Here is a 288,358-nt window from a genome sequence, read left to right as displayed (position 1 = left end):
CTTTGGCGATCATATCATGGAGGTGTGCAGCCAATGATATGATTTTTTGTTCTTTGATGCCTGATAACTGATCCCTTCGGGACCACGCGATCACACAGGTTGGTGTTTTCTTCCATGTGGGCTTTGTTGCTTCTGAGCTAGATGGCCACTTGTTTATCTTCAAGCCTTTAAGACCCCAGTCACTATCTCTTTTGATAGCCGGGCACCATCAGCTTTCTTCACCACATTTACTTATTCACCCTCTTTGGCTTCAGCAGTTGTGTCAGGAGAGTGAGCATCATAGAGTGCAAATTTAATAAAAGAAAGTATTCATGCATTGAGGGAGTGCTTGAGTAGAGGCCCAAGGTCCTTCAGCCACCTTAATACTAAACCTATAACGATAGACACATAGATATATTTCCCCATCCTCATATATATATTTGCATGTACATGTCTTTGTCTAGACCTCCATAAATGCCCCTTGACTCCTAACTCTTTCCTCCATCTCCCTTGACTTTCCTCCTGCCCTACTACCATGCTCCGTCCCCACCTGGGCTACAGCTATACCTCTTCTCTATGCAACCTTACCCTTGATCATTCCCACCAGGCCTGCCACTCCCCCCTCACTACCATTTTGGGTCCCATATTGTTCCCCTGTCCCTGTGTTTGTTAACACCACTTCCTTACCCCCCTATCTCCCCCACCCCAAGTTCCCCCGGAACTGTCGGTACCATTGTTTTTCCTCCAGATAGTTCATCCCGCCTGTCCTATTCAGACAGACCTGTGGAGACACTAACATGCATGAAAACAAGACAGAGGAAAACAAAGCAACAGTATACAACCAGACAACAAAACAACAAAAACAAACCACTGACAAAGAACAAAACAAAATACTTCACAAAAGAAAAGCTTGTAGTTCGTTCAAGGATCGTTTGTTGACCCTTAGGAGTGTTTTCCAGTCCAGTCTGTTGGGGTACCACGCCCTGGCCCCAAAGTTCACTTTCAGCATTCCCCGGGGACCTTGCCACTCCATTCCCTTGCTGTTCCGCTGCACTCCCCCAGTGCTTTGCCTTGGTGTGGTGGGATCAAGTCAGGTGCAATTCCCACACTGTGTCTCCGGTGCTGTCCCCTGTATCGCCCTTAGTCACCGAGGGGCATCATGTCTCATAGTGGGGCCAGCCATGTTGTTCTCTCTGTGGACTGGCTGCTCTAATCAGGAACATCATCCTCACAGCCTGGTGGGCCAGGCTGTGTTCCACTCTCTCCTCCTGCCCCTGTCCGTCAACTTCGTGAACAGCAAAAATGTCGACTCCTAGTGCATCTGGAGCTCGTTCTACCAGGTCACACTGTTAATCAAACTTTGTATTTGGAGGTTCTGAAAAGATTGGATAACAGTGTGGGACAAAAAAAGGCCTGATATGTGGACACAGGGGACTGGTTTTGCCACCATGACAATGTACCTGCTCACCCAGCCATCTCAGTATGTCAACTTTTGGCAAAAACCAGCATGCCTCTCTTGCCTCACTCCCCGGACTCACCTGACCGTGTTCCGGGTGACTTCTTTTTGCTTCTGTGAATGAAGAGGACATGCAAGGGCAGTGATTTGAGGATATAGAAGAGGTGAAGACCACAAAACGGGGAAGGTACTGTCAGCCATCCAAACAGATGAGTTTGAAAAATGTTTCCAAGGATGGAATCACAGATTTGACAAATGTTTTAAGTGTAATAGAGAGTACTTTGAAGGTGATAAAGTTGTTTTTAAGAAAATTTAAATACATAGGTTTTGGGGTGGAGGGAATCTGTTTTGTTTTTTAGGTACCCTCTGGCATGCAAGTAAAATCCTTGAGAATCAGAATTAGCGATTACAATGTTAATTCAATTATTAGAGTTCAAATCTTCAGGCCTCGCGTTTTGATTTTACCGAGAAATCTAGGGAGGAAGCTTAACCAGGGTTCGAGTTGGTTAAGATCCCTTTTTGGTAGGGTCTCGGATCTTCAGTGGGGGAATGCGTTGGAGCAGGCTCAATGTTGGCCTCTGTTTTCTCTCAGGGCAGTTTCTCTTAGAGCTCCACATGACAGGAATCAATGTGATGTCACAGATGAGTAGTCTGTGATGTCTTTCCTCTAGGACTAGAGATTAGCCAGCAAAGGGGATACTTAGGTCTCAAGCCTAACTGACAAAGATTCACGGTTATGTCCTTAATTACAACAGTTGTTTAAGTCAAAGTCAACTTCAAAGTTGTTTTACCACAACCTTCACATACTTCTACTTTTCTATGTTTAAATTCAGAAATTCTCTAAGTCACCTAATCTTTTTTAAAAAATGTTTTATTGTGAATTATGTGGTTTACTGAAGAAATCCATCTTCTATCCAAGAGTTTGTAGAATGACTTACAATTTTTAATGACATAGTTGATATAAGAGCCTCACTAAGGTAGACATAGTTCTGATTCTAAATTCATATTATGAGTACGCATACATGTGATAAGTAAAAAAAGTATTGCTACAAAAGTATTCATTATACAAAATAACTGAATGTGAAGCTACTGCTTCTATATTAACAGTTTTATATTGACATAAAATTCACATATTATACAATTCAATAGTCTCATCATATTAAAAAAGAGTTGTGCCGTCATCACCACACTCAATGTTAAAATGTTTTCTTCTCTTTTACTCATTGTGATTAGCTCCCCCTTTGCCACCCAACCTCCCCTACCACATCCCTAAGAAACTATGAATTCAGCTACTGTATTTATAGGATTATCTATCCTGAATTTCATATGCAGAAAAACATATAAAACAAAAAGAAAAACAAAAGCCCAGTAACTAACAAAATGAAGCAGAGAAAAATCTTTATAAAAAATAAAGCAGAAAATATTAAAAATTGGAACAAATAAAAAATGGGTAAGGTGAAATCAAATGATAAGGTATTCCATTTTTATCTGACTACATCTGCAACAATCCATTTTCCAGTGCACTCTGTCTGAGAGCGAGGCCACTCACACCGTCATCTGCGGCCAGAGGGGATTCGCCAGTGGTGTAATACGTCTGAGGACCCTGCAAACGGACTACGCACTCTCTCTATCATCCATAAATCAGGTGCTCAGAATTTAGGCTCTAATATCTTTCCTTGCTCTGGTCTTCAATTTTAGTATTCACAATCCTGGGATCACACAGGCTGGTGAAGCTATTGTTTTTGACACATCCTGTGCCTACATCTCTGTACTTCTGAGGGCAGTGGTTTTCTTCATCTTTCTGACCTTTCTCTGAAGAATTCTGCACACTTTGGTTTATACTTCATCAAAACAGCAGTGTTGGCGTCATTCAAGGACTCAGATTGTGTACCTAAATCCACATGGGTAAGATCAGAGTTTTAGGGGCCTGAGGTAAAGTTTCCGAAAGGAAAATCTCATGGGACAACTCTTGTTACCTTAAAAAAAAGGGCAGATGCTTTGTCCTGCTCAGTACAATTTTCATGACCCTTTTCTCACCAATGCAGTTTTCAATGATCAATAACGTTTTCCCTTTCAATAAATGGACAGAACCATCTACTGTTTTTTCCCAATAGTTTTATTGGCACATAATTTACGTACCATACTATTCAATAGTTCAATCATATCAAGAATTATTACCACATCAATTTTAGAACCCCTCCCACACCACGGTTAAATCCCCTTTAAAATTAGTTGTGCAATCAGAATCAGTTCTAGTGCTCCCTCCCCCTCCCACCTTCACTGTTTACTCCCCAATCCCCTTTTCTTCCTGTCACCCGCCCCCCACCCCTACATCCCCTGTAAACACTTGCATCAGTTCTTATCACTATGCCTTTATTTACCAACTGGGAAAACCATCAGACACAATACAAACAACATCGAAATAAGAAGTTAAGGGTAAAATGATGATAATATAAAGACAACAATTACAAATAATGAGTAAGAGAGAAAAGACCCCCCACTAACATTCAAAAAGCCAGGGAAGAAATTTCTGTCATGGAACAGGTAAGAGACACTTGTACCCAGAACAAATTCAGGTTGGGTCTATAGGGAGGTCAACTGGCCAAGTGTCGAGTTCAGTGCAGCAGCAGCAAGATTACAATGGTCTCTGCCTGACAGTAAGGCTGGTTGAGACGCTTGCCTATGGGTAGAAGGGATCGGCCAGCGGGCTAGGTCTGGCTAGATGCTCTGCAGATGGGTTTGGGGCTCCCACTGGCCTCCATTGCTTTCTATAAATGGAATGTTCTTAATTTTAGCTCTGATATGTTTCCCTTTGCCATATTGGAATTTTGTAATTGTCATCTTTGGAGCACACAGCTGGTGTGCTTCTTTCACGTGGACTGAGTTGACTCCTCGCTTGGATGGCTGCTTGTTTGAATACAGGCCTTTAAGACCCCAGACACTATTCTGATTGATAGTGGGGCACCACCTACTTTCTTCACCAACCTTTGCTGTAGCACCCTTATCTTCACTGATCATTTCATTAAGGTGAGTATGGAGCAGGGTCAGGTTTTCGGAACCAATTGTTCTTGAATTGGGGCTAGAGGTAAGTAGGATCCCAGACTCCATCTGTTTGTCCTTGGGGTTTGCATGTCCAGACTTCTGTTTGTTCATGGGGTTTACTTTGGCGGTCATAATGTGACAAAATCAAAACCCTGTAAGACCAACGCAACCAAACAAACAGAACACACACTCACACCCAAAGAAGTAAAGGGGGAAAACACCATTTTTTAAGCAAAAACCCATACAAAGAAGCGCAGCATTGTCGAGCCCCCTCCTGGGGTGTCAGTTGATTGCATTGTTACCATCAGCTTTCCCAAAGACTCAGAACTGCAGATACGCTGCCTGAGGAGGTTATGCGAACAGAGTGCCTGCTGGAGCGCAGCCAGGGGGCGTTGCCATACAATGCTCTTGGACTCTGTTGACCCTAACTATGGGGGTTGATGCCAGGGGCGCCCTTCCTGGATCATTTTCATAAAGAGTCTTCTGAATATAAGCTTCCGTGATTGTCCTATATCCTTTAAGAAATATTTATCAAGATTACCAATTTTGGATTAAAAAAATTGTCATCACCTTTTGAGCTGATTCCTCTGTCTTAAATTTAACTGACCCAGCAGATCCTCTTAGACTCAATTCTCAATCTGTGGGTCACGACCCCTTTGGGGGTCAAACAAGCCTTTCACAGGGGTCGCCCAATTCATAACAGGAGAAAAATGACAGTTATGAAGTAGCAACGAAAATAATTTTATGGTTGGGGGAAGGGGTGGTCACCACAGCATGAGGAGCTGTGGGAGAGGGTTGCGTCACTTGGAAGGTTGAGAACCACTGGCTTATAGACTACTGTTCCGACAAGACGTTTTTAAAGAGTCCCTGTAAGAAGACTAAGACAGATGGTTCCCGAGAGAACCACCGGCAGCTACTCCGTGATTGCGGGGGCACGTTTAAACATGTTCTCTTTGGGAGAGGCTCCTGCTTGTAAGAATGGGAACCCTAGTAGCCATTGTGTTTTACTTACTTTCCCAAGTATTTTTTTCTAATAGAGACCCTTTTATTAAGTCTTAAACAGGCTGAAGACAGGTATAATGAAAGGGTCTCATATTTACAGAGACAAAAACAAATCATGTGGGTGAGAGAGGCCATTAACATGAAGCCTTAATGATGTCCAAAGGGTTCACGGTCATGTTACTAATCCAAGAACATGGAAAACAAAGGAAATGTGTCACAATGTCGTGATCGACAGCTGATCAATTCATCACTGTTGTAGGTGAGACTGCAGACACAATGAAAGGGACCATGCATGAGGACACTTACACTGTTTCAGATTAGAGAGATTAGCAGGATTGGGTCGGGGGGGGGGGGCCCTTCCACCATGACCACCTTTGTCCTCGTGTGGATTTTGAAAGCATAATGACTTTAAAACCTTATGGGACCTGAGCTCCTTATAAAGACGCATAGAGAAACGTGCTGTATGCGTTAGGAGCGGGCTCTCTGGCAGCTAACAACACTGGTGTCAAATAATAGTAGGACTATCAGAACCTGTCTTAACTACACGACAAGTAGCTCAGCCCGAAGCTGAGTTCGCGATCAGACGTGCCTTCCTTCTCCAATCTGTTTACCGCCGAGACCCCTGCTGCCCTCCCACAGCACTCTGCTCCCTTTGGGTTTGATGACTGGCTGCAGTGGCCATCCAGAATTTACAGGCCATGCGTGTGGTTCAGGAAGGAAGGAACAAGGTATAACTCAGGATCAGGATCAGGAAGAACGTAGGCAGGTTCTGGAAGGCGCCTCTTTCTTGGGTACCGGGGAGCCCTCGGCTCCTCTTGGTTGTTCAGGCCACTTCTTGGTGCCCTGAGAACTGGCTCGTCTCTGCCTGTGGCCCCTCTGCTGTTAGATTCGCCACCGTTAGCAGACCCAGCCCAGAATCAGCATCGTAGTTTGGCTCAGTTCTCTGAGCTGCGTTCCCTGCATCACGCGTCTGACATACCACTCCTCTTCCGGGCCTGTCATCCACCACTGGCTCAGCACCTGGGCCCCTTCTGGGCCTCCCGCTGTCTTCAGCGTTACAACCTTTGACCTTGTGACAAGTTTGGTAGGAGGTTCTGTATCTTCTCTCTCTCCCTCCCTACCTCCTGCTCTCTCGCTCTCTGATTCTCATTCTTATTCTTCTGCTTCTATCTGCCAAGCTCTGTGGGAACAACTGCATCTGTAACCAAACACAATGTCAACTTCAAGGCCAGCCTCCCACCTTGGCCACCAACTTGACCACGTCCTCTGGTGAACCACGAGCAACTCAGTAGCATACCGATCCATTTCTGCAAGGTCCAGGCCCAGATGGGCAAACTGCAGGCCAGGGCCGGGCAAAAAGTATCAAATCATCAGTTGTGTACGGCTTGCTCAGGAAATCGTCAATCAAACTGGACAAAAGTAACCAACCCTCCAGGGCAGAACACTACTGCAAAGGTTTAAGGGAAACGTTTCTCAAGCCTCCCCCCCCCCCCCCAAGAACCAAGGCAAAGGGCTACGTGCTTAACGTGAGGCTGGAAATGTTCTGAAAATGAAACAATTGGCTCAAGTAACTAACTCCAGATGCCACTCTTAGGCCCCAGCTAGAGATAATGAGTAGGCGATCGGAGATAGGAGGCTGGAACTGGGGCACAGAGCTGGGTCAGCAATATTAATTTGGGAGTGGATGACACACAAAGAGTCTTTTTAGCTACATGATAATCGTCAGCAGGCGGGAGTGAGTGTAGACAGAACCAAGGACAGCCCGGGGGAGATCATCATTTGGGTGTCAGGAAGACGAGGACTTCGGGCAAATGAAGAATCAGGAATGGAGCCTGAAAAGGAGTCGCCAGAATAAGGACAAAAACTTAAAGAGTGTTGTGTCATGGAAGGAGCCCTGGTGGCATAGTGGGTACGTGTTGGGCCTCTGACCGCAAGGTCAGCCGTTCAAAACTAACAGCAGGTCCTTGCGAGAAAGACAGGGCTTTCTACTCCCATAAAGAGACTCTCAGAAACCCACGAGGAGGTTTTTGAGCCAGGGAAATAATTACTTCCCTCTGTCCCAACAATCACCTGCTAGGATATCCCATCGGCCTACGCCCCAGTGGGAGGAAAGGAGTCCACTGATATAAGGCATCCAGGTTCAATGTTCACTGTGCAGACAGTAGAGTGGATCTAGGGGACAGAGCAGAAAGGTATCTAGCCCACAATCCCAACTCAAAAATCACCTTCTGGCTGTGCTTTCTCAATTCCTTTAGATAGTTCGGTGCCCCCGGTCTATGCTTGCCCTAATAGAGTACTAACCATGCTTCATTGTAGTGATCTTCCATCCTGGCTGCCCATTGAGATCCCCTGGGAGTTTGAAAAAGGGCATGTCCAGCCCCCCAACCTAGATCAATGGAATGAAAAGTCTGGGTGTAGGCCTTGGCCATTAGTTGTTTCTAACAAGCCGTAGAGGACTCGAATATGCAATCACACCGAGAATGATTACCGTGCTGCCATGGTCTGCCTGCGTGCGTTTCCTGGAACAGGCTGTGAGCATGTTGAGAACAGACCATGTCTGATTCAAATGTGTGTCTCTAACAAGCTGCTCAGACCTGATTAACCCAAAACCAAACTCACTGCCGTCGAGTTGATTCTGACTCATAGGGACCCTGTAGGACGGGGTAGAACTGCCCCGTGGGTGTCTGAGACTGCAACTCTTTATGAGAACAGAAAGCCTCATCTTTGTTCCATGGAGTGGCTGGTGGTTTTGAACTGCTGATCCACTATCCCATGAGAGCTGCCGAATAGAAGACACATAAATGAGCGGTGAAGAGTGTGATTGTCTCAGATTTTGTATAATTGTTGTTCTGATCGTGGTACATGTGTCCTCTAAGGTAGTTTTCAAACGGTGAGATATAACTCATAATATGAAATCAATTTAGTGGTTTAGATGAACTTTTTTTTCTCCTCCCACCTCCCCACGTTTTTTTTTTACGAATTTAATTTTAAAAATCAAAAGTGTGTCCCGTACAGAGGACGAAATGCAGTCTTGTGAAATACTTGTGTATGGTCCAGGTTGCAGCATATTTTTTTACTGTGGGTCGCAGTAAAAGTGGTTGAAATCCACTGACGTTGGATTTATAAGGTAATTTCAGTACTCTGTTTCCTTGTCTTTAAAAGTGGGATGATATATTACCTTTCAGCCCTTTGACAAAGAACAAGCATAAAATTGGGATGACACTAGTACTTCCTACCTCATGGGATTAAAACTTATTCAGTGAGTGAACACATGCCACGTGCTTGGAGTTTAGCACCAGAGTAATACTCAGCTCACTCACTCTTACTATCATTGAGTTGATTCTGATTCACAGAGATCCTATAGGACAGGGTAACCTTGACAGGAGTAGGAAGCCCATCTTTCCCCGTGGATAGGCTGGTGGTTTTGAACTGGTGACCTTGTGGGTAGTAGCCCAAACATAGCCACTAGGGCTCCCTAATACTCAGCGGTATCCGTTAATACTGTGCAACAGCAAGAATGTTGTTATCAAAGCCGCATATAAAATTTTACTTGTGTTCAGGTTACTGCTGTATAATGCTATGCATACAGATAGATAAGGGCTATTTATCTTACGATATTAATTCAGTAGTTGCTATTGGTACCAACAGTGACAACGGATTTGATATAGTATGATAAATAGCCTTTATCTATGGCAATAAATAGAACAAACAGCTCTTTCCTGGAAGAAGTACAGCCAGAATGTTTCTCAGAAGTCAAGAAGTCAAGTCAACTTGGACATGTTACCAGGAGAGACCAGGCCCTGGAAAAAGACATTACGCTTGTTAAAGTGGGAGGTCAGTGACGAGAGAAGGACCCTTGGTGCGCTGTGTCGGTGGAGCGGCTGCCAGGAGGGGCTCACACAGAGCAACGGCTGCCAGGATGGCACGGGACCAGGCAGGGTTTCTATCTCTGGTACATAGGGTTGCCTAGAGTTGGAACCAACAGCACCGAACAGCAACATGGGAATAAATAATCTTTTGCAAATAGAAAGCAGCGTACCTCCTTCTTTCCTTTGCCCGAGGCCCGGAATGCTGTGGGGCCGGACTCGGGTGGTGGAGCGCCCGGCCTTGGATTCTAGCTGAGGCCCCATTCTATCAATAGCAGTGGGGCCTCTGACCGGGCCGCGCTATCGGTGCACCTGCTCTTTGAAAGTTAGCCCAGCTCTGCTTGGAGGGCTGCGCAGGGCTTCCTTATTTAAGTTTCCAAAGTGTTTAGCACCATCAGTGTCGGATTAGCTACTATGCAAGGTAAGTATGGGCTTACCTGTGCTTGCTTATTGAGTAATTTGTCTCTTATAGGCACGACTCTCAGGAACCAAAAAGCAAGCCCACTGTCGTAGAGCCAGTTTGTAACTCAGAGTGCCTCTACGGGACAGATTAGAACTGCTTCCTATGGTTTCCAAACGTATCCCCTTCATGGAAGCAGCCCGCCTCCGCTGCCTCCCTAGGAGCAGCTCGAGGCTTCCCAGGACTGACTTTGTGCCCAGCAGCTCAATGAGCTACCTGAGCGGCCACCAGGGCACGTGGGCTCTCAGGAAGGTGGGCTACATTGAATGGAACTGCTGATAGCTGTACGTGACCTTAACCAAGTCCCGTCGTCCACTCTCTGGACAGTTTCCTATGTGTAAAAGATGGGGCGCTTCCTGGAAGGTTAGTAGTGGGACACCACTGTTTTACAAGTGGATAAACCAAGTACCTAAGGCGTGACGGTCTCGCTCAAGTCACAGCACAGGCCAGTAGAGAGACAGAGAGAAGTCTTCTGATTCCAGGCTGGAGCAGAACAGGTTCTACGGCACTGTACTGCCAGTTCAGTCCTATACTCCTAGGAACCAGAAACAACAGACCAAAGATACACATTGCAACAGGGATAGGTAAGTCTAGGGTAGTGTGCAAAGTTAAGATACAGCATGAGATATCAAGTCAGGGCATTTGCATACGTGCAAAAGATGTGTATTCAAAAGTTGAAAGGTACCTTTTGCAAGATCAATACAGTTGCACAATCAATACACTGTGAAAAGCTCCCTATAGGGGTGGGGAGGGGAAAGGGAGGAAAAGGAATAAGTAAATAAAACAAGAGTGAGGCCAAAGATGACAGCATGCCAGGAATTGAAAAATGCGTTTCACTTGGCTCTCTGTACCTGAAGCTGAAAAATAAAATGCTACAATCTGTTGTGTTCCCCGGGCTGAATTTGATTCTAGCAGTGTATATAAAATGCAAAGCAGATGCCTTCTCTCACGAACTCCTGAAAATCCAGCCCCCCTCTCCTCTTCCTCCAACCTTGTTTTGGCTTTCTGCTTGGCTTCTTTACCTTCACTCTGTGTGTGTGATTGTGGAATAGACGCAACAAGAGAGATCCTCGTTCAACAATTTCTACGTGAACAGGGTTACCCACTCGCTCTCTCTGCCCCAATTGTTCCATCCACGTTACCTTGGACTCTCTCTCGAACCCTTTTAATGCTTGTCTGTGCTTAGACTTACTGTTGTCATTTTTATCTTATATCAAGAATTCTTTTAACAAGTGCAACGCTCAAGGCAAACATTCTTTCTTGGGCTCAATTATTGGTGAGTTTCCAGGTGACTTACTTCCTGGGGGCATTTTCTTTCTTTTTTTTTTTTTTTTAACAATTTATTGGGGCTCATACAATTCTTATCACAGTTCATACATATACATACATCAGTTGTATAAAGCACATCTGTACAGTCTTTGCCCTAATCATTTTTTTCTCCTCTTTTCTTTTTTTACATTTTATTAGGGACTCATACAACTCTTATCGCCATCCATACATATACATACATCAATTGTATAAAGCACATCCATACATTCCCTGCCCCAATCATTCTCAAGGCATTTGCTCTCCACTTAAGCCCCTTGCATCAGGTCCTCTTTTTTTTCCCCCTCCCTCCCCTTTCCCCCCTCCCTCATGTGCCCTTGGTAATTTATACATCGTTATTTTGTCATATCTTGCCCTATCCGGAGTCTCCCTTCCCCCCTTCTCTGCTGTCCCTCTCCCAGGGAAGAGGTCACATGTGGATCCTTGTAATCAGTTCCCCCTTTCCAACCCACTCACCCTCCACTCTCCCAGCATCGTCCCTCACACCCTTGGTCCTGAAGGTATCATCCACCCTGGATTCCCTGTACCTCCAGCCCTCATATGTACCAGTGTACAGCCTCTGTCCTATCCAGCCCTGCAAGGTAGAATTCGGATCATGGTAGTTGGGGGGAGGAAGCATCCAGGATCTGGGGGAAAGCTGTGTTCTTCATCGGTACTACCTCGCACCCTAATTAACCCATCTCCTCTCCTAAACCCCTCTATGAGGGGATCTCCATTGGCCGACACTTGGGCCTCGGGTCTCCACTCTGCACTTCCCCCTTCATTTAAAATGGTATATATATACATATATACATATACACACATATACACATACACACACTTATATCTTTTTTTTTTTTTTGCATGATGCCTTATACCTGGTCCCTTGGCACCTCGTGATCGCGCTGGCCGGTGTGCTTCTTCCATGTGGGCTTTTTTGCTTCTGAGCTAGATGGCCGCTTGTTCATCTTCAAGCCTTTAAGACCCCAGACACTATCGCTTTTGATAGCCGGCACCATCAGCTTTCTTCACCACATTTGCTTATGCACCCATTTGTCTTCAGCGATCCTATCATGGAGGTGTGCAGTCAATGATATGATTTTTTGTTCTTTGATGCCTGGTAACTGATCCCTTTGGGACCACTCGATCACACAGGCTGGTGTGTTCTTCCATGTGGACTTTGTTGCTTCTGAGCTAGATGGCCGCTTGTTTATCTTCAAGCCTTTAAGACCCTGGGGGCATTTTCAATGGCCTCCGTGGACTCCAGGAGACTAGAAGAAATGGGTGGTGCCTGGGTGCTTTACTGAACATTTTGGTCAGGGACTTAATAGGTGAGTTTTGATTCAACGGAGGAAAACTGAACTGGACCTTCAAATTCTTATTAGGAACCAGGTTCACTGGGGACGAGACTGCTTCCCTAATGCCTGGAAACAACTTGGAGACCTGCCTTCGCCATTGCCTTACCAATCCCTTGTCCACAGAGCTGCCAGAATAATCCGTGTTAAACAAGACATTTCATCATGTTTATCTTTTATTTCACTGCCCTCCCTGCCCCAGCTGTGTAGCACAGTAGTCAAGCACACCGCCGCTGAAGCTGTCTGCCCTGTACTGTGGCGTCTCAAGCAAGATAATGAGCCTTTTTGAGCTTCTAGTTCCTCATCTGTAGAATGGGAATGACAAGAGCACCTACTTCACTATGTGATTGGTAAATTAAATAAACGAAAACCTATGAAGTATTTCCAACATGGTCTGACACGGCCATTTCGTTATTACGTAAAGCACGAGTAGGTAGCAAACTGTGTATGGGGAAAACTAAGACGACCCACTAGCAGAGAATGATGGAACAGTGGTCCTGTCAAAGGAAGAACCCCCGTGAGAGTGGGCAGAACAGGCCTGTCCCCCACAGCTCCTGCTGTCACCTCCCTGGGGGATTGCTATCCCCGCCTGCATAATGTGGGTCCTATGTACCCCTCCAACCTTCCTGGCTCTGTTGCCTCCTCTCCTCTGCCTTGTAGATTCTGCCTGCATTCCGAATCCTCTTCTCTGGGGGATTCTAGCTTCATTCCCTTTGCCACAGGAGGGGTGCCATAGGTGGGGAAATCCTTTCCCTGTGCTCCCCAGATTTCGGTGCAGTCACCCTGTTATGTCATAAGTTTCGCAAGGGTCTGTTTGCATTGTACACCGTGCTTTGTACACAGGGTAGGTAGTCAAGAAATATTTCTTTTAATAAACGTTTTTATTGCTGCAATTTATGCACACAGTAAATCTATCATGAGCATGTATACTTGAAACATTTTTGCAAACTGAGCACAACCATCTAACCTGCCCTCAACCCATAAAAAGCATTGCCAAGTCTCAGAAGCCCTGTGCCTCTTTCTCGTAGTTTCTACCTCTCACACTCTCAGCCTGATGTCTGACAGCATTGATCAGTTTAGTCCATTATTGTAAACTTGTGAAGGAAAGGCACAGAATCCACTTCTTCCTGTTTGACTTGGTCCACTCATCATTTTTTGTTCATCAGTAGTCTGCATTTTGCGTGTACCCATTGATTTTTTTCATTCTCATGCTGCGTGTCTGTTATTAAATTGGGTGAGCATTCTACAACTTATTTGTCCAGTCTACTGTTGATGGGCGCTTAAGAACTTCACTCCTTGAAGGAGTGAAACCATCATCCACCCTCTTACCACAATAAAATAGGGAGAGAGAAAGGAAATCTGTCCAACCTACTACATTGTCAGGTTGTTTGTTTGTTTTTTTTTAAGAAAAGAAGCTGTGTTTGCTTCATCTCTGAGCAGCCCCACCCCCCACCCCCCAGTACTGAGCAGAGCCAGGGGCCTAGCCCTTGGTGGGAACCCATTGAGTGTTTGGGGAATGAACCGATACCGGATTCCCCTAGGACTTTGTGATTAAACTGGTCATTTCCCCATCCTCGGTGGGGCCCCAGCTTCAGATCCCCGGGTGATGCAGGTGAGTTGCTAGGCAACAGCATGAGGTTGGCTGAGGGGTCACGGTGGAGAGTGTGCTGCAGAGACTAGCCTGCCTGGTAATTGGAAACACTTCTATTCAGCAGCCTCTGAGCTGCCTCTGGTTTCTCCCCTCCAGCCCATCCCCCACACAGCTGCAGGAGACAGTTTGCTAAAATATGCACCAGATTGCTGCCCTCCCCTGCTGCAAAAACCTCAGGGGCTCTCCGTTGAAGGAACAGGTTTAGAGAAGGCAAATAACTTGCCCCACCTTCGTCCTGTAGCAACTGAAGTGCATGCGGAGCCGAATACAGGTTTGTCTGGTTCCAAAACCGCTTTCTAGTGTTTTGCTTCTGGTCCAGTTGAATCTGGCTTACTCATGGCCCATCCAGGTGTCGAAGTCTCAGCTGGATAGTACTTGATGTCACCATGCGTCCCATCAAAGCCTTCACGGAATTAGGTGCTCCAGCAACAACCTTGTGCCTGGATGTTGGGAGACTGGAGGACAGACCCACCTCCCTTGGAGGAAGCGGTGACCTTGAAGGTTCTCTCCAACGTGGTATCTGCTGTTCAGGATCTGGAGCTCCAATTGCTGGGCTCTGATACTGAGACAGCAATATCAGGACCTCCAGAGACTCTCTGGCTGACTCACTAACCACAGAAAGGCACAACGAAGCGGTGGTCATTTGACTCAGAGGCCAAGGGGAGATTTTGAGGAAAAGTCCAGTAGAGACAGAGGGACTGTGATAGAGCCTAGTTTTCTGGGTGAAATGACACTTCTTTCATTGCTTGTGAGCTGTGCACACGATGGTCCAACCCTCTGACCTTCTCCGTCAACCTCTGCACATGGACACATGTCGATGGGAAAACGTGATGGTGCCCAGACGTCCGAGGTCTGCCCAGGGGCTGCAGCAAGGACGTGCTCAGGGAGGCTTCCAGGACAAAGTGTCCACTTTCGGAAATTGGTAGCAGAAGGATCAGGGGTGTTCGCCAGGGCAGGGAGGGGGAAGAGGACCACGGATGCAGTTAGAGGAGCAGCACATGCAAAGAAGGCTCAGCCGGGAGCTGGATGCATCCGGCCAACTGGAAGCAGCTCGTCCACGTAAATTCCCACCTACTCAACTATTTAAGTCTCCGCTCAAAAATGGAGACCTCCCTTTCCTGTTTTTCTAAGACGCTTTATCGTATTATATTTTCATGTATCTGGATTGTAATATCCTGTGTACTTGTCTGCTCCCTAAAGGACCACAAAAGCAGAGAGCTATTCTGATTCCGCTTTGTGACAGCAGCTAGCACATAACAGGTGTACAATACATGTGGTTGAAGGACTAAATGAAGCAACTGCGGACATATCCTTCTCCCCCACTGAACGATGACTTGCGTAAGGAGAAGGATCCTATCGAATTCACCTAAGAAATATCACAGCTTTTAAGTACAGTAGCGAGTGCTCAGGCTTTCACAGACCGAAGGCGCATCTCAGTTGAACCACGCTATGCAACCTAGAGTAAATTACCAATCTCTTGCCTTCAGTCTCCACGTGGTCAAGTGGAACAGTAATCCCATCCCCAACAGGATCGCCTGGAGGGGTGCAATCAGTACACGTGCCTAGCACCCTACATGACACCTGGGAAATTTCAGTTGAGTGACAGTTGGGTGAGCAGTATGACCGCGGCTGAAGTGAAGACACAGGAGAGAAACGCTGGGGGAAATATGCTTGTCTTGGAAGCCTAGATGAAGGAGCACCCCCGCCCCTCCTCCCCCCACACAGACACCACACACAAAAAAGAGCTTCCCTCCCACCCAGGGGCCTCAAATTCCATTTTGGAACTCATCAGCCAAGTGGTCAATGCTCAGTCCCTCTCAGATCTTCCTCCTTTTGTACCATCTGTTTCTCTCCTCTGGGATACAAGGATCAGGATGGCCTCGTCCCCCGGCTCCTCCTAGTCACCAACACTGTACCTGGCACATGAGGAGTAGTTCACAGTAACGACGTGGGGAGTAGAACTGTAAGGAACAATGCGTCTGCATAATAACATTCAGGGTGATTACAGACTCTAATTCCACTCAGAGGGATCCCATTAATAAAAATCCTTCTTTCCTGGTAGCAATTTTCTTTTTGGGGCCGGTCCCTTCATTTACTGAGAAACCTTAAAGTACTGCTGATCTGAGGCAAGGAAGGCTCAGAAAACCTTCTCTTGGCAGGAGTTCAAGTTTTCTTTCTATTATGTCAGTTTCTTGAAACAAAGGGATTTAAAAAATACTCATTTTAAAAAATGGGTTATCTTATAAACACTCAAACAAAAGAATGCCCGTCCTGTGGTGAGACTGTGATCGACCCAAGAATCAAGCCTGGGTCTCTTGATGGTAAAAATATGCCTGAACCTGCTTGTCTACACTTTGTGGAACTGGCAACCCGCCCCCCCACCCCCACAGTCCCTGAGTGAGTGACAGCTCACTTCCTATTAGAAGAAAACCAGATCACGAACCTGGGAACCCGAGTCTTGGAAAGAGTTTATTTTGCCAGAGCCCGCTTCCAGAGGGAGCGGCAAGCAGGAAGCCTGGGTTTTCTCTGTTTCTGTCCACCTGGTACCTGGACTTACCACCCTGCTTGTGATTGGTCTCGCCGTTTCTCCCTCCCTCTTGGGACACTGCAGCCCTTGAAATCTTTGGGCAGCTGTTTCCTGTGGAAAAGACTCAACAGAGCTGCCCTCTCTTATATGGGTTCCTGGTAGAAGCATCACAGACTTGAACCGGGGCCCCATATTGAGGTGCTCGTAAAGGGGTCTGTTATAATATCAGAAGATTTCTTCTAAGCAATCTCTTGGCATTGTCAACAATTAAAACCCCTTCTTCGGCAGGCAAGCTTTGCACTTTGTCAAGCACCTAACCTTTCCTTTAATTAACTGTATAGTTTTGGACAAGTTACTTCACCTCTCTGGAACTCAAGTTTCTTTTTCTGTAAAAGATTTTTTTTGTTTTATTTATTTATTTATTTACATTTTATTAGGGGCTCATACAACTCTTACCACAATCCATAAATATACATACATCAATTGTATAAAGCACATCTGTACATTCTTTGCCCTCATCATTTTCAAAGCATTTGCTCTCCACTTAAGCCCTTTGCATCAGGTCCTCTGATTTTTTTTTTTAAGTAACAGTTCCCACCTTTAAGGGTTGCTGTCCTGACGCATAGTAATTACTCATAAATGGTAGCCTCTATTAGCGTTATACCCATGAACTAAATGCTTAGCTCCAAGCAGTTGCCGAACCCACCCCAGCTAACAGAGGGCAGGCTGCCTTACCATCTACCACGTGGGGCTGAGAAGGAGACTTGGTTTTCTATGCTCCAGGCACGAACCTTGGCTCTGTTCATATAGCTGGTCTTCAGCTGCAAGTCTCCTACCCAGTACACATGTCTTATGGTTGTCAATCTGCTTAAATCCTACGGATCCTAACCTGGGTAGAAGATCTTGCTCTTTATTTCAGTCACCGGCTCACATGCAGCTGTGATAGCCCAAACCACAAATGTTCTTCTTATCAGACTCTTATCAGATCACTTGCAACTGAACTCTGGCTGCCATGTCTGCTTGTTGAATCAGAGCTCCTTGCCACCCAAAACACAAGTCCAGAACATTGTGCATTGAACCAAGAAGTCAATCTTCATTCTTGCTGTTTGGTCTGCCTACATAAGACAGGCATGAGAAGCAAACCCAAGGAGAAAGCAACAGTTCCAGGGGGACTTGGAGGGAGGAGGAGGCAGGGGGAAGAGTGGTCAGCAAACAATGCCATGGACAAGGGAACAACTAGGGAATTAAAATCAACCGTGAGAGGGGGCGCACAGGGACCCTAATGGTGTTGGAGCAACAGCAATCTAGCCTAGAGTAATTTCGAAGAGGCAAATGAAGGGTGAGCATGATAGTGGGGCAGGAGGCAGGTAAAAGGAAACAGAGGAAGGCTCTAGGAAGCAAGACCACTGATAGAGGTAGAAACATAGTTGTGCACATATGTAAATATATTAATTAATAAAAATAGAGGTATTGGCCTGTGTACATATATTTATATGGCAATATATTGAGGAAGTGGATGGACTTTGGGCCTCTACTCAGCCTCCCCTCAACGCAAGAACACTTTGTTCTAACAACTTGGCATTCTGTGAAGCTCACCCTCCTGACACGATTGCTGAAGACAAAATGAGTGCATAAGCAAATGTGGTGAAGTAAGCTGATGGTGCCTGGCTATTAAAAAATATAGTGTTTTGGGGTCTTAAAGGCTTGAAGTTAAACAAGCAGACATCTAGCAGGTAAGCAACAAGGCCCACATGGAAGAAATATACCAGCCTGTGTGATCACGAGGTGTCAAAAGGTTCAGGTAAAAGGTATTAGAAGACCCAAAACAAATAATCGTATTGTTGAGAATGAGGGAGGTTGGAGTGGAGACCCAAAGCCCATCTGTAGACAATTAGACAGCCCCTCACAGAAGGGTCACAAGGAAGGGATGAGTCAGCCAGGGTGCAGTATAGTACCAAGACAACGCACAATATTCCTCTGCTTCCTTGAGGTTTGCTCAGCTCCCTCTATCATGACTGCAGTTCTACCTTATAAATCCAGCTAGACTGGAGCATGTATACAGGTACAGACAAGAGCTTGTGACACACAGAATGCAGGACAGATACACCCTTCAGGAACAGCAATGGGAGTAGTGATACCAAGAGGGTAGGGGAATGGTGGGGTGGAGAAGGGGAATCGCTCGCATTGATCGATGTACACCCCCCTCCCAAAGAGGAAGAACAACAGAAACGTGGGTGAAGAGAGACAGCAGTTGGTGTAAGATATGAAAATACTAATTTATAATTTATCAAGGATTCGCGAGGGGGGGAGGGAAACAGAAGCTAATACTAAGGGCTCACACAGAAATGGCAACATATGTACAAATGTGCTTGATACGATTGATATAGGGATTGTTATAAGAGCTGTAAGAGCCCCCAATAAAATAATTTTAAAAAGAAGCAGTTAATCCTCGCCAGTTCCCCACTATCTCTTCCTCTGTCCTAGAGGAGAAAGAGGAGCACCATTTTATGAGGTGCTTGATCTGTTAGGTGCCTTTGATCTGGTTCTGACTCAGAGTGAATCAGACCAACACACAGCCCAGTTGGAGCCCATTACTGTAGCCACTATCTCGATCCATCTCCTGGAAAAAGAGGGGTTTCCTTTTTTCCTCTGAACCCTGACTTTACCAAGCATGATACCCATTTCTGGGGACTAGTCCCTCCTGACAACATGTCCAAAATCCGTGAGATGAAGTCTTGCCAACCTCATTTCTGAGGAGCATGCTTCCTCCGAGGAAGATGTGCTGGTCCTTCTGGCCATCCTTGGGAGTGTCAATGTTCTTTGGGAGCACATAGTTCACTATCCCTTCTTCCACGGTCTTCCTTCTTCACGATCCAGCTTTCACATGCATATCAGGCTCACCTTTGTTCCTCACATTGACATATTTGTTCTTTGACTTTTTTTAAAATTTAAATAAATCACTTTATTGGAGGCTCTTACAGCTCTTATAACATTCTATACATCAATTGTATCAAGCACATTTATACATCTGCTGTCATCATCATTTCAAAAACAGTTTCTTTCTATTTGAGCCCTTGGTATCCGCTCCGATTTTTTCCCTCCCTCTCCCACCCTCCCATCCTCACAAATCCTTGATAATTAAAAAAATTATTATTTATTAAAAAATAATTTTATCGGGGGCTCTTACAGCTCTTATAAAAATCCATACATCAATTGTATCAAGAATATTTATACATATATTGTCATCATTTTCTTTTTTTAATAATTTCATTGGGGTCTCGTACAACTCTTACCACAATCCATACATCCATCCATTGTGTCAAGCACATCTGTACATTTGTTGCCATCATCATTCTCAAAACATTTTCTTTCCACTTGAGCCCCTCATATCAGCTTGTTATTTGACATTTTAAAGAGGTCTTTTGCAGCAGATAGGATACCTTACTTAATTGAAACCTAAAAAATTCATGAATATAATGTTTTCATCTTCATTTCATAGATGAGAAAACTGAAACTCAAACTTAAGTGATTTCCCCAGAGTCAGATATCAGGCTAGTGATGGGTTGAGATATTGAATCTAGATCTTTGCTGCCTAAATCCTGATCACTCCGTTATTGCTAATGCAAGCGTTGTAGCCTGCGCCTAGACCTTGACCTTCAGTTCTGAAGGCCACAGAAACGTTACACTGGGCTTAGGGAAGTCCTGCAGACTTCCCTTCCTGCCTTCCGCTGTGCAGCTCCAAGGCCATTCCTTCCTGAAGGTCGTGCTTGACTTCACATCTCTACGCTTCTTGTCTCGCTCAATATGCGTATAGTAGTCTTGCCTGTTTTGTGACCAAATAGGATTTAATTTATTCATCCATTGATTTAGTCACTGAATCCAGTCAGGGCTCTCAGTAGTAAGCAACAGAAACCAACCCTCGCTGGTTTCAACAGAAAAGGAATTCATTAAAAAGACACTGAGGTTTCCCCAGAATCACAAGGAAAGATTAGAAAGGAGGCAGACATGAGAGAGGCTACGCAGTGAGTAGCCAGCCTACAACCCAAATCACCACTAAACCCGTCTGAGAATGTTGTGGATACTACCGGCCAAGTAAGCCAGCCTACTGATTTATCTGACAAGGACTGGGCAAAAGTCCCTACAAGGCAGAAACATTACTGCCATATGAACTAAAGCATTCATTTCTGTATTTCTATTTCCAGTCACTTAGGAAGTTTCTAGAACGGCATTGCCTTGTGAGAGTCTAAGGGCAGGAGATTAAAAAAAGAGAAGCCGTAACTGTGCCCTAAGGAGTTTCCAACCTGACTGTGGGAGTTAAAGGCCTTAAGGAGGGCTCATGGCAAAGGTCCCCTGGCACTAGTACTATTGCCACAGGCTGGTGTTACGTGGTCACCTGATTTTTGTGGTATACACAAATAATGAATACATCTCTCAGATGAGACATATCTTCAGACTCACGTTTTAAAAGCTCCCTGCAACTGTTGCATAAGCCAGAAATCCATTTATTAATTTCCAAGAAGAAAGTATTATTTGCAAAGCTAATTTAATTTTCAAAGCAAACCAGAGCTCACAACAGAAGATTGGTGGATTTTCATTCTCTCTCTCTCTCTCTCTCTCTCTCTCTCTCTCTCTCTCAGTGAGCAAGTCACATGGGAAACCCACTAGCAGAAGGTGACCTGCTCCGTCAGTAACTCGTGAGTCAGTCTGAAAAGGAGCCTCTCTCTAGCAGTGATGTTAAGACCTCTGCTGACTGCAGCTGTATGCCTCAACCCTGGTTGTACGTTAGAATCCCCTAGGGAGATTGTCCTTATGCCTACGTCTCATTCCCTGGTATGGTAGTTATATAATTGTCAATTTAAGGAGTAAGTGTGGAGGGACAGAGTCTAGCCTGTCAATCAGATCATAGCCAATGAGGCCTCTGTGTGGGCATGGCCTTCTCTGGAGAATTCTGGGAAATCCGGTACTTCCTCCTTGGAGGTGGGAGACACCTCCATCTCTGCGATTCCCTGAGAGACATTGCAGCTGACAAGACGTATGGAACTACCCTAGTGCCCTGAGCTGGACAAGTCACATGGATGCAACCAGACCTAGGAAGCTGGAGAAGCCACAGAGAGACCCCTGCCAGCGCTGAGATGTTTACAACGCCACTGGATCCACAGACTTTCTACTCACTGGCTTGTGATCATCCTGCATTTGGCTTCATTGTATGTGTTTTGTGATTGGTATTGGACATATGGGCTAATATCAGACTTATGGCCATGGACTGGACTGAGTTGGGATGTTTTCTTAATGTACAATTGCTCTTGTATATAAGCCTCTTCCTCATATACATATGTGTGTCCATGGATTTGTTTCTCTAGTGTACCCAGACAAACACACTTGGGATTCTGATTCACTTGGAGAATGGTAGCAAGGTCTTGGTAGGAATATTCTTTCAAAAGCTGCTGAGAAATTATTCTAACATGTAACAAAGGGCAACGCTCTAGACCTAGCTAAGGAAATTGTGATATTTGCATTGTTTTGTTAAGATTTCTTGCCTGTGGACAGTGTATGGAAAGACGCCTTGGTGATAATTCCGACTTAAGTGCTCATGGTTGGTCAAGGTCCCGCCCCTTCTGTTCACACAGCTTTTTCCAGATCGGCGATATTACAATTATTGTAGAAGTCCCTGGGTGATATAAACCGGGACTCAAAAGGTTGGCTGCTAGAATCCACTCAGAGACTCCTTGGCTTGGATTCCGAAAAGTCACAACCTTGAAAACACCGTGGACCACACTTCCACTCCGCCTGCACCTCTGGTGTTGCCAAGAGTCACCGTCGACCCAATGGTAACTGCCAACAATGGATGCCATTTCTGTTGACTAAATTGCCTTCAGTTTCCAGATCGATGGCGTTGAGGCTACTCCCAGCTCATCTTAGCTGGAACTTTGAGTGTTCCTAAACTCCTTCGACATAATTTTACAGATGGGATTTTCATATTGTACAGATGGTTAATTTCATTTATGAAACAATGGATTTTCTTTTTTTAATTAATACATTTTTTATTGGGGCTCATACAACTCTTATCACACTCCATACATACATCAATTGAGCAAAGCACCCTTATACATTTGTTGCCCTCATCATTCTCAAAATTCGCCTTCCACTTGGGTTCCTGGAATCAGTTCGGTTTCCTTTTTTTTTCCCCGCCCCCTCCCTCCCCTCTTTTCCCTTCTCCCTGCACCCTTAATAGTTTATAAATAATTCTTTTATCTTATCTTACACTGCCTGGCGTCTCCCCTCACCCACCTTCCCATTGCCTATCTCCCAGAGAGGAGGTTACACATAGATCTCCAAGATTGGGTCTCCCTTTCTACACCCCCTTCCCTCCCAGTGTCACCACTCCCACCGCTGGTCCTGAGGGGTTCATCCGTCCTAGATTCCCTGTGTTTCCAGATCCCTACTGCACCGCTGTACATCCTCTGGTCTGACCAGGTCCGCAAGGTAGAATTGGGGTCATGATAATTGGGAGGGGAGGAAGTGTTCAAGAACTACAGGAAGGTTTTGAGTCTCATTGTTGCTGCACTGAACCCTGAGTGACTCATCTCCTCCCCACTGCCCCTCTGGAAGGGATGTCCAGCTGTCTACAGATGGGCATTGGGTCCCCATCACGCACTCCCCCTCATTCACGGTGATGTGATTCCCACCACCACCCCGCCTTTGTTGTTTGAGACCTGGTCTCCTCTGCCCTTCACAATCACACATGTTGGTGTGCTGCTTCCGTGTGGGCTTTGTTGCTTCTAAGCTAGATGGCCACTTGTTTACTTTCAAGCCTTTAAGTCCCCAGACACTATATCTCTCAGTAGCCGGGCACCATCAGCCTTCTTCACCACACTTGCTTATGCACACATTTGTCTTCAGCGTTTATGTGAGGAAGGTGATCACGCAATGATTGTTTTTGTTCCTTGATGTCTGCTACCTGGTCCATTCAACACCTTGTATTCGCTTAGGCCATGTGCTTCTTCTCTGTGGGCTTTGTTGCTTCTGAGCTAGATGACAATGGATTTTCTTTTAGGGCAACATTATTTCCAGGGTATGTCTCCCTGTGTGTCATCAAGTATCCAGAGACTAAGCCAAGATTACAGATTTCCAAAGTAGAAGTTTAATTATAATGACATTAATTGCCTTCTCTGACTATGTGGGTATACCAGTGGTTCAGTAGAAAGAATTCAGAAGTCTGAGTTGATTTCTTGTTTTGGACCCTTTTAGGATATGTGATTTTGAACAAAGAACACTGAGTCTCATCCTTAAATTGGGAATGACCATGCCTAGCTTTTAGAGTTGTGCTCAGTCTTAAAGTTACTGTATAGACAGTGCTTGGCCTGACTGAATGGAACATGATTGTTAATGAAGTCTGCCTCTCAAAAGTCAGGGAATATTTCCTCACAATAAAACTTCAATTCTCTCTCTTTAGAGTAATAACTTCATTGTGCTTTAAAAAATTGTATGTTCCCCAAAGGGGATGAATAACAGAAATGTGGGTCAAGGGAGACAATGAACAGTGTAAGATACAAAATAACAATAATATATAACTTATCAAGGATTCACGGGGGTATGAGAGGGGAGGAGGGAAGAGAAAAAATAGGAGCAGAAACCAAGGGCTTCAGTAGAAAGAAAATGTTTTGGAAATGTTGATGGCAACATATGTACAAGTGTCTTAATACAATTGAATGATGGATTGTTAATAAGATTTGTAAGAGCCCCCAATAAGCTGATAAATAAAAAAACTAAAAAATTATATGTTCATAAAAATTTCAAATTTTATAGAGAAAACACAAAGAAAAGTAAATGGATACCCCCTTAATTCAAACTTTGAAAAAAACATCTTTCACATATAGTGAATATCATTCTGGAAATCTCTATAAACATTTATACAGCATTATAGATATATAGAAATAATTTTAATAGAATCATGTCTTTTAAATTAAAATACTTAATGAAAATATTATTGAATTTTACAGAAATAAAAGTAACCAGAGATAGATGAATACTAGAGCTATAAGAGTATATGAAAATAATAAGGTAGAATCATTATTTTTAAAAGCTACACATTTTAGAAAACATTGGTGACTATTGCTTACCAAGGTGAAGAATCAGTATTTTTATTACTTCTACCGCCTCTTTCTTAATTACTAATTTTGGTTATTCATTATTTTTCATTCACCATGGTTCATAATGTTTACATTTATTTTTGCAACTATAATTCTGTCACTTGTTAAGGCTTAGCACTAGATTTAGACAAACTCAACGTTTACTACAAATCTTTTATAACAGCTGCTTTATTTAATTTCATGTCTTAATTAGCTGGGTTTCATTGTGGAGTAGGTTTTTTTTCCCCCAAGAAGAAAGATAGAGTCCTTGAAGTCTTTCGATTTTTATAATCTCTGCCTGTTGTATTTTTTCTAAATATAACATAGCTGGGTATGATAGGCATGAATTTACTTGCCTTTCAGATTCCGTAAACTTTATGAAAAATTCCGTCAATCTGATTTAGTTTTTCTTCTTATGAATAACTTGCTTTGTCTATTTGAAGAAAGAATTCTTTCTTCATCTCTGTTTCAGTAATTGAAGCAGGACGAACCTCTCTTGATAGCATTACAATAAAAACCTTATTGCCATCGAGTGGATTCCAGTTCAGAGTGGTCCCATGATACAAAGTGGAACCTGCCCCACTGGGTTTCTAAGGCTCTAAGTCTTCACAGGAGCAGACAGTTTGACCTTTGCCCCTGGGAGTAGCTGGTGGATCTGACCACCAACCTTAGAGTTAGCAGCCCAAATGCTTAACCCTCTGCATCACCAGGTGCTGTCGAATTTTTGATTTGCCTGTAATTTGTTGAGTGCCCTCAGGTAAGGCTCACCTGTTCACTGGGTTTCATTTTCTAGACTGTGCAATGAGATGACGATGAATCCTTTCTCCCCTGAGAAGCTCTGGTGGCGTATTGGCCTACATGTTGGGCTCTTAGCCACAAGGTCAGCCATTCGAATCCACCAGCAGCTCTGTAGGAGAAGCATTAGACTTTCTGTTACTGTAAAGATTTACAGCTTTGCAAACCCAAAGGGATAGTTCTACTCCACCTATAGGTTCACTCTGAGTCAGAATTGACTTGAAGGTAGTTAGTTTGTGTTTTTGGGGTTATGCTGCTCTGATTGGATTTATGAATGAGGAAGCAGGCAATTTTTACTTTCTATATATACACCAAGAAGATTTATATAAACCTCATCTGAACCCCTGTTGTGGGGTTGTAGCGGGACTTCAAGTTCTTGAGCAAGGTTGGGCTATGATGATGACCTTTCAGATCCTTTCCCAGGTTAGATCGGGAAAGTGGCTTGGTATGTTTCTGTGATGAGGTATCCAATGATTAGAATCTCCTGTTCCACGGTGGTTTAAAGTAGGAGTGTCCCTCTGAGCTCCTCGAATCCAGTGCTATCATGGTATACATTATCAGCTGCCTGTTAAGAGAGGAGATGTTACTTGCCCAAGGTTACAACTAATGGCACAACTAGGACTGGAATTCAGATTTCTTCATTTTCAATCCAGACTTTCTCCTCTGCAGTATAGTCTGATGCAACTAAAAACATAGATCTAGTCCCAGGATGAACTCATTAACTGGAAACTGCTTTGTCACTATAGACTAATGTCTATGGGGCCTCTGGGCACTTCAAATGATGGTGGGAGGAAGAAAATCAAATTGGCAAATGCCTTCCTATTTAATCCTTTCAAGTCTTAGCTATCTTTTAAATGACCTTCCAGATTTTATATCTTCTATGAAACCTTTCTGATTTGAGAGTGTGAGGAAATTTTGCCTTCTCCACCCATCCATCCATCCATCCACTCACCCATCCATCCATCCATCCATCCATCCATCCATCCATCCATCCACTCACCCATCCACCCATCCATCCATCCACTCACCCATCCACCCATCCATCCATCCACTCACCCATCCACCCATCCATCCATCCACTCACCTATCCACCCATCCACCCATCCATTCATCCACCCACTGATGCACTGTCCATTCATCCACCCACTGATGCACTGATCCACCCATCCATCCAATAACTACCCACTAAACATCTTTGTGTAAGACTTAGCTTGGAACTCAGAACCCAATCAGTCTTGTCTTCGCTCTCATGCCATTCCCACTGAGGAATGAAGATGATTAAAATGCAGTTGACAAGTGGACTCCCAAACCTGAAAAAAAGCCTGGTTGATTTTCCATTTAGAAATGTCTCTTATCTACACTCATCAGCTGTGGTGACTATGGATTTTACTTGGAATCAGGTGGTAAATTTTTAGATAAAGTGGTAAATTAAAATAAAACAAGCTGTTATATTATTGGTGTTTTGAAACATGAAGCTATAGCACTGTGTTAGTCCAGATTGACTAGAGAAACAAGTCTAGAGATACTCATATGTGTGTAAGAGACAGCTTTATATCAAAGAGCAATTGTATATTGAGAAAACATCCCAGCCCAGTCCATATCAAATCCATAAGTCTGATATTAACCCATATGCCAGGTACTAGTCCATAAATTCCTCTTCGGATTTACACAGCATATGTAATGATGCCTAATGCAGGAAGATCAGAAAATGGTGGGTGGAAAGTCTTGTGATCCAATGCTGGCAGGAGCATCTCAGTGCTGGCTCCACCAGCTCTCTGAGTGTGGTTCCTCAGCAAGAAAGTGAAGTAGAGAGCGTGATCCACCTCCGAGGAGAAAGAGAGGAAGTTTCCAGAATCCTCATGAGAAGGCTACGCCCACAAGAAGGCATCATCATCAGGCTGTGACCTGATTAACAGGCTAGACTCTACCCCTATGCTTATTTATCAAGTTGACATGAAATTATTTAACTACCACAACCACCTAATTTTCTAGTGTATACTAGATTTAGTGGTTTACTTAATTCATTTGTTAAACAAGGTCTAAATTTAGGTAATTCATAATTAATTTGAAAAAGAGCTGACTGTTTAAATGGAAAAATCATGGGCTATTACGGGATTATGAAGTGATCCCTAAAGTAGGTAACCACAAAGAACAACTATTGTCAAGCCAATTAGAAATGAAGTAATAAAAAAAGAAAAAAAACACTAGGACAAAAAAGAAACTAAAAGATGATTCACTAGCTTGATATGAATATCACTCACAAAGAACTGTGCACAGAGGAACAGAGTGGGATACAGACTTTCCTTCTCAAAAGAGAGTCACCACATGAGCTCAAACATTATAATGTCTTCAAGGTGTAGGATGGGCAGTGGACTTTCTTTCCTTTTTCTTTAGGAAACTGCCTACCTCTTATAAGCAATTAGCAATAGTCTTCACAGTTGGTACTTAGAAAAAGAAAAATGAGTCACACAAAAGACTACTCTTAATACATTAATTAAAATGAACAAGTAAGAACTACAGATATCAACATGTCTAAATGTCAAACAAAAAATAAAGTTGTTGAAAGATATGTATAACATGAAATCGTGTTAGAAAAGAAGGAAGGTATAAGTATGAATTCACGGCTTTAAATTTAGATGCACATATATATAGAAATACAATTTTATATGTATGAATAAGGTTGCTTCAAAAATTCATGGAATAATTCCATTGTCCTTCAATCGTACTTTCCATGAACTTTTTTGAAGCACCCTCATAGATGTAAGCTAATATACATACAAATGTTTCCTAGCTCTGTATGCAGTCTAGTATGTCCAGCTTATTTCTAAACATCATTCTCCAGAAAAAAGAACCACGGCTCTTTGGAGAAGGGATTGGTTCCAGGGATACGGACGGGAAAAGATAAGATTGAGCCTGGAACATTATATAGTGTCAAGGTGGGGACAAGCCCCCAAAATATAGCAGCCAATCCAACAGAGCTCCAGTGGTCAACAGGGGAGTAATTTGAGCAAAAAGTAATGACAATAATATTAGGTTACAATACAGAGGATGAAATAAACATCACTGAGTCCTTACTGATATAAATAAATGATTGAATAAATAATTTAGAAAGAAGGGACACATTTTGTAACTTTGCTACAAAAGAATTTCAAATGATATAGAAGGAACTAGAAATTTAGAAAATCATATGAGAATACCACAGTATAAATTGCAACGGGCAAGGCATACCAAAAAATCAGTAGATGAAAGTTTAAGGAGAAATAGAAGACTATAGTTGCAAAGTTTCCAATTTTATTCCCTCACAATATTATGCTTACAAAAAGAAAGAGAATAAATACACAGTGAGAAACCTGACAGTCATTACCTTAACTAAGTGATCAAAATTAATGTAACTAGCAATAAGTCATTCCGATATTATGCACCCCCTGATATGAGTCACTGACAAAGGCATAAAGCTTCTGTGGCATTTCCCCGCCAAACTCAAAACTGAACCATTAGAAAACACGAGCAAAACACAAACTGAGGAACATTCTACAACATACACAAGCAATTCTTATCTTCAAAAGTGTCTAGGGCATGAAGAAAGGAAAAACAGGATGGTCACAGATGGGAGGGGCTAAAGAGACACCACGACGAAGTGTAAAGCAGCATTCTGGATTCTAGCCTAGACTAGAGAAAGGACAGTAGTGGGTACAGTCTGTAGAGTAATTCATATTGTTCTATCAATGTGAATTTCCACCTATGATTGTACCATGATGGTGCAGGATGTTAGTATTAGGGGGAGTTGGGATAAGAGTGTATGCTAATTCTTTGTACTATTTTTGTAACACTTGTAAACATTTTAATGCTTCTTAAATAAAAAGTTCAATACTCCTTCGCAATACTACATATTATTTGGAGTGCATATATGCACATAAAATCCAGAGACGTACATGGGAATGAGGAGCACCAAATTTAAGCTACCTCTGGGTGCAGGGGGAGGACAAGAGAAGACAGCTTAGGGAGAAGGGGTGCATAGGGGTTTTGATTTTACTGATAATGTTTACTGGTGAGAACACAGTATTAATTATATAATTTCCATAATGTTTTTGTATAGCTGAAGTATTTCATTAAAATATGGAAATTGTGGCCATCTAACAACAAAACCCACACGTAAGAAGCACACCTTGAGTGGAGGCCCAATGTCCATCTGCTACCTTATTATTAAACCTATAAATATATACACATAAATCTATTTCCCCATCCTCATATATTTACATATGGACATGCCTTTATTTAGACCTCTATACATGCCCTTTGTCTCCTAGCTTTTTCCTCTATTTCCTTTTACTTTCCTCTTGTCCCGCTATCATGCTCAGCCTTCATTTGGGTTTCAGTAATTCCTCTTGGTTACATTACCCTTGATCACCCTCTTACACCATCCTCACCACCAATGTGTATCACTTGTTGTTTCCTTGTCCCTGGGTTTGTTAACACTACTTCCTTTCCCCCACCTCCCCCTCTCCCATGTGCACCCGGAACTGTTGGTCCCGTTGTTTTCTCTTCCAGATTGTTCATCCAGGCCATCTTATTTAGACAGTCCTGCAGAGATAACAACATGCACAAAAAGAAGACAGAGCAAAACCAAGCAACAAAAGAAAACAAAACAGCAACAGCAAAAAGCCAATGACAAAAACAACACAACAACAACAAGAAAGAAAAGCTTGTAGTTAGTTCAATGACTATTTGTTGGCCTTTAGGAGAGTTTTCCGGTTGTATCTGCTGGGGTGTGAGGCCCTGGCCAAAGTCTATTTATGGTATTCCCTGGGGACTTCGTTACTCTGTTCCCTTTACTGTTTTGTTGTGTGTCCTTGTGCTTTGCCTCGGTGTGGTGGGATCAGATCGGGCACAATTCCCACACTGTGTCTCCAGTGTTGTCCCCTGTAGGGCTATGGACACAAGACCTCTTTAAAGAGCAAAGATAACGCTTTGTGGGCTAAGGTGAACTTGACCCAATCGCTTCATATGAATGTGAAAGCTGACAATCAATAGCGAAGATCACAGGAGAGTTGATGCTTTTGAATGATGGCGTTGGTGAAGAATAGCGAGTGTGTCATGGGCTTCCAGAAGAAGAAAGCTCTGCCTTGGAACAAAGATAGCCAAATGCGCCTTATAAGTGATGATGATGATACCACTTTCCTCTAGCTCCTAAATGCTTCCTCCTCCCCACTATCATGATCCCAATTCTACCTTACAAATCCGGCTAGACCAGAGGATGTACACTGGTACAAACAGGAACTGGAAATGCAGGGAATCCAGGACAGATGATCCCTCAGGACAAGGGTTGTGAGGGGCGATACTGGGAGGGTAGAGGGAGGATGAGTTGGTAAGGGGGAATCGATTACAAGGATCTACATGTGACCTCCTGCCTGGGGGACGGACAACAGTAAAGTGGGTGAAGGTAGATGTCGGACAGGGCAAGATATGACAAAATAATAATTTATAAATTATCAAGGGTTCATGAGGGAGGGGGAAGTAGGGAGGGAAGGGGAAAATGAGGAGCTGATGCCAGGGGCTTAGGTGGAGAGCAGATATTTTGAGAATGATGAGGGCAATGAATGTACAAATGTGCTTTACACAATTGATGTAGGTATGGATTGTGATAAGAGTTGTATGAGCCCCTAATAAAATGATTTAAAAAAGAGAAATGATGATGATAAGACTTCTCACATACTTTGGACATGTTATCAGGAGAGACCATTCCTGCAAAAAGATATTTGTGCTTGGCAATGTAGAAGATCAACCAAAAAAAGGAGGACCCTCCAGAAAAGGGATTAATGAAGTGGCCGCAACAATAGGTGCAAACATATCAAAGTCTGAGGATGGCACAGGACTGAGCCATGTTTTGTTCTGTTGTACACAGGGTCACCTTCACTTGGAATTATGGTTATTTTGCTTGTCATGTTTATTCTTTGTCTCCTTAATAGGCTAGGGGTTCTTCAAAAGTAAATTGTCTCTTCTCTTGCTCCTACCCCTCACCCAGCCCCCGACTTATGCCAAAGCTTACTGCACAGGTGGCTAATAGGAGGGAAGCAGGTGCTAAGTAAGATGGTCAGGCGGCAAGAATCTTAGTAATCAAATGCTGTGACAAAGCTGTCCGGGAAAGCTGAATCTTGAGTTCGTCTGGGTGGGACAGACCTGTTGGAGAACAGGAAAGAGGATCTAGAGCAAGATATGAGTTGAAAGCCATTGAAAAGAAAGTAAACTTAGAGGCAGATTTTGATAGCAGGGATAAGATTACCAGAAATAGTTCAAGAGCAGAGGAGGAGGTGGTATGCACAGAGACCTAGTAACTTCCCTTGGATACAGCATCCTTGATTAAATTCTCTGCTCTGCACAGCAGCAAACTTGATTCTTAATGATGCATAGGCACTGTTTCTAATACTACATGGTGATTTGCTAGTTTGATTTAATTAGTTCCAGCTTATTTTAATACCAAACAGAGCCTCTTGAACACTCAATCAGTAACATCATGCTTTAAAACAAGCAATTGCACTTGATTCATTTAGTCCATAACTTCTTGAAAAATCATTTCTGCTCGGCACTCATTCTCTTACACGCTGTGTTCCGAATGTGGTCTGTACTGGCTTATGAAATTTGTGATCTAACGGAGAGAAAGTGATTTATGAACAATGGCACAAAAGAAAAATATAGGGTATTCCATTTGGGCCATATAATATACTAGGAAGGTCTAAACTTACCTTGGCAGTCAGGGAAGACTTCTTTCATAAGTAATTGTTTCCGTTAAAATCCCGAGTGAGGACTTAGATGAAGAGCTAGGAGGAAGCAGAGAGGCATTGTTACTGTGGAAAAACCCAGAAACTGCAGCAGCCAAATCTTAAACGTAGGTAGTCTCCGACTTACAACATATTTGGTTGAAACACATTGAGAATACATGGGATTGTGCTTTTATGACTGATCTCTTTGGTCTATTTTGGTTTCTACATCTTATCAGCAATGATATCTACTGCAGTCAATGTTGCACCGCCATTGGCTGTCAGTGTGTCGTACTGTGGGTGTTGCTGTGGTGCTGGAAGATATGTCACTGGTATTTCAAATGCCTGCAGGGTCAAAGAAAGTGAGCACATTTTCAGCGGAGCTTCCAGACTAAGAACAGACAACAAAGGTCTCAGTGGCTCCTCATTTAGAAGGAAAGAGACACTGAGAACCTTATGCATATCTTAGAGACATTGTCAGATACTGAAGGCCGAATGAATGGAGGCATTAATAGATTGCCGTAGATAGTGCCTGATGATGGAACCCTTTAGGTTAGAGGGCACTTGAAAAGTGACCAAGGAGGACCGGATTTCTTGGAGTGAAACCCACCATAGTGATGTGAGTTTGGTAAAGCGTCTGGGAGGAAAGCCTTCAGGATGCTCATTTGCTGATGGGACAGGAGGTAAGGAGAAACAGATGCAAAAATCTGCTAATGATCTTGGATGTGTGAAGGATGAATCTAGGAAAACTGGAAGCTGTCAAAAACGAAGTGGAACACATAAAGGCATTAGTGAGCTGAAATGGACTGGTATTGGCCATTCTGAATTGAAAGCCTCATGATTTACTATGCTTACACTAACACAATCAAGAGCAATGGGGTGGCATTCCTTGTCAGAAAGGACATTGCAAAATCCATCATGAAGTATAATACTGACTGGGATAGGATTATATCTATGCACTTTCAAGGAAATCTAATAAATGCAATTATTGTTCAGATTTACACACCAACCATAAAAGCTAGTGATGAAGAAATTAAAAGACTTTTACCAATGGCTTCAATCTGAAATTGATGAAATATGCAATCAAAATGCATTGATAATTATTGGTGATTGGAATGCCAAAGTTAGAAGAGGAGGGAACGGTAGTTGAAAAATATGGATTTGGGGATAGAAAGAAAGTTGCAGGATGCATGATAGAACTTTGCAAAACCAATACTTGTTCATAGCAAATACCTTTTTCAACAAGACAAAAGATGATTATAAACATGGACTACCCCAGATTGAACACACAAAAATAAAATAGACTACATATGTATCTATCAGCATTAGCGGCTAAAACCAGGCCAGGTGCTGTCTGTAGAACAGATCATCAACTTGCACAGGGATCTTGTACGTGGAAGAGGAGACAGCTGTGCTAAGGGAAGACTGCATGGTTTAAAATCAGGGAAGGTGTGCAACAGGGTGGTATCCTCTCCCCACACTTACTCACTCTCTATGTAGGGCAAATAAAAAAATCTGTACTATTGAAGAAGAGGGCGGCATCAGTATTAGAGGAAGCTGATTAATAACCTGCAGCATGCAGATGGCACAACCTCGCTCGTTGAAAGTGAAGAGTACCTGAAACACTTGAAGAAGATCAAGGATTGTAGCCGTCGGTATGGATCACAACTCATTGTAAAGAACACCAAAATCCTCACCACAGGCCCAATAGGTCACATCATGATAAACGGAGAAAAGGCTGAAGCTGTCAAGGATTGTATCTTGCTGGGATCCACAATCAGTGTTTATGAAAGCAGCAGGCATGCGATTAATTGACAGGTTGCATTAGGTAAACTTGAACAGACTTCTTTAAGAGTATTGAAGAGCAAGGATGTTACTTTGAGGTCTAAGATGCACCTGGCCCAAACCATGACATCTTCGATTGCCTCGGATTCATGTAATAGTTGGACATGGAATAAAGACCACTAACCAAAAAAAGATGCATTTGGATTGTGGGACTGCAGATGGATATTGAAAGTACCATGCACCGCTAAAAGGCCAAACTGATCTGTCTTCTGAGAAGTATGGCCAGAGTGCTCCTTAGCGGTAAGGATGGTGAGATTTCTTTTCGCATACTTTGGACATGTTGTCAGGAGGAAAAAGTCCCCAGAGGACATCATGTTTGTTAAGGGAGCGGGACAGGGAAGGAGAGGAAGGCCCTCAGTGAGATGGACTGACCCCGTGGCTGCAGCAATGGGCTCGAACATAGGACCAATTGTGAGGATGGTGTAGGACCAGGCAGCGTTTTGTTCTGTTATGCAGAAGGTTTCTATGGGTTGGAACTGACTTGATGACACTTAACAGCACCACAATTTCACAGCATATCATTTGCTGATGTTATCATTGTCATGCCAACTACCAAAGACAAAAAAAGATTAGATGTATAAAGACTCAGATAATAAGAAGCAATAATAATAAAAAGTAAGGCAGAAAATGAGTTCTCTGGCTTGCAACTAGGTCATCCAACGGGAACTCTTGCATAAGTTGGAAACTACTTGAATAGGCTGTGTGGGACAGGAGATAAAGCTGAGAACCCACAGGAGGTCAGCTCAGTCAGGAATTTGTGGTCATGTTGGAATATTCTCAGATACTTTCTCTGGGCTGGTTATGGTAAAAGATACATAGAATGGAGCCAGACCTTAAAGCTCCAGGCCTTAAGCAGCTCACAATCAAGTGGGATAAAGAAGCTTAGACAAGGGCAGTGCAGCACAATGAACATGATGATCGAGGTAAGAAGAGGTTTTCATGGGAATGCGCAGAAAGCCACTGAAAATTGTTTCATCACACTGTTTTTAAAGTTATTTCATGTTGCTTCCAAATTCCTATCGTAACACTCAATTGTAGGTCTAAGTTTAGATTAATTTTATTTTTGGACAGAAGAAGGATTTTTCCATTTAGATTACAGAATAATTTCTAGAATGTGCTTTTGAGCTCTATCTTCCTTTCTCTCTCATAACTTCCCATGGATGACTGTGATGAGCTGTCCCTCTTCTGCTAGAGGACTCTGGTATAATCTCCATTAAAGTTTTCCTCACATGGAGCATAACTGTTTATTTGTCTGTCCCCTCTGAGACTTCTTAAGCATAGAGAGTTTTCTTTATCAACCTTAAATCGGTATTCAAAATATATTTATTAAGCAACTATTACATGCCCCCCCACCCACCTTCCTGCCTTAAAAAAATTTTTTTTACATTATTTCAATTGGTATTCCATCTATTCTGGAGCCTTGTTTTTCTTTCATCTTTTTTTATATCATTTTATTGGGGACTTGTATAGCTCTAATCACAATCCAGGCATACATCCATTGTGTCAAGCATATTCGTACATATGTTGCCATCATCATTTTCAAATCATTTTCTTTCTACTTGAGCCCTTGGTATCAGCTCATTTTCATCCCTCTCCAAACCTCCCCCCTCAGGAACCCTTGATAATTAAAAAAATTTTTTTTCATGTCTTACACTGACTGCTGTCTCCCTTCACCCACTTTTCTGTTGTCCGTCCCCCTCGGAGGAGGTTATATGTAGATCCTGTGATCGAGTCTCCTTTTCCCCCCATCTTCCCCTCACCCCTCACTACTCTCATTATTGGTCCTGAGGAGTTTATCTGTGCTGGATTCCCTAGGCTGCGAGCCTTTATCTGTATCAATGTACGTAGTCTGGTCTAGCCAGATTTGTAAGATAGAATTAGGATCATGATAGTGGGGGGAAAGAAGCATTAAAGAACTAGAGTAAAGTTGTTATGTTTCACTGGTGCTACACTGTACCCTGACTGGCTCATCTCTTCTTTGAAACTCTTCTGTTAAGGGGATGTCCAATTGTCTACAGATGGGCTTTGAGTCTCTCCTCTGCACTCCCCCTCATTCACATTGATATGATTTTTTGTTCTGGGTCTTTGATGCCTGATACCTGATCCCAACGACACCTCATGATCACACATGTGGGCTTTGTTGCTTCTCCGTAGATGGCCACTTATTTATCTTCAAACCTTTAAGACCCCAGATGTTATATCTTTTGATAGTCCGACACTATCAGCTTTCTTCACCACATTTGCTTGTGCACCCATTTTGTCTTCAGTGATCTTGTTGGAAGGTGAGCATCATAGAATGCCAGGTTATTAGAACAAAGTGTTCTTGCATTGTGGGAGTACTTGAGTAGAGACCCAATGTGTCTGTCTGCTAATAAATATATGTACATAGATCTATTTCCCTATCGTTATATATAAATATATTTACATATATACATGCCTGTATTAGACCTCTATAAATGCCCTTTGCCTCCTAGTTCTTTCCTCTATTTCCTTTTACTTTCCTCTTGTCCCACTATCATGTTTGGTCTTCATTCGGGTTTTATAATTCCTCTTGGCTACACTGCCCTGGATCAAGCCTCACTAGGCATCCTATGCCCTCCTCATCATCGATTTTAAATCACTCATTGTTCCCTTTTCCCTGAATTTGTTAACACCCACTTCCTTTCTCCCGCCTCCTCCTCTCCTCCCTCCCTAACCCCACCCCCCCACCGGAACCATGGGTCCTCTTGTTTTCGCCTCCGGATTGTTTATCCTGCCTAGCTTATCTAGTCAGACATGCAGAGACAATAATAAGCCCCCAAACAAGACGGAGCAAAACAAAACAATAAAAGAAAAGAAAACAAAACAAAACAAAAAAAACCCCCTAAAACAACGACAAAAAAGAAAAACCTATAAATTATTTGTTGCCTTTTAAGAGTGTTTTCCAGTTGAGTCTGATGGGGTGTCACACCCTGGCCCCAAAGTCTATTTTTGGCATTCCCCAACGACTTCATTGCTTTGCTCCCCTTGCTGCTCTGTTGCACACCCTTAGTGCTTTGCCCAGGTGTGGTGAGGTCAGATCGGGTCAATTCCTGCACTGTGTCTACAGTGTTGTCCCCTGTAGCACTATGGGTCAGTGAGGGATGTCGTGTCTCGTGTTGGGGCCAGCCCTCTGGTCCTCTCTGTGCACTGGTTGCTCTGAGCAGGAATATCATCGTCAGGGCTTGGTGGGTCAGGATGTGCTCCACACTCTCTCCTTCCTTCTTCACTTTGCTCCTGTGTGCTCTAATTAGACGTGTTCCTCTCCCTGAGCTGTAGCTTCAGTGCCTTGTTTTTCATTAATCCCTTCAATGCAGCTTGGACTTCTTCCTTCAATACCACTGGTTCTTGATCGTAAGCAACCTTCTGAAATGGTTGAATGTCAACCGAGTTTTTCCCCAAATAATTTAATTAGGACATAACCCAGCATCATACCATTCAATAGTTCAGTTATGTCAAGTTGTACAGTAGCTACCACAATCAATGTTAACCAATTGTGGTTGGTACAGTGACTCTGTTTATTCCTCTCATCATCCTTTGATGCTTCCACCATCATGCAATGATTTGCCTATAGAATCCTTCAACATTGTAAATTGGGCTTTAACTCTTTCCTCAGTTCTTTCAGCTTGAGCTATGCTCAGCACGTTCTTCCTTTTTGGTTTAATAATGCCAGGTCTTTGTACACATTATTATAATAGTTTCTTTTGTCTTCTTGAGCTGCCTTTTGAAATTCTGTTCAGCTGCTTTATTTCTTCCACTTCTAATTTCAAGAGTCAGGTTCAGAATACCTATTGAACAGTTTTGAAAAAAACTGATGCAGCACTGGAATTTCTATCTAGTTTATGCCAAGAAATTTGGAAGATAACTAGCTACCTGGCCACCTGATGAGAAAAGATCTATATTTGTGCTCATTTCAAGGAAAGGTGGCCAGTTAGAATGTGGAAACTTTATCACACTATCACTAATATAACATACAAGTAAATTTTTGCTGAAGATCTTTAAAACCCACTGCAGCAGTACATTGTCAGGCCATTGTCAAAATCCGGGTCAGATTCCGTAGAGTTTATGACACTGAGGGATCTCATTGCGGACAGCAGAAGGATCTTGACTGAAAGCAGAGAATGACAGAGAGATGCTTATCTATGTTCTATTGATGATGTAAAGTCATTAACTGGTATGGACCATAACTAACTATGAATAACATTGTGAAGAATGAGAAATTCAGAATATATCATTGTGCTGGTGGTTTAGTGCTTATAAGTTGGGTTGTGATATGAATGGTCAGCAGTTCAAAACTTCTAGCATCTTGGCAGGAGAAAGATGGCTTTGTGCCCCTGTAAATGACTACAGTCTTAGAAACCCACCGGGGGTCGCTCCGAGTCAGCATTGACGCGATGGCAGTGAGTTTGAGCCAGTGGGAGAACCGGTACAGAACGAAAGACTATGTCCTGGTTTCAAATCAGGAAAGGTGAGTGTCAGGGTTGTAACCTTTCAGCACGCTCATTTACCCTGGGTGCTGACCAAATCATCCGAGACACTGGGCTCTTTGAAGAAGAGCATGGCCTCCCATTTGGAGGACGGCTCATGAACAACTTGCAATGAGCAAACAATACAACCTTGCTTACGAAAAGTGACGAGGATTCGAAATACTTAAGATTGTAGCCTTCTGTATTAATTTTAACTCAACATAAAGAAACCAAAAAAAATCTCAGAACTGGACTACAATGAACATTACTGTAAATGGAGACAAGATTGACTTTGTGAAGGGTCATATTTTACTTGGATCCACAGTCAATGCTCATGGAAGCAGCAGTCAAAAAAACCAAAGGGCATCTTGCATTGGGTAAATGTGCTACACAAGACCTTTTAAAGGGTTAAAAAGCAATGACATTACTTGAGGGCAGAGATATGCCTGACTCCAGACATGGTATTTGAAAAGACTTCACATGCATGTGAAGACTGTACAATGAATTTGGAAGTTCACAGAAGAATTGATGCATTTAATTATGATGCTGGCAAAGAATACTGAAGAGACCATGGGCTGCAAGAAGAACAAGCAAATGTGCCTTAGAGGAAGGACATCCAGAGCACGCCTTAGAACAGAAGATGGTGAGCCAGTCCCTGGAGAAGGACATCTTATTTGGTAAAGTAAAGGGTCAGTGAAAAAGAGGAAGGCCCTCAACACCGTGGATTCAGACAGTACTTTCAGCAATGGGCTTGAACACAACAATCGTGAGGATGGCCAGGATCAGGTACAGTTCTCTTCTGCTGAACAAGAGTTGCAGCAGTTTGATTACATTTCAGCAGCAACAATCTGTGCCCTGATGGTTGTTAAAACCCAGTTGCTATCCAAAAGGTCAGTGATTTGACCTCACCAGCTGCTCTGAACATGAATTACTGCAAAATTTTACAGCCTCGGAAATCCTATGGGGAAGATCTACTCCACCTTGTCGGGTCACTAAGAGTAGGATTTCCACTCAATGGTAATGGGCTTGGCTTTGGTTTATGTGTCAGACATCATGCTAAGCGCTGAGATTCTGTGATTATCTGGATCTTTCCATCCTTGCCCTGACAGAGCTTACAGCCTCATGTAGAAGGTAAGACAAGTAAATGGGTAAGAATAGTAAATATGACAAATGCTGTAATAAGAGAAATTCAAAGTGCCATGGAGAGTCCAGAGCAGGGACACCTGGGAGTTTAAAGAAAATACTTTAAAGTGAGCACATAGGCATAAACAGGAGTTAACCAGGCAACATGAGAGATTATGTGTCCAGAGCCGAGAGCCCAACATATTCAAGAGGTCTACTTTGGGGGAGTCTGGTTTTGGGTCAGGAGATTAGGATCAGGGAAGAAGCAGTTAGCTATTTAGCTAGCTAAATGTTTAGTCCAATAATGTGCGATTAGAAAGCACTATGTGAACCCTATGTGAGATTATATGAGCCCTTAGCCGCCCTTCAGACCTGGAACTCAACTGGCCCATGGCCCAAATTTCAGCCAAACAATACACAGGTCTACAATAACACTAGGGAGGCACACACTCTTTAGAAAGAGTATTTACTCAACGAAAAAATTCAGAAGAGTTAGCGAAGAAGAAGGAAACAGGAAATACAGGAAGGAAGTGAGGTTACATTTCGAGGATTACAATCAATGATTCAAAACAAAATGAGTATGAATTACTGAATGGAAAACTGACCTGCTCTGCAAACTTCCAGCAATTCACAATAAAAAGCAACAACAGCAACATATAAAACATTTAAAAATAAAAGAAATCACTATGCAGATGTTTATTGCCTGTATGAATGAACTATTCAAAAACCCGAGGAAGTGAGACCTTTGGGAAAGACAAGTGGACTTGTGGTTATGCCCTTGTTTACTGAAAACGTTGTTAGTGCATTGGTTAAAAGGCTGGACTCCGACACTAACTACTTAGATTGGAATTTTGGTTTTTACAACTAGCAGCTAAGTGGAAAATAATCTGTGCATCTTTTTTTCTCATTTGGAAAACAGAGACAATGATATGCTTCATAGTATTATCATGAAGATTCAGTGAATTAATACTACAGAGAAATCAAGCACTTAGATCAGTGCCTTGCAATTATCGTTCCTCTATTGATCACCAACATTTCTTGAGGGCCAGGCATTGTGTTAGATGCTGAGGAAATAAGATGTGGCTCCAGCCATGGAGGAAACTCATAAAATCTAGTGAGAGAGAAGATTCATAAATAAGTAATTACAACACCATGCCCTCAAGTGAGGTGATAGCAGTTACGGGGCGAAGAGTAGAAGGAGAGTGACTCATTGCTCAGAAGAAGCCAAGGGAGGCTTCAGAGGGAAGGATGCGTTGAAGTTAGGTGACATGGAAAGTAACCGAGTTTGCCAGCAGAGACAGGGAAGAAATGGTTCCTGGCCACAGATGCTACAGATTGCACGGGGTTACAGGGATGCCAGCCTAAGGCAGGTTTAGGAAATGGCAAGAGGCTCTTGAGTAAATTGTGTTCCAGGAGTTGAGCTCGGCATTTCCAGTGGCAGCACTAGAGGAGGACGGAGGATGCAGATTGATCAGGCAGCAATATTTGTGTGGGTGACACCAGGATGGCTGGCTATAACATTGTTGTGTAGTGTTTGCATAGAAATTGATTACTTTCAATAAAAATATCCCTGTAGTTATAACAACAAAACTGTTTTTGTTTCTAGATGCCTACGAGGCTAAATCTCTATTAATCTCAGAACCTGCTAATGCACTTTGGTACGAGCTGCCATTACTCAGTTGCAATGATGCTGTCCAGCCATGTGGTTTCCTCGGTACATGCTACCAGCACTGACTGTTGTTTTTGTTGCTGTCGATGTTTGTATAGTCACCGCTTTGGTCAAATTTTCAGTTGTTTTAGCTACAATATTATCGTCATTCGCATTTGAGAACCTATTTCAATAATGTATTGACAATGCAGTAGAAATTAAAGGAGAAGGGAGAAACGTTTTTAAGAGACCCGTGGTCCGTTGTTCATTAATAATGTAACTCAATGTAGAATTTACAAAACCATTTCTTAATAATCATCTAATCTAAGGGTCAGCAGGCATTGTGGGGGGTTGTTGGTTCAAGTCCAGAAAAGCTGAGGTCAATGAGCCAGATGTGGGAAACAACAAGAAACCAAAAAGCTTTGCACAGCATCTACTTGAATAGGAGTTAGACCTCATCTCCGAGGAAACTTCATCAGGGCTACGACCTGAGTAAGAGGGCTGGAACCCACTGGAATCCTCTGGAATCCTCCCCCAACTGCTTCACTGCTCATAGAAGAGCCTGTCATGGAGTTGATTACGTTGTTAGGTGATATATTCATCGTGGGGGAATACTGAGCCAAACCACGGAGAATTTTGGCCCGGCCAAGTTGATATAAAGCCTGACTACCACATATAGTATATCAATCTTTAGTATATCAATCTTAATGTATTCCATCTAATTTTTAAATGACTTCTAATTTTCCCAGATTCGTACATTCCAAGTTCCACTCATTAATAAATTAACATTGATTGATTGATTAATTATTAAGCTGGTTCTTCTCATTCTGAGTCATGTCCCACCAGCGAATGAAGGTTCCCAAAGCTTCACACTGTCCATGTCATCGTGAAGGAGTCGGCTTTGACCAGGCAACTCTGCCTCAGCCCTATGTTGAGCGCCTTCTGAGTTGAGGGACTTGCTTTCTGATACTCTCTCTGACAATGCACCTCTACTATCCGTAAGGCTTTCAGGGGCTAATCCCTCAGCAGAAGATAGGCTCGTTATTCTTAGTGACCTTGTTCTTTGTCTAGATACTCTGCTGACTCTTGTTCATCCTGGCTGACCCTGCTGGTACTTGAAGTACTTAGTAACTTCTAGTATCGCAGCAAGACCCCCCACCATGACAAATTTACAGACAAGTGGTGAACCTTCTCCGGCTTCCTAACTAGAATAAATGGACACTCAGTGAAACATTTTTTATATCCAGGCCATTATTTTATTATTCTATGCTCTTTGTTGTTAATATCCTGAAGGTTGGCTAGGGGGTTGCCCTTTTACAGCCGTGGCTTCAAAACTGGGCACTGAAGAAACCTGGGGACACTTCGGCTAACTCACTGGAACACTGCAGTATACTTTGAAAGTTTAACAGATTCGAGAGATACGATTAGCTCTCTGACGTCATATAGGCTTGGGGCCAAGGTTACAACTTTAGATCCTGTGACAAACTACTGCATGACGTATGCTGTAAAGTCTTCGTGAAGCTGGGTCTTTGGTGGTGCCTGCTGTGATTCAACGAGAATGAATGTGAAGCAAGAAGTGGGCGTGGCTGTGTATAATCAGATTCCAATTATGACAGATGAATTGCCTAACAGGCACACATAATGGCAATTAATTAAGAATAAAAGGTCATATATTATGACTATTAGGGCACATAGTATATGTTATTATTTCAAATAGACACTAACTTATTAAGATATCAATCCTGATTAAGTTGTTCGGATTTAATAAACAGAATTTTTAGGCTTAGGGGGTCCCCTGAAAAAATGACTGAGAAGCTAAGTGCACCTTGAGAAACTTTGGGACCCTCGCTCTGTTTTATCCACATGGAGCCCTTGCTCTCTTTTCATATATTTGTTTTGCTTTCTTCTTTTACATATTACCACTGCTGTTACCAATGTGGCCATGTCATCTAATTACAGCACGTACATAGTACTTCCGTTGCAGGTACTTTACATATTAAGAATGTAAAGTATATATGTCCCTTATAGTAGATATTCCTTATAAAAATTCTGTGAAATAGGAGCTATTAGTATTTCCATTTTACAGATTACATAACGGAGGCCCCCTCACAAGGTCATTCAGAATCATACAGTTAGGAAATGGCAGAGCCAAGATTCAAACTGGAGGTTTGATTCCATAATCCACTGTTTTATTCTGCCTGTTTCCTGTCCTCACACGCTTCTTGTTGTGTTTCATCTGCAATCGGTCGATATGAGTCAGAATCAACTTGGCAGCAGTGGGCAGTGAGTCTGTTTGTTTGTTTTTGGTTTCCAAACTTGTTGGAAGCTAAGTAAAAATCGAATGTCACTTCTGGGGGCAAAGTATACAACCTGTATAGCACAAGCAGTCTCTATAAAACTGAGCATAAAATGCTTCACCATCAAAATAATCTTGGTTCCCCTCATCTGCAGTGGTGAGCAAAATGGGGGTATTCATATCTGTTGGGTTCCCCAGTATGTTTCATGCACCCCATGCTTCTCTGAGGATCCATTTTACACTTGACTTATCCAATCAGCAGGTAGGTAGCTCTTCGCTGGAAACAAAAAGATGTAAAACACTTCCTTTGGCATAGGAGAGGCCAGACAACGCACGCCATAAAGAGTTGGATGATCCAGAACTGAATCGTGGGTTCGTGCAGCTTATCGAGAGGGATCTGTACTCTACATTCAATGCTGCACCACCAGTGTCTGTCTGTCTGTCATCGTGTCAGAGTGCGCTGGCTGTGCGGTGCTGTGGTGTTGTGGTGCTGAAAGCTCCGTCACTAGTATTTCAAACACTACGAGAACCACTGCAAGCGAACAGATTTCAGCAGAGCTTTCAGACCAAGAACAGACTTAAAAGAAGGGATAGGCTGTCAATTCAGAGGAAATAGTCACCGAAAACTCTATAAATAGCATCGAAACATTGTCAGTTACTGAAAACCTCATGAAAAGAAGCAGAGCCGCGTCAGAAAGTATCTCAGAAGATGAGTGTCTCAGGTCAGAAGGCCCTCAAAACAGGACTGAGGAAGCCCATCATGACTCAGACACAGCAGAGCCTTCGGGATTTACATTTGCTGAGGGGCACAGCTCAAAAGGAGATGCAGCAGCTGCCAGCATCAACTACAATCAGAGCCTGGAATGTATGAAGTACGGATCTGGGAAAATTGGAAGTCCTTAAAAATAAAATGGAATGCATAAAGAGCCTTATCCTAGCATTCATTAGCGAGCTGAAATGGACTGGCACTGGCCATTTGGAATCAGAAAAGCATGTTTGACTATGCCCAAAATGACATAATCAAGAGGAATGACATTGTATTCATCACCAAAAAGGACATTTTGAGATCTGTCTTGAAATACAATGTTGTCTGTGATAGAATAATGTCCATCTGAATACAAGGAAATCCAATTAGCACAATTACTACTCACATTTATGACCCACCACTAAAACTAATGACGAAGAAACTGAAGAATTCTACCAACATGTTCCGTTGGAAATTGCTCAAACATGCCATCAAGATGCATTGATAATTGCTGGTGATTGGAACGAAAAAGTTGGAAACAAAGAGGAAGGAACAGTAGTTGGAAAATAGAGTCTTGGTGACAGAAATTAAGCTGGAGGTCGCAGGACAGAATTTTGCAAGATCAATACCTTATTCATAGCAAATACCTTTTTTTCAACAACACAAAAGGCATTTATACACATGGACTTCTCCAGATGGGAACACGCAGAAATCCAATTAGCTATATCTGTACGAAGAGATGATGGGGAAGCTCCATTTCATCAGCTAAGAGCAGGCCGGGGGCTAACTTGGAATAGACTACTAATTGCTCATTGCAAGTTCATGTCTGAAGCTGAAGAACATTCAAATTAGTCCATGAGAACCAAAATATAACCTTGAGTCTATCTCAGTTGCATTTCAAAAACATCTCAAAAACAGACCTGATGCATTGAATATGAATGATAGAAAGACATGGACGAAGAAAGCAACGGTCTTTAAAAAGACAGACAGACAGAAAGAAAGATCAAAGCGGATGGTAGAAGAGACTCTGAAACTTAATCTGACAGTCTCAATCTCTAAAATTCACTGCCATTGATTTGATGGTGACTCACAGTGATCCTGAAGGAGATGGTAGAACTGCCCCTGTGGGAGTTTCTCAGACTGTAACTCTTGATGGGAGTAGAAAGCCTCATCTTGAGGAGCTGATGCCAGGGACTTAAGTGGAGAGCAAATGTTTTGAGAATAATGAGGGCAATGAATGTATGAATGTGCTTTACATAATTGATGTATGTATGGATTGTGATAAGAGTTGTATGTGCCCCTAATAAAATGATTTTTTTTAATGATTAAAAAAAAGAAAGCCTCATCTTTCTGCTGAGGAACAACTAGCGATTTCAAACTGCTGACCTGCAGTCAACAACCTGATGTATAACTACTGAGCCATGAGGGCTCCTTAATTGTAGGGTAGCTAAGGCAAATTGAGAAAAATGATGACTTCAAAGAGCTGAGCAGGACATCTCAAAGGCCAGCTCAAGAAAACAAAGTAAAATATTAGAATGAAACATGCAAAGACCTAGATTTAGAAAATCAAAATGGAAGAACATGTTCTGCATTATCTTCAACTGAAAGAACTCAAGAAAAAAAATTCAAGCCTCAACTTGCAATATTCTATGTGCACAATATTGAATGATGCAAGACTCATCAAAAGAAGAGGGAAGGCGTACACCGAATCACTGTACCAAAAAGAACAGTCAACATTCACCTTTTCAGGGGGTAGCATGTGAGCAAAGCCCAATGGTGCTGAAAGAAGTTCCCGCTGCACTGCAAGTCTTTGCCAAAAGCAAAGCTTCAAGGGCTGGTGATACACCGACTGAAATGTTTAAAGAAGCCGATGAAACACTTACTCACCTTATGCTAGGAAATTTGGAAGACAGCTACCTGGCCAACTGACTGGAAGAGATCACATTTGTAATCATTCCAAAGAAGAGTGACCCAGCAGAATGCTCAGATAGTGCAATATTGTCACTATATCACCTGCTTCAGATAATAAACCTGCCAGAGGTTCAGGCTGGATTCAGAAGAGGATGTGGAACTAAGGATATAATTGCTGGTGTCAGATGGATCTTGGCTCAAAGCAGAGAATGCCAGAAAGCTGTTCCCTTTTGTTTCATTGACTATGCAAAGATCTACAACTATGTGGACCACAGTAAACTGTGGATAGCCCTGATAAGAATGGACATTCCAGAATATTTCACGGTGCGCATGTGGAACCTACACATGCATCAAGAGGCCGTTGTAGGGACAGCACAACTGCACACTTTTTAATCAGGAAAACTGTGCTTAGGGTTATATTCTCTCACCAGATTTATTCAATCTATATGCTGAGCAAATCATCAGAGAATCTGGATTATAAAGAACTTGACATCAAAATTGGAGGAAGATTTATAAACAGCTTGGCATATGCAGACGACACCACCTTGCTTGCTGAACGTGAGGAGAACTTTAAGCATTTGCTGGTCAAGATCAAGGATTGAAGCCTGAGGTAGTTAGTTTATTATGCCAACCTGGCCAATAAACACAGTTGGGGTTAATTGAAGGGCGGAGGGATAAATTTCTCAGTGAGCCTCGCCTTTCTAGTTTCCAGGTCTCTTGCTTTGTGATGGTCGGACCAGGGTGCAGCTGCCTTAGCCAGTTCCCTGCTTTAGCAGGGAAGACTCACTTCCTGCAAGACTTCCCTGAGGAGAAGCCACATGGACCTACCCTGATGCACCCCTGGGCGCTGTAGCAGCATGTGGAGACCCCTGCCAGTGCTGAGATGGTTACCTGGTTTGGCTTTCCCCCTGCAGTTGGCATCATTGTGTGTGTTTTGTGAGATGGAGGAGGACTTTGTGGATTGGTGTTAGACATATGGGTTAATGTTGGACTTGTGTGCTTGGGCAGCACTGGGTTGGGATGTTTTTTGTTGCACACTTAACCTTTATATAAAACTCTCTCTTATACATGAGTTTCTGTGGACTTGTTTCTCTAAAGTACCCAGACTCACACAAAGCCTCCAGTGTAGATTACAACCCAATGTGAAGAAAACCAAAACCCTCACAACTAGAGCAATAGGTAGCATAATGATACATTATTGGCTGAAGTGGTCAAGGAATTTATCTTGTGTGGATGCACAATCAATGCTCATGGAAGCAGTAGTCAGGAGATAAAAGGATACTTTCCATTGGGTAAATCTGCTGCACAAGACCTCTTTAAAGTGTTGAAAAGCAAGGGTGTTACTTTGAGGACTCAGGTATGTCTGACCCAAGCCATGATATTTCAGTTGCCTCGTGTGCATGTGAGAGTTGGACATTAAATAAAGAATATCGAAGAAAACTCAATGCATTTGAACTGTGATGTTGGCAAAGAACATTGGAAGTACAACGGGACTGTCAAAAGAACAAACAGATGTGTCTTGGAAGAAGTACGATCGGAACATTCCTTCAAGGCAAGGATGGTCGAACTCTGTCTCACATGCTTTGGATATGTTATCCAGAAAGACCAGACTCTGTAGAAGGACATCATGCTGGGGAAAGTGGAGGAAGGTCCTGGAGGAGATGGATGGACGCAGTGGCTGCAACAATGGATTCAAACCTAACTTTGTTGTCCACAGGCTCGCTATGAGTCAGAAACAACTGCACCTTCATGGCAAGAACATGAACAACAACAAGTAGGATAATATTAATTCACAAAAGCAACCTCTTTAAAGGGCAATAAAGAAAGGGGAGTTTTTGCAAGCTTATTGGAGGAAACAAACATCGTAAGAAATTTGATTGGTTAAGATTATACTTAAAATGAACCTTGATGAAAGGTAATGGTGTGGAATTAGATTAAGGCCCCTGGAGGTAGCTCAGGATGCAGCCACAGAATAAAATCAGCAGATCCTGGATGGTGCAAGCAGGAAAACCCAGACTTGACAAGAGGAATTCACAGTGGTTAAGTGCTTGCCCTAGTATGAAAGAAAAAGTTAAACCATGACCTACTAAACAACCTTGGGGAATAATTATATAGATTTATACATATGGACATTCCAACTTTAGACCATGGGCCCAGACATTCTTTTATTTATTTATTTCAACCATTTTGTTGGGGTCTCGTACAACTCTGATCCCAATGCATACATCCATCCATGTGTCAAGCACATTTGTACATTTGTTGCCATCATCATTCTCAAAACATTTGCTTTCTACTTGAGCCCTTGGTATCACCTCCTCATTTTTTCTCCTCCCTCCCCACTCCCACCTCCCTAATGAACCCTTGATATTTTACAAATTATTATTATTTTGTCATACCTTACATTGTCAGCTGTCTCCCTTCACCCATTTTTCTGTTGTCCATCCCCGAGGGAGGGGGTTATATGAAAATCCTTATAATCGGTTCCCCCTTTCCACCTCACCTTCCCTCCATCCTCCTGGTATCACCACTCTCACCACTGGTCCTGAAGAGATCATCCGTCCTGGATTCCCTGTGTTTCCCGTTCCTATCTGTACCAGTGTACATCCTCTGGTTTAGCCAGATTTGTAAGGTAGAATTGGGATCATGATCGTGGCGGGGGGTGGGGGGAGGGAAGCATTTAGGAACTAGAGGACCGTTGCATGTTTCATCATTGCTACACTGCACTCTGACTGGCTCGTCTCCTCCCCCTAACCTTTCTGTAAGGGGATGTCCAGTTGCCTACCGATAGGTCTTAGGTCCCTACTTGGCACTCCCCCTAATTCACAATGATTTGAGTTTTTGTTTTTTGATGCCTGATACTTGATCCTTTTGAACCTCATGATCACACAGGCTGGTGTGCTTCTTCCATGGGCTTTGTTGCTTCTGAGCTAGATGGTTGCTTGTTTATTTTCAAGCCTTTAAGACCCCAGACACTATATCTTTTGATAGCCGGACACCATAAGCTTTCTTCACCACATTTGCTTATGCACCCATTTGTCTGTTATATAGAGTTGCTGAGTCATAATCTACTTGACTGCAGGTCTCTTGTTCTGTGATGATCATAAGGGTGCAGTTGCTCTAACCAGTTCCCTGCTTCAGCTGGCAAGGCTCAGTTCCTACAAGACATCCCCAAGGTGAAGCCACATGGACCTACCCCATGCAGGCCTGGGTGCTGAAGTAGCCATGTGGAGACCCCTGCCAGCGCTGAGATGCTTACACTTTCACTGATTTGACTTTTCTCCTGCAGTCAGTGTTGCAGTGGGTGTTTTGTGAGATGGAGGACTTTGTGAATTGGTGTTGGACATATGGGTTAATGTTGGACTTGTTGGTTTGGGCAGCACTAGGTTGGGATGTTTTCTTGATGTACACTTAACCTTTATATAAAACTCTCTCTTATTCATCAGTTTCTGTGGATTTGTTTCTCTAAAGTACCCAGATTAACACAACCTGAAAGGAAGTTTAAGAGACCTAGAAGGACAGAGGGGAGGGTAGGGTGTGAGGGAGGAGGAGAAAGGATGAAGTTATACAAAGATGGTGGGGTGGGGTGAAAGAGAGAGAGACATTTAGAGAGAAACTTAATAGACATCCAGGGAAGGGATACAGAGCAAAGAGACCGTTGGGGCAGAGAAGAAAAGAACAGCCAGTGAGAACATGGGAGCAGAATAGAGTGAGAATTCAGGGACGGGGGTTGTGGGGGGACACACTTAGATCATACACGCAAGGGAGACTGAGACATGGTGGGATGCTTGAAGCTTGAAGTTTCTCTTCAGGTGTGGAGGACTGGAATGCCCTAGGTGAAATTTAAGCATGGGGAAAGTATTCTAAAACGAGCCCAAGGGCTGTCCAAACAGGAAAAACCCTGTGCTGCATACAACACCCACTGGAATTGGTGACTCTGGGAAAGAGTGTGCTTCCCTCCAAAGCTACACCCTACCAAGGGAAGAAATGCGGTGACATTTCTTCACAAGGCTCTTCCAACCTGTGTCTGTGACTTCGATCCATGACTTGGTGATTGAGTGGAATTGGGAAAATAGGCCAGGTGTAACCTAAAAGAAGGAATTGGTCAGTTTTAGTTGTCACTCCACTGGTCATAAGGATGTGTCATCTCAGAAGTAAGACCAGAGAGAATTCCCAGGACCGTCAAGAAAGAAGGGTCGCCAGAGGAGCAGTTGGAGACCCCTGAAGAGACAGAGGCTGAGGCCAGAGGCCAAGGTAAGGAGACGAAGAGACAGACCAGAGGAGCAGCACCTTGACCCTGAGACTGTGAGACAGGGCTTCCTGGTCCCCAGAGGCAGAGGCCCAGGCACCTCGTGGTTGAGAGGCTGAGGGCTAGAGAAAGACTTGACTGCTGGCTGAGGAGAGAGAGATTGCTGTGGACAAAAGACTCTTTTCTTAATGTTTCTGATCCTGACTCGTGGTAACCTGTCGGTGAGTTCTGTGTAAAGAGCTTGTAAAGGCTTCTCAAACCCAGCAGAGACGTAGAGTATTTTGGGAGAAATTGTTGGTGTCAGAAGGATGGAGGATGGAGGCAACTCTGACTTCTGCCCCGAGGCTGTATGGTCTCGAGCATTGAGGAGTCAGACCCTCCTTCTTCCTTGCCGGGTCAGGAGGAGGGAGGTCAGATATGTCATCGGCACCTTTTACTCACTTATCTTGCATTGTTTTTTTCTGGGGCACTTTGGAGATCTAAGACAAAATGTTCTTGATGTTATTTAACCTTCAGGACATTTCTCTCAGAAACACAGTTGGCTTGATAGGTAGAGGTCCTGAGTTGTCTAAAGAAAGTTATTTCTGAGGTTTTGGGGGCACATCAAGGCAAGTTAAGCGTGACAAGACAAGACCCCCCCCCCCACTCTCTAGCTGGGACTCTTCTGCTACTAGCCAGTATTTACTTTTCAAAGGAAAATACATTTGTAGATAACCTTTGCCCAGGGACTCTGAGAAGCCTATCTACCTGCCCACCTCACCGCCCCACCCGCATCCCCACCTCCCGCCACTTCAGCAAGGGGCATAGTGTTCCTTCTTTTCAAAACATCTTTATTGAAGAATAATTCACATAAAGTATAACTCACCGCTTTATGTCGTTCTCCCTCTTTTATTCCCTGCTCCTGGACGAAGCGGATGGACACAGTGGCTGCAACCATGGGCTCAACATGAGAACACCGTGAGGCTGGCGCAGGACTGGGCGGTGCTCCATTCCGTTGTCCAGACGGTCGCTGTGAGTCTGAACAGGTTCTCTGGCGCCCAACAGTAACAACAAACTGGCCCTGGTGACCACCTGTCTGATTTTTGTCCTGATCAATTTATCTATCCCAGAAAGTGAGATCATGCATTTGTCTTTCTGGGTCTGGCTTATTTCACTTGGCATAGTCTTTTCAAGATTTATCAACGTGGTGGCATGTATCAGAATTTAATTTTTATTTATCACTGAATAATATTCCGTGACGTGTATACACCACAATTTGCTCATCCAGTCATTCGTTAATAGACACAGGCTCTTTCTTTGAAGCCTATCTTGTGTAAAGCACATGGTTAATTGGGTTTCTCACCCATATAATAGTGAAAGTGGAATTTAGTATAACCCTTTAAAAAAGCAATTTGATAGTAAGTATCAGGAGCCTTTAAAAATTTCAAACTATTTGATGTAGCAATCCTACCTCTGAGAATTTTATCTAAAGAGAACCTTTTAGTGCTCTGTGCTTTTTTGTTGATGCATATATACAAAAGCATTATTTTAATGGCAAACACTCAGAAGTAACTTAAATGCCTAACAAAAAGAGATGGTTAAGCAAACTCTAGCAAATTTCCTCAATATATTATTTTGCATAAGCTATATTTATATGGAATTTTAAAAGTTCCACACAGAAGCATACCAGCTAGTTTGATCCAAAGATGACAAGTACAAAATTAAAATATCTTGAAGAGAAAAATATCAAAGGTAAAATTACAAACACCCAATTTGTAGAAGGCTATGAAGAACAGTGGGAGCCCAAAACTTATTTGCAGAGTATCAAGTTAGACCCAGCTGCTGGCAGAACTGCTCTAGCCAAAGGCAAGAGTTCAGACAGCCCTAGCAGGCGGAACCCATTGTAACCTTGATTATGCAGGATAGAACTTGATACTGGCCAGTTGACCTCCCCATAGGCACGCCCTGAACTTGTTCTGGGCACGTAGCTCTGAGATGTTCCATGACAAAAACTGCTTCCCTGGCTTCTTGAATACTGATGGGGTCTTCGCCCTCCACATATTATTTATATTTTTGCCTTTTTACTAATGTGATCTTCTTATCCTTGCCACCTTAGTGTGATTTGTTTGTCAGGGTTTTCTGTGGGGTTTCCCAGCTGTGAAGCAGCAGGAGGAGTGGATGTCCAAGCGTAAAACTGATACAAGGTGTTACAGGGCATGTGGGAGGAGGTGAACTGGAGAGTAAATAATGAAGGTGGCCGGTGGGGGGCGCGCGGAGGGGAGGCAGCACTGGAGCTGATGGTGCCTGCAGAGCTCACTTTGGGGGTGAAAAACCATCGGGGGAAGGAACCAGAGGGGGAAGCATGTGGTGATAATTGGACAATTCCCCCTTGAAATGTTTGAATGATTGAACAATTCAATTCTACGATATGTAAATTATGTGCCAATAAAACTGTTGGAAAAAATTTCTAAATTGAATGACATCGAAATGTAACCCCTCATACTCTGATAAATGACAGTTTTTAAAAAATGAGAAAAATTTATGTGGAGAAATACAATAAAATAGTAAGAAATAATTTTTAAAAACTCAATTATGTAAAAATGTATGCCAAAAGGAAAGGCTGAAAGTGACCCCCCCAAAAATGACAAAAATAATTTAGATGATGTTAAGATGACAGATTCATAGGCTAATTGTTATTGTTTCTGTTTTATAATTTCTTTTAATAATGTAGTCATTTTATTGGGGGCTTATACAACTCATCACAATCCACACCTACATCCATTGTGTCAAGCACTTTTGTACATTTGTTTCCCTCATAATTCTCAAAACATTTGCTTTCTACTTGAGCCCTTGGTATCAGCTCCTCATTTTCCCCTCCCTCCCTGCTCCCCCCTCCCTCATGAACCCTTGATAATTTATAAATTATTATTTTTTTCATATCTTACACCATCTGACGTCTCCCTTCACTCACTTCTCTGCTGTCCGTCCCCCAGGGAAGAAGTTATATGTAGATCCTTGTAATCTGTTCCCTCTTTCCCCCTCACCTTCCCTCTACCCTCCAGGTATCGCCACTCTCACCACTGGTCCTGAAGGGATCATCTGTCCTGGATTCCCTGTGTTTCCAGTTCCTATCTGTACCAGTGTACATCCTCCGGTCTAGCTGGATTTGTAAGGTAGAATTGGGATCATGATTATGGGGGGGGGGAGGAAGCACTGAAGAACTACAATAAAATTATATGTTTCATCATTGCTACACTGCACCCTGACTGGCTCGTCTACTCCCCGCAGCCCTTCTGCAAGGTGATGTCCAATTGCCCACAGCTGGGCCCTGGGCCCCCACTCTGCACTCCCCCTCATTCACAATGCTATGATTTTTTTTTGGTCTTTGATCCCTGATCCCTTTGGCACCTCGTGATCTCACAGGCTGGTGTGCCTCGTCCTTGTGGGCTTTGTTGTTTCTCAGTTATTGGGTGCTTGTTTATCTTCAAGCCTATAGGACCCCAGACTCTATATATCTTTTGAAAGCTGGGCATCATCAGCTTTCTTCACCACATTTGCTTATGCACCCACTTTGTCTTCTGTGACCGTGTTGGGACAGGCTGGTGTTCTTCTTCCATGTGGGCTTTGTTGTTTCTCTGATGTTTTGTTTTCTTGATTTTCTGCAAAGGACACATAACACTTTGGGAATCAGAAAAAAAAAAAGGCTTTATTTTTTTTAGGTTTTAAAAACCAGGAAAACAATGTTTACAAACTTGAAAGTCATGTTAAAAATAAAATTTACAAAACGTTTAAAATTGTATAAAATTCTAAAAAATGCAGCAAAACAAAATTGTTTAAAAATTGTAATTCTGAAAGAAAGGTTGCTATGAAACTTCTGAGCAACATGGTAAATGTTTATGATTTAAGGTTAAATAAAAAAGGGTAATATAATTAAGTTCAGCTGTTTTAAGCCCTCACACTCACTCTCAAAACACATAGTAGGCACTGAAAGAAGCTTCCCTACTTCTACCCCACCCCATCCCCACATCATGGCTTACTCTAGAACCTCTGTCCCTTGATTTTCATTTAGATTCTGCCTTGCTCCTGCTAAAATATACTCAGAAACTGTTATTGGTTATTCTTCTCCAGATCAGACCTAACTTCTGGTGTTCTCCTTCAGAATTGAACAGATGCTTCAACTTCAAGGGTAATTAAAAAAAAAAAAAGACTGGCAGGAAATTCAGTATGCCAAAATCCTTATAGTTCTCTGGTAGGACTAAGGGTAGTTTAACTCAAACTTTACGAGGGGGTACCCCCCCCCAAATAAAAGCTGGAATTTCCCTGGGTGGAGCAACTGGGTAGTGCACCTAGTGGCATCACTTGGGAAAGTTTTCTTTGGACAGGGTGAATTTATTCATAAATGCAGTATTGCTTGAACCTTGTTTTTTGTGATGGCTGATTTAAGAGAACAGCATGTGGCTGTGAAATTTTGTTTCCTGCTGGGGTGGGGGGAAATGCGGCAGAAACTGTTGTGATGTTGAGCATCCAAAGAGATGAGTTTTAAAAATGTTTCCAAGAATGGAATTGCAGATTTGACAAATGGAGTAATGGAGAGTACTCTGAAGGTGGTACAGTTGTTTTGCAAAATTTTAAATACATAGTTTGAAAAAAAATTCTGGTTTTGTGGGGGGCCGGCCCCAATCCCAACTACTACGTGGACACCTCCCCCCAGAAGAATGTATTTCAAAGGACTGCATTGAACCTGCAGCTCCTGGATAGGGACATATCTGATTGGAGAACAAGGAGCAGATGAAGGGGGAGGAGGAGAGAGTGGAGCACATCTTGGCCCACCAGGCTGTGAGGATGATGTTCCCAATTAGAGCAGCCAGTCCACAGAGAGGACAACATGGACGGCCACACTATGAGACATGACGCCCCTCACTGACCCATAGCCTTACAGAAGACAACACCAGAGACACAGCTTGGGAATTGCACCCGATCTGATGCTGCCACACCGAGGCAAAACATTAAGGGGTACAACAGAGCAGCAAGGGAATGGAGTGGCAAGGTCCCCAGGGAATGCCAAAGGTGCACTTCGGGGCCAGGGCATGGTGCCCCAACAGACTGGACTGGAAAACACTCCTAAAGGTCAATAAATAATCCTTGAACCAACTACAAGCTTTTCTTTCTTGTTTTGTTATCATTGTTTTGTTGTTGTTGTTTTGTTGTATATTGTTGCTTGATTTTGCTCTGTCTTGTTTTTGTGCATGTTATTATCTCCACAGGTCTGTCTAAATAAGATAGTCTGGATGAACAATCTGGAGGAGAAAACAATGGGACCAACAGTTCTGGGGGGTCATGGGAGATGGGGAGGTGGGGGGAAAGGTAGTGTGGTGTTAACAAACCCAGGGACAAGGGAAAAACAAGCGATGCAAATTGGTGGTGAGGAGGGTGTGGGAGGCCTGGTAGGGCATGATCAAAGGTAATGTAATGAAGAGGAGTTGCTGAAACCCTGGTGAGGACTGAGCATGATAGTGGGACATGAGGAAAGTCAAGGGAAAGAGAGGAAAGAGCTGGGAGACAAAGGGCATTTATAGAGGTCTAGATAAAGACATGTACATATGCAAATATATTTATACATGAAGATGATGAAATAGATCTATGTGCATATATGTATAGATTTAGTAGTAAGGTAGCAGAAGGACATTGGGCCTCCTCTCAAGTACTCCTTCAATGCAAGAATGCTTTCTTCTATTAAATTTGTATTCTATGATGCTCACTTTAAGGACACAACCGCTGAAGACAAAGCAGGTGAACAACTAAATGTGGTGAAGAAAGCTGATGGTGCCCGGCTATCAAAAGATATAGCATCTGGGGTCTTAAAGACTTGAAGGTAAACAAGCAGCCATCTAGCTCAGAAACAACAAAGCCCACATGGAAGAAGCGCACCAGCCTGTGTGATCACGAGGTGCTGAAGGGACCAGTTATCAGGCATCAAAGAACAAAAATTCATATCATTGTGTGCTTACCTCCATGATATGATCACTGAAGACAAATGGATGCATAAGCAAATATGGTGAAGAAAGCTGATGGTGCCTGGCTATCAAAAGATATCGTGTCTGGGTCTTAAAGGCTTGAAGGTAAACAAGTGGCCATCTAGCTCAGAAGCAACAAAGCCCACGTGGAAGAAGCACACCAGCCTGTGTGATCACGAGGTGTTGAAGGGATCAGGTATAAGGCATCATCAGAACAACAAAAAAAAATCTTACCATAGTGAATAAGGGGGGGAGTGCGGAGTGGAGACCCAAAGCCCATGTGTAGGCCACTGGGTCTCGGGAAGGAGACGAGCCAGTCTGGGTGCGATGTAGAAACAATGAAACATACACCTTTCCTCTAGTTCCTAAATGCTTCCGCCCCACCCACTATCATGATCCCAATTCTATCTTGCAAGTCTGGCGAGACCAGGGGATGTACACTGGTACAGATAGGAACTGGAAACACAGGGAACCCAGGGCGGATGATCCCTTCAGGACCAGTGGTGTGAGTGGCGATACTGGGAGGGGAGAGGGTTAGGGTGAGTTGGAAAGGGGAAACCTATTACAAGGTTCTACATGTGACCTTCTCCCTGGGGGTGGACAACAGAAAAGTGGGTGAAGGGAGACGGACAGGTCAAGATATGACAAAATAATAATTTATAAATTACCAAGGGTTCATAAGGGAGGGGAAAAATGAGGAGCTGATGCTAGGGCCTTTGGTGGAGAGCAAATGTCTTGAAAATGATGAGGGCAATGAATGTACATGTGCTTTACACAATGGATGTATGTATTGATTGTGATGAGTTGTGTGAGCCCCTAATAAAATGATTTTAAAAATTCTGGTTTTGTGGGGAGTACCCCCTCATATATTTTAATAGGACCAAGGCAGAGTCTAAATGAAAATCTTTCATTACAATGTAATATGATCATATTTCACAATTTTGAGCAAATAGAAAAATTAATAAAGTCACCTATTCTCATTAATGGGCAACTATTGAATTATCTCCCCCTTTCATTATTTCCAAGGATGAACATAAAATTATTATCAATTTAGCTATGATGATATGGGTCTGTGATTTTATCTGGTATGGAGATCTTGTTTTCCATCATTCTCCTTCCAAAGCAACCTCTGTACTGCACTCAAGGTTCCCCAATGCCTACCGAATGACATCCAAACATGACTTCCAAAACCCTTGATAATATATTGCCATTCAACCTCTCAACGTCATCTTCTAGTAATCTGCTAATGTTTTTCTTTCTTTTTCATCCTATATTACCTCTGATTACTTGTCATTCTTTAAATGCATATTATATTTCCCCCTTTTCATTGATCTATAACATTCATGCAACCAGGAGCATAAATCTTAAGTATAGCTCAATGAATTTTTATATATGTGTATACATGTGTAATGACTATGCAAAACATAGAACTTTCTCACAATTCTGGCTTCTTCGTGCCCTTTCCCAGTTCATATCCACACCCACACCCAGAGATAACCACTATTCTGGCTTCTATCAACATATATGAGTTTTCCTGTTTTTGAATTTCTTATATGTAGTCTTTAAACACACAGTGCATCTTTATGTTTCCTCTGCTTGAGAAGAGGAATGGTAAATATCTGTCACATGCCGGTTCTCTCCAACTCTGTTTCCATGGAAGACAGACTAGTCCGTCATTCTTTCCTGGCGTTCCTAGTCTGAGCCTTAGGCTCTTTTCCTAACCTGCACATCAGCAGCAACTAGTTGTGCAGAGTTGTCACTAATGATACCACCCTGGATGAGAATGGCTGCTTTGACAGCGTCTTCATCTCTACCACCCACAACATATTTAGTAAAGAACTGAAGTCTTGCTGAATTTATCACTCTCCGTTCTTACAATTCCTGTTTATTTCAGCTTTCATAATCTCTCACCTGATTTCCTGTAGCAACCCCTTACTGTTTGGTCCCTTTATTCAGTTTCCACACACTAGTGATTACTCTTTTTAAATATCCACATTTGACGGCATCATTCTTTTGGGTAATGCCCGTCAAGGAACACTCTCCGGGTTCCTGAGCATGGCATCGCAAGTGACATAATCTACCTCTCTCCTTCTCACTGGTATCATTTTCTACATCCTGCCCTTTATTTAGTATGACAGCTACTTGCAAGTTCCTGAGACCTGGCCTGCCTCTTTTCTCTTCCGTAACTTGCATGTTCTTTCTCGGTTGTTCGTAGGTGTCGTGGAAATTTGTTCCTCTAGGCTTGATTAAGTCCCACTCACGTTTCAAGGTTCAAATGTTTCTTATTACTTAAACTTAGCCTGATCACTCATCCCTAAAAATTCTGCTATCCTGTCTCAGACAAGATGAATTGTGTCTGGTGTCCTCATGATACTTTTATTGCTGTGACTCTGCTCGAGAAGAGGAAAGGTGCCATTGAGTTGAATCTATCTCACAGTGACTGCTGTGTGACAGAGTAGAACTGCCCTGCAGGGTTTCCTAGGCTTTGTAACCTTTATGGGAGCAGATTTATGGGTCTTTCCTGCCTTGGAGCCGCTGGTGGGTTTAAACCACCGCCTATTGGTGAGCAGCCAAGGACTTAACCATTGTGTCACCAGGGCAGCTTGTAATATTTTATATCTATTTTTATTGCAGTAATTATTACATAATAATATTGGCATCTGCTTACATTTCTGAGAGTTCCTCACAGGAAGAGACTTTGTAGTTCCAGAACTCATGAAAGTGCATGCCATTTTATTGAACATAAAGATGATCCAGATTACAGTGTCCAACCTATTAGAACTTGTTGTACGGAGATTGTTAGAAAGGAGTTGGATCTCATTTTTGAGTAAAGAGGAAAGAGGGAGAGAACGTTTCCCTTAGAGGGAGATAAAATTGCTGACTTAAAGGAAGTTAATGTCAGAATCATAACTTTTAGACCCCTTTGCTGCCCTACTTCATCTAGTTCACACCCTAGTCTCTAGACTCTAGAGATGAAGCAAAAGCAGTTTGGTATTACTCCTGATTATTGCAGAAGGAAGGTTTTAGCTCAGTAAATGAAGAATTTCTAACAGAATGGGCAGAGTTGGAAGGAAACGAGCTCCCCCTCATTACAAATGCTCAAACAGAAGTTTGCTGTAGAAGGCAGTGCCAGCATCTCTCGCTCTTGCTTGCAATGCTCTGAGACTGCCCATGGACTTCAGGGTAAACCCCCAAACACTCACTGTCATCGAGTCAATTCGGACTCATAGCAACCTTGTAGGACAAGGGTAGAACTTCTAGTTTCCGAGACTGTAACTCATTATGGAGTAGAAAGTCCCATCTTTCTCTCGAGACTGCAGGAGAAAGACCTATTTCGAGTGACTTTTCAGGCCCTTAGGAGCCCTGGTTGATTAGACACTGGGCTGTTAACCTGAAGGATATCAGTTTGAAACCACTAGTGGCTCTGCAGGAGAAAGACGAGGCTTTCTACTCTTGTAAAGTTACAGTCGAGGAAACCCACAGGGGCCTTTCTACCTTGTCCTATTAGATTGCTCTAAGTCAGAATCCACTTGGTGGCAGTGCGTTTGGAGGGTTTTTGGATCTGGTCCCTATGATCTGTTCCTACGCTACCTTTTATAGCATCATGTCCTGCCAGATATCGATGCTTCTGATACGTCTTACAGTGTGAACTCTAATATATGTTCTAACTCTTGAACCTTCTTATTCACATTCGAAAATATGCTACCTTACAAACAACAAACAAACAAAACCCCGGACTATTTCTAACGCTTCAATGAAGTAAGCTAAAGGTGTGGCTGTAGTGTAAAATGCGACACGTAGAATCCTCGGAACAAATTAAATGGAATCAATGAGCGGCAAGTATATACATGTGCTAGTGTGAGTCTAACGGTGCCTACAATAATAAGAAACTAGATTTTAAAGAGATAAGTGATGACTGTTGGCTAAAAGCTGACGATATAAGAGGCATTTTCACTTATTTTACCTTATTTAATGCAAGGAATGCAAAAAAGACAAAAAGAAGCTGATCCTTTAAACTGTATTAAGGTGAACACACACAAGCTTTGGTATTGCCTTGCTCTTTGTAAGAATCACCCCAAAATTTAAACTTTGAACTTGGCTTCTGCTTCATAGACAACTCACTGTGTCAACAAGCAGTTTCTCTCTGCTGGGAATACAAAGGCAGCGATCTGGCTGGAAGCCCACCATGGGGTGACAGACTGTTTTCCACTGAAGAAAATCAGCAGCAAAAGTTGATAAAAGAGTAACAACCACTGAAGTCCCTCCTTGAAGGGATCATGAGTATGGGGCTCAGACAAACCATCTGGTCACATCTCTCCCTTCCTAATGAATATGTACCCAGTGATTCTCCATTAACAACCAACAAAGCCTACTGTTTTTAGAGTGGCATACAGGGTCCTTTATGACTTGCTCCCTTTACGTGCTTAAAAAAAATCATTTTATTGGGGGCTCGTACAATTCTTATCGCAATCCATACATACATCCATTGTGTCAAGAACATATGTACATTTGTTGCCATCATCATTCTCAAAACATTTGCCTTCTACTTGAGCCCTTAATATCTGCTGCTCATTTCCCCCTCCCTCCTCACTCCCTCCTACCTCATGAACCCTTCGTCATTCATAAATTATTATTATTTTGTCATATATTACACTGTCCAATGTCTCCCCCTGCCTTCTTCTCTGCTGTCCCTCCCCCAGGGAGGAGGCTATATATACGTAGATTCTTGTAATCAGTTCCCCCTTTCTAGCCCACATTCTCGCCACCCTCCGGTGGTGAGGGTGGCGATGCCTTTACGTGATCTTTTATGGTGTTTTCCTTTTCTGATTAGCAGCAGATCTACTGCTTGGTTTGAAAAGGCCTCTCTTAGGTTCCTTTCTTGTTCAGATTCAATATGTTCACCAAGTTGTCTTTTCATTCAGTTTTGTTATTATTTTATGAATGAGCTTTCCCATAACCTAGAAAGAGAACAGAATATGAATATTGATTCTCTAGGCAATTAGAGTTCTCATTATACATCATAAAATTGAGTTTTGCTACAAGTAATTTTCACCCGAGTTTGGATGAAACTGTTCTCACAGCGTCCTGACTTGGAGGCTAAATTTGGCTAAGATGGGCTTACCCATAACCGTGAGATCTTTCTTGCAAGTGTCAGATGTAAGTCCTCATTGCTATTTTTACAGAGCAGGCAGGACACTTACCATTTTACTCTTCAGTAAGCTGTTTGTAGTTTAATGCAAAGAACACCGGGCTGGTATTTTAGGGCTGCCCATGACTTACAATATGACACTAAGAACAAATAAACTTCTTTTGCCTTATGTTTCCTCATTTGTCATGTAGGAATAATATTTGCTCTATCTCTATCTGTACTTAGTTGTGATGATAAAATAAGATTATGGTTGTCAAATTTATCAATTCAACAAGTGTGTAGGTATCATAAGGAATACAAATACAAGTGCTTGGGGGGGCGGATGTTTAAAAGTAACACGTAGGGATCCAGAGACTGAAGGAATCACATTCAATGGAGGGGGCAGCGATAAGAAAGATTTAACCAAGGATTTAGGAGTTGAGCTGGGTCTAGAGGAACAGAAAAGGTAGCAGAGAGTTTTCTGGAAGGGATATGAACAAGGAAACACTGAATTTGTCAGTCTGGCCTCAGCTTTCTTTTTCAGACTTACTGTCTTCCATCTTCACGTATGTCTGGCACATAGCAGGCAAGCCTTCAAGGTGTAGACCCAATCTCGTACATTGAAGCCTCATCTAGGTGGAGCTAATTACTATTTATGGATCCTTGGTGGTAGGGTGGTTATGCGTTGGGCTGCTATGCCATCTGCATGATGGGCAGCTGTCCACCACCAGCAGCTCCTCGGGGCTTTCTACTCCCATAAACAGTTACACTGATTCATAAACCCACCATGAGTCAGCATTGACTGTTTTTTGGTTTGGTGGGGCAGTGGGTTATACATTGGGCTGCTAACCCTACAGACAGTAGTTAGAACTCACCAGCCACTTCAAAGGAGAAAGTTGAGGTTTTCTGCTCCTTTAAAGATTTATGGGCAGGGGGGCGGGGGAAAAAAAAAAGATTTATGGGCTTGGAGACCCGCCGGGCTGGTTCTACTGTGCCTTATGGGTTCACTATGACTCAGAATCAACTCCACGGCAGTGAGTTTTGGTTTGACTTGCCCCTGTATTTGTCTGGTCCTTGGTTTACGCAACAGTTATGCTTTTTAACACTCTATAGAGCCATGTGCAGCAGATTTACCCAGTACCCCTTCATTTCTTGACTGCCGCTTTTATGCATGTTGATTGTGGATCCAAGTGACGTGAAATCCTTGACAATTTCAATATTATCTCTGCTTATCACGATGTTGTCTTTTGTTCTGGTTGTTTTTGTTTTTTTTTCATTGAGTTGCAAGCCATACTGAAGACTGCAGTCTTTGATACTCATCAAGTTTTTCAAGCCCTCCTCACTTTCAGCAAGCAAGGTTATAATGTCTGCATATTGTAGGTTGTTAATCACTCTTCCTCCAGTCCTGATGCTGCATACTTCTTTACATAGTCTAGATTCTCGGGTTATTTGCTAAGTATGGTGAAAGGTATAACCCTCATGCACACCTTTTCTGATTTACACCATGCAATATGCCCTTGTTTTATTCAAGCTACTTCCTATTGGTCCATTCACACATTCATTGTACACATGAGCATAACGAAATGTTTTGGAGTTTCCATTAATCTGCAGTATTGTCCAAAGTTTATTATGATCCATAAGGTCACATGGGGCAAATCTGCTACACAAGACCTCGTTAAATTATTAAAAAAGCAATTGAAAAGGCACTATCTCCTAAGTACTTAAGTTTTAGCATCTTCTTGTCACTTCCACAGCTACCCTTATTCTATCTTTACACGTGTATTTAGAACGTGAGACTTGTAGTTGTGTGATTTGCCCAGCTTTCAGTTCAGAGGTTGAAAACTCTCTGAGGCAGGGATCTTAAACAGCTAAGGAAACTGTGCACTCTCTGATCTTGGTTTGAGTTATGAGGAAGCTAACAAGATAAAAGCGGGGTCTACGTGGGAAGCCTAGGGAGTGGGGGCAGCGTCCTTGGTTATTACTCCAAATCCTCCTGAAACTAAGGACATGGTTTCCAAAATCACTTGGGGTGGGAGGCGTTTGAGAGTTCTCTGTGTTCCTTAAGTTCTAAATCGGTTGCCCTTTAACAAGAAAAAGGATCCAGTTTGGGTGGGCTAGTGGCAAAGGTGACGAGGGGCGGGGGGCAGAGAGAGGGAACTTAAACCCTCCCGAGGTTTCCTCAGCCTAGTTTTGGAAAGCTGGGAAGCTGGCTAGAGTCACTTTGGTTCTGCGGAGGAGGCTAAGTTAGGGCCCCGCCAGAAGTTACATGTCCAAGGCCGGGCTCCCTCCCCCAGGGACAGCTTTGGGAGCTGGGTGTCCTCGAGGTGGCTTCGGGGCCTTTCTCACCTAGGGGCCCTGGAAAGGCAGTCGCAGCCCAGGGCTCTGACCTGAGCTTCAGGGGTCTGCCAGCAACCCAGGCCCCATCACACACACATTCTTGCACACACACAGCAGACACACACACACAGCAGACACACACACTTCTGCAACCACTCATTACACACACACCCCCCACACACACCCCAGAGTTCTGCAACCACTCACTAGCGGCGCCCCGGGGGGCGGCGGGGCCCCACGACCCTCCCCGGAGGCCCCGCCCCTCCCCTGGAGCCCCGGGGAGACTTCGCCCCTCCCTCCCCCGCAGGGCCCCGCCCCCTCCTCGCGGGCTAACGAGTGTCCTCGCGCGCGGGTTCCTTTGCTCAGCGGGAGAGTGTGAGTGTGCTACCCTTCCACCTCGGAACGCGCCCGCCCCTACCTCCTCTCGGTCCCCGAGGCCGCCGCCAGCCCGGGCGTGTAACCCTGCCCCCTCGGAGAGCTGTCCCCTCCCGCCCCCCGCGCCCGGCTCCTCGCTGCTCGGTGGCTCCCAGAACGAAGGAAGGGGGCCCTTCTGACCGCCCCCCCCGCGCCCCCCACCCCCGCGCGGCCTCCTTCGCGCCTGAGCCCTCGCCCTCCCAGGCCGGACCGCTTCCGGGGACCGGTCCCTTTCCCCGCAGCCCTTCTCCCCAGCTCCCACTCGCCCCGGCCCCCTCCCCTCAGCGGGTCCTCCTCTTTCTCTCGCTCGCCCTCCTCCCCTCCCCATCCCTTCCCCCCCACAATGCAGTTCGCGGCGCGGCGGACATGGCGGTGGAGTCCTGAGCTCTGCGTGTCCCGGCCTCCAGCGGCGGCGGCGGCGGCGGCGGCGGTAGCCGGAGGCGGAGGGGGCGCGGGAGCCATTGCGATGAGGAGGCGCCGCGCGCGTCTGTAGGTCGGCGGGCCTCGCAGGTACGGGGACGCCGGCGTGGCGCCCGCGGCGAGGGGGTGTGCTCGCCAAGGCCGGGCGCCCCCCGCTCCTTCTCAGGTGCCGAGCCTCGCAGGTGTCGGCGGCCCGGCCCGAGCGCGCCGGAGTCACCCCGCCGCGGCCTGGCGCGGGCCTCTTTGCTGGCAGGGGCTGCGGCGCCCCGCGGGAAGGCAGGGGTGAGGGCGGGCGGGACGGCGGCCTGGGCGGCCTGAAGAGGGAGGGCATCGGGCGCCTGAGGGCCGGGCGCTTCCGAAGCGGGCTTCCCGGCCCGCGGCTGACACCTTTAAACCTGTGGCTTTGGAGTCGACGCGCCTGGGTTCCGCGTCCCCTTGGGTCCAGTAGGATTTCCCCTCCGCGTGTGCCTTTTCTTTCGCCCGCTCCCATCCTGTGTGCGTCCGCACCCGAGAGGAACACGTCCATTTACAGGCGTGGATGATACGCGCTACCTGTTTTCTTTCTCTGCTCGCGCCCTTGGGGCATCTGCGCGTGGATTGCGGTTCTCGCTCGACCAGCCTTCCCTCTCCCCGCCGCCCCCCCTCGTGTGGTGGATTAAATGCGCGCTTCGGACGTGGGAAACCGAGATTCGTATTTGTAAACAGACGGCACACCCCGGGGGTGTTGCCCGCCACAGCGAGAGGTTTCTGATCCCTTTGGTATTCGGAGCGCAAAAGAATGCGTTCTTTTGGCCTGAAAGGAGCCCATCCGCGGGGCTTCCAGTCGTACCTGAGTGCAAAGAATTGCTATTTATTTTAAGCTTGATTAAGCACTGTCCCCCCCACCCCTCGCCCCCTCCAATTTCCTGAATTCCTAAATCTGAAATCAAATGCATTGTTTACCTTGAGCGAGATCTTAATTTCATCCTTTTGGTAAAAGTCATAACCAACACATTTGACTTTTTTTTTTCCTTTTGTGATCTTAGTGCCCAGAGTTGCAGTTCAATTTCTGTATGTTGGCATTTGTTTAATTATTAACTCCAGGGATCAGATTACCTGTTGTTTCTACAGATTTGTCGGCAAGTCTTGCGGTCTTCAAATATCTTAACACTTGGTGAAACCCAACATATTCTACTTCTGTTTTGAAAATGATGGGAACGCTTACCTAATAAATTGGACAATCCCAACCAGTTATTATTTTGAGAGAAATCCATACCAAAATGTCAACTGTAGAATGGTTTTAAAAATAAAATTTGCTTTTAAAAAATTGCCATTAGCATGTTCTTTGTATGAGTAAATTGAATGCCAGAATTTTCTATTCGTTTGGAACCCTTGCGTATCTCTTTCTCTGGAATTCTGTTTCCTAATTTGCACCCTAGTACGATTGATCACAATTTCTAAAATTGTGAGACACTGAGCTTAAGCTGTGCTTAAAATTAGTGAATGGGTTTTAGTATATTATAACTAAAAATATTTATGGTGTCTAGTATAAACAGAAAGTTGCTTTTTAAAATATGTCTTAGGTATATTTTTTTCTGCCACTGGGTGGGAGTGGACAATGCTTCCTTGAAATAATCTAGAAGCAGAAGTGAAAGCTCTTGACATAGTGTTTTAAGTCCAGCAAACATCTAAATACAAAAATGAAATTTAAAGCCCTTTTATTGTCCTATGCTAAAGTGCTAGCATTACAGTAATTCACGTAAATTAATGAGAACATGCACATAAGTTTAGTTAATTTTTTAATCATACATCACCCTTAGAATTACATTTATTTTTGGTCTAGCTAGCATAAGTAGGGTTAAATTTTAATTTCAGTTCTTGAAATAAAAATTTATAATTGTAATTATAAGTGAGGAAAAGCTGTTTACTTTTCAGATTAGACTCAGAGAAATTGAAGAACTTTTGTTGATCTCAAAGTAAACCTTGATATAATAATAAAACCAAAAAACCAAACTCACTGCCCTTGAGTCAATTCTGACTTGCCTGTAGAATAATAAAAAATCCTCAAATGCACGGCCAAGCTGATGTCGACTCAAAGTGACTATAGGACATGGTAGAGCTGCTCCTGTGAGTGTCTGAGACTGTAATTCTCTATGGGAGTAGAAAGTTGGTCTTTCTCCCATGGAGCGTGGTTTCAAAATGCTGACCTTTGCATAACCACGGTGCCACCAGGGTGCCATTAATTTACCATAGGGCGTGATAATCCTACTAGGTTATAACTTCAGGACTATGTGTAGAGAAAGACGCTTTGAATTTCTTCACTGCAGAATGCTTCTGCTTTCAAAGAATTAACATTTACCTAGAATTTTGGAGTTATTAATTTTGTCTGTCCTTAAAAAAAAAAGAGCCCTGTATTTGAAATCCAGGATAGATAAAATCTGTGGAGACAGTAATTGGATTAATAATTACCGAGGGGCATGACAGGGAAGGTTGGAGGGAAAAAGGAGAGCTAACAACAGTATTTGAAAGAAGAGGATGTTCTAAAATTGGTTGTGGAGATGATTGCACAGTTCTATTGAACATATATAGTTGAGTATAAGCTGAGTTTTTCAGCACATTTTTAATGCTGTTTTTATGGTAAAATGAGGTCCCTCAGATATTCAGGTTGACTTTTACTCGAGTACATACAGTAAATTGTGTGATTTGTGAATTACATGCCAATAAAATTATTAAATAAAGAATAAAAAGCTCTCAGGCATAGTGGGTTGTACAAGGTCAGTTGTTTGATTCCAGCAGCTCCTCTGGAGGAGAAAGATGAGGCTGTCTGCTCTCATAAAGATTTAAAAGTCTCAGAAACCCTAAGGGGTAATATACCTGCCTGTAGAGTCACTATGAGCTGGAATTGACTTGATGGCAGTGGACTTAGAGTCAGAATAGACTTGCTAGCAGTGGCTTTGATTTTTTTTTTGGGGGGGTCTCTGAAGAAAATAGTCAAACTACTTACATATAACACACCAGCGAGATGTGCTCCTTTTAAAAATAAATTGCTTGAATTCATAAAATGTTACAATATTCAGTTAAAGTCAGTACTGTCGATAGAAATATGTTCTAAAAAAGAATAGTTCTGAAAAGATCTGAAAGGCAAATCAAAAGGATCACAGTAGTTTAAGGCAGTACATTTGGATATTTTTCTTCCTAAAATGAGAATTGTTTACACTGAACTAAACTGTTTTAAATTCTAGGATTCTAAATAATTGGCTAATCCATTGAAGAAATATTTAAAACCAGAATAATGTTCCCAAGTGATCCATAAAAGTAAAAAAAAAAAAGGAATAATTTATGCAGGATGATGAACAGGTCAAAATTTTTTCAAGTGGGAAATTTAATTTGCGTGGTGTAGTTATATTTGAAGATTTTTTTTGCCTATCAAATTAACATTGGATACCCCAAATTAACCACTGAATTAAAGGAGATAAAGTGGGGGTTGGCATTTATTTGAGCATCTTTTTATTTCAGGCACTGTACTAGGCATGTTTTAAATTTAAGGTGTGTGTGTGTGTGTGTGTGTGTTCCCATTTGTTCCACTTGTTTATTGTAATTTACCTTATGAAATTTGTTTTATAGCTGAATCTGTGACTCACAGAAGTTGTGTAGTTTGCTAAAGATCATAGAGAGAATCAAAGCCAATCTACTTGGTTTCTCTACCTGGTCTACAAGGAAGCTTCAAAAAGTTTGTCAATAAAATAGAATTGAAAGATAATGTAATTTTTTTCGAAACCCCTATCATGTTGGTTCTTAAGTGTATAAATATCTTCCCGTGTCAATAGAAATAGTTTTAGAAGTAAAATGCTTTACTTAAACATTGCAATTTCCTCCTTCACTTAATCATTCATCAATTAATCAAACATTTGCATTTGTACTGTTTGCTGGACACAGCTGTGTTTTAGAGCAAAATATAGGAGAATCAATCTGTCTTCAAAGAAAATAGTCTACCTATTAAAAAGCAAACACCCCAAATCTGCTTCAAGCCAGTTGATTTTGACTTACAGGGATTCTATAAATGATTTTCAAGGCTGTAAATTCTTAGATGGGAGCAGCCAGCCTCATCTTTTCTCTCAAGGAGTAGCTGGTTGATTTGAACTGCTGAGCATTCTATTGCTTACCAGACAACTCCATGAGAGTTTCTCCATACCAAACCAAACCAAACCAAACCAAACCAAACCAAACCAAACCAAACCAAACTCACTGTCAGAGAGTCATTTTCAACTTGTATTGACCTTATAGGATGGGGTAGGACTGTTCCTTTGGGCTTCCCAGACTAACTCTTTAGGGGAGTAGAAAGCCTTGTCTTCCTGCCTCAGAGCGGCTGGTGGTTTCCCACTGCTGACATTGCAGTTTGCAGCCCAACAAGTAACCGCTGTATAGATAAATCACAACTGACGCGAGGTATCTCTTGATAAAGGTATCTCTTGAGGGATGAGTAGGCGTTTTAAGTAGAGAACTGGCTGAACTAGAGGACATTCCAGAGTTAGAGGACAACAAACAAATAATGCTAAATTGTGATGGAGGTTGGTGTTACCGGAGTGGGAGTGAGAAATTCAGTGTGACAGGAATTGAAGTGTTTTGTATCGAGTAGTCAGAGAATGGTCGGAAAATTGCAGGTAATGGCCATGTGTGTTAGATTAAGGCTTTCAGATTTTTAACATGTAAGTGAGGTCACCAAATGAGATAACGATTAAAGCTGTTTTCTGACCCCCTAGTATAGAATTTCTCTCTCGGCATCCTTATTGACCAATTTCTACACCTGTCTTCAGGAGCTAGGTAAGCCATCCTTTCCACACACTTCACTCTTCCAGCCCTGGTTGTGTTCCAAACGTAAAAAAATAAATTTATTTTTAGCATCTTGTCATCCAACTCTTACTGTCTATAAATTTTAATTTCCTAGAAGGTCCTTTGGAGACTCTACTTCTGGAAGAAATCATCTTGTGGTTACTCAGGAAGTTTTCCACTCCTTGACTTGGATTGATTAACTACTTTCTAGTTACGTTCTAGAAAGCAATAGGGTATGGCATTAGTAGTGTGGGCTGGAAAGTAGGAGAGGAATTCATTTGAACTCAGTGCTCATCAATAAAGATGAGCAAAGTCCTTAGACTTTGCTTTAGACAAAGCAGCCTGTACTTTCAAAAGGGAATAGGTTTGTTTGTAAATGACACAAGTCTGATGCTTTAAAATGGATTCTTGGTTTACAAAGATAGTAGATAGCTTATTGAATACATACTATGTGCTGCTGTCTTTCTAACGATCTTACAAGGATTACCTTAGCTCTTTTAACTTTTATTCTCATTTATAGTGAGGATAATTAGGTGCAGAAGATACAAATATCTTGGATAATATCTTACAGCTAGTAGTTACAGCACCAGTATGTGAACTCAAGAGTGTCCGAGTCTAGTGCCAGAGCTCTTAAAATTATATTATATTGTACCTCTGGCTTAGGGTATCATAATTTAGTATGCAGAGGGTATTGCAAGCAACATCGTCACTTAGGTTGGCAGGAAAAAATTTTAACTACATAAAGTGAATTATACAGAACAACTAGACTTTATTGCCTTTTTTTCCAGTGTCTTACCACTCTAGTTCTATTTTATTATCATTCAAATAGATCAGTCATTAAGAATTTATGAAGTTTTCATCATGGGTTAAGTATTAACTTAGGCTAGTTTAGGTATTCAAAATGTCTGGCATCTCTGGGGTCTCGAAGTTAAAACTATTACTGTAATAATAAGATGCTAGCCTTTTTCCTTTTCCCCTCTGATTTTGAGTGACATTTACCAATTATTACATGACATAGGAGATCATTATTCTTTTTTGATTGTTATTTTTCTTCGATTCAGATATAATTCACATGCTATCAATTTCACTATTTTAAAGTATATAATTCATTGGTTTTTAATATATTCATAAGATTATGTAACCCTCACTTCTAATTCCTGAATATTTTTATCTCAAAAAGAAACAGCCCATTTTCTTTTTTTTAAGTCTACTTGAATAATTTATTTTTTCATTACATTTGTTTATATATTTTTAATCATTTTATTAGGAGCTCATACAACTCATCACAATCCATACACACATCAATTGAGTAAAGCACATTTGTACACTCATTGCCCTCATCATTCTCAAACCATTGTTTTCCACCTAAAGCCCTGGCATCAGCTCCTCATTTTTCCCTTTCCTCATGAACCCTTGATAATTTATAAATTATTATTTTGTCATATCTTGCACTGTCCGACACCTCCCTTCACCCACTTTTCTGTTGTCCGTCCCACAGGGAAACATCAGCCTGTTAAAACGTCCCTGTTTGTTCCTCCTTCTAGTTTCTGGCAACCATTAAGCTACTTTCTGCCTATGTAGATTTTCCTCTTTTAGATATTTTATATAGATGGAACCATACAAGGACCTTTTGTGTCTGGCTTCTTTCATTTAGCATTGTGTTTTTAAGACACATGAGATTTCTGGAAGGTATCAATTTCTTCATTTTTGTGATTTTCTTTATTCAGTCCTGGATAATAATTGGTTGCTTCTGCTCTTTGGTTATTAATAATGATGCTGTGAACATTTGTGTTAAAGTTTTTCTGTAGATATGTTTTTATTTCTTTTTCTTTAAAAAAATCATTTTATTGGGGGTTCATACAACTCTTGTCACAATCCATACATCCATCTATTGTGTCAAGTGCATTTGTACATTTGTTGCCATCATCATTCTCAAAACATTTTCTACTTGAGCCCTTGGTATCAGTACCCCATTTTTTCCCCTCCCTCCATATGTTTTCATTTCTATTGGGTATATTACCTAGGAGTGGAGTTGTTGAGTCATTTGCTAACTTTTTGATGACCTGCCATACTGTTTTCAAAATGGCTACACCATTTTACACCCAATCTGAGAAAATAATCCAAGAAGCTGAACTAAGTGAGGAATGTTTTATCAAGGTTGGAGGAAGACTTAAACTTGAAGGTGAGTAAGATTTTAAGCACTTACTAATGAAGATTAAATATTACAGCCTATGGTATGGATTAGACTTCAACATAAATATCCTCACAAATAGACCAGTAAGCAACGATATGATGAACAAAAAAGACTGAATTCAGTCAATAATTTAATTTCTCTGAGATCTACAGTCAACACCCATGGAACCAACAGTGAGAAAATAAAATTCTATTTTATAATGGACAAATATGCAAAAGGCCTCCTCTTCTCAAAGTGTACATGTGTTTGATGCAATAATGTGTCTCATTGAGGTCTAAAATGGGCTTGACCCAAGCCAGGGTGTTTTCATTCACCTCATCTGCATGGCTACCACTTGTCAATTTGTTGTATTTTGGTGGCTTGTGTGTTGCTGTTATGCTGGAAGCTATGTCACCATATTTGAAATGCCAGCAGGGTCACCCAAAGTGAAGAGGTTTCAGCAGAGCTTTTATGAGTAGTCATCAATTTGATGACAGTATCTAGACTAAGAACAAATTCTGAAAAAGGAACAGACTATCTGCTTCTGAGAAATTAGTCATGGAAAACTTTATGGACAGAATCAAAACATTGTCAGATACTGAAAACCTCATGAAAAGAAACAGAACATTATCAAGAGATAGTACTAGAAGATGAACCCTCTGGTTGATCAAAAGGCACTCAATATGCAACTGAGGAAGACACAGTGTAGAAGCTCAATATCAGTAGCTAAAAGGAGACCAGGGCTGACTACGGAACAGACCACCAATTGCTCTTACTAATTCAGGTTGAAGGTGAAGAAAATTAAAAAAAGTCTAGGAAAACCAAAATATATACTTTGAGCCTATACCACCTGAATTTCCAGAACATCTTAACAGATTTGATGTATTGAACACAAATAACAGAAGACCTGAAGAGCTGTAGGAGATCAAGGACATTACACATGAAGAAAACAAAGGGTCAATAAAAAGACAAGAAAGAAAGAAAACATCAAAGTGAATGTCAGAAGAGACTGAAACATGCTCCTAATTGTAGAGTAGCTAAAGCAAATGAAAAATGAAGTGAAAGAGATGAACAGAAAATTTCAAGGGAAGCTCAAGAAGACAAAGTAAAATAATGAAATATCAGAGACCTAGAGTTTAGGAAACCACAATGGAAGAACATGCTCAGCATATCTTCAACTGAAAGAACTCAAGAAAAAAAATTATATCCTTTAAGTTGCAATATTGAAAAATCCAAGGGCAACATATTGAATGATGCAGGAAACATCAAAAGAAGATTGAATGAATACACAGACCCTGTACCAAAAAGAACTAGTCATTTAACTAGTTCATTTCATGAGGCAGCACATGAACAAGAACCAATTGTGCTGAAGAAATTTGAGTGGCACTGAAAGCATTAGCCAAAAACAAGGTTCCAGGAATTGGTGGAACACCAATGGAAATGTTTCAACAAGTGCTTGCTTGTCCATGCTAAGGAATCTGGAAGACTGTTACTCGGCCAACTGACTGGAAGGGATCCATATTTGCACCCATTCCAAAGAAAAGTGACCCAACAGAATGTTCAAATTATAGAACACTGTCATTAATATCACATGCAATAAAGTTTTGCTGAAGATCATCCAAAGCAACATGACAGCAGTATAGTGCCAGAGGTTCAGGCTGGATTCAGAGGAGGACATGGAACAAAGGATATCATTGCAGATGTCAGGTGCATCTTAGCTGAAAGCAGAGAATACAAGAAAGGTGTTTACTTCTGTTTTTTTGACTGTGTTAAGACATTTGATTGTGTGGACTATAAAAAAGCTATGGATATCATTGAGAAGAATGGGAATCCCAGAACACTACATTGTGCTCATGTGAAACCCGTACACGCATCAAGAGGAGTTGTGCAAACTGAACAAGGGCATATTGTTTGGTTTAAAATAAAAAAAGGTATGTGTGAGGGTTGTATCCTCTCACCATACTTATTCAATCCGTACGCTGAGCAAATAATCAGAGAAACTGGATCATATGCAGAAGAATGTGACATCAGGATTGGAGGAAGGTTTATATTAACAACCATGCTACGTAAAATTGAGGAGGACTTGTTGAAGTATTTGCTGATAAAGATAAAGGATTGAAATCTTCAGTAAGGATTACAACTCAATATAAAGAAAACTAACATCACAACTGGACCAATAGGTAACATCATGATCAATGGAAGAAAGGTTGAACTTGTTAGGATTTCTTCTTGCTTGGATCCACAGTCAGTGCTCATGGAAGCAGCAGGCAAAAGATCAAATGATGCATTGGATTGAGTAAATTTTTTGCACAAGACCTCTTTAGAGTGTTGTAGAGCAAGGATGTTATTTTGAGGACTACCTTGTGCCTGAATCAAGTATGCTATTTTTAATTGCCTCCTATGCATGTGAAAGTTGGACACTGAATAAGGAAGGCTGAAGAAGAATTGATGCATTTGAATTATGCTGTCAAAGAATATTGAAAGTACCATGGAGTGCCAAAAGAACAGAAAAACCTGTTTTGGAAGAAGCACGGCCATAATGCTTCTTAGAAGCCAGGATGGTGAAAATTATGTTTCCTATAATTTGGACACGTCAGGAGAGACCAGTTCCTGGAGAAGGACATCAGAGTTGGTAAAGTAGAGGGGCAGTGAACAAAAGACCTTTAACAAGATATATTAACACAGTGGCTGCATCTATGGGCCCCAAAATAAGAACAGTTGTGAAGATTGCTCAGGACTGAGCAGAACTTTGTTATGTTGTTCTTAGGGTTGCTATGAATTGGAATGGACTCAAGTATCTAACAACAAGCAACAACAACATGTGCATGGGAAAGCTGGTTAATGAATAAGGAAGACAAAAGAGGAATTGATGTCTTCGAATTATGATCCTGGTAAAGGATATTAAATACTCCATGGTCTTACATAATGGGTTCAGCATTGGGCTACTAACTGCAAGGTTAATTGTTCAAAACTACCATCGACTCCAAGGTAGAAAGGGGAAACCATCTGTTCCTGTAAAGATTTACAATCTTGGAAACCTTGTGGACCAGTTCTACTCTTTCCAAAAAGAGTAATTATGAGCCAGAATTGATTTGATGGCAGTGGGTTTGTTTTTTGAGTAATTATCTAGTGCTGCTATTACAGAAATGTCACCAGGGATGGCTTAAACAAACACATTTATACTCGTAGTTTAGGAGGCCAGAGATTTGAATTCAGGATACCAACTCTAGCAGAGGTAGTTTCACTCTCTTGTCTTTGGTGGAAGGCCCATATCACCAATGTCCTTTGGGTCTAGGATTTTCCAAGTGACAACCTCTAATCAAAGTTACTGTTATTATCTCTTGGGAGGTACAAGATATTGCAGACCACACTTGAGGGCAACTCACTTTAATTTGGGATTAGGCTGTGATTGTGACATGATTAGCGTCTTGTACATTGATTCAGGTCTGTGAGGATGTTGCTTCCCACCCTAATACTCATAACACTCGATGAGCTGATCACATCATGGGAGTTGATTACACAATTACAAAACTACCAAATTACGCCATTATATAAGTATCAATGAGAATCAAGGTCTGGCCAAACTTGGGGGGAACACAATTCAATCCAGGACAACCACAGTCTCCCAGAAGAAGGACAAATATGTCTTAGAAGAAGCACAGCAAGAATGCTCCTTAAAAGCAGAAGTTATGAAACTTTCTCCTCTCCCAGATTTATTTATTTATAATCATTTTATTGGGGGCTCATATCACTTATTACAATTCATATATACATCACTTGTGTAAAGCACATTTGTACATTCTTGCCCTCATTTTTCTCAAAACATTGGCTCTCTACTTAAGCCCCGGTTATGAGACTCTGTCATACACTTTGGACAGATTGTCAGAAGGGACCAATCCCTAAAGAAGGACATAATGCTTTGTGAAATAGAGGATCACTGAAAAAAGGGGAAGATACGTAAGAAGAAGGATTGACACTGACTGCAACGATGAATTCAAACAGCAACAATTTGAGGGTAGTACAGAAACGGCAGTGTTTAAACGACTGCGCCTGAAAAATCTTAATAGATTCTTACTATGTATGCAAGAATGTATTTTCCATTCTATAGGTTGTCTTTTCACTTCCTGGATAGGGCCTTTGACACATAGACATTTTAAATTTTGATGAAGTCAGTTTATCTGTTTTTCCCTTTGATTACTTGTTCATTAAGTATCATATTTAAGACATCGTTGTCTAGTCCAAGGTTATGAAGATTAGAAAATTTATTTGTATCGGTGGCATAGCGGATTAATGAGTTGGGCTGCTACCACAAAGTAAGCAGTTTGAACCTACCTCTTCAGGTGAAAGATGGAAGGTTTCTGCTTCTATAAAGTTTGACGACCTCAAAATCCCCAAAGAGCAGTTCTCTGTCTTATAGAGTCACTATGAGCCATAATTGACTCAACGATAGTTTTTGTTTTTTGGGTAAGAAATTTATAGTTTTAGGAGTCCATATTACTTTTTCTCCCCATGTGGCTGTCTAGTTGAGTTAGCACTATTTGTTGAGGAGGCTGTTTATTCCTATTGAGGGGACTTAGCATCCTTATTTTTTTAAAAAAAATCATAAATCTATGAATTCAGTTCCATTGGTCTATGCAGTGGGCCCTTCATATCCACAGGGCTGTCTATATCTATGGAATCTTTGAATTCTACCAACCAGTACACTAAAGGAGATAATGTAAGCTCTTTCATGGCTGGACTGAAGAAAATTGTGAAAAATGAAGTATTTACATTGAAGCAAGAGATGATGAATTTGAAAAGGATACCATGGATAATTGGGATTAGGGGGAAAAAACTAGAATAAGTAGTAAACAAGGAGCACAGTGAATCAGAAAAGAAAAAAACTCAATATACAAGCATTTCCTTGAAGCTGTTGAAAACAATTGTATGGCTGGTTTGGGGGTATGCCTTGGAGTGGATAATATGTGCATGTATTACCATGCACTTTCTCCTGGATTTATGTTGAAAAGATAAAATGAAGAGAAAAATGAAATTTTATTAGAAGATCTCATTGAAAAGAGAGTGTTCTGCCCTAGATCCAAATGTTACAGATTCGCTCTAGAATCTTTTCTTGCCTGGAGAAAAGGGAAAAGATATTATTGAGCAAGATACGGAAAAAAGAAAAGATTTCAAGGCAAAGAGATCACTGGTAAAAAAAAAAAAAGAAAGCACTGGTGATCAATGTTTGTGAGGTGTTTGAATTTCATTATGAACTCGGTTAAGGTTGCTGCTGCTGCTGCTGCTGCTGAAGAATCAGATATTTACACCCAGGGAACAAGTGGAGTGTGTGATGATTCTGTGAATGTAAACAGAATAGATTAAGCCTGTATATTTTAAGAGATGTAGCTGAGACAGGCCTTATGGTAGCCATTCTTGAAAGATGGAGCATTGTGTTTCAGAAAAAGATGAAAACAAATTACATGAAACTTTTGGAGGTACTGTAAAAAATAGGGAAAAAAGTGATTTGGAAAAGGATAATAAAGGGGAAAAAGTGATTTGGAAAAGGATAATAAAGGGGAAGAACAGGAAAATTAAGTCATTGATTCTGTTCCCTGTTGTTGAAGATTGTTTTACTGGGGAAGGTGAACTAGAAAAATTGAATACACTTGATTTAGAAATACGACACCAAACAAGTTATTGAATAAATGAAGTTAGCTCAGCAGGAGTTAGAATTGACTACAGTAATTTTTCTACCCAAAATTCTTCAAGATATGTTTACTTATCATGCCGATTGTGGAGGGCTAACTCTCCAAAAAAAAAAAAAAGAATGTTCTTTTTACATCTTTTTTTCCTGATTATATCTCATAATAAGTTTGGAGTAATTGATAATTTGAAATATAATGATCATTTCAGAAGACCATTGTTATAAATGCCCACTCAAGTAGGAAGTGTAACAGTTTTTGAGATTTTGATTTTCAGTGGGCATGTGTTATTAGAGGAACAAGATAAATCTAAATACATCTTTCATTTAATACTGTTGTTGAATGATTTTATTTGCTTTATTAAAAAAGACTTAAAAACAGCTGGTACTGAGGGCTTAATAGAAAGTAAATGTCTAGTAGAGAATGAGGGCAACATATGTACAAACCTGATTCACTTGATGTATGGATTGTGATGAGTTGTATGAGCCCCCAATACAATGATTTTAAGAAAAGACTGCCTAAAATATGAATACAGTACTTCATAAAGAGGGAATGTCATCTGCTAGGATCAGCTGTGATAACTTGTGTTAAACGATATTAAACTTATTTCTTTTTCTTTTTGCCAGTAAGTTGTAAATAAAGACTATCTTGTAAATACTGCCATATATTAAAATGCATATGGTATATTGAAGTAAAAAAGCTGAATAGAAGAATTCAAAAATAGCTTGAGAAGATAGAGGAAAATACTATAATGAAATATGCAAAGACCTAGAGTTACAAACCATTAGGAAAGAATTCACTCAGCATTGCTCAAGCTAAAGGAACTGAAGAAAAATTCAATCCTTGAGTTGAAGTATTGAGGTATTCTTTTTTTTTTTTTAAATAATTTTTTTATTTTAACAATAATATTGAGGTATTCTATGGGCAAAATAATGAATGATGCAGAAAGAATTAAAAGACAATGGAAGGAATCCAGAGTCACTGTACAAAAAAGAATTGCTAGCTTATAACTATGTCAGAAAGTAGCCTGTGATCAACATTTGATAGTATTGAAAGAAGTCCAAGCTGCATTGAAAGCTTTAGTGACAGGATGAACAATCTTGAGGAGAAAAGAATGGACCAAGGGTTCCTGGGAAACGAGGGGGAGGGGGGGAAAGGAAGTGTGTGTTAACAAACCCAGAGATAAGGGAACAACAAGTGATCCAAAATCGATGGTGAGGAGGGTATAGGAGGCCTGGTAGGGCTTGATCAAGGGCAATGTAACCCAGAGGAATTATTGAAACCCAAATGAAGCCTGAACATGATAGTGGGGCAGGAGGAAAGTAAAAGGAAATAGAGGAAAGAACTAGGAGGCAAAGGGCATTTATAGAGGTCTAAATACAGGCATGTTCGTATGTAAATATATATATAATGGGATATCTATGTACATATATTTATAGGGTTAGTATTAAGGTAAGCAGATGGACATTGGGCCTCCCCTCATGTACTCCCTCAATGCAAGAACACTTTGTTCTATTAAACTGCCATTCCATGATGCTCACCTTCCCCATATGATCACTGAAAACCAAGTGGGTGAATGAGCAAATGTGGTGAAGAAAGCTGATGATGTCCCACTATCAAAAGACATAGCTTCTGGGTATCTTAAAGGCTTGAAGGTAAACAAGTGGCCATCTAGCTCAGAAGCAACAAAGCCCACATGGAAGAAGCACACCAGCCTGTGAGATCACGAGGCATCAAAGAACAAAAAATCTTATCATTGTGAATGCGGGGGAGTGCAAAGCCCATCTGTAGGTAATTGGACATCTTATGGAAGGGTCAGGGTGAGGAGACGAGCCAGTCAGGGTGCAGTATAACACCAATGAAACACACAACTTTCCTCTAGTTCTTTAATGCTTCCCCTCCCTACACTGTCATGGCCTCACTTCTTCCTTACAAATTTGGCTAGACCCGAGCATGTACACTGGTAGAGATAGGATCTGTAAGCACAGGGAATGAGAGACAGATAACCCCCTCAGGACTAATAATGAGAGATGATAATTACATCATTTAAATGCTGCCCAGAATTGTAAAACAAAAGCAAAGCAAAACCAAACACAACTACCTGCCACCACCACCCCAACCCTCCATGGGCAGGCTCCAGAAGTTGACAGAATACGAATTGAGTTACTTCGACAAACAGATGTAATGCTGGAAGCATTCAGTTGTCCGTGCTAAAAAATTGGAAGACTTGGCCAACCAACTGGAAGAGGTCCATCTTTTTACCCGTTCTAAAAACAGTTGCTCCGACAGAATGTGGAAATTGTTGAACAATATACAAATATTACTACAAATCAAATCTTAAGTAAAAAATGATTGCAGCAGTATAGCAGCAGGGAACTGCCAGACATTCACGAAGAGTATGTTGAGTAAGGAAGATTACTGCGGAAGTCAGATAAATGTTCTGAAAACAGAGTACCAAAAAGATGCTTACCTGTGTGTTACTGACTGTGCAGTGACATTTGTGTATATTATAACATCACCAGCACCACTGGAGGAGTGCTGGTGGTACAGTGGTTAAGCATTAGACTGCTCATTGAAAAGTTAGCAGCTCAAACTAACCAGCCATTCCATGAGAGCAAGATGTAGCAGGTTGCTTCTGTACATATTACAACCTTGGAATCCTTATGTGGGGTAGTTTTGCTTTGCTTTATTAGGACATTGGAAATTGGAATAGATACCAAGGCCACTGGGTCTAGTCTTTTGGACCAGCACTACTACCATTATATTCACTTAACTATAACTTATTTTTCAAATTTTCAAGATGAATTTAGGTACTAGGAAGTTAGATATCCAAGTAGGTTGTTGTTTTATGTATCTAATGTCTAAGTTTTTAGGACTTTTATACAGTTTTGTAGTATTCTAGTCAGTTTCCTGCCCTGTTAAATTTTTTATTATTATTATCATTTACCCCAGTCTTAAGTCCGTCAGTGTCCTGTGCTTTTCTCAGTAGTGCTTGCCTCGTGTTTTATAGAATGGTGTTACAGACTTTGTGTTCTTCACGGGTTTTTTGAGATACTAATCTATTGTCTTAGATAAAGAGACTTTCTTGGTCAAATAAGTCTGGAAAATTCTGAAAATCATATCCCTATCTCAGGTAAATATTGTATACATTAGCATATTGAAGAATCTGAGAGACTCTTCAGAAATAAGTCCATTTAATGTTATTCAACTTACAAATTGTGATCAGATCATAATCTAATCTCATAATTATCACTACTCTTCATTTTTTTCTTTCTCTAAATGGAAATAGGTTAGGCAGATGGGAGAAATAATGATGTCAAAGGGCTGAACAAAACATTTCAAAGGACAGCTCAAGAAGAAAAAGTATTTTGTAACGAAATGTGCAATGACCTAGAGTAAGAAAACTTAAAAAGAACATGGACAGCATGTTTTAAACTTAAAGAACTGAAGAAATGAGTTACAACATTAAAACATTCTATGAGAAAAATATTGAAGTTAATCCAATAAGCATCGAAAGAAGATGGAAGGAACACACAGTAGCATGTGAGCAAGAACAATGGTGCTGAAGGAAGAAGTTCAAACTGCACTGAATACTTTCTAAAACAAGGCTTCGGGAATTGGTAGACTACTAATTGAGTTGTTTCAACAAGTTGATGAGACACTGGAAACACTTATGCCAGGAAACTTGGAAGAGAAGTACTAGCCAACTGACTGAGAGATTAATATTTGCATCCAATGCAAAGAAAGGTGACCTCCCAGAATTTGGAAATGATTGGACAATCATTACTATCACATGCAAGTAAAATTAGCTGAAGATCATTCAATAATGATTGTAGCAGTTAATTGACAGGATTTGGGCTGGATTCAGAAGAGGTTGTGGAACAAAGATATAATTGCTCATGCCAGTTGGATCATGGCTCAAAGCAGGGAATGCTAGAAAAAGGTTATCCTGTATTTTATTGATTATGTTGACTTTTTAAGTCAACTTGATGGTATCTATGTGGAGGTGTATGGATGGGTGGAGTTTACGTTACTAAGGTCATAGCCTGGTGATGGCTACTAGGAGGTGTGACTTTTTAAATAAGAAAGATAGGGAGAACTTCACTCCCTTTTGCTCTTTTTCACTTTCTTGTTTTCCTGGATTGTGTGCCTGGCTCTAGGGTCGGCAGCCATGTGGCCTCCTGCTTCATTCACCATGGTAGTTGCAGGAGTGAGAGTTTCTAGCTAGCATCTGACCCATGAACTTGAATTGGAATGCGCCGGGCTGCTGTTTTGATATAAAAATCTTTCTTGATAGAAAGTTCTTATATATATGTTAGGTTTCTGGTTTGGGTTACCTCGGTTCTTTGCTTCACGTCTCTGAAAGAGATCATGCAGCAGAAGCACTTTTGTAATCCAAGTGAGTTTTTATGAAGGAAAGGGCAAGTTTCAGGTATTACAGTCTTGAAAGATACACACTTTCTGGGAAGCATGCGAGGCTGCATAGAAGCTGTGTGAGGTTAGCAACTGGGCACGAAAAACCACATGGAAAGAACACTGGAGCAGGAGGGTGAAACCCACGTGTGAAAACCAGGTGCTCACATGCTGCACATGTGGGAAAGACTCCCACCTGCCACCTGCAGCATGCACCTGAGCAAAAGCAGAGTAAAGAGACTGGCATGCCTGTGACCTGTGTATTTAACCCCTTTGGCTAAGGAGGCGTTGAAGGTATTGGCTGATTTTATTCACTATGTTTAAGCATACCAGGGTGATGTCATGTGCTGGTACCTAAGGTGGGTGTACCCTGGTGAACCTCCCACCTGGGCCCAGGTGTCTTGTGTCTGGGCATGTTAATTTGGATATTTCCAATAGGTGTCTAATTAGTGTGCCTGATTTCTTTCCAACCCCTGTATTGTGTCATGGACAGCTTATTTTCATTTAGCACAGGTATTCGGGAAGAGAACCCCCTTTGTCCCTAATCTAGCAACCTGTCACATATATGAGTGCCACTGGTTTTGTTTCTCCAGAAAAAGTTAGCATAACAATTTGTTATTAGGAATGGGCTTCTGGAGAAATAATAACGATGGATAGTGGAGGCATGCCTGGCCTCTGTCTTTCGCAGTTAGATTTTCCTTCTCCTTTGGATAGCCACAAGAGGTCAGCTATGGCAATGCAGTTTACTCATTTGGTATCTGGACAGGGCATTTGATTCTTACAAATTTCCTTTGGTTATTCATACCTATATTGGCTGAAGGGAATGTAATGGATGTTAAATTGCAGCTCAGGGAAGAAAAGTGACTTTTGGACTTCCCAGGCAACAAGCAAGCATGCTTAGACAAAATGTCTAATAGCCAAAGCTGTTGGATAAACTGCCACAGGCCCAAGACCATATGCATGGGAATGTGGTAGTTTAAGAGAATTTTGAACTTGAGTATTTTAAAAAGAATTATGTTTAGGATTTGACTTACTAGGATTGTATTGATTTAGCTACTGTTATAGATATAATGTGTGATTAGAAATGAATATTGTAAGTTTTGATTAGAGTTTGTAACCTGCTGCCTTCAGCCTTTACTATTAGATTTGCTAAAAAAGGAGTTGGAAATTGCCTGAGGCTTAGCATTTCATCTAAGCTCCACCTAACCCTTGGAGCACGAGGACATTTGCATTTGAAAATACATGCCGCCTAGGAAGGCTTCCAGCAGTGGTTCTCCACCTTCCTAATGCCTCAACCCTTTAATACAGGTCCTCATTGTTGTGGTCACCTTCAACCATAACATTATTTTCATTGCTATTTCATCACTGTAATTTTGCTACTGTTACGATTTGTACTGTAAATGTCTGTAATGTCTTATACTGTACTCTGACTGGCTCGTCTCTTCCTTGTGACCCTTCTTTGGGGGGATGTCCAATGTCTACAGTCTCTTCTGAATCTGGTTCGAATTTTTGGTAGCTCTGTTTATGTACTGCTGCAGTTTCGGGGAATTATCTTTAGCAAAACCATACTCACATGTGTTATTAATAATATTGTGTGATAATTTCTGCATTCTGTTGGGCTACCTTTCTTTGAAATAGTTATAGATATGAATATCTCTCAATGAGTTTGCCAAGTGGCTGCCTCCCATGGCATAGGAGAGTGACTACTTTCAGTGCTTCCTTAGCTTTTTGAAGCGTTTCAGTTAGTTTACATCAATTCCTGGAACCTTGTTTTTTTCACTACTGCCTTCAGTGCAACTTGGACTTCTCCTTCAGTACCATTGATCCTTGATTATGTGCTACCTCTTGAATTGGTTGAATGTTGATTAATTCTTTAAAAAGACCATGTACAAAAATTAAAAATAACAAAACAAACCCCTCCCACCCAAAACACCACCGATAAACTTCAACGTAACAGAAAGCGGAAAATAATAAACATTAGAAACTTTAAACATTGGGTCAAAAGGAAAAAATAAATGGTAGAATGTTAAATTTTAAGCTAACTATATATGCAGTAATTCATTTTGTAGTACACCATGTCTGTGGACAAAATTATTCACCCATCTAGTTGATGGTCTGAGGGAGTTCACTGGAGATTCACTCCATGTGGAGATTCTGAAAATGAATTTTGGACCCTACTGTCTTCTGATGCTTTTTGAATCATTCACTATTTTACCCATAGAATCTTACAGCAGTGCATTGTGAGGCTTGAATATCTTCTTCAGTTCTTTCCACTTTCTGTACTATATGCTGAGTTTACCTTTTCATTTCTAACTCTCAAGCCTTTACCCATCTGAGTTGCTCTTTGAAAATTTCTTTTCAGTTCTTTTACTTCATTATTTTTTTCCATGCTTTAGCTACTCTGAGCGAGAGCAAATTTTAGAGTGTCTTTTGACATCCATTTTGATATTTTCTTTTTTTCCTCTTTTTTAAATGACTTTTTGCTTTCTTCATGTGTGATGTTCTTGATAGCATCCCACAACTTGTCAGGTTTTTTCAGTAGTGTTTAATGATTCGTGTATGTTCTTGAAATGTTTCCAAAATCCTGATGTGTGTACTCAAGGTAGTATTTTGGCTCTTGTGGACTTGTTTTAGTTTTTTGCAACTTCAACCTGAACTTGCATGTGAACAATTTGACGGTCTGTTCTACATTTGGCCCTGGCCTCATTTTTGCTGCTGTCAATGAGTGTCTTCTGTGTCTCTTTCCACTGATGGAGTTAGTATGATATCCCTGAATAGAGTATTTGAATGTACAGATTTGAAGATCCAACTGAATGTTCATCAAAATGAAAAATATCTATACCAAAACTCATCACTGGAATATTTCAGAACACTAAGCCAAGTAGAATATAGAGAACAAAACAGTTTAGTAAAACATACAAAATATGATAAGTGACATCCTTTTCTCTTCTTGAATTTTAAATGAGCTGGGTCAGAGGAATCATGTGTGGACCAGACATTACTTTTATTTTTGATGAAGCTCATCTGAGAGAAGAGGTGTGTATTTTCAAGTAGTTTGTGAATACTGAATGTCAGAATTAGATAGGCTTTCCCACTGAGGCACAGCAAACTGAACATCTCAAGTCTCCGTGTGTATGCTTGTACCTGTAATCTCTATTAGGTACAAAGGAGAACAGATGGGAAGTTGCCTCTGAGTGGGCAGCTCGATCCAAAGAGAAAGAAAGGACAGAGAGGAAAATGCAATGTGTGTGTATATGTTTGAATTAGTTGGTTTAATGTTTTTTTTTAAGTTGCACTGACATAACATACATACATATATGCATAAATTCACATATGACATATTTCAATAGTTCAGTCACATTAATTGTGTAACCATCACCCCAATCAATTTAAGGACATATTTTCTAACTTGTACTTGTTAGCTTCCCATTTCCCACCAGCCTTCCCTGCTATGTCCTTTTGAATTTCTTAATCCAGTTGTTGTCTCTGTAGGTTTACCCAGTCTGGGTTTCATATACAGAAAATCTAGACAAAATACAAACATAATCCAACAATAATGACAATGAAATGGACAAAAATTTCTATTGAAAACAAAGCAGAAAATACTAAAAACTAGAGTAGTTATATATTGGATCAAGAGCCTTGTTTTTCGATGGCAAGATAGCACATTTAAAAAAAATCATTTTAAGGGGCACATACAACACTTATCACAATCCATGTATACATCAGTTGTGTAAAGCATATTTATACATTCATTGCCCTCATCATTCTCAAAACATTTGCTCTCCACTTAAGCCCCTGGCATCAGCTCCTTATTTCCTCCCTCCCTCCTCGCTTCCCTCTCCCCCCTTTCTCATAAACCTTTGATAATTTATAAATTATTATTTTGTCATATCTTACACTGTCCGATGTCTCCCTTCACCCACTTTTCTCTTGTCCGTCCACCATGGAGGAGGTTATATGTACATCCTTGTAATCAGTTTCCCCTTTCCACCCCACCCTCCCTTCACCCTCTTGGTATTGCCACTCTCAACACTGGTCCTGAAGGGATCATCCACCCTGGATTCCCTGTATTTCCAGTTCCAATCTGTACCAGTATACATCCTCTGGCCTAGCCAGATTTGTAAGGTAGAATTGGAATCATGGTAGTAGGAGGGAGGAAGCATTACAGAACTAGAGGAAAGTTGTATGTTTCATCATTGCAACACTGCACCCTGACTGGCTCATCTCCTTCCTGTGACCCTTCTATAAGTGGATGTCCAGTTGCCTACAGATAAGCTTTGGGTCTCCACTCCGCACTCCCCCTCATTCACAAAGATAGGATTTTTTGTTCCGATGATGCCTGATACCTGATCCCTTCGACACCTCGTGATCACACAGGCTGGTGTACTTCTTCCATGTGGCCTTGTTGCTTCTGAGTTAGATGGCTGCTTGTTTACCTTCAAGACTGAGACCCCAGATGCTATACCTTTTGATAGCCGGGCACCATCAGCTTTCTTAACCACATTTGCTTAAGCATCTGCGTTGTCTTCTGCAATTGTGTTGGGAAGGTGAGCATCACAGAATGCCAGTTTAATAGAACAAAGTATTCTTGCATTGAGGAAGTACTTGATTGGAGGCCCAGTGTCCATCTGATTCCTTAATACTAAACCTATACATATATGCATATAGATCTATTTCCCCATCCTTATTTATAAATATATTTACATATGGACATGCCTTTATTTAGACCTCTTTAAACACCCTTTGCCTCCTAGCTCTTTCCTCTATTTCCTTTTCCTCTTGTCCTATCATGCTCAGCCTTCATTTGGGTTTCAGTAATTCTTCTTGTTTACATTACCCTTGGTCACGCCCTACCAGGCCTCCTATACTCTCCTCACCACCGATTTGGATCACTTGTTCCCTTGTCCCTGGGTTTGTTAACACCATTTCCGCTCTCACCCCTACTCTTCCATGTGCCCCCTGAACTGTCGGTCCATTGTTTTCTCTTCCAGATTGTTCATCTAGCCTATCTTATTTAGACAGACCTGAGGAGATAATAACATGCACAAAAACAAGATAGAGCAAAACCAAGCAACAAAAGAAAACAAAACAACAACAGCAAAAAGCCAATGACAAAAACAACACAACAACAATAAAAAAGAAAAGCTCGTAGTTAGTTCAAGGACTGTTTGTTGGCCTTTGGGAGTGTTTTCCGGTTGTATCCAATGGGACACCAAGCCCTGTCTCCGAAGTCTATTTTTAGTATTCCCTAGGGACTTCGTTGCTCTATTCCCCTTGCTGTTCTGTTGCACGCCCTTAGTGTTTTGCCTCCGTGTGGTAGGATCATCAGTTAAGGTGGAATTCCCACAATGTGTCTCCACTGTTGTCTCCTGTAGGGCTATAGGTCGGTGAGGGATATCTTGGCAATACGTCACATTTTGACCTAACTACAAGTAGGGGAATCCACCCTACAATGCACTCTTGGTTAACAAGGGCTTTCTCATCTCTGGTCCATAGTCAGAGGATTCATCATAGGCTTAATCTGCATGCTGGACACTACAAATGCTACAAATGGGATTTTGACTTTCATTGCCATCCACAGACTTGTTGAAACCAAGTGTTCAGAATATAAACTCTAATACTTTTCCCTCCTCTGGATTTTGATTTTATGTTTATCATTCTTGGATCACACAGCCTTGTGTGATTCTTCTATGTAGACTTAGTTGATTTCTAACTGAGATGGCTTCTTGTTTTAAGACAAATATTTAAGACCCCAGAAGCTATTCTTTCTGATAGGCACCATCTGCTTTCTTTACCACACTTTGCTGTAGCACCCACTTCTTTAGAGATCACTTCATAGGGGAAGGTATTGATGTGGGAGCTCAACATCCATGCATATATCTATGGTTTATATATCTTCATGGTTCACTTTATTTTTTAATAGTTTTACTGGACTATACTTCACATATCATTCCTTTCAATCAGTCTTATTATGATTTATGTACTCATCACCACAATAAATTTGAGAACATTTTCTTCTTTCTTGTACTCATTGTTGTTAGCTCCCCATTTCCCTCCATCCTCTCTTGCCATGTACCATTGCGATTAGCCAATCTAGTTGTTTCTATAGCTGTACAATCCCAAATTTCATGTACAGAAGATTGTATAAAATACAGATAGGAAGCAAGCAAGCAAACAAAAAAACCCCAACAATAGTGACTAGACAAAACATGGGAAAACCTCAATCAAAAAGAAACAAAAAAAATTAAAAGCTGACACAATTTTAGGATGGGTCAAGTCCCCACCCTCAGCCAGTCCTGGGGCTCTGGGACTTGGCTCAAGGGGAGTCTCTCTGGGACATGGAGGTACAGTGAATGGTATGACCCTTTGCTGGGCATGCGTACACAGTAGGGTATGCTGGGCCCCTCTAGGGTTTCCTGTATTGGCTCCAATAAATTTCTTTCCTTTTGCTTTAAAAAAAAAAGAATGGATCCAAAAGGAGCTCAAATGATAAAGTATTACATTTTAACCTAACTACAACTTTATAATACTCTGTTTGATAGCAAGGCTGTTCACATCCTTGAAATATGATCAGAGGGGATTAACCAGGGGCTTAATCGTTTTAGGGACCGTTTGGCTTCCATGTTATCCATAGCCTTCTGCAAACCAGCTGTTCACAATTTAAGCTCTTAGACCATCCCCTCTTTTGGATTTGGATTTTATTATTTACAATTCTTAGATCACACAAGCTGGTGTGCTTCTTCCATGTGGACTTAGTTGACACCTCACTTAGATGACTGCTCATTTTAAGGTGAGCCTTTAAGATCCCAGATGCTGTTTGAAAAGGCAGTGTTTTGTCAAAATAATTTTTCCAAACTCACTGACCAAATATGTCCTGATTGAAGGAAACAGTATATGTGAGACAAAATTGTTTTCTTTTCCGTAATCCTTCTTTAGAATTAACTTGTTAAACCAGTTGCTGTGAGGTAGATTCCATCTCATGACAACCCCATGTGTTACAGAATAGAACTGCTCTCTGTAGGGTTATCTTAATTTTAGCTTTTTGAAACAGGTTTCTTTCAGCTCAATGTAGTCTATAGATTTTCTGATTATTTGCTCAGCATACAGATTGAGTATGCATGGTGACAGAATATACACTAATGTTTACTTTTCTTTATTTTAATCTTCTTAGTCTTACCTTGTTATATTTAAGGGACTATCTCTTGGCCTATAGATTCGACATGAGCATTCTTTGTCATGTTATACAGATTAGTTATGATCTACATAGTCAGATGATTTTATATAGTCAAAGGTAGATAAAGGTAGATAGGGAAAATGAAAGACTAATTTATTCCAGTGGAAACAGAAAATCATACCAAAAACGTTTGATCATAATATGGGGGGGGGGTGGTCTTAAAAAAGTTTGTGGAGGGCAGAGAGAGAGAGAGAGACCGACCCCGACTTGCATCCTGACCCACCAAACATTGAGGCCCACCAAACACAGAGAGGCCATAGGGCTGGCCCCCCCATGAGAAATGACGTCCACTCACTCAGAGCGCTACAGGGGACAGCACTGGAGACAGACTGCGGGACACTGGGACGTTAGCACAAAGGGGAGCTCAACAGAGCAACAAGGGGAGCAAAGCAATGAAGTCTCTGAGGAACTGAAAATCGACTTTGGACTTGGAGGGTAGGGTGTGGCACCTCATCAGATCTGATGAGTTGGAAAATATTTATAGGGGTCAGCAGACAGACCTGGAACTATTTATAGGCTTTTTGTTTTGTATTTTCTTCTTTTTTAAAAAAATGTCTTATCTATGTAAGATAGGCAGGCTAAACAATCTTGAGAAGAAATCAATGGGACCTATGGTTCTAGGGGACATGAGCGAGGAGTTGGTGGAGGAAAGTGAGTGGGGAGCCAACAAACCCAGGGAGAAGGGAACAACAAGAGATCTAAGATTGATGGTGAGGAGGCTATAGAATGCCTGGTGGGGTTTGATCAATTGCAGTGTAGCCGAGAGGAATTAATGAGAGCCGAATGAAATTCAAATATGATAGTGGGACAGGAAGAAAATAAAAGGAAATAGAGGAAAGAACTAGGAGGCAAAGACATTTTAGAGGTATAAATATAGGCATGCGTGTATGTAAATATATTTATATATTACAATAGAGATATAGGTCTATGTACATGTATTTATATGTTAAGTATTAAGGTAGCAGATGGACATTGGACCTCTACTCAAGCCTTCCCTCAATGCAAGAACACTTTGTTTGAATAGCCTGGCATTCTGTGATACTTACCTTCCCGACATGATTGCTGAAGGAAAAATGGCTGCACAAGCAAATGTGGTGAAGAAAGCTGATGGTGCCTGGCTATTAGCAGATATAATGACTGGGGTCTTAAAGGCTTGAATTTTAACAAGCGGCCATCTAGCAGGAAAGCAACAAAGCCCACATAGAAGAAGCACGCCATCCTGTGTGATCACGAGGTATCAAAAGGATCGTGTCTCAGGCATCAGAAGACCCAAAAACCCCAACTATATCAATGCAAACCAGGGAGGGGTAGAGTGGACACCCAAAGCCCATTTATAGACAGACATCCCCTCACAGAAGGGTCACAAGGAAGGGACGAGTCAGAAGAGTGCAGTATAGCACTGATGAAACACACAACATTCCTCCAATTCTTTAATGCTCCCTCACCCCCAGCCCCCACTCCCACTATCATGACCCTAGTTATACTTTACAAATCCGACTAGACTGGAGCTTGGACACTGGTACAGATAAGAGCTTTAGACACACGGAGTCCAGGACAGATAAACCCCTCAGAAACAGTTATGGTAGTAGCAGTACCATGAGGGTAGGGGGATGGTGGAGTGAGAAGGGAGAACTGATCACAGTGGTTGATGGATGACCCCCCCTTACTCCCCCAGAGGGATGAGCAACAGAAACAGGTGAAGGGATACAGTGGGCGGTGTAAAATATGAAAATAATAATTTATCATTTATCAAGGATCTGGAAGGTGGGGGAGGGAGGGAAAAAGAGGAACTGATAACCAAGGGCTCAAGTAGTAAGAAAATGTTTTGAAAATGATGATGGCAGCATATGTACAAATGTGCTTGAATAATTAATGTATGGATTGTTATAAGAGCTGTAAGAGCCCCCAATAAAATGATTCATAAAACAACAGTTGAATTAACTAGTTAAAAAAAAAGTTGGTGAAAAATTTGAATTAGAAGATAATGGAATTTCTCAATGAACTGTTTGAAACCCTCACATAAGTATTCCTTACATTTAAAAAGGCAGGCAGCAATAACAAGTAGACACAGTAATAGAACATAACAAAGTTTAATTCTCATTAATTATTAATGGATATGTGTTCACTAGCGTACATAAATGTTATATTTCATATATAATCAGATGCCCAAGTTCCATGAATATGTTCAGATAAAAGTACAGGCAAGTATTGGAAACATGTTAATATTCTGGACCTAGTGAATGAGAATTTGCATTTTTATTAAATTTCTAGGTGATTCCTTTGCACAAAATTTGGGATTCACTGCTCTGGATTAGAACACAATTTTTTTTTTAATGATTGAAACTGGAATTTTTATTTTATCCAGTGAGAAGGGAAGAGCATGGAAGAGGCAAGAACTTGATCAGCCTAACTTCAGGGAAGGCTGGGAAATGTACTCTAGTCATGTGCCTCGGAAAAAGGAGAAAATTAATTTTGATGGAAAACTAGCAGTCTCTGCTGTGGCATTATATCTGGCTCAGCTGTGAGTAATATTTACATAATCATAATATGTAGAGTGTGGATTTAGTGGGGAAGTATGAATTCATATAATTCTGTCTCTATGAAGTATGATGGAAAGAGCCAAATCTGTATTTTCCAGAGTGCAAAATCTGTAAATATAAAGCAAAATATCTACTTAAACATAAACAGCTAAAGGGGTTTGAAATGTGTACTTGTGAGGGGTTAAATTTGGAGTGGACAGGAGACTAATACTGACTTGCACTGTAGTATTCCAGACTTTTTGAGCTGTATGGATGCATTTGATGAAAAGAAATTGAAAAAGAAAATTAACTTACATTCCAAATAAGAAGTAAGCATATAAAAATTCAAGTACTAAGTGATCAAAGTTAAGGCAAAAGGGCACACTTACATACCTCAGCCTAGTCTTGGTAGGAGGGTTAGGGTAGATTCAGGAAGACTTTCTGGAAGAAGTTCTTTCCAATCCTATTTTAGCAGCATAATACTCTGTAATTCAATATCTTTGAATTTCTTAAATTTGAACAATTAGACACTATTTAAGGTATTTTTTCATTTAATAAATTTTACTTTGTAGTGGACACTATGGTAGTCATTGAAGATACTACAATGGTAAGCAAAATCAGAAATTATTTCTTATCTCATAGAGTTTACAGTCTAGTTACTAGTGGGTAGGCTATAAAATTCTTCACTGATTGTAAGAGAATATTGTGTTATGCTGGGGTCTCTACAGAAGCAAAATCAGCGATGCTTATATGTCAGTATATATAGAAAGAGAAATCAAGAAATGACTCACAGTTGTTACCAATCCTGTTCTCCAGACCATGGGTCAGATAAAACCTGAAGGCATCTCTTGATTTGTGTATCTGCAGGGGCTGACAAAGAGGAAGCAGGAAGACCACAGTCTGGTCTTCCAGCTGATACTGAGCTGAATGAACCCAAGGTTTGTAACAGGAAGTAGACGACCAGATGCAGGATCTAAACCCAGCAATTGAAATCACTTAGTGTCTGTACACTGTCACTTTATTCAGAGAGTGGGCCATACCTTGAATGAAGCCTCCCTCAATGGTATCAAGGCTATTCTCCCTACAAAGAAACCCTTGTGGTGTGTAGCAGTTATGTGTTAGGCTGCAATCTGAAAGATTGGCAGTTTGAAACCACCAGTTGCTCCTTGGGAGAAAGATGGGACTTTCTACTCTTAGAATCATTTACAGTTTGAGGAAAAACACAGTGGCAGTTGTACCCTGTCATATCAGGTCACTATGAGTCAGTATTGATTGAATGGGAGTGAGTTAAAAAAATTTTTTTTCATTGTCCTCACAATTGCTTGGCTGCTCCATGGAAAATCCCATCATGGAATTAACATGGTATGTTAGATGGTAGCATGGGTGAAGCCTGGCCCACCCAAGTTGACATAAAACCTGACTACCACAAACATGATTTCCCTTTATCTCTACAACTAGGGTCACTCCCTAAAATAGTGATTGTTCAAATGTGATCCCCAAGATAGATGCATCAGTATTCCTCGGGACCTTGTTAGAAATGCAGGTTATCAGGCTCTGTTTCAGACCTTCAAAATCAGAATCTTGAGGAATGGAGCCCTTTAGGTGAGAGAGTGAACACTGAAACTTGGGAGCCTCTTCAGGAGTCCTTGGGTGGTGCAATGGCAAATGTGCTTACCTGATAACTGACAGATTGGCAATTTAAACCCAACCATGGGCTTCTTGGAAGAAAGGCATAATTATGATTTTGTTTTTACAGTTACATAAAATATTAACCTAATCAGGAATAATAAAAAATGTAATTAAAGCACATGGGTACGCGGTGAACAGTTAAAAAAACCCAAACCTCGATTTCCATGAAATTTAATATTAAAGGTACTTTTGATATAAGAATGTTGTGACAAAATATTTTTTACCCACAGTGATAGAGTCCAGTTTTAAAACAAAGCAAAACAGGAAAAAAATGCTGGAGAGGTTTTTGAGAGATTGGAACTCTTATACACTACTTGTGGGCTTGTAAACATATAGAGTCTTTGTGGAAAGTGATAGGGCAACTACCTAAAACAACTGGGAATAAAAATACCATATGGTCCTGCAATATCTCTGCTGGGTATATACCCCAAAGAGTAAAAGACACAACACAAACAGATGTGTGTTCTCTTATGCTCATTGCAGCACAGTTCACAATAGCAAGAAGCTGGAAACGGCCCAAATTCCAATATATATAACAATATAATTCAATATATACATAATATATATATAACAGAAACATACCTATATTAGGAAAATGAATAAATAAACTTTGGTACTTACACACAATGGAATACTATGTCCCCAGAAACTATTACGCTGAGCAAAGTTAATCATTAACAAAAGGACAAATGTTGTGTGAGACCCCACTACCATAAGGATAAGCACCAAGATGAAAGCAGGCATCTGTTCTCAAGCATGTAATCTTCCAATCTAGTCTCCTTAAATGAGGCAGTGTACCTGCTTAATGCTCGTCGTCCACGAATCACACCTTTATTTTAAAATATTAGTTACCCTTTTGATAGGAGGCATCACTTTAACTGGAATCGGTTTCTGATGTTAGGGGAGAGGGAGACGATTAAATCAGACCTGCCATATAACAGTGTTCTACGGTCAACCCAAATCCACAGAGATGCTCAGTGAACCATAATGGAAGTTCAAGTCCCAAGGTATGGAGGATGTGGGACAGACGTGTGTCTCAGAAAAGGTGGTTTCACTTCTGTTGGAGAGTATACCAGATGGGGCTACCTGCCATTGGGAAAATTGCGTACTTATACTTACGTTGACCTCTAGTGGGAGAATATGCCTCACATGATGTTCCTAATCAGTCACCTTTGACGTAGTTTCTATCCTGTCCTTGGTGACTGTAGCAGGCTATCTAGAGAAACAAAACCCAGTGACATGTATATATGTATAATAAAGAACTTTGTATCAAGAAGTAATTTTATATCAAAGATTCCCAACCCAGTCTAACTCAAGTCCAAGGTTCTGGTGTTACTTAGAGACCTCTTTAGACTCATAGCTGAAGGTCAATGACACAGAAAGGCGAAGGGCCAGAGGAAGAGAGGAAAGTTGCCAGTGTCTGTCTTTTAAAAAGGCCACATGTACAAGGAGGCATCACAGGCTGCCACTCGATTAACAGATTGGACTCCACTTCTACACTTTAACAAGTTCAAGTTGACATAACATCTAACTGCCACAGCGACCAAGGGCACATGCTATAGACAACCAGGCTGTTACACTTTGTCTTTTCGAGGTGCACAGCATCCATCATGGGCCACACCAGAAGGGTCTGATTTGGAAACCCCATTAAGCAAACTGGACCTTACCTTAAAACACACCTGTAGCAGATTAATGAAAAGGAAATACTCCCTTGGACTTATGGCTAAGACAACATAGTGTGAGAAGAAGCAGATGACTAATATCCCAAGGTTATGAATTTGGAAGTCATTAGGCTTGATTCAGATTTCTTACTTTCAGGGTACCCAGAAAGTGGTAACTAAAGACTACTATATATTTGTGACTTTATTACTTTCTCTGGTTTTTATGACGTGTTTTAGTCCAGTAGGCACAGTCTGCCTTTGTGAATGAGTCTTATTAAAAGTTTTGCACCATCTCCAACCCTCATTGTTTGTATAAAGTGTCCAGTCACTTAAGTTTTTAATTTGTTCAGGTCAACAATCCATATGTTTTAGTCCAAAAAGCTGTCTTATATATGTAAACTTTCCTTTTCTCAACAGTTTTTAAATTCTGTACCGTGAGCTAAATTAATGATCCTATCAATAGAATTAACATTTGCCCATGGCAATCATTTTTTATGTTTTCCAATAAAATGATAATGATGTTTTTAAAGTGGACCAGGGACATATATAGCAAATATATGAATTGATTTTGAGCTTGTCTCCTTAATCATAACCCCAATATAAAAACAATTTATTGTTATGTGGCCCTACTTGATACTTGCCTTCAAGACTTCACTGAAGATATGGATGCTATAATGGAAGGAATAGCATCTAAGGTTCCAAGGGCTGTAAATAATAAAATCCAAGGCCAGATGAGGGAATGGTATTAGAGCTTATATTTGAACACCTGGTCTGTTGAACACTGTTGATGGCAGTGAAAGCCCAAAATCCATTTTCAATTTGGGAATGGAAATATTTGGAAATAGGTAAACATTGATGGTTATACAACATTAAGCCCTCAATGAATCCTCTGTAACTGTTGATGGGATATGTGAATAGTTTTGCTCTCAGACAGAGTGCATTGGAAAGTGAACTAATGCAGATGTAGATAGGTCAAAATTTAATACTTTATCTTTTGTTTTCCCTTTTGACCCATTTTATTTTATTTTTTCTAATTCTGTTGCTTTCTGCTTCCTTTGATATTGAGGTTTTCTGTTTTATTTATTTTTTGTTGTTTGAAATCCAAGATAAGTAAATCTATAGAGATAGTAACTGGGTTAATAGTTCCTTAGGTTGTGGGAAATGGAGAACTAATAATAATGAGTATAAGAAAGAAGAAAATGTTCTAAAATATATTGTAATGGTTAATGCACAACTTTCACAATTATGTTTAAACAATTGAATTGAATATGTGAAATGTATACCAATAAACTCTTAAAATATATAATATTCCTTACTTTTGTAGCTTGTACTGATTGCAAATTTGCTTTTCCCCCTCTCAAATTAATTGTTATATTTTATAACAAAACAGATTTTGATCCTTTTTGAGGTTATCAAGTTTACAATTCAGTGCCATTAATTACATTCACAGTGTTGTGCAACCATAACCACTTACTTATTTTTACAACATTTTATCACCCATTTGAAACTCTATTCATTGAGCAAAAACTCCATTCTTCCCTTTCCTCCCCCTGGTAATCTATGACACACTTTTTGTGGATTTGCCTAATCTAGATATTTCATGTAAATGGAATCATAACATTTATTCTTTTGTTTCTGCCTTATTGGATTTAGCATAATGGTTTAGATTGATTTTTTTGTTCTTGTTTTTTAACTGGATTCTTTTTAGTTAAAAAAATTTACCTTCGGAAGAATTCACTTAAACTCATGATGAAATCTGTTAAGTGTTTTCCTGTGTTTAGCAACTAAAGTTTGAAGTAGGTTAGTAGTGGTTATAAATTGGTACCATTTAAAGAAAGTAATGTGGACAATAAAGGATTTAGGATTTTATAAATTGTGATTCCTTAGGGGCATATCAGGGGCCCACCAGGGGGCAGTGGACTAAGCACTGGGCTGCTAATTGCAAGGCTGGCAGTTCAGAGCTGTCAGCTGCAGGAGAAAGATGAGACTCTTCCATTGAAGATTTACAGTCTTGTAAATAGGGTCTTCTGTGAGCAGTAACTGACTTGATCCAGTGGCCTCGTAGGTCAGTCTGCTTCTGTAAAGATTTACCGTCTCAGAGGGGCTATGTACAGTTCTACTGGGTACTGTAGGGTCACCATGAGTTGGAATCGACTCGTTGACAATGGACTTGATTTTTATTTGTTTATGGAACATAGAGACCTAAATTTCTTTGTTCCATTTGTTTTTGTCTTGTGATGTATCATTACTTGTAAGTTTTACTTATCATTTAGTTGAAATTATTTTTCCCCTCAAACAGCTTTATTGGCATATAATTCATATATCATACACTTCAGTAGTTCAGTCACATCAAGAATTGTTGTATAATCATGATCACATCAGTTTTAGGACATTGTCTTCATCCTTGTGCTAGCTGAACTCTGAGTAATGTAGAGCAACTTTTTATTTCTCTCAAATTCTTCTTGCTGTTTCATATTTCCATAGTAATGCTAGCTCCCCACACATAAACATGGTGTTGTTATTTACTACTCAGAGTTTTCAACTTACCTTTTTTCCAGTTTTGTGAATAGATTTTTAAAATTAGTTTTTATGTGTTTTAGCATTTACTGTTGATGAGGTTTTTCGATTTAAATAATATATATTCTTTTTTTAACCTAACAGTTTGCTTGCCTGAACTGGATTGGAAACAATTCAGACTACTGGAGATCTGCCTTTTACAATTTCAAAATTGAAAGAAAGCAGGTTTTCAAATAATGGAGGAATCTAAGACTTCTAAAATTGAAAATCATGAACCAAAGAAGAATGCTTGGGCCATTAGTGAAGAAAGCAAAGGAGTAAAAGTTATAAGTAATCAAACTTTGAAAACAAGAAATGAAAAATCTTTCAAAGAAATTGGGACCAGCTCTCCAATTAGAAACAGTAGTAAAAAAAATAAGCAAAATGATATTTGTATAGAAAAAACAGAAGTTAAATCATGCAAGGTAAATGCTGTCAGTGTTCCAGGCTCTAAAGATTTGGGATTAGTTCTTCGAGATCAAAGTCATTGCAAAGCAAAAAAATCACCTAACTCACCAATGAAAGCTGAAAAGGCACTTCCTTCACAGACAAAAGTAGATAAGACACCCAGTTCACAGGCAAAAGCCGAAAAATCACCAAAGTCACCTAATTCACCAGTGATAGCAGAAAAGTCACGTGCTTCACAGACAGCAGCAGAAAAGGCACTTAATTCCCAGAGAAAAACAGAGAAAGTATCCAATTCTCAGAAGAAGTCAGAAAAGGTGTCCAGTGCCTCAGCAGAAAACGTGTCTACTTTAATTCTGAAAGAAAGCATGAGACAGAAGGAATTACAGCAGGTTGGGAAAAAAAGTCCGAGCTCCTTTCCTTCTGTGGACAAGGTGAATATTGAAGTTGTTCAAGGAGGGAAATCTGCTCTGGAAAACCCACTACCATCTCAAAAGCAACAAACATGCACAGATAATATTGGTGATTCTGATGACAGTGCTTCAGGAGTTGAAGATACATCTGATGATTTGAGTAAGTAGAATTTTCCTACAAGTTATATTTTGGGAGGGATTTTCCACTATTATTGTTCTCTAGTTACCTGTAGTTTATCTACTTTAATTTACAAAAAGGCCATTACTAAGCTGGCTCATAAAGCTGAAAAGAAAAAAGAAAGCCTTACATTTATTTTAGGCGTGTATGTACTTTAAAGTAAACCTAATTATACATTGCTCATTAATTTGTCAAACATATTGAGGGGGGACTTCAAAGAATTTATGGAAAAGTAGAATAAAATGATAATGAAAAATTTCCACAAACTTTTTGAAGCCCCTCTTAGGTATTGAGCTTCTTGCATGTGCCAAATGTATTTGTAGTGGAAAACAAAAACTAAAAATAAAAAAAACTCTTCACAACTCAGATCTCAAAGAATGTTCTAGGCTTGAATGGGGTTGAGTAAAGTGACAATTTAACTCAGACTGAGACTTGAAAAAGGAAGCATCTTGTTGTAGAATGTAGATTTAGAGTTCAGGAATGCATAATGTAAATGTGAGACTGGGTTTGATTAAGAATTTGACTAGAGAGGGAAGAGTGGTTAGAGATGAAACTGTAAAGGCACACAGGAATTGGAGAATGAAGGGCCCTGCAAACGTGATGCAAAATAAGAAAAATCCTTTTGACTGCAGCACAGCAAATTGTTTGACAAAGGATAAGCTTGGATGCAGACCTGGGCTAGACACCATCGAAACTACTTGAGAACTATTTTCATTCAGTTCATTTGGTTCTGGCTTCCTGACTTCAGTTTGAATTAGTTGTTTAAAAACATTGCCCATGTTTTGTATATTCTGATCTTTGCTTTGTTTGAATTAATTAATTTTATTAGTAATCTCCCGCTCCCCCTATATATGACTTGCTTGATGTAGGAATAAATAGAAGCTAATCCTGAGTATATACGTGTGCATGGGCTTAAACATGAGAACAATTGCAAGGATGGCGCAGGACTGCATGTGTGTCCTTCTGATATACTAAAGGGTTGTTGAGTCTAGTGGGAGCCAACTAGATGGCACCTCACTGTGTGTGTGTGTGTGTGTACCATTTGAAAATCCTGGTAAAGAGCTCAGAGATGGCTGCTTTTCATTTCTGGTGGTACACAGATAATGGCATACAGACAGACGTGTTTTTTTTAGTAGTGTGTGCTTATTTTGGGAGTCTCTGAGTGATGCACAAGGAACCCTGAGGAATGTAATGGTAAGTGTTGAGCTGTTTGGTAACTCTGAAGTTGGCAATTCAAATCCACAGTTGTTCAGAGAGAGAAAGATGAGGCTGTCTGCTCCTGTAAAGATTTATAGCCTTGGAAACTGTTGATAGTGTCAGTCTGATTTGGAATAGATTCTATACCAGTGGGTTTTGGGTGACACAAATAGTTAATGTGCTCAGCTGCAGCTGCTAACTGAAAGGTTGGAGGTTTGAGTCCATCCAGAGATAACTTGGCAAAAAGGCCTGTTTCTGTAAATTCATTATTGAAAGCCATATGGAGCATTTCTATTCTGACACACATGGATCATTATGAGTTAGAATCAAGTTTTCAGCAGTTCATTCACTGATCTACTTATTTGATGTGTATAAGAAAAAAAATACCAATCATGATTTTATAGCTAGGCGTTAAGATAGTATCATGTTTAGAAAGTCAGTTTAATGCCAGTTTCAAATAAATAATAATATTAATGTTTAATTGTGACAACAATCTAAGTGTGGTATATAAATGATTGAAGTTTGGAAAATGCTATGTATCAGACCATTTAATATGGGATAAAGTACTTGAATTAGCAAAAGATTTTTTTAAAAGCTTATGTGTATTAAATAATAAAACAAATAGGGTGACAAAGGGAGCTAGTTAAGAGTGTGGGTTCTGGAGTGACATGAGTTTTGAATTACAGTTCCTCCCGCAGTAATTTTCTAATTTTGGATAAACTGCTCAGCTCTCTGAATTTTTTCCGTTTTGAAAAGTGTATGTTATGAAAAATAAGGGAAATCTTTATTAGTGCTTAGGTTATTATCTTACCTATAGTTGGCATGCTGTGGTAACTAGTATCTTCCATATATTACTGTAATTAAGTGCAATTTTATTCTTTTTATAATTGTGGTAAGCACACAGGTAACAATATTTGCCATCTCTGTAATTTTCACTTGTGCAGTTGGGTGATAATATGTTTCTCAACCATCACTATTAATCATTCTCTAATTTTTCATCACCCTTAACAGTAGCTTAGTGTCCCCTAAGCATTGTGTCTTCTTTTCCACTTACTTCACACCTGGTTTTTGTTTGTTGTCAAGTCATTTCTCACTCACAGTGACTTAGAAATCAGAGTAGAACTGCTTTATAGGGTTTTAAAAGCTGTAATATTTACAGGAGCAGATTGCCAGGACTTGTCCCCTGTGGAGCTGGTGGTGGGTTGGTTTGCAGTGGTGTGCCTCAGTCATTGTGACACTAGGTCTCTTTTTATCCCTAGAAACCACGAATAAACTTTGATCTCTATGTACTTGTTTATTCTAGATATTTTATATACCGTAGTTAGAATTACACAATATTTGTCTTTTGGCACTGGCTTATTTTCAGTCAGTATAATATGCTATTTCTCAACATTGAGAACAAGTTGAATTAGTTTAAGAAAGTATTTCCAAGTAAATATCCTTTTGAAAAATTTCATTTAACATATTTATGAAAATGAATTATAGTATAATACTTAAAAATAAATGTGTCTAATATTTTAAATATCTGTCATAAAATAATATTTGCTGAAGTTATACAGTGGACTTCGAAGAGTTTGGAAAGATGGAACTAAAAGATAATAGAATTTCTGCACAGACATGAAGCTACCTTGGATTCAGAATTATTTAACTCATTTTCTCAAATAATAGCATCCAAATTAATAATTTTAGTTTTTTGATAGCCTCTGTATAAGTTAATAGAATATCTTTATATACAGATCTTTGTCATTTTGGAATTAGTAAATCCTATTGAGATATGATTAATATCAATGTTCTTTGAACCCAACTTTAGCTCTCACCTAATACACCATTTTTCCTGTTGCCATTTATTCGTTGAATATATTTTTTGGGTGTCTGCTATGTGCCTGGTACCAATCTGGTCCCCAGGAATACAACAATAAACAAAAGAATTATTGCCCTCTTGGAATTTCTATTCAAATGGGAAGTGGCAGACAAACACAGTAAATCATAACTGTTAGGTGGTCATAAATTCTATAAGACGACTAAAGGAAAGTTCATAGGAATGATGTTGCTGCAGCTGTGATGTTATTCGACATTAAAATACTGACCGAGGTGACATCACAGTGAAGAATTAAAGGAAAACGTGAGCTAGATTGATTTACCAGGTGTTTATTGACCATGTTTACATACAGAGATAATGTTCTAGGTGCTGGATGTACAAAAAAGGATTAGATAAATTCAAGTTCTTATATATTATCTCCTGCTGCCTTAACAAATTACAAATTTAGGGCCTTAATACAAATTTATTACAATTCTGTTGGTCAAAGGTTCAGCATCAACATGAGTCTCTCAAGACTAACATCAAGTTATTGGCAGGGCAACATCGTGGAATGCCATTCAAGTCTGATTATTTGAGGAGAGTGGTTTAAGCCTTGGGCTTCTCAACCTTGGGATTTTATTTTTTTTCTGGGAATCCTATTAAAAACGATTCTTAGGTCACACTCCCAGATATTTAAAATTGCATTTTTAACTGTTGCTGCAGATCAGGATCATGCTTTTGAGTAGGGCACCTGTAATCATCTCTACTTCACACAGACTATCCCATCGTTTGCTTTAATGTCGTACTCTGAATATGAGTCAGTGTATATCACTCCTGCTCAAAATGTCTCCGTGGCTTTTTGCCAGTGTAGAAGGTGGTTTCCTTAAAGATCCATTTGGTCCTGTGTTATCTGTGACACTCACTACTTTTCCCTTTTTTTAGTCTTGTTTTTCACTCTTTTTCTGCTCCAGTTTCCTGGCCTACTTGCCATTCCTCAAATGTGTAGACCAGGGGTCCTCAAACTATTAACCGTGGGCCACATGCGAACCGCCAAGGACATTGATCCAGCCCACCGGGTGATTTTGCCCCATTTTGTTTTTTTTACTTCAAAATGTGCAGTGTGCATAGGAATTTGTTCATAGTTGGTTTTTTAAAAATTATAGTCTGGCCCCTGTTTAAAAAGTTTGAGGATCCTCGGTGTAGACTTATACCTATTGTGTGGCCTTTGTGGTTGCTTTTTATCTGTTTGGAACACTCTGCCTCAGATAGCCATGCTGCTCACTCTCACCTCTTTTACCTCCTCAATGAGCCTTTTGCTTGAGTCACTTATCTATAATTTGCAACTTTTAACCCGTAACACTTCTTGGTTCCTTTATCCTGTTTAATTTTTCTCTATAGCCTTGATCATTATGTCATTAATATTTTTTCTTTTTAAATATTTTTATTAAAATATTCTATAATGGAATGTTGCATGTGGCCTTTTGTATTTGACTTTGTAGCATAATGTTTTCAAAACTCATCCATGTTGTTGTATGTATCAATGCATCTTTCCCCCTAATTATTAAATAATATTTCCTTGTATGCTTACTGAATACACCTGGTGGTGCTGTCTGGTAAGCATTGGCCTGCTAACCTTAAGATCAGTGATTCAAAACCACCAGCCGCTCTGCTGAAGAAAGGTGAGACTATCTAGTCCTATAAATATTTAAAATATCAGAAACCCTAGACGGGGTTGCTATGAGTCTGAATTGATTTGATAATTGATTTGATAGCAGGGGGCTTATATGCTTACCACATTTTTTATTATCCATTTGTTTTTAGTTGATAGGCATTTCAGTTGTTTTCACTTCTTGGCTATTATAAATAATGTTATGAACATTTGTCTAAAAGTTACTGTGAGGTGTATGTTTTTATTAGGTACTTGGTAGACATTGAGGAGCCCTGGTATTGTAGTGATTATACATTGGGCTGCTAAACACAGGTCTGCTGCTTGAAATCCCCAGCTGCTCCTTGAGAGGAAGACAAAAGCTTTCTACTCCCTGAAGGGTTATAGTTGTTAAAAAAAAAAAAGAGTTACTGTCTTGGACACTCAACAGGGCAGTTTTACCCTGTCCTATAGGGTTGTTATGAGTCAGAATTGACTTGATGTCAGTGAATTAGGTAGACATTATCTTAAGATCTAGTGGGGGGGGAATGCCAATTTGGTGGAGTTATCAAAGTATTACATAAAAGCAAAGAAGAAGCCTCATGTGAATTTGTGGTTTAGAGTATGTACAAAAGCCAAACTTGCCACCATCGAGTCAATTCTGACTCATAGTGACCCTATAGGACAGGATAAAACTGCCTCTGAGTTTTCTAAGACTAATTCTTTACAGGAGTAGAAAGCCTCATCTTTCTGGTTGGTGATTTTGAACTGCTGCCATAGTGAATTGCAGCCCAACATGTAACTAGTACTCCAACAGGGCTCAAAGGGGCTCCAAAAAGTTCATGGGAAAATTCCTTTTTTTCTTTAATTTTAATTCTTAATGAACTTTTAAGTCTTTTTACATATTCTCCTAACTTCTAGTGTTACAGTGATCCACTCACTTAAGTTCAGTGAGTAAATTTTGAGTAGAACTTAAAATAGTTTTATACCAAATTGGCTTTATGCCAAATTGAGATTCAACAAGATGGTTTTGATATGTTAGCTTGGTGCAGTCTTTTTTTTTGGCGGGGTGAGGGTTTGGTTGGAGGAATATTATAGATAATTGACTCACAAAGTAGATTTTTTTCTTGGTGAATTTTATGCTATGTTTATCTCTTACTTGTAGTTGGCATAACCATACTAACTTCATACCATCAAATAAAGGGTAAGGAATATAAGGAGCAAACATGCACATGCATGAATTAGAGGGCCCTAGTAGCACGGTAGTTAAGTGCACAGCTGCTCATTGATAGGTCTGTGGTTTGAACCCATCCGATGCCCTGCGGCATAAAGATGTGGCAGCCTGGTCTTGTAAAGATTGATAGCCCTGGAGCCCTGTGTGGGGCGAGGCAGTTCTGTTTTGTCCTGTTAGCGTCATGATGAGTTGTAATTGACTCCGTGGCAGTGGGTTCTTTTTTGAATAAGCTTAAATTGAATGGGTATAGATTTTCCATTAACAGTGTTTTAAAATGCCCATTTAAAATTTTCAATGATCATAACTAAGTGCTTTCTTTCCTAGGTAAAATGAAGAGCGACGAATCAAATAAAGAAAATTCCTCAGAGATGGAGTATTTAGAAAATGCTACTGTGATAGATGAGTCTACATTGACACCTGAACAGAGGCTAGGCTTGAAACAAGCCGAAGAACGCTTAGAAAGAGATCACATCTTTCGACTTGAAAAAGTATATATTAATGTTTTTAGTTTTTTTCGAGGAAAATGTGTATTTTATGACTTTTCTTTCCCAACTATAGCTAGTTTTATTTTTCTTCTTCTATAATTTGTAAGTAAAAGGTAATGTTCCTCTTCCTTTCTTTACCCTTCTTCCTCCTTTCATCTTTTATTCAGCAAATCCTTACATTTATGAGCTTACTTCCTTTATTCATTTTGCGGGTTTACAAAATATGGCGTAGCCATTTGGTTTTCTTCACCAGTGCTCTGTTGTAACTCAGCCACACTCTTTCATATGTGTGCATGGCTGCGTTAACACTACAGGGCAGAGTTGAGTGGAGCATTTGCCAAGGATACGATATGTGGCCCATAAAATAGAAGATGTTTACTAATTGACCCTTTATAGAAAGAAGGAATTTGCTGATCTCTGAGTCATTTACTCATTAAAGATCTTGTGTGGTTGTTATTGCTGAGTATTGTGCCAGACATATTGGTGAATGTGGCACAGTTTCTGTCCATTAGAAGTTAATAGTCCATTAAGGAATGACACATGAATTAGTAAATAATCCACAGTGAACAAAACTTCCTGCTTTTCTCCTTGCTGTTCTTTTCTGTATTTACTGAACATCTATTATATATTGAAAACAAGTATTGATATTTTGTTCCTGAGTATTAATTTCTTAGCCTAAAAATGTACATTTTTAGCCTCAAGAGTAAAAGTACTGCTAGGTATTGAAGAATCACACCTCAGTTTATTAACATAAGGCAGTTTGGACATACAAAGAAGTAGGTCATCATCAATAAGAAAGGAGAAGCTCACAGCTGTGTGGTGGTCACACCCACAATGCCGAGGCCGGACCCGGCTTCCTAGAAACTGTACGGAGTAGTGACCTTTGGAAATAGCAGGAGTAAATAGAAACAGAAGGCCATGAACTAACAGAGGTGAGGGTTGTTTACTTAAGCTTCAAACCATCCTAGTTAGAAGGAAGTTCTTTATGCAATCTGCTCTTTTGTTTAATTCTCACTTTTTTCTTACTTTCTTTTTTCTAAGCCTGGAATTAACAACTACTCTTGGATCTATGCATTGGCAGGATAAGTATCGAGTGCCTTTAATTTGCCATTATCTGGTAATATAAAATTGAATTGTGTGGGTATGCTTGACATGTTTTAAGACATGCTAGTGATTTTCTAGGAGTTCACTAATTAGGGAGAGACTTAAAAATAAATAATAATAGTAAATTGTTTGAATAACAGTATTATTTGAAGATGACAATATAGACAAAAGAATGACTTACTTAAACCAGGGTCATAGAGGCATCAGCAGGGGTTGCTTCGTGGTATTAGAGCCAAGTTTCAAGGAATGACGAGGAGGTAAGCAGGGGAAGGTTGGTTTAGGTAAATTATGTTGCAGGCATAAAGGAAATGTGGAAAATATGTGCTCCAGAAAAGTAAGTGGAGGATTGGAGAGGAGATAAGCTGTATATGAAGCAGGAAAATTAGTTCTTAGAAGGGGGAAAAAAGTTGGGGTGGAGTGAATATTTGGTGATAGTAGGAAATACATGAGCTGGGTGAGCTTGGAAGTAATGGAAAACATTTGTTGAACGTATGTAGTCAGTGATGATGAGAAATTACTGGGATGTTTTTGTTGCTAGGTGCCATCAAGTCAGTTCCAACTCACAAGGACCCTGAGTACAACAGAGTGCAGCATCGCACCATCTTCCCCGTTATGCTTGCGCTCACGGCTGCGGTCACCTTGTCCTTTTCCACAGACCCTTCAGGGTTTGGTTCCCTCCTAGTAACATGTCCAGAGTACCCGAGATGAAGATTCACCATCCTTCCTTTTTTTTTTCACACCAACAGTCTTACATTATTTATTGTTAAACTTGATTAGGAAGCAAAAAACCAAGGAATAAACCAGATTATTTTCCAATAGAAGTTCAAGTCATCAGATGGGGACAAAAGTCTTAATCCATGATTTGAGCTTGGGAAAATGCAGCCATGCGTGCCACCCTTCAGGGGGCTCCTTACAGACCCAGCTTGGTTCTTCTCCAATGTCTTCTCTTGGAGTTGTACCTGATTTTATTACCGGTTTTCATTCGAATCCATTGGGGAATGGGCCGATTCTGCTTCTGTTTCTTGGCCAGGAATCTCTTGATCCTGAAAGTCTTCTGAGACGACATGGTGAAGTCGGGGCACCACCACACTCGGGGTGGCAGAGAAACGGAGAGAGGGAGGAGAGCCACCATCCTTCCTTTAAGGAGCAATTGGGTTTACTTCTTCAAAGACATATCCTCATTCTTCTGGCAGTCCATGGTTCTATCTAATGGTTTTGCCAACATCATAATTTTAAGGCATCAATTCTTCCGTCTTCCTGTCCATCTTGAAAATACCATGATTGGGGACAAGCATATCTTAATTCTTAAAGTGACATCTTTGCATTTGAACACTTTTAGAGAGGTTTTTGACAGCAAATTTGTCCTATGCACTATGGCCTTTCTTTTGACTGTTGCTTCAATGTGGTGTTGATTTTGGACTCAACTAAAATGAAACCCTTGAAATTTCCCATATTTCTCTGTTTGTGGTGATATTTTTTTATTGGTCCAGTTGAGGATTTTTGCATTCTGTATGTTGAGGTATACCTCACTGAAGGTTATACTCAATTTGAGTTTTCATAAGTAAGTGCTTCAGATCTTTTTTGCTTTCAACAAAGAAAGTTGTGTCATCGACAAATCAAAGTTTATTAATGAATCTTTCCCTCTGTCTGGATGCTGTGTTCGTCATATAGCCAAGCATACAGATTGATTAAGCATGATCAAAGGATATACTACCTTTGGTGCACACATTTCCTGGTTTGAATTCACACTTGTTCTGCTCAAGTAACTGCTTGTTCTGTGTACAGATGAGCAATATTTAGTGTTCTGGAATTCCCACTTTTCGTATCGTCAATAAACTACAAAACTACAAGTCACCATCTTTTGGGTATTCTCTGCTTTAAACTAAGATCCATCTGACATCATTCCGCAACTACTTCTAAAGTTGGCTTGAATTCTTAGCAGTTCTCTGTTGATGTACTACTACAAGGGTTTTTAAATTATCTTAAAATTCACTTGCATGTGGTATTTAATGATATTGTTAGTAATTTTTACATTTTATTCACTTTTTGGAATCAACAGACGTAATGAATTTCTTTTAGTTGGATTGGCCATGTAGCTGTGTTGCAGATTTCTTGGCAAGCACAAATGAGTACTTTAAGCACTGCATCCATTTGTTGACACATCTCAGTTGGTATTCTATCAGTGTCCAAAGCCTGGTTGTCACCAGTGCCTTTAGTGTAGCCACCCCTTTTTCCTTCAGTACCTTCCGTTCTTAATTATATGTTATCTCCTGAAATGGTTAAATATTGACCAAGTTTTTGGGAAAGTGTATTCTTTCCATCTTTTGATGCTTCCTTTGTCATTCAGTATTTTGCCCATAATCTTTAATATTGCAAGTAAAGGCTTGAATATATTCTTCAGTTCTTTTAACTTGAGAAATGCCCACCATGTTCTTCCTTTTTGGTTTTGTAATTAATTTCAGGTCTTTGCACACTTCATTTTAATACTTTTCTTTGTTTTCTCAAGCCACCCTTTGAGATCTGCTGTTCTGGTCTTTTATTCTGCCATTATCTGCATATTGTAATTCCCTTTCTTTCTTTGTTAATCCTGCCTTCCAAATCTCATGTTTTCAACCTAGTATACTTAAAATAAGTATAGATTTTTTAAATAAATTAAAACTTAACAATACTTCAAGATGTAAATTAATGGGAGCAGTGGAGCATTTGTCCTTTATTTAGATTGTAAGAATTGTATTCTTTCATTTTTATGATTTTATTTGTTAAACTCAGAAAATCCCAAAGGGTCCTCTTCGCTCCAGATATTCGTGTGTACTTCTCATTTCAATGATCATTTTCTTTACCAACTTTAAAAGCTAATAAACAATATTATTTTCATGTGGCTTTTCATTTCATCGGGTCCTTATGTTCATAGGGTACCGTAGATTGCCAAACTGATGAATAAAGATCAGGTTTAGAAGGGTAGATTTGTATATTGGGAGCATTAATTGACATTGAAATAATTATTCTATTCCAGAAATAATTATTCTAGTTTGTCTTTGGAAATTTTAAAGATGGTTTATTTTTTAATGATAAAATATAATGATGATAAAGGACATATTTAACTTTTGTATGTGTTTCTTTTGTGACATTATATGCGTTAACAATGATAGCATTTGTGTCTTATTTGTGATTGTGCCCAAAACAGTGCTTTCTACATGGCAGCTGATCAGTATTTGGTGATAGAATGCTTAGTTGTTAAATATATGGGTTGTGCAATTTACTGGGGCTCCCACTTAATGGTTTTATAATATTGCATAACATACTCTCTTTAAATCACTGTTTATTTATTAGTAAAATGGGGTTGATAAAAATAACACCTACTACACATGGCTATTGTGTGATTTAGATAAAATAATCCATATAAAGCCCATGGCACAACGCTTGGTATGTTGTTGAGTGCCATTGAGTTGCTTACACATCATAGCAACCTTATAGGACAGAGTAGGACTGCCCCACAGGGATTTCCAGGCTGTCATCTTTACAGAAGCAAATGGCCAGGTCTTTTCTCCCACAGAGTGCTGGTAGGTTCACATTGCTGACTTTTTGTTTAACAGCTGAGAGCTTAGCCATTTTGCCACCAGGACTCTTGCTTATATGTAGTAAGCAGTAGGTAAAGACTAGCCGTGGAATGGAATTTTTTCAAGTAGGGCAGTTATTATTTTATAAATAAGGAGATTGATATAGACTTCAGTGAACAAAAATTCATCTAAAATAATTTGAGATAGCATCCCAAGCCTTTTGACTACCCAATCAATATCATACCAATCTTATTATTAAAAAAATCCAGTCGTGTGCTTCTCTGCCAAGAGTTCCAGTTGAACTATTCATGTAATCAGTGATTTCATGACTTCTTAGTGACCTCATAATTCCTCTTGGCATTAGGCATTCTTTTGTATTTGCTTTCTATTCCTGAATCCAACCGCTTTATCACACACATCCACTTTGAACCAAGCCAACAACATCTCCCCTCTGTATTATTGCAGTATGCTCTTAACTGCCTAGTTCTACTGAGAAGTAGAAGATGCCAATTATGAATGCAGAAGCCAAGTGATCCAAATACTAATGTAGGAGCTAAGTGCTTCTTTTAAAATATAGAATAGACCAGTTGCTATCAAGTCAGGTCCTACTATAATGACCCTGTTTCAGAGAGAACTACACGCCAGTAAGCTTTCAGTGATAGGGATCTTTTGAGAGCCAAATTGTTTTTGGATTATCTTTTCAGTTAATAATTGAATGCTTAACCATTTGTGTCACCTAGGGACTCCTTAAAATACAGATTAAACTTTGTGATTCTTTGATCAAAACCCGTGTTAGAGCAGTGGTTCTCAACCTGTGGGTCGCGACCCCCTTGGGGGTTAAATGACCCTCTCACAGGGGTCGCCCGATTCATAACAGTAGCAAAGTTAGGTTATGAAGTAGCAACGAAAATGATTTTATGGTTGGGGTCAGCACCACCTGAGGAACTGTCTGAAAGAGTCGCGGCCTGAGGAAGGTGGAGACCCACTGCTCTAGAGGGTTCACAGAAACTTACAGTAAAGCCACAGTTTTCATCATCACCCTGTTCCAGTCACACTCGATCCTCTGTGTAATGTACACATTCTTCCCTGGTTCAGAGCTTAGCAATCATTCTCCCTTTTGCTTGTGATTTTCCCTTTGCAAAATGTTTAGAGAGCTCAGCTTCTCTCTTTATCAATCAAGCTTCCAGGGTCAACCCTATGTTTAAAAAAGCAGCACCCCTCATTCCTATTTATCTGTTTGTTGATTATTTGTCTCATTACACTAGAATATATTTCATGAGGATAGTGATACTTGTATATTTTGTTTACGGCTGTAACCTCAACTCTTAGATAAGTGTTTTGCATATATGGTGCATGAAAGAGTAGTTGTAGTTGGAAACTAAAAGGTAGAGTTCTCTTGAGGGCTTTGTTTATTATCCAATGAGAACTGATTTGAACACATTTTTACATTAAAGAATTGGAATGATGAATTTGTTTATTGTAGGCTTCAGCAAATTATTTAATACCTGATATTCCATTGCCATCGAAACAGAATCCTTTTAGGGTTATTATAAAATTAATAAGCATTTTATAGTGGTTGTTATATTTAAACAGATACTACTGTTAAATTTGGGTTTCCATTTAAAGAAAATCCTACAGTCATAAGTATTCTGAGATAAGGGAGAATTTTCTTTTTGAAGAAAGAAGCTCTCCTTTATTATTGGAATTTTATATTTAAAATTTTTTTCACTGTGCTATGCGTTGCTGTTTTTTTTATTAAACATTTTATTAGGGGCTCATACAACTCTTATCACAATCCATACACATACATATATCAATTGTATAAAGCACATCTATACATTCTTTGCCCTAATCATTTTTCTTTTTTTTTCCTTTTCTTTTTTTACATTTTATTAGGGGCTCATACAACTCTTATCACAATCCATACATATACATACATCCATTGTGTAAAGCACATCCGCACATTCCCTGCCCCAATCATTCTCAAAGCATTTGCTCTCCACTTAAGCCCTTTGCATCAGGTCCTCTTTTTTTTCCCCCCTCCCTTCCCTCTCCCCCCTCCTTCATGTGCCCTTGGTAATTTATACATTGTTATTTTGTCATATCTTGCCCTATCCGGAGTCGCCCTTCCTCCCCTTCTCTGCCGTCCATCTCCCAGGGAGGAGGTCACATGTGGATCCTTGTAATCAGTTCCCCGTTTCCAACCCATTCACCCTCCACTCTCCCAGCATCGCCCCTCACATCCCTGGTCCTGAAGGTGTCATCCACCCTGGATTCCCTGTGCCTCCAGCTCCCATATGCACCAGTGTACAACCTCTGCCCTATCCTGTCCTGCAAGGTAGAATTCGGATGATGGTAGTTGGGGGGAGGAAGCATCCAGGATCTGGGGGAAAGCTGTGTTCTTCATCGGTACTACATCACACCCTGACCCATCTCCTCTAAGGGAGAATTTTTTTAATCAGATGCCACAACCTACTGAAAATCAATCTGAAATAAAAATTAAGTATTGCTGAAATAAGGCATTGGAAACAATATTTTTAAAGTTCAGTATGTTTTTGTAATTTTTTTATTGTACATTTTTTGGGGTGGGAGTAGAGTGCTGGCTTGTGTGTTATACTTACAGCTATTTAAATTTATCATCTTCCACTAAACAACTGCAACCTTACAAATATTGCAAGCTCCTCTGAGCTTCGGTATTCATATATATAACAATAAGAGTCATGTTCGATTATTGTGATGATGGTGTGATTACAGGTAATTCTGTCTGAGTGATTTTATAGGACACAGTAGAACTGCCCCACAGGATATAGTAGGTTGTAATGCCTATGAACACATCGCCAGGTTTTTTGTCTTGTGGAGTGGTTGGTAAATTTGAACTACCAACCTTTTGGTGAGTAGTTGAGAATTTTAGCTGTTGTGCCATTAGGATACACTTGGATTAATGGGGAAATTAAAATGACATTGTATGAGGTGGCTTCCAAAAGTTAGTGGAAATGGAATTAGAAGATAATACAAATTTTCTTCAAACTTTAGGAAACTTCATCATACATGGAGGATCTGTCATAGTGGATGACATATAGCAAGCACTCAATTATAAGTTTTATTATTTTGAGAACACAGGCAGATCCATAATGTTGGTGTGTCAGACTTTTCTTTCCCTTCAGAGTTGCTTTAATTGGTTACTATGATACTGTGATTAGTTGAGAGGGTCTTGGGGACTCACCTTTTGGATTTGTCTTGGATATTTGTGATTTTTCCTTTTGAAGTCCTCTATTAAGTGTGAAGGAGACCTGGTAGCACACTGGGTTAATTGCTGGGTGCTTACCTCAAGGTTGGCAGATAAAACCTACCAATTGCTCTGTGGGAGAAAGATGAGACTGTGCTCCCATAAAAACTTACAGTCTTAGAAATACTTTGGCCTAGTTCTTTGTCCTAAAGGGTTGCTATGAACCACAGTCAGCTCGACAGCAGTGCATTTGGTTTGGGTTTTTTTTAGAATAGATTTTGTTGTTTTATCATCAAAAAGTGAAACTTGGGTTTGAAAATCCACTTTTGGGGACACATTGGAATAGACTAGAAAATAATGAAAGTTATATACTGGATTGATTTGCAATAGGTAATATATAAAACATTTAATGTTTTTTGAAATTTGTATGTAATCTACAATGAGGTACTCTTTTGTATATGTAAGTACTAATTAATTAAACATTTATTCCTTTGGTGCCTATTTCTGTATCTTACCTTAGCACAATTAAATCATTAATTTACATTATGTAGTTAATAATTTACTTCCTTGTTGTCTGAAAAATTCTTTTCATTTTTAACCTGTCTCATCAGCGCTCACCAGAATATACCAATTGTCGGTATCTCTGCAAACTTTGCTTAATTCACATTGAAAACATACAAGGAGCTCATAAACATATAAAGGAGAAACGGCATAAGAAAAATATTCTGGTAAGTTCATTTTAGGAAATACTTAAATTTGTTTTTCGGATGGTAAAAAAATATTTGTGAAACTCAAAATGAGGTACTCCTTTAATTTTACTAACTGAAATAGTAGCCTTGGAAGGTATGATTTCCTTTCTTATCTTTGATGGTCAGGAAGGAAACCTTTTCAGAGACCAATTGGTTCATCCTGAAGAATGTTGATTCCTGAGTTTAAAGCTGCCAGTTCAGCTGATATTTATTGCGTTCTTATATGCTAGGATTAAGGTAGTAAAAATTAAAATAGTTGTGGTCTTTGCCCTCAGAATTTCAAAAATATTAGTGAAGGCATGTATTGAGTAAGGTATAAGCACGATGAGTCTTATTAAAGTAGAAAAGTTATACGAATGGCACTAAATCTAGGCCAAGGAAGGTTTCTTGGAAGATGTGAAATTTTAAGTTGAAACTTGAAGTAGCAGTTAAGTCCGTAAAAGTTGGTGACATGAAGGGGTAAGTGGAGGACACACAACGGTAGCAGCAAAACTGGCATGAAAATAGGTTGCTAGTCAGGAAAAGAAAGGAGTCTTGGTGGTGTGGTGGGTTATGTGTTGGGCTGCTAACCACAGGATCAGCAGTTCAAAACCAGACTTTCTCCTCCTATAAAGATTTACATTCTTGGAAACTCACAGGGGCAATTCTGTTCTTTCATATAAGGTCACTATGAGTTGGAATCGATTCAATGGCTGTGAGTAAAGAGTAAGGAAAAGACATAACCTATGAAGAACTCCAACGAATGTATAAGGGTGCTTTACTCAATTGATGTATGTATGGATTGTGATAAGAGTTGTATGAGTCCCAATAAAAAGATTTATTAAATTAAAAAAACATGAAGAACTCAGAGGCTAATAGGATTGGAGGAAAAGATCTGAGGGAAAAATAGTGTGAGATGAAACTCAATAACAGGAATACGTAGGACCTTATAAGCATTGGATTTTGGGGTTTGTGATTTTTAAATTATTTTAATTTAAAGCTAGCCATCGGTATTATGAGTAGGAAACTCAAACTCACTGTCATTAAGTTGATGCTGACTTACAGCAACCCTATAGGATAGGCTAGAACTTCTCCTGTGTTTCCAGGAGTGTAACCTACTTAAAGGAGTCGAAAGACCCATCTGTCTCCGTCAGAGTAGCTTGTAATTTTGAACTGCTGACCTTGTAGTTAGCAGCCCAACACATAACCACTAAGACACCTGAACTCCTTTATAAAGGAGTAGAGTGCTATATCAGTACACGAGTTGTTCAGTCTTTTCTTAAAAAAATATTAATACAGTGTAACCTCAACTTTCATATCTTCCTTGAGAAATACTCTCTTTAACTTGACCTTACTTGATAAAAAAATTTAATATACTGTATAGTAAAATGTATGCTTTCTCATCTCCTTGTAAAATTTGTTGTTTTGTTAAGTGCTGTTGAGTTGATTCTGACTACAGTGATCCTGTGCACAACAGAATGAAACACTTGCCCCGTTCTGCACCATATAGATATTTGTATCTAATATTTTAGAAGATAGGTGTAGTTTCTTTCTTTTTTCTACTGAATTGCTTATGATAGTATCTAACACACATCAAAACCCAAACCCATTGCCTTTGAGTTAATTCTGACTCATACTCTGAGATTGTAAATCTTCATGGGAACAGCCAGCTTCATTTTTGTCCCAAGGATGGACTGGTAAGTTTTGAACCACCAACCTTGCAATTAGCATCCCATGCCTAACCATAGTACCATCAGGGCACCTTCCAAATCAGACCCACGGCTATCAAGTTGATTGTGACTCAGAGGGAACTTGTAGGGCAAATTAAAAAAATTTAGGGTTTCCAAGACTGTAAATCTTCATAGAAGCATATTACCTCATCTTTATCACACGAAGTTGCTTATTGTGTTAAACTTCTGACCTTGAAGTTAGTAGCCCAATGTGTAACCCATTGTGCCCCCAGGCTCCATAATACATGCAGCTGTGTAAGATTTCTAATTGCAGTGATAAAGTAGTTAAATTCCTGAGATTTGAAAACACATGAGATAAGTCTGATGATTGTCTCAACTTGAGAGCGTTTCAAGGATGTATTACAGGAAGGGAAACCCAGTGGAATCCCAGAGCGGAAGAGTCAGATTTGAGAGTTGCAGAGGGCCCAAGCAGCTAGAGTTCATAAGATAGTGTAACAGAAAAGAGAAAACTGCAGGGAGAACTCCAGAGGTACGTGGAGGCCCCCTTTAGAGTATTCAGCAGAATACTGATTGGGGCGTGCATGTGAGGAACTGCTGAAACCAAGAATAAGAACCAGCCAGGCAAATTGAGAGAATGGTTTTTAGTGTTCACACAGACTGGAAATTTTGCTTTCACACTATTCATTTTTGAAAATGTGCTACTTGCTGGGATACTGGGTAGAGTTTTCAGAAGGATTCTCTCTCAGGAGTAGGAATACTAAAGGAATTGTGCCTGTGGCCTCATCTAAAAACATTAAAATGAGACACAAGGACCTCCAGTTCAAAATATTTTCAAGACAAAGCTGAAGATTATAGAAATATAAAATAATAATCACCATCAGAAATTAATATTGTTTGCTAGTCAGTTAAAGATGACCAGGTATGCAAGGAAGCTGACAAATGAAACCAATGAGGAGGAGAAAAACCTGTGAATTTGTATGCGTTTCGGATCTGACATACAAAGAGCTTGGGAGTTGTCATTCTGTCCAATAAGTAAAAACCTGAACCCTGAAAATCAGTCATTCTTCTTAGATCTATTAGAGAATTGAGGTCACAGGGAAAAGGGCTGCCTGGAAAACTAGAGGGACCAGCAGATTTAGAAAAGCAAAGCTTTTCGGGAATGGACTGTAATTGTGCAGCTTTGCTAGGAGCTCAGTGTGTGGCTTGAGTGCTTAAAACTGTAGTAGTAGGAGGAAGAAGGGTGGCAGTGGTGAAGGGTGTAACCTTTAGGAACCCCCAGGTTCTAACTGAGGACCAGGAAAATCTCTTCCAGGAATAGAAGGAGGAAAAGTCATCATTAAAAACAGCCCCAGAGCTCTGTGTTCTTAACAAGTCCTGCCATCAAAGGAAACTTTTCACTAAAGCCTAACCAACTTGGGTTTTACTAAAGGTTAACGGACCTGGGAGAAGGGGAATACCTAAGTCCAGGCCCCCGAAATCTTTTTCTCTCACCTAAGTGGGGAAGTAGACTAAAAAAACTTATGAGTGAAGGTCAGAGCTAAGGGACACTGGCTCACTAAGACATTGATAACTAATCGTAAGACTGTAGAATGTTTTCTTTTTTCTTACATCTTGAGGTAAGTCTGATGGGTTGCTAACCACATTATCATCAAATTGACTTATAGTGACTCTGTAGGACAGAGTAGAATTACACTTTGGGTTTCTGAGACTAAATCTTAATGGGAGTATAGCACCTCATCCTTCTCCCACTGAGTGACTATTGGGTTTGAACTGTGCACATTGTAGTTATCTGTCTAGTGCTTAGTCTGCTATGCCACCAGGTTTTCCTACCACGTCAGTAGGATTCTGTATTAATAAACGGGTTACAGCTAAAAGAACTGTAAGCTTTAGGTCCTGTTTCAGAACGCGTCTCTAGGGAAACCCAAAAATAGCAGGGGAAATAAAAAGCAAGGACATTCGGGGGAAATACAGCCTTTGCTATCTCAGCTACACCAAAGAGTGAACATTTTTTAACTCCTAACCAGATAAATACAAAACTTCGTACCAGTGGTCTCTCTAAACTGTTTTGATTTTTAAACCTGGTCCATTATGTTCTTCTTTCAATAAGAATTACAGGGCATGGTGAAATGCAAAATAAAAACAAAAACCAGTGTGAAGAAATAAGCTTACTGTCAAAATCAGTGTCATATAGAGTAAAAATTTTGGAATTACCTTACAGAGAATTTAAAATAACTGATTAATATGCTAAGAATTCTATTTGAACAAGGGACAACAGGCACCCTGAAAGAACAAATAGATAATGTAAGCAGAGAGTTGAAACCTCTGAAACAGTAAAAAAGAAATGGTAGAAGAGACAGTACAATTAAATGTAATATTCTGATGGGTTCATGAAGAGATTGTACATGGCCAAGGAAAGAATTATGAATTTATAGATATGTCAGTAGAAAATTTCCACTCTGAAAATCAAATGTACAAATGACTTAAAAATAAAAAGTATCAAAAACTTAATGGAATAATTATAAAAGCTGTAACATGCATGTTGGGAATAGTAGAAGACAGAGAAAAGAAGAGAAAGTGCATTTTAATTGATAATGACTGAAACTTCCCAGATTAATGAGAGTCCAAATCACAGATAACAAGGTCAGAGAAAACACCAAGTAGGATAAATACCAAAAAATCTACACCTAAGTATCTCATATTCAAATTGCAGAAAATGAAGGACAAAGAAAATCTTGCAAGAAGTCAGAAATAAAACATCGTTTAGTAAATGGTTTGACTGAATCATACTGTCTCCCTCCGGTCTCCACCCCGATTATGGAATTGGAATTACTAGTGGGTGGCTCCAGAAGTAAAAAGACTTCTTTTCTCGCTTCCTTTCTACATTGTGAGGTGGCTGGGCAGTTCCTGGCTGAGGCCTCCATCCCTAGCCTTCTCCACTTGCAGGACCCAGTGAATTGGCTGCTATAGCAAACGGAAATGATCCCATGCCCCTAATATGTGGTATTGTCTAAAGTCCTCCATCAGCCAGGACTTCATTGCTGGTTGCAGGTTCCTACCTTCCCCAACACCCCCCAGGGGCCAGGACCAATCTACCTGCATTTGGAGGCCACCTACCTTCTGCCTGCCAGGCACTTTGCCTGTCCTGTGTCAACCTGAGTTCTATACACATGAGTCTCCTGATTCCTAACCCAAGACTTTTTTTTCCCTCTGTAAACTGTCTTGACTCTAAAATGCTTTCTGCCCTGAGGAGAACAGTCAGGACGCAGGGCTATCCCTTCCCCAGCCCTCCATTTTACCTGCTCTACCACCAGACTGTCTTTCCCAGGTGAACTCTTCAGGTCAGCCTATTCCTTCCATTGATGACCATACCCCCAGCTATTTTATACCACAATATGTATGTACATGCACACATAATGTGAAGACATCTTCATGGTTTTATTTTGAAACAGTTTGTAGATCTGTATTGTATGTCCTGTTTGATGGGTGCCTTTTTTTTTAAAAAGGAGACAACTCAAAATAAAAACTCCACCTACTTCTAGATGAACAATGATAAGAATTCATTGGATATCTCAATCATGCAAAAGTAAGGGAGTAGAGTGAATTATTAAAATGTTGAAAGACAAACCCACCAACCTAGAATTCTGTACCCAGCAAAATTATCCTTCAGTAGTGAAGGAGAAATTCATTGTCAGACAAAATTTGAGGAAATATATCACAGTAGACTAACCTTCTAAGAAATGTTAGAAGTTTTTTAGAGAGAAGAATGTGGTATAGTTCAGAAACTCATATATACATAAGGAAAGAGGCTCTGAAAAGGAATGAAAGTGAAATCTTGTTTATCATTCTTAGTTGGTGTAATAACTAGTAGGTTGTTTAAAATAATTTGTTAATCAATATATGAAATGAATGATGACAATGTGATAAGGATAGGGAGAAACAATTTAGGAGTACTCTTCTGTCAGATATCTGTAATGCTCATTCATAGTATTATTTGAAAGTGGGATTAGAAGTTTAGTTGTAAATATACCGTATATACTCGAGTATAAGCTAACCCGAGTATAAGCCAAGTTACCTACTTGTTATTTGGGAAACCAGAAAACCTAATTGACTCGAGTATAAGCCTAGGGTGGGAAATGCAGGATGTGAATTGACACAGAGACCAGAGGGGAGAGACGAGCTTGTAATTGGTCTTTCCTGATGATATATCTAAAGTAAATCAGTCAAAGTCTTATCATTCTCCACTGCTGAGGAGCATTCTGTTAGAAATACAAGAAGGCTTCAAAAAGTTGGGAGAAAAATTGAATTAAAGCCAATGGAGTTTTTCCACAAAAATTTCAAAGCCACTTAATATTGTAGATACTATTTCAGCGATGTCATTAATCACTTGGAATGCACATAGCCTAAATGTACCAATTAAATGTGACTGACTTAGTGGATATAAAAAAAACTATTTGTTGTCTATAAGAAACCCACTTTAAATATAAAAACAAAGTTAAAGTGGAAAAATAGAAGGATGAAGAAAGATATACCATGTTAGCACTAATCAAAAGAAAGCTGGAATTGCTATAGTAAGACAGAGCAGACTCTAGTGGAAGGAAAATGATCATGGATAATCAGGGGTCTAACAATGAAGGTGTTAATTCTCCAATAGGAATGAACAAGTCTTAACATATGTGCCTAACAACAGCGGTGCAGCAGAGTAAATGAAATAGAAACTGAAATAAATATAAGAACAAATGGAATTGCACTCCGATGTGCTGACCTCTGCGATTTCCCCAAATGTGGGAAACTCGACTGCATAATTTGTGGTAGTGGGGGACTGTGTTCGCGCTCTCCCCTGAAAAAAAAAAAAAAAAGAAAAGAACAAATGGACAAATATCCTATTGTAGCTGAACACTCTCTTTTAAGTAATTTATTGATCCAAATAAGCAGACAGTTAATAATTTCCAATTGAATTGAATAGCATCATTACTCATCTAAACCTAATAAAAATTTTTTAAGCTCATGGGACCAATCATCAAGATAAACTGTATTTTGGACCATAAATATACCTGTGTGAATTAAAAAAGAATACAAATCTCATGAAGTTTGCTATTAAATCATAAAATTTTGCTAGAAACCAAGGACACAAATAAAGCTACTAAGTCTCCAAATAGCTGTAGATTTAACAAAACATTTTCTAAATACTACAGGGATCAAAAAGGAAGTTTGAAGATAAAATTATTTTTAGCTTAAACGGAAATGAAAATACAACAGCAAATTTGTGGGGTGCAGTGTAAATAGTGCTTGGAAGGAAGCTATTTTCCCCCCTCTTATAGCTCTTAACACAATCCATACATCTATCCATTGTGTCAAGCACATTTATATGTATTTTGCCATCATCATTTTCCAAACATTTTCTTTCTACTTGAACTCTTGGTATCAGCTACTTATTTTTTCCCCCTCCTTCCCCTCCTTCCCTCCCTCATGAACCCTTGATAATTTATAATATATTTTTTCATGTCTTACCAAATGCTGTCTCCCTTCACCCACTTTTCTGTTGTTCATCACCCCTGGGGGGGAATGTTATTTATCATATATCTCACCTCCCCCCTACACTTCAGGTATCGCTACTCTCATCATTAGCCCTGAGGGGTTTATCTGTCCCCAGTTTCCCTGTGTTGCAAGCTCTTATCTGTACCAGTGACATACTCTAGTGTAGCTGAATTTGTGAGGTAGAATTGGGGTCATGATAGAGGAGGGGGAGGAAGCATTAAAGAGCTAGAGGAAAGTTGTATGTTTTTTTGGTAAGACTGGCTTGTCTCTTCCTTATGACCCTTCTGTGAGGGGATGTCCAATTTTCTACAGATGGGCTTTGGGTCTCCACTCCACTCTCCTCCTCATTCAAATCAATATGATTTTTGTTCTGGATCTTCTGATGCCTAATACATGATCCTATTGACACCTCATGATCACACAGGTTTGTGTCCTTCTTCCATCTGGGCTTGGTTGCTTCTGAGCTAGATGGCTGCTTGTTTATCTTCAAACCTTTAAGACCCCAGATGCTTTATCTTTTGATAGTGGGCACAATCAGCTTTCTTTACCACATTTGCTTGTGCACCCATATTGTCTTCAGCGAATGTGTTGGGAGGTGAGCATCACAGAATGCTGGGTTATTAGAACAAAGTTCTTGCATTGAGGGAGTACTGGAATAGAGGCCCAATGTCTGTCTGCTACCTTGAGATATAAATATATGAACCAAAAAGTAAATAAATATATGTACATAGATCTATTTCCCTATTGTTGTATATAAATATATGTATGTATGTATGTGCCTGTATTTAGACCTCTGTAAATGTCTTCTTCCTCCTAGTTATTTCCACATTTTTTTTCTTCTTGCCCTACTATCATGTTTGCCTTCATTTGGTTTTTGTCAATTCCTCTTGGCTAAATTGCACTTGATCAAGCCCTACCAGGCATCCTTTACCACTTGGAAGGAAACTTATATTATTGAATGTGTATATTAGAAAGAAGAAAGTAAGTTCTAAAATTTATGGAAACAAGAAAAAGAAGAGGAAATTAAATTCAAAGTTAGCATAAGAAAAGAAATAAAACTAGAGCCAAATCAATAAAATTGAAAAATATTAGTAATAAATATTAGCAAAACTAAATGCTGATTCTTTGAATAGTAATAATATTAATAAACCTCTAATTCAGAAAACGAAGACACAAATTACAAATGTCAGAAATGAAATAGGGAATATTACTTCTTATGTTGAGGACATTACAAAGATAGTAAAGGAATATTCTGAACAATCTCTTTGGTCAGAAACTTGATAAAATGAACATCTTGAAAGACATCTACAATGACAAACAGATAAAGATATATGTGTATGTGTATATATATTAGAGTATTTTGATCAATAATTAATAAATTCAAACAAAAGGATTTGTATATAAAATATATACAACTTATTAATAAGAAAACAACACAATAAAAAGGGGTAAAAGCTTTGAGCTAAGAATTTTTAAAGAAGACATGCAAATGTCAAATACATGAAAAGTTTCTCAACATTATTAATTATAGACAGTAGATGGATTATTACTAATGTTCAATTTTTTTCAAAAATGAAATGGAATACATAAATACTGATATTTGAGGCATTTGTGAAATGAAATGGACTGGCAGTAGCCATTTTGAACCCCAAAACAATGATTTATTCTTGTCAGGAATGACAGATTCAAATGAATGGCATTACATTCTTCATCAAAAAGGACATTTCAAGATCTCTCTTGAAGTACAGTGCTGGCGGTGTGTGATAGGTAGGTTTATTGTGCCAACCTGGCCAATAGGAACATATGGGATTAATAAAGTCACAGTTTGATCAGACAACAAAGAGACGAATGGCTCGGTAAGAACCGCCTCTCTTTCTCACTCTCTGGTGATTGGACCAGTGTGCGGCTACTTTAGCTAGTTTTCTGCCTCAACTTGTAAGCTACATTACCTGTGGGACAGCGAACCTGTAGATCATGTTGCTAGAGCTTGAGGTTTCTTCAAGACCTGTTTCGCCACACTGCTGGTGTATGCATAGCTTGAGCTTGAGGCTGGCAGATCTTAATGTCTCGTATTGCTTAAGTTTGATATTCTATCTGGGCCTGCTTTGCTAAGTTCCTGAGCTGCTGACTGTTCGTAACCCACCCTGCTGTTTGCTGCCTATGACCGAACTGCCTGCATTGTCCTAGGGAAGACTCAGTCTCCTTGACCTTGGACCCAGCAACCCTCCTGAGTTTAAGGACTTTCAGTATATTAACTCTTCCACGGAAGTGAGTTGAGTTGAGCCCTCTGAACTGCTGTGTGGACTAATTAGCTGTGATATTCCTTCATGCTGTATAGATCTAGCTGTCTATCTAATCATAAGTGTCCTGGTTTTGATTCTCCAGAAAACCCTGTCTAACCCATAGTGATAGGATAATATCTATCTGTGTATATGGAAATCCAGTCAATAAAACTATTAACTCAAATTTATGCACCAACCACCAAAGCTAGTGATAAAGAAATTGATTAAACACTCAAGATGCACTGATAATTAATGGTGATTGGATTACAAAAGGTTGAAACAGAGAAAGTATCAGTAATTGGAAAATAGGGTCTTAGGTGATAGAAATGAAGCTGGAGATCTCATGATAGAATTTTGTAGGACCCATGACTTCTTCATTGAAAATACTATTTTTTCAAGAACACAAATGGTCAGTATGCATGTGGGACTTTTCCAAATGGAATACGGAGAAATAAAATTGACTATCTTTGTTTGAAGAGACTATGGAAAATTTCAATATCGGCAGCTAAAACCAGACTAAGAGCAACTGTGGAAAGACCACTTATTGCTCCTATCTACATTTAGATTAAATCTGAAGAAAAATTATACAGTCTACAAGAGCCAAAATGCAGCCTTGAGATCAAAATCCCACCCATATTTTAAGAACATAAATAGGTTTACAGCATTGAACATTAATGACAGAAGACCTGCTAAACAGTGAGAAGACATCAAGAACAGCATATATGAAGAAAGCAGAAGGTCATTAAAAAGACAGGAAAGACAGAAAAGATCAAAGTAGATGTTGGAACAGACTCTGAAGTTTGCTCTTAGTCATAGAGTTAAAGCAAATGGAAGAAAGGATGAAGTCAAGGTGTTGAAAGGGAAATTTCAAAGGGCAGTTCCAGAATGCAAAGCCAAAGATTATGCAAGGACCTAGACTTAGAAAACCAAAGGGGAAGAACATACTCAGCATATCTTATTTTTTAAATTAGTTTTCATAGCACTAACTGACATATTAATATGAATTTTTGTCTGTTGTTTATTTCCCCTAACTAGAATATAAATTACTTGAGAGCAGAAACTTCATTGATTATCATTCTAACACAGGGAAATAGGCTATCAATGAGAACAGCATAAAAGAGTGTTTTTTAAGTGTCTGTTATGTTTTTAGTTCCTTGTCAATCTAATATGATTTAGTATATTTTGTGATTTGGTGCATATAAAAATAATTTTCTATTAAAATCTTGTATCATCTTTATGTTATTAATATTTTGGGTGAACCCTAAAATAGTTATCAAAAATTCACCTAAAACTTAAATTATAATGAAGAGCTGCAAAAAATGTATACAAATGGGGTCTTAATTGCTTAAGTTGCTAATTCCACACCTTAAATAAATGTTACTTATGCAAAATCTGGATATAATAAAAATAAGTAATATTAGGAATGGACCAAAGTCATTTTATTTGAAGAAGACCAAGTACTTTTGGTTATTAGATCTAATAGGAATTCCATGTCTGAAGAAAGAAAGAGATTGTTTCTTTCTTGAGTGAAAGTTGTATTTGAAAATACCTATGTTTTAATACTAAATGAACAAAACTATATGGTCTCAAATTTGTTTAGAAAAATAAAGTTGTAGCATGTGAGATAATGGGTAATTATTTACCTCTATTTCATGGTGGTTTTTGCAAATATCGTATAATCATTGTAATCTTTAAAAATAAACATTTAAAAAAGTCATTGTTCATATACAAGGTAGCTTCAAAAAGTCTAAGGAAACATTCCATTTTTGCATGAGCTTTTCGAAGCCCCCTGTATAGTATGGTTCCTCTTCGCCCTTTTTATTTAAAGAGGTTTTAAAACTTTTAGCAGAATAGATTTTGAAAAGATAATATTTTACCTCATATTAGATAAATAATAGAAATCAATTATAAATGATAGACAGGTGTATCAGGTGAGGCAATGGAGCCTAGGATGTTTTCTTGTGACCCTTAAACCCTTCGACCTGATAGTTGCTTAGAAAGTTAAAAACCTCTCATGTCTAAGACAGTTTGTCTATTTTGTACCATAATCATCAACCATAATTATCAACTGTATTTATATGGTCTTGGCTTGGATGTAACATTTCAGAATTCATGATGTTACCCTAGTAGAACAAATTGTATTGCTTAAAAATGAACTTAACAGCAACCTCCTGTATAGGAGGGGTCTTGTCTTTTTCTTTTCTTTTTTTTTTTCAATTGTGGAAGTCAATTTCTTTTTTTTTTTTAAACAATTTATTAGGGGCTCATACAACTCTTACCACAGTCCATACATATACATACATCAATTGTATAAAGCACATCTGTACATTCTTTGCCCTAATCATTTTTTTCACCTCTTTTCTTTTTTTACATTTTATTAGGGACTCCAACAACTCTTACCACAATCCATACATATACATACATCAATTGTATAAAGCACATCCATACATTCCCTGCCCCAATCATTCTCAAAGCATTTGCTCTCCACTTAAGCCCCTTGCATCAGGTCCTCTTTTTTTTTTTCCCCTCCCTCCCCTCTCCCCCCTCCCTCATGTGCCCTTGGTAATTTATACATCGTTATTTTGTCATATCTTGCCCTATCCGGGGTCTCCCCTCCCCCCCTTTTCTGCTGTCCCTCTCCCAGGGAAGAGGTCACATGTGGATCCTTGTAATCAGTTCCCCCTTTCCAACCCACTCACCCTCCACTATCCCAGCATCGCCCCTCACACCCTTGGTCCTGAAGGTATCATCCACCCTGGATTCCCTGTGCCTCCAGCTCCCATATGCACCAGTGTACAACCTCTGCCCTATCCAGTCCTGCAAAGTAGAATTCGGATGATGGTAGTTGGGGGGAGGAAGCATCCAGGATCTGGGGGAAAGCTGTGTTCTTCATCGGTACTACCTCGCACCCTAATTAACCTATCTCCTCTCCTAAACCCCTCTATGAGGGGATCTCCATTGGCCGACACTTGGGCCTTGGGTCTCCACTCTGCACTTCCCCCTTCATTTAATATGGTATATATATATATATATATATATACATGGCATATATATATAAATATACACATACATACACACACATATCTTTTTTTTTTTGCATGATGCCTTATACCTGGTCCCTTGGCACCTCGTGATCGCACTGGCCGGTGTGCTTCTTCCATGTGGGCTTTTTTGCTTCTGAGCTAGATGGCCGCTTGTTCACCTTCAAGCCTTTAAGACCCCAGACACTATCTCTTTTGATAGCCGGGCACCATCAGCTTTCTTCACCACATTTGCTTATGCACCCATTTGTCTTCAGCGATCCTATCATGGAGGTGTGCAGTCAATGATAGGATTTTTGTTCTTTGATGCCCGGTAACTGATCCCTTCGGGACCACTCGATCACACAGACTGGTGTGTTCTTCCATGTGGACTTTGTTGCTTCTGAGCTAGATGGCCGCTTGTTTATCTTCAAGCCTTTAAGACCCCAGTCACTATCTCTTGATAGCCGGGCACCATCAGCTTTCTTCACCACATTTACTTGTTCACCCCCTTTGGCTCCAGCAGTTGTGTTGGGAGAGTGAGCATCATAGAGTTCCAATTTAATAAAAGAAAGTATTCATACATTGAGGGAGTGTTTGAGTAGAGGCCTAAGGTCCTTCCGCCACCTTAATACTTAACCTATAAATATAGACACATAGATTTATTGCATGTCTAGATGTTAGGTGTCAATCTTACACATGAAAGGGGCTCAGCTAGTGTCTGTTAATTTAGTTATATCTTCTCAAATATAAAGGCATTAAACTAGAAATGCTTTTTCATTGTTACTGTTGTTAAATATCATGCTAATAGGAAAAACAAGAAGAAAGTGAGCTTCGTTCTCTGCCACCTCCTTCTCCTGAGCACTTGGCTGCTTTAAGTGTTGCAATTATTGAATTAGCAAAAGAACAAGGAATAACAGATGATGACCTCAGAGTTCGGCAGGAAATTGTGGAGGAAATGTCAAAGGTTATAACAACATGTTTACCAGGTACAGATATATTTGATACTTAGTTTTAAAATTTCTAAACTCTATTTTGCTTCCTTTTGAATTTAGGGCAAGTTTCTTAATATATTTTTAATTTTCCCCCTACTTAATAGCAGATTAATTTAATTTTTATAGACTATATGAAATATTGGTAGCTGGATAACATTTGAAAAATGGAACTTAAAATGTAAGCAACTGCCATTATAGAATACATTTTTAGTGGTCAAACATCTATTTTTAGTATCATTAATTGCTAAATAGACTTTCTGGCTATAGTATTTAAATATAAGCATTCCAAGTAACTACTGAGTAAAATTTCTGTTGATTGATTCTGGGGAAAAAAATACTTTAAATAGTAACTGTGGAGTAGAATATCTGTATTATAGAAATCTTATTTTTGAATCAAGTGAATCCAGGGTTATTATAGATACCTTGATAATTATTCTTTTAGCCCTCATTGATTTTATTTTCTGTATTGATATAAGATTTAAGCACATATATCTCATATCAAAAAGTTATTTCCTATCATAAAAGGGATGTTAGATAATTGATGTTTTATAGTTTCATATTATACATTGTGAGTTAAAAAGAAGAATATAAAATAAAAATTTAAACAGAAAAATAATTTCTCTGTGCTATTTCTGTACTAATTTTTTAACCCAAAACACAATACTTATTTAGCACAGATTAATTCACCATTATTTAAGAATTGCAGTGAACATTTTAGGATTTCAGTTATTTGGATAACGTTTTGTAATCTTGATCAAAATAGGGTTTTATATATGTAACAGAGTGTGAGCTAAAAATTTCTAAAATACTAAACCATTTTAACCCCTTAAGTTTCAGGAATGAGTTTTCAATTTTTCAAATCCTTTTAAATTTATCTTGCTATATTTTTGAAATAAGATACTTGGTTATCTGAGAAAGGTAGTTATCAAAGAAAGTTTGTGAAGCATTATTAGTCCTATATATTTTGTTCCACAAACTTTGAGAAGCCACATTATTGTTTTTGTTTTTCTGTTTTAAATTTGCATTGTCAGATTACTTCATTTTATATTTTTAAAAGCATTGACTTTGGATGTTTTATCTGTTCCATACTCAAAATATCTAAAAATAAATGTAGTTTATTATAGTAGGATCACCTAGTTTAGTGTATTTTTATATAGTTATATTTAATTGTAAGCATATGCTCAGTGATCATTAATGTTATTAAAATTTTGTTTGAACATGGAACTTTAATGATAATTGCTGCTTTCCTTCCCTATTTTTTACTCTACAACTGAGAACTATTTTTATTATAGATCAGTTAGAAGTCTCATTTTTTTCTAATTGTATTTGAAATTAAAGGCATAGAATCAAAGTATATGAATATATTTAATTTTCCTATTCCTTTTCTAAGCATCCAATTTTGTATACTATTTTATACTTTGAAATATTTTCTTTCTTTCAGAATGTTCACTTAGGTTATATGGCTCCTCAGTGACTAAGTTTGCTCTGAAAAGTAGTGATGTTAATATAGATATAAAATTTCCTCCCAAGGTAAGTCATTAAAAAAGAACTGTTTATGTGTGGTTCTTAACTAGTGGTTAGAATGTTTTGTTATCTCTTCAGAGATGAGATACCAACCCACTGCCTTCAAGTCTCTTTTGACTCATAGAAACCCTATAGGAGAAATTAAAATAGTTCTGTGGAGTTTCCGAGATATGGGGAACAGATAAACTCCTATTTTTTCCACTGTGTAGCTGGTAGGTTTGGACTGGAAACCTTGTGGTCAGCACCCTAACCCTTAACCCAGTGTCACACTAGAGCTGGGGAGCTATAAAACTGTGGAGTGTTTTTGGAAATTAGTCTTTGGCTTCAAAATGCATGACAGGTGCTTTTACCTAATTCAGTAGCTACATGTCATTAGTGAAAGTATGATAGGGCTGGGCACAGCTAACGTTACCCACTTTACTGCCATGTGAAACCTTTGAAATCGTCAGCATTTCATATTTTATTGCTATTTTGGATAATTTTATACTCAGAGGTTTTATTGCGGTGAAGGTTCGATGTTTTCATTTTTAGCCATTGACTTTTATAATTAATATATGATTATCACATACTGTTAAATAGTAGCCCACTTTAAACTAACTTGTTTTTAATATCTCAATAAGTTCTCCTTAATAATCTCTTGTAAAGTACCATGCTTTTATGCAGTTTATACAAGGAACACCTACCATATATACTCTTGTATAAGCTGAGTTTTTCAGCACATTTTTAATGCAGTTTTTGTGGTAAAATTAGGTGCCTTGGCTGATATTTGGGTTCACTTATACTCGAGTACATATGGTACAGCATACATTATTGTATACAGTGCACCATTCATCCCCACACATTTTTTCATAATTTCAGTATTTTTCATGATGACTTGAATTTCTCTGAGTGATGGATTTAATGTTAGTTATCTTCTTGGTGCCTGCTGTGCATGTTAGGCTCCCAGCCACAGACCTTCACCAGGCTACCCTTCAGGTATCCAGCAGTCATTCTCTTGCCTGGTTTCTTCACCTGCTGTGCAAACGGCTTTCTCTGTAGCAGGAAGAAATAACTTTTTCTGTCCTGGAAACAGCCCTTTTCAGGAGTCTAACTCTAGCCCATGAGGTTCATGGGTCTGTGCACTGGCCTCTCAGCCAGACGAGGCCCACATGTCACCCCCATGCTGCCCTGCCCTCTGGCTGGTTGATTGCTGCGCTCAGGACATTTGAATCTCTTGCTCACACAGTGACTGTGGGTTGGTTGTGAGAGTTGTGAGTGAAGAGAGTAGTATATACCCTCACTAGGATGACACAGTTCTGAATGGCTGGCAGGAGCTCTGTAGGGCTGGTACAGTGCACCTGGCTTAGCTGTCTGTGTGAGACCTGAGTGGTGGGCAGTAGCTTCCTGTCTACTCTGGGATCAGCTCATGTTCAGGTTGTGGCAGCCTCTCATAATAGTCCTCCACCTAACCCTTTGCCTGACTGCAGCTTAGAGTACCTGGACCTAAGCACAAGGAGCCCCACTGCTTTCAGGGTAGGCCGTGAACTACCCCAGAGCAAAAACAGTTTTGTTTTGTAATTATGAAGGTACTAAAATACTCTATAATAGGAGTATCAAAACATTTGATTTTCCACAGACTTTTGGAAGTCTCCTCATATTTTCTGCTTACAGTATTTTAAAATTTAGAGTATGGTTTTATATAAATGATGTTCTTTAATGAATTGAATTTTCTCTAAAGTTCTATTTAAGATTTGAAGTTTATTTATTGACTTAATTCAAAATTTTTTTAGATGAATCATCCAGATCTTCTTATACAAGTCCTTGGGATTTTAAAAAAATCTGGTGAGTGTTTTTCTGTTTTTAATTTGCCTAATTATGTGCATTATTAATGGAAGATTCTCTAAAGTTACTTGTGTTGAGTTGTCACTATGGCTAACCAAGTTAAAATTAAAACTCAGCATTTTGGAGTTAAAGGTATGATATAAGGATGTATAGATAATGATAGAAAATAACTGTTACACAAATCAAATCATAGCTAGTAAATTTTTAATATATGCCTGGTCTGAATTTTTTAGGCAGAAAATATATTCATATAGTATACTTTTAAAATTTAAAAAACAAAATTACGAGTGTCTCAAACAAGGCTCTAGAACATGTAAATAATCTAGAAGATTATTTCTTTTTAAAATTGTAGTAAAAATATATGATGGACTTAATAAAGTTCATGGAAAAAACTAGAATCTAAGGATAAATGTGGTTTTTCAAGACCTTTTTGAAGCCCCTCATATAATTTTTTGGAGTTCTTTCCTATATAACAAAACATTTGCCAATTTTGCACATTTTCCATATAAAATTCAGATGTAATTATTATGTTCATCAGTTGATCATGCTTAGTCTGCCAGCATTATCCATTTCTAAATTAGTCCATCCCAGTAACAGAAAGTCTCTGCCCTCTTAACGGATGACTCATGCTTTTCTTTTCTCATCCTGTTCCTGGTAATCACTTTGGTTAATATTTATTTACCTGTACACGTAAGTTTGATCATACATGTATTGTTTTATGACATTTCTTTCAGCATGTTTTCAATGTTCGCTCATCCATGTAGTACTTTCCTTTTATGACTATTTCATTGTGTGTGCCACATTTTGTTTACTTATTCGTCTGTTGCTGGGAATTTAGCTTGTTTCCATCTTTTGGTTCCTATGAATAGTTTTGGTCTCTCGACAGCATATGTGAGATAAAGTCTAACCTCCAAGGTGCATTCCGGCTCTACTTGCTCCCAGACAGATTTGCGTTTTTGCCACCGTGTTACACGCTGTAGTCTTTCCCCAGCGCCCTATTTCAAATGCATTGATTCTTCTTCAGTCTTCCTTTTTCAGTGTCCAACTTCCAAATACCTAGGACGCAACTAAAAATACTCTGGCTTTGGGTTAGGTGTCCCTAAGTCCTCAAAGTTAACAGCTTTGCTTTTCAACACTTTGAAGAGGTTTTGTGCAGCAGGTTTACCCAATGCCATACATACATCCTTTGATCCCTCGACTGCTGCTTCCATGAGCACTGATAGTGGGTGCACGCAGGAGAAAACCCTTGGCAACCTCAATTCATCTTCTCTCCCATTTATTGTGATGTTACCTATTGGTCCAGTTGTGAGGATTTTTGTCTTCTTTACATTAAATTTTTTAAAATACTGAAGGCTGTAATCCTTGATTTTTATCAGTAAGTGCTTCAAGTCCTCTTTAATTTGAATAAGCAAGATTGTGTCACTGCATATCACAAGTTGTTATATAAGTGGTGCTTTAATTCTGATGCCACATTCTTCATATAACTCAGCTTCTCTAATTAATTTGCTCAGCATATCGACTGAATACATATGGTGCGAAGATCAGCCCTGATGGACACCTTTCTTGATTTTAAACCATGCGGTATTCCCTTGTTCTGTTTGTGCAGCTGCCTCTTGATCCATGTATGGGTTCCATGTGAGCACAATGAAGTGTGCTGGAATTCCCATTCTCAAAATTATCCGTAATTTGTTGTGAGCCACACAGTCAGTGCAGCATAGTCAGTAAAGCACAAGTAAACATCTTTCTGGTATTCTCTGCTTTTAGCCAAGATCCATTTTATATCGGCAGTGAGATCCTTTGTTCTATGTCCTCATCTGAATCCATCCTGAACCTATGACAAATCCCTGAATCAGTATACTGCCACAACTTTTGTTGGATGATCTGCAGCAAAACTTTACTCAAGTGTGATATTCTAACTGTTGTTCCACCTTTCTTTGGAATGGGTACCAATATGGCCGAGTACTTGTCTTCCAAATTCCCTGGCATAGTTGAATGAGTGCTCCCAATATATCCAATATCAGCTTGTTGAAACATTTTAATTGATATTCTATGAATTCCTGGAGCCTTGTTTTTGTCTAATTCTTTCAGTACAGCTTGAACAGCCTTCCGTATCATGGGTTCTTGATTTTATGTTACTTCCTGAAATGGCAGATTAATGTTGACTAGTTCTTTTTGATACAGTATCTCTGTATTTTCTCCATCTTCTCCACAGCCTTTCTTTTAGTAGCTCAGTCCTTTTTTTTTTTTGCACCTCCAAACTGGCTTTATTTAAAAAATACTTGCTCCTAATTCCGTAAAAACCCTAAAGCATATTACAGATAAAGTAGTAGATATTTGCATTTTACTATTTCAGACTTAGTGAACAATGTCTGCCTAGCCTAAATTATTTTTAAAATGTATTTTCACTAACATACAAAAGTAGACCACCATAAAACACAAGACATAGGTTTACAAGACTCAGTCTGGTTGTAAATTGACAACTATCTTCATTATGCCCTCACTCTACCCTCTAAAGACCTTCATCCTAGTAGCTACAGTACTTGTTTATACATCTGTATTAAACGTTTCTCATTTAGCAGTTTTGTCTGAATCATTGTCATGTATTGTCATTGAGCTCCTTTTGTCTTTATCGTTTCCACGTGGCCAGTGCACTTTTCATCATCATTATAGCTGCTAAGAAATGTTCTTTGAGCTTTAAATGCAACGGTGTAATCTATTTTGATTAAGCACATTTTTGGCATGGCATATCTTGAAGAGTTTCTGGGGGATGTGTGCTTTACCCTGTTATTTATTCGTTAAGAGCTTTCGTTTGAGAACTTGAAGAAGTAAGCGGTCAGTGCCCTCGAGGCCCTTATTTTGGGCCTCCTGGGGAAATAACCTTGGGAAGTAAGTTGTGACCTCTGCTTACGCTATCTTTGAAAGTTAAACAACTTTGGCTAAATTGTGTATGGAAATATTCAAATTTTCAGAATATTAAGACCTATTTTTGTATGGTGATTATGATTTTCAGACAACGTTTTGAACTGTATGGTGATTTGTGATAGAGAAAGAATGACACCAAAGGCGGTTAGATCATTAACTCCATGGAGTTAATGATTGTAATGAAAAATGGATTACTACACAGAAGCAATAAGAGTGACTTTAGAAGAAAACTTAATGTTTACTCTACAGTAATGTTGATATTAGCTTACTTGTGTTTATTATTTTTTTCCCTATTAGTATTATATGTAGATGTGGAATCTGATTTTCACGCTAAAGTTCCTGTGGTGGTGTGCAAAGATCGGAAAAGGTTGGTAACAATGAAGAGAAAATATTAAAATAAAACATTAATGAAATGTGCAGTGGACACTTCCAAAAGTGAAACATTTCAGAATTATTCTTGAATTAATATAACCAAGTAGTCTCTATTTGTTGAAAATACTAAGCTTATGGGAAATATATAAACAAGAAGTAGTTACCAGAGAGTTGGAAAATAAAACATTCTAGGCGAAACTTTTCTTTTTTCCCCTTTCATTTATTCACTCACCCATACTCTGTGGTAGGTGACCACTTAGCTCTAGGGATGCAAGCCTAATAAGAACGACCGGTCTTCTTTTCAAGGAGCTCACTGGCGATAGAATCTAGTCTTGGAGATTGGTCTTGCCATTCTCATATCTGTAGGATTGAGAGGGCAGTGCACGTTAGAAAAATGATATTAATTCTGTTTGAGATGAATGTAAAAAATAGGGAAACAATATAGAGATGTATTTCTTAGTGAAAGGGTATTTTCAGCTTCCTTCTTTTCTCAATGAGAAAATTGAGGCCTAGAGGGGTTAATGATATGCTCAAACTCCCATTATTTAAAGAAAAATCAGAAGGGATTGCAGGCATAGTGGCATCTGTTATGTTTTTGTACTATGGAGTGTCACATTGCCTTTTTGTGTCAATGCCACATCTGTATTTTGTTCTCCCTACCTTTAAAATATCTCCACAAGAATTTGGTCACCTTATATAACGTGCCTCCTAGTTCTAGTTGATCTGTGGGCTAATATGTAAATCCTTTTTAGTCTCTTCTTCAAATAACAGTTCAATAAAGGTTTGAAAGCTTGAATAGGAAAGATAAGTGTCAAGAAATATAGCTGGTCAGTTTATTCATTGATATTTTCCACGTAAACAAAAATATCAAGTAGGATAATGTGTTGCACCATTTCAGTTTGAAAGGATCAGTCTTCTTTCAGATAGGTACAATTTTGGTGGATCTTTATGTTGCTTTTAAAATTAATTTTTAATGTAGTTCTATTGATGAAAATTTAGTTTAGTTCTAAATTTATTAAAACATTTTTATCGCTTTTTAGGTTTTAAAATATGGTGACTGGAAAGGATAGCCACAGGATTTGAAGTATTCTGTTTTTTAACGTATGACTGTAGTGAAATTTGTTTCTTTTTCATTCACAGTGGTTTACTTTGTAGAGTGAGTGCAGGAAATGAAATGGCATGCCTCACTACTGATTTACTTGCTGCTCTTGGTAAAAGGGAACCTGCCTTTACTCCCTTGGTGTTAGCTTTTCGCTACTGGGCAAAGGTAAGCAGAACGGATTTTAAAAGTAACTCATTTTCAAAATGGTTCATGCCTTCTCTGTACATAAAACATATGGTGTGACAAAATGGTTACTTAGGCCAGAAAGTGATGTGGTAACTTCTGGTTTATAGACAGGAAAGTAACATTTCAGATAACTTACTGATATATTTTAAATTTCTTAATTATTGTGTTTTCTTTGTTCTCCATTAATTTACTATTGTAATGCTCTTTCATATTTTAATATCTGAGGTGCAAGTTTTGACTTATACTTTACTGTAAATTAAAGCTATTTGTTATTACATTGTTTTTTCTTTTTAGTAATTTATGAGACAAATAATATTTAAATTGTTGTTTTAAAATATTATTTCCATGAATCGTCTTTCCTCAACAGGGTCTGACTTAGCATAATTTACATATAAAATTTCTTCTAGCTGTATTCATTTCTGCTTAGGTTTCTTCTACAGTAGTCACTACTATTCTTTTTCATTCTTTGATGACTGAAAAATTTTTATGAGAAAACATTCAGCATTAGCAATATGAGTCAATATATTGAACCTTTCATGAAATGAATTGACACAGTAGGCATATAATGAACTCAAATATACCATAAAGATGGTACAAGACCTTTATACGTTAGATCTGCCTGAGTTGGATCTGACTCAACAGCAGTTAACAAAAATATACTGAACATACAGTGTCATGAAAGTTAATAACTAAGAATTGCTCTTCTTGTTTTGTTAAAGTGCACATGAACCATATTTCATGGTTTACTTTCCATTTTTCAGGACTATTCTATATCTTTTGATTGGTGATTTAAAATATTTTTTGTATTGTGTTTTAGGTGAATGTTCACAAAGCAAATTAGATTTCCATTTAGCAATTTTAATACAAATTGTTCCTTGACATTGGTTGTAGCTTTTACATCGTGTAAGCCTTTTTGCTATTTCCATTCTCTATTTGTTCCATTTCCAATGATTTAACTTGTCTGTCAGTTTGTTGTATTGTGGGGGCTTGTGTGCTGCTGTGATACTGGAAGCTTTGTCATTGGTATTTGAAATACCAGCACCGTCACCCAAAATGAACAAGTTTCAGCAGAGTTCCAGACTTCAGAACAGACTATAAAGAAAGAATATGCTGTTCACTTTAGAGGAATTTATGAATAGTGTTGAAACATTGTCAGATAACAAAAACTTAATGAATAGTAGCAGACCATTGCTAGCCATAGTTCCAGAGCATAAGCACTTCAGGTCGGGTTGGGAAGGTGCTGTGTTAGACAGCGTTGACTAGAGAAACATCCAGAGACACTCTTATGTGCATAAGAGAAACCTTTATATCAGAGAGCGATTGTCTATTGAGAAAACATCCCAGCCTAGTCCAGATAAAGTCCTTACGTCTGTTATTAGCCCATATGTCTGATATTAGTCTATGAATTCATCTTCAGATTCCTGTAGCACATGCAATGATGTTGAATGCCAAAGATCACAGATGGGTAGGTGAAAGGTTTTGTGGATCTAGTGGCTGTGGAAGCATCTCAGTGCTGGCACATGTCTCCACATGGCTCCTTCAGCTCTCTGAGTGTATCTCCTGTATCTCCTCAATGTGCCTCCATGTGGCTTGTCACCAGGAGGGTGAAAACAGAGAGAGTGTGTCCCACCTGCAGGGAGAAAGAGAGGAAGTTCTCAGAATCCTCATGAGAAGGCCACACCCACAGGGAGACATTATTAGACTGTAATCTGACTGACAGGCTAGACACCACCCCTATACCTATTTATCAAGTTGACATGAAATTATGTAACTACCACTGGTACTTAAGATGTGACTGAGGAAAAGCTGCCACCTTGATGATCTCTGGTTTCTTTATATATGATGTTCTTAATGTCTTCCCATAGCTCTTCAAGTTTTCTATCATTAGTGTTCAGTGTGTCAGATCTGTCCTTGAAATTCAGGTGAGATAGACTCAAGATTATATTTTAGATCTCATGGACTTGTTTTAATTTTCTTCAGCTTAAACATAAACTTACATATGAGCAATTGATGGTATGTTCCACAGTCAGCCCCTGGCCTGGTTTTAGCTACTGATACTGAGCTTCTCCATTGTGTCTTCCCACAGAGTAGTCAATTTGATTTCTGTGTAGTCCACCTGGAGAGAAGTCCATGTGTATAAGTCACCTTTTGTGTTGTTTAAAAAAAGGTATATGTGATGAAGAAATCATTGACTTTGTAAATCTCTGACATTCAGTTTCTGGCTTTGTTTCTACCACCAAGACCATATTTTCCTACTACAGTTCCTTATTCTTTGTTTCCAACTTTTGCATTTCAATTTTCCTATAATGATCAATGCATTTTGAATAGTCGTAGTGATTGGGTTCATCTTTAGATATAAAATTCTATCACAGACAGCATGGTTCTTCACAGTCGACCTCGAAATGCCTTTTTGACAATGTATACAACTCCATTTCTCTTGATTCTTTAATTCCCAACATAGGAAAGCATATTAAGATTCCCGTCCCCGCTGGATTCAGGGTGTTTTATTGATGCTGTTAGGGGAAGGAAAGGTCCCCAGGAGCATAGGGACTGAGTCACTCAGCAAATGCATGAGGCAAAGGCACATGGTGGCAGGTCAGGGCTCATTCATTCATCTTCTGAGGAACATCTTTCCATTAATTGGTTTGGGAATCTAAGAGGTATGAGTTCTTAACCTGAGCCACCACAAATAGGCAGCAACACCTGTGTGGAAAATCTGCCTTACTTGATCAGTAGGGGTAAATGGGGACAGGCACTAGGCTGGTCACTAGGAAAGGGATCCATCCTTGACCTGAGATAACTCAGGAGAATTCCCGGGTACAGTGGGGCAGGTCCCAAGTTTCTTTTCTTGTAGGTCTCCTTAAGGGAAAATGCATTCAGAGAAAAATGGTACTCAGGCAAAGAAGGTCAGAATTAGTCCTAAGGCGCACAGTTGGGGGCCGACGAGGTAGCAAGGCACAACTGGCAGGCAAGCAGGGAAAGCCTCCAAGCTGACTTCTAGGGTCACAAGAGGATGCAGAACTGCCCACTCTTGCTTGGCGTAGGTTTGAGCACAGCCTGACAGCCTTCCCAAACACCACCTTGATGCTCTTCTGTTAAAAGGCAATACCTTGCTCTGGGGAGCTAGGTTGGGGGACAGGGGGTGCTAACGAAGGAAGTCTAATATGATTTTCTGATTGAAAATGGCCAATACCAGTCCATCTCGACTCACTGATGCCTAGAATATCAATTTTTTAGGTGTTCAATTTCATTTGTGACAATCTCCAATTTTCCTAAAGTCATACTTTGTATGTTCCAAGTTCCTATTATTAATTGATGTTTTATTGGTTTTTCTCATTTTGTGTTGTGCCCCATCACCCAAATGTTATATCACCAATATTTCAAATTCCAAGAGGAACAGGTTTCAGCAGAGCATCTAGACCAGTGGTTCTCAACCTTCCTAATAACGTGACCCTTTAATACAGTTCCTCATGTTGTGGTGACCCCCCAACCATAAAATTATTTTCGCTGCTACTTCATAACTGTAATTTTGCTACTGTTATGAATTGAGCGACCCCTGTGAAAAGGTCGTTTGAGTCCCAAAGGGGTTGCGACCCACAGGTTGAGAACCACTGTTCTAGAATAAGAACAGACTATGATAAAGAACTAGGCTATCCACTTCTAGGAACTAGCCGTGAAAGCCTATGGACAGAATTGATTTATCAGACGCTGAAAACCTCATGAAAAGAAGCAGAACATAGAGATAGTCCTAGAAGATAAGCCCCTCAAGTAGAAAGATTCTCAAACTCTGACTGAGGAAGAGACAATGGAGAAGCTCAATATCAGCAGCTAAAACAAGGCTAGGGGCTGACTGCAGAACAGACCACCAATTACTCATATGTAAATTTAGGTTGAAGTTGAAGAAAATTATAACAAGTCACAAGAGCCAAAGTATGACCTTGAATGCATCTGACCTAACCCAAATTTCTAGAACATCTCAGGAAGAGATTTGATGCATTGAATACTAATGGCAGAAGGTGTGCTAAGCCGTGGGAGAACAAGAGCATCATTCATGAAGCAAGCAAAAGGTCATTGAAAAGGAAAGAAAGAAAAGATCAAAGTGGATGTCAGAAGAGACTCTGAAAATTGCTCAGGATTGTAGAATAGCTAAGGCAAATGGAAGAAAGGTATATTGATGTGGTGAAAGCTAAATTTCAAAGGGCAGTTCAAGAAGACAGAGTACAATATTATAATGAAATATGCAGAGACCTAGATTTGGAAAACCTGAAAGGAAAAATATGCACAACATATCTTAAACTAAAAAGAACTAAAAAAATTTAAGCCTCATGTTTCAATATTGAATGAAAGATTCTTTGGGCATAATATTGAGTAATGTAGGAAACATTAAAAGAAGAAGGAAAAAACACAGAGTTGCTGTACCAAAAGGAACTAGTCAACATTGTACTGTTTTAGGAGGTAAGCCATTTGTGCAAGAATGAATGGTACAGAGGAAAGAAGTTCAAACTGCACAGAAAGCATTAGCTAAATTCAAGGCTTCAGAAATTAGTAGAATACCAATCACAATGTTTTAACAAGCTGATGAATCAATGGAAACATTTATTCATCTGTGCCAGGAAATTTGGAAGACGGCTACTTGGTGAACTGACTGGGAGGGGTTCATTTCTGTACCCATTCTAAAGAAAGGTGACCCAACAGAATGGTCAAATTACAGACCAATATCATTGATGTCAGATACAAGTAAGTTTTTGCTGAAGATCATCCAGCATCCAATGTAGCAGTACACTGACACGGAGCTACCAGAAGTTCAACACGGATTCTGAAGAGGACATGGAACAAGGCATATCATTGCTGATGTCAGCTGGATCTTGGCTGAAAGGAGAGGATTCCATAAAGATGCTTACTTGTGTTATATTGACTATTCAAAGGCATTCAGCTGTGTGGATCATAACAAACCCTAAGTATAGCCTTGAGAGGATTGGGAATTCCAGCACTCTTTGTTTTACTCATGTGGAACCTGGTCATGGATCAAGAAGCAGTTGTGTGAACAGAACAAATACCGGGAGGGGGAGGGGAAAGTGGGGGGAGAAAGGTGGGAACAGATCACAATGAGCTATATATAACTCCCTCCCTAGGGGGATGGACAACAGAAAAGTGGGTGATGGAAAACATCGTTCAGTGTAAGACATGAAAAAAACAATGATTTATAAATTATCAAGGTTGTGGTGGGAAGGAGGGAGGGTAGGGAAGGGGGGGGAATGGGTTGATACCAAGGGCTCAAGTAGAAAGAAAACGTTTCTAAAGTGATGGCAACAAATGAACAAAAGTGTTGGACACAATGGATACATGTATGTATGGTGATAAGAGCTGTGTAAGCCCCCAAAAATTGAAAATTAGAAAAGTTGTGTGTCAGGGTTGTAGTCACTTACCATACTTACTTCGCATTTATGCTGAGCAAATATTCAGAGATTCTGGATTATATGAAGATTTAGCACCTTGAATGGAGGAAGGCTTATTAACAATCTGACATGCAGGTGACATACTTTGCTGAAAATGAGGAATTGAAGCACTTGCTGCTGATGGTCAAGAATTTCAGCCTTCAATATGGATTGTAAGTTGGTGTAAAGAAAATAAAAATTCTCACAACTAGACTAATAGGTAACATCATCATAAACAGAAAAGATTGAAATTGTCAATGATTTAATCTTGCTTGGATCTACAATCAATACTCAAGGAAGCAGCTGTCGAGTTAAAAAAAATGTGTTGCATTGGGTAAATCTGCATCTCTTGAAAGTGTTGAAAAGCAACACTGTTACTTTGAGGACTAAAGTATACTCGCCTCATAGGCATATGAAAGTTGAATAAGGGAGATTGAAGCATAATAGATGTATTTGAATTGTGGTACTAGAGAAGATTGTTACAAGTGCTGTGGTCTACCAAAAGAAGAAATAAATCTGTCTTTGAAGAAGTTTAACCTGAGTGCTCTGAGAGATATGGTGGCAAGACTTAGTCTCTGTACTTTGGGTCCTTCAGGAGAGAAGCGCCCTTATAGAAAATCATCTTGCTTGATACAGTAGAGGGCAAGTGAAACAGAGGAAAACCTTTGACAGGATAGGTTGACATAATGGTTGCAACAATGGCCTCAAATGTAAGAACTACTTAGCAACTACTGTGAGGACGATCCAGGAGGGGGGCGGGGGCGGAGGGGGTTCCTCCTTTTGTACGCAGTGTTGCTGTGAGTCAGACTGACTCCAAGGCACCTAACAAGAGCAACACACACATTTTCTACACGTGTTTTCAAGTTCCCATTTGGGCAAATGACCGTTTGGGTTTGGCTTGCTTAGATCTTTCTTAGAGCACGTTATTCCTGCGAACTACAGATAATATGGGTTAGGAGCACCTTAGTCCTCAAATTTACATTCTTGTTCTTCAACACTCTAAAGAGGTCTTGAGCAGCAGATTTACCAAATGCAACATGTCTTTTGATCTCTTGACCGCCGCTTCCATGAGCACTAATTGTGGATACAAGTAAGACACAATCCTTGACAACTTCAACTTTTTCTTCATTTATCATGATGTTACTTATTAGTCCATTTGTGAGGATTTGGGTCTTCCTTACATTGAGTTGTAATCCATACTGAAAGTTGCAATCCTTGATATTCCATTTTGACAGTTTGAATCCTTGCTTTCACCAGTGTGCTTTAAGTCCTCCTCACTTTCAGCAAGCAAGGTTGTGTCACCTGCATACCACAGGTTGTTAATCAGCCTTCCTAAGATATTGATGCCACACTCTTCTCCACATAGTCCAGCTTCTCTGATGATCACTGAACGAGTATGGTGAGAGGACACAAACCTGATGCACATCTTTCCTGATTTTAAACCATGCATTATTTTCATGTTCTGTTTCCACAACTGCCATTTGATCTATGTAGAAGTTCCAATTGAGCACAATGCTCTGGAATTTCCAATCTTCTCAAGGTTACCCATAGATTTTTTTCTTATGGTCTGTACAGTCAAATGCCTTGGCATAGTTAATGAAACACAAGTAAATATCTTTCTGGTATTCTCTGCTTTGAGCCAAGATCCATCTGACATCAGCAATGATACCCCTTGTTCCATGCCCTCTTCTGAATCCAGCCTGGACTTCTGTTAATTTAAAAAATTTAAAATTAAACTTCTTTTGCTGATGGTGCCCGGCTACTGAGAGATATAGTGTCTGGGGACTTAAAGGCTTGAAAGCAAACAAGTGGCCATCTAGCCCAGAAGCAACAAAGCCCACACGGAAGCAGCACACCAACATGGGTGATCGTGAAGGGCAGAGGAGACCAGGTCTCAAACAACAAAGGCGGGGGGTGGTGAGAATCACATCACCATGAATGAGGGGGAGTGCATGATGGGGACGCAATGCCCATCTGTACACAGCTGGACATCCCTTCCAGAGGGGAAGTTGGGAGGAGATGAGTCACTCAGGGTTCAGTGTAGCAACAATGAAACTCAAAACCTTCCTCTGGTTCCTGAACGCTTCCTCCCCTCCCAATTATCATGACCCCAATTCTACTTTGCGGATCTGGTTATACCAGAGGATGTACAGTGGTGCAGTGGGGATCTGGAAACACAGGGAATCTAGGACAGATGAACCCCTCAGGACCAGCGGTGGGAGTGGTGACACTGGGAGGGAAGGGGGTGTAGAAAGGGAGAACTGATCTTGGAGATCTATGTGTAACCTCCTCTCTGGGAGATGGGCAATGCGAAGGTGGGTGAGGGGAGACGCCGGGCAGTGTAAGATAAGATAAAATAATTACTTATAAACTATTAAGGGTGCAGGGGGAAGGGGGAAGCGGGGAGGGAGGAGGAGGCGAAAAAAAAAAGGAAACCGAGCTGATTCCAGGAACCCAAGTGGAAGGTGAATTTTGAGAATGATGAGGGCAACGAATGTATAAGGGTGCTTTGCTCAATTGATGTATGTATGGATTGTGATAAGACTTGTATGAGCCCCAATAAAAAGATTTATTAAAAAAATTAAACTTCTTTTAATATCATTTACTGTTAATTTTAAGCCAGTCTATAATTTGTCTGAAAGATGACCTGCAGAAATAGCTTAAATGAAAAGTTTTAAAGTTATTTCAGGGTTATACGGCCAGTGGTTCTAACGGCAAATTTTTTTCAGGGATTTGAGTTTTGTTTCATATTTTTCTTCCATTCTATCTGGGATCTTTTGTTTTATCCTTGTTCATTAGAGTTGTATGGTAGCAAGGCACCATCTAGTTCTTCTGGTTTAGGGTTAGAAGAAGCTGTGGTTAATGTAGGCTGTTAATCTCATGGATTACATAGTTTCTTCTTTGACCCTTTGGTTTCCATCATTTTGTTTTGTATGAGAACATTCCAATTATGTTAGATACTGCCTTGGGCTATTTTGAGAGCTCAGATGCTATTGTTTCTTAGCATAACTCCTATGTAGATGTATACATTTCTGAAAGTAGTGATTCCATTATTATGTCAAATGATAACTTTAGCATCCTAGAGGACTCAAATCATGTGCATTTTAAATACTGTGTTTGGAGCAACTAAAAGAAGTCTGAAGGGCTGCAGTGTGAATGAGGTAATGTTCCCCATGGGAATTCTTGTAGACCAGTCCTATTACCTTCAAAGAATGAGCACGTACATTGTCATGTCAAAAGTCCCTTTGTGTAGTTCTACTGGTCTTTTCATTACTAGTGTAGTTTTTGGTTATCTTAAAATCAGTTATCTTAGAATTTCATCATCTTAATCCTCCGTGATCCTCATCCTGTGTAAAAGAAGCCAAAAAAGGAAACCAGTTTGCGGAAACCTTTTAAGCTCATCGTTATTCTGTAAATTTTACTGGCTCAGAAGATCCCCTTGGAAGCCATCATTTGATGACCTTTATTTTGAAGACTCCCCATGATTCTAAGATTAACGTATTATTACTGAAGGAACTTATACAGCGATCCACCAATCACAGAGACAATTTGAAATATGTTTTATTAGGAATAAATCCATGCATCTATCAACTCGAGCCATAGTAATGCTTTTTATAAAAAAGTCATTTCCTTCTTAAAGATATCTTTTTGATCCAAGTTAACACCTGTCTACCCTCTAGCCCAGTGGTTCTCAACCTTCCCAATGCCATGACCCTTTAAAGTAGTTCCTTATGCGGTGGTGATGCCCCCAAACCATAAAATTATTTTTGTTGCTACTTCATAACTGTAATTTTGCTGCTGTTATGAATCGGGCGACCCCCCAGGGTGGCGATCTAGTCTGAGCACTGTTGCTGTAGCCCATTCCTGTCCTTCCTCCCTCATCCTTTGTACTTAGGAATGACCAAACTCTGATCCTTCGCTGTAGAACCTTGTTTTGATTTTTTTTTCTTCAGACTGTGGTCTCATACAATATTTATACCCTACTTTTTGACTAGTTTTACTCAGCATAATGACCTCCAACTATATTTATGTCAAGAGGTGTTTCATAGATTTGTCATCATTCTTTAATGTTGCATAGTTTTCCATTATGTTTCTTTAATGTTGCATAGTTTTCCATTATGCTTACGTGACAAAGTTAGTAATACTTTTTGTCTTTCCCTTGGTTATATTTTTCTTGAGGTTTCAAGCCACATTTTCTATATATTGTAAATAATTTCAATGATTTGTATATTAAAATATTTTCAATGATTTGTATATAAGGGAAACTCAAAACATTTTTAGAAAAATCTCAATTATCTTTCCCATTTTCCAATAAAATTTGAAGACCCTTTGTGTAAATATATATTTATTATATTTTAGTATAGACTCTTCTTAAGCAGGGATATTTTAGCATTCCAGTAATAAGAGATAATTACCTAAGTTCAGTTTCTTAACACTTTGTGGCAAGTCTTCACTTTATTTTCAGTTCATTGTAGTGAAAATCAAGTTGCTTGGCTTAGAGCTGTTCGTATTCAATGTAAGCATTGCATTTGTAGCAATATTTGACATCTAAGAGAAATTCCTTGATTTTAAGAGCTTTCATCTCTTTCTCGTTAAAGCCTGATTTTGTTACCTGTTGGTTCCTTGGCAGTTTGTGATATCTGAAAAGGAGCCTCTGGTCCCATTGACTCATTAATTAGGCGTTTCCTCTAGATCTCATGTTTTCAGCAAATGTGAATTATTTTACTCAACTATCAATTTCTTTTGATAAGTGCTTTTCAATATATGTTTTTAACTCTTAAATTTAATAAGCCATTATACCTCAGATTTTAATGCTATATATTTATTAGCTAATGAAAGGAAAAACACAATTTAACTATAGATCATTCTTATACAGATATAAAAATCTAAATAAAATATAAACAAACAGAATGCATCAGTGTATCAAAGAGAAATGTGTCTATGCATGCTTTATTTCAGTAAAATAGGTATGATTTAATATCAGTAAATCTGTTATCATAATTTATTAAATTAAACAAAGCTGAAAAAAATCATGAGATGTTGAAAAGGTATTTTATTTCTAATAACTACTCCTAAATGTATCGGAAATCGATAGAAGGTAATGATAAAGCTGCTTTAACAAAACAAATAAGATAACAAATGTCATTCTTAACAAATTGCTAAAATAAGTTAAAATCAGAAACATTACAGAGATGTTCATGCTGAATATTTTTACTATGTAGAAGTCTTACATATAACTCATAACTTCAGGCCAGCCCTATAAAGCCTATTATATTAAAAATTTGAGGTACATATAATAACAGATATTTTATGACATGCATTATAACATTAGTATTAATATGATGGTATTGTTATGTTGAAGATGTTTTTATTATATCTGAAAGCCTTTGTTCTATGCCTTTTTATGCATAGTATACATACTGTTATACTAAGAGAAACACTTGACTAATTTCCATTAGACACTTCACAGTTAGTTCTAATTTATGTATAAATTTGACTTCAGGACAAATTTAGGAATGGAGCTTAGAACTAATTCATAATTCAAGACTATGCATATTACATTGTTATGAAGAAGAGAGGGCAGTAAGGTAAGGAAAAAATTGTGAATATAAATATTGAAAAATAATTTTTTGTGATATGATTAAATAACTAGATTAGATTATCTAATAGTAAAATACTATTTTTTAGTCACAGTAAGATGACTAAATACAAGACATAAATTCACATATGAACCACTTAATGACCTTTTAAAGGGCCCCATAAGAGGACATATATATATCCATGGGTCAGGGAGGAAGATCTTGTTTTGAAGGATATTAGGGGGTTAGTGAGGTCAGTGGAAGCCCCAGCTTAACTCTACAGCTGCCCCAACTTGACTGCAACACCTGATCACAAATCTTTTTTTTAAAGATTTATCATTTATTACTACACTGGTGAAAAATCTGCATAACCATCACAGATCAAGCCACTATAGAATCTTTATATTCTTTCTGTTATCTAATCTCCAGCACACTGCTAATACATTTCATTTCTTTCTGTCAGCACCAATGTTGATATCTGCAGTGTGCCACTGGCTGTCTTTCTAGTCTTGCTTTCACTGAGCTGTTTTCTTGAGGTTTTTGTTCTTCTCATACAGGCCATGACTTGTACGTCTGTGCTTAGGTTCCCTTTTCTTGGCATCATCCAAAGAATCATAAATTGTGCTGACACTAGTAGTTTTGCACCAGCAAAATGGGTTCTAAATCCAAATTAAAAAATGTCACCTGGTATGGTCTTGTTTATTTTGGCTAGTTTTTCACTCATTTCTGTCTTAACCACTGTTGCGTTCCCAAGGTGAAGGACATTGATGATCATTTGTTTTCACTGAACTCAGTTGGTCATGAACTTTCTGGTCCGGAAAGTTCTGTGTCATTTATGATGGTGGCAGACGCTGAAGGAGCCCTGATCACAAGTCTTGAGCCTGGTGGGTAGCCGGAGTTGGGCAGCAGTGCCTTACATCACCCTTAACTGCAGCTTCTGTGACTTGCTGCTGTTCTGGTAGATACCTTGCTCAACTACCTTACAAGGCAGTGCCTGTGGGCTCTGTTCCTTCCCTGAGACTTCTGATTTCCACAAGGCTCAAGGTGCTGTGCTGCGTGCACAGAGGTAAACAATTGGAGATGTAAGCTTTATGAACTTACACAGTACTACCAGAGAGCCAAAACAACTTATGTAGATGGGTTACATTGATATGTTAGGGTATTCAAAACATTCCTAGGAAAAATTCATTATTTTACCTTTTTCACAGACTTTTGAAAGTCTCCTTTTATATTTAAGATGGTGATTAGATATCATATAAGTCAAATAACATCCTGTTTCTCAGAACATACCATATACATTAGTGATGAATACTTGTACAACAATTAGGAGCTTTTCTGTCATAAAAATAACTTACTAAAATGGAACAAAAGCAACAACAAAAATATAAATCCGTTACTGTTGAGTGAAAGCTGACTCATAGCGACTCGGTGGGATAGAATGGAACCCCAAAGCTGTGAAACTTTTCGGGAGCAGACTACCGCATATATCTTTGCTGAGTGGTTGATGGATTTGGACTGCTGACCTTTCAGTTAGAGTAGCCACGCACTTAACCACTGTGCCACCAGGGCTCCTTGCTAGGATGGAAATGGGGAAAGTAAGAATGTCATGGCAGTGACAAGATAAAAATAAATTTGACAAGAATGTTACAGGAGGGAAATTATATTATTGATAGAAGAAAAAGAAATGTGAGCAAATATTTTTTAGTGCCTGTATGCTGTATATACTTGAGTATAAGCTGAGTACATTCTCAATGCAGTTTTTGTGGTAAAATTAGGTGCCTTGGCTAATATTTGGGTCGTCTTATACTTGAGCATATGCGGTATATTAAAAGTCCTGAGAGTATGTCTTGAGACATAAAATCCTACTGTCATGAACTAACTTGCTTGTGGAGAATCACACAATTAAACAATAACTAAATAATATATGATAGAGAGAGGTTGGACTGAGCTAATGTGATAAAAGGATATCCTCATATTAGATAATCAGAGGGAATACCTTAGAAGAAGTTATGTGAAAGCCCGGACCAGTAGGAACTAGCCATATGTGAAATTCTAAGAGGATAGCATTCATAGACCAGCTAGTATAAAGGAAGGCAAGAACGACTGATGATGGTTCATAATACATATTTTGAATTTTAAGTGCGGTGAGAAAACCAGGGAGGATTTTAAAAGCAGTTCTTTATGACTTAAAACAATTTAGCCTTTAAAAGATGACGGGTTATGCATTGAGCTGCTAACCACAAAGTCAGCCATTTGAAACCATCCGCTGCTCTGCAGGTGAAAAATAGGTTATCTACTTCCACGAGAGTTTGGGAAACCTAAAAGGGCAGGTTTATCCTGTCCTATAGCATTGTTGTGAGTTGGAATTGACCTGAAGACAGTGAGTTTTTTAAGGGACAAGAGTAGAAATAGCCTAATGAGCTGGCTGTCATGGCAGATCAGCCAGAGAGGATTATGACCTCCGCTAGTTTAGAGTAGACAGGAAATAAAGATGTGGTATAAGTTTGGAGGTAGAATTGCAAGTACATTGGATATAAGATTAAGAGAAATGAGTAATGGAGTATTCATTTTTGGAAAATGGAAAGATACTAGATTTGGGGCAGGGGAAGCCAGAAAACCAAACTCACTGCAATCGATTTGATTTTGACACTTAGTGACCCTATAGGACAAGGTTGAACTACCCTTGTGAATTTCTTTGACGATCTATGGGAGTAGAAAGCCTCATCTTTATCCAGTGGAACAGCTAGTGGTTTTGAACTGCTGACATTGTGGTTAGCACCCAAGGTGTAACCACTGTGCCACCAGATCTCCTTAAATTTCAAATAGAGTTAACAGTCATTTAAAATAATTAGATAAAATGATCTTGAAGCAAACGTAATAATAAATGAGAAGAGCTGAGTGAATTCAGGAAAAAAATAGTGAAGGTAGACCTACCTTAAACAGTATAAAAGTATTGTTAAAAGTATGCCATTGCATGCAGTTCAAAGTATTAACTTCTTATGATTGAACTATGGAATTGTATGATGTCTGAATTACCTCCTAATAAAATGGTTTGCAAAAAATAACAATAAACATCAGTGGATTTCTCATTTAAAAAAATTAAAACATCTTGGAAGTACCAGGGACCTTGAGAGAATGAGTCACTGTACCTGGAGGCCCAGGACAATAGTCTCGGGGAACACCAAGGTCAGGTGGCCTAACAGTCTAACAAAGTATACATCCAACTTTGGTGAGTAGCAGCTGGCAACTTAAAAGCTCATATGTGGCCATCTGAGATACAACTTCCTATCTAGAGGAAGGAAGAGTGATGAAAATCAAAGTCACATGGAAGCAACTAGTCTGGTTGGCAATGGATCATGCAAACATCAATACCCACACAACCTTACGACCAGAATAACTAAATGGTGTCTGGCTCCTGCAAAACTGCTCTGAAAAGGTTCACATTAGAAGGTCCTGGAACAAATGGGAGAAAGATGTTGAACAAAATTCAGAATCATGAAGGAGACCAGGCTTGCTAGTTGGATAGAGACGAATGGAACACCAAAACTATGTTCTTTGGTTACTCTTTTGAGTCTCAGTCAGAACTCTCTCCTGTGAGGAAATTTTCTGCCAAACAATAGACAGGTGTATAAGGAGAAACTGCTGAGAATAACTGACCATTTGGGATCAAAGGAGCAATATTTACCCAAGAACAAAGTTCAGAAGGGTTAGGAAAGGAGGAGGAATGGAGACAAGTAACACAGGGAAGAAGTGGAATGGGAGATGTTGCATTTAGGGGATTCCAGTGAATGAGAGGAAACAATATGTATGAATCATTGAATGTGAAACTGGTGATCTGCTCTGTAAACCCTCACCAAATTCACAGTAAAAATTATTTTTAAAGTAGATGCCATTGGCATAAAACCAAAATCCCCTTGTCATCAAGTCAGTTCCACTCATAGTTACCCTGTTGTGTGAATTTAATTGTTTTTCAGCATGCAGTTTCTGAAACTCTAAATTTTTATGGGAACAGGCAATCTCATCTTCCTCCCTCAGAGCACTTACTGGGTTTGAATTGTTGACCTTGTGGTGAGCAACCTAATTACTTAATCCCCTGTGTCAGGAGGGCTCCTCTGCTCTTGGCATTCATTACCCTTGAGTTGATTTCAATGCATTACTATAGGACAGTGTAGAGTTGTTTGTGTGGCTTTCTGAGAGTGTAAATCATTACAGGAGATAAAAAGCCTTATCTTTTCTGCCATTGGCTTAGTAGTAGGCAAATAGATTTATGGGATAGAATAGAGTACAGAAATAGATCCCTCTATGGATAGGATTTTAATATATGAAAAAATTTAAAATTAATTGATAAAACTTTAAAATTGTGGTATAGTATCTTTATAGAATAATGTTTAGATTCTTTTCCCCCTTTGATTCAACCTTGTTTAATTTTTTTCTTTTTTTAAAATTTGAAGTGAGCTTGTTACAAACAACTTCAAGTCCATTTCAAATTTTTCTTTTTAGTTTTTTAGTGTTGGATTGTTATATACTAAATGGAAAAATAAATTCCCCCTTGTGGAAAGAAAAAAAATACTTTCATCTTAGAAGAAAATTTGTTACTAGATTAGGTACTGTCCAAGAAATTTAGGGAGTATGTATACATATGTTTAGATTTGGGGGAACTTTTTGCATGATAGGAAAGTATGAGCATATGTAAAAATGTGTATAGTAAAGAATACCACAGTGATATCAAAAGAAAGATTGGCAAAAATAACATTTTAAAAATGTTTATGTTAGATATAGTGTAATTCTCTATCATGAGGTTCCTAAATAACACATTTTGCACTGCTCTACTTTAAAAGGCTGGAAGTTTGAGTTCACTAAGTGGTACCATGAAAGAAAGGCCTAGTGATCTACTTTTTAAGGATTATGTTTTTGTGTGCTATTAAGTTAATTCTGATTCATAATGAAAGACTGGGACAGAATAGGGCTGCACCAAAGTGTTTCTAATACTGTATATGCTTGTGTATAAGCCGAGTTTTTCACCTCGTTTTTAATGCAGTTTTTGTGTTAAAATTAGGTGCCTCGGGTAATATCCGGGTCGGCTTATACTTGAGTATATACAATACTTTAGATCTCAACAGAAGCAGATGACCATATCTTTCTCCTGCTGGGTAGCTGGCAGGTTCAAATCACTAATCTTTTTCGTTTGTAGCTAAGCATTTAATGACTACGCCTCCATTGCTGATTTGATGACAATGAGTTTTGGTATGACAATGAGTTTTTGACCATGCATGAATATAATGCAAAGCAAACTACTAGAAACTGATATATCAAAACATGTTTTATACATGTATGAAAACAGAAAAACTGGCAGGATTTAAATAGGCTATTTATGGAAAAGTAAATCTAAATGGTTATTAAACAAAAGTTGTGTAATTTTTTAGCGTAATAGAAATAAAAAATAAAATAACTAGATAACTAATAGAGTTATCTACTAGATAACTACTAGATCAGTGAAAAAGATACTCAGCAAGATGCATTGACAAAGTGACTGGATCTGGGGTCTTAAAGGCTTGAAGGTAAACAAGTGGCCCTCTAGCTGAGAAGCAACAAAGCCCACATGGAAGAAGCAAACCAGCCTGTATGACCATAAGGTGTCGAAGGGACCAGGTATCAGGCATCAAAGAACAAAAAAAAATATCATTGAAAATGAGGATGAGTGCAGAATGGAGACCCAAAGCCCATCTGTAGGCAATTGGATACCCCCTTACAGAAGGTTCGTGGGGAGGAGACGAGCCAGTCAGGATGCAGGGTAGCAATGATGAAACATACAACTGTCCTCTAGTTCTTTAATGCTTCCTCCCCCCACTATCATGATCCCAATTCCACCTTACAAATCTGGATAGACCAGAGGATGTACATTGGTACAGATAGCAACTGGAAACACAGGGTGGATGATCTCTTCATGACCAGTGGTAAAAGTGGCGATACTGGGAGGGTGGGGTGGAAAGGGGGAACCGATTACAAGGATCTACATATAACCTCCTCCCTGGGGGATGGACAGCAGAAAAGTGGGTTAAGGGAGACATAGGACAGTGTAAGATAGGACAAAAGAATCATAATTTATTAATTATCAAGGGTTCATGAGGGAGAGAGGAGAAGGGAGGGAGAGGGAAATGAGCTGATATCAAGGGCTCTAGTATAAGCCCCCAATAAACTGTGACTAGATTTTAACATTGGTAAAGTGGGACACCATTGATAAAACTCATATCCTGGCAAAATAGCCACATGGCAGCCAAAAACCGTATAACCTAGCTTGCCGTGCATTCTTTCCAAAAATCGGGACTTTTTAAAAGTGCCGTAGAACATGGGGGAAATTGTTCAAAATTGGGACTGTCCCGCCAAAAGCGGGACGTCTGGTCATCTTACAATAAAATGATTTTAAAAAAAAGGAAAGAAAGTCCTGGATAGAGTGGGAGGAAAATATAAAACAAAGTTTAAAATAAAAATAAAGAAAAAAAAGTGGATCAGTGAGCGCAACGATAGCAGTTACGAGGATGGCATAGAACCAGGTGGTGTTGTGTTGTGCATAGGGTTGTTATGAGCGACTGAACAACACCTAACCACAGTAGCTATCGCATCTCACCTGTACCATTGGGAAATATGTGGTAAAACCCAGTGTTGAAAGGGGTGTTTACACTTAGGCATGGCTGATGGAAAAGAGTAACTTATGTAGTGTTTTTTGAAAACAATCATTTATGACAAATTTTAGATAGCACATTTTAAAATTTAAACACATTGCTGGGGATATGTCACATAGAAATCAATACCGGTACTTGGGAAATATGTATATGATATACCATATATAATCATGTATAAGCTGAGTTTTTATTTATTTTTTAATTGAAGACTTTTATTGGGGGCTCTTACATCTTTTATCACAATCCTTACATTCATCCAGTTTGTCAAGCACATTTGCACATAGGCTGCTACCATCATTTTCAAAGCATTCTCTTCCCACTTGAGCCCCTGATATCAGCTCTCCATTTCTTCCCCCTACCTCCCCCAACTGCCCTCCTTCACGAACCCTTGATAAGTTATAGATTATTGTTTTCATATCTTACATTGTCCTCCATTGAACCTCACCCACTTTTCTGTTGTTCGTCCCCCTGAGAGGGGTTATAGGTTGATCCTTGTGATTACTTTATATACTTGAGTATAAGCTGAGTTTGTCAGCACATTTTTTTTACATTTTATTAGGGGCTCATACAACTCTTATCACAATCCATACATATATATACATCAATTGTATAAAGCACATCTGTACATTCTTTGCCTTAATCATTTTCAAAGCATTTGCTCTCCACTTAAGCCCTTTGCATCAGGTCCTTTTTTTTTTCTCTCCCCTGTCCCTCATGAGCCCTTGATAATTTATAGATTGTTATTTTGTCATATCTTGCCCTATCTGGAGTCTCCCTTCCTCCCCTTCTCTGCCGTCCGTCTCCCAGGGAGGAGGTCACATGTGGATCCTTGTAATCAGTTCCCCCTTTCAAACCCACTCACCCTCTACTCTCTCAGTATCGCCCCTCACACCCCTGGTCCTGAAGGTATCATCCACCCTGGATACCCTGTGCCTCCAGCTCCCATATGCACCAGTGTACAACCTCTGCTCTATCCAGTCCTGCAAGGTAGAATTCAGATCATGGTAGTTGGGGGGAAGAAGCATCCAGGAACTGGGGGAAAGCTGTGTTCTTCATCTGTACTACATCACACCCTGACTGACCCATCTCCTCTCCTAAACCCCTCTGTGAGGGGATCTCTAGTGGCCGACACTTGGGCCTCGGGTCTCCACTCTGCACTTCCCCCTTCATTCACTATGGTATATATATATATATATATATACACACACACACACACACACAATTTTTTTTTGCATGATGCCTTATACCTGGTCCTTTTGGCACCTCGTGATTTCACAGGCTGGTGTGCTTCTTCCATGTGGGCTTTGTTGCTTCTAAGCTAGATGGCCACTTGTTTACCTTCAAGCCTGTAAGACCCCAGACACTATCTCTTTTGATAGCCGGGCACCATCAGCTTTCTTCGCCACATTTGCTTATGCACCCGTTTGTCTTCTGTGATTGTATCATGGAGGTATGCAGCCAATGATAAGATTTTTTGTTCTTTGATGCCTGATAACTGATCCCTTCGGGACCACACGATCACACAGGTTGGTGTGTTCTTCCATGTGGGCTTTGTTGCTTCTGAGCTAGATGGCTGCTTGTTTACCTTCAAGCCTTTAAGACCCCAGACACTATCTCTTTTGATAGCCGGGCACCATCAGCTTTCTTCACCACATTTACTTGTTCACCCGCTTTGGCTTCAGCGGTTGTGTCGGGAGGGTGAGCATCGTAGAGTGCCAATTTAAAAAAAGAAAGTATTCATGCATTGAGGGAGGTCAGCACATTTTTAATGCAGTTTTGTGGTAAAATTAGGTGCCTCGGCCGATATTCTGGTCAGCTTATACTCGAGTATATACAGTATATTACAGCATTATTTTGTGTGGCAAAAACTGGGAACAATGTGAATGTTCTTAATTAGGGGAAGTTTGAGCAACCATCTCAGTAGACAGCATTGACCGTTAAAAAGAATGTGTTAGATCTGTGCTAATGAATAGAAGGATCTTTTTCATGCATTGGTAAGGTAGAAGGTAATAGCAAAGGTCTCATATATCAGTTTGGTAAGACAATCACAAAACGTCATGACATCTTTTTGTCTAGAAAATAGAAATTGTATGTGTATACAGTTGAGTATACAAAAAGGTAAAATATATGTGTATATGTAAAAAAGTTGTAAACACTGAGGCATAAGTGGAGATAAAGGATATTTGTAAAAATTGTCTGCAATAAAAGTAATACGTAAGAGTCCATTTAATTAAAATATTTGTATATCTTTACATACATAGGAAACAAATGAAAAGATTCATCATTCAACATTTTTATTAAGGACCTACTGTGTATATGCCAGGCATTATTTTGACTACTAGAGGACCAAAGAGAAATAGAGGTGGTAGATTATTGTGTCTTCTCGAAACTGTAGTCTTCTGAAGCAGCCATATTCATTATTTCAGGGTATAAATAATTTCTTATATTTTTCATTGTTGAATTTTTACAATGATTATGGTAGAGATAAAAACAGAGTAAATTGTTTTGTGAGGGAAACAATGAAAGAGATCATGGTGTTGGTAATTTTTTCCTTTCGTTTGCAGTTGTGCCATATTGACTCCCAAACTGATGGCGGAATCCCCTCTTACTGTTTTGCTTTAATGGCGATGTTTTTTCTACAACAAAGAAAACCCCCTCTTCTTCCTTCCTTACTTGGAAATTGGGTACGCCTAAGATTGTGATATGTATGTGCATGCATATATGTAGTTTGCTCTTGCAAAGTGCTCTGCTTCAATTATGATTTATCTGCTAATCTGTTTTTAATAATTTTCCACTACCAATTTGGAATGCCTTTTTATATAGATTGAAGGCTTTGACTCCAAAAGAATGGATGACTTCCAACTGAAGGGCATAGTAGACGAGAAGTTTGTGAAGTGGGAGTATAATTCAAGTAGTGCAACTGAGAAAAATTCAGTTGCTGAGGAAAACAAAGCTAAGGCAGACCAACCAAAAGATGATACCAAGAAGACAGAAACAGACAACCAAAGTAATGCCATGAAGGGAAAACATGGCAAAGTAAGCTTTTCGTTTTTGACTTCTATTTCTGTAGATATGTAATGCCTTCTGTTAAAGTGATTTAGTACTGATTGACTTTTAGTAAGCCTCTTGGCTTCATTTTCTTCATCTGTAAATTGAGGGTTGATCTGGTGTAGTTTTCAAAACTGAGATTCTCTACTGGATTTTTACCTCATTTGGAAGATAAGTGTGGGTTCAGCATGTCAAGGTATTTAATCTTTTTTTATCTAGACCAGGAAACTTTCTTCAGAGTTGGGCGTCTAATCACAATGCCAGCATATTAAAATTATGTTGCCAGATTGGTGGAGGATGGATGGCTTGATTAATCATTGAAAATGCATTTATTAAGGATCTATTATATGCCAGTCACTATCATCTCACACACACACACACAAGCACACACACACACATATATATACACATACATGTATCCTCTAGAAGTTTATAATGTACTGAAGTAGTCAGAGATGCATGATCACAGAAATGTAAACTTTTCTGAAACTGTGCTCTTACTATATTGGATTATTTAAACATCCCAGTCCAGTGGTTCTCAACCTGTGGGTCACAACCCCTTTAGGGGGGTCAAACGGCCCTTTCACAGGGGTCACCCAATTCATAACAGTGGCAAAATTACAGTTATCAAATAGCAAGGAAAATCATTTTATGGTTGGGGGTCACCACACATGAGGAACTGTATTAAAAGGTCGGGGCATTAGGAAGGTTGAGAACCACTGTCTAGTCCATTTAATCCTCCCTCTTTCCGAGACTACCTCTACTCTCTACACACAATCACTATTTAATCTCAGTTAATGATCTTGCGTGTTAACTACTTCACTAATAAATTGAAGTAATCAGAAGGAGATGTTGTACACTCCTAAAGCCATCAGCCACCATCTGCCTTCACGTGTTCTGCTTTGGTATTTTTTTAGTCATAGAAGAATTTCTTTCTAAAGTAGTTTTCTTGGCTTGTGCATTTAATTGTACCCTCTAACAATGTATTTTTGTCTCTCCTACATTATCTTACCTTTAAATTTTATTGAATCAAGCATGCTTTCATTTCCCTCTCATAACACTACTTCCACTTTTTACTATAATCCTATTCTTTGCTCTTTGTTAGTAAAATTCCTCTAAGAAGCATTATTTATAGCTACTGTTTCCATTTGCTCTCCCTCTGTTCCTCTTAATTCATTTCATTTAAGCTTTGGTCCCCATCAATCTGTTAACGTTTGTCTAATCAAGGTTAAAAGTATCCTCCTCATTTGTAAATCAAGTGTTCTTCCCCCACCCTCAGTATTTTTTTTCCCAACTTACCAGCATCATTTGTCAATTGATTATTACTCACCCTCAAAATTTTCTTCACTGGATTTCCGGGACAGCACAACTTTGGTTTGCATATCATCCTACTAGTTGTTTCCTCTCAATCTCCTTCGCTGGTTCCTCTTTGTCTCTTCAGGTTCTTAATTCTTAATATTGGAGTGTCCCGTTTATTCCTTGATCTCCATTATCATTTATACCTACATGCACTCCATTGATAGTCCCCATTCAATCATATATCTGTATGCTAATCATTGCCTTTGAGTCAAGTCCTGCTGTTAGCAACCCTGTCAAATGAAAAAAACAAAGTGCCACCAAGTCCATTCCAACTCAGTAATTCCACAGAAGACAGAGTAGAATTTGTTCCCTTTAGGTGTTTGAGGGAGCTAATGGGTTAAACATAGTGCCTCTAATTGCAAGGTCAGCATTTTGAACCCACTAGGTGGTCTGCTGGGGAGAATTGACGCTTTCTGTTTCTGCAAAGATTTACAGTCTCAGAAACTTATGGACATTTCTGCTCTGCTCAATAGGTTTTCTGAGTTGGAATAGCTTTGATGGCAGTGAGTAAATTTTATACTGTTCTCCTAAGGAGTGACTGCTAGTTTCCAGCCGTTAACCTTGGAGTCAACACAACTTGTAACCTTGCATGCTACCAGGACACCTCTAGGTCCCTTTTGGATAGAGTAAATCTTTTTAAAAAAATTTTTTTAAATTGTTACACCAAGAACTTCAATCATAGCTTCATTATCATTTATGCTTTAACAAAACTAATTTGGGTACACTGGCTACTTAACAATATTTTTGAATTTCTACCACCAGTATTTAAAAAAATTCATTAAATACTTTTATGGGGTACTATAACATCTCATCACAATCTATCATTCATCCATTGTGTCAAGCACATTTGTACATATGCTGCTATCATCGTTTTCTTTTTTAAAAAAATTCTTTTGTTGGGGGCTCTTACATCTCTTATCACAATCCATACATTCCTCCAGTGTGTCAAGCACATTTGCCCATATGCTGCCATCATCATTTTCAAAGCATTCTCTTCCCACTTGAGTCCCTGATATCAGCTCCCATTTATCATCATCTTTTTCCAAGCATTTTCTTTCTTCTGGAGACCTTGATATTAGCTCCTCATTTTCCTCCCTTCCTCCCCTTCCCTCCATCCCTTATTAATTCTTGATAAGTTATAGATTATTATTTTCATATCTTACATTGTCCTCTGTCGCCTTTCACCCACTTTTCTGTTGTTTGCCCCCCTGGGAGGGGGTTGTATGTTGATCCTTGTGATTGATTTCCCCCTTCCTCCAACCACCTTACCCTTATCTTCCTGGTATCTCTATTCTCATTGTTGGCCCTGAGGGGTTTATCTATCCTGGATTCCCTGTTTTGCAGACTCTTATCTGTAACAGTGTGCATGTTCTGGTCCAGCAGGATTTATAAGATAGAATTAGGGTCATTCTAGTGGGGGAAAGGAAGCATTAAAGAACTAGAGGAAAGTTGTGTGTTTCTTCTGTGCTATACTGCACCCCGACTGACTCATCTCTTCCTTGTGACCCTTCTGTGAGGGGATTTCCAATTGTCTACAGAGATGGGCTTTGGGTCTCCTCTCCAGACAATTCCCCACCCCCCATTCACATTGGGTATGATTTTGTTCTGGGTCTTAGATGCCTGATACCTGATCCCATCGACACCTCATAATCACACAGGTTGGTATCCTTCTTCTATGTGGGCTTTGTTGCTTCTCAGCTAGATGGTCACTTGTTTATCTTCAAGCCTTTAAAACCCAGACACTATATCTTTTGATAGCTGGGCACCATCAGCTTTCTTCACATGTGCTTATGCTCCCATTTTGTCTTCAGCAGTTGTGTTGGGATGGTGAACATCACGGAATCCCGGATTTTTAGAATAAAGTGTTCTTGTGTTGAGGGAGTACTTGAGTTGAGGCCCAATGTCCAACTGATATAAGTACATAATCTATTCCCCTCTCATTATATATAAATATATTTACATATGTACATGTCTATATTTTGACCTCAAAAAAATGTCTGTTGCCTCTTGGTTCTTTCCTCTATTTCCTTTTACTTTCCTCTTGCCCCACCATCATGTTCGTCCTTCATTCAGGTTTAGTAATTCCTTGCTGCTACATTGCCCTTGATTAAGCCCTACTAGATATCCTACACCCTTCCCTCCATTGACTTTAGTTCACTGTTCCCTTGTCAGAGTAAATCTTTATAGGAGCAGGGAACAGACAGCTTTAGCTTTTGTTTGTATGCTTCCAAATTTAAATTTCCAGCCTGACCCCTTTCCTGAACTTTAATTTTACATCCAGTGGCTTTATTTAATGATTCTAATTACCTTCTCAGAGTTGTCTTAAGTTTTAACAAGTCCAAAACGGATTTCCGATCTTCCCCTCAGACTTGTCCCCTTGTAGTTTGTCCATCTCATCTGATGGCATTCCAGACTTTTCAGTTGGTCAGCCAAACAGTGGAGTCATGCTTTATTCCTCTTCCTTTGTGCACTCCGTAATTTGTTTGTTAGAAAACCATGTCAGTTCTGCTTCAAAATATTCTATCATTTGACCGACTCATAGTATGTTGACTGCTATTATTCTGGCCCTACCTAACATCATTACTGGCTTGGATTAAAATCATAGCCTCCTAACTAATTTTCCTGTATCTACCCCAAAATAGTAATCAGGATGTTTTTTTAACTTAGATCATATTTCCCCCACCCCAAACCCCAACAAAAAACTCCTCTTGATTTAGAATAAGAACTAAAGGGTTCTATACAAGTGTTAGTTCTTTGTTTAACCTGTGCTAATACTCTTTTACCACAACTGTGCTTGCTTGCTTATTTTTTCTTTTAAAATGCTAGCTACAGTTTTACCTTAGTACCTTTGCTCTGCCTCTTCCCTGTTCCTGGAACAAATTTTCCTCCTTTTCAAAAATGTGCTCAACTTACACCTTCTTAAAAAGGTGGTTCCTGACTACCCTCTCTTTAAAAAAACGTTGTAATCCTAAATTCTCACACTCCTAGTTCCTTTAATTATATTAATATTTTTTCTTTTTTCATATTACTTACATTAATTATTAAATGTTTACTTCTTCCTCTACAAAGTGAGCTCTGTGAGGTCGTGGGGATATAATTTTTTCCTAGTAATGTCTCTCACGTTCCTAGAACACTGCCTGGTATACAGCTGGTACTCAATAAGTAGTTGTAGAATTGAATGAAACAATGTTTATGCCTTTAGATTACCTAGTGGTTACTTCCATCGATCTTCATTTAGCTAATTCCTTCACAAGTTTTGTGTTAACTCCTCTGTGAAGATCCCTCTAATTCAGAGGCCCATTTTCACTTACAACCTTTATTGTGATTGTTAACTTGTTCCTCCACAGTCTAGAAAGTGGGGCTTCGACATTTTTAGTGGTAGTGTAGTATAGTAATTAACATGAACCAAGTGGTGTTGGGGCAGATCTTTATCCTTTAATACTTTATAAAATTGTTAGATTTAAACCACACATGACTGATAATAGACTAATATTTTATTGTTAGGTCCCATCCCCCCCCAAAAAAATTGTTAGCTCTCAGTATTATTTAGTGTCCCCAGCACCTAGCACAATACTAGTAACAGAAATTTTATATAAATTTTTGCTGAATGAAGGAATTAGTTTTTGAAAGCTCCTGGATTATCTTTTTAAAATAGTTACTATAAGGGAGCACTGTCATAGTTTCTTCATGCAGTGATTTTCAATCTTGATTCCACATATGAATCACTTAGGTAGCTTTAAAGATTTTCAGTGCCCAGGAGTTAAAACTAAGAATTATATTAATGCCATTGAGTTGGTTTTGACTCAGAGTGGTGCTATAGGTCAGAAGAACTGCTCATAGGATTTTGAGGGCTCTAAACCTTTATGGAAACGAATAACGACATCCTTCCCCACAGAGTGGCTGGTGGGTTGCAACCACTGATGTTTGAGTTAGCAGTTAAGTCTTTAACCGGCTTTGTGCTACCTGAGTTCCTTCACCAAGGAGATGCCCCATGTCCGTTAATTCAGAATCTTGGGAGGTAAAGGTAGTGAGATAGTAGTGAATTTTAAAACTCTCCAGATGATTTCTTATGTGAAACTAAGGTTCAGAATCACTTATGTGGAAATATTCTAGAATTCAAGAAGTCAGTAACCTGGGGCTCTTTTTCCAGCTCTGCCACAAACGTACTGCCTTTTAGCAATCATTTCCCCCTATTTCTTAGTTTTGAGCATTGTATACAACATAAATTTGTTCTATAGTTTTATGAAGCTTAAATGAAAAGTATTTTTTCTTTTCTAGTCTCCTTTAACCTTGGAAACACCAAATCAGGTATCCCTGGGACAGTTATGGTTCGAGCTACTAAAATTTTACACACTGGAGTTTGCTTTGGAGGAATATGTCATCTGTGTACGGATAAAAGATATCTTAACAAGAGAGAACAAAAACTGGCCTAAACGGCGAATCGCCATTGAAGGTGAGAAGAGTGTTATGTTTCATTTGGAGACTATTTTTGAGTGCCTACTTCTTCCCTGTTTTTGATACAATATTATAAATCCCTGCCTTCATAACACTGATTGTACTAAAATGTTTTTGTAAGGTACCCTTTGTACACTAGAACCCCACACTGCCCGGCCCCGTGCCACCCTCGGTCTTTGCTGTTTGGACTCGTTGTTGTAGCCGGTGTGTCCGTCCGTCTCCCTCTCTCGTGGACGCTCTGTGTTACAAGGCAGGGTCTTCTTCAGGGACTGACTCTTCCCAATAACCTGTCCAACGATGTGAGATGAGTCACGCCATCCCTCCTTTGGCGTTTTCTGGCTCTCCTTTTCTCAATATCGATGGACTCATTCTTCTAGCTGTCCATTGTGTATTTAATTTACTGTTTGCCAACACCGTCATTGAAAGACCTCAGATACTTAATGTCCATTGTCCACAGATATATGGGGTGATTGAAAATATCAGGATTTAGGGCTGGTATACCTCAAACAGATGGCTTCAAAATGAAATTTTTGCTGTTCAACACTAAGTTATATATATTTTAGAGTCTTAAAATACCTTAATAGTTTTATAGGATTAATACTTATTTAAAGGCCTCTAAGTCTGTAAGTAGGTTGGGTCTTTCCATAACTCTATTTTTAATTATGAAAATTTAAAAACAGGAAGATAAAACAGCATAATACTATGAGAAATTTTAAAATAAACTTATAATATTATGTTAAAGTACAATGTTAGTATCTATCTTGAGATTATCTTTCTTAATTATATCATCTGTTAAATGTGACTGAGCTAAAGAAATAAAGATCAATTGATTCATGGTTGACAAAGAAGTTTCTATATCAAATCCAAGTCCATTAGGATAATTGGAGAAACTGAAATTAGTAGAAAACTTGCTAAATATATCATCAAAAATTTAAATTCCACAGCATTTCACCAATGTTTTATAGATAGTAAATTTAATTTGTCATTCACTGTAGTCTAGCCTGTGTATTGTTCTGCATCCTCACTCCTTCTCTGTTGTTGAATTTGGCAACAATCTCAGACATGCACTCAAAACATGTGCTCACATCTTGTTCTCTCTCACATAAAGTAATAATTGAGCTCTGAAGTCTCCATTTATAATTCCTTCTCTTATTTTTAATTTTTCTTCTTTGAGAAGCTACAAGGCCAGGAAAAGCATGTTAAAGTCTAGATGTGTAGATAGCAGCCAACAGTAACTCATGCCCCAGCGTTAGCAGTTATAGCCACAGACTAGGCTCACTGACAGTCAGTGCCGGCTCATAGCGACCCCTGCGGCTTTCTGAGACTGTAACTTTTTACAGGAGTAGAAAACCCAGTGTTTCTCCCTCAGAGCTGCTGGTGGTTTCAAACTGCCAATGACACAGGGTTTAGTAATCCTCTTACTTAATGATAATTAGTTATGAAAGCCGTGATTTTTGCTCTTGGGATGATAATTTTTTTCCTAGGCCATTTATATTAGAAAGTTTATTGATCCAAATTCTACAAACATTTTCAGAATTCTGTCATAAATTATTAATTCTGAGAATGTAATTGATTATAGCAAACCTTTACAGTCTAGCTTTTGTAGACTGTGGATCAAATGTAATTTTTGGTTAAACTTTCACTTCCTAAGGCATCTTTTTTTTTTTTTGTCTCCTTCCCACCGTTTCTCCTTTTTTAATTTTCTGGGAATTGTTGTATTCTCTACTCGGTTTGCAGCCATCTTTAGTGAGAGGATAGGTTAGAAAATCATTGGGAAAGTATACACTTTACCGATTGTCTGGTATTTATGAGTTATTTGCATAAACTTGGAATTACATTTTACTGGTAGAGACTAAACTTCTGACCATTTCTCCTTTACTAGATCCCTTTTCAGTCAAGAGGAATGTTGCACGCAGCTTAAACAGCCAGCTTGTTTTTGAATATGTTGTGGAAAGGTTCAGGGCAGCTTATCGCTATTTTGCCTGTCCTCAGAGGAAAGGTGGAAATAAGTCTACAGTGGACTCGAAGAAAAAAGAAAAGGGGAAAACAAACAATAAGAAGCCTGTGAAGTCTGACGTGACAGCCAACTGTTGCATTTTGCTTGGAGAAAGCACAGAAAAAATAAATGCACAAAGAGATCAACCTGATACACACGATGAAGTGCACTGTACATCACAGAGCTGTATTACTGGCAATGGTGATTTGCTGGCAAATGAACTAAATTTGCCTGAACATGGACAGGAATCTTCATCTCTCATTACCAATGAAGGAAGTCAATTAGACCCCAAATCAATTAAGAAACAAGGTGATCTAGCGCCTTCAGACACTTGTTTAAAAAAGGCGCTCAATCAGTGTGACTGTACTAAATATAAGCCCCCTGACTCATGTGAATCTGCCAATGCTGACTGCAGGTCAGATTTAGAAACCGAGAGTTCACATCAGATTGTGTGCACTGACGTGTCTGCTACCTCTTTCAACTGCAAAGCCACAGAAGATGCTTCTGACAATAATGATGAAAATCGCCCCACCCAGGAGTTATATTATTATGTGTTTGATAAGTTTATTTTAACCTCTGGCAAGGTAAGATTCAGTTTGTAAATAATTTATAAGAGTACATTCAGCAATGTAAAAATAGTTTCTTTGGTGATTGAAGCTTCTTTGGTTTTGGAAGTTTCAATAAGTGTTTGGCTTTTACTTTTTTGCATATTTACCATTTAAAAATGCTTATATATAAAGTCCCCAAACATTTCAGCACTTTATTAGTATTATTCTTCTGTATTACCATATAACTCTATTATTAATAGTTTCATACAGAAAATAATTCTTAAGCTCATTTATTAAAATTAATAAATTTTACAAAGGGAACAAAATTATGACTTCAAGAAGTTTATGGAAAGTAGATACTGAAATTTTCTCATAAACTTTTTGAACCCCCCTGTATTTTAAATTTTTCTTATTTTTTTATAATGAAGATAATGATTTTTCTCCAAAAAGGAAATGTAAAATTTGTCATTCTAATAATACTCTGTTTTGACTAATTTTTTAGAAGGCATAAACATATGTAAAATTGCTGAGGGAGAAGTAAGATCAGGAACCAAAATCAGAAAGAGTTAGGATTCTGGCTCTGCGATGACTTTTCTCAGGATTTTGGCATATCCCTTATAATTTGTAGCAGTTCTAACTATACCTTTACTTGGGATTGTCTGAAACTTAATTTTAAAAATTGTGTTAAAGAAAATACTCCAGTGAATTGAAAACAAGCAACAAAGTTTTGTTAACAAAAGAAAAATTTGGCTAATTTATATTGCTTTTAAGTTGAGCACCTGGAAATTCAATGATCCATGAAAGTCTTTATTCAACAAATACTTAATGGAATACTTGAAATACACCTAAATTTCACAAGTATTCAATGATCAGAATCCAGAATTTAAAAATTATTTATAAACCAAGTAGAATATTAGAATCACTGTTCTTATTCGCATGGTTTAAAACTTTTAACCTCTTATTAAAAAGTACTTTTCCCTTCTGTATAAGAATACATCTGTAACATTCAGTTTGCAGTATTTGTGAAAGATGGACTATTGAAAGAATGAATAAGATGGCAGATCTGTAGATTATATAATTGATTATTTTATACTTTTCTATATTAGAAATTGTGTTTAGAATATTCTCTCAAGTTTTATTTCTAGTCATTTAGTCAACATGGTTTAAAATATTTTTATATCTATGATTTTAAAATTTTCTTTGAACAGCTGATAGAAATGTTTACAGTAGTGTTACTTAGCCTACAGTACAGGATTTTCATCAGTAGAGGTTTCTGTATAGAAATTGAGATAATACATGGCTGGGTAAATGAGCATGTTGATGTTGGAGAAGAGGCTAACTTTAAGGTCTAGGCCTATTACAATAAAGAGTATAACAGTAGTCTACAACAATGTATTTTTACTAGGTAAGTTACATTTTTACTTGGGATAATTTTTAGCCATTTGTTTAGTGTTCATTAATATATATTGCAAATGGTACTATGGCATTTGGAGTGTACTTTGTGGCTATTCATAAGAATTATTACATGAAACCAAGTTGGTGATGTAGAGGTTAGTCCCATAGTTTGACCTCTTCTGTGTCATGTGAAAATAATACATTGAACCAGCCAATCAAGCTGGACTTTGGTAACTGATTGACTCAAAGTAGAAGATGTTTAGGGTGAAATGAAAGACATCATTTGAAATTCCTTTTTTTCCTTGAAATTTCTTTATAAATTATTTTGTTATATTTCAGTAAATTACAATGCTTGTAATTCCCTTTTACTTTAGCTGACTAGTTAATATAGTATTTAGGATCTTCTCAAGCTGTGCTTATTATTAGCTCACTCTCCTGGTATTTCCAGTACTTTAAATCATAGGTAAATTTTATCTTAGTTTCATTTTGTATGGAAGAGAGTTTAAAGTGTCTGACTAAAAGAGATTTATTATATTTGACTCTATATTTCATTAACATGCTTTCCTTAACTTCTGAAAGTATAGACTATCAACTGAATTAGACAAAAGATTCTTTGAACATGCTTTATCATAATGAATTGCCTCAAATGATTAGTTTTATTTTTTATAAATGAAGACTTTTTTTAAACCTTTATATAGCCGCCAACCATAGTATGCAGCATCTGCAAAAAGGATGGTCATTCAAAAAATGATTGCCCAGAGGATTTCAGGAAAATTGATCTAAAACCTCTTCCGCCAATGACAAACCGATTTCGGGAAATACTTGATTTAGTATGTAAGAGATGTTTTGGTAAGTTTTTTTAAATTACTAAAACTAATTAGATTACATTCTTAGATTTACTTATTTTCTAATTTTAAAATAATTTGCTTATATTTCCGTTTGTTAGACATTTTTGCAAAATATGTAGAGACTCAATCATAGATTATTTATTAAAGCCTACAGTGTACAGGGGCTTGTGGTAAATACCAGAGAGTCTGTCCCTGGGTTGATTTTCACTCACGGTGACCCAGTGGATGCAGGGTAGGACTGTGCTCATGGGTTTCTATAGCTGATATTTCTGAAGTCAAATCCCAGGTCTTTGTTCCAAGGTGTGTCTAGGTAGTCTTAAACATTTATTTTTTTTGGCTAGCAGCCAAATGTGTTAGCGGTTTGTAGTGCCACAGTATCCACATGTATTGATTTGAAAAACTTAAAACTCATTAAGATGGTCACTAATTTCCAACTGAAACTAATTTAAAATGAAATAAAATTTAAAATTAAGTTGTTCTGCCACTATTAGTTGCATATAAAGTTCTTAGTAGCTAGATGTGATTAATGGCTCCTATACTAGACAGAACAGATAATGTAGTATTATTATCATTGCAGTGTTCTGAGATATCACTGTTCTAGACGGATATACAAGACATAGGTGTAAAATGCTGTAATTGAAAACAGAATGTCTTACATGCTGACAGTAGTAAATGTAATACCGTATAAACAGCTTTATCTGAGATGGATCACAACAATTGTAATTATGGTGTGGCATTTGAAAGAGACTTTGAACTGCATATTTTTATATAAAATGTTGCAAGTAAAAGCATCCAGCTGACACCAACTCTTAGTGACCCTGCAGGACAGAGCAGAACCACTCCTGTAGGTTTCTCTGGCTGTTACTTTTCATAGTGGTAGAAAGCCTCGTATTTCTCCCTTGGAGCAATTTGTGGTTTCGAACTACTGACCTCATGATTCGCAACCCAATGTGTTACCCATTATATCAGGGCTTCTAGTAAAAACATACAATGCTTACTTTGGGGGAATAATTGCTTTATACGCTACTTTATAAAAAGGGTAATAGTGGAAGAGAAAATTTAAAGATCCATGAAAGTCTTTTTTCAACAAATACTTAATGGAATACTTGAAATACACCTAAATTTCACAAGTATTTATGAATTACTTCTGTCCCAGATTAAGATAACATTTCTACTGCCATCCATTATATCTATTGTCTCGTAACCTTTTCCTTCTATACATCCTGGGAGGAAAATTAAGAGTTTTTTTTGTAAATAAAACCACATCACATGTATTATTTTGGGGCCTGGCTTCTTTCACTCAGCATTGTATTTAAATTAATGCAAAATGTTCCTTTCAATAGTTCATTCCTTTTTATTGCTGAGTAGTATTACATTCCATTGGTAACCACAATGTGTTTAAGCACTTGTTGATGAATATGGGTTATTTACAAATTTGAATTGCCAACAAATCTGCTAAACAATTTTGTGTACAAGCCTGAGCATGAACATGCATGTTTCCATTACTCGTGGTTAAAAATCTAGGTGTGTGGGACCTGGGTCATGCCACAGTTACTCTTTTGGTAGCATTTTTTGAGATACTTTTCTAGATTTGTTTTTATTTAATCAGTCATTTATCTCAGTACATGCACTTATGGATATTTATACTTTGGATTTTAATCCAGTATTACTTTGTTTTGTTGCTTAAATTATTCCAACTTTGGCCCTAGGGAGCTTTTTAGTTCACTCTTAAGTCTCTAACATACTCTCATAAATGTATTGTTGTTGATTTAGCAATTTCTTACTTTCTGGCACTGTAAATGATCTATGGTCTTCTCACATCCTTCCTTCCCTGATCCTAGAATCATTTATTTCTCTAAGGAGCCCTAGTCCTTTTTATTGGAGAATGGTATTAGAAATCAATGCTTAAGTGCTTGGCGTTCTTGCTACTGTAGGAGTATGGTTGCTACTAGTCCCTTTCAGCTGACAGACTAAGAAAATATGAACTCACTGCCATCAAGTTGATTCTGACTCATAGCAACCCTGTGGGACAGAATCTGCCCCTGTGTGTTTCTGAGACTGTAACTCTGTTCCATGGAGTGACTGGTGGTTTCCAACTGCTGACCTTGGGGTTAGCAGCCCAATACAAAACCAACTACACTACCAGGGCTCCTTAGAAAATATAGACTAGCCCCTGTAAATACAGGCAGTCCCTGGGTTATGAGCATCCAATTAATATATCTCATAGTTAGAAGCCTGCTATATCAAAAGTTTAGGTATACATAATGGCTTGTGGTAACAGATGGGCACTACTTTGCAATGCACATCAAAATTTTATTATTACTATGTCACGTTAAAGGTGTTTTAGTGTGTCCTGAAGAGTTTAATGTTTTTTGTACCTTAAAAGGTATACTAAGACATCATTATTTCACTGATGTTAGATATGAACCATATCTAACTGTTCTTACTTTGTACAAATTTAACTTAAAGATTAGGTGTGAAATTTATTTGTAATCAGGGGACTGTATATGCACTTAACTATAACTATTTATATGTGTAATTATCTGTAGTTACATTAACCTAACCATAGTTTATATTGATTTCTTCAACACTTAGCATATTACCATATGGGTTATTTTAGCTTTTCTCCCTGCTAATGTATAAACTCCCATTCTAATAATAATAAACCTGGGTCACACCATCTCTGAACGTAGCTGCTTCATTCTAGCATGCAGTATCAGAACTGGTAACATGTATCTCAAGGGAAACAACTTTTATCAACTAGAGTTTAGTGCAGTGGCTTTTTGCCTTTACTCTTCTTGACATCATTCCTATCCAAAGTTACTTTAGGAGGACATCTTTTCCCCTTCTTCTTTGAGCAAAGTTATTTCTTATATTTGTAATAGTAAGATCCTGTTATGACAGTCTATATTCCATTCTAGGATCCTCAAACTCATTCCTTTTTTTAAAAAATCTACATACCTTAAGGCAGTGGTTCACACTCTTGTTAATGCCGTGACCCTTTCATACAGTTCATGTTGTGATGACCCTCCAACCATAAAATTATTTTTGTTGCTACTTCATAACTGTAATTTTGCTACTGTTATGAATCGGATGACCCCTGTGAAATAGTTGTTCGACCCTCAAAGGGGTCACATCCCACAGGTTGAAAACTGCTGCCTTAAGGTTCTTCCTTTTGCACTCACAGTTATATGAATTTTGATAGGGGCATGATGTCGTGTTTCCACTAATACAATATCATCCCCAAATAGGTTTCTTTTCTTTTAAAAATCCCTATGCTTCATTTATTTAGCATTCCCTCCTTCTGCCTTGAGCCCCTGGCAAATACTGATCCCATATTTGTTTTTCTAAAGCAGTGGTTCTCAACCTTCCTAATGCCGTGACCCTTTAATACAGTCCTTCATGTTCTGGTGACCCCAACCATAAAATTAGTTTTGGTTGCTACTTTGTAACTGTAATTTTCCAACTGTTATAAATTGTAATGTAAATATCTGATATGCAGGATGTATTTTCATTGTTACAAATTGAACATAATTAAACAGTGATTAATCACAAAGCAATACGTAATTATATATTGTGAAATATTTAGGTATGTGTTTTCCAATGGTCTTCGGCGACCCCTGTGAAATTGTCATTCAACCCCCAAAGGGGTTGCAACCCACAGGTTGAGAATCAGCTGTCTAAAGGGTAAATATTAATTACAGCACATTCCTGGTAAATTACTGCTTTGTTCCCATATGTGAATCTTGACTAGGCATTTGAGGGAAGTGTAAGACTTGAATAGGCCAGGGGGGCAGTAAAAAATATGAGTATTATAGTCTTAACAGGAGAAATAAACCATCAAAAATTTCTAATGTCAAAATAAAGCAATTGAAGATTGTTTGAAGAAATGTATGTTGATTTTCGTAGAAAAATAATAACGTAAAATACACGTAGTTACTTACAAATTATTTTGTGTGCTGTTCCTCCTCCTTTCCCATTAACTTTCATGGTCTTAAAGTCAGAGAATTCAACAGTGAAAAGCTGTAAGTATATATTTTCGGGTGAAAAATTGAGGATGCTTTTGCATTCTATTTTTCTTACTCTTTTTATTTTTCTCCTTTTTGCTTAGATGAGTTATCACCACCTTTCTCTGAACAACACAACAGGGAGCAAATTTTAATTGGTTTGGAAAAGTTTATTCAAAAAGAATATGATGGTATGTCATAGGTTAAACATTTCTTGATATGGTTATTATAATCCCCTCGTGTTTTACTTAGATATTTAAAAATATGTTAATTAAATATCATGTGCTAGCTACTATTCTAGTTGCTAGACATACTGTGCTAATTATAGAGTTGAAACTTGTTCACATGAAGTTTACAATTCAAAGTGAAAGACATTTGACTTGTATATGTACATATAATATGATGTCAGGAAATAATAAATGCGTTCAATAAAAGTATAAGAGGACAGAGTGATGACATGTTGGTTAGGTGTCTTTGAGAAGGTTACATGTGAGCAGAGCCCAGAATGACTAATAGAGCAAGTTACCTGACTAGCCAATGGAAGAAGATTCTAGTGAGAAAGAATAGCAGTGATAAAGACTCCAAAACTAGATTATCCTTGCTATATTTTAAGAACATCAGAAGTTCAAAATGACTGGAGTGGTGTGATCAAGGTAAAGAGTAGTAGAAAGATGAGATCAGAGAGGTTTAGATTGGACCATTACACAATGGTAGCTGAGCTTTGGGTTTTTTTGGCATGCCCAACAAGAGAGTTTTTGAAGGTTTTTTTTCAGATAAGTGAGAAAAAAGTATAGTGACTAGATATTTTATAAAAGGATAAAACAGTTGGTTTATAACTGGAATAAATTTCTATTTAGAGAGGTTATTTATTAGGTGTTAAAACATATGTAAAATAATATATTTATTAGTGTATTGAAGGAGGTACACCACCACCACCCCCCAGTCGGAATTGTGGTGGGTGGAGCAGAGCTTTCGTAGGGCAGCTTTCCATCCGGGCAAGCGTCGAGCAACCATGCTCTGAGTAAGCGCGCCCAGGGCCATCCATCACCTGGGAAGGTTCTCTCTGGTTGCTGAATTTTTTTGTAAAAGCAGTTTCGCTAGAACCTTGTTTATTATGATGGTCGATTTAAGAGAACAGCTTGCAGCTGTGGAAATTTTGTTTCTTGCTTGGGGAAAACGCAGCAGAAGCTCTTGTGATGTTGAACACAGTTTACAATGACAGTATTATGGACAAAACTCAAATGTATAAGTGGTTTGTTTTCATCTTTCAAGAAAGGTGAAGTATTGATTGATGACAAACCTCATTCTAGACATCTGCCAACTTCCCAAGCGGAAGAAAATGTCAACTCCTAATGCATTTGGAGTTTATTCCACCAAGTCAGACTGTTATCAAGCTTTCTATTTAGAGGTTATGAAAAGATTGTATAACAGTGTGCAACCAAAGAAGCCTGATTTGTGGCAAATGAGGGACTGGTTTTGCCTTCATGTCAATGTACCTGCTCACACAGCCACGTCAGTGTTCCAGTTTTTGGCAAAAAATAGCATGCCTCTCTTGCTCCACACATCTGACTCACTTGACCTTGCTCTGTGCAACTTCTTTTTGTGTCCACAAATGAAGATGACATAGGAGAGGTAAAGAAAAAAACGAGGGAGGTGCTGTCAGCACCAAACAGATGAGTTTGAAAAATGCTTCCAAGAATGGAATCGCAGATTTGACAAATTTTTTTTGACAAATGTTTTAAGTGTAATGAAAAGTACATTGAAGATGATATGGTTGTTTTGTAAAAAAAAAATTAAACACATAGCTTTGACAAAAAAATGCATGTTAACAATTCTATTTTCCACAAACTTTTTAAAGCCCCTTTGTAGTTTTGACTAATTCAAACTCTTAATTAAACTCAAGATTGCTGTTATGTTTTTTTAAAAATCAGTTTGTTTTGTGCTTCTCTCAGTTTTCATAGAAATTTTAATAGATGTAGAACTGAAATGGGGAGATGCTTAAAATACAGAATGTGTTTTCTAAATGTACAGTTTCCTTGAGAATCCTGTATGATCATGAGGTGTTGATGGGATCAGGTATCAGGGATCAAAGACCCAGAACAAAAAATATCAATGTGAATGAGGGGGAGTGTGGAGAGGAGACCCAAAGCCCATCTGGAGACAATTGGACATCCCCTCACAGAAGGGTCATAAGGAAGAGACAAGCCAGTCTTACCAAAAAAACATACAACTTTCCTCTAGCTCTTTAATGCTTCCTTCCCTCCACTATCATGATCCCAATTCTACCTTTCAAATTGGCTAGCCCAGAGCATGTACATGGTACAGATAAGAGCTGGAACCATAGGGAATCCAGGACAGATAAATCCCTCAGGACCAACAATGAGAGTAGTGATACCAGGAGGGTAAGGGAAAGGTGGGGGGAAAAGGGGGAACCGATCATAATGATCTACATAAAACCCCCTCCCTGGGGAATGGGCAGCAGAAAAGTGGGTGAAGGGAAACATCATCGGTCAGTGAAAGACATGAAAAAATAATTTATAAATTATCAACAGTTCATAAGGGAGGGTGTGCAAGGGAGCAAGGGAAAAATGAGCTGATGCCAAGGGCTCAAGTAGAAAGAAAATGTTTTGAAAATGATAATGGCAACAAATGTGCTTAACACAATGGGTGTAATATATGTATTGTGGCAAGAGCTGTATGAGCCCCCAATAAAATTATTTAAAAAAATAAAATAAACATGATTTTAAGAGAAAAAAAATAATTCAAGAGAAAAATTCAATCTTTTTAGGCACAACCTAGTTGAGGCTATTGTTGACACTGAGTATAGAAGGATAACTATCATAATTTATGTTAAGTGGCTGGATCACATTTTTAAAAATTGAGGTTGTTGTTGGGTTCCAACTCATAGTGACCCAACAGGCAAAGTAGACTGTCCCCTAGCGTTTCCTTCTGGAAGCAGATCGCCAGGTCTTCCTGAGAACTGCTGGATGGGTTTGGACCACTGGCTCTTTAGTAGCTGAGTGTTTAGCCATTGGGCTGCCAGGGCTGCTAATCACTCATTTTGAGGAAAAATTAATCCTGTGGACCAAGGTGATGTTTGTAAAAGTATTTGAATTATACCCTGAAGGAAGAATTAGTTTATTTCCAAATACTGATCTTAACTATTCAGAGTGATACTGAGACAAAGTAGATTTTAAAAAAAAATCCTTGTTTTGAGTTCGTGCTAACTCAGCCACTTTATAGGACAGATTTCCCCCTATAGAATTTCTAAATTTGTAATCTTTATGAAAGCAGACTGCCTCATTTTTCTCCTGCAGAGTAGTTGGTAGGTTCAAACCACACACTTACTGATTAAGAGCTGAGTGCTTCACCTAAGGAGCACCAGTAGGTGTCCTTAGATTAATTTTAGAGCGAGTTAAGCTGGAAGGGGCAAAAGGACTTGGTGACTGGTTAAATGTGGCTAGTTATGGACACCCTGGCCAAGTTCTGACTTGGGCAACTGAATAGATGATGGATGATACTAGTTACTGCGGACTGAAAAAACAAAACCAGTTACCCTTGAGTCAGTTCTAACTCATGGTGACCGCATTAGTGCATAGTTGAACTGCATTTTGTTGTGAGCAAACTGCAGAGCTTTCCTTTCAAGGTTTCCTTGAGGTGAGTGTGAATCTCCCGATTTCGGTTAGTAGTTGGGTTGTGCAGGGATTCCTGGTAGTTTGGAATGAAGTTGATAAGCTTAGTTTTCGGCATGGATGAATTTATGATACTCGTGGAAAAATGGAAAAGACAGTTGGGTAAACAGGTATAGGAATTTAGATAAAAGTTCTAAACTAAAGATGAGGATTTGGAATTTTCAGAACATCTCCAGTGGTAGGTGCTTTAAACAGAAGAAGTAGACAGAAACATCTCGTGTTAGGCCTTTAGTAAATAATAGAAGACTCCGCTTTCCTACCAATTGTAAGAATTTTGTTTTTCTTTTCCTTCACTTAGAAAAGGCAAGACTGTGCTTATTTGGCTCTTCTAAGAATGGATTTGGATTTCGTGATAGTGATCTAGATATTTGTATGACCCTGGAAGGCCATGAAAGTGCAGAGGTAAGCGCATTTGTAGAGCACCGTGTAAGTGTGTTTTATTCTAATGATAAATCCATTTGCAATTTTTAAAGTAGTGATAAAATACAAAAGGGCTTTAAAAATTCTTGGAAAAATTCATTAACTTTAGTTTCATGAACTTTTTTGAAGCCTCGTTATAGATGGTGTTTTTCTGTGTATCGATATACTAACAACAGCAGTATTTTAAATCTAAAAGCAAGAGGATTGACAGTGTAGAGACATTGTAATATTGGAGTAAGTTTACTGTTTCACCAATTTTATAATATAAAAGCCACATCACTGAGAGTTACAAATGCTTTCTAATGAGTTTTGGAAAAATCAAGGAATATACCAGTGTAGAAGTTTATGCTTCAGTTTGGTGTGTACCTGATCTTGCATATTCCATCTCTCCTTATCTTCTCCATTAGATAATATCATTGTACAACTACAGATACAGGTGGTTATTTGATTTATGTTTTGTGTTCTAAAATGTAACTATCATTTTGGGGTACTCTTTTGGGGACATTTTTCCCGCCATAGCAGCAATGTTATAAATAATAGAGATTTCTTTCTTTCTTTTTTTAATAATAGAGATTTCTAAGATAGCTTTTTAGAAGCTCATTTTGGGTGGGGGAGGGGAGATAACAATTATTGAATCCCCAGTAAAACACTTTTACATACATTCTACAACCACCTTTGAGGTAGGTATTGTTTCCCCATTTTACAGATGAGGAAACTGAGGCTTTCAGAGATAAACTGACTTGCCCACGTTCACACAGCTAGTAAGAGTTGGAGCTGGAATTCGTACCCAGGTCTGTCTGACTGCAGAGCTCAGGCTCTTTCCATTATATCTCACTGCCTCTCTGTAATTTATTTAACCCATAATGTAGCTGAAATAGAGTACTAATAGCACTGTAGAACCTAACCACTACTCTCTGCAACTGAAGAATTTTGAATTACACTGTGAGATGCCAGGAGCAGACCTTCCCCCCGTGCAGTCTGAGCAGTGAGAGTGGGAATGTATGCATTCCTCCGTTGTGAATGAGGCCCCTGCAATGGGACCTTATCCAAGGTCCGGCAAAGAAAAGACCGATTGGACAGGGAAGAAGTGTTCCATATCCCTTAGCAGCAAGTAGAAAAGGAGAGGGTTCTGTGCTCTTGCCCAGTCCTGATTTTTCACATAGTGGCATAGTAAGTTACAAGTTGGGCTGCTAACTGCATGCATGGTCCAAAATCCAAACCCACCAGCTGCTCTGAGGGAGAAAGACAAGGCTTTCTACTCCCATAAAAAGTTGTAATCTCAGAAATCCAAAGGGACAGTTCTCCTCTGCCCTGTAAGGTCGCTATGAATTGGAACAATTTGATGGCTGTGAATGAGTATCTGAAAGTAGAAGATCATTCCTATAAAACCTTTGATAAGCAGAAATAGTATAAAACAAAAAAGTATTTACCATTAATTTATACGGGAAACTTTTTTGAGTGTTTTTACACCAAAAAAAAAAATAACCCACTATTCTGTTGTGTTAGGGTCACTATGGGTTGGAAACTGACTCAATGGTGCATAAGACCCACAAATCGTAGCAAATCACACATAAAACCTAAAATGACACTAATATATACTGCTCAAGTTGAACTTTGAACTGCAAGTTGAACTTTGAACTGCACCGTTCAAGGTATGGTGGCTTCATAATGAGATGCTGAGTATAGAATCCCAGAGAAGGAACTTGACAAGGCCACTCTCGCTGCTTAGGTGTGCATTTCTTCTTTAATAACAACCCCCCCCCATATCCCCCCTGACTTCCCAAAACAAAATGCTGACCAGTAATTTTGCTTTTTGCCTTTTATTATAAAATTTAAAATCTCAGATTTCCTCCAGTTAGCAAAAACGGGCACTAAAGTAGGTCTTTCTATAAAAGTGAAGTGGTGTAAAGCGAACTCTGAAAATGTGGGCAATACCTATATTGGTATTTATGTTTCAAAATTAGGGATTGCTTGCAAGATTGGGGTGAGGGCAAGCTTCTGGCATCCATAGTGGTGTCAGTGTAGCCTCTGTTTTAAAAGAATTTAGCAGATTAGTGTACCTGTGCATTTTTGAAATAGTTCTTTAAAAGGATAGTTTTTAAATAGGAAAGAAAGACTTATCGTGAAGATGGCAGTGTTGTCTGGCAATGCCTTATTTTTGGTTCTGAGAAATTGCTTCTGGTTTGAATTTACGTGCTCTTGAACTGAAAAATTACGAATGTTTTCTTTGTTCTCCTTAACTTTTGCTTAGTGCCACCTACTGGTTAGAGGTGGTCCTTTCTCCATTTTGAAGAGTAAGAATTGAGTTTATATGGTTTTATATTTTTTCTTTGTAAAACTTAGTAATCAGACTTTTAATTACTAAAGGTTTGTATATTATTATCTGTGCCATTTTCATCGGACATTTAAACAATTTTTCATTGTTTTCATAGCTCGTGATTTCCTTTTAGGTTATTCATAAATGAAACCTATAATTTAGTATAAATTATAAGTCCTAAAACTCTCAGGTTAAGCTGCGATGACTTTTGTTCTTTTGTAGCTAAAATGAATATGTTGGGGATATACAAAAGTGATTTTAATAATAACCTTGGGGATTTGAAGTTTACTCTTCAGTTTAACCTGCTAAATTATGTTGACATTATTTTTCCTATTAGATTATGATGATCATTACCATACTAATTCTCTTCCTGTGCTGGTTTTTATAAAGTAATACATTTGCATAGGCTAGAATTTTTCTCAAAAGTTAGGTGTTAGTATAAAAAAGATTATTTTTCTTTTCATTATCAATATGACAATAATAAATAACTCACACATTTCAAGTGCTTACTTTGTGCCAGGCATGCTGCTGAATACTTTATCTCATGTAGTTCTAACAGCTGATTAGGGTAGGAGTTTATTGTGATTCTATAGAAAAGTCATTTGAGGGTTAGGTGGATTAAGGATTTCTTTAGAGGCACATAGCTAGTTACTATATATATACTCGTGTATAAGCCTCTGCTGATATTTGAGTTGGCTTATACTGGAGAATATATGGTAATTCTTAGTTCAAGATTTGAATCCAGTTTTGTCTAAATTTAGAGCCTTCGTTCTTAATTACAGTCATGCTTTGCCTTTACCAAACCCATCTAGTTATATGTTTCTCAAACTTTTAGTGTGCATATGAATTTCTTGGGGATTTTGTTAGGCAGATTATGGTTCATTAGATTGGGGTGGGATCTGAGATGATACAGTTCTTTCAAGTTTCCTGATGATGCTTATATGAATGAAAGCAAGGTGGTAGAGCCTTATAGCTGAAAATTTAAATACTAGTATTCAATGTCTAGATTAAAATATAATTTGAGCAAGGTCAGACTGAATCAGGCAGACTATTTAAAATTAATTTTTAATGTCTTTTGTTTTTTAGAAATTAAATTCTAAGGAAATAATAGAAAATTTGGCAAAAATTCTTAAGAGACACCCAGGTATGAATTTTTAATTATAATTTTAAAAGAAGATGTTTTTAGCTGTGTGAACATTATTTAATTTACCAATTTTGTTTTTTAATTAGGTTTAAGAAATATTTTGCCTATAACTACTGCCAAAGTGCCTATAGTAAAATTTGAACACAGACGAAGTGGGTTAGAAGGTGATATCAGTTTATATAATACATTGGTAAGTTTTTCTTTCTGAATATACCAGGTATGCTTACACTTGTTGTTTTAAGGGTTTACATCTGACTGAGTATACCGTTATGTTTAAAATTACCAAACATAAGTTGTTAGTGATCGTTGAGTCCATCCAATTCTTAGAGACCCTTTGTACAACAAAATGAAACATTGCCTGGTTCTGAGCCCCTCGCTATGTTTGAGCACACTGGCTTAGACTTTCTTGACAAGGGTCTTCCTTTTTTTATGGACCTTGCCTCTACTTACTACCCTCAGTGTCCTTCTCCAGGGACTGGGCCTTCCTGATAACATATCCATATAACACCTCGTACCATCTTTGCTTTTAGTGAGCATTCTGGCTGTCCTTCTGTTCAGATTTGTTTGCTCTGCTGACAGTCAATATGTATTCAATATTTTTTGCCAGCAACATAATTTAAAGACATCAGTTCTTTTTGGGCCTTCCTTATTCATTCATTTTCTAGGTTTCCCCTGCATTTTAAGCAATTGAAAATACCATAGATTGGGTCAGACACACCTTCGTTCTCAAAGTGGCATCTTTGCGTATCACCCTCTGAAGAAGGGGTCTCGTGTGGCAGCTGCGCCTGTTGCAATACGTTGCTTTATTTCTTAACCGCTGCTTCTGAAGTCTTGATTGTGGATCTAAGGAAAACCAAATTCTTGACAACTTCCATCTCTGTTCTGTTTATTATGATATTAACAATTGGTCCAGTTGTGAGGAGTTTTGTTTTCTTTCTGTGGAGGTGTAATCTGTACTGAAGGGTGTAATCTTGGATTTTCATTAGTGTTCAGATCCTCCTCACGTTGAGTACGCACAGGGTTGTGTCAACTATATTGCTTATCTTTTTCTAATCCTGATGCCACGTTCTTGATATATTATTTTCTTAATACCTTCAAATGTGAGTAGTACTAAGAAAAAAAATTAGGCATTTTGGTATTTTCTTCAAATTGAAGATTAGCTTTTGTTTGACTTATTTCCTGGTACTTACATTTATAAATATTCTACTTGGTGTGTATTTTATTTTTTTAACTAACTTTTAAATTTAAATATTAAATGCTTTCAAATATGAATTTTTTTTTAGGCTCAGCATAACACAAGAATGCTAGCTACTTATGCAGCTATTGATCCTAGAGTGCAGTACTTGGGATATACTATGAAAGTATTTGCTAAGGTAATTATAAAAAAGTGTACAATTTGTTTTGTTATATTCATATTAAAGTGAATCATGCTGTTGTAAGATTTGTGAAAAACGTCTCAGTTTTGTGGAAAGGTTTTAAGAAAAAGGGGCCTCAGTGTTAGATGGGTTTAAATATGTGCCAGTTAGAATAAGGTCATTTTTAGCCTTTTCCCTACATGTCAGTATATTAGTAAATTTCTCAGTACAATAATTATGAACTTTCACCCAAGTTAAGACTCTATGGATTTGAAAATGTGGTGTTTAGGTTTAGTGGTAAATATTTCTGGCCAGAGAAGTAAAGCAAAACCTTATCAGTAAAATCTGTGCTTTTCATGTTATAACACTTACCATATTTCATTTTATGTTCTTGGGGACTTTGTTTTTATTTTGCTAGATATATAATCTCCACTAAGTAGGGACATCTGTGCCCATAGCATAGGACAGGGCCTGTTTTATAGTAATTGTTCAATAAGTACTTAAGTGAATGTACTAGTGGAAGAGTTTAGATAAGGGACTGACTTGGTTGTATTTTCATTTCATAAAACTGTTTCATGAAAGAGAAATATTTGAGGGGAGGGAGGGGGGAAAAAAAAAGAGGACCTGATGCAAGGGGCTTAAGTGGAGAGCAAATGCTTTGAGAATGATTGGGGCAGGGAATGTATGGATATGCTTTATACAATTGATGTATGTATATGTATGGATTGTGATAAGAGTTGTATGAGCCCCTACTAAAATGTTTTAAAAAAGAAAAGAGGAGAAAAAAAATGATTAGGGCAAAGACTGTACAGATGTGCTTTATACAATTGATGTATGTATATGTATGAACTGTGATAAGAATTCTGTGAGCCCCAATAAATAGTTTTAAAAAAAGGGTTCAAGTTGAAAAATGTTTTGGAAATGATGATGGTAACATATGTACAAATGCGCTTGATATAACTGATGTATGGATTGTTATAAAAGCTGTAAGAGCCCCCAATAAAATGGTTTATTACAATGAAAAAAAAAAGAAAAAAGCAAATCATCAAAGGGTAAAAAAAAAAAGAAAGAAATATTTGTTCAGATATTTTCATATATTTCTTGTATAAAAAAGGAAATAAAAGCATCTAGGCACATAGAAAACAATCAGGCTTGAAATAATGAATTTTCTAGATTTATTTCATAAAAGTAACTCTTACCACGGTGGTTGGGTTTATATGGAGTTTTGGTAATGAAATGAAGTGGTCCATTACCAGAATTTAATTCTCACTCTTTAAGTACACAGAAAGCATATGAAACCTTAGTCATGGCGGGAAATCTTCGAGGATTCTAATAGAGTTTTCTTTTAGTTAATTTTTTAAAAGCTAGCCAACATATTCATGTGGTTCAGAATTTACAAGGCCTAAAGGAATTTGTAGGAGCCTTGGTGCTATGGAGGTTATGCATTGATCTGCTAACCACAAGGTCAGGAGTTTGAAACCAGTAGCTCCTACTTGAGAGAAGCAGGAAGTTTTCTATTCTTATAAAGAAGTACAGTCTCGGAAAGCTACAGGGGCAGTTCTACCCTGTCCTAGAGGGTCACTATGAGTTGAAATTAACTTGATGGCAGTAGAAAGGGGTTTATGGTGAAAATTTCCTGGTATAGTTTGTCTTCTAGCCAGCTAATACTTCTTGCTAGTGACATCAATGTTAAAAGTTACGCTCTGTCTTCCATGAAATATGTTCTACCAGTGTATACAAATATGTAAATCCTCTCCCCACTTTTTAATACAAGTATAAACCCACTATAAATGTTCTTCACTGTGCTTTTCCACTTAGCAATAGACCTATTATTACATCAAGAGCTTCCTTCTCTTTTTTTCCTGGTTGCTTTTTAAAGGGCTTCATATTATTCCATTATATGTGTAAACCATGGTTCTTGAAACCATTGCATTACTTATAGATCTTGTATCTGGTGGATTTTTGCTATTCCAGCAATGCTATAGTGCAAATTTAGTCAATCATTTCACACATCTTCTGGTGTATTTGCAGTGTACACATTTAGAACAGAATTATGAAGTTAGAAGACATGTATTTCTAGTTTTCATAGTAATAAAATCTTTATAGAGTTTGTACCAATTTAAACTTTCACATGTAATGTTTGGCAAGTTATTCTCGAACACCATCTTTAATAGTTATTGAATTTTTGTATATTTGCCAATTTGTTGACTTTTAAAAATGTATCTGATATTAGTGATTACGTCTGTGATGACAATCTCATTTCATTTTCAATCATTATTTTATATTGTTTAGCGATGTGACATTGGAGATGCTTCCAGAGGAAGTTTATCTTCATATGCATATATCCTTATGGTGCTGTACTTTCTGCAGCAGAGAAAACCACCTGTTATCCCAGTTCTACAAGAGGTAGGTGTTTGAGAAAATCTGAAGGAGGTTCTTGTGCAAGCATTCGCCCGAAGTATAGTATAGCTTGCTCCATTTATTATATTAAGGATTTTTCCTCCATGAAATTCCTACATTTTTTACTAATATTAATCATATAATCAATTCTGTTAAATCCCAATTTTTTTAATTATATGGGAGACTATATAGACTATCAGAATACTAGATGAACAGAAACATTGAATATCTTGTGATGTTTTGTATTTCCTAGTAATAGAATACTGCAGATAAAATACGGAATTTTTGTAGACTGCTGTTAACTCTTATGTTTCTGAACCCATAGATTTTATTTCCTTAGATGAGAGAGTCGGAATGTGGATTAGTCGGAATCAGCTAAGTGGTAGTGGATAGCAGTGGTGAAGGCCATTGCTCTTTATAGGAATAGACTACCACATCTGGTGGGTTTGAATGCTGACCTGTTGGTTAGCAGCTACGCTTTTAACTACTCCACTACCAGGCCCTTTGTAAAGATTACTGCTAGAAAACCCTATGTGACAGCTCTACTCAGTCACATGGAATTGCTGAGTTGAAAACTAACAATAACAACATTATTCAACCTTCTCAATTTTAAATTTTGTTTGGGAAGAAATCCAAGGAAATTCTTGCTGGTGCCTACAAAGTCTTGTTAATTGCATCAAGCAAATATGAAATAAAGCAATTTTTCTCTTTACTTAATCAGAACTGGTTGACTTGTAGAGTCCCATTTTACTAAATAGGCACAAAGGAGTTTTTAATCATCCAGCTGTTCCCTCTGATTCCTGGCACAAAGGGGATTTGCAAACATTAAGGAGGATGCACCGCTAATTTCTTATAAAGGTGGTAATTTTGAGGTAATTATAGAGATAATATTCTGATTTCACATAAACGTTGAGAGTCGAGACAAAGATATCACAAAATACTGAGCCATGGATGGATGTCAGATGGTCTTAGTAAGTTTTTAAAAGTTCTAATGAGTACGATGTTTCTAAAGCAGGATTCCCTTCTTTCTCTCAAGCAGTGGGAAGGTAAGGACATTTTATAATAGTGTTTTCTAGCAGAAAGTTTAAAATTTTTAAATTAATGTTAGGTAATGTATTTATTTTTAGCAAGGTGGTTCACTATAATATATTTTAATTCAACCTGAATTAAATTAGGCCTCCCTAGAATGGATTGTGCTCTTTATTCGTCTAATTGTTAAGCTTTAAACTAGGGGAATCTTATGAATGATCTAGTGTTGGTAATAGCATAGCAACCATTATCACTTCGACAGAATACCATAGTCAGCAACAATGAGCCATACATTTTGTTTTAATGCTGATTTGTCTGTGTACCTTCATTTTATCACCTATGATTCAAGAGCCATTGAAGAATGGAAAGAGCAGGACATTATATTATAGCCAGGGAGAGGTGATTTTCATAATAGTGACATTGTAAAATTAATTAAATTGCCTGACCTTCAAAAATGTTGATGTTCATCAACAGTCAAAATGTCTTAGCAGTAATATTGATTTTGCCATGTTTACATAAGAAACTGACAACAAATGCCTTTGCATGTAGTAGATACCCTAATAGGCTTTTATACATAGTGGTTACTTTTACTATTTTTGTTATTAGCAGCATCATTAACATTATTGTTGGAAAAATATAGGTAGGATTGCCATAGTCAACTTTCAAGAACTCTCCCATTATCTGCTTAACAGACAGTGATTGATGAAATGACAGTCCATGGGATGTTTTCCATCATAATGAGCTCTGATTGTGGGGGGCTTTGTGATACATGTGGACTGATGATATATGGATTTTTGCTTCTGGCCTTTTTTGCTTGTCATATGGGACCCCATTGTCCATTGCTCTGCCATCATTTAAGTATTGGTCATTGGCATCGATCAACTTTTAAGGGTAAGGATATGTTTAATGAAGCTGATGATCTCTGGCTCCCTTTGTAATTGAACTTAGACTTTAAGTGGGTGGGTATTTAAAGACTTAAGAATTAATAGTGGATTGTTGGTCATCAGTTGTTTCAAGTTCTTTAGGTCAAAAGGAGAAGTAGAATGATTTTGCTGTACTCTAGCAAATCATATATAAAAGCACATTTTCATATGAAATTAAATTCTTACGATAATTTGGGAGTGTTATTCATACTTAGTATTATACCTTTTTTATGTTTCTTAATTTCTAGCAGCTTAAAATTGTATGTTAAATACTAAAGCAGTAGATAATAAAATATTACAATGAAATACGTAAACAAGGAGATGTTTAGTGTTACCCCTTGCCCAGATATTCTAGCTTTGTTTGGTGAAGATTTAGAGGGAGAATTGAGTGTTGAAATGATTGTTGGGGAGTTCAAAGAAGAGAAAATGGGGGAAGTTGGAAAGGGGAGGAAAAGGGAATGTTAGTGTGCTTATGTATGTTTGTATTGCCATGTAAAAGGGCAAGAGATGATAAAATTATTTTTGCTAAGCACTTAAAACAGTGAAACAGAGTGGAAAGTTAGACACCCTCAAACATCAGTATTCATAAGTACAAGTAAAATCAAAGTCCAATCACTCCCTAAAGCCTCACAGGTCTGTTTATTGTGTTACCAGCCTTCATTGTTGAGTTTGGTTCATGGTTGAGTTATCATTCAAAAGTAAGAATTCTCTTTGAAGGAATCAAGGTCTAAAGAAGTAGCTTGTACTATTTCAAAATCTGGTAAATAAATCAAATTATACAAAGCATGGAATATCCCTAACAACATCCTAACAAACAAGGGTAAATTAAAAAACTTCTGATAATTTTCTTGTTGAGCACAGTATCCCATGTCTTTTGTTTCACTTATTAATATTTGTAAATTTCAGGCTCTCGTTTTATGAAATGTCAGAACTTGGGCTAGACTGTATTTGTTATAGATAAATTAAAAAGCAACTTGTCATTAACTTAAGGCCCTTGGAACTTATGTCTTTATGCTTAAGAGTAAATATATTCATTTAACAAGTATATTGCTATAACAGAAATAACAACGAGAGGGTTAACAAACAAATTAACTTTCTCATAGTTGAGGAGCATAGAAGTCTGAGTTCAGAACACCAGCTCTAGAGGAGGCTGTTTCTCTTGGCGCAGTAGCAAATCCTTGTCTCTTCATCTTCTGTTTCTTCGCTTCTTAGAGATCTCTTTCTATCTTAACCCAACTCTGCTTATCTGCTTCCTCTTTAATTTCTTATATCGCAAAAGAGATTGACCCAAGAAGAACCCTACAACTAATTCTGATGCGTTAACGTAACAAAATAGCCCATTACCAAGAGGCATTATAACTATGAAGATAGAGGTTAGGGATTACAATATATACTTTGGCAAGATGCTATTAATATTAAATCCATAACATAATATTCAGCATTCGATGTATGGCAGGATTTGGGATGCTTGGAGTGTCTGCGCCTGAGAGAAAGTGGCCTAAATCTACAAGGAACTTAATTGTAAGAATGAGGTTGGAAGGGCTAGACATGTAATTGATTTTAAAAACCAATGTTCTGTGTAGAAGGGAAAACACAGTATTTATTCAGTTGTTTTAAAATGTATTCTGGAAAACATTAGGAGTTTCAAGGAACCTCTGAAAAGTCCTATAATACGTGGAGGGATTGGATGAGAAATAGGTGGATATGTTTTCTCTAATCAGGATTTGATAAGAATATTTGTGGTTTTATCTTTTTTACATATTGGCCCACCAATGAAAGTTGCATTTTAGAAAAGGGTTAGATTAAAAGAGAGAGAAAAAGAAAAACATTAATAGATTTTAATCTAATTTTTTCTTATTTTCATTGGGAAAACTGAGAGGATAATTATCCTGTCTAGAGTCCCTGGCAGGAACAAGACTAGAAATGATATCTGGTGACTCTAAACTTTTGCACTTAACTGTATATATCTCCTCTGTTTAAATGAAAGCTTGCAGGGTCAGTTGTTCGTGTTCTACTGCCTTATGAGATCCTTTTAAAATAGCATCATTTTTTTCCTGGTCACATTTTCTTTTGGGCAATGAATTACTACACTTAATTATTAATGAAGATTTGTAATCATTAAGATGTTAGGGGAAATTTCCTGATTAAGGGGGAGGGAAAAGCCTAGGAGTTTCTCAGCCTACAAAAACCAAAATCAGTTTATTTAGATGCAGGATCATTACGTATTAAACCAAAACCAGTATCCCTACTGAGTTCATTTAGATACCGAATCATTACATATTATTTTGGTATATTTCTATACTATTATTCTTTGATAACACTGCCAGTTTTGTTTGTCTCATGACTTTTGAACTGGGTGTGTTTTGATAGGCCAGATGGATAATGTTAAATGCATCATTTGGAAAGTATAATGCTCTTAAGATAATTCTTTGCCAGTTTCAGTCTTTCAGATGTACTTTTTACTCATTAACTACTTGTCATTGACTTTTATACCATTAGTGTATTTTATTTTTAATAAAAATATTCAATGTGTGTATCACAGGTAGATTCTAAATTGATATCAAATTATTTGATCCCTCAGAATGACTGGCTTGAAATTTAATTAAACTTTATTTTTTTACTATACAGATCTTTGATGGAAAACAGATTCCACAGAGAATGGTTGATGGATGGAATGCCTTTTTCTTTGATAAAACAGAGGAACTGGTAATATAGTCTTTATGTTAAAGAATGTTCTTTGATTTGCATAATTAAAATTTATTTGGATTTGCTGCTCATACTTTAGATAGCTACATTTTCCCCCTCTTTTGTTATCTTTAACTTACATGTAGAAAAAACGTTTACCATCACTTGGAAAAAACACAGAAACATTAGGAGAGCTTTGGTTGGGATTGCTTCGTTTCTATACGGAGGAGTTTGATTTCAAGGAATATGTAATTAGCATTCGGCAGAAAAAGCTGTTGACAACTTTTGAGAAGCAGTGGACATCCAAATGCATTGCTATTGAAGGTATGATACTAATTTAGCAACAAGATATAATAAAAAGCCAGAGTGTCGTTTGCTGCCAAGTTAATTGTGGGGGGAAACTGAAACATGTTAGGATTTAGAAGATCATTCTATTTCATTGTTATCAGTTTGCATCCCTTAATCTATTATTTTTACAGAATAATTCACCATGTTTGTTGGTCTGAGTGTATGTAGTATAAGACTCTAAACATATGTTACCATGAACATAATTCTAAATTAAAAAAACCAATTCCTTATTTTCTAGACCCTTTTGATTTGAATCATAACCTTGGTGCTGGAGTTTCTAGAAAAAGTAAGTTTTAAAAGTATGTTTAAGCAATTTCCTTAAGTTTAAAGCTTTTATACATTAATATCTATATCTTTGTTGTTCTTCTTCAATAGTGACCAATTTCATCATGAAGGCATTTATCAATGGAAGGAAACTTTTTGGTACCCCCTTTTATCCTCTCATAGGCAGAGAAGCTGTAAGTTTATACAAATCAGTTCTTAATATTTTCTTTTTTATAATAGGACTGTTTTTCAAAGAATAAGAAATTTAATCATTTCCAAATTGATATTAACAACAAAGTTCTCTTTTATTTTTTTCTTACCGCACTTATAGTCCATAATGAATTTATTTTATACACACAAACATGCCTATACAAAGTATTATGTTTTATATAAACTACATATAAGTTATTTTATGATGTGTTTCTATTATCTAGCTAGTTAAATTCTTTTTGTCGCTGAGCTTACTGAGGAGTGGGTCTTTGTAAGATTTACCATGTTCTCGACAGTGCTTACTATAGTGCCTGGCTCATCAACTCCAGCCAAGCTTGTTCCCCTGAGTTGATTCCAACTCACGGTGACCCCTCCCTGCCACGTGTCACTAGAGCCGAGTTTGGTAGGGTTTTGTTGGCCACATAATCTTTACAGCAGCAGACTGTAGCATAGTGCTGCTAGATGGGTTTAAAATGCCAACCATTTCAATTATTAGTTGAGTATAAATTGTTTTTGCCACCCAGAGACACGACTTGTATATTTGTTGTATTGTTATCTGCAAGCCAGGAGGACTGCACAGCACTGCCCCTTAGAGCATCTGAGGCTGTAATTTTTACAGCAATAGGTTGTCAGGTTTTTTTCTCCTGAAAAAACGATTGTGTTTTTGGCTAGTAAATAAGTGTTTAACCGTTGTGCCACCAGGGATCTTGGCTTACACATAAACCCAGAAGCAAACCCAGTGCCATCAGGCCCATCCTGACTCTAAAGATTTACAGAACTATAAATCTTTAAGGAAGCAGACAGCTCTAAGGAGACAAAAGCTCCAGCTTTTTCTCCAATTTCCTAAACCCCTCCCCCTAATCTTTATTATTTCTTTTGTATTCTGTTGTGTATAACTATATAGGAATTTAGCCGTCTATCCCACTATCTGCCTTTATTTGAGCAGCCAAATTATAATGGGGGGAAAAGCCATAAAGCTGGACAGTTTAAACTATATAAGTTAATCTTCAACTGGATTTGCAGTAATGTTTTGTACTCTAAAATTTCTTTAATTACTGCTATCTCCTATTTTATAAGTTATTTCAGGCTTTGTTTCTTTTTACAAGACTCGATATTCCCTGCACTTTATCCCATTTTTCACTAATGCATCTCCCACTCTTCCTAGGTGATTTTGTTCTCTGGGACAGTAAATACTATTAGATCAACATTGGCTCAACTTTGTGCTACCAGATCTATAAATATGCCATAATCTGCAGGTAGCTCTCCTTTTATCAAAGACTAGTCCTACTACAGGCACTGTAGACCCTTTCTACCATGAGTCTTCAGCCTTTTCATTTATGAACACCATTTTAAAAGATTAAATACATGGAATTTTATTATAGGTCATTATTAAGAGATGGACATTTGTAATCAATTTTAATAGGGAACATTTATGTTTGAATCGCATTTTAGTGAAGTATTGTCTTCCCAAAAGAGAATTCTAGTACTCTTTTTAGTAAATGTATAAAGATAAAAATGAACTCATTTATTATTATTAACATATTTTAAATTTCCCCTATAAAATATTTCACTGGGTTTGTCATTTTCTTATATAAATACTTACATATTATCTTCAATTTTACTGTAACACCTAAATCCTTCCTTTCTGACTTTTACAGAGAAATTTTGTCAACTCACTGTCAAGGCCTCTTAACTGGTAGGATGGAATAAAGTTCAAGAGAGAATTTGGGAGTAGAAAGGGCTAGAATTTGATAGTTGATTGGAAGTGTTCAGTGAAGGAGAACAAATTCAGGATGCCTAGGTTTCGTCTGCCTTAAGCAATTGGGGGAATTAAGAAATGGCTTCATCTCTACTTGTCAGAAAATGTGATGATGAAGATATTAAATTATTATCTTTCACCTTCTTTTTTGAGAAAGAGCTTCATTGGATATGATTCACAAAACTCACTCATTAAAACATACAGTTCTTTGTTGCTCTAGTCCACTGGATTGTCTAACCATAACCTATTTGATTTTAGCACATTTTCATCGTATCTAAAAGAAATTTCTAGATACATGAGATGTCAACCACTCTTTTTCCTCCTTTCCCTAATTTTAAGCAACTACTATGCCTGCAGATTTGCCTATTCTGCACATTTCCTATAAATGGAAGTGTATAATATGTAGCTCTTTGTCTTTTGACCAAAAGACATATTCTTTCACTTATATGATGAAAGTTCATTTATGTTGTAGCATTTATCATAACTTAATTCTTTTATGGCCAATAATTATTTCAGTGTCTGGATGTAATACATTCATTTTGACATTTGTTTCCAGATTTGGGCTATTATGAGTAATGCTTCTGTGAACATTTGTGTACACATGGTGCGTGTATGGACATATGTTGTCATTATTTGGGGGTACGTACCCAGTAGTGTCATGTAGTGTGGTCAGGATTTGGAAACCACCTGCCACTTGGAGGGCAAAAGACCGGAGCAGTTCTACCCGAGTCAGAATTGACTTGATGGCATGGTTTTTGGTCTTGTTTTTTTTATATATAAATTTACACAACTTTTTGAAGATGTCACACCGCTTTCCGAACTGACTGCATTTCACATCCCCATGTCAGTATTTAACTCCCCTTTGCTTCTCATCCTCGCCAACACTTGTTATTGTCTGCTGTTTGTACTGCTACATCGTAGAGCTTGTTTCCCTTGTCTTTAGATCAATTTTGAGTGCGTTAAGTAGGTAAACTTTCTTGACTTCATAAGGATCAGTACAGTTAGGTCCAGATAATTTCTGTAACTAAAACTGAGCTAGAGTCCAAAAGAAGAAGCAAGGAGCTGTTGTTGGCAGGTGCCATCAGGTCACTCTGGCTCACAGTGACCCTTATGTACAGCAGAAGGAGACACTGCCAGTGTGGCGCCGTCTGCTCCGTTGTTATGTGTGAGTCCATTATTGCAGCCACTGCTCAATCCATCTTGCAAGGACCTTCGCTTTACCAAGGATTTGGGTAAAGCTAAGAAAATGTATTTGTGCTTATTAGCTCTCTACCTTTTCCTTAGGGACATCGTCATTTATGTGATAACTGTTAAATGTTCATAAAAGTTGTATATAAATCACATATTTTAAATACCACGGATATATTCATGTATATGCCGAGTGTTTCAGCACATTTTTAATGCAGTTTTTATGGTAAGATTAGGTGTCTTGGCTGATATTCAGGTTGGCTTATACTGGAGTACATATGGTGAACCAAAGGACTGATCAGTAGAAACTTTTTATTAAAAAATAAGTTCTTGTAGAGACTGTTATAATAGAAAACATGAACTTTGTAGTCAGGCTTACGGCTAAATCTTTTTTTTTCACTTAAGGGCAGTTGATGTGAATTCAACTTTGGTTTCCTTATCTCTAAAATTAGGATGAAAGTAGTATCTACTTTTATTAAGATCCTGTAGCAATTGAATTCAAAAGTGAATATAGATGTAAAGTGGCTAGCCCTTCCAGTTACTCTGACGTTAGTCATTCTGATTCTTAGTTTCATATACTTGATAGTGGAGTATTTGTTGATAATTCTTCTTAAAGCTACTTTTGCTGCTTTGTTCTATTTTCATTTAGTTCTAAAAATTCTACAGAATTTTTTTTTCCTTAGTAAAATTGTATTTTCCTTCTAGGAATACTTCTTTGATTCCAGAGTATTAACAGATGGAGAACTGGCTCCCAATGATCGATGTTGCCGTGTGTGTGGGAAAATAGGCCACTACATGAAAGACTGCCCTAAGAGGAGAAGGTTGGCCAATGATTATATATCATTATAGGAAAAGTAAACGTTTAGCCAATTTATAGCTGCAGCTGTTTTAGAAATGCTAAAATGCTACGTGAGAAAGTTAAGGACTTCATATTGAACTTTCGGTAAATACACATTTAAATGGAGTTTTATAATAGGTTATGACTTATTTGTGTTATAAAGTTATGTCCCGCCATTCATTCATTCATGGGTTTTGTTTTTGTTTATTGAGGCAACATTGATTGATACCTATTATGTGCCAGGAACTGTGATAAGAACAAGAGAAAGTGATCAAAACTTGGGTTTCTTGCTGAGGACCTCAAAGTCATGCAAACCGTTAAGATATAACGCATGAATCTTGAGTTGTATGCTATAAAGTATATCTCTACATAATAGGGCCTCAAGAATAATACAGTCTATCTACTCCTTCAAAAGATACTTGGGAAACATACTTACACTCTCCACCTGGACCCTACATGGGCAAGACAATCCCTTCTTTATTTATGAAGTCTGGCTGATATCAAGAAGTTGTAACTTTCCAGACAAAACACTGCTAGTTTTTCTCTTTGGTATTTTGCTAACAGATAACTATGCAAGACATTTCTCTGATTCTTAGCTCCTTACTCTGTAAAAAGGAGTTGTACATCACAATCTCTAAGGACTGTTGTTAGACTAGGATTCTATACTAAGTGCTGTTGTATAGTACTGTATTCTACACTACTGGAATGCCAAGTTTTTGCTATGAATAGGTATGCTATAAATGTAAGATATTTTGCTTTCAAACAGATGATGCATGAAAACAATAGACAGGTTATTCCTTTTGTGACTGTGGATTCTTTCATAGTTTAGTTCTGTCTGTGACTCACTCAGTTTCAAGTCCCTAGCCCCACATTATTGGTATCAGCAGTTTACTGTTTAGACTAAAGAAGAAAGACAGTGAAGAAGATAAAGAAGGGAATGAAGAAGATAAAGACTCCAGGGATCTTCTGGACGCCCACGACACTCGAGACTATAGAGACCCCAGAGATCTCCGGTGTTTTATATGTGGAGATGCAGGACATGTACGAAGGGAGTGCCCGGAGGTCAAGCTAGCCCGACAGAGAAACAGCAGTGTGGCAGGTAAATAGAGAAAGCCAAAACGAGTAATGGGAATATGGTCATTTATGTGTATTTTGCCAAAGGCCTTATTTTTCTCTAATTAGTCGTAGTTGTATAATTTATGTAGATTAAAATTATACAGTAGGACTCATACTTTGAACAGTACTTGGATATGATATATTCAGAGTCCCTGGGTGATGTGAATAGTCAATATGCTCGGCTGCTAACGGAAAGGTTGGAGGTTTGAGTCCATTGAGAGGCACCTAAGAAGAAAGACCTAGCCATGTTTCTAAAAAGAGCTTTTGTAAAGACTGTCTTACACAGGTCTAATGCACCCTGACAGACATGGAATCCTTATGAGTCAGCGTATATGTTAATCGTGACTGGTTTCTGGTCTTGCTTTTTTTTAAAATCATTTTATTGGGGGCTCATACAACTCTTATCACAGCCCCTACATCCATCCATTGTGTCAAGCACATTTGTACATTTGTTGCCATCATCATTCTCAAAACATTTGCTTTCTGCTTGAGCCCTTGGCATCAGCGCTCATTTTTCCCTCTCCCTCCCCGTTCCCCCCTCCCTCTTGAACCCTTGATAAGTTATCAATTACTATTATTTTGTTTCAGTCATACCTCTTGACTTGTTCCACAGCACTTTCCTCTCAGTCAGCCAATACGCGGGGGAAGGGTGGGGGAGGCAATTTAGAAATTCCAGAAGATTCCTCAGGATTACTGGGATGAGGGAGGGAATAGTGAGGCTTTTTCCATCAGAATCTTTCACGGTCCCCACTCCCAATAGAACTTTCCCACCTCCACCCCTCTGGGGAGTCGCGGGGAGGTGGTAACTGTTCAAAGGTTCCGTGGCAGCACAAAGATTGGAGGTTCAAGCTCCGTCAGGGGTACCTGGGAAAAAGGCCTGCCCACCTGCTGCTCATGCAAAACAAGCCGTGGAGAGCTCCATGCTGTACAGTTCCTCTCTGTGGTTGCCCGCCGCCGTGAGCCAGAGCTGTTTTCCTTCCGGGGTGAAGAGCAGCCCCCCGGGTTTCAGCCGGGCTGGGAGGAGGGGCCCCGGGCCCCGGATGGTTCAGTGCTCCCCTGCTGAAGAAAAGCTCTCCATTATAAAGCCAGAATGAGAAATATCGAGAGATATAATACCCTCACAAGACATTCTCCCATAATCTTATTATTTAAATTAAAGATCTAGCAAAGCAGCTTATATTTTGAATTTAACATAGTTTTCTCAATATACAAGTGAAACACAAGATGGGAAAAATCAGAGGAATCTTCAGACAGGTTCCTTAAAAAACATCTGCCTTGAGCTGTTTGCCTTTTTTCTCTTCTTTTTAAGAGAATCTTTACAGGAGTAGAAAATCTCATCTCTCTCTCCTAGAGGGGATGATGGTTTTGAACTGGTGACCTTGCAGTTAGCAGCCACCAAATAATCCAGTAAACTTCCAAGTGGAAGCTATTGAGAGAACATTAGTTTATTTTGGAAGTGTGATTTCCAGATACTCAGATTTCTATTGCAGAATGTTATTTTTTAAATAAGTAGTTGTTTCCTTTAGAAAAATAGTGTGGCATAATTATTTAGTAACAGTCATCGTTTAAAGACCAACTTTATAAAATCTCAGATTTGACTCTATTACATAATAGAGATTTTTAATAGTCAGATATAATAGCAGTATTATCATTTTTCTGTTATTTCATCTGTTGGTTTTTGTTGTGATGTCTTCTCTTAGCAGCCCAACTGGTCCGCAACCTGGTAAATGCCCAGCAAGTGGCTGGTTCAGCTCAGCCACAGGGGGACCAACCCATAAGGACTAGACAGTCTTCAGAATGTGTAAGTACTTTACTTGTCAATAGATAAGTCTGAACAGGAAAATAGTGCTGTCTTTGAAGGGTAATCAAGATTCCTGTCTCAGACAGTCCTCCAGATTCCATAGTGCTTTTAAGAGGCACCTAGTGTCCAATAAACATTACTTTGGAGGAAGGTAGATCTGTTTCCTCAGTTGTAAAATAAGGTACTGACTATCTAATAAAGTTATTGGTTAAATTAAGAGTGGGTTTGAGGTTGCAGCCCTGGCTTAGTAGTGGAAAGTGTCATAATTATTAAAAAGACATGAAATTGAGATTATTAGAGATTTAGTGCTATTATTACACTGTATGGTAAGATTTGCCAATATGACCATTACCTTACTCATAATCCGTTTCCCAGACACTGATTCTTTGTCTCCCTCCTTCCTCCAGGTTATCTCTAATAACCAGTGGTCTCTATATTCTTGTTATTTCATGTATTTGAGATCATATATTTGGCCTTTTATTGATTTATTTCACTGAATAAGGTGAAACTAAATATCTGAGACTAAGTATTTACAGTTGGAGAAAGCTTCCTCTCTCTCCCTCAGAATGGCTGATGGTATGGTTTTGAACTGCTGACCTCAAAGTTAGCAACTCAATGCATGACCAATCGTGCCATCAGAGCTCCATGGGTTCATGTAGTAAATTGTATTTTTTTATTTTTGTGTCACTATTTTACTGTTTTCCATTTTACAGTAATGATAGTGTTCTAATCTCCCTAAATCCTCAAATTTTGATTTGTGGTATAGTGGAGCTACTAACCTCAAGGTCAACAGTTCTAATCTAAAAGCCACTTCCAGGGATAAAGACAAAACTTTCTGCTCCTGTAAAGATTTCACCACCTGGGAAATGCAAAGGAAAAAAACTCTGTTATGTGCTATAAGGTTACTATGAGTTGGAATCAACTCAGTGAGTTTGGTTTGGTTTAATGGCCAATAACACAGAGTGTCTTTTTACGTTTTGTTGGCTGCCTGGACATCCTCTTTTGTGGTGTGTCTGTATCCTTTGCTAATCTTTGATTGGGTTGATTTTTATTGTTAAATTATAGCAGTTACAAAAAAGTTATAGCAGTTGTATATGAATTTTAGATATTAGACCCTTACTGAATATACATGTGTGGTTCCCAATGATTTTCTTTTAACCAATCACTAGGTTGTATTTTTATTCATCAAATCATCTGATGAACAAAAGTATTTAATTTTTATAAAGTCCCCATCATATATTTTGAATTCTGTTGCTTATGGATTTCTTATATTTAAATTGTTTTAAAAGCTAGACTCTATAGTTTCACCCCTACATTTTCTTAGAATAATTTGATGGTTTTAGATTTAACATCAGTCCCCTTGCCCATTCGGGGCTGGTTCTTGTGTGGGGTGTTAGGTGTGAATCTTGCTTCATTCTCTGCATGGGGCACCATTTGTTGAATGGAGATTGTTCTTCCCTCTTGTGAATGCCTTAGTGTCCTTGTAGATAATCGGGTGATCATGCATGTGTGGTTTATTTCTGTGCTTACAATTTTATGTCATGTGTCTATCAGTAATCAGTCCCTAAAATTTTTGACTAGTATAGCTGTATGTTTATTAATTGGGAAGGTGTAGCTTTTTCTTTAGTTTTTTTCCCTAAAAATTGCTTTGGTTATGTTGGTGCCTCTTGCCTGTCCATTGAGAATTAGTTTTCCCTGTTCTGTAAAACATGCTCTTGGAATTTTTATTGGAATTGTGTTGAATCTATATATCACTTTGAATAGTGACCTTTCCGCAGTATCAAGTCTTCTAGTCAGTCCATAAGCATTGAATGCCTTTTTATTTAGATATTTTTATTTTTTGTAGTAATACTATTACACGGCTTTTAAAAACTTATTGCTGCTATGTGGCCTGGGAAAGGTCTCACCCCTTTTAGAGGGCCAGAGGGAAAAATCCTAGGTGCCATTAACCTGTTGCTGCAGTTGTATGGTGGTTTTAAAATTGTGAGATTATTGCTTTTACTGCTCCTGGCTTAGAGATAAAAATCAGCTGTCTTCCTATAAAGCTAGGCAAATGCCTCCTTTTTCTGCTGTTAAAAGAAGTCTACTTTCCTGTTTTATTGGACTGTTGCTACTAGAGAGTCTAATTGGGTGTGCCAGACTTGAATTCCTTCTGAGATATCAGTTAGGGTTTCTGCTAATTTTCATGATAAAGTTTGCATAACGTATGGGGCTGTGTTTATTCCTCCTACTCCCAGCCCCATGCTTGAGGTTAGGCCTAAGCCTAGTTGGGGAATCAGGTGAGTGGCATGTTGGTGCCTTATAGCTGATAATGGTGTTTCAAGTGAACAGGTATTCTGTATTCTGCCAGAAGCAGTGTTTCATCAGATATGATATCTGATAAACTACTGTACATAATCCAGTCCAATTTGTTGGGGAGACAGATACAGATACTGGTACCTCATAGTAAGAAGAGTCCTTCTTTCTCAAGGCATACATCAGTTTCTAGTGAGAACCACCAGTGAAGGTTGGGTACTGCTGTAATTTCCCCACATTTGAAGGCTAGTGGCTAAAGCTAGACTGTTGAGTAATTGAACTGGTATGTGGGTTGAGGGATGTAAGTTAGAGGCATTTTGGTTTTCTACAATGGATAAAGAGTTCTTCAGGTCTACTTGAAGTGCCAGTTTTGATGTTATTTCCATGATTTTTAGTTTACCTGGCCAGTGTTTTTTGTGCACATTGTCCAAGGGGGGGGGGGAAGGAGGGGTAGGTGTACTGCTTGAAATAGGCTGACCTTGACAAAACCCCGTTTGTTCTGTCAAGTAGGGGGAATGGGTTGGTAGGATTTGGGTGGACCAGTAAATCATAATGTTTTAGGAGTTGCTAATCCTCCTGGCATTATGATGAGATTGGTTTTGGTTTTTGTGGTGATGTCAGCAGGCAGGGTATGATAAATGGTGGCTTTCGACTGTTGGGGCTGAGTGCACCTACAAGATAGCCTGGGCTCCAAGTGCAGTTGATGCACAAGGGAGCTTGAAATAATAAGTTGATCTGTCAGCGGCCCATAAGGACAGAGCAGTTTCTTTTGTGGAGTGATTTTGATATTTGGCTAAGATTTTAGCTGAGAATAATCCATATGTTTTGGAAGGGATATATATGCGAGGTGCCATGGCCCACTCAGAGGAATTGGGGCTACTGCGGTTCATTGTTTTTGTTAGGTACCACTGAGTCGACTACAACCCATAGTGACTCCATGCACAACAGAATGACACCTGCAGTCCTGCGCCATCCTCATAATTGTTCCCATGCCGAGTCCATTGCTGCAGCCTCTGTGTCACCCATCTCATGAGGGCCTTCCTGTTTTACACCGCCCTCCACCTTACCAAACATGATGCCCTTCTCCAGGGACTGCTCTCTCCTGACAACACGTCCAAAGTATGGAAGATGAAGTCTGGCCATCCTTGCCTCTCAGGAGCACTCTGGCCTGACTTCTTCCAGCACAGATCTCTTTGTCCTTTTAGCTGTTCATGATACTTTTCAATATTCTCCAGCATCACAATAAAAATGCATCAATTTTCAGTTTTCCTGATGCAGTGTCCAACTTTCACATGCATATGATGCAATAGAGACTACCATTGTTTGGGCCAGGCACACTTTAGTCCTCAAAGTAGCATCCTTGTTCTTTTTTTTTTTTACATCTTTGTTCTTTAATATTCTAAAGAGGTCTTGTGCAATAGATTTACCGAATGCAATACATTTTGATCTCTTGATTGCTGCTTCCATGAACGTAGATTATGGATCTAAGCAAGAAAAAGTCCTTGACAACGTTAGTCCTTTCTCCATTTATCATACTGCTACCTACTGGTCCAGTTGTGAGGATTTGGGTCTTCCTTACATTGAGTTGTAATCCACACTGAAGGCTGCAATCCTTGATCTTCATCAGCAAGTGCTTCACGTCCTCCTCACTTTCAGCAAGCAAGCTTGTGTCATCTGCATAATGCAGGTTGTTAATAAGCCTTCCTTCTGTCCTGGTGCCACATTCTTCTTAGTAGAATCCAGCTTTTCTGATGACTGGCTCAGCACACAGAATGAACAAGGGTGGTGAACGAGCACCTGTCCTGATTGTAAGCATGCAGTGGTCCCTTGTTCTCTTCGCACAGCTGCCTCTTGACTCACATACAAGTTCTGAGTTAGCACCGTGAAGTGTTCTGCAGTTCCCTGCTCAAGGTTATCCACGGTTTATTATGGACCACACAGTCGAATGCTTTGATAATAGTTAATGAAACACAAGTAAACATCTTTTGGGTATTCTGTTGTGAGCCAGGATTCATTTAACACATCCATGATATCCCTTGTTCTCTTCTGAATCCGGCGTGAACTAGCAGTTCCCTGTAGTAGATCATTCTTCTAGCAGTTGCAACTGTAGTAGAATGATCTTAAGCAAAATTTTAGTTGTGTTCAGTATCAATGACAGCGTTCTATAGTTTGAGTATTCTGTTGGGTCACCTTTTTTGGAATAGACACAAATGAGGAACTCTTAGGCAGCTGACCAAGTAGCTTGTCTTCTGAATTTCCTGGAAATTTCGAGAGAATGGCAGGCAAATCTAGCAATATTGGGACAGGTTTTTCATTGTGTGGGTCTCAACTATGCACCAGGTTTTTGTTTCTGATTTTGGATTATAATTGGCACCTTTTACAGTTCGGGGGCAACTTACTGAAGAAGAACAAGGAAAAGGTAAGAAAGATGAGCTGCTCCGGAGTGTTATCTGGAAGGGCCCCTTGAAGCCACTGTTAGGTTAGCAGTTCTCGGGAACTGGTCACTGTACTGTTACCACTGGATACCACTGCAGGTCTTTCGTTAGGTCTTCTACAAATCTGATACGCTGAGTAGTAGTGGCAAGACTCATTCCGGAGACATAACAGTTTGATGTAACAGTATGGGAAGTCAATACTGCTGCTAAAAGGGAGAACAGATAAAAGCGGGGCTAAGAATGGCGAGCTAAACAAACAAAAATAACAGACCAGGAGGTGTTGACTGTACTTCCCATGGCAGTTTTCTGGAAAAGCAAATAAACTAGTAAATAAGTCCGCTTTTGGTTTTTTTTTCACTTAAGAGAGTTCGTGGGGTCCTGGATACAACTGAAGGATGGAGAGTGGCAGGGGAAGGAGGGGTTTTCTGTGAGCAGGTGAAGTGGAACCCGGGTGTCTTCTGTTTTATTTTGCTGTTGTGAATGTGGAAAGGATGACTGCAAAGGGACCCATCAACCAGGGTTTGAGGGTTTTTTTGGGCAAACTATTTCAATAGGATCCATTCTCTGGGCACTCGTGTGCATGGTGGATTCTGTGTAGGTATTGGGAGGGTGTGGTTGGCTGTCTTTCACGGCAGGTTTTGGACTGTTTGTAGTGGAGGACTGTCTGCAGTAATGGCTAAGGACGAGTCCCTCTGGATGGATGCTGTAAACGGTGCCAAGGGCCTTGCGTACACTAATTCCAGTTGGCTGATCATTAAGGCTTTATAGGGAAGGTCCTGAGTTTGGCAAGGCAGTAGGCGATAGTGTGGCCCGCGTCTGCTGTGTCTGTGAGGGTATTTTTAGTCTGCCATTCATTCTTCTCACTTTTCCTGAGGATTATGGACAAGGACGGGATGTGAAAGTCTTTGGAAATTTGTAGCCCTTTAGCTGTGGTTTGGGTGATTTCGGATATAGATTATTTTTTTCTTGCTAACTTTTACATTACAAGCTAAGCAATCAGGGAAGGTGAAAATTCTATCACTTTTAACTAATCATCAGCAAAGAATTAGGTTGTTTCTAAGGGATTTTGCGTCTTACCTTTCTTGCTCAATCAAGCACCAAATTCCAAGGCTAAAGCAGCCACTTGTGAAGTGGGGGGAAGAGGCAGATAAATGCCTCCTCCAGCTACATGGGGTTAAATCCATTCAGCTTTTCTGCACAGGTTTTTGCTGCTTTAAAGAGTTTAAAACTTGAGGTGGACTCACACGAGATAGTATCTCTCTGTTTAGTATTGACATTGTCCACAGTTTAAACCTGCCTTTTTTTTTTTTAATATATACATACACTCACAGTTTAATTCCACGGACTTTAACTGCAGTGGGGGTAAATAACAACACTTGTTTTTGTTCTCCTACATTGGTCTTAATTGCTTCAGCGATCTTGTGATTAATTTTTGGACATAGTCTTGCTGAACTTTCCTAGATTTATAACATGTTTTAGAAAATAGCTGACTTCACTGGGTCTCTTAATACCTATAGGGAAAATGAGTCAGCTTGACTTGAACTCAAATGGTAATGTCTTTATGATGGAATGAGGAGAGACTTTAATTCTTACAGAGCTAAAGAAAATTAATCTTTTATTATTATTATTAAATACTTTTATTGGAGGCTCTTACAGCTCTTATCACAATTCATACATTCATCCAGTATGTCAAGCATATTTATATATATATTGCCATCATCATTTTCAAAGCATTTTCTTTCTTCTTGAGACCTTGTTATCAGCTCATTTTTTCCTCCCCACCCTCCCTCCCTCATGACTAATTTATAAATTATACATTATTATTTTCATATCTTACATTGTCCACTGTCTCCCTTCACCAACTTATCTACTGAGAAACTTAATATTTAGCGTGACAATGCGGAGTAATAGATATGAGGCTATGGGGACTAATAGGTATTTGCCTGGTCAAAATTGGGGAAACTGAATATAATAAAAATAAAAAGATTCAAACCCAGATCTACCTAGCTTCCAAGCACTTAATTCTTACATATGTTAAATGTGATGTGATTTAGGGGGAAAAAACTTAGAATATTTGAAGAACAATATTAGGAAAACTCTTAAAAGGGGAAAACATTTGTTTATAGAGCTTTTAAAAGTTTATGGAAAAATGGAATTCAAAGGTAATGGAATTTTTCCAAAATTTTTGGAAGCCCCCTTTGATAAAAACAGCAATAAATTTAGCTAATAATTTTGAGTGTTTTAAGTAATATGTTTACTACTTTTTATTATAAAATACTTCAATACTACAAAATTACAGTAAATAACAATCTAACAATTCTCATCACTTTGTTACTTTTCATTTATTTCAGAATTACCCACAGTTGTAAACCCTTGTGTGTTACATGCTGGCTGGAGCCCATGCTGGGTTCCATACCCACTGCACATGTTTTCCTACCCGCCTCCCTAGCTACTCCAGCATGCCTACTGCTTTGATTTGGTGCTTGCATGTGTTCTGTTTGTTTTTTCAAAATCACCTTAATCTTTCAGCAACCTTTTTGTCCCACATGCCTTCTTGAATTTCCATAATAGCCCTTGAGCGCATTCTGTTATATTTATTCTTTACAAGTGAAGATACTGAGGTTTGCGCTTTCGGTCACAGAAGCTTAAAGCCAGAATTGAACCCTTGGCTGCTCTGACTTTATAACATTTTCAGTATTTTTATTAGTTGGTCTGTTTATATTAATCCAGTTTTCCTATCTCCTTACATTCTCTCCTTCATTTTAAAGTACATTTGACCATTTGGTCTCATGTGGATGATTTTTTTTTAAGGAACCATATTACTTATGGGTGTCATTCATTATTTTTTCATAAATTTGTTATTTGGCTACAAGGTGATCTCACAGCTTAGTTTTGATTTAAGGTAGAAGAGCGTCTCATGGAGTCTTCCAAACCAGTTGGTTGGTCTGACATTTTTGTGGGCATGGAGAATATTTAAGGTTGTGTTGTACATTTTCTTCCCTTTCTATCAGGATCTATCTATTGGGACCTTCTGAGTTTTTTTTCTTTTACTGTTATTATATACAATATAGAGTTCTATTTAACATGTTTAAATGAACTAAACCCACAAAATTTTTTTTGATATTTTATCTGTCATGAAATTCAGGACATTTGTTAATTTGAAAATGTATCTTTTTCTTTGCAGTCTGATTCCCCGTCTTACTCCCCTCAGCCTCAGCCATTTCCACAGAACTCTCCCCAGTCAGCTGCCATGACTCAGAGCCCATCACAGCCAGCACCCCAGTCCAACCTGGGCCCGCCTCAGCAGGGAGCCCAGCCCCCTCATCAGGTCCAGATGCCTATATATAACTTTCCCCAGTCACCACCAGCTCAGTATTCTCCCATGCACAATATGGGATTGTTGCCAATGCATCCTCTCCAAATCCCTGCCCCCTCCTGGCCCATCCATGGCCCAGTGATCCATTCTGCACCAGGCAGTGCTCCCAGTAATATTGGCCTGAACGATCCCAGCATCATCTTTGCACAGCCTGCTGCCAGACCTGTGGCAATTCCTAGCTCTTCTCATGATGGACACTGGCCTCGTCCTGTGGCTCCAAATTCCCTGGTGAACAACGGTGCAGTTGGAAATACAGGTAACCCTTTCTTCTCTTCTTTTTCTGTCTACCCATTTTTCTTGATTATCTAAGCAATATATATCTTATTTTAGAGCATTTGAAGAATTTTTCAAATTATGCATAATCTTAATTCCTAAAGCTAACAACTAAGTAATATTTTTGAATGTCCATTTTCATGTACATATACACCTTTAAAAGATTTATTGTACCCTATAAATCAAGTTTTATACCTAGCTTCTATGTGATTATTTTAAAATCTTTAATTATTGAAAAAAATTAAATACCTAAAAGGCCAGAAATGGAATATATTGAACTTCCATATACATAAATATCCGCTACTCAGCTTTTAACAGTTACCAGTCTTTGTCATATTTTTACTTGAGCCCCCTTCCCTATTGAAAATAATTTGGGGCAAAATAAATAAATAAATAATTTTGAACTTGAAAATAACCATATTCTAGACCTTATATCATATTGGCTTGTAAACTTCAGTTTATATCTCTTAAAAACACAATGCCAAACGGGGAGCTGATATCAGGGGCTCAAGTGGGAAGAGAATGCTTTGAAAATGATGGCGGCATGTGTGCAAATGTACTTGACGCATTGGAGGAATGTTTGGATTGTGGTGAGAGGTGTAAGAGGCCCCTATAAAAGTATTAAAAAAAAAAAAGATTGAAGGCAAAAAAACCCACAATGCCATTACCATACCTACTGTCCTTTAACACTTGGTTCTTACTTGATTTACCCTGTTGATCTGAAGAATAATATTCTTAGTTATTTGAATTAGGATTCAAACAAAGCACATACATTACGTGTGGTTTTATATATGTCTTCTTTGTAAAAGTTGTTTTTTCCCATGTTAGTCAAATATTTATTGAAGAAGCTAAGGTAGTAGTCCTGTAGAATTTGCCACCTTCTAGATTGGCTGATTATATCCTTTAACATGTATCTCTGTCACCTTATGACCTAGAAGATGATAGTTAAAGCTACTGAGAATCAGATTCAGGGTTGCTTTTTGTTTTTTAGAAAATTTTGTAAGAATACTTCTTAATTAATACTATGTACTTTATATTTCCTCACTTCAAAAGGAACTTGATATCTCGTTTTTCCTTATTTAGTGACTTTAAAATTGATCAGTGAATTCAGGTAATGTTAGCCTGTTCCATGTATCCATTATAAATTAATTACCGTATATACTCAAATTGTGTTAGTCTGGGAAGACTAGAGAAACAAGTCCACAGAAACTCATATGTATAAGAGAGAGTTTTATATATAGGGTAAGTATATATTCAGAAAGCATCCCAACCCAGCCCAGTCCAAGTCCATATGTCCAACACCAAACTACAAAGTCCTCCACAAATTCACAAAACACACATAATGACGCCGAATGCAGGAGACACACAGGCCAGTGGGTGCAGTCTTTGAATCCAGTGGTAGTGTAAGCATCAGCGCTTGCAGGGCTGCGTCAGAGTAAGTCTATGTGGCTTCTCCTCAGGGATGCCTCGCAGGAAGTGAGCCTTGCCAGCTGAGGCAGGGCTAAGGCAGCTGCACCCTGGTCCGACCCTCAGAGATCAAGAGACGGGAGAACAAGAAAGGCAAGGCTCACCAAGCCATTTATCTCTCCGCCCTTCAATTAATCCCACATGTGTTTATTGACCGGGTTGGCACAATCAACCTTAATTATCTCATTCATGTACAAGCCGAGTTTTTCAGCACATTTTTAATGCAGTTTTTCTGGTAAAAGTAGGTGCCTTGGCTGATGTTCGGATCAGCTTATACTTGAGTATATACGGTAATTTTTACTTTTAGTGGTCAAAGCGCCCATTGGTAATTGTTGCTTAGGTGTTTTATTTTACTGGGAGTTTGGGAATAGTGATGGTGATTTTCTATTACTGATATTCTAGAAAGAGGAACCTTTCCTTATTAAGTAGCTACGGTCTTCGTCCTTACTTTCTTAGTACTGCCCTAACAGAAATAGCACAAACCAGGTAGCTCTAAGAAGCCAACTTACTTTTCAGTTTAGTAGGCTAGCCAATTTCACATATAATGGTAACCATTCCAGTTATCCTGAAATGTAGTAGCTAAGAGCTTCATCAATTTTAAGGGACGAATTTGGTGATAATCTAAACAAAATATACTATTCCTTAAAACATTAATGATTAAAAAAGTTCCAACTTCTTCTAAAACAATGGAAATTATAATGTTAGAATGGGGACACTGTTTAGATTTTTAAAATCAAAGAATATATGACATAAATTAAGTTTTATAAAATGATTATTATATAATCTTAGTGACGAGTATATGGATATTCGCCATAATAAAATTCTTCAGATTTTCTGTAAAAGCTTCATAAGAAAACATGGGAAAATATTTAGAAGTTTAAAAATAAATTTGAAAAATGAAAATTAAAAAAGAATATATGGCTTTAAAATAATATGGTCTCTACTTTAGTGAATAAGGGTCCATTGAATATAGCATGGGATATACTATGATAATCATTGAGCTTTATTACTATGAATATAGACATAGTTTCTAGCCATTAAAATATTTTAATGTATACATTTTACAACATTGAACCTCCCCTCCCCTTAGCACTAGTTCTCTTATGTTTTAGCCACAATTAATGAACAAATACACTATGCTGTCTCTTACCCCTGTACCTGCTCTTCACTATCAACTACATCATTATCTGACATGTTACATTTTGGATCATAATAGAGAATGTTTTATCTGACTGTCTGTACTGTTTTGACTATGTACACTTGGCAATAACAAAACCACGGTACAAAAGAAAGTGATATTGGCTGTAGTGGTTAAGGTTTATGTGTCAGTTTGGGCCACAGTGTCACATTACTCAATCAGCAAGTTAAACGCAGGCTTCCTTGTGCTTCTTTACTAATCTGTAGTGAACAGATTAGTAAGTAAGGCTGTGCTTACCGTGCTTGTTGAGTAATCTCATGCTGGGCCAAGGTTCTTAGTGATTTGACAGATAAAGCAATGATATAATTTGGGAGTCATGCAACAGTGTGTCATATGGGTACTTTGTGATCTGATCTCATTATCCTACATTTTAGCATAAAGCCAAATTTTGTACAACAGCCTAGTCTTTGGAAGGGAATCATGTGGATAAGTGAGGAGTGGGTGTAGTTATTTGTCCAGATAGTTCCCACTGCCTTGGCATTAATTTCTGCTGATTTTCACTTTCTTCTTGGTTGCTTCCTAATATGGCTTATTTCACTTTTTAATTTAGATCACTTTAATTGCTAAGGAAGCTTTTCTTAATCTTTATTGATCCTCTCCTCAAAATATATTTGTTATTTTTTCTCTTCTCCATGTTTCCTTTATGTTCATGTCATACCACTTGTTGCACTGTGTTGAAATTATCCATTTGTCCAAGTAACCCAGTAGAGTAAACCTCTAGTGGCTAAAAATTGTGCCATGTCTGTCATTGTCTTTCTCATATCTAGTATAATGCCTGGTATATGGTAGATATGTTATTCATATCATATATTATGTGGTAAATTATTATTCAGTAATATTGTTGGATGAGTACATACTCATAAGTAATACTGTAGCTAAAATTATACATAAAATAACTTATTTAAGTAATAGCTTAGAGCTGGTAGGGTAACTTTTGTTATATTAAAATGCAAGGATTAATGGCAATACATTGAAAGGATAATAGTGATTGTGTTAAGAATAGGGGATTTGTGCAAGGTCTCCCTCAGCTTGCCCCATTGAAAAAATATATCCTTTATGGAATTAGATGATTCAATTATTTGGTTGTGAAAATGAACTGCATCCTAAAAAATAACCTTTTATTTTAAAACACTATTTTTCAGTCGCTCACACCTGTATACTCAGTCTCCCTCACTCTTTTACCTTTGAGCCCTTCAGCTCAGCCCAGATTTGTAACATGGCTCTATGGACTTGGCAGGGAATCAGCTACTAAAAGCAACTACTTTATGTTCTGGTTAAGTACTGATGTGATGTGAGTAGTACACACTAGTTTCTCTGCCTCTGTCGATCACTTCTCCCTGTTTTGAGGTCCTTCTAGGTAGTGCAGTGAGTAGAAGCAGTGTTTGTCAGATTATTTCCTCGCATGTTGCGACTGCATATCAGAAGCCACCAGAAACAATCCAGAGAATGCAGGTAGCCTTGTACCGAAAGATGTAGGGAAAGGAAATAAGACACATTTGTGAGGGTCATACAAAGAATAGGACTCACTTTTTTTTTTTAAGGCAACATAGAAAAAGTCACTGTAGATAACCTTCTACAACAGCAATAAGAAAATCCATACTAAGAAAAAAACTGGGGCCTGAATCTCAGGAGGAAAAATTGAGTAAGCCAAATCAGAACAAGAAACAGTATCTGAGGCTTTTTGAGTGTATGAAAAGGAGACAGAATAGGAGAACCCCCCCACCCCCCCATGCTGCACCACACTGGAAGGCTTCTGTAGTTCCCAGTTTTTTACAAGGCTCCCAAGTGCAAGGAGCAGCCATGAGCCCATTTACTGTCCAGTAGACTGGAGCTGACAGTTGTGTGGGCATCTTGCCTCTTCGTTTTTTATTAAACTCAGGAATGGGTTCGTTAGATGAGGCCTATATACTCCTGATCTCAGCACAGTCACCACTACTCGCCTTGGGCTGCCAGATTAGATGTGGGTCTCCCCACCCCCTTTCTTAGATGGGGCCCTATACTCTCCTCCATGTAAAACGTGAGTGTACAGACAAAGAAGCACTAAAAGGGCAGAGCTGATACCCTCAGTGCTTTTTCCTGCAGAGAGGAAGATCCAAAAGCTATCCAAAACAAGCAGAGCTTAAATAGATGCACATGTCAGAGCAGAACAGAGATTGAGTATAGGAGGGTTTTTAAAAACAAAACAAAAAAAGAGAAGTGCTAGACAGGTGGCCCCACACATTCCTAAGGGTTAGGGCTACAGTGATTGCACCCAACCCGAAGTTAACAATTCTTTGAAGTAACCATGGCTCATTTGGAAATATTTTTCTCCCCTTCCACCCCTTTTCCTTTATTTCTAGCTGCACCACCATCGTGCTTTGTTTTCTTCTGTTGCTACTGCTGCTGCTTTTGTTTTTCTCTTTGGTTTTTATTTCATATGTTTATATTTTGTTTTAGATTTATCTTTTTAAAAAAAGTCATTCATGTCTGGCACCACTTGATGGAGATAATTCTCCATATGATCTTGCTACTCTAACACCTCCAATAGTTTCATTTAATAGACAGGGACCATCACCCATCCACCACCAAATCAGAAAATAAGCACAAATTTTAAACCACCACAATACTCAGAAACAGCAGTTACAGTTCAGTTGAAGAAAGAAAAATTGAACAAACAAATGACCACTATACAGAACCAAAAGACCTCCCAGAGGAAGATTAAGCATTGAAAGACCTGAAAAAGGAATTCAGAAAAATAATTCTTAGATATGCTTAACAACTGAAAATAAGATTGACAAAGCTATTTAAAAATAAAACTATATAAGAGTACAAGAGCAATCTGATAAAATAAATGAAAATTTAGAAACTTTACAAAAACAATACATCCAGATGATAAATCTTGAGATATTAGAAATAGATAATGCATTGGGGAAAAAAATAAAAAGCAAACAAAACAGTAATAGAATTTAAGAAATGGGACGCCTAACCAGTGAACTTGGAAACAATTCTCTCAGTGCCAAACTAAGGGAAGAATGAGCTGTAAAATTTTTTTGTAATCGAAAGAAAACCTAAGACATATATAGGGCACAAGAGGAGAAACATGTTTGATAGGAATTCCAGAACAGGAAAAAACAAAAAAAAAAAAGCACAGAGAACATTGTGCAAGAGCTGCTGGGCAATTGCTGGGAAGATAACCATCCGGGAAGCTGAAAGACCCCTCATCAGGATAGACTTCTATATAAAATCACCATGAAATATTGTAGTCAAGTATAAGGAAAGAACCATATATAGGTGTCTGTCTGAAAATAAAACCTTTATACACACACACACACACACACACATATAAATACATAATCAAAGACAGAGAAATAATTCTGAGAGCATTTTGGGAAAAACAAATAGCTAACTACAAAGGTGAACCAATAAGATTAAGTTTGGATTTTTCAGCATAAACTATTCAAGCAAGAAGGCAATGGGATGACACATGACATTCTGAAGGGAAAAAACTTGCCAACCAAGAATCTTAGACCCAGCAGAATTGTTCTTCAAGCATGAGGTAGAAATCAGGTTGCTTCCAGGTAGGCAGAAATGAAAGGAATCAATTAAAACAAAACCTTCCTTTGAACAGAACAGCAGCAGCAGAAGCAGACACCACATTGTGATCAACACACAAGCTAACACAGCCCAGAAGTTACACTACATAAAGCAAAACAAACTTGTAAGACAGAAAATAGGGAGCTAAGAAATCAATCCAAGTCCCTAATAAAATGTAAAAGAAGAAAAGAGAAAAAAATGATTAGGGCAAAGACTGTACAGATGTGCTTTATACAATTGATGTATATATATGTATGAACTGTGAAAAGAATTGTATCAGCCCCAATAAATTGTTAAAATAAAAAAAATAAATAAAAAAAGAAAATTAAAAAAAAAATCAATCCAAAATGCAGATAAGGATTAATGTTCAACACAAAGCATTCTAATAGAGAAGAAATTAAGTAGATTTCAAGAGAGTTGTGTTAAACTTAGGCTCAATCTCATCAAAATAAAACAAAGGAAACTCATAAAAGCTTAGTAGATAGAGAAATAACCACAAATGTGAGAGGGGATCGAGGGAAGGGGGCACGCAAAACGTACTCGGCACAGAAAAGAGTGTGTAAAAAAGGTACCAACACAACCATCAAAGCACACAGAAAAATGGTACCAATACATTGATGTCCATCAATAACAGCACTGAATGTAAATGGATTAAATGCACCAGTTAAGAGACAGAGCGCAGAATGTATAAGAAAGAAGGACCCATCAATGTGCTGCTTAGAACAGTGGTTCTCAACCTTCCTAATGCGACCCTTTAATACAGTTCCTCGTGTTGTGTTGACCCCAACCATAAAATTATTTTCATTGTTATTTCAAGACTGTAATTTTGCTACTGTTATGAATTGGGTGACCCCTGTGAAAGGGTCATTTGACCCCCAAAGGGGTTACGACCAACAGGTTGAGAACCACTGCCTTTGAAAAACAACAACAAAACCAGACTAAAAATCAAAGATAGAAAACAGTATATCAAGCTATTGGCAAGTAAAACAAGATCAAAATAGTGATATTGATCTCTTAATAAAATAGATTCAAGGCAAAAGTTACCATTAAAGATGGGCCTTACCTATTTATGTAACTGAACAAGGATGCTGCATAACCATAATAGAAAGCCGTTCACAATACATGAATCCAACCCTTATATATTTACAGAAACAGACTATAATAGTAGAGGAGTTTAATGCACCACGCTCAAGGACAGAACTGGAGAGAAACTGAAAGAAAAACTAAACACAATCAACTTGACCTCTTAGACTTTACACAAAAATCCACTCAGCCCTACACATTCTTTCCCAGCACACATACAGCCACTGTGTCCGTTATCTTGTTGGAGGTCTTTTGTGCTGCCCTGCTGCCTTTACCTTTGTTAGGGACTGGTCTATCCTGATAGGGCTGCGTCAGTCTCTCCGTCATCACCTCCCAGAGAGGTGTGTGGCTCTTTTGACAGTCCTTGCTACTTTCCATGGTTCTCAACAGCACAGCACCACAACTCAAGTGCACCAACTCCTTTCCAGTCTTCCTTACTCAGGGCCCAACATTCCTATTCAAATGAGGCAACTCAAAAGACCACCACTTAGGTCCTTAAAGTAACATCCTTTTCAACACTTTGAAGAGGTTTTGTGCAGCATATTTACCCCATTCAGTGTGTCATTTGATCTCTTAACTGCTGCTGCCATGAGCATTGATTGATTCGAGCAAGACAAAGTCCTTGACAGCTTTCAAACAGATCAATCATTCAGTCGTTCACTGCTGCCCTGTCAGCACTGATGGATAGTGACCCTATAGGCCAGTGGCTCTCAACCTTCCTCCTGCTGTGACCCTTTAATATAGTTCCTTGTGTTGTGTTGACCCCTGCCCCCAACCATAAAATTATTTTTGTTGCTACTTCATTACTGTAATTTTGCTATTGTTATGAATTGTTATGTAAATATCTGCTATGCAGGATGTATTTTCATTGTTACAAATTGAACATAAAGCATAGTGATTAATCACAAAAACAATATGTAATTATAGTGACATTTATTTCCATTCACAAATAAGTGAAATTTTGTCTTGAAGCATGGTGTAACGGGTACTGTAGCATGGGTAACAGTCTTCACGCTGTGTACTCGTATGTGGGCATATCTGCATGTGGGTGGACCCGCCTAGAGATAGATAGTCGAGTTGTGTCTCCATTCAGGCAACCCCTGTGAAAGGGCTGTTCGACCCCCAAGGGGTTATGACCCACAGGTTGAGAACTGCTGCTAGAGTACAAGGTAAAACTACCACTGTGAGTTTCCAAGATTGTACCTGTTTATGCAAGTAGAAAGTCAAGCTTTCCCCCACCAAACGGCTCGTGGTTTCCGACTGCTGACCTTGGAATGGCAGCCCAATGCATAGCCACTACACAACCAGGTGACGAGGACCTCTTAAAAATAATACACAGTGTACATTAAAAGATTCTACCAAAGAGGGAAAAAACAACCCATGGGCTAGGAAAAAATTTTGGCAATGACAGATATGGTATTAATCTCTAAAATCTTACCAGACAACTAACTACAATACCTCAACAAGAAAAGACAACCCAGTTAAAAAATGGGCAGTGAGCATGAACAGAGAGTTTTCCCAAGAAGCTGTCCAGGTGGCCAACAAACATGAAGAAATGCTTAAGATGATTAGCCATCGAAGAGTTGCAAATCAAAACATAAGTGAGATACTACCTTACACTGGCATCGAAAATACAGTTCAGATAAGTAAAATACAAATGCTGGAGTGGGTGTGGAGAGTTTGGAACCCTGAGACACTCCTGCTGGTATTATAAAAGATTACAACTACTGTAGAAAACCTTAGGGCACACTTCCTTAGCAATGGGAGTAGAAATACTCTGTGACCCAGAAACCATGCTACTTGTTATATGCAGAAATAAGCAACCCCGTATGGGAAGATAGCATGCACATTCATGTTCTTCACATGAACAGTAACAAGAAGATCGAAACTACCTAAGGGCCCAAAGTGGGTAATGGCCAAACTGGTATCTATAAAAAAGAAACACAGTGAAAAAGCAGTAGAAGATAATAATGAAACAAGCACCTCGCGACATCTATGTATTTAGAGGACATTATGCCGCATGAAGCTTGTTAGTTACAAATACTGTGTGAGTCCAGTAAACACTGGGGAAAAATTGAGTTTTCATACCATAAGCAACGTACTTTGTTGGTTACCTATTGACTAGAGCAGTGTTTCGCAAACCACTGACTTGGAACCTTCATCCCTGGGCACCGGGCCAGCCAACGTGGCTGAGAGGCAGAGACCTGGATGATGAGCTGTAGTACAGATGCTTGTCATTGTCAGGGGTTGCTGGGTTTTGTTGTTTGTTTTCTTTTTCCTGAAAAGAAGGTAGTAGGCCAAATATGTTTGGAAACCTAAGGGCTAGAGGGGAGATTAGTGTTATCTGGGTTAGGGGAGGTTAATGTCTTAAAAGAGGGAGATGGGGGGAAGGGTAGGGACTCTGAGAATAGACAAGCCATAAAAGAATAAGGCCCATATTTTGTATCAACCACTTTGTTTTAATCATAAGCTGAGATTCAAAATTCTGTATTTGGAACTGAGATTTCAAGTTAGATCTATTTGGCTTCAAACCAAAGTTCTCAACCAAAAATCCATATTGCTTAAAGTTCCTAATAGGATCATCTTTCAGATCAAGTTATCACTGGTGTTTAGGGTTAGTGGCGTTTTGGGAATGAAATATGTCCTTAATGTGCCAGGGTTCTTTTAGATAACACACACCATCTACATTTCTGGATTGTTGGTCACTATCTCCACAGACTGTTTGCATCTCCTACCCTTGGTGGATATGCTTACTCTAGGCTTTTGAACATAGCAGGCCTTCTGCTGAGAATGCCCTCCTTTCTTCCTATTTCGCAACTTGTTTTTCAAGTCCAGCCTAGCCAGTTATTTAAGGAAAGCTACACCTAACCAACTTTAAAGGCTAGATTAGTTTCATAGCCTGTGTATCTCTGTTATAGCAATATTGTCATATATTGTTGTTTTATTACATGTTTTATGTGAATATTTTGAGCACAATTAGTGTTTGATTCTTTATAAAATTCTCTTTTAGTATCATCTGCATTTATTCTTAGTCATTGGTGGTCATTGAATAAATCTGTGGAAAAAAATTGGATAAATTGGTGTTTCATACTATGTTTTTCTTTCTCCTTGAAATGCAGAGCCAGGCTTTCCAGGACTAAATCCTCCAATTCCTTGGGAGCATGCACCACGTCCCCATTTTCCCCTTGTCCCAGCTTCGTGGCCTTATGGTTTGCATCAAAACTTCATGCATCAGGGAAATCCCAGATTTCAGCCCAACAAACCTTTCTATACTCAAGGTACCGTTCTTCATAAATTAATTAACAGGCAGGGTGGGTTTTTATTCTCGAACAGGGAAACTTCAGTCATGACCAGGATATGGGAATGAAGTTCATGCATTGAGTAAGCATACATTGACAGCATACTCTGTGTTGTTCAACATGCATAAAATATCCCTACTTAATTAATGCACAATAGGTGATCGAGAATTTAAAGTAGATAAGCATAGCACTTAGATCAGTTAGCTTTGTCTAGTAGAGGGATCAAGTATATATATCTAAATGGTTGGAAGGCCAGAAATTAATTCACAGATATGGACATTTGAACTAGGTCTTACAAACTTTTTCTAGCGATGAGAACAGTGTTTCCCAAAGTGGGTGATACCGTCTGGGGCAGGTGCTAGAATGATCCAGGGATATGATAGTAGCCTTAGGAGGAAAGTGTGGGATAGTGAATAAAAATTAAATGGTGGAAGCACTATTTCATATATTTCCTGAAAAGGACTGGTAGGCCAAATAAGTTTGGGAACTTTTGGATTAGAGGGGCGGTGTTCTTAGTTGAGGGAGTTAAATATGCAGTCATTCAGTTTTGCCCAGCATTATGAAGAAAGAGAAAATAAGGTGATAGCTTCAGTATACGGGAAAGATGTGTAAGTAATGAGACTACGGAGGGTAGAGGGTGTGATGAAAGTTCATAGACAGTATTAGAGTTTGGACTTTACTTAAGATTATTATTACTTTTGGGAGGGGTCTAAATATTTTTGACTCAGTTGTAATCAGGTTTCTGTAGTAAAGCGAGAACTTGAATGACACTACAATTCATTTTGTTCTGGTGGTGCTGACGTAGTAACCAGTAATGGCTTTGACCTAGGTATTGAACATTGCAAACTCAAGAAAATTCTGAAGAAATTGTAGAATCTTGACACAGTGCTATTACGGATTCTGTGTGTCTATCAGGACTTAGTTAATCTAGAGGTAAAAAAATAAGATCAGGGTCATTACAATGAAAGTAGGAGTTAAAGAAATTAGGAAAGGCACTCAGGACACTGAAATGATCACGTTGGAGAGAGCTTGTTCAGGTCCTTGGTATAAGTTTCAGTCATGATACAGTTACGTTCTCCTGAACTGTAAACATACTGCTAAGACAGCCTACTTTAAAGAGTGACATAATCTTGACTATGGTTGGTTTCTTCTCAGGAAAGAACTAGGGTTGAAGGATGTGCTGATTGGTTATACAGACCTTTTTGTATAGGGAGAGTTTGAAGTTCTCGCATGCTGGGTTTCTTCCCCTTGACTTTTCTCACCCATCTCTCTCTGACTTGCTCTCATTTCTTTCATGAACTGACATCTCTCTTCCATCTCCTCTCCCATTCCCTTCCAAAATGTTTGACGTGCTTGATCTCATTATATAAATAGAGAAAAAAGAGAACTAGCTTCAAATTAATTCTAAGAGGGTTTTCAGATAAATAGGCACCAGCCTTTCAGTTTCCTGTCTGTGTTATATCCAACAGACAGATGTGCCAACCGTCGGTGTAGAGAGCGTTGTCCCCACCCACCGAGAGGAAACGTGTCGGAGTAATGCGAGTCCATTTTCTTTCAGCTGGTCTACCGATGCACAGCAACCAGCCAATCCTGCTGTCTCAAGGGTATCCGTACCTCAATGTCAGTTACATTCAGCAGAAAAAGTGACATTTAATGGAAAGCAAAACAAATCAGGTCCTGGTTTAAAATTTTAACACGTTTAGATAGATTATTTAAATTCTAAGACTGTTTTTAAAGACTGTATTATTTGTATATAAATATGAACTATAGTTTTTACCAGTATCACCAAATTGAGTGATACAAATTTCATCTATTTTATTACCCTATTTTTAAGGGAGTTTTATGTTTTGTTTAACCTTGATGAATTGTATAAAGAGAGAATTTAAAAAATGACATTCTTTATTTTCTATTAGCTGTATTCATACTTTGGTTGCTTCAGACTTTATATAGTATATTGTTCTTAAGACTTAGGAAAGAATTTCATGTGTTTTAAATTTGTCACTTCTATTCTTTACAGAGCCTTGTAGTGCCAAAAACTTTTTAAAAGGAAAAAAAATAAAATAAAACTAAAACAAAGATCTGATCCAGATTTTTTCTTTTATATATTTGTGTATTGAAAGTAGTCAAACTGAGTGAAAAGTTGCTTGTCTATATTTGAAGTAATTTTATCTTGAGAAAATAAATATTTTGGACTCCCAAGAATTATACTTGGTCTGATTGTTTAGGTGATGGAAATATAACGTTACTATTCAGTGATTGATTTTATTCTCAGTGATCATCCCAACAGACTAGGTGATCCAATGATATCTTCATATTGTCTATTGGATTGCCCAAACCATATAAGAGCATTCATTGGAGCACATACTTTCTCCATTTCAATGAGAAACTGTATTTTATTATTAAGAAAACTGTAGGACAGAATAGTGACGTGACTTCCAAAGGTGCTCACACATTGGAAATAGAATCAAAACAAGCATCTTTTGAAGTAGAGATTTTAAACACTAAGACTACGGCGCCAAAGAGTGGAGATGATTTATATCTACTAAGGTCCTATCATGGGCCAGACTATTCCAAATCCTGTACTACAACCTGGAAAAAAAATTTGCTCGGATGCTAACTGGGTTACTAATGATGTGTATATAATCAGTAATTATTGAAAGTTAGAATTCAGACTTGTGTTGATGGTGGCAGATTTTACTGTTAGTGAGATTTTTGTCTTGTCTGTTTAAAAGATGCCAACAGATTTTTAAGCTAAATGACATAGATGTATTTTAAAAGGGTCAGAATAAGTGATAACATCTATTTAGAGGTAGCAGTTTTCCGAGGTTTGTGTTATTTAGAACACCTGGGCTCCTGACATATATCCTAATAGAGGGATGCCTGCTCTTTTGCTGGAAATTGAGTTTTTTCCTTTCCATAGTTAAAAGCTTGAAAAGGCATTTATTAACATCCAGGTATATTTACTGGTTTGCATGTTAATACACTATAATTTCAGCATCCTGTAGTGCCCAACTTATATTTGGTTAAAATTTCTGTCTTGGAGTATTCAAGAATTCTTTTAAAGTATTGTTTGTTTCATCTTCCAGTTGTTGGAGAATAGCTCTAGGTTAGGTGGTGAGAGTATGAAGATGTCCATTGTAATGTCTTAGTTTTGTAGATGAGGGGTTTCAAAAAGCTTGTGGAGAAATGATTTAAAAGATAAAGTTTTCCATGAGTTTTTTTAAGCTCCCTCATAAATATTCACAGAAAACCCAAAAAGCCAAACCAGCAACAAGACTGCCCCCAATTCAGCTCTCCTCAATGGCAGCAGTCTACCTCCTGGCAAAAAGCTGTTCTTTCTACATGTTGGTATGGGAAGAGAAAGGCCATCGATCTAGGTTTTACTTCCTTGACAGTGGTAACACACGTCTCATCTTTATGGCGCCTCCTTCAGCAATTGCTAGCATTAACTGGCAATGCTGCTCAAGTTGAAAAATAGAAGTCTTAGTTTATAATATATGCAGTAGTAGCTCGATCTTAAAAGTTGGAAACTTAAATATTTGAGGAATGTAATACAAATTGTATAATTAGCAGTCTTACACAGAGAACTATATATACTGAGATCATATGGTTTTTTAAATCTGCTATGTGTAATGGCAAGGAGAGATAAATATTTCCTCGTGCCATTAAATAATATTTAAAATGTGAATACTAATGACATGCTATATAGTGAGGAAGAAAGAGGACTTTCTCCTGTAAAGAGCGGCGGTCTCAGAAACCCACATGGGCAGTTCTGTCAACATCAACTTGATGGCAGTGAGTTAATAAAATATTTGGAGCCCTGATAGCTCAGTGGTTAAAGTGTTCAGCTGCTAACTTTAAAGGTGTATATTTCAAACCCCACAGGCAAGAGGAAAATATGGTGGTCTGCTTCCTAAAGATTTATAGCCTTGGAAATCCAACCAGGTTGTTTTCTCTTTAAAGGATTGCTATGAATCAGAATCAACTCAATGCAATGAGTTTTATTCACTCTTTCAACAGTTGGACGTTTTTACTTTTCATAATTTTTATAAGATATATGCAAAATGAAATAAAGTTTCTTGTGTATATATATCTTTCTTTTAGGGTGAATTCTTGTAACCAGTGGCTATTGGGTGAAAGGATAAAGGATCTAAGATTTTTGCTACGTATTGCTTACATTGTTCTTCAGAAAAGGTTACTGATTTTCAGTTCTAACAAACATTACTATGAAATGTGCTGATAGTTTATAAAACAGCATTAAATTTCAAACAAGCCACTTTTAAATCTGATCTTTTTTTATGTGCAAGTATAACAAAAGTGTGCAAATCACAAATTCATCCGTCATAAATATCTGGTGAACTTGAATACAAACTTAAGCATTTAGGCATATTTTTATGAAAGTGGGCTTATACTGTATTTTAATTAACAGAAGGAATACAATGATACCAAACTTCAGTTAGTGTTCCCCTCCTCCCAAACCTAGTTCTAAATGCCTCCTACTGTTAAGGATAATTATATTAGAAGTTGGTGTTTTTTAAATATACATTCAATTATAGTGAGTCCTGCTAGGAATGATGAAACCAGCAAGCTTTGTATATCCTCCACTTCCTGCTTTATTTTTGAGTTAAATATTAAAATACTATTACTAACTTGAACTCTACTATTAAATTTTCTACTATGTATCTGAATTTTTATTTATTAATGATTCTTTGTTCTTTAAGGTCATGATTTGGTTGAATTTCATTGTTTTTGAAGTAGGAATCTAGGTTATTATATTAAGTTCTGGGTTGAATGTGTCTATCCGTGTTTTGTAGACAACTTTGGCTAGGTGTTAAACTTTATTTTCTTCAGCGGTTTGTTGGAGACTATTGCTTCACTGTCTTCTGGAGGTAAGATTATCCTAGCACTTGAGGCCATTTATATCTCCACTATGACCTGAGTGCTCATGCGATTTTTTTTTTCAGGATTTAAATAATAAATTATCTTGCATGTAACGGATTTCCCTATTTATCAGCTTTATAGTTTATTCCTTTGCATTTCATATTCCTGTCAAGATTTTTGTGCACATTTTGAAACTTTTAATAATGACTTTCTACAATTAAGAAAAAACAATCTAAGTTCCACCAGTTTATCTTTTATCTCCTCTGAAACCACGTACTTGCAATGTTTACATAGCTCACGCTGTCCGTCCGCTTTGTCGTTGTATCCGTACAGAAATTTGCTGCACATCTTAAGTTTAACCTCTCTTGGGAGAGTGAGTGACATATATGATTCTATTCTGATTCATGTTTACATTTTATCAGGTCTAGTATTAAAAAATATGGAGGGGGTTATAAAGGGAAATGATTAGTTGGTTGTTATATTGGTGCCTTCTCACCAAATCCATTATTTCCTCAATTGGAATGCATTTCCCTTCATTTTGTATTGCCAAAAGTCCTTTAAAAAGCAGGATATTTCAGACAATAGAAATCAGATCAGTAAAGTGGTTTATATACATTAAAAACTGAATGGTAAAAATGTACTTTGCATAATTGGTAAGATTTGTTTCATGAAATGTTATTATATAATCTGCAATGTGTATAGAGGCAAGATGTAAAATGTATTTAATACAGGCTATAGTCAACATGTTAAAGGCCTTGTCTAGTCGGCTACCACATAGACCATAGAAATGACCCCTTAGCTTGTACGTTGCATCTCTGTAATTTATCAACAAGTGCTTTAAGAGATATTCAGTATACCCCGTTAACTTTTTGTTCTAATTAATACATCATGACTGAACTCTTTTCAACAATGAACCTTTTCCAGTTGACCTATCAGATGAAAAATATTTTGGATAGTGATCTAGTTAGCAAGATACATTTGTCTCAAGGAGGGGAAATCTGAGGTTGGGGGAGTTCTATTTTTTTTCAGATTGAAGCACTTATATAAGGTCCCACCTAGATGGCTGCATGTACCAGAAGTGGGATGGATGCTTCCCACCAAAACCCCAGAGCGAAATGTAGGTGGGGACTAAAGGGCATTAATGAAAATATGGATCTACAAGATGAAACTATGTCATGAACTTTTTGAAGCCCCCTTGAATAAATGTTCTGGAAGGGTTTAAGAATGTGAACCACATGCTTCTATTAGAGGTTGGCTATGTTCTTCAATTTACCGTATCTAAAACTTTTAGGAAAATTTTTTCAGTATGTTGGGAGGCAGGTGCACGCTTAAAATTTTGTTAATGTTATACTAGATGGTAGCTTATTCAAGATGCCTCTTTCCGCCCAAATCACTGGTACTCCGTAACACACTTAAAATAGGTATGTGTATATCCAGTTTTAAATATATCACAAACTGTCACATCTTACGGACCTTTTTCAACTCATGAGGAAGTCACTGAAGAAAAACAAAAGCTCTCAAGTGAAGCAAACATTATTTAATATTGTCGTAAGAGAACTTGTGTCTGTTTCTTCAGTTCAGTAGCAAATAATGGAATGTTTACCCTACGATCTGATACTGAAGACAATTGAAACAAGTGACTGTCCTGTGACAGGGCAGTTGGTCTTCAGTTCCTGCTAAGATAAGTGTGAAGAAAACCATACAATAAATTTCCTCATTTTTAAAGGAGGAAAGTATAAGAAACTGCTTTAATAAAATCAATACCATTTTGTCATCTTAGACCCTTTGGCTGTTTTTTGACATTCTCAACATTCTTTTATGATACATGTCAGTTTTCAATTGCTGGCTGTTTTGGTGGTGTTTACATGTATTTCCAGGGCAATTTCATCAAATTAAACTTCTTCCACAGTCAGCGAAAACTGGGGCTTGCCTACTGTCTGGTCTTTTTGTAGATACACCCTACAAAGATGTGCTGCCTTCAAGTTGATTTTGTCTCGGGGCAACCACCACAAGTGCACTAAAATCGAACCGTGCTCCAGAGCTTTGACCAGCTGTTTTTTTGTTTCTGACATGTGGACCGCCAAGTGTCCTTTCCCTGAGGTGCTTCGAGGTGGACTAAGCTAGGTCAGTAAGCACACAACTAAAACACCACACAGGATTCCCAGGTATCCTAAAAGAAACAAACAAAATCCCAAACTCACTGCCATTGAGTCTGAGTCATATACAGTCGGGTTTCCAGGAGTAAAAGGCTTATCTTTTTCTCGGAGCAGCTGGTGGTTTCAAATGGCTAACCCTGTGGTTAGCAGCCGAACAAGCAGCCCATTATGCCACCAGGGCTCAGCAGATGTACCACAGCTGTCTAAAATTAAACTTGTTATGCAGAATACATTTTTCTTTTTTTAACTACCACCACACTCTTGATGAAACTTGGTCGCTTCCTGCAGTGAATGACTACGCTGTCTACTTAATAAAATTATGTCTGACAGTACACAATAATCTCTACCAAACCTTTTCAGTCCCATTGCTCCATTATTACTGAATAGGTTAAGATAAGGTAACACTTGTTAAGATAAAGGTTTTATTCCTCGATCCTGGAATTCAAGTCTACTGGGGAAGAACAAACAACTGTTTTAGGATGCAAGGGAGAAGGCTTTTAAGTGTTCCTGTTTGTTTACCTGTTGTTCCATGACAACGGACTAAGAGATCCAGGATGAGGAGCCTTATATTTGAATGTATTGTTTCTGACAAGCTGTTAACAACTCAGTGTACGTATTATCACTTGCTGCTGATTAAAAAAAAAGTTGATATGTCCTACGGAATTGATCTCTGTGAATAACAACACAAATCCCAGATGACTCACAGGAGATCATCACTAAGCAAAATAAAGGAAAATGGGAATTTGTGTGTCATGTTAAGTAAACAACAAAAGATCAGCATATGGTCACATCCTTTGTCTTCCCCGAGTACGTGCATGCACGCGCGCGCACACGCACACAAATTCCCTCCCACCCTCAAATTTAATTGCTACAGTCAAAGGTGAGTGTATAAAACCACTTTCTTTTTTCAAAAACTGGAAAAATTTTCAGTAAGAAAAAAATATTCTTATAGCTGCCTAGGGAAGGAATCTTAATCCCTCCACAGACAGATAATCTCATATCCAGCGGAGGACACGTGGATGAAACTCAGTCCATTACTCATTCCCTCGCCGGCTCTTCTTGTGGCTTTTCTTAGACCTGAAATGACAGCACACACACACACAGCATTAAATTCAGCAGCTGTTCAAGGACTGCGGACACTGAACAGTTAAAATATTACCTGGTATGCTTCATATCATCTTAAAACAACCCTGTGAGTTAGGCATTACTATATTTTTTTTAAATATCCCATTGAGGAAATGACCTGAGGGATTTTAAGAGTACACCCAAGAGTGTATGATATACAAAGATTTCTGAGGAATGTTCATTGAAAAGTAAGGTCCCTGAACTGATTTGGTCTCTTTAGAGAACAAAGCCCATCATGCCCTGCCCTTTCACTGTCCAAACATGTAACAGCACAAGGAAAAAAATTCCTAGGGATATAAGCCGGTTTTGTCCTGAAATCTCCCCGCCCCCCACCATTAGAACAATGCAAATAGTGATTGACTGGAATTTTAATTTCTGAATTAAGAGTTAATTTGTTAACATGACACAGGCCATTACGTACCTTTCAGGGGACTTTGAGTGGCTCCTGTGTCTATGACTGTGGTGGTGACCTGAGGAAGGAAAGGTGAGTGAATGAGCAGAATTATACCCTCTTCTCTTCAAATACTATCATTGTCACCTCCTCCAATCCCTTCCCCTGTACTGTTGGACCTACTTGGGACCACCTCTGTGAACTGACGGTGAATTACTAGTGAAGTCATTTCATAAGCAGATCACTAACCTCATGCTGGATTTTCACCATTACTCTGTGGAATTTAGCCCTGTTATTTGAGATGAAGAAACTGAAGCTCATCATATCAGTACAACTAGGAAATGACGAGATTCTTACCCTGGTCCCTCTGCTGCTGGACAGTAAGAGGCTAACTACTTACTCTCTTCCATTTGTTGGTGAAGACAACGATACCTGGGGATTTGGAGCGGGATCTGTGCCGGCGATCGCGGGACCTACTGCGGTGCCGTCTTGGACTCTTGCTCCTATGTCTTTCTCGGCGCGGGGAAGGGCTATGAAATAGACTGGTTACAACAAACAACACACAACCCACCGCCCCCAAACCCTGTCCTTCAGCACAAAGATGAATGGCCTACCTCCTCCTCTTGGGAGACCGACTCCGCCTATAGAGAAAAAGATGGAAATTGCTTAGTTGCTGCCTTGGATGTTCTAGATTAAGTTGGTTGGTCCCTATTCTTCCTTATTTCTGTGTCCATGTCCTTTGCACTCTAATTTGGTAGCACCTCCGGCTCATAACTCTGGGATTGGCCATTTGACTTGTTTTGGTGAGCTATTTGTGACTGTGATGCAAGTAGATGACGGACAAACACCAGCATGACAGGGCTTCTTTGCCAATGAACATAGTTATTGTTAGATCATACCCACAGGATGAAAAGACGTATGAAGAGGTGAGTTGCTTTAAAGACCCCAGCTATGGCCATCGTAGACCAGCAAACAGACAAAACATGGGTAAACCCAGCTTTACTAGAAAGCTGCCCAACTTGCGTTCAACTTAAATTGCTGACTGTAGACTTGGTGAGCAAAAATGATTATTTGTCATTAATGTTTTGTGCTTCTAGGTAAGTAATCCATTGGGCAAACAAACTGGGCACTTTTCTTCCTTTAGTGTGAATCTGTGGGCTGCAGTGCTGAAGGACTCCCTGGAAGAGGTCAGTGTGTAGGGCCTTACCTTCTGGGAGACCGGCTCCTACTCCTCCTGTAGCGCATCGTGGGAGAGCGACGGGGCTTGTCCAAGTCTCTGTAGCTTCTCCGGCGGTGATCAGGTGAGGGCACTCTCTCCAACTGGAAAGGATGGATGTGTCAGCGATGGGCACAGGTAATGCTCTCACCCACCGTATTTCAAAGTCCTTCCTTAAATGACTAACACAGTAACTGAGTTCACATCACAAGGTAATCCTACAAAATATCATCAAGTTTCCAATAATCTTACTCCAATGTTAGTAGTATTTTAGGACCGTGTGATTGATATGAAAGAGAAATACCTACTTTAAGAAGGTGGATTTCCAATTTGCACCTCCTCCTAGTTAAGTGCCATCAAGTCAGTTCCGACTCATAGCAATTCCATGGACAACAGAGAGAAACAATTCCCAGTCCTGAAGCATCCCCACCATTTCTATTTGAACATCATCTGAGGTTCTAAAATAACTTCATTTAAAGTATAAAATTATTAAGGTCAAATACAAACAGTATTTTAAACGGTTTCCCTGAATTCTGCCAGCTGAACAGGCCTGACCAACCCAGTAGCAACGAATGTGGGTACACTCGCAGCACAAAATATTTAACTCAGGTTAAAATGGTAAAAAAATAAATCAAAAACAAGATTTCTCTTTGTCAGACTGGATTTTACAAAGGATCCTCTTAATGTAGAACATCTAAGACCGATGGTAGCACACAGGGTGGTCTCTCAATTAGGAAAGGTCTTCAGGTACCCACTCCCTTTGAGAACACACCTCCAGAAAAGAATGGGATGGGGGTGCCTGTGAAACGAAGGGCTACGGCCAGAGCAGCAGGAATAGCTGGATTTGAGCACAGGTGCCCAAATCTACGATCGATCGATACTTTTTAGGAAAGATGAGCCTTGCTTAGATCTCAAGGCGCGGAAGGAAGAGCCTAGGGATTCAAGTGCTAAACTTAAAAAACCTAGTTCGTGTTCTAAGTACCAATAGAAACAAATTCTTTTTTTTTGGGGGGGGGGCGCACATTTTCCCCTCCAAACTTCACTTCTTTAATAATTTAGGGCCACAGGAGTCTTTACCAAATTCAAGCAATGAGCTGCTTAAAAAGAATCTTGGAACATACAAGGCAGCAAGACTCCATGATTGAGAGACAGCAGGAGCTCCAAGGCACAGGTTCACACCCCAGGACCAACATTGAGCTGACGGATAGAGTATGTATGTGAAGTGTTTACACAAAACAAATGGCACACAACACAAAAAGAACCATGCAGGACAGAAAAACTAAGTAATGGAAACAATATGAATGAAACGGCAAGACACAGCAGGTTAAGTGCAAGGGTGGACAAAGTGAGAAGACAAAAAGCATGAAGGACCTGGCGATCCGTCTGGTGGATAGAATGATCCCAGTAAAAACCAGTGCCATTGCATCAACTCAGACTCCTGGCTATGCCTGTGTGTCAGAGTAGGACTGCCTTTTAGCGAGTTCTCAAAGTAGACTGCCAGGCCTTCTACAGTGTGTCTCAATAGAACGGTCGCCCAAACCAAAACCAAGTCACTGCCATGGAGGTGACCCTGATGCATGGCAAGCCCAGACAGGGCTTCTGAAACTTTATAAACCTTTGACCGAAGCAGACAGCCTCATCCTGTGAACAGCTGGTGGGTTCAAACCACCGGCCTATGGTTAGCAGCCCAACATTTACCAGATAGCACCACCAGCTGATTATTTTAAAATGCTATATTAAAAAAAACCCAAAATGTAGTTAACGATAGAGTTTTTCAACATACAAGCCATGGCATTAAACATAGAGAAGTGAAAAAATTATTCACAGTCCTAATCATCCAAATATATTCAAGGCTAATCATTATTACTACTTAGAAGGGAAAATAACCTGCACACGATTATACTGCCATAAAATAGCAGCACTACGAAGCCAGCTCTGACTCTCAAATATACATTCCTAACAAATGTTACTTTGTTTAAAGAAAGGTAGTAAAAGTCTGAAAACCAAAACAAAGTACAATTCCCATCCCTCCCAATATTCCTTGTCAGCCCTTAAGCTCCCAAGTTGCCTGACCTTCTCATCTTCTTCTTCTTCCTCTTCACTGGACTCCACGTCATCCATGTCCTCTTCTAGGGCACTAACCCGAGGCTCCAATTGTTCTGCTTCTTCCAGCACATAGCGCTTCTGCAGAGAATGAAGGTAGAGTTAGGGGTTGTTACGTTCTGAAGCGGTTACTAGGTTTCGGTACTGATAAATTAGTATTGCACAGCCACCAACTGCTCCTCAAGGAGATGAGGCTGTCTACTCTTGTAAAGAGCTTCAAGCCGCGGGGTGGTTCCTTCCCTGTCCCATAGGGTTACTGTGAGCTAGAACAGATGCAATGGCAGTGAGTGAGCGAACAAATAGAGGCAAAGCTAAAAAGGACATTTCCCTTTTTCTGCTGGATTACCAATGTGTATAAGCAAAGCCTAGTACCAAAATTATAAGCCACCAAGTTCATGGTTGGTGTCTCAACCATAAGAGGCACTGGGGCTCAGCCCAGTTTGGGGGCTGCAGAATTCCTTGTGTCCTACTCTATAGTGCTAACTTCCAAAGAAAGGGCACTGAAAATAACTCATCGCTCGCTTCTGTTTTCTTTTTGCATGTGACTTGGGGTACTTACAGAGCGACCAATGATCTGAGAAGCAAAGGTGAGTTCAGATTGCAAAAGTGGTCTGGATGGGAATTAAGATCCCTTACCATTTTCCTTTGCCAAAGACAGACTATTGCATGGTCTAGATTGAAAATCTTATAACCTGTTTATAATCCTTAGAGCTAAGGATTCAAAATCTGCAAAATCCTTTGATGGTGGGGATATGAGACAGAGAGACCACTTAGTGAAGTCAGCTAGAGGAAAGGGGCTCTGAGGATCACCAGCTTGGGCTCTGGAACTGTATCCAGTATCACCACAGGCCCACCAGGCTCAGAGACTGGGGTCAATGTGTTGATTCAGGAGTATTGGTGTTTAATAGACTGAACTAAAAAAACCGAACACTGTCACAAGTCGATGCTGACTCCGCGGTCCTAAAGGTCAGGGTAGAACTGTCCCTGTGAGTTTCTGAGGTCTCACTCCTTCTGGAGTAGAAATCAGTTTTCTCCTGTGGAGAACCGGTGGTTTCAAACTGCTGACTTAGCAGCCCAGTTTTCCCCCATTATGCCACTAGAGCGCCTGGAAATAGACTGAGAATATGTGCATATTCCAGAACCCATGTCAGGGCACACTGGAAGTTCCAACAGTGACCTACACGTTGCTTAATAGCAACAGAGACAAAAGAATCACTCCATTCAAGACAGACTGAGGTACATGCCAGAGCGCACCTCTCAAGGATCTGAAAACATTTCAGGCAGATGTCAATTTCTCTCATTTGAACAAAAACTAAACAAACCCACCGCTGTCAAGTCAACTCCGACTGATGATCCCAGTGTGTGTGCTGCAGGGAGAACTGCTGCATAAAGTGTTCTTGGCTGTAATTTTTAGAGCAGATCGCTAGGTCCTCCTTCTGTGATTCCACTGGATGAGTGTGAACTGCCAAACCAGTTTGAGCGCCACTTCTACGACAGTAGTTGAGGGCTTAATACATTCTTTCTCTGTGGTCTTTTCTTCCAGAATCCACACAGACCCTCCACTTGTATTAACTGGCTGGGCTTTCGAATTCTTGGCTATAACCATATTGCATAATGGAAGTTTTAATTTCTTAACTACATTCCTAGAGGCAGGCAGTACCAAACTGGCTGCGGATCTCAGCTACTGGAGTCCGCAATAAGCGACTGCAAGGACTGGCTCTGTTCATTATGACACTCGTTCCCAGGTCTTACTGTGCAGGACTGCAGCTGAGTACTCGTCAGCTCCTTTCTATCCAACTGTTCTGCTGGCTCATGCAAATTCAGCAACACCCACTCATCAAGTATCTGCAATGTATCCAATTCTCTATTTGAAAGTTTCAAGTTTAAGTTGTTGTGATCTCATTAATCTTTAAGTGATCACCTTTTGCTTTCTATCTAGCAAGGACACCCCCACCTTGCAGATGGTGCACAGTGAAGCGCTTCAGGGTGACGGCGCAGCAGTAACATCAACAGGCACACTCACTTCACTGTGCTTTGCAGATACTACCGTGTCTTTGGCTTTTTTTCTTTAAATAAATTGAAGTCCTGTTGCAACCCTGTGTCAAGCAAGTCTCTCTCTGTGTCACTTCGCCAACATAACATACGCTCATTTCGCGTCTGTGTCCCATGCTGAGATTTCTCACAATCACTTGAACTTCTTTATAAGCTAAAGATACTAAGGTAGGGTGTAAGTATAAACTTTGTAGTTGCTGAGACACACCAAAACATAGTGTGATTCACTTACTGCAGAATTTACTTCACTGCAATGATTGGGAACCAAACCACTCTCTCACCAGGGCATGCCAGTGGGAGTTTGATTGTTTTAAACATGTGCCATTTCCAACACCACCTCTGAGACCTTTTAGTTAATGCTGGCAATTTCAACACTTACAGATGTGCACAATCAGAAAGAGTAAAGCTCAAAAAGCCAAGGATCCTTAGTAGGTAACTATCTCGGTAGAGTTTTTAATATATGTTTTTACAGTTTAAGATATACAGTATACAAAGGAGCTTCAAAAAGCACTGAGTGTTGACCGTGGGCATGCATTATAGCTTTCTATTCGTCCCTAAGCAACCAATAATGTACTTTTGTCACTATCTTTTCTAACATTTTACATGAATAGAATTGACAGTATATTACTGTTTTGTCTTCCTTCACAGCTTACTTGAAAACTAATCCACGTTGATGCACTATCAACAGTTGTTGTATGTTTTACTAATCAATAGTATTATACTGTACACTAGACATGCCACACGCTGTTTGAATCATTCACTGTCGACAGACCTAAGCAGTACAATAAATTACTTAACGTGGCTCCTGTCATCTCTGTAACTCACACTAAGCAATCTTTTCCGGATGGGTCTGGGTTAGAGAAGATGAGGTAACATACTGATAGGATTCAGTGGTGCATGTAAACAGGGCTCAACTGTGATTGCCATCTTGCTGCATATTGGCATCTCAGAAGTGTAGGAGGGAGCGGTAATCTTACTACCAGCAAGAGTGGAAAGGAACGCATTCCTTGACACCTAAGATCCCTGCACACAGAAACCTCCTTCACCTGGAGGCAGCTTGGTCATCAAGAGCGACAGAAGTGCAGGGGCAGCAGAGCCCAGCGCCAAAGCATGAGATGGAGCAGTGGACTTCCCATGCCACAGAGCAAGTACAACTGAGTGCTTTGGGGTGGGAGACTAGTTTGGTGAGTAGGGTACATCTGGGTACTTAATTGGGGGAGCTGACCCACAGAGCTGGAGCTGAGTGCACATATGGGTTGATGCTTAATCGCATGCCCCTTGGGCATTTATTGCTAGCCCTGAAAGAGCTTTCTAACATGGCCTGAGGAGGGAGAGGCCAGGCCAAGATGCTGAGGGCCAGAGAGAGGTCTACCAGTAGGCACAGCAAAGAAACAGACTTCACTGAACAACCATATTCCGAGCACTTTCACCTGAATTATAACTTGCTAACTAATAAAGCCCATAATCACCAACATCATTAGTGAGTGCTGTTATCAGGGGAAAAAGGAATGCAGGGGGGAGGCCAGTCTGACCTCTGCCCTGTGGCAATCCGTCTTGAAAGCAAGAGGTCAGATGTGGCCCGACTGCCCACTACAAACATAGCAATTAGGACTATTTATGTACAAAGGTACTTCAAAAAGTTAGTGAAGATAATGACATTTCCCCCACCAATTTGTTGAAATAGCTTATATGTAGGTCTTTGCATCTTTCTGAAGGCATGTGCCTTCATGTCCCTTTAGCCATACCTGGGAGTAAATATGTAGGCTGGGTGTACGGTTCACTTTTTAAAGACTACATCAAAGCTTTTCACAGCTGCATCATTTGAAATCGGAGTTCCTCTGTAACCTCATCAACACTTTGGTATGATCAGTCTTTTTCATTTCAGACATTCTAAAAACTATTACCATGGGCTTTATTTCCTTATGATTAACTCTTCAGAGTGGTTTTATATGTGCAGATTAATGACCTGCTATGTATCTTGCCCTTTGCTAAATTTTTCCATTGGGTTGTCTTATTATTATTATTGTTAAACTGAGTCTGGAGATTCAAGGCCTTTGTCAGATGTTATACACACACAAGAAGACTTCAAAAAGATTATGAGAAAATGTAATTAAAAGATAATTAAGATTTTACCATAAACTTTTTAAAGTCTCTGGAGAGTCTTCCTTCCTGTGAGTTTCCATTTTAATTTTGTAACTACCTTTTGAAAAATAAATTTCTATTTTTAAAAAAAAGGCCACTTATTTTCTTAAAATTATGTTTTGTGTGTCTCATTTTGCGAAACCAATGTCACTTACACTTTCTCCTGTTTTCTTTAGGAAGTTTTATAGTCTTGGCATTTACACTTCAGTCTCCTTCAAGTTGGTTTTTATATATGATTTAATGGTAGAGTCATTTGTGTACATTTGGCTATACAACCATGAGGAAAAGATCACCCTTTCTCAATGAAAGCCTTTCTCTGACATGGCTGTAGAAAACCGACTGATCACCTTAGTGCAAGTGTTCCTGGTCTCTTTTGTTCCATTCACATATTGGTCTGTATGCTGTTACAACGCTGTCTTGGTTACTACTGCATTTTAAGTAAAAGCAGACACTGTTAGTCTGACTTTGTCTTTTTTCAAAGTTGTTGTAGATATCCTAGATCTTTTGCATTTTTCATACAAATTTTAGAATTATCTTGTCAAGTACTACAAAAATTTATTGGAAAAAGAGAAAAAAATCTATTGGAATTTTGACTGGGATTCACATTCAATCTCTAGGTTAATTTTGAGGAAGTGGATATTTCAGCATTGTTATGTCATCTTCCTCAAACATTTAGAGCTTCTTTAACATTTCTCAGTAAAGGCATGTTTTGTAGCTTTAAGCATAGATGTGCACATCTCTTGATGTTTTAATAGCATTTGAAAGTCAAATTTAAAATTTTTACTGTTCATGGGTAATTTGTAGAAATAAAAGTGATTTTTGTAAGATTGGCCATATATCCCATAATTTTGCACAAGAAAATTTATGGATAAACAAAGTGCTATATTTATACAATAAAATGCCAATTAGCAATAAAATGGGAATAAACTATAATAGATGCAACATGGATAAATAATCATGCTGAATAGGGACAAAATGGCATTAAGAGTACACACTTTTAAATTCCAAAATGTAAACTGATCTATTTTGTCAGCTAGGTGCACATCAGTGGCTACTTGAGGCAAGGCCGAGGATAGCAATGGTAGGAATACTAAGTAGTAGTCCAAACACTAAGAAATTTTGGGGAGGTGATGTGATGACAACTTCAGGGATGTACACGTCAAAATGTATCAAACTGTATACTGTAGTATGTGTAATTTATTATCTATAAACTATACCTCAATAAAACCATTAAAAAGGCTTTGTTAAAATGAAATATCAAGGCTGATACCCAATAGCCTAGAGACGGTAACCTAGTTGGAATATGTGGGTTGTCTTTTGTTCTTCTCAGTAGCCATAATATAGTTTCACAGAGCACAGTGTATAGACCACGGAGGTATTCGAATTTCCCCACTTTACAGGGAGAAAATAAAGCCGGGTCCTGCGACCAGTCAGCTCTCCCCTAGGGAAACACGGAGCTCTTCCTTCCCCATTTGGTGATCTCTCTTATGGCTAGCCAACAGACCCACGTTCCCTTTGTACTGTCCAGAGTAACTTTCAAATCATACTCTGAAACCCTTATTAGAAGGCGCCGACACGAACTCTCATGAGTCACTGGGCTAGGGAAGTGGGAGGATAAAGGGGAGGGTTAAGGAGTGTGAGATTTCAGTGTATTCCATTCTTGGCCCTCTTAGCCCATCCATTCTTCCTGTTTTATATTTTGGACTTTTTATATAAAAAATCACCTGGAAAACTGCTCACAAAGCTCAAAACCATTACACAAGCTGTAATATGCTTGACGTAGCTTCCTATAGAAGAAAGCTTTCTTGTGTTAATTATTCATTCTTAAAGCCCCACCTTTAGGACGCTTACGTCTGCTGTCCGCTCACTGTCCACGTGCACATTGTTAGCACAGCCATGAGGACAGCATCAACTTGCTGGCAGTGAGCTGGTTTGGTTTACGAGATTTATGGCCTCAGCCTTGGGGGCTTCCAAAAGCTGGTGGGAAAATTCTGTTTTATTTTTGTTCCATTTTTCCAGGAACTATTTGAAGACCCTCCATCTGTCTTGTAGTTAAAGGCAACTCTGGTAAGAGACCTGTAGTTCTTACCTGTAGTCGGGGCAGAATAATGTCACAGACTCTCTCACTATGTAGTAGCTCATCAATAAACTCGTCCACATGCATCAGTTCAAATTCTGAAAGAAAAATCAGTTCAAGTAATTTTTAAATTAGATATTTAGAAAGCAAAAAATGTGTATATTTGTATGCCAAATATCTAACAGAACACTTGGTCTATAAAGTGTGAATTCTCTGCTGCTTCCCCTCTTCCTGCATAGTCATTAGACAAGCTACAGCAGTGGGGTCAATTACACAGAGGATACTACTGTCAAACCTGGCCTCAACCTCTAGTCCACCTTGCCTTGTCATCACCACTTACCTTCATTCAGCCCTCCATACAGATGCCGTCTTTGTGCTGGGCCACTCCTTGCAGCGGGAGGAAGGGATGGATGAAGCTGCTCTGAACACTGAGAGTCATACGCAGGAGCAGCAGCAGCGGGAGGAAGGGATGGATGAAGATGCTCTGAACACTGAGAGTCATATGCAGGAGCAGCAGTCTGGGATCACGTAGGAGTTATGTGCTGGGATAAATCATGTAACTCTAGGGCAGTTTTCTCACAGGAACTCATTATGTCTAACTCTAGAACACGGATCTTACATGGTTCATAGACTCATCACTTTGGAGCATTCACACAGTAAATATTATCTTAGTTTGGTGGTTCTTGACTAGGGACAGTTCTGCCTCCCAATTAGAGAGATACTACAGGAGCCCCGATGGCTAGTGGTTATGAGTTGGGCTGCTAGCCTCAAGGTCAGTAGTTCAAAACCACCAGCCGTTCTGTAGGAGAAAAATGAGGCTTTTTATTTCCATAGTCTAGGAAACCCACAGGGGCAGTTCTACCCTGTCCAATAAGGTCGCCCTGAGTTGGAATTGACTCGAGGCAGCAAGTATGGTTTGGGTTTGTACTAGTGTCTAGTCGGCAGAGGCCAAGATGCTGCTTAGCAGACTGCACTGCATGGGCTAGCGCCCCATCACAAAAAACAATGGTTCTCAACCTGTGGGTCATGACCCCTTTCACAGGGGTTGTCCAATTCATAACAGTAGTTATGAAGTAGCAACAAAAATAATTTTATGGTTGGGGGGTTACCACAACATGAGGAACTGTATTAAAGGGTCACAGCATTAGGAAGGCTAGGAACCACTGACAAATGAGTTCCTGTCCTCAAATGGCCAGTCTGAGAAACCTGTCTCAGATTACTAGCATCACAAGTTAAGTGAGCTGCATTAGGTCCACGGCAATCTGATGCAGTGTATGATCTCCAGTAGGGAGCACGTACCTGACTCCGCACTAGTCCACAGTACCGGGTCTCAAAAAGTTCATGGAGACACGCAATGAGGAGATCATGGACTTTCCCCACAAACTTTTCTAATCCCTTTAGTATTTGTTCAATGAATGAACTAAGAAAGTATAATTCCAAATTCTTAACATTTAACTGTTCATATGCAGTTGTGAAACATAATTCCTTTGTTAGGACGCTAGGTGATCACAAGAGAAAAGGTTTTTATTACAATTTCCCTGAATCCCACTTTACCATAGAAATTATTGCTTTAAAAAGTAGGGAGGGCTCCCTCTTGGATACACTTAGTACTTTTCTATCTGATTCCTACCTAAGGATGAGTATCGTCAGTCTACAAACTAGAAAGTGAAATATGGAAAGTGGCCTTTATCTCGACGGGTTGAAGAAGGCTTTTCTGGGGAAAGTCAATCTGGAGCCAGGCCCTGTGGTGTGAACAGTGACTTGACTTGCAAAGCACTCACAAAGGCATGAAGTCCCCTGACAAGTTCAAGGAAGATGAGATCAGTGTAGCAGGAGCAGATGATGTAAGACAGGCAATTTAAAAAAGGCACAGTCAGAAAGGTAGGCAGATAGGAGAAGTCTGGGTAAGTCCAACCGAATTAGGAGTCTCCTGGAACACTCCCCTGAGTGAGGTGGGAAGCTGGGGGTGAAGACGGGGAAAGTCACGGTATATGTGACCATGTGAGGAATCAAGAGACCTGGCACCATGCTTACCCCCATTTCGGTTTTGGCTCTTGATTTTCCGATAGTCGTTGTAGAGAGGCTCCAAGTACTTGTAACAGTCGATTGCTGTGCCTGTCAGCCTCATGTAAAGGGCCCCCAACATGCGGACATACCTGAAAGATACACACAGGTGAAGCAACACACCATCCAGAGAAGCTTCTGAGTTTACCACTGTATTTTCTTAGTTCTTACAATAGTATTGATAACAACTTCCTTTTTCTTCTCTTTGCAGCTGGAAAAGCTGCAACTTTCAAGCCAGCATGAAGTGGCAGAAACATAGCTAAAATGTGGAGATCAAGGTTCAAGTTCCTACTCCATCACTTGCTGTGGGAACTTGCTAAATTGTCAGTTTATATCACCTGTAAAATTAGCATAAAAATGTATTTACCTCACAGGATTATTGTAGGAATCACACATGCTTTTGAATGTGATAACATTAGTAGTATACAGACATGAATATAAAAAATTTGCTGCTAGGAATTTTTATATATTCATGTCTGTGTAGTAATTCTAAAAAATGCCAAAGTGCCTGGGTTCAAATTCTGACTCTGTCACTCACTTAGTGACACTTGACAAGTTATGTTCTTAATCTCCGTAAAACGGAGATGAGAATAGGATCGAATTTATTCGTGTATTAAATGAGCAATGTGTGTAAAGTGTCAGACATGGTACATAACACAATATGTGTTGATGTTTTAGGAACAATTGTGAGGGCAGCACAGGCCCATGCAGTGTTCTAGTCTGTTGTGTAGAGGGTTATATGGCTTGGAGTTGACTCAATGGCACCTAACAACAACAACTTCGTTTCCTAAGATTTCTTCTATATCCAACCACAGGCTCCAATTTTCACTTGGACTAACTAGTAGCTGCCTTGCTCTAAGCGGTCCTTATTCTAGCATGCTGTGCCAAAATTCATGCTCAAGCTGTTAAAAATGGCCACCCTTTCGTTCTTTCTTCCTTTCACATACTTCATATAACTTATTGTGAGCTCTGCCTTTAAAATACAAGCCCATCTGGCTCCTCGTGCTCACCTTCACTCATTAGTCGCCCTAGCCGGCGGTTCCTCTGCTCGAGGTAGGCCTGCCTGTGAAGGTTCCCACCCGCAGAGCATTTTCTGACTATCTGACACAAGGTGACTAGTACGGGGTAATTACAAACAGAGTCACTAGGGTACAGTGGCTAAGGACACTGACTGGGGTTGAATTGCCTGCATGGAAATCCCACCTCTGTCCAGTCTCGTCTGTAAGATCAGGACAACAGCACACTATGGGGCAGTTTACTGTGATAATTAAGAATATGAACTCTAGGACCAGGCTGTCCAGATACCAACTCTGGAACTTACCAGCTTCATGGCCCTGGGGAGGTTACTTATAGACACTGTGCCTCAGTGTTGTTATACATGCATTTTAAAGGATGAGAAAGACTGCGAGTCCTAATATGGAGACTCTCCAAGATCTATTATTAAATAACAAAGGAAAGGGCTTGAGTGTACAGCATGCTATAATTTGTATACAAAGATATAAAACACAGTGATCTCTTTGTCTATGCATGAAATTCCTGGGAGGAAATATAAGAAGCTGGTAATATTGAATTGTTCCACATAAGAAAATCCCATGACCCGAGGGCAGTGAGGGAAAGGAAACACTTCAGTAAATGAATATTAAACCATAAGGCATTATGTATTAAAAGGGGAAAGCAATGTTTATTCTTGCTGTAATGCAATCTTGAGGTTTTCCTTAGCCTCTATATTTTACTCAATGACAGGGAGTATTTTCTATTCATTGCCAACTCCAGACACTTCTTTTCCTAAAAGTTTCTTGTTGCAAACTGTACAAGTTGTTCAAACATCACATTCTAAATAACTGATCTTCCCTGGCGAAAGTTGCTTTCCTTCCGCTTTCTTAACTTCAGGTGTCAACAAGATTACATTTTCATTTTAGAACAATCATTCAAGTCTTGAAAGAATGAGATTGCAATTAGAGATCACTAAGTAGACTCGAGGGAGTAATGATAAAGCCAGAATTGAGAAACTGAAGGAGAAAAGGACAAATTCAGATGACAGCTATGATCACCTTGTCTACCTATGAGGGCCTGGCAGGGAGCACTGAATTTAGCAACATAAAAAGAACCAGAGAAAACAAATATGCCAAGATTCTCATAATGATTGCTTCTGAAAGGTAAGATTATGGAATTTTGCCCTGTTTTTTAATACTTGGCAAAATTTCAATAATGCATATTTTTGTCTTAAAATCAGCAGACAAGAGTTGGGGGATGGAACTTACTGAAAATAGTGGTTATATGAGTCCTAGGTTTGTGATTTGCTAGAGGCTATTGTCCTTGTACTGCGAGGAGGAGTAAGGTTCCAGTAACATTTTCCCTTCCCCAAGTTTCATCACTCAAACAAGTTCAGCTCCTCTTGAGAGGAATGATGGACATCCCACCCTTCTTTTCTGCTGTTACTGGTGGTGCCACCATGACCCAGCCTGCCATTCAAGCAAGAAATGTAGTCGTCACCCTAGATGCCTTCCTCATCCTCCCACGTTAAATCAACCACAAAATTCTGTTCTTCCACTTTTCAAGTTCCACCTAGCCATGTCTCCTGGAATGGCACTGACCCAGACCCTCATCAACTCTAGCTGGCTGCCAACTCTAGCCTCCGCTCTGGTGTTCCTGCCTGGTGGCTGCCTGTCCACACTGCTGCCAGAGGCAACTCCAACTTAAAATCTCTTCCCAACTTGCCAAAGTTCTCGATAAAGGCCAAACCATGCGTTTCATATAAAAAGTCACTCATCCCTTGGCCCATACCCGACTCTCTCTCAAGTGCCCATTTGATGTCACTAAAACACTTGTTGAGCGCTCCATACATAGTATTCTTTTCCATGCCTCTGCTTCCCTCCTTTTCACGGAGTCACTTCCTCCATGACTCAACTTAATACTTTCTTTCTCTGAAAATCCTGCACACAAGGCTAATTTATCTAGATGCTCATGCCTCCCTACCCTCCTTCCACCACACATCGTCTATACCTCTATGAGCACTTTGCTTCTTAAATGGAAAGCAGAATACAGCAAAGGACAGATCTCTGGAGCTGACTGTGCCACTTACTAGCTTTGTGGCCTTGGGGACATTACATAACCTCTCTGTGACTTAGTTTCCTCACCTATAAATGCAGATAATGAATTTGTAGGATTACTGTGAGGGCTAAAGCCCTGAGAGTTGGCATGTGATAAGCTATTGGAAATGAATAATAATTAGCACAAGTGACATTTTTTTGAGTATTTATACTGTAAAAGGCACTGTTGAGTAGTTTACTTGCATTATCTTCTTAAACTTTTAACATCAATTTTATAAGGAGGTAACAAATGCAATTAAGTAAAATTGAGAAATGTAACTTCTCCAAGGCATAGTCAATAACCGACAGATCTGGACTGCAAGTCAGATCTATCTAATACCAAAGTTCTCTCTCTTCTAACCACACAATGCTGTTTTCTTCATCTTTGGGTGCCCAGGGCCTACCAGCACATTAGGTACTTACATCTACTTAATATGCTCAGTCAATAGTAAAGAAACCCCTTTCTTTGGGAAAAGGTTGCTCTGAAAAAAATAGGAGGATAGCAATGCAATCAGAACAGGCAAAATATACACTCAAAGGCTCAAGAACAAATCCCTTTGGGAAATGAGAGACACTATGCTCATTCCTCTTAACCAAAGTCCAATGCTGAGCTGTCTCACAGACGCGTTTGCATTATCTAGTCAACATTACACTCACTTGAAGTCTTCGTTTTTGATGAACTCTACAATGATATCCTTCTCAGGTTGAATCTGTAGCATCTTCAAGGTCAGACACAGAAAGGGAGTTGGCTTTATGTTGCCGCCATAAACACCACCCACAAACCTTAACTCCATGGCTTTATCGACTACAAGTTCAGCTAAAAAAAGAAAAATAAAATAAAGCGACATCTTAGACACTATAGGAGTTCAGTGTTTCTGATTAAAAGTGGAGAGACATTAGTTCCTAGTTTGGTGCTCAGAGCACTCATCAACACTGGCACTGAAATGGCACCAAAAACATTAACAATAGCAAGTAACAAGGGGCCTTGGGGGCAAAGCCAGTTCCATGTTAGATCACTAACCAGCAGTTCGACCCCCGTGGCCACTCTGTGAGAGAAAGATGATTACAGAGTTATAGCTTGGGAAACCCTATGGGGCAGTTCTACTTAATTGACTCAGAGCAGAAGAGAACGGCGCATCTACTATTGTACTCTAGGAGGGTCATATCCATCAGTTGCTCCACAAGGGAAAAATGAGGCACTTTGCTCCCATAAAGATTTACAATTTTAGAAACCCAAAGAGGTGGTGGCTTCACTCTGTCCTATAAGGTTGAGTTGGAATTGATTCAATGGTAATGTGTTTTGGTTTATAGCCCAAGTACTCTGCCATACAAGTCATTCTATCTTGTCTTTCACAACAAGCCATTGCATTGTTCACAATTTCTAGCACTTTCCCCTATTTCCAGATCAGGAAACTGAAGCCTAAGAAAGATTAAGTGACTTGCTCTGGGGTCACAGTCAGAAAGGTTCGCAGAGCCTGGATTCAAATCTATGTAGTCCAATTTAGAATCCACTTCATCACCATCATGGCTAGGGGGTAGGGGAAGCCTGCAGGATTATAAATTTAACAAAAAACAAACCCAAACTTAAAAGCTAAACAATCTTTGGTAAGCCTCATCTCAGTTACAGAATTACCTCCCAACAGGCTGTCAAAACTCAAACACGACTTGTGTGAACGGTGGCAAGTCCTACACACTCTCTGCTCAGGTCCTAGCTAAGGGCTAGTTTTCGGGAAGCATAACCAACTCTTAAGAGTAATGACTTTATCTGTCTTCTATTATCACTGAACGTGTTGTCTCTAGTGCTCAGCACGGTATGAGTAATGAATGAATTAATAGAGAATTTATGCTAAAAGGAATTTTCGGTCTAACTTCTTAAGCAACATCTCGTTAACGCGACAAAGGGAGTCTTAATAGCGGCCGCAGACATCTCTACTACGGAACCACCGCTGCCCGCCTAACAGACTTGGTGGTGGTGGTGGGTGCCCTCGGGTCTATTCTGATTCAAGGCGACCCGACAGGGCAAAGAGCAGCTGTCGCGTGGGCTGAAATCTTTACGGGAGCAAATCGCCAGGTCCTTTCTTCCGTGGAGCCGCTGAGGGGTTCCAACCACGCACACACCAACTCCTCCCACCCACCCTCGACCGATCCGGCTCCACGTCGGGCGCGCCCGCTCACCTGTAAGCCCGAAGCATTCCTCCTTCCAGTACTTGGACTCGTAGATGCGCGTCCGAATGATCTTCTCCACCAGGTACTGCGGGTTGGTGCCGTGGATACTGTGGGCATCCTTCACTGTACGGTTCGCCATCTTGGGAAGCCTCCGGCTCTAGACCCGTCGGGTCCTTCGCGCGTCACATCCAGGGGCAAAACAACACGAAACGAAACAAAGCCAAAAAGCACACACTCGGAAGCGAACGAAAGAGCTGGAGGAAGCTCTCACTGAACCGCCGAGACGACCATTTTAAAGCCGGAAGTGCGTCGACGGGAAGGACTTCCGGCCGCGCACGGTCGCGCCGCCCGAATCGCCGAAGGCCGCTGCACGTTTCGCCAGCGTTCTGCGTCGCGTCCCCGTGGGTGGGGCGAGCGATCTGATTGGTGGTTTCACGCGGAGACAGCCTGGGGGCGGGGCTACGCCGTTTGGCGCGAAATTTTCTTTTCTCCGCCCCCCCTCCTTGCTTTCTGACTGCTTCCTTCCTGTGAGAGGAGGGCGTCCTGGTGGAGCGAGTTCGGGTTGCTGCAGCCTGGGACCCTGCGACCGCGAGGCGCTGTTGGAATTGGGAACCGAGGGCTGACGCCCAGCCTGAGGAAGCGCCCGGCGCCCGGTAAGTCCGCTGGCTGGCGGCTGACCTGGGGAGAGCCTGTGGGTGCTGGTCTCGGCTTCGCCCCGCAGACAGCTCCCGCGCGTTTCTTACGGGCTGGGGCGCTGGTCGCGTGGTGGTTACTTGTGGGCAGTAGGGTGAAGCCACCGACTGCCCCGCAGGCAGAGGACAGGAGTGCGACTCTGCTGAAGGGAGTCTCGAAACTCAGGGGAGCAGTTCCACTCTGCCCTAGACGGTCGCCGTGAGTCGGCATCGACTCGATGGCAGGGAGTTTGGTTTCAAAGAGCGGTAAGAAGGCTTCAGTTTCCCAGTTTCTAAAATGCTGCTACCGAGACCTCCCTCGGGGGAAGCCGCAAGCCGATGGCAGCGTGGCCCTTCCTGCCTTCATCCGTGGCCCTTGCAGTGAAGGCATTTGCATCTTTTGGAGCAGCATCAGCCCACCCTGTTCTGCGGACGGAGCGGCTGCGTCCGCAGAGAAACATTTCTGCTTTGCTTTTGGTGGCTAAGCGGCCAGGTTCCTCGCCAGGACTTTCTCTAGATGGGCTGCCTTTTTTTTTTTTTAAATCATTTTAAAGGGAGCTCATACAACTCTTATAATCCATACATACATCAATTGTGTAAAGGACATTTGTACATTCATTGCCCTCTTCATTCTCCAAACATTTGCTCCCCGCCCCCCCATGAACCCTTGATAATTTATAAATTATTTTGTCATACCTTACACTGTCCGATGTCTCCCTTCACCCACTGTTCTGTTGTCTGTCCCCTAGGGAGGAGGTTATATGTAGATCCTTGTAATCAGTTCCCCCTTTCTACCGCACTCTACTTCCACCCTCTAAGTATCACCACTCTCACCACTGGTCCTGAAGGGATCATCTTCCCTGGATTCCCGTGTTTCCAGTTCCTATCTGTACCAGGGTACGTCCTCTGGTCTAGCCAGATTTGTAAGGTAGAATTGGGATCATGATAGTGGGGGGGAGGAAGCATTTAGGAACTAGAGTGAAGTTGTGTGTTTCATCGTTGCTACACTATTCCCTGACTGGCTCGTTTCCTCCTCCCAACCCTTTTGGTAAGGAGGTGTCCAATTGCCTACAGATGCGCTTTGGGTCCCCATTCTGCACTCCCTCTCATTCACAATATTATTTTTTTTGTTCTGATGATACCTGATACCAGATCCCTTCGACACCTGATCGCACAGGCTGGTGTGGTTCTTTCATGTGGGCTTTGTTGCTTCTGAGTTAGATGGCCGCTTGTTTGTTTGCCTTTAAGACCCCAGACGCTACATCTTTTGATAGCCAGGCTCCTAGATGGGCTGCCTTTAACTGCTAGGTTCTCAGGCACATTCCCCACACCCTGCTTTTTTTTCTTTTTTGTATTTAGTGGGGGGAAATGTGACAGTTGGGTAAAACAAAACAAAACACTGGTTTTGTATACTGGGCTGTAATAATTAGATACGTGAGTTTCAGCCTGGTCTCCGAAATGGTATGATTAACCACAAGGGCAGAGGTTCAAACCCACAGCTGCTCCTGAGAAGAAGGGTAGATAATTTACTTACATAGCTTCGCCTTAAGTCAGAATGACAGTGGATTTGGGTTTGTTTTTTCCGTCTTGTTAGGTAAATGCCCATGGAGAGCCTAGTTCGCCCAGCCCCTGGGCAAGTAGACGGGGAAGGAGTCCTGGTGGTGTAGGGGATATGCTTCGATCCAAACCACCAGCCGCTCCACGAGAGAAAGATGAGGCTTTCCATTCCCATCAAGGACACTGTGAGTCAGAATCGACTTGATGGAAGCGATTTTAAGTTTTTTGTTTTTGGAGTATGAATCCCCCCAATTTGAATGCAAAGTTTTCTGTGAACTATATGGGTTCTGTAACATTCATACACATGCACAACGCACAGAGAGATAGATACAGTCTCTCACAGGGCCAGTTTTACTCTGTTCTATAGGGTCTGTGTATGTGTGTGTGTGTGTGTGTGTGTGTGTCTCACAAGGGGTTGCTATGAGTCAGCACTGACTCAGTATCCGTGATGTGTGTGCCTCATATATCGTTGCATCCTACAAATAACTGCAGAGGCATGAAGAAGTGAATTTTACCTTTATGCATTTTCTTCACTTAATCCTCAACAATCCTCCAATAGTTCTTGCCACCCATTAGGTGTTTAATATATTACCCCCCTTTTGCAGATACGGAAATTGAGATTGTGTTGCCCTCTTGGTGGCTTGGGCAGCCTAACCTAATATAACAAGCATACCAGGCGTAAGCGCTCTCAGCCAGGCCTTGGCGCCCAGTTTCACTGTCTGGTGAAGTGGTTGGGAGCACAGTCACTGGACTCTGGCTTTAGCATCTTGTGTAACATTGGATGGGATCCTGGGACCTTTCGTTCAGCAAACACTGAGCATCTGCTGTGTACACCGCATTGTTCTAGGATTACTGTGAGGTCATGAGATAGTCAGGAAAGAATTTGGCCCAGCTTTCTGCAGAATTGGCTCAGTAAAGAGAACGATGAGACTGTCTGCCACTGTAAAGATTTACAGCCTCGGAAATCTGAGGGAGCGTTTCCATAGGGTCCTAGGGCAGTGAGTTTCACTGGAGTTTATTATTGTTTTTAACTGCACCTCAATTAACTGCCTCTTGGGTGTGGCCTCTGGGCTGGGTGATCTGTATCTTCCAGATTTCCACTATCTGTGACACTCAGAGCCTGTTGGTGGGTGTCTGCGAGAAGCCAGAGCCTTTGCCTGGCCCAGAGTCAGACTGCCTTCCCACCCCAGCCACCAGGAGCAGCTCTCTGCTAGAGGTGGATGTGATGAAGTGCTGCCCTGGTAAGACGGGGTGGGAGAGGCTCAGCTTTTCTTTGCTGCTGCTTTAGAAGAATGCCTGCTGTTTTTGTACCTGCGGGAAAGTCAGAGTATACAGAGCATAACGATTTTCCTCAAGGAAAATACCCATGGAATATACATAGGGGTGTGTGTGTATACATATATATTCTATACTGATGGCAACAATATCCAGACCCCAAAGCAAGCATTACTCGTTCATTCCAGAAGCCTTTCCCTTCGCTAGGCTGCCCTCCCTTCTGATGTCTAACACCACAGATTACTTTTGCTTGCTTTTGAACTTGATATAGGTAGAAGGAATAGAGTACCCAATCATTTCTTGAGCTCAACTTCAGCTGGTGAGGTTGCTCCCACATTTTTGCAGGCAGGTGTGGTTGATTCCATTTCCCAGCCATGGTGCTGCCAGGAACTTTCCTCTTGATGACATAATGTGTTTCTGTGGAGCACATTCCTTGTGGAGTGGCTGAGTCCTATGGGATGCAGATGACCGGCTGGAGCAGGTACTGCCAATTTCCTAAGGGGTTGTACTAACATGCACTTCTTCCAGCAATGTACGGGAGTTCTGCTTACTCTACATTCAGCCTTCTTGATGATTTTAAAAAACCAATTCATTTCATTCATTCATTAGTTCATTCATTCTATTTTTGACCTCTTAAGTGCCAGGTCCGATCTGGAAGCCCTGGAAATCAGTTAGGAACAGATCAAAAAGGTCCGTCCCTGCCCTTTTAGAAGTTACATTCTAATGTGGGAAGAAAATAAAACAATGATTATTGCCTTGATAAAAAGTGAAATAAAAGTAGTGTGATGGGACATGATTTGGGGGGACTCTGAAGAGGGACAACTTCCCATTGGGTGTCAGTGAAGACTTGAGAAAGTATTACTGGAACACAGAACTGAGCCATCCCTGCAAAAATGTGTAGCTAAAAACAGTAGCAAGTGCGACAGTGTGAGAGCAGTAACTGCCTGGTCTGTTTGAGGTGTGGGAAGCAGGCTGAGAGCAGAATGCCAGGCCGAGAGGGGCTGGTTCTGAATCCATGTAGCCTGCCTTATCCCTGACCTCTCAGCCTACCCTATCAGGGACGGTCACCCACCCTAGCACACATATAGCCACGCCCTGACTGGTTACACTGAGCGCAGCTCAGGGAATATTAGAAAGTGAAAAGTAAGCCCACCAGCCTGTGTGATCATGAGGTGTAGATAGGATCCGGTATCAGGCATCAAAGACCCAAAACAAAACAAACTAAATGCGTTACAATGGGAGGGCAGAGTGGAGACCCAAAGCCCATCAGGAGTTAATTGGATATCCCCTGACAGCCCATAAGGAAGAGAAGAGCCAGTCAGTGTGCAATACAGCACCGATGAAGCACACAACCTTCCTCTGGTTCTTTAGTGCTTCACACACGCACACCCCGACCGACTACCATGACCCAAATTCTATCTTACCAATCTGACTAGACCCAGAACACTAGTACGGATAAGAGCTCTCAACACAGGGAATCCAGAACAGTTAAACCCCTCAGGACCAATAAGGGGAGCGATGATACTAGGAGGATAAGGGTAGCGGTGTGGGAGTAAGGGAGAACCAATCACAATGATCGACATAGGGCCCCATCCCAGAGGGACAGACAGCAGAAAAGTGGGTGAAATGAGACAGCACTCGGCATAAAACACGGAGGGGAAAAAAAGAAGTTATAAATTATCAAAGGGAGGGTGAGGGAGCGAGGGGATGAAATGAGGAGCTGATGCCAGGGGCTCAAGTAGAAAATGTTTTGGAAAGGATGATGACAACATATGTACAGATGTGGTTGCCTCAGGGTCTTGGGGGGGCTCCCCTCAGGATCTCCTTGCTGTGGCCTCTGCTGCCTCCACCACTTTAGACCAGGATCTGCATGCACTGCACTGGTGAATCATCCTTCTTGATAGTTCCAACGCTCTGTACCTGCTTCAGAGATGGCACTCATACCAGAGGGAAGGCGAAACTGAAACTGGCCAAGCCCCACGTCAAAGCCCACTATGCTGATTTGACGCTTGATTTGATCTGATCATCATGGGTGAGACTAGCACAGACTACAGCTAGAAGAGCCGCCGCACCGAGTGCTTTCACTGACCACGAATGATGGTGGCGCTTCTGTGTGCGAGTTTGGGATTTGAAAAATAAGATAATTTTACCAGTGAAATCAAATGCCAGCATCAAAATAACAAATCTCAAAGTCAGCCCTACAGCTAGCTTATTCAAACATCACAAAAATCTTCCTGGGAAGTGATTTCCTTAATGAGAGGTTAGTGGGTGCTGTCATTCATTTTTAATCCTTTGTGTTTTGATAGCATTTTTTTTCTTGATTTCACTTTGGAAAAGGCAAACTGTCCTAGCTTATTTCTGACGGTTTTGTGTTGCATCAGCCATTAGGAAGAACATAAATTGAAAGTAAGTTAAACGTTTTCTTGAACAGAAAGTAAGATTCATGCACGTTTACTATTTTATACCAAAAGCTTATTGGATATTATGCATTCAAATGCACTGTGTTTACTTCTCCACAGCCTTCTATTTGTTTTTATTCATTAATCAGTTCCATGTTCTGTTCATTTCTAAAATGTAGTCAATTAATATTAGATTGATTTTAATCTGTAGGTTTATTATTTTAACTAAGCTTAAAATAATGGATCGGAAATACTTTTAGATCTAGTAGATTACAGTTTCCAGTTATAAAGATAATCAAATAACTTTTCATTTACATTTGTTTTTTGTATCCTAAAAATGAATACCCGCACCCCCATATATTTCAGTGCAAGCACTTCGTTTCAGCTATTTACAATATTCTTATCCAAGTGCAAAGGAAAATACTTTTCAACTACCAGAGCAGTACAAGTTTAAAACAAAACAAAACCCACCTCACTGCCACTGAGCATTCTGACTCACAGTGACACTGTAGGACAAAGTAGAACTAACTGCCCCTGTGGGCTCTGGGGACTCTAGCTAGGCATCAGTTCCTCTTTGTGGGAAACAGAAAGATTTCTCCCAAGTCCTCTACCCAAATACATTAGATTTAGGACACTGCTTGCAGCTAATTATTGTGGAGTTACTTCCTGGAAGGCAGTCAGCTGCCACTACTATCTAGTCCCACAATGGGTAGGCCTGCTCCCTGCTGCTAAAGACAGTGGGTTACTTCTCCCTAAAGGCTTGCAGTCTTGGATCTGGTTCCTGTAGGTGGAGTTCACACCCTACTGATAATGGTTTCTATGGAGATCCAGAGAACAGGTCAAACAGGCTCAGTGACATCCAAAGTTAGGCTGCCATCCTGAATCGAGGATCCGCCCATCTTGCCACTTGTATACCCCCAATCCCTCCTCTTCCTATTGCGTGTATACCCCTAGATCACTCCCCTCCCATTACTGTATTACCTATAGTACAACCCCTTCCTGTGACATATGTCTTTACCTGTAATTAGGGACTTGCATGTCCCCTGAGACTATAAAAGCCTTGGTTAGCATTAAATATTGCTCCAAGTGGACCACCAAGTGAGGTTGAGGTGAGCATGCCACCATGAAACGTGCCTGACTCCATGATTTCTCTCTCATGCTCTCTAGGACTTTACTATGATGTTCACTTAATAAGCGCTGTACAATTGCACCTCCCGGACCCGTGATGATGTGCTAGGGCAGGATTACCCTGACACCTCGTGGGTTTTCCATATAGCTTAGCTTTTGCGTGCATATGAGACAATTGAAAATACCATGGCTTAGCTCAGGTGTACCTTCCTCTGTAAGGACAACATTCTCATATTTGCCCATTAGCACTTTAAGATCGTCTTGTGCAGCAGATTTACCCGATGCAACGACGGCATTGCTGTATTTCCTGAGCGATGATTACATGGACAACAACTGTGTAGAACGAACTCTGACAGCTTCCGGGTTTTCTCCCCTTACCAGGATGGTGCTTACTAGTCCATTTGTGAGGAGTTTTGTTGTCTTCATATGGAGGTGCAATTCAGATTGAAGGCTGAAGTCTCTGATCTTCTGCAAGTGCTTTAAATCCTCCTCAGTGCGCAAGTTTGTGCTGTCTGCACATCGCAAGTTGTGCGCGAGGCTTTCTCTAACCGTGATGCTGCAGCCTTCACGTAGCCAGCTTCTCGGACCATTTACCCAGCACAGATGGAAAAGTGCACAAGGGCGATGCACACCTTCCGTCTCCACACTGCCCGAGTCTGTGCACTACCTCTGCATGAGCACAGTTACGTGCTGTAGAATTCCTGTGCTTTCCAGTGTTACTCAAACTTTATCAGGCTCCGCAGAATAGCGTGCCTTTGCATAGGCAACAAAGCACAGTCTCTGTCTCCGACCAAGCTCCCTCTGCCATGAGTCATGATAACCCTCATTCCACAGCCTCTTCCAAACCCGGCTTGAATTTCTGACAGTTTACTGTTGATGTGCTGCCGCAATTTAAAATTTTTCTCTTCAAGGACTGTACCTGTGTGTGACCTAATGGGAGTCCTGGTGACACAGTGGGTGTACTTTGTGTCCCTCACCACACGGTCAGTGATTTGAACCCACCGGTGGGCCTGAAGGAGAATGGCGAGGCTTTCTGCTCTGACAAAGATTTAAAAAGCCCAGAGACCCAAAGGGCAGCTCAACTGTCCTGTAGGTCTGCTCGGAGTCAGACTTGGCTGGATGTCGGTAGGCTTAGTCTGAGTTTGGGTGATGTCAATGATACAAATTTCCACATTCTGCCGGGGCCCCTCTTTTGTGGAATGGGCACAAATTAGGACCCTTCCAGTCAGTTGGCTAAATGTTTTGCCCTAGGTGAGTGCTTCCACTGCAAACATTTCAGCTGTATTTCTTCCGTTCCTGGAGCCTTGTTTATTGTTAACACCTTCAGTGCCGCCAAGTTTTCATCCTGGGCTCCCCCTTCTTGGAGTGGTTGATGCCGATGACTTCTTTTTGGTACGGTGACTTTAGTCGTTCAGTATTTCCCCTTGAGAAATTTCAAGTTTTTCTTTGTTCTTTCAGCTTGGGGAATGACAAGAGCGGGTTCAATGGTCTTATTTTTTTACTCCAAGCCTTTGCACCTTTCACTATAGCGTTTTACTCTGCCATCTCGAGCCACTCTTTGAAACCTTTGTTTGTTTTTTCTATGGCTTTAGTTCTTGCGTTGGTGAGCTTCTAGCTGGGCAGAGAGACGGCTGGACTCATCCTCTGAGGTCGCACAACTCAGTGACTGGGGCGCAGGAGCCATGGCACACTGCAACACCAGACTGAAGACCAGACAAACCTACTCATGGGTTGGCAGGCCACTGTATGATCGAAAATTACACAGCCAGGTCTACAGGTGAGTGATGACGTTCTGGAAAGGCAGGGTCTCCGAGCCAAGCGGCCATGATTCTCCCCAGCCTGTTCCAGGGACTACGTCATGAAAACAGGGACACTAGTTACGGATCTCTTGTAAGGGAGGGTTGTTCTGATGGGAGAAGGTGGTGGCATCGAGGAGCAGTGTGAGGAGCGGGAGGTGGTTGTGATGCCTTGATACAATTTGTTGTGCGTGGTAATGTCTTTGAAGTTTAAGGTTCTGTACATGTCTTCAAAGTAATAGGATAGAATTCGCTGCTCGTACTATGTCCTCCTTGGCCTGAGAGCTCGCAGAGCAGTGGCTTCTGGCCATGGTAAGCTTTGTCTGTTCTGTGTTAATAACTGAGCGAAATTGAGGTTCATATTAAAGCCTCTGGATTCTTCTGCCTAAGTGATTCATTCATCGAACTCATTTTCTCTAGTCTTGAAAGAATCTGGGTAAATTGGTTCCCTGATAGGAGAGTGGTCAGCAGAGAGAAGCTGTTTAGGGAATTTTCCAGTTGGGGAGTATTTTCCTCTGCCAAGGTGGGAAGAGCCCTCAGTGATTTTCTTACATGAGTCTTCGTTACTTTCCAGAGAAATGTGCTTGAAAATGGAAGCTTCTTCGACTCAGGTTCATATCCAAGTTGGACAATTTGTGCTAATTGAAGGCAGTGATGATGAAAACCCATACGTTGCTAAATTGGTTCAGTTGTTTGAAGATGGTGAGTTGGGGGCTAGAGAGAATGGATGTTCGTGGTCGCATGCAGGGCACCTCTGAGGGTGAGGTGAGGTCACCTGCACAGTGTTCCTTCCTTCTCCCGTCCAGTGACTCGCTCCACTCCCAGAGTGCCATTGAGTAAAATGGGGCTGGAGGGGTCAGGAATTCTGCTTTGCCATTAAAAAATTTTTGTTTTTATTTTTTAAGGCGCGAGTCAGAAAGACTGGAGGGAGTATTTTGGAAGTAGGGGACAGGATGGGATCAGGACGACAGATTGGGGGGGGGAGGTGTGATACGTATTTTGCATTATGATCGAGATGACGACTCCACTTTGGGCTTGGAGTTGTGGGGCGTTTGATGAATGCGTGCGGCCTCATCATAAGGATGGAGCTCAATCAGGCCAGGAAAAACACCTCAGAATAGTGGGTTAAGCTGCTTAGCCACAGTCGGCAATTCGGAAGCCCCAGATTTATGCTCCCATAAAGATGAACCGCCTCGGACGCCCATGAGGGCCCTTCTGCAGTGTAAGTCGGGGAATCAGGTCTCTGCCACACAAGAGCGCACCGGGAGGGCTAAGCAGAAACTGCTGGGGACTTGAAACGACACGAAACTGCATCTTCCCGGAAAGACCACAGGAGCTAGTGTGGGGGTGCTTGTGAGAGGAGGGGCGGGAGTGGGGAGTTGCCTGGAGGAGTGTTTGAAAAGGGTGGAGAAAGTCCTCTTTGCACTAGCATCCACTAGGGGGAGCACATCAGAACAAGTGTGTGCTGCTCAGGATGGCTCCAGCCTTGGCCTTGGCCGAGGGCAAGCTCTGGAGGGAAGGGGAATGACGCTGGCGGGCAAGGGTGTCTGCCTTCTACTGGGAGCTGCTGCCGCCGAGGGCTATTTGCCCTGTGTCACCATGTCACCGCTGAAGCTGGGAGTGGACATTGGCCAACAGTCACTCCGTCTCTGCTTGCTCAGATATTCACTTCCCTGCGGTTTGGTGGCTCCATTGTGGTCCGTGATGGGGCCTGGCTACGGGCTCGGCTGCTCTGGGAGGAAAGCTCTGGCGATCTCCTTGTGATTGATACAGCTTACGAATCCCTGTGGGGCATGTCCACTCTGTCCTGACATCAACTCGACGGCCCACCGTAACAGTCTACAAATAGATTGCTAGATCTGCTCTGCCCACGTGGCTGGCAGGCTCCAGCTCCCTTAGCCACCAGCTGGATATGTGTCACTGTTACACCATGACTGAGCTCTGGTGGATTAGAGTCCAAAACAACAGTAACAGACAAACCTAAACTCACGGCCCTTGGACCCAAGAGGCAGAGTAGAATGCCCGTTTGTGTGGCTGAGACTTTGAATCTTTACAGCAGCAGGCAGCCTCATCTTTCTCGGGCAGAATGGCTGGCGGGTTCAAACCACAAACCTTATGGGTAGCATCTCAATGCAACCCACTGCCCCATGCCAGGACTTAGAGTGGCCCCTCTCGTGTGCCGTTTGTAATTTCTTTGTTGGCTGAAAGCACCAATAACCAGAGCAAAGTGGGATGGGCACGAATGCCATGTCACTGCTGGTTGGACATGGGCTCTTTGGCATATTATCTAAGTGCCCTGCAGGTGCTGTGGGCTGGGCTAACCGTCTGGTTGGGGCAAAGCACCATGGGAAGAAGTTACAGCTGTCTTCCCCTGTAAAGAGATACAATCTCGGCTACCCTACAGAGAGTTGCTAAAAAGGTGGGATTGACTCGGTGGCAGTGGGTTTGGTTAGTGACCTTGGTGCCTGGGCAAGGGGCACGGCCGCAGCAGCCACCTTGTAAGGTGAAGACAGTACCTGGCCAGTGTTCAGCACAGGATCTGGCACATAGGAAGCGGTCGGCACGGTTCTTTCCGTGGCTATATTTGCAGATATTCTTAACCCTCCTCTTTCCGCCTTCCTAGGTTCTAAGCCGCATTCCAAGAAGCGTGCCCGAGTGCAGTGGTGTGTCCGGTTCTCCGAAGTTCCGGAAGGGAAGCGGCACTTGTTGGGCCGCGAGCCTGCCCCACAGGAGATCTTCTGGTATGATTATCCCGCCTGTGACGGCAACATCAACGTGGAGACCATCATCGGCCCCGTGCGGGTAGGTAGTGTCCTGCTTCCTTCCGAGAAACTTACTTCTGTCTCCTAGCCTGCGTGCCTGCAACATCATTTCTGGCTGTGACTTAACCCACCGGGGATAAAGTATCTTCTGTCACCTTCTCTGCTTGCCTGCTTATGTAATCTCAACGGATATCAATTGAGAGTGTTTGCTGTGTGTTAGGGACCTCCTAGAGGAGGTGACATTTGGGTTGTGGCCTGAGGGTTGAGAAGGAATTAGTATCTTAGTGGGATATGATATTTCGCTGTGCTGTGGCAGGCATGAAGCACTGAGGAGAAACACTTACCTGAGGCGCACCTTGAGTAGCCCGGTTGGGGGCTAGGCGCTGCCCGTAAATGTGGATTATGGGATTTCCCAGAAAGCAGGTGCTGATGAGCTGCTCCCGTGTGGGCTGAATTAGACACTGTTTCGAGGACACAAGTTCCAGGTGACTTGTGAAACTCTTTCAGGCCCCCATGGTGGGAGTCAAGCACCCCGTGGCCTGTGTGGTGTGGTGATCCAGGGGTTGGCTTCGTGATAGAACAGAGAGGCTCTGGCCTGATTTTCCCAGGTTGCCTTGCAGACAGCTCAGCCTGACGTGTGCTGTCCAAGAGCGTTCTCTTTGAGGGGGATCAGTGAAAGGGAGAAAGCCCAGGCGGGGTGCAAGGCACTGTCGAGTGGAAACCACAGGTTTGGAGGATCTGGAAAGGCTTGGGGCAGAGAGTGGTGAGATGGAACGGGACCCTGGCACTCCCTGCATGCCTCGTGCCGGAAGGCCCTTGTGAGGCATGCATTGAAGGCATTGCCATCCAAGTCAGTAATCTGATATGCTATGTTGGCTCCCTGGGTAACTCAAATGCTTGCGGTTAGAGATGCAAACCCACCCAGAGCTCCCTCCAAGGGCAGGGCGAGCGATCGGCTTCCAAGAGGTCACAGCCTTGAGAACTCTGTCCAGTGGGGTCGCCGTGTGTCAGAATCAATCCACACCCTGAGCTTGCTACCGTAAAAGCCATTATAGACTCTTGCCCGAGCGGGAGCATACTTCAGAAGGTGTCTTGTGGGAAAACGTGTCGTGGCTGAACAGAGTAGGGTGCAAAGGCGTCCACTGCTGCATGTGACTATCAGCCGGCAGGTTGGGGGGTGAGGTGGACAGAAATAAGGCAGGCGTGAGACAGTGTACTTGGATGAAGGTGAGGCCAGCAGGAATTAAGAGAGAAAGCAAACAAACAGTTCAAAAATGAAACGAAAAGAATTATGTATCCTAGGTATTTTGTTGGCTTCATTAAAGCCGCTAATGATTAAATGCTCAATAAATATTAAACTATTCTTACAGTTTTCTCTGTCAAGACACTTTGCCACATCTGTGTCTCTTTAGACTGAAAAGTAACATTCCAGGCACAGATAGGGACTTGCATGTTTTGGGGGTGGTTTTTTTGTTTGTGGCGTGAGCGGACACCACATTAGTTTCCCGGGGACGATAGGTGCGCATTTTGTTCCACGCCATCAGGCGCCGACCCTCTGTGGAACGTACACATGGTGTCCTTCCCACTGGCTCCCTGCACTCTCCACCACCATGCTTCCTTCTTAACTGTCTTCAGTTCTGAAACTTGTTTTGGGCAAATGCTGCCTTTTATTCTTGTGGGGTGGATTGTCCTGAGCAGTGAGCCACTTGCATGCTGGTGCTTGTCACTCTGAAGTGGTGTGCTGGGTCCTGATCTCTTCTACCCTCCTTTACTCCCTGCATGCAGGTAGTAGCTTTAGCCTTGGATGACGTGATACCTGCGGATTTGAAGTATAGAAAGACATTCTTTGTGAAACTGTCCTGGAACGAAAAGAAGTTCAGCCCTCTATCTGCAGAAGTATTTGCAGGGTTGGACACGCTCCAGGAAAGCAGCCCCAGGTTCCAGAAGTCTGTGGGCGCCAAGATGAAGAGCGAGCACAGCCACCCCTGGGCCACAGCAGAGCATGCGGACAAGAGGATTGAGTCCAGGCACCAGGCCTCAAAATCTTGCCAGAGTGCCATCCGGTCTCTCACTCCACGAGCACGCAAGAGGCTGGAGCTGAACGGTAAGGGCACCTTGGTCACAGTGGGCAATAGCGGGCTGCGGGACTGTAATAAAGTACTGCTTCGGGTGACAGCCCAGGCCACATACTGTTGGTCATAGGCTGGCATTTTCATCCTATTGACTGAATGGCTGGCCTGGTGGCCCTAATGGATTGATCTCTATCGTTGTCTGACATCCACTAAAAACTAAAGGGAATACATAAACCTCTTTTGCACTGATAAAATTTCAAGTACTGGATGTGATAGGCCTTGGGATGCCGAGGCTTCTCTGTACAGGACGTGTCAGGGGACATGAAAATCACATCACGGTGCTGTCTACAACTGAGTAAGAAGGTCCTGACAGGCCAGTGCATTCTGCTCAAACTCGAAGGTGATTGAGATGCAGGCAGAAGACAGGCATTTTAGATGCACGAATAAGCCAAGCACCCCATCATTTTCTGTCTTCCGGGTGTTGTTTCTCTGCCTTAGCCACCTGGGCGGGAAACGGTGCAGAGGGAAAGAGAGGGCAAACCACAGCTCTGGCTCCTGGCACTGAAAGCCTCGCTCGTAAACCAGTTGCTTGTTGGCAGGATGAGTGTGTGTTTTGCATTTTGAGTTATTTGTAGGCAGTTGCTAATCTTTTGACAAGAATGAAAACTGTGTGCCTGTATACCCTAGGACATGTCCCTTCTGTAATTTTACTGAATCCATGTGAGTGCTCACTTATTGCCTCTGGTATTGGCGTGGCATAATTTAAAGTGAACAGTCAAATCCACACAGGTTTAGACGTCAGCTGTCGCAAGGGTGCTCTAATTTGGGAATATTCAAGGTTCTCTGGAGCAAAGAGGAGCGTCTCACTTATAGCCAAGGCCCACGTTCGAGGGACTCCGGAGAAGCTGGGATGGCTTCTGCATGTCTGGCTTAAGGGGGTTTTCATGTGAGGAGATAAAATAACAATTTTGGAGCAATTAGATGCTAAACTACTAGAGAGTAAGTCTCCTTATCTCTTGTTAGCTGCTACTTCGGCAGAACTTTGAAGCATGGTTAGGATTTAGGACAGGTGTAGCCTGAATGATGACTATTTCAGCAGGAGTGGGTGTGGTGTGTATGGAAGACGGGGCTAAGGCAAGGATGTTTGCCAAGCTTTCAGAAATAAGGTCAGAGAGTTAGGATGAGCTTCATCTTTTAGTTAATTCCTTGTCCAGAAAACCTCACGGGGTCCTCCTTGGGAAGTAGGTGAAAACATTGCAGACTGTGATAATGAGAGGTTGCGGGGTTTGACCTTAGGAGACCCTGAGCGCGACGCGTGGAAGCCTGGCCTGTGGACCATTTTCTTTGTCAGCTCACCTGGACTGCGCTCATCTCTTACATTTCTTAGCTCCAAACCATAGCTCTTAATGTTCTCCCTGCCTGGAGCGATTTCCCCTCCCCCTTGCTTCCCACTTCCAATAGGAATCCTACCTATTTTGTGGCCCATACAGGTTTCTGTATCTCCCTTCTTCTCTGCCAAGCCGTCCTGGAGAAACTTCAAACACACAGGAAAACTGCAAGAATCCCGAACACTTGTGCTTTTCACCTAGACTCAGCGTTGTGATGTTTTGCCCCATTTGCGTGTTCTCATCCTCCCTCCTTTGATCTAAGTGCATGCACATCGTTTGTAAATCTGTGTGCCCCCGGATGGGTAGCCACAAGGTCCGGCCACTGCTCTGGAGAAGGGTGAAGATGGGTGTCCTCCAGAGAGCTGCACTGAGTCACAGCGAATGGACTCGGGGGCAGTGGGTATGGCTTGACGTGTGTGTGTACATAGGAGTGGGTGTGTGTATATATGTCACACCCGCTTTAGCACGTATCTCCTTAAGGACACAGGCATTCTCCTCTATAACCACAAGGATCACATAAGAAACATTGCTGCCGTTGACTCGGGGTTGATAAACTACAGTTGGTGAGAACCTAGCATACCTGGTTTTGTACAGTCCTCAAATTAAGACTTTTAAAAAAGATTTTTTAAATGTCATGCAAAATAGGCCGGAAAGCCTACAGTATCTACCATCTGGACCTTTTATAGGAGAGCTTGCCGCCCTCTGCTCTATTAAACACTTGTCATTCCAAGTTACACGTGTGAGACAGTGACAGAGTTAGGGAACTGACGTGGGAACACAGCTGTTCGCAGAGGGCCGGCCTCCCCACCTGTCGGGAACTTAGGTTCTCTCCCGGCCTCCCTTGCCTGTGGTCGGCGCTGCAGGTGTCCCCAGATGCCCGTGCATGCATGCGCTCTTTACCCTCCCCTCACCGGTCGGTTCTTTTTTACCTTGCTCTTTAAATGGTACCTGAAGGTCCGCCCAGGGTAGTTCTCAGAGATCATTTTCTTTCTTTCTTTTAATCATTTTATTAAGGGCCTCATACAACTCTTCTCACAATCCATACATTCATCAGTTGTGTAAAGCACATTGTACATTCATTGCCCTCATCAGTCTCAAAACATTTGCTCTCCACTTAAGCCCCTGCATCAGCTCCTCATATTTTCCCCTCCCTCTCTGCTTACCCCTCCCTCATAAACACTTGATGATTTATAAATTATTATTTTGTCATATCTTGCCCTGTCCAACATCTTCTTTCACCCACTTTTCTGTTGTCCGTCCCCCAGGTGGAGGTTATATGTACCTTGTAATCAGTTCCCCCTTTCCACCCACCCTCCTGCCACCCTCCCAGTATTGCCACTCTCACCACTGGTCCTGAAGGGGTCATCCGCCCTGGATTCCCTGTGTTTCCAGTTCCTATCTGTACCACTGTACATGCTCTGGTCTAGCCAGATTTGTAAAGTAGAATTGGGATAGTGATAGTGGGGAGGGAGGGGAAGCATTTAAGAACTAGAGGAAAGATGTATGTTTCAGCATTGCTACACTGCACCCTGATTGGCTCGTCTCCTCCCGGAGACCCTCTATAAGGGGACATCCAGTGGTCTACAGATGGGCTTTGGATCTCCACTCCTCACTCCCCCTCATTCGCCATGATATGACTTTTTGTTCTGATGATGCCTGATACCTGATCCCTTCGACACCTCGTGATCGCACAGGCTGGTGTGCTTCTTCCATGTGGGCTTTGTTGCTTCTGAGCTAGATGGCCGCTTGTTTACCTTTAAGACCCCAGGCACTAAATCTTTTGATAGCCTGGCACCATCAGCTTTCTTCGCCTCAGAGATCGTTTTCGTCCTATTATTCATGGAGCTTCAAAGAGTTCATGGAAGAAAATTCCATTCTCTTTCCATTCCATTTTTCCCTGGAATCTTTGTGTGCGTACCAAACTCTTTGGGTGTCAGATATTTTCAGGAACTCTAGTGGCACCGCGGGTCGGTGTTTGGCTGTTAACCAAAAGATGGGTGGTTCAAACCCACTGGCCACTGCATGGAGAAAGAGGTGGGACCTGTCATAAAGATTCACCCCTTGGAACCCTTGGGGCAGGTCCATTCTGTCTGATGGAGTGGCCATGGGTCAGAATCTACTCGGTAAAGAAGTTTGGTTGGTTTTTATTCTTGATAGTGTCCAAAAATAAAGAAATGAAATGTACGTGCAGATAAACAATGAAATGGTCCCCTGTAAGTCCAACACTTAGAAGTGATTTCAGTATATTTTATTATTGATTCTGCAGGACCGTGATGGTAAGTCAAGGAATTTAGGTTTGACCCAGTTACAAACTTAGAATAGGGAGGATATGGTGATGATATTTTGGCTTAGTTGTTTTGACAGAAAGGTATGATGCTCAATAGAGGTATGAGAGTCTCGGACTTTGAGACACATTCATATATATATATATTTTAAAAGTAATTTTATTGGGACTCATGCAACTCTTATCACACTCCATACGTACATCAATTGAGTAAAGCACCCTTATACATTCGTTGCCCTCATCATTCTCAAAGTTCGCCTTCCGCTTGGGTTCCTGGAATCAGCTCGTTTTCCTTTTTTCCCCCCATCCCCCTCCCTCCTAATAAATCATTTTATTGGGCCTCTTACAGCCCTATAGCAGTCCATGCATCAGTGGTGCCGAGTACATTTGTACATGTGGCCATCATCATTTTCAAAATATTTTCTTTTTGTTTGAGCCCTTGGTATCTGCTCCTCTTTTTGCCCTCCCTCCCCCACCCTCCCATGGACCCCTGATAAATCACAAATTATTATTAGTTTTATATCTTCCCCTGCCTGCGAGAGACTTTCATATTTGTCTGGACATGAGTCGCTGCAATAAATAGCAGTGCGGGGCTATACCTGGCCTCTGGCTTTCTTCCTGCTGTGAGATGGGTCAGGCAGGCCTTCATGGACCCTCCTCCTGTACCTGTTCTGCCACCAACTGTCCTCCCACGCCACCAGACACCCATGCCGGGGACAGTCATTCGCTGCAGTGGCCACACAGCTCACAGACGCACAGTGAAGGGGGCTTCTTAGGGAAGGCATAGGTTTGCCTATTATGGCAAACGTAAGGATGCGGTCACTACAGGCAGTCAGTCTTAGCCAGCCGCCAAGTCTTTCTCTGGTTCTTAGCCTCTCAACCACTCTCCAACCAAGCCGCTCCCTGGGTTTTTGTCCCCCAGCCACCTGGTTCCCTTGGCCTTCGCCTCCATCCACCTTGAAGGCAGCCTGCCACCCTGCCACACAGTCCCATAGGCTCAGGCCAGGTGCGGAGAGAGTGCCCCATCGCCTCAGCTGTTCTCCGCTGAGTCCCCGAGCCACGTTCGTAACGCATCTGGTCTCGCTGGCCTTCAGTCAAGGAGCTTGAACGTGCTCTTCCTCCAAGGCCCTCGGGCTTCTCTTCTCCCCTGCTGCTTCAAAGATGGGTCATCCTTAGGATTAGGGACAGTAACAGAAACTGACCAATTCCTACAGGTACAGAGATGGAGCGAAAGAGCCGTATGAAGGCATTTCACTCCCGTCACCTTCAGTTCTACCAATTGAAAGATTTTTAGCTTCATATTCAAAGACCTCTAAGATCTGGCTCTCAATAACATTAAAATATATATACATATCAGGTTCATTGAGGCGTAAAAATATAGAACAAAATTTCCTCTTTCAGTTTATAGTTTATAAGTTTACTAACAAAAATAATATAACCACTGCTACAACAAGAGTATAGAAGAGTTTAATCATCCTTTTATAGTTAAGCCTTCCCTTCAGCTCCTTCACACTCATCTGTTTTTCGTGTTTGGCCTTGTCCAGAATGCCATATAAATGAACGCATACACTGACGGAGCCCTGGGGCAGTGTGGTGTTAGCACTGGGCTGCTAAGCTTCGGGTCAGAGGTTTAGCTGCACCAGCGCTCTGTGGGACAACTATGAGGCCGATGCCGTACAGACCCACAGCCTCTGTAACCCTGTGCAGGGTGAGAAGCCACTTGATGCACACTTTACAGTCTGCCTCCTTTGCCTCAGCCTAGTGCGCCTGCGACTCGTCTGCGGGGCTGCATTTATCCCCTCTTGTGCCCTTTTTGAAGGAGTCCAGATTCTGAGCGGGGCTGCTGGTGGCCAGGTCAGCAGTAAGAAACCACCAGGCACTCCATGGGAGAAAGACCAGGCTTTCTGTTCCAGTAAAGAGCTGTAGTTCTAACCTGCCCGTATGGTAGCAAAGCGTCCGGATCGCTGTGGTGGCCGTGACTTTGCTTTGGGTCTTGGTCCGTTTCACTGCCGAGCAATATCCCATTGGGTAGGTGCCCGTAGTTACTGATTCTCTACATGATGAGAGGTGGGTGGTTTCTGCTCTTTTTGACTGACTGTAGCCGCCATTGACATTGACGTGCGGGAACTCCATCGCTCTTTAGCTGTGCCTGAGCTTGCGGACTCAGGCTTCCCGCCCCGATGCCTTAGCCCACATCGCTACCGCCTGCTCCTCCTTCCCCATCATATCTGTTGGAATTTTATCTTCCTTTCTCCAAAGCCATGTTGATTGCATTAAGGTGTGGTAGGAGACTTACTATACTTCATCTAGATCAGTGGTTCTCGACCTTCCTAATGCCGCCACCCTTTAATACAGTTCCTCATGTTGTGGTGACCTCACCCCCAACCATAAAATTATTTTCATTGCTATTCATAACTCTAATTTTGCTACTGTTATGAATCAGGCGACCCCTGTGAAAGGGTTGTTCAACACACACACCCTCACTAGAGGGGTCTCGGCCCACAGGTTGAGAAGCTCTGCTCTAGATCATCTTCGTGTTTGGATTTGAAGGAACCAGGATTGAGTCGAGTCAACCTTTGTGTCCTCCAACCATCTGACATGTTCTTTGCCATTTGATGTCCTTGGAGAATGCCTGGGCCCTGGGCCCCAGTCGTGTGGGCGTTGTACGGAAGGGAGTGGGCACATGGTTTTGTAGAAGATGTGGGCTTTTGTGGGACAGGTGAATGACAAGATAATGAGATGGCCTTTTTGACATCCCCTGAGAGTGGTAGCCAGATTCAGAACAAGGTCAGCCTCTGCGATACTCAGTTGGAGTACTAGTTTCACTTTAGGGTCCTGCAACTGGAATGGAGTCGTGTGATCCACGGCCTCTGCTGAGACCAAGACTTAGCCCACTGCTGGCGAGGTAGTTCCCACTCACATTACTACCAGGGGTTAATGCTTGGAAACAGATAGCTAGGCCTTTTTTCCACAGCACTGCTAGGTGGGTTTGATCCGCCTCCTTTCAGGTAGTAGCCAAGGACAAACCCTGTGCACCACCCAGGGACCGCCCCCAGGTGGAAAACCACTGTCTCAGATCGTTCTGTGGGAACCCGGTTGCTGCATGTTTATCTACAAAAGATGGCTTAACAGTTGACTTGTGGTTTTAACTAGGAAAATCTCTCATGAAATGTACGAGACTGAAAGTAATTGAGTCCACTTGCAGGGGGAAGGAAGCATGGGATAATTCACAGGTGGAGACATCCTGTCTTTGTGCAACCCGGGAGGGTGGGCTTTTTCTGATAAGATAGGAGTGTGTGCGGTGCTACGTGGACAAGTCATAGTGTCTGGGGGTTTCTCTGGGTATAGGCGTCTCTCTGACAGCGCACAGGAGGACTCCCCAGCAGAATGCACAGGCCTCTGCAGAGAAAACCAAGTGGAAAGCAGCCACCTCTGAGATCACCTCACCTTGTAAGCAGCCTCAGCTTGAAGGGTCTCAGGCCTGGCCTGTATATAAGGTCACCCCTTATCGCAAGGACAACCAGAAGTCATCGCCTGGAGGTCACATGACACTGAGACCCCGAAGCCAAGCTCTGAAAGCCACCGAGATTGGTGAAGAGATGAAACTGTATCCTATCAGAGGGCAGCAGAAGTCCTTGGTGATTCTGACGCCGGAAAAACTCCAAAAGAGGTAACCGGGAACGTGCCCTAACTCCCAGTGAGCACACAGATCCCGCACAGGATGTGAACGTGTGTGCCACAATCAAATCCCTTAGGGCACTGGGTGGTAGATGAGTTGAGTCATGGATTCGTTGGGGACCTTTCCAAATTACACATTTCTGCGCCTCTCCCCAGCCTAGTTGTCAGGGTGGGGCCCACAGTCTAGCGGATTCAGGCAGACCTGGTTGTCCTGCAGAACAGATGTCCTGACCAATTGCTCCATGCTGGGGGTCGCTTCAACTGTCGCATCCGCTCTCATCTACATGTGGCATAAGAAGATAAGGCTTGTAGATTAAATTTAGCAGTTTGACATGATGAGATATTTGTAGGTAAGCTGTACATGTAAAATGTACAGATTCAGAGACTATACTCAGTGACTGCCATTGAGTCGACCCTGATTCACGACGACCTTGTAGGGTAGAGCAGAGCTGCCCATGTGGGTTTCTGATACTGTCACTCGCTTGACACTAGTTGAAAGCCTCCTCTTTTTCCCACTCAATGACTAGTGGGTTTGAACTTCTGGTTTTGCAGTTATCAGCTCAATGCATAACCCACTACACTACCAGGTCTCCTACCCACCTATGATCTGTTGCTCAATGAACTATATTCTTCGTACACGTAGGTGCATTTCTACTAAGTGGGAGTCTGGGATGGTAGCGCAGTGAGGGTGTGACGGAGACAAAACGGGAGCAGGGGCTGCCTGGCATGAATGTGTTCCCCGTCTCCTCAAGTCGGGGTGGAGGCGTATTCTCAGGAACAGAATAAGCTTTAGGCCATTTTCCCATGTCTGGGTTAGATCTAAGCTTCAAGTATGGGTGTTTTTTAGTCACATATGGTTAGTTCCTTTCAGTGTAGCCAGGAACCCGTTGGGCCGGCTGGCTCTCTTCTGTTGCCTGCTCCTCACCTTTTTGCCCTGACCTGCTTTGAGTCACCTTGCTGCGCTGTCTTACAGGGAGGCCGAGGAACCAGGAGCCCCAGGTGCAGCTGCGCGCAGCCCTGGTCGTGTCTGCAGAAAGAGCTCCGCCTTGACTCTGAGTCGGATTAGGCAACAGCTTCGGTAAGCCTGCTGCCTGACGGACGGGCAGACAGACATGGTAGCTGCACCTGTGGTGTCTATGCGCTCGAGGTGTTTGTTACTGGTTAATCATTCAGAATTGGCCTGTGTCTCCTGTGGCTGGAAGTCCCTGCCATTCCCAGCACTGTTGTACTTGGGGAGGGGATAGCGATCACTGCGAGGAGCAGTGTGGGGGTGTCTAAATAGCAGGATTCCTGCTTCCGGTAGACATTGGTTCAGACCTGGCGTTCTCCCTCACTATCTGTATAACTTCAGCAAGGTTTGTAACCTTCCCAAACCTCAGCACTGCCATCTGAAACGAGAACAACAGCACAAAACTTACAAAAGTCTTGTGACGTTCAGCGTGACTTAGCAGTAAGTCCTGGCAAGTGGAGCAAACTCCTCGTTGCGCCTGAGGTCTGGGGAGACGAGGCACCCCCTCTTCCACGCTGACCTGTCATTGAAGTGTCTCTTACTTACACTCTGAACACTGCATGTAAGAAACTAATATCCCAATGTCCAGGCTTTTAGGTGATGGTAGGAACGATGAAGACGATGAAGCGAGTCTGCAGACCTCCGACACGTCAGACTCCAGCAGTGAGGAGGAGGAAGCACCCTCCACGCCGCGCCGACGATTGCCCGCGAGGTCATCCTTTCAGACTCCCTCCAAGACCCCAAAGAAAACCGTAAGGGCTCCTTTAGCGGCTGCTGCATCCTGCTCTTCTTTTCAAAGCTGTGATTGCCAACCACTGTGGCTCTGTAGTGTGGCTTCTGTGACGCTGGAGGCTGTGCCACCAGCGTTTCTAATAGCAGCAGGGCCACCATGACGGGCAGGGTTCAGCAGAGCGTCAGACTCAGACAGACTAGGAAGGAGGAATGGGAAATCCACTTGGGAATCTCTGTAGGACACTGTCGGACACGGGTGCAAGAAGAGCCCCGGTTGGAAGATACTCACCATATGACTGGGGGAGAAGGGCTTCTTCAGAGCAGAGGGTCAGGGAAAAGGACGGCCCTCAGCAAGACGGATTGACACGGGGGCTGCCGAGACGGGCTCCAACCTCACAGTGGGGAGAATGGCTCAGGATAGGCCAGCGAGCTGTTCTGTTGTCTACAGGCTCGCTGTAGTTAGAACTGACTTGGAGGCACCTAGCAACAACCACATAGCCGAAGTCGCACAGTCCCAGGCACCTGTACACACCCTGTAGTCTGAACACCACTGTTCTCAGAGGACAGAATGTAAGTGAACCCTGGCCGGCAGTAGATTTTGAGTCTAAGTTCCTGATAAGGTTCGTACATGACTGAGCCGCTGGAGGAAGATAAAGCACTGTGCCCCCACCTTAGCCTTTCTAACCAAGCCTCGCAAAGCACTCTGCTTACGGTTGCTCGGCTGTGGGCTGGCGGTGTTGTCTCCTGGGGCACAGCAGCCACCCGCGATCTACTTGGGCCCTGGTGATGAGTTGGGTGGAGGCGAGGCACATCTGTTCTGCTTCCTGCGGAACTTGAGCAGAACCCTACAGAATATGAAGGAAAAGGCTTCTCGTGTTCAAAGACCTTGGGAAGATGTGTGGATTGAAGAAAGTGACATGCGTTGCTTCTCCAGGCCCTCAGTGAATCCATGTCCTTTGTGACCTTACCAGAGAACACTAGTGGTTGAGTGTAGGAGTGTTGGATGTTTTCCTGGGAGCGTCTTGTCTCTTGGAACGTCACGTGACAAGTGCCTCGCTGTGATTTCCTTATCGTTGGAGATGTGTGTTGGGGGCGGAAGATGAGTGTGCTCAACGGGAATGGTTCTGGTTAGGTACCTTCAAGTTGGTTACACTGCTCATTCTACCTCCCCCTCACGATCTCTGCTCCGCTTGAGCCCCTTGTGCGGTCACTGCCGGTCCATCAGTGAACGTGACCTGCCCACCGTTGAGTTAGCAGTTTGTAGAAATTGCTTGCCTCACAGAAGAAAGGGGAGCAGGGCTGTGCGACTCGGCAGTGACCCCAGGGTTTGGGATGGGAATTCTGTGGGGCATCCTCACCCACTCTCTAGTGCAGTGGTTCTCAACCTGTGGGCCATGGCCCTTTCACATGGGTCTCTCAATACATAACAGTAGCACAATGACAGTGACGAAGTAGCAACGAAAATCATTTGTGGTTGGGGGTCACCACCACATGAGGAACTGTATGAAAGGGTCGCGGCATGAGGAAGGTTGAGAACCATTGCTTTAGTGGAACACAGGAGGCCTGAGTGGAAACAAGTTTGGCTTCCCCCGAGCCTCCTCTTCTGCCTGTGTCTGAACACAGACAGGGATTCCTTGGTCATTCCTCGTGTGTTTCAGAATGGTATTTAAAGGGTCTCCAGCCCATACTTTTATGCACACTGGCCTTGTGTTGACATGGTTCCCAAATCCCGGTGCTGTGGGGCGTCAGGGCAGAGCTGAAGAACGGGGCGGGGGATTTCCCCGCCTGCTTCCTCGGCGGAGCGACACGCATCCGATTTGCCTGCTGCTCTGCACAGCGTTTGGGCTTTGGCACTCTTCTTTCTGAAAGTCTTCTCTCTTTGATGCAGCCTACGTGTCGAACGCCACGCCAGGCCACGCCCCAGATCCGCAGCCGAAGCCTGGCTGCCCAGGAGCCGGCCAACGTGTTGGAGGAGGCCCGGCTGAGGTGAGAAAAGTGGCCTCTGTCAGTTCCCTCAGAGCAGGGGGGCTGCAGGCCTGGTCTACCCAGGAAAGGGCAGGTAGGGGACCCTGTGAAAGGAGAGGCCACCTGGCCCGTGGTGGGGACCCTACTTCTCAGCTTTGTGGGACCTGTTCTGAACCCCACCTGCCAGGAGTCAGCCAGGTGGGTCGGTCTCCTAGGATGAGGCCCCCCCCCCCCCCCCCCCCGTGCCCCGGAGCTGGGGGAGTGGGTGAGGGTGATGTTGGTTGGAGCCACTGGGGCCGCAAATGGAGGCCTCTTTTTGCCCCTTTGCTGTAACTAGGCTGCACGTTTCTGCCGTGCCTCAGTCCCTCCCCTGTCGGGAACAGGAATTCCAAGACATCTACCACTTTGTGGAAAGCAAGCTCCTGGACCACACTGGAGGGTGAGTTGTGCCAGGAAGGTTTGTGGGGCAGGGTGCTGAGAGGACAGCGTCCCCGTGCGTTAGGGCTCGGGCAGGTGGAGGCCCTGCAGCAGCAGGAGGACAGGCAAGATGGCTGCTGACGCCTGGAGCAGGTGCAGCCGCAGCTGAAAGTGGGTCTCTAGAAACAGGAGCTATGCTTCCCACCCAGCATGGGGCCGACCTTGGGTGGGCGGTTCGTGACAGCGTGTCTTGTAAAATCGACGGCTGCGGGTCAGCAGGCCCTCACCCTCACTTCCGGGGGTGGGTCTCAGTCCTTCCCTTGGTGCACGTTCCCAGTCTGCCAGCCACTAGCATATGCGGAGCCCACCCTGCCCCAGCCCACGGCCTGTCCTTCCTTGGCCTAGGTGCATGTATATCTCCGGGGTCCCGGGGACCGGGAAGACGGCCACCGTGCATGAGGTGATACGCTGCCTGCAGCTGGCAGCTGAAGCAAAGGAGGTCCCACCCTTCCAGTATGTGGAGGTCAACGGCATGAAGCTGACGGAGCCCCACCAAATCTACGTGCAAATCTTGCAGGTCACCAAAGCTCTGGGGGCGCGGGCACTGTCCGGGGTGGTTGTGCATTTCAAGCATCCGTTTCCCTCACTTTTGTAACATTACCACGTGGCGCCTTCTCTTGCTCTTCCAAGTTGGGGCTGCGACCAGAATGGTGGGCAGAGTGTGGGCGGCTGCAGTCCCCAGACCAAGCCGCTCCCTCCGCCTCGGGTTGAGCTTTAAGCCCAGGAAAGTAGAACTGTTACAGCCTGCCAGACTGGAGGTGTTTTTACCCAATGCAGCACCTGACGGGCAAAAAGGCATCAGCCACCCATGCGGCGGAGCTGCTGGCAAAGCGATTCTGCACCCCAGGCTCCTCTCCAGAGACCACCGTGCTGCTGGTGGATGAGGTGAGGCGGGCTCTTGGGACCCGAGGGGAACTGGTGCTGCCAGAGCAAGTCCTGGGCAGGAGGGAAGTCTCTTGAATCTGAACCCATCCTTTAGTGGTCAGAGAGATATGTTCCCCCCTCCCCCCTCAGACCACCTCCGCTGCTCACGCCACCCAAACCATGGTTGCCCTCCGGGGTCTCTGAGACTCGCCTTACATCTCCCACCATTCCCCTGGCAGCTCGACCTCCTGTGGACTCAGAAACAAGACGTGCTGTACAATCTGTTTGACTGGCCCACTCACAAGGAGGCCCAGCTGGTGGTCCTGACCATCGCCAACACGATGGACCTGCCGGAGCGAATCATGATGAAACGGGTGGCGAGCCGACTGGTAGGTGCCAGGCCAGCTCTCACGCTGTTCCTACAGCCCCGTACGCTGGACCAGCGTGGCACAAGGGAACAACACACGGGGTTTCCAAACACTGTCGTTCCCAGACTGGAAATCAGGGAGTCACCTGTATGTAACTTTCCGCAGACCTCACACCTACCTTCTTGGTTTCTGCCTGCCTGTCTGCTCTTCAGTTGCACGGAGCTATAGAGGTTTAGTTTCTTTTTAAAAAATTATTTAAGCCCTTTTAATAGACCAGGATGTTTTAGAGACGTGGTGTGTTACAACAAACAAGGCAAGCATTCCTGGTCTGCCCTCGGACCAGGAAGTACAGCATCGTAAGCAAGACTGCAGCTGAGAGCCAGTGACAAGCACGTTGTGGAAGACGCTAAGGTCTGCCCCACCCACTCGGCGTTGAACATCTCGTCTTGTGAGACTTCTAACAATTCTGCTACCATGGAAGGTTCTTAAGTTGAATGAAAAACCAACCCTCCTGAGTACCACTGGCTGCCAGCAGCAAAGGAAGTGGTCCTGGCTGTGTGTGGAGTAGGACAGTGCTTGGAAAACTGGGCTGGGGATGGACTGACTTGCCTTCCGCCTGAATGATCAGAGCCGGCATTCGGTGACCTTGTGTCTCTGTCATCTCGGCTCCCTAGGGCCTCACCAGGATGTCCTTCCAGCCCTACACTCACGGGCAGCTGCAGCAGATCCTGACGTCCAGACTCAAACACGTAAAGGCCTTTGAGGGTGATGCCATCCAGCTGGTAGCCAGGAAGGTATGTCGCCCACAGAGAGCTCCTAGCTACACTTAGAAAGCCTTTGGGAGCCTCGAGACCTGCCCGGTGTCAGGCAGGTTGTACCCTGTGTGTTCTGAGTGTGAAACTTAAAACTCCAAACTTAACTGCCATCGAGTCAATGCTAACTGTCAGTGACTGCACAGAACTGCCCCGGTGGGTTTCTGGGGCTGTATGAGTTCAGGCTGTCCGGGAGACAGGCCTGGAGGAGATAGGGGCCCCACACTGTGCTCTGCTTTTAACAACGTCCTGCACTGTGGATGTTAGAAGGGCAGCATGGTCATTTGGGGATGTCTCCAGGCGGGTGACGGTTGGGGACTGCTGGCGCGTGCTGGGAACACAGGCGCTGAGAGGGAGTGAATCCAGGTATTCCCAGCTGAGGCCCTCTGCCATGAGTCCAGGACTGGGTGGTGCGTGGCTGACATCCTCCAAACCCTGGCCCTGATGAGAGGAGGGAGACACGGAGTAGATCTTCACACTGTCAGGGATCAAGACTTCTAGGAGCCATCTAGGCTGGATGACTCCTGAAACTGTGGCCGTGGGATAATCTTTAACCTTCAACCAAAAAGACTTGACACGTTAACAACCAGACGAGTTTAGCGTGACCAGCAAAGGATGTGTCTGCCTCGAGCCTTGTGCTCGGGTCAGATCTTGCTTGATGGCAGGAAATGGACCGCGAGCTTCCAGCTGCCGGGAAGGAGCCTTGGGAAAGGGAGGGGGCTGAGCATGGTGCTGACTCCAGTCAGCTGCGGCGAGGGGTGGTTGGATTTGTGCATGTTCCGCGGTGAGTGCTCACCACCACGAGTAGAGAACGTGGTTTATCTTTTCTCTCAGTTTGTTGGCGTGAGGAGGGGCGCAGTGCTGTGAGGTTGGGGCTGGCTCCTCGACTCCCCCTGTGAGGTGCTGCCAGGAAGGCCCTGCTGGGGCTTGATGTGCTCTCTCTGCCCCGTTGGCCAAGGCTCACTGCTCGTAGGTCACACTGCCCCTTTCCCTCAAGGAGCCAGAGCCCTCAGCCTCCCTTCAGGGGGAACGGTTATGTTCCCACTTTCTCTAAACAAGCTGAGAATGTCTGCGCTTTCTGTTGTGGAGCCATCTGTAAAATCAAGATAAAGGTTTGAACGTGAAATTGTGCCTCAGACCGAGCAGAATAACCTACTTGCTGTGTGTCCACAGGCAAAAAGGCAATTTCACTCTCAGAAACCCACAGGGGCAGTGCTGCCTGGTTTTGTAGGGTCACATTGATGGCGGTGAGTTCTGGGTGCCCTTAAGGCTCCCTGCCAGGACTTGGGATTTACTTTCCTTTTCTGCAGGACACGGGCTCGTGAGGAGGTGTATAGATAAACCCGAAGCTCAAAGAGGAGTCACTGGCCGGGGTTGTCGGTGGCAGAACCAGGGTTCAGTTCAGGGCTTCTGCTTCCAAGGCCACGTGGTCAGATCTCCTGGGCAGAGGTGGCAAAGGAATAGCAAGTGATGGAGCTGCCCCTATTGCAGGTCGCAGCCCTCTCTGGAGATGCCCGCCGCTGCCTGGACATCTGTAGGAGAGCCACTGAGATCTGCGAGTTCGCCCAGCAGAAGCCCGGCTCCCCCGGTCTGGTCACTGTGGCCAACCTGATGGAAGCTGTGGAGGAGATGTTTTCATCGTCATACATCACTGCCATCAGGTAAGCTCCTCCCACCTCCTCAGCCTGGACCTTGCGGAGAGGCCCCAGGGCTGGGAGTGCCCTGGGAACTCGGTTTCCTTTCTATGTGTTTTTTCAGGGTTGGTTTACCAGCGGGGTGATGGCAAGGTAACCCTCGGGTAACAGGTCCCTTGGTTGAGCTGCTGTGTGGTGTGGCCCGGCTGTGGGGATCCCGCAAAGAGAAGCCCCTTGGGGCTGCACATTGCCGGTGGCACTGCCTCACTGCTGGGCAGCACTGAGCGCAGCAGCTGGAGCTGTCGGCAGACAGGCTGGCCTTGCTGAGTAAGACAAGGAACGAGTTCCCAGTTCTTGCTTGGTTCTCACGATGAGGGAAAACCATTTGACTTTTGCTCTTGGCTGGTGGTGCACACACCACAGCGAACTCACACCTCCTCTTTCCTTTAAGAAACTGCTCGGTTTTGGAGCAGTGTTTCCTGAGAGCCATCCTTGCAGAGTTCCGGCGATCCGGTCTGGAGGAGGCAACGTTTAAGCAGGTGAGCCGTCTCCTGGGTTTGAATCGGGCCCTATTAAAGTGCATGAGTCCCACACGGTGGGCATATCAGTTTGCTGCTGCCCAGATGATGCAGCACAATGTCAGGCTGGTACCTCCCTGTACGTGACCCCGTGCTCGGGGACGGACTGAATGCAGGCCGGGTGCTGCCCCAGGGTGGGAGACTACTATGTGTTAGCCAGACACCGCCAGTACAGCTGACGGCACCGAGGGGCCCTGCTTCCAGAAACAGGCCACACAGAGCAACATCTGGGGGCCGCTGGAAGTCAGGGGAGAGGTCTCTCTGGGGCACATGCCTGCAGGGTTCAGCTCCAGACCGGGCTCCGTGGGAAGCCACTGCGTGGAAGTGGAGTTGTTGAGGGGTGTGCCCAGTGCTGGAGTGTCTGGTATGTGTCACACAGCTTTATGTCACTGACACAGAGGTGCTGGTACATTCTTTTTAGAAACTTAGTTGCTGGTCAAGTTTGTTCCCTTCTCAGAACCTGAGGCAGCTCATCGGCTAGTTTGTGATCCTTTCCCAGACATCTGTAGCAAGTCACTAACTGATGGATGCCAGGCACTCTAGGCTGAACCTGTGAGTGAGGCTCCCTGCCTGGTAAAGGGTGACCAGGGAGGGCCAGAGACTCGCCCAGCCCAGTGAGGGCTTTTTTTCCAAAAGGCGTCTGACTGCCCTCCTGCCTCCCTAGTTGGGCATCCCCCCAGGCCTTTGTGCCTTGGTGCCTGCTTGCTGTATCTGCCGAGGACAGTGGGTCTATAGCATAGCCTGATGACCCGACAGACACCTTGGTCCAGGAGCTCTCAGCCCCTGGAGACCAGCCCTGGCAGGACATTTCATATCCTTCAACTCGCAAAAGATGTAGCAGTACCTTCTTTAAACAAAACCAAAGCTCAGAAAGTAAGCTTACTGCTCCAGGCTTACACACCTAGGTTCCTGGCAGAACCCGGTTTCATACCAGCATAGCCTCCATCCTCAGCTTCTGTGCAGGGCATGCACCGATGTTGTGTTTCCTGAGCACCGGGGTCTCCTTTCCCAGACCCGGCCCTCACCTCCAGGCAGCTGAGCTAGGCTCTGTTTCCCGTGTGCAGGTGTACAGGCAGCACGTCACTCTGTGTAGCGTGGAAGGGCTGCCCTACCCTACTGTGTCCGAGACCATGGCCGTGTGCGCGCGCCTAGGCTCCTGCCGCCTCCTCCTCGTGGAGCCCAGCAGGAACGACCTGCTGCTCCGCGTGCGCCTCAACGTCAGCCCGAACGACGTCGTGTTCGCGCTGAAGGGAGCCTAGTCTTCGTTGTCTGAGCACAAGGGACTGTCGCGAACTCACAACGGACAGGGATGGCGGGGTCATCTCTTTGGAAATTGCCAGTAAATCACTGTTCCGGATTTGGGGTATTGACTATCATTCTGTGGCTGCTCGCTGTTGCTGAATCGGCCCCTGATGCACGGGCCCCCCACATGTGGAGTGGACCGCTGCCCACTCCCGACCCATCCTCGTGGTCGAGTGTGGTTGCACCTTTGTGATCCTGCGTTTCTGCTTCCCGAGTTTGGAAGCTCTCCTGCACCCGAGTCAGCGTCACCTGCAGGACAGCTGACGCATGCTGGCGGTGATGCCCCTCCACTGCCCTGGTGCAGCCTTGACAAAACCACATGACCCTCTGGTGTTCGTGCCTGTTCCCGGCCCGCCATTGATCTAATGGCCACGCATCACGTACAGGCATGTGCCGCATGATCCGTGAGCAACATCTGACTGCACATGCAAGGGTAAGTGAGAATGGATTGCTACAAAATCATAAAGCCCTTTCAAAACACGTGTCAGAATGAAGCTGTTATTCCTCACCATCCGTCCCATGTAGGCCCGTGCCTCTCTGAAGACTGTTTCCGTCTCGCTAACCCTCTGAGGAATTCCGCAGCTCTGGCATCCTCGAGGACTCCGGCCTCAGTCCTTTCTGAGTTTCCAGGGGCAGAAATGTCTGAAGGGGCGTGATCGGGGCTGTAGGGTTTCCTAAGGAGGTTCCTCACCGCAGCCCCTGCTTGAAGAGGAGAGGGAGTTATGGCAGCTCACAGAGCACTTCGACCCCCTCCTATGAAAACAAACCTCGCCACCCAGGTGGTGCTGACTCCCAGCCACCCCTGTGAGTTTCCGCAACTGTAACTGTTTGCAGGGGTAGCGAGCCCAGGCTTGCTCCCTTGGAGTTGCCGGTGGTTTTGAACTGCCGACCATATGGATAGCAACCCAGTGCTTGACCACTGCACCACCAGGGCTCCTCACCCCGTCCGATAAGGTCTGCTCTAAGTTGGAATCAACTCAATGGCTGTGAGTCTTTGTTTTATCACATTCCCACTGGAGATCCCCACAAACCTGGACTGACCTTGCTGCCTTCAATGTCACTAGCCTTGCAGATCCCCTCAGGAGCCACCGTTGGGCGTTAGCCTTTCGTGGATAGCACTTTGACCAGCCTCAGACCAGTACTTGTCTGCAGCCATCCACTGCGCACAGAGCCATGTGGAGCTCACTTTGCCGGGGATAAACCTGTGAGCAGATGAGCTGGATGTAACCCTAAGAGGGACATGTTTTGACTTCACCCTGTACCTGGGAGCAAGGACACTCAGCCATCTGAGCATCGGGGAACAGCATCCTCTTCTTGAAGAGGACCCCACTTCTGCTGGTTGCTGTGCAGCTGGAAGTCACCAGGCATAAACACCCTGTCCCCTCAGCACCTGCCAGTCCAGTGCCTGTGTTTGTCCAGTGTGGTCTGTCCAATAGGCCGACAGTAAACCGGCCTGTGCTCAGGCCCTCCAGTCTGATGATTGATCTTGGCCTGTCCCTTCCCCTCTTCAGGCAGGTTCTTGGAGCTGAAACGTCCCTGCAGCTGACTTAGCAGAGTAGGTGGTCACAGCGGGGCAGCTGGACTGCAGAGGCCTCACCTGAGCCATCCAGTGGGAGCTGCCGGGGTTAGCACGTCCCCAGGAGACCCGTGCCACGTCCCTCAGAAACGTGTATGCGGGATGTCAGACCACGTCTCACACCTGCGTGTGAGTGTGCCCCACAGGAACCGAGCTGCCGGTTGAGGCTGGTGGCACTGCCACTGTCCTCGCATCTGTGCTGAATGTGTGCTAACAAATTTAGTCGACCAAAGGGCTGTTTGGGGGTGACCTCGCAGTCCTGGCAGCAAATGGCCAGAAGATTAAGCTGTTTGTTTTGTTTTTTTCATCGTATATACTCGTGTATAAGGCAAGTTTTCTACATTTTTATGCCGTTTTTGTGGTAAAACTGGGTGCCTTGGTTGATATTCCAGTCGGCTTATACTCAAGTATATACGGGAGCATTTGCCACCCAAAAAAATCATTTAAGAAAAAGACTCGTATGGCACAAAAATTATGAGGTTCAGTCCTAGTCTCCTATAGAGAGGTAATTAAACGATAAATATCAATTCCCATCAAGGTCTCGTAGGCTTTCTTACAGATTCATTCTAATAATCGTCATCTCAGGTTGCTTCCCATGAGGTACTCAGGAGCATCGTGTAAACAGTCCTGCCGAAAGGGTTTAACCTGAATCTCTCGATGGGAAAATGACAGACGGTTCCAGACCGAGGCTGGAATTGTTGATGCTGAGGCCCTGCCATCAGGACCCTGTGGGACAGGCTTTGCTGCCCTGTGTTTTCCAGGACTGACAGTAGAAAAGTCTTACGTCTCTCTCAGTGGCTGGTGGTCTCAGACTGCGGAGTTGGTGATAAGCGGTCCACCACATGACCACTGCCCCCAGGGCCCCTTGAGGGAAGCCTTTTCATGTGGACTAGATCCACGGTAAAGATACAGTGGCTGGTCGCCAATCTGCATGTCATCCCTGGTGGAGCCTTCACGAACCCGGTTTGCTGTGAGCTCGAGTACTGAGTGTCCATCTGCTAAGCCCGTCTGCAGAGAGGCACTGCTCAGGAGACCCTCTCAGCGCCAGCTCACCGCCAACACTCAGCGCCTCAGGCCTAAGTGGGCCGCGGATTCAAAGCAGGTGCTCAAGGGTCAGATGGTGCATTCCCTAAGGGTGGTCACGTCGGCCCTTGTTCTCAAATTGAGTAAATGTTTACGTGGTCTGTGTAATGAATAAGATCTCCCTGATGACACCTTATTTGGAAGTAGCTAGACGTGAAACCCAGGATGTGGGGTAAGCCCTAAATTCAATGGCGGTGTCTTTATAAAAGACTGGAAAGAGAGTCTTAGTCACAGACACACATTGGTTCAGAGAAGGCAGAGGCGGGGGTTGAAGGAGTGCTGCTGCCACAAGCCAAGGAGTGACGGAGGGCACCGGAAGGGTCTTTCCATAGAGCCTTCGGAGGGCGTGTGGCCCTGCTCACACCCAGCCCTCAGACTTCTGCCCTCCAGACGGGAAGAGAATAAATTAGGGGGTTTGTTTTAAGCTGCCTCATTTGTCATCTTTTTTATGGTGGTTCTGGAAAACTAATCGTCTTGAACACACATGCCTGGTTTTTTTACATACATGCAAAATTATAAAGATCACCACAAAGAATAAGAAGAGAGAACATGGATAAATGACACAAACACATAGAGGGCTTTTTGTTTTGTTTTTTGTCGGATTTCATTTATAAAAAATACGGAACGCTTCACGAATTTGCGTGTCATCCTTGCACAGGGTCAATGCTGATCTCTGTATCGTTCCAATTTTAGTCTGTGCTGCCGAAGCGAGCACGAAAGGGGTTTAATGAAAAATTATTTCACATCTATTTCCAGGGCCCCAAGTTGATTCATACTTAGAGCAACCCTGTAGCCCGGAGCAGAACTGCTCCCTGGAGTTCCAGGGTTGTAAACCTTAATAGTAGGAAGAACAGCCTTATCTAAATACATTAATCCATAAAAATAGAGGGATTGGCCTGTGTACATGTGTTTCTATGGCAATACACAGGTGTAGTGTAAGTACTTCAGGCCTCTGCTCATACCCTCCCTCAATGCAAAAACACTGTTCGAACAAACTGGCATTTCTGTGATGCTCACCCTCCCGGCACAACTGCTGAAGACAAAATGGGTGCATAAGCACATGTGGCAAAGAAAGTGGGTGGTGCCCCACTTTAGAAGATAGCGACTGGGGTCTTAAAGGCTTGAAGGTAAACAAGCGGTCATCCAGTAGGGAAGCAACAAGCCCACATGGAAGAAGCACACCAGCCTGTGCGATCATGAGGTGTCATCAGGACCGGGTAACAGGCATCAGAAGACCCAAACAAAACCATGTGGTTGAGAACAAGGGGGGTCGGAGCAGAGACCCAAAGCCCATCTGTAGACAATGGAACATCCCCCACCCCCCAGGGGTCACAGGGAAGGGATGAGTCAACCAGGGCGCAGTAGAGCACTGATGAAACATATTCCTCTGGTTCCTGGAGGCTTCCTCACCTCCCAGTTTCATGACCCCAGTGCTGCCTCCCTTCAGACTAGTCCAGAGCATGTACAGAGATAAGGGCTTATAGCATGGAATCCAGGAATGGGACTACCGATATAGGGGGGGGGGAGAAGGGGGAACCGATCTCGATGATTGACACATAACCACACACCACCCCTACAGCAGGAAGAACACCGGAAGCCATGGGGGAAGGGAGACTGGTCAGTGTGAGATACGAAGATAATTTATAATCTCCAAGGGTCACGGGGGGTGGGAGAGAAGCTGATTCCAAGTGCTCAGTTGAAAAGAACGATGGGAACATGTACAAATATACCTGATACAATTGATGTCTGGATTGATGTAAGAGCCCCCAATAAAATGATCTTTTAATAATTTTAAAATGGCCTTTTGCCCTCAGAAGCTGGTGGGTTTCAGTCACCAACTTTAGTGATCCAGCACTTAACTCCTGGCACCACCACCATGGACCCTTCTACATCTATTGGACAGGTAAAGATCATGTCCAGGAAGACCTTCCTGTGATTATATAAAACAATTGGACCTCAGCTAGCCCCCTGATGATAGTATCAACAGGGACAAGTTATTTGACAAGTGCAGAAATCCTCTGAGCCAGCAGTTCCGTTCCTTTGGAGATGCTCTAGACCAGTGCTCAACCTTCCTCCTGCTGCGACCCTGTCACACAGTCCCCCATGCGGTGGTGACCCCTCCAACCATAACATTCTTTTCGTTGCGACTTCATCACTGTCATTTTGCTACTGTTGTGAACTGGGCGACTCCTGTGAAAGGGTTGTTCAACCCCCAAAGGGGTCGCAACCCACAAGCTGAGAACCGCTGCTCTAGACAGACACCAGGAATCATTTATAAGGATGTTCGTGGTGCTGTTTATAATGGCAGCTTGGTCACACTGACATACTACACTGTAAGCCAGTAAACATACATGAACTCAATGTATTCATCACTGTCGTTAGATATCAGCCAGTCCATTTCAACTCATCCTGATCTCACGGCAAAGAGTATAACTGCCCTGTAGGGTTTTCTAGCCTGAAATCCCTTGGAGCAAATTACTAGGTCTCTCTCCTATGGAGGCACTGGTGGGTTTGAACCACTTAACCTTTCGGCTAACCCCAACCTCTGAGCCGCTGCATCACCAGCACACCTCTCAGACCCACTCCAAAATCTCAACCAAACTGTCAAGTTGCCTCCAACTCAGCGGCCCACTGGGATGGGCATAGCCTGAAAAAAAGGTAAAGTATTAGTGAGACGTGGAGGAATAAGCTTCATGCGTTGGTGGTGAAAATGTGCCATGGCAGCCACTTTGGAAGGTAGTTTGGCTGTCACTCTGAGTGACAGACTTGGCATCTGTCCCAGTGATTCAGGCCACTCGCTGTCCACAGAGACCAGAAAGCAGGGGCAGCATTCACAACAGCCAAACGGTGGAGACAACCCAAGGACCGTCAACGAATCAGTGGCTGCAGGAATCCCTGTCCACACGATGAAATACTCAATTGGGATACATGCTACCACATTGATCCGCCTTGAAAATATGGTACGTGAATAAGGCAGTAAAAGGGCAGATCCTGATCCTGCTTACAGGAAGCATCTAAGATTAATTCTTTGTTAGTGGTCATTAATATAAAATAATGAAATTCATACATAGTAAATGGGAGTGGAACTACCATTTTTAAATGGCAAAGTCAGCCTCTGCTTTCTCGTGTAAAGTGAGGATGATGTTCATTTCATCCCTGCTGATGGGAAAAGCAGTACAAATGGCGGGCGATTGAGAAAAATTTAAGTGGAGGGGAGGCAGGAGGCGGAGGGAAAGGGCCGGGGCGGGGCCTGTCCTGGCCCCGCCCACCTTCGGCACGGCTAGGCGGGGCGAGCGCCAGGCCGGGACCCTCGGTCGAAGAGGGAGGGAGGAGAACCACCCACAGTATTTGCGTGAGCAGCCGGACCGCCGCGGGGCCGCCGTAGGCCCGCCAGGGCCTCGCGCTACCTGCTCGGGCACGCTTGCGCACTGGGAACCCCACGCTTAGTCACCTGTCGAAGCGCCCGCCCACTCCGCTCCGCGCATGCGCGCAGCCTGGCCCGTGGCGTCACGTGTTCGGCCGCAAGCACCCTCCCCGGCGGGAGTTTCCGGCCGCCGCTCCCCCCGGGCCCGCGGGAGCCCTGGGCGGTACCGGGCCCAAGAAGGCCCGGTTTCGGTTTCGGATCGGCCGCGAGGTATGCTGTGTGCCCGCCCCCGGCGAGGGGAGATCCCGGGACGGCGGGGGAGATGGGCGGCGGGGCCAGCCGCAGGGGTCGGGCCGGCTTCTCCCCACTTGCACACCCCGCGGCCGCCCTCCTCTGAGCCCGGAGTCCAGCCCCGACGCCCCGCCTCGAGCCCCGGCGGGCGCCGCGCACTGACAGCTGACCGACCTCGCCCTTTCCCTGAGCCACTCCCGTGCCCCATCTCAGCTGGTGACCGCGCCATTCACCGTCCACCGGACCCCTGGGATCATCCATCATCTGGACCGCTGGGGTCATCCCGGCGCCCCCTCCAGAGCGAACACCCACACCCACGCCCAGTTAAGCTCGGAGCCCCGTAGATCCATCTGCCTCCTGTCTGGAATCCCCCTTTCCCTCACCCTCACTTCCCCCACCCCACGCACAGGGTGCCCCCGTGGGCGGTTCCCCTCCCTGGGGAGCCCTCCTTGGGCCTCTGCATCTCCAGAGGCGGTTCTGAAACTAGCCTGACCCTTCTCGAGCCCCGGGACCTTGGAGTGATGCCCAGGCTCCTCGGAGACTTAGAAAGATGACGTTGTGTTGCTTTGCCCCCGCCTCACTTCCAGCATCGCCTGGACCATCGCGGGTCGTCTCCCTGTGTGCCCAGGAAGCCCCATATTGGTGTCCGCGCCCTGGTGCCAGCCACGCAGTGCTCAACTCAGAACCTTTACCTGCGGGTTCTCTGCTTGGATGCCTGTGCCCTTTCCTTGCCCCCCAGCTCCTCGTGCTTCCACACAGACAGGGCCCCCCTTCTCTCTCTGCAGCCCCCAGGCGCTCACAGCCCGGGCTCCCGCAGGACAGCCAGGCGTGGTGGGCTCCTGGAGCCATGTGCGCGTCCCTGGTGCCGCCCCTGGCTGGCAGTGGCGGAGGCACGGGGTAGGGAGCTAGAGGGTGCGCCAAGGCCAAGGCAGGCTTCCTGCGTGTGCTGCGCTCGCGGGGGGGGGGGGGGGGGCTGACGTCCAGGTGACAGGAACTTGCTGTTGTGTTTAGCGGTAATGCATTGAGATTTTCATGGAAACAGCTTTACCTGGCAGCCGCTCCTGTCGGACCCTTTCAGAGACCCGCCCCACCTCCTGCCCACACCGAACCTAGGGCTACTGAGGAATCTGCCTGCCTTGGCTCCTTCCTCGCCCAACTTCGGAAGGTCTCCTCCAACTTTCTCAATTAGTTCACAGAGCGGCCTCCTGTGCCCCCCTCCCCACGTGACTCCCTTAGCAAGCAGCCCCGCCCACCCGCAGCTCCAGCGTTCCAGCAGTAGGCGTCCAAGCTGGCACCAAGCCTGGTCTCTGCAGTTAGGCTCTCCAACCACACCTTCCCCTGGGAGCACTGTTGGGGGCGGGGCTCGAAGGTTGCTCCCCGCTGAGTCCGTCTTTCACTCCCAGCAGATAAAGCGCTCAGGCTGCCAAGATGCCAGGCCCAAGACCTCGGAAGGGTCTTCAAGCCAGTGGCCAGGGGGTGGCAGCTGCCAAGCAGGTATGGAGCGAGCTTCCTTCACCAGCAGGCCCTATGAGGGGAGAGGCCCCTAGACAGAGCTTGGGCAGACAGGGTCACAGGGCAGAAGGGGGTTCCTCATTAGCAGAGATAGGGTGCAGGGACGGCCTCCCAAAGCTGACAGAGCCCTTCAGGGGAAGGGTGGCACCCCTGTACTGCCTCCATCGTGTGACCTGGACAGCTCCAGCCCGCCTTTCCTCATGGAGTCTAAGGGCCCTATGGGTCCCTCGAAGGCAGTGCTTCCCAACCTTCCTCATGCCGCGACCCTTTCATACAGTTCCTCATGTGTGATGACCCCGCAATACTTCATCACTGTCATCTTGCTACTGTTATGAATCAGGTGACCCCTGTGAAAGGGTCGTTTGACCCCCAAAGGGGTCTCGACCCACAGCTTGAGAACCGCTGCTCTAAGGCCACAGCTTGGCAGACCTGAGACATGGCTTCTTAAGACACTAAACAGGCCTGCCCTCCAAGCAGTCTCCTGGTAAGGAACTCTAGCTCTGGTGGTGCAGCGGGTGAAGCACTGAGCTGCCAACAGCAATGTCTGCAGTTCAAACCAACCCGCTGCTCCCTGGGAGAAAGATGAGGCTGTCTGTTTCGGCCTTAGAACCCCTGCGGGTAGTGGTTCTACTCTCCTAGAAGGTCGCTGAGTCAGAATCGACCCAGCGGCCATGGCTTGTATTAGTTTCTTTTTCCTGGACCCAAGCGCCACAGGGTCTCTTCTGAACTGAGTGTTTTAAAGGGGGCAGGTCAGGGAGGTAGGTGGTAGAGAAAAGTACTTGAACTTCAATCCCAAAGATCTTATTTTAAGTTCTGACTTGCTACTTACCTGGCTGTCTTGCCCTCATCTGTGCGTGGAGAGAGGAATAAGACCTGCGTGTAATCAGGGCTGTGAGAACCAATGCAGATAATCACATCAGGCGCTCAGCAAATCCCTGGTAGCCTTGCTGGTGTCACACTGTAATCCGCTGGCTTCTTGTGAGGTCAATGAGGTCAACAGAAGTTCAGCGTCCTGAGGGGGTGATGTCTCTGGCTCAGTTTCCCCTTCTGCACCATGGGTCCGTCCGACAGTTCAAGAGGCCTGACTTGGGTGCTGGTTGGGCCTTGCCTCCGTCTCATGTGTGGTCCTAAGGGCCCCTCTGTGCACCTAGCTCGGGCTCTTTGTGGACTTCAACCCTGAGGACATGCTGCTGGGAATGGAGGAGAATGACGACGGAGACCTGGAGGCCGAGCTGCTGGCCCTCACCGGAGAGACAGGGGCCGCAAACAGGAAGCCGGCACCCAAGGGCCAGGGTGAGTTGGTCACCTGGGCTGGGCTCAGAGCAGTGTGATGGTGGAGGAGCCAGCCACCTCGCCTGGGTCTTCTGACATCCATGGCCCCTCCACAGATTCCCACCCAGAGGCCATCTGGCCCTGCTCATGCTCCCTCCTGGCTGCCCCTCCCTACTGGTGTCTCTCTGCTTAGCCTGAGCAGGAGCTCAGTTAGCAAGGGCTGAAGGTGTGCCCATAGTGAGGTGCGTGCCCAGAAACTGAATGAGGAGTGGAGTTACTCTCTCAGGCTGGGCTGGACAGGTACCACTCAGAGAGACCCACCTCATCCCCTTGGGCCCCGAACTGGGCGATGGGAGACCTGAGAAGGCCTTGTTGGTCTGCGAGGGCCACAGGGCCCTCAACTCTCAGTCCAACCCAGAAATTTGGTACAAGATATGCCCAGATTTGACTTGTGGCCCTGCCACTGACACAGCTGGTGATGAGAGCAGCCCAGGAAGTGTTCTGTGTACTCGTGTGTAAAACACGAGTCACAATCCCTACCTTGCAGAATGGTTAGGAGTTTCAAGGGAACCTAAAATGTCTTTAGCGACGTGAGGAGTCTTGATGCGGGGAGTGGAGCACAGGTGTGTGGATGGCGGCTTGCTTATACCACGGGCAAATGCAGAGAAGGAAGCAGCCCAGGGAGTTTTTCCATGTGGGACATTGCTTGTGGATTGAAGACCCTCCTTTCCTGTTGTCCTGACCCTCTGTGACCCCAGCTCCCCTGCCCATGGCCCACATTGAGAAGTTGGCAGCGGACTGTATGCGGGAGGAGGAGGAGGAGGAGGAAGAGGAGGAAGGGTTGGAGGAGGACCCAGACCTGCTGGTAAGTACTGCCAGGCCCTTGGCCATGGCACTTTGGTTCAGCTGGGCCTGGTGGCGAGAGGGCCCATCTGCATTCTGGGTTCCTCACAGTTCTAAAGGACAAGTGTGAGGCCAGTCTCCTTTGAGCTCCAGCCCAAGCTCTGCTGGGGAGGGGTCCCTGTTAAGGCTATCCTTGGTCAGATTAAAGGTGCGCTGGGGAAAGTGGCCTTTCCGGCATAGTGCCTGGAGCTGGGAGATCTTGCTGAGGGAGACGGCCTTCGAGTCTCAGTCCTATTGTGAGCCCCAAGACCCTGGAACTTAGCGTGTCTCCCCAGACGGAGCTGCAGGAGGTCTTGGGTGAGGAGGAGGAAGAGGAGGTGGCTGCGGCCCTGGATGGTGACAGTGGTGAGAAGGCAGACAGCCCAGGCAGCCCTGAGGAGAAGCAGGAAAACGTGGACCTGCCCACGCAGACAACCCTCCTAATGGCTCCAGGCCCTGCCGCTCAGGTAGGCTGTGTGGCGCTGGTGCCCCTCGCTGGCCCTGTGGAATGGGCAGGGAGTGTGGCCGGCATATCTATGCTGGGATCGCCCTTCCAGGGCCCCCTCAGCAGCTGCCCCAAGCAGAAAGCCAACAAGAATAGCTCCATGGTGGCTGGCCAGCCTCAAAGGCCTCTCTGTTCTCCCAGGATGCACTCCCCCCTCCCACCCCCAGCCTATCATCTGTGTGCGCCTCCAGCATGGCCTCTGGCCCCTCCAGTGCACCTTTGCCTCCCTTTTGAGCCCATAGTTCCATCTCGGGGGCGGTTTTCTGGCAGGGAGGGAGCGGCAGGGACCTCGCTGGCCCTGGGGCGGCCAGGCGCTGAGGTGCCCTGTCCACAGGCTGGACGGGCTGTGGGGCTGCAGGCTCTGCTGGAGGAGCGGATCCATAACTACCAGACCGCGGTGGCCACAGCCAAGGAGGCAGGGGAAGCAGCTAAGGAGAGGCGCTGTGAACGAGGCTTGAAGGTGGGTAAGGGCCACTGGGGAGCAGGGAGCCAGTGAGGCAGCTGGAGTGGCTGGAGGCTCCCCATCAGCCCCAGGGAGGCGAAGGGCCTCGCTGTTCTGGAGCAGGCTCGGGCCCGGGCACGGGTGCGGGCGCTGGCTGGATTTCTGGCCTGCTTCCTCTCCCGCAGACTCTGCAGTCGCAGCTGGCAGCAGTGAGGAAAGGCAGGAAGATCAATGAGGATGAGATCCCGCCTCCAGTTGCCTTGGGCAAGAGGCCCCCAGCCTCCCAGGAAGCCACCACCATGAGTGTTGAGACAGAGCCCCCAGACCCTCCAGGACCCCCCGCCATGGAACCAGGTATCTGGAGCCTCCCAACACTGTCTGGCTCCCAGGGCCAGCACCCACAGCCTGTCTCCTCTCAGGCCACTGTTGTTTTATCAACAATTTTATTAGCATTTTATCCACATATTATATAATTCGGTAATTCAGTCTTCTGAAGAAGAGTTGTACAATTATCACCACATTCAATTCTATTCAGGTAATTACTTTTTCTCTAATTGTGGCAAAAATACACACAACAAAACATTCTTTAATTCCGCAACTTCTACAGGTATGATTCAGGGCCCTTGATTTTACTCTTCATGCTGTGTACGTTATGACCCTTTTCCAAAGGATTCTCCCGCCGTTGACATCAACTCCAGGCCCCTAAGCAACAGCTCTTTTTCTTTCACCCATGGTAACCGTTGGCCACATTTGGGTTTTTATTTTCTTAGTTTTCTTGATACAGTGTTTGCATACCATACACTCCCAGGGTTAAACTGCGTTTACAAAGAGTTGCATGTCCATCATCAACAGCCAGTAGTAGCGCTCCCCCTCCCTCGGGCCAGTTCTTCCCCGCTCGCGGACAGGCGCTGACCAGGCGTGTGGCCAGTGGGCTCCAGCTGTGTCCTTGCTGTGCACGTTTCCTTTCCCCACAGATGCCCCGCCCCTGCCCAAGACAAGCCCTCTGGGCAGCCCTGGCATTCCTGCCCCACTGGATTCTGACCCAGACCCCCAGGCCCTGCTGTCGACCCGACAGAGAGAGTACAAGCTGGCTGCACTCAGGGCCAAGCAGGCTGGGGATCTGGACCGGGCCCGGGAGCTCATGAGGCTTGGGAAGGTGAGGCTTCACAGATGGGTACACTGAGGCCCAGAGAGAGACTGGGACCTGTGAAGGTCACAGCTAGACTGACCTGAGCGATGAGGCTTCAGCCAGGCCTTGGGGACCCCAGGGACCCCTGCTACCTGCCTTTCTTCCTACTATAGAGGTTTGGGGCTGTGCTGGAGGCCTTGGAGAGAGGGCAGCCCGTGGACTGGAGTGCCATGCCCCCAGCACCTGAAGGTCAGTGTGGACACGGGGGCCAGCTGGTCAGACTGAGGGTGGGGAGGGCTGGCCAGGGCTCCCCACCTACATCTCTGCTCTGGGCCTCACAGACCTGAAGCCACAGGCTTCAAAGGCCCGCCCAGCCCCCTCCGCCATGCCTCCGGCAGTGGAGCACATGCAGCCCGTGATGGCCCCCGACACCCCAGTGGCTCCAGGTAGGACAGGATGGAGGGTCAGCGGTGGGGGCTTGGGAGGGATGGGCAGAGCTGACGCCATCCCCTTCCTCGGTCCAGAGGGCCCTGCAGAGCCACAGACTGTGCTGGACGCCCTGCAGCAGAGGTTGAACAAGTACCGGGAGGCGGGTGCCCAGGCCCGGGGCAGCGGGGATGAACGCAAGGCCCGGATGTACGAGCGTATTGCCAAGGTGGGCACCAGCCAGTCGGTTGGCTCACACCAGGCTGCCCGCTGCCTGCTGACTGCCCTTCCCTTTCAGCAATACCAAGATGCCATGCGAGCACACCGGGCAGGGCGGAAAGTTGACTTTGCTGAGCTGCCCGTTCCTCCAGGTGAGCGGGCCTTGGCCTGAGGTCTCCGAGGGAAGTGCTGTGTGTCTGCTGCCGCTCCGTGGGAGCCACCCTCCCAGTCATCCGCCTCTGTCCATAGGCTTTCCCCCGATCCCTGGTCTGGAACCTGCCACGGCCTCCACGGAGGACGTCATGGCAGCCACCCTCGCAGCTGCCCAGAAGCTGGCTGCCTCGGAGGATACAGCCGCAGCCGAGGAGGAGGAGCGGGAGGAGGTCTGGCTGAGGCCTGGGCTCTGGGGGCTGGTCGGGGAACAGACCCTGTGCTTGATGGCATTCATGCCAGCAAACCCAGTGAGGTAGAGGTGCTCTCAAAATCTGGGGGAAGGTGTCCAGCTTGAGGCTTGCAGAGCTGGATTCGAGCCCTTTCCTTAGGCCCCGGATCCAGGTTCGATTGCTCCTGCTGGGGGCTTAGACCAGAGAGCTTTTAAAGCTGCTAACCCTGAGATTCTGCAGGCCTGACAGGTAGGTAAGGCCACTCGAGTCCAGTCACACAGTGAGTCAGGGCAGCACTAGGAAGAGACCCCAAGTCAGGGAGCTGTGCTGGCAGGGATGGGGGTCAAGCATCGTGTGACAGCCTTCTGGGACCTGCAGGCAGAGGCCCCAGTGGCAAAGCAGCCAGCTCAGCCACTGGCCCCTTCATCCCGGCTGCTGCCAGAGCCCAAGGTCTCGAGTTCTAAGGAGTCACTGAGTCCATCCGGTGAGTGGGAAGGAGAGGGCGGGAGGAGTGAAAGCTCAGGGTCGGGGCAGGCATGGGCCTAACCAGCGTCTCCTCGTAGTGCGGGAGCAGCTGGCCCTGCTCGAGGCCCGGAAACTGCAGTACCAGCGGGCAGCACTGCAGGCTAAGCGTGGCCAGGACCTGGAACAGGCCAAGGCCCATCTGCGGACAGCCAAAGGCCTGGAGGCCCAGATCACCCAAGTCCGCGCTGGCCGCCCCATCAACCTCTCCAAGGTGATCACCCGCTGGGTAAACACCAGGGCTGCTCAGGACGGGGGGGGGGGGGGCACTGGCCTGGGGGTGCTGCTGGCAGGAGGCAGGACTTGAACGTCCTGAAAGCACCATGAGAGTCTACCCCAGGGCCCCCAGAAAGGACAGGGAAAGGCAGGTGGGTGGCCTGTGTTCAGAGGTGACAGGACCCAGTAGGGGTGACGGGCTAGGCTTTCCAGGAGTCTGGGACAAAATTAAAGGCTGGGAACATCCTTTGATGGGGTCTAGTAGAATCAGAACATTTTGATGGGATTTCCCATTTTGTTGGGCTCAGTAGAGGAATAATCTGACTCTTGGGGCCCCTGAGGGGCCTTGTGATCCGGGCAGGTGCCTTCACCCTTGACGGATGAGGAGGGTGACTTCATCCTCATCCACCACGAGGACCTGAGGCTCTCCCAGAAGGCAGAGGAGGTCTACGCCCAGCTACAAAAGATGCTTCTGGAGCAACGCGAGGTCAGTAGGCCTGTCTGCGGGCCCCTTTCCACACTCACCTCCTGCCTTTGGGGGCAGCGCTCAGGCCAGAGGCTGGGTTGCAGATTCTAGTTGTTTTACATAGTAGCTGAGTGACAGTAAGAGTTCTGAACCATATTTTCCTCATTGGCAAAATCGGCAGATGATGGTTCTTTTAAGGAAAGTCCAAAGCTCACACAACAGAGTGGTGGTGACGTGCTTTGCAGGTGAGAGTGTCAGGGAGGAGTGAGACCTTGGTGGGAGCAGGCAGCGTGTGACCCACTACTTTCACTCTTCCACACACGTGTGACAGCCCTGGTAGGAAAGGACTCGTTGACTCTGGAAAGCCTTTGGAGGCGAGGTGTGAGCTGTTAGGAAAGGTGAACAGCAGTGTACCAGGTCTGTTTGGGGAAAGGCCATCAGAGGAGGACACAGTAAACAGAAAAGTGTGCAGGACTTGGGGACAGTGGCATGGGAGAGAGAATGGGGTGAGAAAGGGCAAGGCTAGAGAGGAACCACCTGGTGCTACAGAAAATAGGCCCACATGGCCCCCGGGTAGCCCTGCATCGAGATCTCTCACCATGTGGGGCCTTTGCTTCCAGAAGTGCCTGCTGTTCTCCAAGCAGTTCATGCACCAGGGCAACGTGGCGGAGACCACCCGGTAAGGTCCAGGGCTGGCGGCCCGAGGGGGTGGGGAGCAGAACAGGAGCCCTGTCAGAGCCTGGGCACGCCCCCTGTCAGGTTTGAGAAGCTCGCTCTGGACCGTGGAAAGCAGCTCGAGATCCTGCAGCTGGCCCAAGCCCAGGGCCTGGACCCTCCCAGCCACCACTTTGAGTTGAAGACATTCCAGACTGTACGGTACGGAAGCCCAGGGGAGATGGCCACTCTTGAGTGGAGGCCCCAGTTTGGTATGGCTTCCCCTAGGGTGGGCTTGGCAGGTGGTGAGAAGCATGTGAGGGCCCAGCTGGTGCAGGGGTGTGGAAAGAACTCTGGCCCGCGAGTTGGGAGCTGAGCTCTGAGTACCAGGATCACCGCTGCTAGCTGAGACAGGCGCCCCCTCCAGAGGGGCCTGACCCACCGCTCTTCTTTACCTGGGCGCTTCCTCCTCTGTTCCTGCTGTAGGATCTTCTCGGAACTCAACAGCACGGAAATGCATCTCATCATTGTTCGGGGAATGAACCTCCCTGCCCCTCCAGGTAATCACTGGGCCACCCTCACTTCAGAAGACCCTTGGCCCAGCCAGTGTGGAAGCTGATGCTCCTCATGACAAGGAACGCCCTGACTCCATTCTTCCCCACAGGGGTGACCCCTGATGACTTGGATGCTTTTGTGCGGTTTGAGTTCCACTACCCTAACTCGGTGAGGATCGGGGAGACTCCCCTCACACTTGCCCATTCCTGGGAGACATTGGGGGGAGGGGGGTGTTGGTTTGAAGGCATTCAGAGCCATTCTCTGGACACTGACGTAGCCTAGAGTCCCTGACTGCCTGCTGCTTTTGCCGAAGCTGTCCTGAATTCTCCTTCTTCACTGCTCTTAGGACCAGGCTCAGAAAAGCAAGACAGCTGTGGTGAAGAACACCAACTCTCCAGGTGCGGGCCTGCAGGCCGGAGGACTTCCCTCCTCCCTTCTCTGTTTCCAGAGTGCCTGCCGGTGACCTCCCTTGTTCCTGTCGACAGGAGTAAGGCCGTCACATTCAGGGGAAATTACATCGTAGGAAATGGAAGTTCAGGAAGGCAGACGTGCTGTGGGTCTCAGAACAAGGAGGTGGTGGACGTGGGACTGCAGCTCCAGACTCCAAGTTTTCCCCACCAGGGAGTCTAACAGCCCGTCAGGGGCTTGTCGTCTAGTCGGTGCTGGCTCATGGCAGGCCCATATGTGTAGAGTAGAATTACTCCATAGGAGATCACCATAGTAAATCACCAAGGCTGCCTGCTACAGTACCTCTGCGAGGTTTAAAACCTTCAACCTTCATGCTAGCTGTCAGAGCCCTGAACTGTGTCAACTACAAGTAGAAACACTATGTGGCCAATACTTAAACTCAGTATCACCCTCTGGTGGCTATCACCCTGAAATGCAGCCAGAGAAGACCAGCATTTGGGTGGTAATCACCCTGAACCGCAGGCAGAGAGACCTAAAAGAAGTTCCAGTCCTGGACCTGTTCTCCATTTCTTCGAAATCCCTGGGAGCTAAGCCCCTCCCTACATGCTTCCACTCTTGCAGAATTTGATCACCTCTTCAAACTAAATATCAATCGAAACCACCGGGGCTTCAGGAGGGTGATCCAAAGCAAAGGCATCAAGTTTGAAATCTTCCACAAAGGGTGAGATCTCTTACAGTCCCACTGCTATGGTGCACCTGGGAGAGGAATGTGATTTCACTGCTGCCCCCTCCCCCACTTCCGACTGCCCTGCTTGGCCCAGCCCTCTGCTGTCTGTGGGTTTCCAGGTCCTTCTTCAGAAGCGACAAGCTCGTCGGCACAGCCCACCTGAAGCTGGAGCGACTGGAAAGCGAGTGTGAGATCAGAGAGATTGTGGAGGTAGGGACATCAGAGGACTTGGGAGAAACGACAGTGATCAGACACCAGTCCCTACTGGAGTTTTTTTGTGTCCAATATTTAGTGTATAGATACCTATGTTCCACAGAAGAGGTAGGTGGCTGCCCCTTTTCTCACAGGTGGAGAGATTCAGAGTCCGAGAAACATAGTCACCTAGACAGGAAGGGGCTCTCCTGGGTCCCTCGAGTTCACGGAAAGTAGATCAGAGCAAGGGCCCTGAAGGCCCGGGTGCTGTGGCTTGCAGTGGACTAAGCGTTGACGTCAAGCCGTGTTCTGCAGCACGCAGCCACCGGAATTCTAGTCTGGGCTTAGGAAGCAGCCTCGGGCATCTCGTGAAGTTTCTGTGGGACTTCTCAGGCAGGGCTTTTCTCTGACAGATAAGGAAACTGAGGCCGAGGGCAGGGTGCTCCTTAGGTTGCCCCAGTGTGTCCTGGCAGAGAAGGAAGCGTCCCAGACTGAGGTCTTTCCCACCACCGCACACCTGCCACCCACCTGTGGGGAGGCCTGGTTGCATAGTGCAGCCTGGCCTGTGTGGGCTCGCCCGGGTGCCCAGGCTTGTTGGCACTGCTTAGCCCCCCAGCTGTCCCTCTCCAGATGACAGGACAGAGCCAGTCTGGTGGGATGGCAGGCACTTGGCCCGGGGACTAGTCCTGGCTCTGCTATGCCACCGTGACTCGGGCAACTTCACACACACTCCTCTGGGCCTCTCTGAAGTAAAGGTAGGGAGTCGCTTTCAAGCTGCTCCTCGGAGACAGTCCTTGCTCACGGAGCGGCCTGAGGACAATGCCAGGTGGGCTGCTGGGCTCCGGGTCTCCATCCCCACTTCAGTCAGAGCACCGCTGTTCCTCTGTGTTAACACTGCAGACGCCTCAACCCCTGACTCTTTCCACGGGAGGGCACAGGGCTCTGCTCCTGCCCACTCCTCCCTTCTCCCTCTCCCCGGTCCCGACAGGTTCTGGATGGAAGGAAGCCCACTGGGGGAAAGCTGGAGGTAAAGGTGAGGCTGCGCGAGCCTCTGAGTGGCCAGGACATGCAGACGGTCACCGAGAACTGGCTGGTTCTGGAGCCCCGGAGCCTGTAGGTGGGCAGCTCTGGACACAGAATCTTCCCCCCTGCTCTCTTGCCAGGGCTCCGCAGGGACCTTTTACTCCCTGGGGAGATGGACTAGGAGTTTCCCAGGTTCCTCACCTAGACCTGGGATGGAAGTTCTTGGAAGGTTGGTCTTCAGAACAGTCTTTCTAAAAGCCTGTACTTGCACTGCACCCGAGACTCCCGGCTGTGCCTTGTGCCCGTGCAGCAAGTGGCCATGCTGGGAGGAGTCAGTGAGGACGCTCCGGCTGGAGCCTGCTTGTCCCAGCTCTGAAGCTCCCGGAGCAGAGCGTTTGTACCCAGGGAGCTGCTGCTCCCACAAGGAACCAAAGACTCCTCTGTACGTGCACCACTGACCACAGCCTGGGCCTGCCGGGCAGCTTTCTCTCCAGACCTCCCACCTCCCTCCCATGTGGGGCGAAGGCAGGGAAGCACCCTTGCTGTACCCGAGACTTGCAGCCTCACCTCTTCAACCCTGCATAGCAGCAATTGTGTGTAGCTTAGCCCCAGCCGCACATTTTTAGGTGTGCCTTTATGAGATACAACTGTGTGTGGGACGGGAGAATGCCAGGGTGATCTGGGACACGCCCCCTTTCAGCATTGGGGGCAGGGTCCAAGTGACAGCCCATCCCATGCGACTCAGTTTACCTAGCTCTGCCTGTGCCTTTGTTCCTGAGAGCTGCTGCACTCGCCTTTTTGCTTCCCTCCCAGAGGGTGGAGGAGGCGGCTTTAGGTTCTACTAAGTGGAAAGTAATTAACTGGAGAAAAAGAAAAAAAAAATATATATATATATATAGTTATGTAGCCATATTTATTTATTTAAGACACTAGCTGTAATTCATTGTGAGGGCTTTATACCACACACATACCTCATCACAATTGTCAACTAAAGGCCTGCTCCCAGGCCCTTTTTCCTTTTGATGTGAAAATATCCCCACAAATTGCTGTTTCAGTCTGTCTTTCCCCTGCCACTTTGAAAGCTCCACAGAGCCACAGGAATACCTCTTCTGGGCAGAAACTGCTGCTGGGCCTTCCAGGGCAGGGGAGCTTCCAGTGCGCAGTATCACCTGGGAACCCCCTAGTGCTTCCCCAGGAAACTCTCCTTGGGCCGTTTTCCTGATGGGTGGAGACAGGGGAGGGATCTATGGTAGCAAACGTCTTACTGTTCAAAACCACGTGTTCTTACAAAAGGCCTTTGGTGCTCGCTGTGAGCTGGACTGCTCTGACTTAGGTACACGCTTGACATAAAGACAGACTTAGCAATGGAATGAACCGCGTCTGCGGTCCTG

At 41.5% G+C, this 288,358-nt stretch overlaps 4 protein-coding genes and 1 pseudogene across 16 annotated transcripts; 3 read left to right on the top strand and 2 right to left on the bottom strand.

Moving 5' to 3' along the window:
- The first annotated feature begins 64,401 nt into the window (after positions 1-64,401).
- Positions 64,402-214,891, top strand: TUT4 (terminal uridylyl transferase 4). Of its 10 annotated transcripts, XM_075556073.1 has the most exons (32): positions 64,478-65,001; positions 91,590-91,745; positions 92,611-92,681; positions 97,755-98,627; positions 104,844-105,007; positions 113,503-113,619; positions 126,959-127,136; positions 128,584-128,672; positions 130,436-130,487; positions 133,707-133,776; positions 134,922-135,048; positions 155,328-155,447; positions 155,587-155,799; positions 161,449-161,623; positions 163,508-164,205; positions 166,263-166,413; positions 170,524-170,610; positions 174,410-174,513; positions 177,935-177,992; positions 178,079-178,182; positions 179,276-179,365; positions 181,640-181,753; positions 186,328-186,405; positions 186,531-186,708; positions 186,971-187,018; positions 187,108-187,190; positions 190,859-190,974; positions 191,876-192,090; positions 193,808-193,908; positions 201,823-202,270; positions 212,728-212,886; positions 214,466-214,891. In XM_075556073.1, exons 4-32 carry the CDS (start codon positions 97,847-97,849, stop codon positions 214,552-214,554), a joined length of 5,007 nt encoding a protein of 1,668 aa, XP_075412188.1. In that variant the 5' UTR covers positions 64,478-65,001; positions 91,590-91,745; positions 92,611-92,681; positions 97,755-97,846; the 3' UTR covers positions 214,555-214,891. The 10 variants fall into 10 exon arrangements, with proteins under 10 accessions (XP_075412205.1, XP_075412179.1, XP_075412188.1 ...); XM_075556064.1 differs by lacking the exons at positions 91,590-91,745; positions 92,611-92,681 and adding an exon at positions 64,436-64,452 and having other exon boundaries at positions 64,841-65,001; positions 214,466-214,890; XM_075556082.1 differs by lacking the exon at positions 92,611-92,681 and having other exon boundaries at positions 214,466-214,890.
- Positions 214,892-220,825: 5,934 nt separating this feature from the next.
- PRPF38A (pre-mRNA processing factor 38A) lies at positions 220,826-238,695 on the bottom strand. The gene is made up of 10 exons (XM_075556148.1): positions 238,379-238,695; positions 236,861-237,020; positions 233,085-233,206; positions 231,063-231,148; positions 224,750-224,860; positions 222,668-222,780; positions 222,075-222,101; positions 221,893-221,990; positions 221,491-221,539; positions 220,826-221,021 (listed from the first exon to the last, which is right to left on the bottom strand). Exons 1-10 carry the CDS (start codon positions 238,506-238,508, stop codon positions 220,979-220,981), a joined length of 939 nt encoding a protein of 312 aa, XP_075412263.1. The 5' UTR covers positions 238,509-238,695; the 3' UTR covers positions 220,826-220,978.
- Positions 238,696-238,885: 190 nt separating this feature from the next.
- ORC1 (origin recognition complex subunit 1) lies at positions 238,886-269,600 on the top strand. Its single transcript, XM_075556043.1, has 17 exons — positions 238,886-239,022; positions 246,992-247,176; positions 247,770-247,897; positions 249,819-250,001; positions 251,747-252,061; positions 259,050-259,371; positions 260,353-260,457; positions 260,978-261,140; positions 263,009-263,106; positions 263,423-263,524; positions 263,908-264,079; positions 264,340-264,447; positions 264,666-264,815; positions 265,469-265,588; positions 267,098-267,267; positions 267,692-267,779; positions 268,883-269,600. The coding sequence occupies exons 2-17, from the start codon at positions 247,082-247,084 to the stop codon at positions 269,075-269,077; spliced, it is 2,514 nt and encodes an 837-aa protein (XP_075412158.1). The 5' UTR covers positions 238,886-239,022; positions 246,992-247,081; the 3' UTR covers positions 269,078-269,600.
- Positions 269,601-272,392: 2,792 nt separating this feature from the next.
- Positions 272,393-272,492, bottom strand: LOC142438238 (U6 spliceosomal RNA; annotated as a pseudogene).
- Positions 272,493-275,261: 2,769 nt separating this feature from the next.
- Positions 275,262-287,877, top strand: CC2D1B (coiled-coil and C2 domain containing 1B). Of its 4 annotated transcripts, none has more exons than XM_075556006.1 (24): positions 275,262-275,413; positions 276,838-276,928; positions 278,098-278,239; positions 278,977-279,083; positions 279,397-279,567; positions 279,940-280,065; positions 280,233-280,401; positions 281,022-281,203; positions 281,350-281,425; positions 281,518-281,622; positions 281,701-281,831; positions 281,901-281,973; positions 282,071-282,204; positions 282,583-282,688; positions 282,768-282,940; positions 283,304-283,429; positions 284,029-284,087; positions 284,168-284,284; positions 284,549-284,622; positions 284,727-284,785; positions 284,964-285,015; positions 285,647-285,746; positions 285,872-285,962; positions 286,933-287,876. In XM_075556006.1, exons 2-24 carry the CDS (start codon positions 276,863-276,865, stop codon positions 287,059-287,061), a joined length of 2,568 nt encoding a protein of 855 aa, XP_075412121.1. In that variant the 5' UTR covers positions 275,262-275,413; positions 276,838-276,862; the 3' UTR covers positions 287,062-287,876. The 4 variants fall into 4 exon arrangements, with proteins under 4 accessions (XP_075412121.1, XP_075412130.1, XP_075412147.1 ...); XM_075556015.1 differs by having other exon boundaries at positions 275,265-275,413; positions 276,841-276,928; positions 286,933-287,877; XM_075556032.1 differs by lacking the exon at positions 275,262-275,413 and adding an exon at positions 275,648-275,757 and having other exon boundaries at positions 276,841-276,928; positions 286,933-287,877.
- The last annotated feature ends 481 nt before the right edge of the window (positions 287,878-288,358 follow it).

Source organism: Tenrec ecaudatus, chromosome 1 (genome assembly GCF_050624435.1).
Source record: "Tenrec ecaudatus isolate mTenEca1 chromosome 1, mTenEca1.hap1, whole genome shotgun sequence".
NCBI classification, from domain to species: domain Eukaryota; kingdom Metazoa; phylum Chordata; class Mammalia; order Afrosoricida; family Tenrecidae; genus Tenrec; species Tenrec ecaudatus.
The sequence above is the reverse complement of the archived record's forward strand: the minus strand, read 5'-3'. Positions and strand labels throughout refer to the sequence as shown.

What these genes read in the sequence shown, in the direction of transcription:
- CC2D1B (XM_075556015.1), top strand. Translation starts at nt 276,863, where the DNA reads ATGCCAGGCCCAAGACCTCGGAAGGGTCTTCAAGCCAGTGGCCAGGGG. An exon ending in CGACACCCCAGTGGCTCCAG is followed by an intron (nt 281,623 to 281,700) that starts GTAGGACAGGAT and finishes TCCTCGGTCCAG; the next exon opens with AGGGCCCTGCAGAGCCACAG. An exon ending in AGATCAGAGAGATTGTGGAG is followed by an intron (nt 285,963 to 286,932) that starts GTAGGGACATCA and finishes CGGTCCCGACAG; the next exon opens with GTTCTGGATGGAAGGAAGCC.
- PRPF38A (XM_075556148.1), bottom strand. Translation starts at nt 238,508, where the DNA reads ATGGCGAACCGTACAGTGAAGGATGCCCACAGTATCCACGGCACCAAC. An exon ending in GGAATGCTTCGGGCTTACAG is followed by an intron (nt 237,021 to 238,378) that starts GTGAGCGGGCGC and finishes TTCTTTTTTTAG; the next exon opens with CTGAACTTGTAGTCGATAAA. An exon ending in CACTCAAAGTCCCCTGAAAG is followed by an intron (nt 221,022 to 221,490) that starts GTACGTAATGGC and finishes CTGTCATTTCAG; the next exon opens with GTCTAAGAAAAGCCACAAGA.
- ORC1 (XM_075556043.1), top strand. Translation starts at nt 247,082, where the DNA reads ATGGCACACTGCAACACCAGACTGAAGACCAGACAAACCTACTCATGG. An exon ending in CCAAGACCCCAAAGAAAACC is followed by an intron (nt 261,141 to 263,008) that starts GTAAGGGCTCCT and finishes TCTTTGATGCAG; the next exon opens with CCTACGTGTCGAACGCCACG. An exon ending in AACGGGTGGCGAGCCGACTG is followed by an intron (nt 264,816 to 265,468) that starts GTAGGTGCCAGG and finishes TCGGCTCCCTAG; the next exon opens with GGCCTCACCAGGATGTCCTT.
- TUT4 (XM_075556073.1), top strand. Translation starts at nt 97,847, where the DNA reads ATGGAGGAATCTAAGACTTCTAAAATTGAAAATCATGAACCAAAGAAG. An exon ending in TATAACAACATGTTTACCAG is followed by an intron (nt 127,137 to 128,583) that starts GTACAGATATAT and finishes TCTTTCTTTCAG; the next exon opens with AATGTTCACTTAGGTTATAT. An exon ending in TTATTTTAACCTCTGGCAAG is followed by an intron (nt 164,206 to 166,262) that starts GTAAGATTCAGT and finishes ACCTTTATATAG; the next exon opens with CCGCCAACCATAGTATGCAG.